This window comes from Rhinolophus sinicus, chromosome 1, assembly GCF_057876585.1.
Source record: "Rhinolophus sinicus isolate RSI-liver-muscle chromosome 1, RSI-T2T, whole genome shotgun sequence".
Lineage (NCBI taxonomy): Eukaryota > Metazoa > Chordata > Mammalia > Chiroptera > Rhinolophidae > Rhinolophus > Rhinolophus sinicus.
This window is the reverse complement of record NC_142501.1, coordinates 77,623,304-77,911,661: the sequence shown is the minus strand read 5'-3', so window position 1 is coordinate 77,911,661 and position 288,358 is coordinate 77,623,304. Positions and strand designations below refer to the sequence as shown.

The following is a 288,358-nucleotide window of genomic DNA, read 5'->3' as shown; positions in this document are numbered from 1 at the left end:
CGTGCTCCAATTCTTTGCAGAAGACCTGCTCTATAAATGCACATCACTTGAGTAGGATTGCAAGTTGCCCAATTCTCAAGTGATCTGTTTTAAAATTTTAATTTGTAAAATAAAAATATTTAATCCTTTCACCATAATATAACCCAGTTATTTTATGTGTCCTGTTATTTATCTTTCCCTGTGTGTTCTGTATAAATCTGCTTTTATAAACTATGAAAACTACTTTAAGAAAAGCGTATATTTCCCAAAGATGGCATGCAGATATCATACAGGGCACTTTTGAACAATCCTAAACCATAGCAAGTCATTATGAGAAGAGACACAGGACTTCCTGGGAGACAAGGACTTCAGTAGAGTTGACAGTATGATTTTGTGCAGTGACATGTCCCTTTCTCCAAAAAGAAGTGTTAGATGCAATATTCTGGCCACATTCCCAGTTGGTTAATCGTATGTTGCTTCTCTAAACTCTGCCACTTCCATCACATTCACTGTCCTAACACACTTCCTATCAGGAATGGTTGTGTTGATGTGCCAGTTAAAACAGCTGTTGCATCTGATGTCTGAGAAGCTGTGATCAGGAGAGCAAAGAGATTCTCCAATATATTGTCAATGTAGAAGTTAGAGATATACCAGATAAATAAATAAGTTTCTTTTGAAGTATTCCCAACTGCTCCTCATTTATTTTAATATATTCCTTTACCCTACCACAACTTGTTTATTAATTTTCCAAAGGCAACCTGGTTACTTATTTTGAGCTTTCAAGATTTCCCAGACTTTCCAATGAGAATAGACATACTGACTCCTCTTGGTGATTACACTAAAGGCTGATTACTTTTATCAATTATGTTGTGTATATAAAGACAGCACCGCAAAAGCCATATATTGAACACTTTTTGTTAGCATAATGCTATTTTACCTAATACATGATTCCTGCCTTTAGGACACCAAAATTTTGTTTCCAAATAGGTATTTTGATCACAAAATAATCTTTACTTTTATTCTTTAAATAATAAAATCTATCAAGTTTTCCATTTCTGGACAGGGAAGAAATAAGAACTGTATTCTGATTACAATTAAGTATGCATCTTGTTTGATGCTTTCCTCCTCTTCCACACTGAGAAAAAAGATTTTTAAAAATCCAGACAGCCTGAAAATGTGCCAGTAGATTGAAAAAATAAAAAATGAAAACCAGAAATTGTTCCTTTTATTATGGTAAACAGTAAATTCCCAAAACACTGCCGGCACCCAGTGGTTGCATAATAAGTACTTGCTGGACGGAATTATTCCACCCTTTCCCTGCATTTATCTCTATAAGAGGCAGTTTAAAATAAAGAATCAATTTGAGCATTGATTTTTTTTTTTTTTTTTAAATCTTGGCCTCTATGATAAAGTCCAACTTAATAGCATATGTTAAATCGCTAACTGTTAGAATGTGATGAGTACCAACAGTGGAGAAAAATATGCTATAGTTATTTATACACACAGTCTTTCTATTTTTAAATATTTTTTCAGTTGCTAAAATGGAACTATAAACCAGAGGACAACACATTCTTTTTCTCTACCACCAGATGCACATAACAGAACTACTGCTTGCAAGGAGGACACTTGTTATTTCATCTGTGATCATTAAGAAATCACATGGAAAGTGATTATGTGGTCTATGTCCTGGTGACCTGTTTTAAAGCAAATAAACATTAATCTGTATTCTCTGAGTTTTGATTTGTAGACAATGATCACTTAGAATGAGGAAGACAGTTTCAGAAAGGTTATGATTATCATAGATCTAAAACGGTATTGGGACAGTAGGCCCGTTTAAGTTATGCTACAAAAATCTTGCTGGAAGTAACTGGACTGTTGTTTAATGTATAGTGAAGCATCTATAGATGTCCCAAAGATTTTGTATAAAGTAGAATTCATTAGCTTATTCAGTCTACCATGTATTTACAGAAGTTTTTTGAGAATTTTTTAAACAAAAGACGTTAGGGCTATAAAGTTAAGTATGACGTAGCATAATTCCTACCATCGAGGAATGCAAAAATGAAGTGACTATCATCGCCCCTCTGGTAGTTCGCCATGGCTGCCACAGCTTAAGCCAAGTTTCTAAGAACAAAGGTAGTTGGTCAATAGTTGTCCAATTGGTTACTATTACACAGAAGTTATGGTGACTTTCCTCTGGATGGTTAACAAGATTAGTGAAAATTCACGACTTTTGCCCTTGGCATTTAAATCCGTAGTCTTGTGATTCTTCAGTCATAGTTTGGCATTCCCTTCTCTCATGTGCACATTACTCTCCTTTTCTAAAAGGTTTATCACATTTGGCATAAATCTCTCTTCCTTTTCTCTCCCTCTAACGCTATTTTAGTGGATGCAAATCCTAGTCCCCCAAATAAGGTAAGTAAAGAACATCACATTGTTTAAATAATTTAAACAAAAAGAAATCTAACTGCAGTCATATTGCACTGGGTTGTTTGGAAACTAAAACTCAAGTCATTTGATGGCCAACTGTTTTTGTTTTTTAGCCCCTCTGGGTTTTCTTGAGTATCACATGGCTTATGTGGCTGATGAAAATGGAAGGGGAGCCATTCATGCTCAGTCTGTCATGGTTGCAGGAGGTCGCCTGTCTAAGGCCTTGAAGGTCAGCAGCCTCTTTGTCATTCTTGGGACCCAAGAATCTCATCGGTGCCAAAATCTCAAGGCCAAATGTTCAGACTTGCAGGGTCCACTAAGCTTTTTTTAAGTGACTGAAAAATCCCCACTAATCTCATGAGACTTTAATCTGAGATATCAAATGTATTTTAATTGATGTATATATTTAGACAGGAAGAGGGGGTTGTCTTCAGATACTTTTGCTTTTGTTGTGCCCCAAAAGCCCCTCTTAAAACATGGGAGCCCAACGGCCCTAGATAAGTTCTAAGTTCTCAAGAGAGGATAGAAAGTAATAAAGAACAAAACATAATATCTCATATTCATCTTGTTTCTCTCTCTCTTTCTGAGGACTTAACGATCTTCTGGTTTCTTTTTCTTTCTTTTAACATAATTACTGAACGCCTGCTAGGGGCCAACCTCACAGACATCCTTAGAGGCTAATATTATTAATTCCATCTGTAAGTTGAAGAAACTGAAGGGCAGAAAATACAAACGAAGTAGGAGATCTGAAATTTGAAATTTTGTTTACTGATTTCAAAGGAAGTGTCGTTGAAATGAAAAGAAATATCCAATGTGGGACTAGAACTCCAGCGCTGCCACACAAATGCCCACAAAGTGGGTGATCTTAACAAAGTTGCTTCACCTCCTAGCTCCCCAATTTGTTATCCAGAAATTGTACTTGCTCATAGAGTTTATTTGGGTATTAAATGAGATAATAAATGATAAACTACTTTGTGAAGTTCAAAGTACAGTACAAAAATAAGACACTTAGATCATTCTATAATATTATGTCTTCACAAGTTACACACACAAGGTGATCAATGTTTGGTAGTGATTAGATAGCTAATGAGCTGATTGAGATATCCCCAGGAAGTCCACAAGAGACAATCTCTGTATAGAATAATAGGGAGCTGATTCTAAGTGAGGAAGCGATAAGATAGACTATCCAGAGCATCCAAAGGGTTGACACAGAAAAGAAAGTAATAGGCTCCCTTGGAAGAGATAAAGTTCTGCTAATTCTTAGCAGAGTGAAAACAGTATTAAAAATCACACTCAGTGATCTCAGGCTAATGATACTAGAGATACTCTCTAAGCATGGCTGAACATCAATTAAGAAATAGAGATCAAGTGAAGAGTCATCTGTAAAGAATCTACATATATTAAATATGAAATTTAAAAATCTAAACATCCTGACAAAGCAAGTTATAGACTTTAGTGAGACTAAAATGGCAGTATGTGTTATGACTAAAGACAAAATAATACACAAACAAAAAAGGAAGAATAATAACCAGAAAACCTGTAATGTTTTCTATTTTTATCATGTCTAGCATACACTAGGTACAGTGCCAGGTATATTTGAAGGTAATTGTTAGATTGTCATGTGCTTGGACTCCATTTACATTCAATCCAATTGACACATTATAGACAGAAGTGAGAGACTGAAACAAGACTTCTTTGACTAGTAATAATAATTATTCATTTTTATTGAGCAATTACTGAGGGCTTTACAGGGATTAATTAAACTAATGTAATAATGCTTTGAGGCATGCTCTCTTATTGTCTCCATTTCACAGATGCAAAGGGATGAAACAGATATATAGTAAGTGGCAGATGAGTGTTTGAATCCCAGAAGTCTGCCTTCAGGATATGGCACTTAACCACTACGCTATAAAGTTGGACAAGAGAATTTAACTTATCCCTGAAGCCAGAAGAGTCCTTCTAATATAACAGTCCAGGTATCTCTGGACTGTCACTTTGTGAATTTGGGCTTACAGAGCATCATGGAGAATTATTACCTGTCTCAAACCACATCGAGCACAGAGAGGCCAAAAGGCCAAAATACTGAGTAACTACTGGATTTCTACCCAGATCTGTGATGTGTGCCATTCTGAACCAAGACTCCTAAGAGGGAGTTTTGTCCCTCACGCTATCTTTCCCTTTTGTCCAGTAGGATGCAGATAAGTACGGGCTAAGGGCCAACAGAACCACAGATGAAAGGATTCTCCACCTCTGAATCACAAGATCATGTGTTGGAAATGCACCCACCAACCAGGAATACCTGCCTTGGACAGTTGCAGCGAGAGAAATAAACCTTAATTGCAATTGAGCCATAACACACATTAGGGGCCTATTTGTTATTGCAGCTATCCTTATCCTAACCAAAATAGAGGAGTAGAAAAATAAAGGCCATTTGTATATATCAAGCTTTAACATATTATTTCTACCCAATAGAGTAACATGGATTAATGGATATCAGGCTCTTGTCATTTCAGCAATTGTATAAATTGCTTCTCATCCTGTGGGGACAAGACAGTGAGAAAGGTGGAGAAAAAAACAGCACGAACCTTTAATCCAATATCTTTAAGAGGGAGATGTTTCTATTCTGGGACAGAAACGTGTGGAGAGTGAGAAAATTTTCTCTGTTCTGTAGGTATTATTTTCTTTGTTTGAGATATGAGAAAATTGAGGTACAAAGAGGTTAAGTAACTTGTCTACATTTGCTTCTAGTTATATTATTATTTGTGAGACAATTTGATTACATGACAGCAAAACAAAAGGTCTGAGAAGCAAAACATGTCAGATGTGAACATAATTATAGAGATGTGAACACACATTCATTTACTACAGACTAAAATTGGGGAAGAAACTTTATAAGCAAAATGCCAATAAAAGTATAAACCAGAATACAATAGAGTTGTCCATTGTACTTTCTTACTATAAACAGTAATCCCTGTTAAGTGTTTGACTATAAACTACTTTTCTCTTAGAAAAAGAATATTTAGAGAACATTATAAGAAATTAAGGTTTGACTCCTTGATTTTGAGGAAGAAGGTCATATAACAGAGCAGTCCAGGTTTTCGAGAAATTCAGAATCTCTCCCTTAAAATGGGTCTTGACTGCTAGGCAATTATTAACTTATACCATGTTGATTCCTTAGAACTGCATATAGTCCTTATTCCCAACGATTTCCATCTTCTTCAAGGTCTGGATCTCTCCAGAATTTTGGCATAGCAGAACCTTGCTTTTTGTTCCATGGAAAATAAGTAAGTAGTACGGAGGCTGGAAGTGGGGTTTGTAGGAGGGAGAGTTTGGCAGGATGTAGCCCTCTGAAAGTGACAAAGGCTCCGAGACTCTCTCGTGTGGGATTCTGACAGACTGATTCACCATATCTAAATGGATAAAAGTGACATAGCAACAGAATGCCAATTAATGTAAAATATAAACTATAACTGTCTCATTCACGTGATCTGCACCTTCTCTCCTCAGGCGTACCTGTATATGAGAATCCACATCAGTATCGGGAACATTTGAATTTATTTTTTGAAAGGGCTGGCACAGGAATGGGGACACTGAATATCCCCAAGATGAGAGCTTTCTCTTCCTGTAGCCAGGTCACCCCGAATCTGAGTTGCTTGGTAAACAGGAACCAGGGATAGGGGAGTTTGGAATAAATGTTGAACCTTCTCCAGCCTTCCTCTTGGGCCCTCTCTTACTCATTCTCTACCCTTTCCCTAAGCTCTCTCACCCCCACACACCACTTACATCACATACATGACTCACAAATTTATATCTCCTGGGCTCAACCTCTTCTCTGAGTTCTAACCTATCTATTCAACTGCCTACTTGACATTTCCACTTGAGTGTCTCAAAGCCATCTCAAAATAAACGTATTCCCCAAACCAACTTATGAGGTTCCCCCTCAAAACTGTCTCTCCTAGTGTTCTGTCTCAGCGAGTGGCACGCTATTCATCTGGCTGCAGAAGAGTCATCCCCAGAGAGTGATAATGTCCTCTCTATCACCACCCTCATAATGATTATTTCCCAAGTTCTGTTGATTCTAGCTTCTAAAAAAAAGTCTCACCAACCTCCACACTTCAATCCATCACCATCAAGAAAATTGTGTTCAAATTACCCTCATCGCTCACCTGGCCAACTCTAATGGCCTCCAATTGATTGCCACGTTTCCATTCTCCAATTCATCCCTCATATTGTAAGTCTAATGGTTGATTTAAAACATATTGTACTACCTTCAGCCCCACTAGCGATGATTTCCCACTGCTATTAGGATAAATAAATACAAATCCCCTAAATGCCACTCGAGGTTCTGCATGTCTCAGGGCCCCACTCTGACTTCATCTCCGTCCAGCCTCACAGCTCCAACTACCCCAGTTTTCAGTCTTTCATATTTAATACACTCCTACTAGACCCAGAAACTTGGCACAAAGTGTTCCTCCTGTCTAACACACTCTTGTCCCCATCCCGTTCATGGAGTTAGTTACCGCTGCATATTTCCAGATATTGGTTCAAATAGCACAACCTCAAGGAATCCCTCACTGGCCTCACTGACTAGGACAGATTGCCCTCGTCTGGGCTCTCATGGCCCCATTTACCTGCTTCACAGCATTTACCACCGTGGCCATTTTATATTTGTGAGCTCCACAATAGAAAGAATTGTGCCCGCTTTTACTCATGATTTTGTATCCCAGTGATTTGCACAGTTTATAGTTACTCAATAGTATTTGTCAAATGACTACATAAAAAAATGATGAGTGGAATATACACTGGTGGCACTGGGATGAGATGTCTTGATACATCGCTCTCCCCCTAACAATGGGCGCGCATGAAGAACCAGACTTTGAAGTCAGATGTTGTCCCTTGTACCAGGACGCCCTGGATCTCATGGGCCCTAGAGCCAGGCTGTCTGGGTTAGGACTCATACTCTATCACTTAGTTGTATGGCCAGGGCGAGTTACTCGACTGCTCTAAGCCTCAGTCTTCTCATCTATAAAACAGGTACTTCAATAATTGGATAACTATGAGAATTAAATAATACTGAGGCTGCAAGCACTAAGTTCTCAATAAACGTTAGTTATTCTATTATTAATATTATAGTTTCTCTCTTTATTTCTGTACTTCTAAGTCCGGTCAGTGGTTTCATACTCTGACTGATTTAGTCTTTTGGTAGTTATGTTAGTATTTAAAGTCAGCATCTCCTGTCTTTTGAGAGATGGAGGCCAGCATGCAGTATAATGTAAAAGGATGAAAACCTCACCCCCACCCCCAAAAGGCAAAACCATGCTTCTCATGTATAGGAATACAGACCTGTGATCTATGCAACATATAATCTGATCTTCCTTACTACCCCCCATCTGAAGGGAGAGTCCCTGTGGAGGGTTGCGATGACTTCCTAATCTTCTCTTCTCCAACTGAGCTATCCCGGTTCTTACCCATATAACACTGTTTCTAAACTCTCCCTAACTCCCTTCACAGCCTAGTTCAATTACATTCCTTCTTATGGATGGTGTGCTCGGAACTTAATACAATGCATGAAATGTGGTCTAGTGAAGTGCCTTGCTCACCCCTGGCCAGTAATAAATAACTTGTCTGTTTATAGATATAGTTCTAATAATGCAGCCTATTTTAAATTGAGAGTCAGCAAAGGTGTCTGGGTTGATAGTGTCTCCTTACAATTCATGTCCTTCCCATACCTGAGAATGGGACCTTATTTGGAAATCAGGTCATTGAAGATATAATTAGTTAATATGAGGTCATGCTGGAGTTGAATAGGCCCTTAATTCAATATAAATGGTGTCCTCACAGGAGAGAAGAGACACAGAGAAAGATACAGATGGGAGAATGCCATGTGAAGACACAGATGCAAAAGGAAAGATGGCCATATGACAACAGAAGGGGACATGGGAACTATGAAGCTGTAAGCCAAGGAATGCCAAGGATTGTCAGCAACCTGCGGATGCTAGGAGAGAAGCATGGAACAGATTCTCCCTGTGAGCCTCCCAAAAAGAAGCAATCTGGCCAATTTTGAGCTTGATTTTGAGCTTCTGGCCTCAAGAACTGTGAGAAGATAAATTTTTGTTGTTTAAGCCTCAAAAAGAAATTAAATTAAAATTAAAAAATAAACTTAGTATTTCCTGTTGGTATGCCCCCCTCCCTCCTATTCCCACCATTCCACACATGCCTTGAAGCAACAGACTGTGTTAGGTGACTTTCCATGTTTATGCTTCGCTCTACTACGTGTTGGTCTCATAATTCTCCAGCATTCAGCTTCTCAAGACCATCTTGCCATAGCCCTCAGAACTAACCAAAAAAGGAAAATGTGGCTGGATCTGTATTTAATTCTTGCCACAGGCATTCATATTGTACTTGTCTCGATGACAAGTCTAAAGGCTTTTGAAAATGAAACAACTTTGTTTATCTTCCTCTTATATTATTCCAAAAGACACATATTTAAGGACAACTGAAAATAAGGATAGATATGACAAGTTTCTACCTGCCCTTCCTTGGGGTATTATATTGAGGTGGTAAAATTAAAATTTGGCACATTATTTGCATGTAGTTAAGAGCACAACACTCAGTGTGTATTCTCTTTCACTCTGTGAGACTCTATTTCCATTGATGTTATCATGAATGCTCTGCCTACCAACTCTGATAGTCTCTGCCCTCCTTTTTGCAGAGGGGGAGCCGTGAAAGTATTGCGGTCTTTGTTTTCATTTCAAATACAGGGAGATCTCTCTAAGGAAATGTTTTTCCAAAGCATGCCAGTCTCACCAACCTGATGCTTCTCAAAGTCCCGCCCTTCAAACCGCATGAGAGAGCAAGGCCGCTGCTGTGATTCTGAGTTAGACATCCTACTATCACTGAGTAAGTCACACTTGGCTTCGTTAGTGGCAGCCATTATTTATTCAGGGCTTGCTCTATGCCAGGTGTGGCTCATGGTATCAGAATTCTCCTTTACTCAGGGGCCTGGACTAGTGGTCAGAATAGGACTGACCCTGAATAAAGCAATTCTGACTACATGCATATCTTGAAGAATCTTCTACATCTATATAACATTGTAGCTAGAAAACCAACCTACATTCTCTATATTGCTGTAAAATGGGATGCCTAAAACAAAAATCCACAATAAAAAACCAGTGACTGCAGTCTCAGTAAGGGACTGTCAGAAGGAAAAATTGTTGCTATTAAAAAATTATGGGAAAAGCAGAGACATTAATTTTACATGTCTTATATTACCGTGTTTACAATCTGTTATGTTTTAGATAAAGGTCTAGAAAAGATTTCTCATACTTTGTATGCAGCTTAGTTTCAGTGTACTCCTCCAGGGGAAAATAATAAGGAAAAAATCAAATAAATATGTTTGTGCATAAGGAAAAAATAATTTGGTTGCCAAAGGGAAAATTTATCAGTTTGAAAGTTACTCTCTAGAGACAGTTTTTGTGAAATCAAGGTTTGCTTTTTTTCTTCTTCAAAACTTCTTTGATCTTCCATTTTGTCATTTGTGGAAAAGCTCAATGTCATGAAAAGTATCAAAATATATAATCATTAAAAGCCACGAGTTCTGAAAGAAAACATATGTAAAATATCAGGAATTCAACTTCCTAAAAAAATACCTAATGTATCCAAAATCAAACCAATCTGTTATATTAAAATTAAGATAAAAATAGCAAAACACTCTTTCTGTGTTCTTTTAGAGCAGGAGGATTTAATCTCCCATCTCTAGGGAATCTATGGTTAGATGATGGACTTCAGGGTGTACCTGAGCCTCATGAATTTGATTACAAAATTTTAAATGTGGGCGTATTCACTTTCTTCTGAGACAAGAGTCTACTATTTCATCAGATTCTCAAAGGTCCATCTCAAAACTAAGATACACTGCAAAGGGAACTCCATTCCAAAGTTTTTAATATAAAAATTTGAATTCTATGAATCAGGTAATAATTAAATACTGAAAAATGGAAATATTTATTTTCTTTGGCATATAAGAAATAATAAGTTCCTTTTGGCTTATTATCTTTCAAGAAGCTAAGGAACAGAAAAAGAGAAATAGAATATTTCTTATTAGGAAAGGGTAGTATAGCTACACCTTAGGGAAAGGAATGAGGGGCAAAGAGTCAAGGAATCTTAAAACATTCAGTACATTTTCCTAATGATATGACATTTCATCCAGTACCTCCCGGATTAATTACAATGCCCACTTCTGCTAATCTCTAAACTTCTTGAAAATCATTCTATTCTCCTTCCTCCTTCCTCAGCATGTCTGCCACTATCTGTTGTCTGGTGATCTCCACAGTTTTCCTGCTCAGCTCGCTCTTCAAAGAGGGAGGAACTTTGCACATCTCTAATTTGTGATTCAGCTAGTTGAGTATATAGTCTAAAAGTCCTATCATTCTTTTGCATACGGCTGTCCAGTGTTCCCAACACCATTTGTTGAAGAGACTATCCTTTCTCCATTGTGTATCCTTGGCTCCCTTGTTGAAGATCAGTTGACTGTATATGTCTGAGTTTATTTCTGGGGTCTCTATTCTGTTCCATTGGTCTATATGTCCATTTTTATGACAGTACCATACTATTTTTGATTCCTGAAGCTTTGTAACATATCTTGAAATCAGGAAGCGTGATGCTTCCAACTGTTTTTCTTTCTCATGGCTATCTGTGGTCTTTTGTGGGTCCATATCATTTTTAGGATTGTTTTTTTTCTGTACAATGTAGTTGGTATAGTTAATAATTCTGTACTGTACATTTAAAAGTTTGCTAAGAGAGTAGATCTCATGTTAAATGTTTTTATCACAATAAAAAAAATGAAATGAAAGCCATATCAAAGCAGCATGTCATACGCTAAACATATGTGTTCCTCCCTCTAAGCCTGGAGTTTCTCCAATGGTCACTGTCTCAATAAAGACCTCATCCAGTTACACAAACTGGAAATTGAGGACCCATTCTTGAAACTTTTCTCTCCCTTATTCTCATTTCCTGTTTTTCACAAACTCCTGTCAGTTTTAAACCACTCTCATTTTTTTCCCCTTTTCTCTGTCTTTACTATATCCCTCCTGCTTCAGGCAACCCTCATCATTTGCCTTGATGAGAAATGTTCCATCCTGCTAGCTTCCTATCTTGTTGCTTTCTTACAAACCATCCTTTCTGTGGCAGCCAGAGTTATTACTCAGAAACGAAAATCTTGTCATCACTCATGGATGCAAATTCCTGAGTAATGCTGCCCTTGACTTGTTCCCATATAATCTTTTACCGTTCTCCTTGCTCTCTACAATCCAGTTCTACCGGTTTTTCGATTTCTCAAAACTGTTGCGGCCTATGTCTGCTCAAGGCCTTTGTACAGGTCATGCTTTGCTTGAGACTTTTGTACAACCACACTCCATGGTTTCCCTGGCTCCACGTCCACTCTGAGTTACCACTCCCTTCCTTCAAACAGCAGCACATACATCACTCCATGAGGAAGCGCCCATTGCCACCCCTCTCCAAGGTCAGTTAGCCCCCCTACTTCCATGTTCACAGTCCCTTCTTTTTTCTCTTATAATAGGTAGGACAGTTTGTAATTTCATATGTGTGTGGTTATTTGAAAACTGTCTCCCTCTACCTCTTCCTACTTAGCTAAAAGCTCCAACATTGTCTGTTTTACACACCAGTGTCATAAAACTACTATTTTATTCCAAATAATATTGAATAATGAGTGAATGAATGAATGGGTAGTTCTGATCTTTATGAAGAAACTATACAATATGAGAGTGAGAGCTAAAACATATAAAGAAGGAGATTGCAGAAAAATCTTACTGGCTTCTTCCTTACCTTTCTTCATGGTCATTTTTATTTTTTTTAATTTTATTGGGGAACAGTGTGTTTCTCCAGGGCCCATCAGCTCCAGGTCATTGTCCTTCAATCCAGCTGTGGAGGGCGCAGCTCAGCTCCGAGTCCAGTTGCCGTTTTCAATCTTAGTTGCAGGGGACGTAGCCCGCCATCCCATGTGGGAATCGAACTGGCAACCTTGTTGTTATGAGCTCCTGCTCTAACCAACTGAGCCATCCAGCCGCCTCAATACCAAAAGTAATACTTTTAAAACAACAAATTAATAAGGATGAAAAGAAACTGCACCGATAATATCTGATTAGTAACAAGGTTAGAAATGAGAAGCTAATCCAGCCTGAACCAAAGTTGTCCCACCTAAGATTTTCTAAGTGGATCTTATGGAAAGAATCCTTTTTCCTCTCTGGTCATGGAACCTTAAGGATGTGACCCCAAAGTTGCTGCAACCATGTCCTTTGTCCAAAGAGGAAACCTAAAAGAACAAGGCCAACATCCAGAAAAAAAAAAGCAGAAAGAGAGCGCTGCTATAGGAGAGTCTTCTTTTGACTCTGAAGTTACCATTTTTTTTCAGTTATTTTCATTTTGGGAGATACTCATACTTCAGTATCTTTCCAATAAATCAACCTTTTACACCTTAACTAGCTCAAGTTGAGATTTGTTACTTGCATCTAAAAGGCTACACTGATACAATATAGATGCAAGTTTTTTGAGGTCTTGGTTAAAAGAGAAATACTAAAAATCTTTGCTACACAAGAATGAAGATCTACTCTCCTAAAGAGGGAAAAATATGTGATAAATAACTGAATAAGCGTATCTACAGAGAAGAGAATTTCTTATAAAGAAAGGAACCAGAAAATTGAAAATTGCCTCAGGACGATTCTAAACTGCTGGGTTGCTTACCAGTGTTCAGACAGCACTTGATTCTCCACGCTAATAATGTGGAGACGCTGCATAGAAAAATCTTATTTTAGCCATTTGTTTCAGTCACAACTTCATGAGAATTCTTAATAAGGAGCAAAACTGATTTCATTTTCCCCCCACTTCCCATTAGATCTTTGAAAGCATTAATCAATTACTGAAATGGCAAAGAACACAAAAGCAGAAGAGAAAAACAAAAAGAACTGGATAACCCTCAATTTGGAAAACCCATCCCAGGTAACTGAGAGATGACTGACTGATAATAGATCTAATGGATGGAAGTCTTGGATGGAAGTGTTATGAGATAGTAGTCTGGAGAGATAAAAAGAAGAGCAGAAATTGAGGTTAACATTTTGGATATAATCAGGCAGAGGGGAGGAAAAAACTTTATCTCGACCTTTAGGTCCCTGGCTGGGTCTGAAAAATTAAACTGAAAAAGACAGATTAATAGGAGAAAAGTATAAAAATATGTATATAAGTTTTACATGACATAGGAGCCTTCATGGGAAATGAAGACCTGAAGAAACAGTTAGACCTAAGTATTTTTATGCTAGGTTTCGTGAAAACCGGACAGTCATAGGGGAATTTAAGTTCAAGAGTAGGAGGTTCAGTGTTGTAAACTGAGGAAATTTGTCAAGTCCTATTTATTGAGATTCTTCTCAGAGTCCCTTTGCCTTCAGAGATAAGAATGCTCCTTTTCTCCAGGGATAAGAAGGGCACCTCTCACATGAGGGTTTTATGACCTGTTTTAGGGGAGAAGTAGTAGGGAAGGTCAGAGTGACTTTCCTGTTTCTCCTGTTTTCTCAAACTTCTTCAGCTTAAAATCTTCAGTATGCAAAGGTGCCATGTTTTGGGGTAGGATGTACTGAACCCCATCTCAGGTACTGCAAAATGTAATGAAAATAACAATGAAGAACATTCTAGAACATTCTAAAATTATCATGTTGATGGTCTCTACAAGTAAAAATGGTACTTCGTTTTTAATCGTGACCTAGTCATAGAGCCCACCAACATGATAATTTGTTGCCAGCGTAAGGCTTTTTGAAACTGATTTTCAAATAAAACTTCTCCTGGCATTACTGTTTGCAAATATGTTATGGACAGGGAGGTTGTTGCCCTGTGCTGGTCTTCTATTTGAAATATAGATCTGCCTGCCATAAGACAGAATTGTACAGGTAAGTGTAGCAGTTACTACATGTGCTCAGGGCTTAAATGCCGGTCAGGTGACTCACATCAACTTAAGCACATCTGTTCATCTACCTTTTTTCCTGTGGTAATATTCACTTGTGTACATTACAATGGATCCCCACCATGCTGTGAAATGTATCAAAAATAGATTCCAGTGTTTATTTTAGATTTGGGCTGTTTCAAGGGAAGGGAGCAATTGGTATTTATAGCGAGTTATTAAATTCTGAAATAAACAGAATTTGTGTATTCTATTCTGAATTAAAATAACTGGCTGAAACAGAACTTTAAGATTTAAAAACAAACTGTTAGTGAGGAGAGATTAGAAAAAAAACACTAAACGGTATTACACATTTAGTCTTCTAAATTTTGGACACTTGTATTTACCTTTGAGGCAGACCACCCATTTATTTTTAAGGAAAAAACAAACCAAAACAAAACATCACAATGTACATTTTAGTGATGAAATTATAGAACTAGACCCCTCACATTATCCTGAAGAAAGACAGGGAAATTACTTGAATGCAGATGTTTCAGATCTAAGAAATCATTTGTTCTGTCTGGAAATGTAAATTGAGTACCTTTTAGCAGAACCTGGCATCCATGAATTTGGTTGTCTTTGGGAGAAATGGTAATTTTTAAAAACTTCTCAGTGCTATGGACTATTGCTTATTCCCAGAGAGCTGTGGGTGTTCTCCTTCAGGCAACTGTTACAGGAAATCCGTAACTAAGATCACAGGGAGGGCTGGAAACGCCAGCGGGTATAAAGCTCACTCTGGAAGACACCCTGACAGAGGAACCTGAGGCTCCATTTCCGGCTTATATAATATTGAACAACTCGACTGTCCTGACAGTGGACTACTTTCTCCTGTGAGTCATGGAACCACACCCTCGAGGGTGGAGTTTCCTTAAGAATTCCTTAATGAATGTTCCCACTGTCCCCCACAAAGAGAAAGGTTAGACTGGGGACAGGAAATGAGGCAAGCCTTAGTGTGAAATTGTGTCTGAGAAAAGCATTTCTCTCTCAGGCCTATTGGCAGTTTGGTCCAGATTTCTGGAGTGTGGAAGGAAGTCTTGTTGAAGAGTTCAAGAATAAAGGCTTTGTAAACCAAAATTAATTTTGGACTGTAATAAAGAACAGTAAGCATTTATTTGAGTACAATTATACTATATATATACAATTATACTATATTGTACTATATAGTATAATATAAGACTGGGTCTTATATTATAGTAAAATAAGACCAGGTCTTATATTAATTTTTGCTCTAAAAGATGCATTAGAGCTGATTGTCCGGCTAGGTCTTCTTTTCGGGGAAATACGGTAAACAAGTGGGGCATGGTGAGGGAAGCTGAGATTTCAGTCTGAGGTTCTTCCGGGTACACAGAGTATGTGAGGAGACCCTGTCAGCAAATGGCCGCTAGACTCCTATTATTTGTATAATTTTGACCCTCAGTTAAACATGGAGTCTATAAAAGCAGGGTCGACATCTAATGACTCTTTCTTCTTGGGGTTCACACTTTGGAGGTAAAAGAAACTTGATCTGTTACTTGGGAACAAGTTGCTGAACAGTGCTGCTCAAAGTACAATCTGTGTATCAGAAATGGTCCAAGAAATGTGTGTCATCAGTTATTTATGAGAAAGTGCAGAAATGGAGAATTAGAAACGTTTAGAGCAGATTTAATAGTAATTTCATGTCTTTTCGATCTAATAATAAATAAATTGGGGTTGTATTTTTATAGCTGTTTTCATTTCACGTTTTTAGCTATTGGAAATAAAAAGAAAATATTTCTTTACCATAGACAGTTGGAGAGCATTTGTGTAAACTGATCTATTGAATTTACTTATCTGGAAAATATCACAGATTTATTGTAAATAATAAATGAGATGATGTTTGTAAAGTGCTTGGCCGGATACCGAGCACTTAGTAGCCATTCAATAGACAGAAATTAATTTTACCATACGGAATTTGTTGCTATTTAAGTTGTGACTTAAAGAATGAGGAGAAATTTACCAAGTGAAAAAGTTAAAAGTGAAGATTAGTGAGTGGGATTGGGATAAACAAAAATCTGAATTTATGAAAGGGTATGTCAACCTGGCTGAAAAACCTGAAAGTACAAGTCAGAGCCCTGAGAACTAATATTTGTGTGTGTGTGGCCATTACATAATCTGGAGTTTGGTGAACAGTCTTGATCAATAGTCAGGTCTAGTCTCCTTAAAAATTATTTTTAAGGCCCTCAGAATTCCAAGATACATGACTTGTATTTGTACTAATTGTAGTTCTTGAAATATAGCCATTCAAAATACTGGTAGTGTTTGACATTCCCATATTGGTGAGACTCAAAATTATAGAATATGGGCACTGGAGTTTATTTTTTGTATGATGCTAACTGTATCCAAATGCAAAACCAAATTTGTTAAAAGATTATAAAGGAAAGATTGTATGCATTTAAGGAGATTAATTTTTTTATAAGCACTCTATGACATTTTTCACATAATCAATGCTCTTAATTACAAACACACCTCAATTATAGACCCTTGTATAACCTCTGCTTGGAATAACTTCATTATTCTTTACAGAAAGTGAGAATATGCCCTTGAAAGTGATAAATATATGTCTTTACAGATATCCTTCAATTACTTTTCTTAATTGAACCATTCAGAATTATCGAGGTATAAATGCAGACGCTCTCATGTTATAGGAAGTAACTCAATAACATTTTACTTTACATTTTTGATGTGTGACACAACACACCTATGGTGTAGAAAATACACTATAATTCTCTGCATTCATAATACTGTCAAGTGAAAAGTACAGATAATAATGAGTTAATAGCAGAAATTGCGTGAAAACTTTTGATTCTTCCTTCTTTGTTGGTTTTCCTTTTGCTGCTGAGACAGCTTGCCTAAAATTTTGGAAGGTAGGTTTCAGTTGTTATTTGCATTCTTTCCCTTCTAACTTAGACTTTCATCCCTTCCAAACACATTCTCGTCTCTTTTTAACTAAAAACAAATGAGTCTCTCATTCTTGTTAATGAGTTATGGTCTCTGGCTTTAATGTTAGAAAGTGATCTTTCTTAAGAAAAATTCTAACAGCAGTACAAAGGATCTATTAGCAATTGTTGGGGGTATGGTCTCCCTTCCATGACTGTCACGGTTATATTGTTTGATGTTGTGGAGTTGGCATTGTTTTCCTGATAAAATGCATGCTGCAGATGGTGGGCAGCCAAATCTTGTTGAAATAGGCAATTGTAAGATGGACTGAATCCGGAAAAGCCTTCAGCCAGTGCAGTGAAGTGGTTATATTATTTTATTGGGGTAGGGAGAATATTTTGATTTGGGCCCTGAAAGACTTGAATGATAAACCAAAAAAGCTTCACCTCATCTGTACACTACATTTGACGGAGATTTTGCTGGACACAATACTGCAAATTGTCTTCTGAATTAAAGGGTATGAAAATGAAAGTGGCCAATTAAAGGCAAATCATCACTGTTCTCAAGACAGGTAGTGACTGACTTTGTAGGTAAGTCGTGCTTTGATGATTATAGCTGTCGTTTCCCTTTTAATGCAAAATGGAATTCAAACAGACATCATCAACAATGATTTGTTCGGTGAACCGGCCAGCTCCCTGCTGGCCCTTTTCATTTGCTGTTCCCCTGCTTGAAGCGAGCTTCTTCTGTTGTTTTGCATGGCCAGCTCCTTCTCAACAGTCTAGTTTCTGCCCAAATGTCTCCTCCTTGAAAAGGACTTTCCTCTCCCTTATCTAAAACAGCATCCATACCCTCCCCATTACTCTATGCTTTTATTTCAGTCATAACTCCTGCCACCATGTGATATTAGCTCATTTATAAATTTGATTACTTGCTATTGTCTGTCTCCTCTAGATAAAACACATATTTATGAGAGTAGGGATCACATTTGTGTTTTCACTGTCTCCAATGCCTGGCTCAGTCAGTGGTCAATAAATTTGTGTAAATAAATAAAACAAAATTTTAAAAGGGTTTGTGTGTGATATCTCTTTAAAAAAAAAACTATCTTATGTTATTTTAACCAGGCACAAAAAAAAGCCGTTGATTATTTTATAAAGCGTTCTCTTACAACCATACGAGTTCGAGACTTTGCTCTCTTTCTACCAGTTTTTGAAAAGCAGAGAACTATATATATTTTTGGTAGGTATTTGGTTTGAAAGAATTATTATCAGGGAACAAAACAGTGCTTTCCATAAACAGGCAGACAGAAATAAATCCATTAACGATAATGCATAATCATATAGTTGTTTTTCATTTGTTGTTTCCCTCTAGTTGGGAATTAAAGCATAGAAACGTATCATTAATGTCAAGTTATGGGGGTATTTGGGGTTACCATTATCATATTATACAACTCTCTATGTAACATTCCTTTTCTCAGTTGCTAGTATTTGTTTTGAGTCAATTCTCATTATTCAATCTATTTAGCCTGTACTGAATCTTTATTGATCTTTTTTTCATAGAAAAGAGAAAAATCAATTTTCTATTATGTTTGTTAAACAGGTAGAGTAAGATTGCAGTGGGCATGACAAATGAAGCAATGGATAATTATTTGCTGAGACGTTCAATTTAATATAGTAAAAGGAAACAATGAATAAGATAATAAATCACCACTTGATCTCTATTAGCACTTCTGTTTATCTTGAACATCCCAAAACATGCATGTGGCTTCCAACGTTAAAAAATTTAAAATAATTTTTTAGAGAGGAAACAGATATTAACAATATTAACAATTTAAATTTCTCATTTTAATATGTCTCCAATGTACATGAGTTAGAAAACCAAATGAGTACAGGTACTAAAAGATATTTTACCAAGGAATCTCTCATACAAGCTGAGGTTAACTACCTCTGCCCACCTTTTAAATATAGCACTTTCAAGGCAGCTACATTTAAGGTTCTGTCGTTCTTATGCTTTTGACTTATTTAGGAGCTGAAGCTTATATAATTTTAATGTTCAAGGATTTATACTGTTCATTACTTTTAAATTCTGGAAAACAACATAATGCAGAAAAGAATCTGTTGCATAGTCTTGCCATTTTATAACTAGACTTTCGTTTTTCTAACAGAGAAAAACTGCCTATCTACAAGGGGAAATTAGGCAGAGGACATTTGCATGCATTTATTTAATGCACCTGTTAAACATCCATTATGGGAAGATTACTGTATTAGTCACTGGAATACAAGGAGTTATGGAAAACAGATCACTGCGTCCAGAGCTTAAAGTCAAAAGGGGATGATGACATATCTGTGAATCCTTTGATGACATATGTGATGATTAGCAAAAAGTTTCTAAGACTTTTCTTGCAGGAGAGGAAACTTTATGAGAATGTGGAGTTCCTATGAGAAAGCGATCTATATGAGCACATAAGTGTTTGCCAGGATTAAGTAAGTAGGATGGGGCAAGAGCTTGCACATGGGAGCCATTTTAAAGCAACAATGAACTTCGTTTATAATGACATTGAGCCTATTATTAAAACATGGGCGGCATTCAACACAATTACTTCTAAAATGTGACTACAGCTAACACAGGCGAGTGCTATTATTTTCATTGCCCTCAGCCTGTCTAAAAAAAAAAAAAGGATACACTGTGTTCTCTCAGTAACTTGACCCACAAGAGCTGGGGGGTTGGGGGACAGTGAAGGCAAAGAGAGCCAGTAAAACGTGTACATTTGCCTGAAATTTAAGACCAAGCTTTGTTGGGGCGAGGTAGAAAACACGGACCTCTGGTGTCTGACTCACTACTGGCACTACCATAAAGCATACCTAAGAGACTGACCTGGTCATTCCCACCTTTGGTGCCTCTTGCTGCCAGGGGAAGTTCATCGCTAGGAAGTCAGAGGGTGGGGGAAAAATGGAAAGGCTCTGTTGTCTCCAGACAACCCCCAAACCATACTTGTGGCTGGTGCCCCCTACCCTGGCTGTATGTTGGAAAAACCTGGAGAATTGTTAAAAAATACTGAGACCTGAACTCCATATCAACGATTCTGAATCAATTTAATTACTTTGAAATAGGACCTGGGACATTGGTTGGCACTAGCTTCCCATGTGATTCTAACATGCAGGGAAAGTGGTTGATCACTGTTCTAGGCAAAGAAGTAAGACATGCTTCCAAGTAAAGAGGTTGGGCCAAGCCTTATTCTTTTAAAAATCCTTTCAAACTATCATTGCATGACTTGACCCCCTGAATGCTTTCCTTCAAATTTATTTGAATCTGATTTCTTATAAGAGTTCAAGGCATTGGGAAAAGAGGCAGTGGGTATATGTGTGTCGTTCACACTGGACTTCTCAGCCTAGTGGGAAATCCACTTTTGATCAAAGAACTCAACTTGGAACAAATCAGGACATTAGCTATTTAATATTGGAAAGTGATAAAGGACATGAAACTAAATGTATTTCAGGGATTGCAAATTTTCATGTTTATGAAATAAATGAATAACCAGCAAAAAATCTTGGTGTGCACATTACTTTGGCCTGTCAGAGAAAAAGAATGTCTTTATTATCAAACAGGCCTTGGTGTTAAGTGTCTTGGAGTTTGTGGGACTGTTCTAGATATTAGAAGTCTTCAGGAAAATCACAAATGAGAAACACATTGTAACACAGTCTGGATGTTCCAAGCACATGTGTCTATAATCTTGACCAAATCCTTGGAAAGGAAAAGCTGCAACTAGATTTTCAAGATGCCTACGTTGGGGGGTCTGGAAAGTATTAGTAGACAGGGGAATGAACAAGAGAATTTGTATGTGGTAACAGTCAGATCATACTCCTGCCTGCTTGCCACCATAGCTGCACATTGTATTGTCTCTTTTGATTCTTTACTTGCAAAGGTGAATCCGCCAGGTACACACATTCTAAGTCTTACTTCTTTATCTTTGCCTTGCTGTAGTGCTGAAAAACTCCAGTAATGCACAACAGAAGGGATTGGATTAGAAGACTTGGGTTTGGATCCAGGATCTGCTGCTAACCAGGTGAGGAAACTTGGACAAGTTGTTTAAACTCTGAGCGTCAGTGTCCTCAAACGTAAGATAAAGTTAATTTTAAAAAGCCCTGCCATGGCTAACTCCCAAGTTTATTATAAGACAGAACATAAGTTGGGAGAAATTTAGTGTGTGCAACTTGCGAAGTACTGTGAGATGGGGCAATATCGGCATTATTAAGGTATCAACTTTGCAAACTCCTTTTTGAAAATCTATCATGAAAATAGTAACTAAGTCACCTGTGATCTAATGCTATATAACAAATTACCCCAAAACTTTATTATATTTATACAACCTCAGGATCAGGAATTTGGGAAGGGTTCAGCCAAGTGCTTCTTGATTATATAATTTCTCCTGCTTGCAATCAGAGTTTTGCTGGAGCTTCTTCAGTCATCCAAAGGCATGACTGGGGCTGGAGAATTTACTATCAAGGTAATTCATTCCATGTCCAGCAAGTTGGTGCTGGCTGTTGGCCTCAACCCTTTCCATATGGGCCATGGGGCTGCTTGAGTGTCCTGACAGTCTGACAGCTGGCATCCGCCATACTAAGCATATCAAGAGACCATGGTGAAGTTTCATTACTATTTATGACCTAACCTTGGAAATGACACACAATCACTTCTACTTTAAGCTCTGATCCAAAGCAGAAGGTGCTACACAAGAGTGTGAATTCCAGTAGGTGAGAATCATTGGAGGCCGTCTAGGCAGCTCACTACTAACACCCAGCTATTTGTATTTTTCTATAAAGTAGATTATCAATTGCTCTCAGCTGTAGTTTGGTAAGGCCATGAAAAAGAAAACTCTGTGAAATCTGCCTAAAGTAAGGCTTGTATGAACTGTCATAACAAGCAAGCCAAAGCAAGAGGATACCTCGAGGAGAGCAAACCAAATTGTAAAAACACTTGAAAAAGAAGTTTGAGGAATAGTAGAAATTACCAACAGTATATTGCTTTTTTTTTTTTTTTTTTTCAGACTAGGCTAGCTCACAAATAGCTCAAAAGTGGTCTGTATTCAATGGTCTTATAATCAAATTTAGCTTCTAATTGAAGATAAAATATTTGCAACTACACAATTAGCTATCATTTGAAGATAGCATATGCAGTAAATTTTTGATTAAGCAGGCTTTACTAATGATTTGACTGTTCCCAGATTCATTATCTACTCTGCCCTGGCTTTGCTCTGTATTGCAGGCAACTGAACTCTGCCAATGATACCTCGCAAACTCCTTTGCCAACTGCTTCTGGCTGCTTTCTGCTAATGGGAGGCATTGGCTGGAGATTGGAGTGTGGGACAAAGAAGCCAGGGTATTTTTTTCCCTTTCCTCTCTATTTCAGGTAGCTTCTCTATCAATAACTATAGTTTCCCCATATTTTCAACTCCCACCAGAGAGCTGCCCTTCTGTGGTCCTAGCTCCTGTTGCACAACCTCTGTCAAGGGCTGGCTTTCACGATGAGGCATTGACTTTTATGTTTAAATAACCCCTTCTCTGCCTTTGGGCTTCTTGCTATTGCTCGCTCCTGTAGACCTTTTAGCTCTTCTAACACCCACTACTAAGCTATCTGATGAGTGCTCTGTTTCCTAACTGATAATGGTAAAGAATAGATCACAGATGACCCCAAATCTTAAACCAGGTCATAAAATGTCAATCTAATTAAAATTATGTGGAATAATTAGGTAGTTTAGGATCTCGACTGGAGTGTAAAGATTATGAAACAACTGCCAAAGAACGGGACCAGCCTTATTGAGTCTCGGTGATTATGTGTACGTGGGGTTTGTTGGACATGTAGAACAGGAAGAAGAGAAGAATGATAAGTGTTGACCTTAAATTAAACAAAAAGTCAGCTAGATATTTCTCCAACCAAAAGAGTTTATTCAGGAAAAAGAAAGAATTGCAGAGTCTGGAACATGCAGCCATGGTGAACCACATGCAAGTCCACCACTTCAAAGAAGAGTAAGTTCTTTTATAGACAGGAAGAGGAAGTTTATAGACAGGAAGAGGACGTTAGGAGGGCTATTATAACCACGGAGTTCTTCCTGTAGGGCTTTGCGAGGGATGTAGGAGTAAGAGCTCCCCTTACAGACCCTCCCAATTCAAATCTCAGTTGAGGTCTTTATTAATTTTTTCAATTGGTCACATATAATAAATATACCTAGACTGTACAAACAAGTTGCTCTAAGGCAGGGGTGTCCAAACTTTTTCCAACATTTTTCACCAAGGGCCATATGCGGTAAAATACACAGTCGGGCCACTCACTCGAGGTGAAGTACGTATTGCCTCACCTGGGTTATTTAAGTAAACTAAATATATTTTTGGAATTTGCTGCGGACCAATTAAAAATGGATTGCGGGCCGCAGTTGGCCCGTGGGCCGCAGTTTGGACACTCCTGCTCTAAGGGCTCAGAGGAAGAAAAACACATTTTGCCTCAGGGATCTGGAATGTGGATATGGAGGAGGGAGTTCTGAATAGGACCTTGATAGATAAGTAGATATTGAAAATGTAAAGATGGGGATGACAATATTCCAGAAGTGAGGAGGAGCAGAAAGGCAACAATAAAAAAAGACGAGAAATTTACTTCTTTATAGAAAAATGTCTAGTTTGACTGGAATACTAGAAGCAAACTGGAATGGTAGGCTGGGTCCAGAGAACTGAGGGCTTAAGTGATATTTTAAGAGTTCCAGTTCCTATTTTTCATATACCCATGGATTATAACTAGTGTAGAAGTGACAGTTCTGGTTTATGTGCAACAATATGATGGTAGGGACTTTGTATTTTGTTTATCCCATTCTGAAGTGCCTAATAACATAATTGGCATAGTAGGTGCTCAATAAATATTAGTTGAATGAATTAATGAGGCACAGTCTTTGTATCATAATTCACAGAACTATAAAACTTTCATTCATGAAAGGATAGGGCACATACTAAGTGAAGGACATTATTTAAATGTCTTCCTTAAACATTTAACAGAACAAAGCACAGCATTAAAAGAACACTCTAACTACATTATCAAGATAACTGCCAACACCTCTCAAAACGTGAGTTTTGAAGCACATGAGTCTGTGAGACCTCGAAGATCATTTAGTACAATTCATTTTTAGCACAGTCTGGGCTTGGGTTCAATAGGATTCAACACTTATTTATCCCTTAAAAAATGTTCATACTAAAATGTGCCCCTAAGCAGGGGTTAATGGATCTTCAAACTGGAATGTCGTTCCAAACTTACACAGCTGCTCTGAGTAAAAACACCAGGCTCCCAGATGCCAGGCTGTGTGACAGAGCTCTGGCACCAGCTGAGTTTGCTCTTCATTATTCCATTGTCTCACAACACACCCAGAAAACAAAGCTCTATAGATGGCTGGTCGTTTTCCTGGCTCACGAAAGAGCAAGGGCCCAAAGGGCAGTGCTTGGAAGAAATCCACCTGCGGGTAGGGACTTTTAATTGAAATCTCAAATACACTTTAGAGCTCTGGACTGCCATTTCATAGAGCAATTGCTATTCTTCCCCCACTGGGCACATCTTTACCCTGATTTCTGTAAGGATGAGAAGCCATTCCCAATATGCCACAGCCTGGTAAATGTGGTTACAGTGAGACATTAATAAATCCTGCCTTTGGGAAAACTGTTTCTGACCATGGACGCTTGCTCCTAGTCCATCCAATTCAATTAGTGAGATTTGGGTTTGTCTTCTTTCAGTTTCTAACTTGATCTGTTTTTAACAAGTGGCTAAAAACCCCACAACAATGAATACGAAGAAAGTTTGCATTCTTTGTTTGTAGGGAAATGTCTAATTATCAAATAGTGTTTCAAACAGGTGTTCTTTTTTTAAAAAAAAACAACAGAAGTTTTCATCATAAGGGAATTTGATCTTTGGATTGCCCTTGACATTCTGTAGAGAGAGAAAAAAGGTTACTCTGGTAATTGTGTCTGTGAAGGAAGAGAGAAAGAAAAGTTTGCATGGTGGTAGCTTGTTAAACTATTGCTAGAGTTCTCTATTATAGTACTTGGAAAACAAAGGGTTTTTTTGCGGTTGTTTCCCCCCCCTCCCCCCCATTAATGAGTGAAGACCATAGATGGAAAATAGTAACACTCTAGGGATAGAACTGAAGAGATATTTTTAATTCTTACTCTTACCTAAGACCAAAAGATTGTATTTGCCAATGGCAATGTTTGGCTTAGCAGTAAAGGAAGTACTCAGAAGATGTCACACTGAGAATGGGTCTGGTGGGATTCAGACTAGAGCAATTGACAAAGATTCTGGAAATCCAGTGCATAAGAATGTTCTAGAAACCGTGGTCATGACCAGAGGTTCTTCTCATCATCAATTATCACATATAATCCTAATTAAAACTTTTAAATGTCTGAGACTTGCCTGAAGAAAACTTTTACATTATATTTCCCCCATATCTATTTCTGTTCAATTTCTTGCCTCAATACGTGGGGATAAGCAGAGGTTCAAAATTATTGTCTGTTGAAATTGATACTCCCAAGTAGAATATGCCTATTATTAACCTGAGTAGAATATGAGTAGTAACCTGAGTAGAATATGCCTATTATTAACCTGAGCGCCCTTAAAGCATGGGCAAAATTTGATTTATAAATAGATGGAAGAAGGTGTACTTTTTAAAATTTAGAAATCCATAGCATCACTACGTATACAATTACATTATACCTTGGTAAATTGTTTCAGTGTATGCAATTTTAAAAACCACCTTTAGTATTAATTTATATAAGGAAACTAACATGAGATTAAAATATTAAAAAGAGTTTACAGCTTAAATCTTAAAAAATTTTCAGTTGTAGAATAGTCAGAAATAAAATACAGCTTAATTTTTATTTAAAATCGGCTGATTCTCTTTTAATATATTGATTCTTATCACCATTATCCCATCGTGTTCTCAATAACATTTGCTTACTATTCTTGTTTTTTCATGACTTCCTTTTTGGATAAAATTATGCTTATTCATAATTTTTAAAAAACTGAAGCAATACAGACAAGTAAAAACAAGTTTTAAAAATCCCACTACCTAGAAATAATCATTACTATTACTACTGAAATGGACATTAGTCTCCACATATTTCATGTGTGACAGAGAAAATAAAAATATGAGTTTATATTTCTAAATTAATTATAGATTTCCAAGACTGGGTTCCCTGAAGCAGATGCTAAGATGGAGTTTGGGGAGCAAGATACTTATAAGGGATCAACACATGTGAAGGGAAAGGGGAGGAAGCAGCATGGGCAGAGAGAGAACTCAAATTGTGATGTAGGCCCAGGAAAAGCCTTGCCCAACCCAGGGGGGAGCCCTGGGGCAAGTAGTGCCTATGGGGGGTCCTGCAGAGAGCCCTCCTATGTCTACTTGATTAGGCAATGCAGACTGCTCCCAGAAAGAGTGTGACAAGGGCAAGGTATCGCCATGCAACCATGGCTGCTCTTGAAGGAGCTGGTAGCCTCAGGCTGTCTAGTGACCTCATTTCCCTCTTTTGGGCATCAAGTCCTCCCTTGGAGGGGAACCTGGACAGCACATCTCCTTGCCTACCACAGAAGGAGTCTATGTCAGTCAGAAACATTGTCAAGAAACCAATTCCTTTAGTGGCCTTATCAAGTCCAGACATTAAAGCATCTCCCAGAACAAGCTTATGTAACATCCAGCAACTTCTTTAACAACTTGATTGCCTTGTAGTTTTAGAAAGTAATCCCTGTCGCTATGGCATATGGAAGTTTTTCATTAATTGTCTGCTGCTAAGTGCTTTTTGTAAGTATTGCTTATGTTACATAAAAGCATTGGTTCGAAATGAGAAAGGACCTGAGAGCTCATCTTGTCCAGTTCCTCCATTTTACATCTGGAAACACTGGCTAAGGGTCGTTTTCCAGGTGGCAGAACCAGGGCAACAACATGTCTCCTAATTCCTAAAGTAATTGTAGTTTTATAAAAAATAAAGTGGGGTTTTAACTCTACTAAAATGATGAAAATATACCCTCAAATCTTAATCTCATAATATTTACTCCCAAGTAGATGATCTTTCAGAATTCATAACGATCGTTTTCATTATAAATACTGTCATTTGAATAGGTGATTACCAAAGAATGAAACCATCTTAGGTGTTATCTTTGATGAAAGACGTGAGCTGTTAGGTTGGTATAAAAAATTTAGCAACATCTGAACTCTATAGAAACTCAGCATTTTCACAAATTATATTTCATCTTCAGTTTAGAGTATCATTGTGGGAAATTTTAGAAAACTGGGATTACATTTGAATCTATCTTCTGGTTTTCTAAATAAGACATCGGTAGCTAGCTATGTGAAAATTAAAGTCCTAGGAAAGAAAAAAACCCTAAAAGCCCAGTCTTGATGCTTATGTATTATGTATTTTTATGGCTACAACGTAGAGGGAAAATACCCTGAAGAGTGTGTGTGGTGAACTAAAGGGTTGAGGGGATACCAAATTTAACACTGAGTATTAGGAAAGACACAAGATCAGATTAGTCTGTCACCCCCTTTACAATAATGCTTCCCCTTTGGATTCCTTGAGCAACATAGAAAATCCAAGACCAGTGTATTCCAGAGAATCTTTGGAGGTTCTATCAATACCATAATGTTTCAGATTTTATGTGAAAATATTTGAGAATCCTATCTCAGTATCGGTGCCCTTTCATCACCATGACAACCAAGGGTATATTCAGAGAAGTCAGTGCGTACCTAATATCTTCTCAGCAAATTCTGGATACATGGGATTTCAGAAGCCTCATTTTGTCTCATGAAGTTTTGAAATCTTGTCACAGCTGACACTAACCCATAAGCATCAATATCTTGGTAGTTTTAGGATTTTTTTCTTTTCTAGGATTTTAATTTTCACATAGCTAGCTATTGATGTCTTATTTAGAAAACCAGAATATAGATTCAAATGTAATCCCAGTTTTCTAAAATTTCCCACAATGATACTCTAAACAATGTATAGTTAGTCAAGGTTTTGGTTCCATGTGTCAAAAACTGAACCTAAATGGATTTAAGTCAAAGAAAGAGAATTTGTTTGCTCATGTGACTGGAAAGTCTAAGCAGTGATGACTTTAGGCATTGGGATATCCAAGTTCAAATATGTCTTCATTAATCTACTCCCTTTTCTCCATCTCTAAATTCTGATTTCCTCTGTAATAGCCTCAATCTCATATAGGCATTGAGTGTTCCCAAAATATCCACCGGCAGCTTGAGACTTACACATACATACTTCTAAGCAGCAATCCCAATGAAGGGAGTGATCCTTTCCCTAGATAACTCCAGCAAAGTCCCGGGAAATCTCTAATTAGCCTGATTTGAGTCATGTGCCCCACAGACAGGGAGCTTGGGGTACAGTCACCACTATCCAAACCAACTAGGCTAAGAATGAAGGAAGAATGATTCCACAAGGAGACACTTGGCATTAATAAGGTGTTCACTAAACAGGCATATAATTTGGATTGTCTCTCATGAAGAATAAGCATCAAAACAAACAATATGCAAATTTTACATATCGACCAGAGGAAGGAAGAAACATTCTAATCCAAAAGCATGCAGGTTGAATGACAGAATATTATACAATCTTGAATAACCACAGAAACACAGTATTATATGGAGTGGTTGTGATTCTATACATCCCCTGAAGCCACATTATTGTTTACTAGTATTGTACCACATTTTAATTTCTATTAGTCAGATCACTTTTCATTTCAAGTTAAATAAATCCAATTAAAACTGGCCTAAACAGAGAAAGGAAATTGTTAGCTCATGTAAGAGAAAAGACAGGGCTTGCTTTCAGATAGAACTAGGTCTAGGACTCAAACATTGTCATTTGGATCTTGTTTCTTTCTCTCCATATCTCAGCTCAATTTTCTCCATATTAATTTCAAAAAAGTCCCGAGACAAAGCTTGCCATCTCTGATTAGTATAACTTGAGTCATGCACCATCTTTGAAACAATCACTGGACTGGAGGGATGTGGTACTTCAGGTGGCTGAACTCCAGTGAGGTGCTCTTCCCGGAAACCAGGAGCTGAAGGCAATTTTGTTCAAACAGGGATTAGGGATTATGCAAAGGAAAGTTAGGATGCATAACCCAAAAGAGAAAAGAAGATATCTCCTATATAAGTATCCTCTTCATATTTTGCTAATACACATGGTATATCATCCTGGAAATGGCCAGAAAGGATGATATCAACGGTTTAGATAGAAAGATTTGGTAAGACTTCAATAACTTTTCAGCCACATAAGGACAGGGATTTTTAAAAAGTGCAAAGGGTGAAGCAGCAGCCTCTGGGTCACCAATGACAAAGAAAAAGCTTTCAGCATGATATACACTTAGAATCTTTGATCCCTGTGGCTGCTCTGACAAATCCATTTCCATCCTTGAATTTTACTGTCTTTCCATTTGACTATAAATGCAGCTACTGCCGCTCTGTTTTCACGCCATGACTTCAGGTTTGGTGTCTCTATTGGTTTCTCAAATCCTAACCTACTCAGTCTTGTGATTCTTTTTCATCTCTAGGTATCCTGTCACCCACACCTGTCCCTCTAGCTGCAGTTCTTTGATATTTCAATCCTGCCACCCCACAATTATTCCCAGGTCATCCTGTCACCTCTCTCTTGCCTCCACCTGCCTATGGGCAGCAGAAATCATTCTTCCTCCTGGAACCTACATGTTAGTATCTCTTTAAAGTCAGAAAGGACTTAAACGTTTAGGATTTTGGCAGGATTACCCTTAGGGAAAAAAGAAAATACTTCTTTCTTATGCACCAAAGTGCAGACACCATGCAATGATATAGAGAAATGTTGAGGTGGAGAAGAGGGAAGTTGGAAGCATTAATGTGCTACAGCCTCCGTCTTCACAGACATATCGGAGTGAGAAACAGATGTCCAGAGAGATGGAGGAAAAGGCTGCAGAAACAGCTGTGGAGAAGTGGTAGGTAATCCTTCAGATCACTGAAAATATCACTGAGCTGCTGTGAGAGCCCAGTTGAGGTTACATAGCGTGAAAGTGTGCTGCAAAAGGAAATACACTGCATTTTCCTTCTCTTAGTATTTGAAGACCTTTTCATATTTGTACATTTGTGCATAAATTTCAGTTGAATGGCATAATCACCTTCTAGGCTAGTAAAATCATCAAGGAGTCAATGACAAATTGAGTCTAAAACTAAGTTTGTGATCTTCAAACATTTTTGATCAAAAAGTTGTATAGAAAAACCAGAGACCATTAACACAGTTTGTTTGTTTGTTTTTGTTTCTTAAATTTTAGAGCCTATAAGCTTATAATTATTTACCAACGGTTCTTCAAACTTTGTGTTCATCAGAGCAATTCTGATCCAGTAGCTCAGTGCTGGAGATGCTAAATCTACATTATTAAAAGCCCGTGTGATTCTGTGACAGTTGGTCCCCTGTTGAGGCTTTAGAAGCCCTGGCCTTTGTGGAAAGATAGGGATAGTATCTGTCAGTCTGTAGTCTCTGCTCAAATTTGCCCATGCAGTCGCTTTTACCACTAATTTTCGCCTGAGGCTGAAGGGTCACACTTACTCTTCTTGCATTGCAGGGAAGGACTGTATATTTCACTGGCTTGCAGAAATGGAATAAGGTTCCTAGTAATTAGCAAAGCAGTTCAAATGGTAAACTTTATTTACAAAGGAATCAAGATGATAATGAGCAAAGCTAAAAGCCTCAGGCATCACATTTTTAATGTTTGGATGACAGAGGCCTTTGATAACTGATTGCATTTTATCACGACAGTCTCATAGGGAACTTCATCTTGAAGGATTGCCCAAATTCCTACACATGAATTTTCTATAAGTGATAAAGTAATCGTAGAGATAATGGCACATTTTACACACAAGAATTTATTATGATATATGTGACTCTTATAATATGAAGGGGGACTCTGAGCTATAATTTAAAAATCTAAGAAGGGGAAGCTGCAACTGTGAGGAAACATTTGTTATGAACTTAAAATAGTAACGCGAATCATCTGTCTAACGTCTCTAGCTGAAAGAAAGGTAGCCTAGATCAGGGGAACCTTTGATATCTCAGGTTTCTAAGCGCAGAACAATCAGTGGAAAGCTGTGCGTGCTCCCTACAGTGAGAAAGTAATGGAATTTAGATTTCAGGTAGGAGGAAAAAGAAGATACGTGATCTGGTTCATTTTTTAAGGGGATGAACAAAAATCATTTTACTTCATCATTTCTGAGTGCGTGCATACTGCTTTGCAGGGTTCCTCTTTGACCCATGTAAAATCCAAAGGGAAGATAGAATACATAGATGGTCGGAGACAAGCGATGGAGTGAAGGATGGGTGGAGACAGGATGGGAAGAACGGAAGGATGTGATAGGCTCTTCTTCCCCTCAGCTCCTAATTTAAACAATTAAAACCAAATAGAAATTTCCTGTTATAATTCACTCATTAATTCAATGATTTATTTTACAATCTTTAGTGCACTCCTATTATGTGCTGAGGTTAGTTAAGCTCTTATCTATGAGGACACATACTTTCCTCCTCTCTTTTACAAGTGAGAAAACAGAAATACAGACAACACAACTAGTGCAAAATTGTATTGTTAATACCAATAATGAGAGAGAGACAGAGAGAGAGATTTTAATATGAAACATATATGACTTAACGAATTCTATAAGCCTTATGTGATGCTGAAGACTTGAATAGTTGTGCAATTTATGATATGTCAACTAAATGGACTATTACTCAAGCATTAAAAATGTGATGTAAAAAAATAAAGAATGTGACAAATGCTTATAATATTACAGAAATTTAAAGAAACAAGAGGTAACACAAATATGTATTAAGACACTGTGAATATAAAGGCAAATTAAACAAAATACTAACTTTGGTTGTATGTAGGTTGGTATGAATATGAAAATCCCTTCCCTATCTTTTTCTCCTATTTTTATGTATTTCTAGATTTCCTTTTATGAAAACAAAACATCATATAAAAGAAAAATATGTATGATCTACTAGAGAATGTCTAAATTAGGCTATATATTTTAAGCATACACCACTGCATGGTTCTTTTGATTTTTTGTTACTGGTATTTATAAATACCAGTTTCATATTCTACCTTTGGATTTCCTGTAGCCTTTGAACCCAAGTGTACATAACATAGCTATTTATCTGTTGTTTGTACACCTGTCTGTCAATGAACTATCATCCCATAATTATTAACTAATAGAAGACAGAGCCACAGATTAGCAGAGATTATAAGATTATGGTGCAGCAATTTTGCTCTCTCTCTCTCTCTCTCTCTCTCTCTCTCTCTCTCTCTCTCTCGTTACTCTATTTTATAACGAAATTCTAATTTTAGAAAAAATTCCCTGAAGCACAACATAAAATAAACTTTTTCAGTGATTTTTGGTTTCTTGAATTAACCAGTGTCCATGTGTGTTAATGTGTGGGCTTCGTGATGTGAATTAAACATGCAGAAACATGCTTTCCAATAATACTTGAGAAATTTAACATAACAGTAGAAGGTGAAGATAACCGTTATCTGGCTCAAGATCCCACTGAGTCTCAGGACTTCGTTTGCTGTTCTGTAATAAGATCAGTGAAAACTCATTTGCTTATTCCAGGTTGAAAGTTTGTGATCATTAAGATGGTGACTTGAGCCACCTATACATAGGATATTTTTAAGTGGTAGAGAATTTTTTTTCCGAACTTAATAGGACAAATATTTCAAGTACTTGGAATATGGTCATTCATATATATTTGTGGGACTCTATTGTTATCCTACCACCATGGCTGGAGCCTAGTAAATATCTTTAAAGTAGACTTAAACTAACTTACACTGTTTCTATCCTAATTAGTTCAGATCAGCAGGGTTTTATTACAAAAGCAGTATAGAAAAAAACAGAAAAAAAAACAGGATAAAGGTGTTTGTACTCCATTGTATGTGCATGAGTATGTGTGTCTGAGTGTGACTCTGTGTTTGTGAATGTGTGTGTGCCTCTCCCTGATGTAGGGCAGAGCACTGATGGCACCAAGAGTGGTTTGAGAGAACTTTAGCCTTCTTTCCCCATTTCCATCAAACGCTTTTCTATATTTTTTATATATACATGATAGATGTTTCCTTAATCTTATGAGAAATGCTATGTAAATGCAGCTTCACAGTTTGTCTTTCTTTTTTCTCCAACCGTAACACTCGTAAGTGTTATGTAAGTAAAAATTCTGAAGCTCCCTTCCCAGGTAGATGAAGGGACTCGAGAGACTCTTCTTGCAGAGAACGCTGGCTTCTGTTATCTTCCCTTGGACACTAGGTAGAATTTAGCACACCATGGATCCCTTTTTGTAGGGGTAGACATCCTACTCCCAAACCACAATTATGAAAGAAACCAAATTACTCGTAACTCTGAACCTTCATCCTGCTAACATGGTAAGAAGGGCAATATGACTCACTAGTGATTTTTTTTTTGTCAGGGGAAACACAGGTGGGGCTTCTCATCCCTTAGAATTCCACAAAAATTCAAGAAACTTATAGAGTGCCCCCCAAATGAAAGGGTCCACTTCAATGCATAATGCTGTCCACTGATTTCATTAATTAATTTATTGATTCTTTCAACAAATATTGAGAACTTATTAATGGACAGGCATTGTTCTATGCACTAAGGAAACATCAATGAGCTGAACGTTGCCATCCAGGCTCACTTGCACCTTTGCAGGTAGGCAGCCCTGTGGCTCGAGTGCTAAGTTGGAACACTGGTGGGTTTGCTCGTGCTGCGTGGCCCAAGCTCAAGGTCCAGCGTCTCTAAGTCTGCTCTGCATCCCTTCCCCACTGACGTCTTCCATCCTTCAGACAACACTGTCATTCTCTTTCTTCCTTTCTCTTCCCATTTTTACTCTCTTCCTTCTCCCCATTCCATACAAAATGCCCTCTCTTGTTCTCCCTTCCTCCAGTATGTTTCCCCTCAGAGAACTAAAGCCCAGGAGGCATGTGATCTTACCTGTAAGCCACATTTGCTTTTTGTCCTCTAACACAGACCTCCTCTCTGGCAAGGTGGCGCAAAGGTCTGGCTTGGAAAACAGGGTGTGGGGGCAAGCGGCATGGAAGAAAGAAACGTGTGTTTGCATGACAATAAAAAAACGTGAGGGAACTGTGATAAGGTCCTAGAGAGCCTTTGCTTTCTCAAAGCCAGTTCACTTTGGCTTCCCAGGGACTTCTTTTTCCCCCCAAGCTCAGTCTGACCCTTTAGGAAATTGAGTTTAAGTTTGTTTTTATAATAGGTCAAAGGATTTAAGTCAGAGCTCATAAACTTTATCTCAGTTCTAACATTTGTGTGATACTAGGTCTTATTTCTGTAACTTGCTTCAAAGTAAAAATGAATGGACCGAAAATATTCTGGGTTTTTAAGAGTCTATTTTTCGTTCTGTTAAAGCCTCCTATGTTCTTTATTCGTTGCTAATTCCCTACAACTTGGACACATTTAACACAATTATCTAGGGATCAAAGCAATTGAATGTAGGGGAATAACATTTATGGGTGTTCCAGCAAAAGAAAAAGTGTATCTACTTCATTTATACGTCAGGTAGGAAAAGTATATTTAGTCACTGAGATAAGGGCAGATCACACAAATCGTAAGAAACGTCAAGAATACATGATACTCAAAGCATTCTGTGATAGTTTAGCTCTTTCAGAGTCAAATATTCAATTCTGGGCTTGTGAAACCAGCAGTTATTTGAAGTCTAGACATCGATGAGCTGATGTGAGAAGGAATATAATTTGGTCTTGGAATGGAATACGAATAGTAGCGTGGACAAATGAGGGGTACAAACTCTATAATTTGCTCAATTTTCTAAACCATCTTCACAGCGAGTTTCATGGAACATAGCATTTAACTTGCACTTTGGACGGCTTTGGCATTTCTATACTTGAAGGTGACTATTGATTACTTGAATCCTAAACCATATGCACTCTCTTTTCTATTTCCCTTTTTTGCTGGTTTCTGGCTCAGAAGAAAGCCTCGTGAACATAGGCGAGATCTCTGTCTGCTAAACGACGTATTTCGGCCCTGGATAAACAGTCCCTTACCCCAAATACTTCCTTGTCTGGCTTGTTACCTGCATGTGCCCCATACAATCCCCTTTCCTGCACTCCTTGGTAGGAATCCAGTTTTCATTTCAAGTCCTAGACATTGCAAAGAGTCATATATGAAAACAAAAGAAAAATGCCTTTAATGCTGCTTGCTGGCTAGGACATTTGGTAAGTTTAAAGATTTATTACCCTCAAAGGCAAATGTTTCAGAGTTCTCTTTTCAAATAGGGTTTCCATGGAAATCTTATGTTTGCTTTAGAATTATTTGTGTATTAATCATTTACATACTGCTGGATTTGTGCCTAGGAAGAAACTCCACAACTCCTTGTCTGCCATGGTGGCAGGTGGGAAAAGGTGGGGTGGAATCGCTGATTTCGTCTTCTGTACATATGGCAGTGGAATAGGTATTCCAGATCAGACAGTACTAACTTTCCTCCCAGGGTAATATTTTTAAGTGTCAGTTTTTGCTGGAATTTGGCCTGCAGAGTGTTACTTACGTTTTAGTAATAGTACCTGAAATTTCTTACATTTCTAAATAATTTAACCAATATTTACTGTATTTTTATGTGACAGGACTGCTTCCTAAGATCCTTTGTAGAAAGGAAGAAAAAAGAAAGCAGGGGATGAGAGGGGAGAAAGAGAGGATTAAATGTGATTAAGTGGATACAGTGCAATTAACTTTTCTAGGTACTTTCATAAGGAGTCATTGTATAGATCGATATAAGTGGTTAGATTTATGATATTACTTATATTTTTGACAACCTATTTTGAACATGAGAGCAGAGCCTACAATTTCACACAAGAGTCTGAAATATTAATTTACATGAGTAAGTACATTAATCAGCCTCAATGTCAAAATGACCTAGGGCAAGTGAATACAATAAAGCTGAAATATATCAGACTTGCCTTTTCAAAATCATACTTAATAATTAAAAACAACTACTTCTCAAAGCAAAAAAAAAAAAAATCCAATTTCTTAAATAATTTTAAGTGCATGCCATAAGCATTTTTCATCTAAAAGATAAACAAGGTTTTCTTTTATTATTTAAAATAATACTATATATTGACTTCTTTCTATGTACCAGTGAGTATGCTAAGGTCTGTACCATCATTCCTTCAGTTGTTACATCCTGAGATACAGTTTCCTTCACTTTACAAGGAGAAGTCTAAGTATCTAAGGTCTCTTGAGTATTGTAGACCAGGATTCCAACCTTGGGCTGCCTAATCCAAAGTACACACTCTTGCATTAGCTGTCTTACAGCTTTGACATGCATGTAGCATTGAGACCAGAAAAGAATGAAAGATGTTTGAAAGAGGAAGCATTCAGAGCTTTGTGCCTAAGTCAACAAGGTTGAACTAATTACAGACCAAGTTCAAGCAATCAGGAGCTTGTCAACTCACCAAGCCCAGACAAAACCACTGAAATGGAATGAATGGTGAAGAGAAAGCAGTGAGGGAAAGTAACTTCATGAGAGGGAAAGTTTATATCTGACTTCTAAGCCAGTGAGGAACATAAGGCAACATCAGTTTATTTCAAAAACACAGAGTGTATCCTACCGTGTTTCCCCGAAAATAAGATCTAGCAGGACAAGCAGCTCTAATGTGTCTTTTGGAGCAAAAAATTAATATAAGACCTGGTCTTATTTTACTATAATATAAAATTGGGTCTTATGTAATATAACATAATATAAGACCAGGTCTTATATTAATTTTTGCTCCAAAAGACTCATTAGAGCTGATTATCCGGCTAGGTCTTATTTTTGGGGAAACAGGGTATGTGCCCAGGAGAGAGGCAACTGCCAAGGATACAGAGATGAGATTTATGGGGAAAAAGATAGTGTGTCAGTTAGGATTCCTTCGGTTGCAAGTTATGGAATTCCTGACCCAAACTGGTTCAAGCAAAAGCAGAGGATATTGAGATCTTAATTGAGATAATTAAAATATTTAAAGGGCCCTCTGGTTTCAGCCATGGCTTGATTTGGGACTCAAACATTGTATTACCAGATATTCTTCTATCTCAACCCCCAGCGATTTCAGGCTTATTTGTCTTTACTTTGTCCTACAGTGAGAGGTTGAGAGAAATCAAATAACCTCATAGAAGGACAAAATTTCTGGAACTGAATCTTATTGGCTCTGATTTGCCTGCCTTGGGTGGACGGGTCCATGAAGCAGACACTATGGCTAAGGGGGTGAAATGGACCCACTGGCTTAGCCCAAGCAGGTACAGCCTGCAGCCTACAGGGCGTGGAGTTAGCACGGGAGGCGAGGAGATGGAGACTGGACAAACCAAAACCAGGATCTTAATGTCACAAGAAGAGGGAATCACTTTAGGTGATAAAAACAAAAGTTCACTACCTGTATGTAAATAACTATTTCAATGTGATTAGTCATCTAATAAGGGAGTCAAATCAGAGGGCCAGAAGTTTCTAAGTCGATTAAGCATGCCTTCTATGTCTTGAAGATAAATGGAAATAGGTCAGGAAGAATAGGGAAAGTTACGGCAGTAGTAAAAACAAAAATACAGGGTAGTCTTGGGGAATGTAAGGACTGCGAGACTGGAGAACTGGTTGTTGAAACTGTGTAAGAGACAGAAGGAAGGAGAAGGTAGGGGTTTAAATGAACAAGAAGGTCTGTGTTTACTTCGTGAGGAAGATTGTGACTTTGGGCTTGAGTTACTGAGTAATGTGGGTCACTGAAGTTTTTCAAGCAGTGCCCTAAGACAAGAATTGGCAAACGTTTTCTGTAGAGGGCCAGTTAGTAAATATATTAGGTTTTGCAGGCCATATGGTTTCTCCCACTTGCCTCTGCCACTGTAGTGTGAAAGCAGTCATAGACAATATGTAAATGAATGAGCATGGCTGTGTTTCAATAACACTATTTATGGACATTGAGATTTCATGTCTCAGAAAAATAGTCTTTAAAAAAATTGTTTCAACCACTGAAAAATGTAAAAAGCATTCATAGCTTGAGGACGGTAACAAAATAAAAAGTAAAAATGATTTTAAAAAAGAAGAGGTAGGCCAGATTTAGCCTGTGCACCTGGTCATAGTTTGCCAACCCTGTTCTAAAATGATCAATTATGTGTTTCCAGATTACATAGAGAAAATATAAAAGAAGCATTAGAATGAAAAGAGAGGAGACAAGAAGAGCTATTTAAGGAGACCATTGAACGAATCCAGGTTGCAGCTTGTACACTGTAGATGAGCAATTGAAGGTGTTGATTAAGAAAGGTGACAAGGTAGCCTTTGTTACAGACTTAGGCCCATCAAAAATATCAACCTGGAATGGTTAGAAAGAGGGTGGGGTGGAGGCTGATGATTCAAGCAGGGAAGAAAGGAGTAATACAGTAGTCCTCCCTTATCTGCGGTTCTGCTTTCCGTAGTTTCAGTTACCCACAGTCAACCATGGTCCAAAGATATTTAATAGACAGTTCCAGAAAAAAAGCAATTCATAATTTTTAAATTGCAAACTGTTCTATGTAGTATATGAAATCTTGAGTCATCCTGTGCCATTCTGCCTAGGACGTGAATCCATCCCTTAGTCCAGTGTCTCCACACTGTACACGCTACCTGCCCCTTAGTCACTTAGTAGCCCTCTCGGTTATCAGATTAACTGTTGCTGTGTTGCAGTGCTTGTGTTCAAGTCACCCTTATTCTACTTCATAATGGCCCCAAAGCACAAGAGTAGTGATGCTGGCAATTTGTACATGCCAAAGAGAAGCCACAAAGCTGCTTCCTTTAAAAGGTGAGTACAGTACAATATTTTGAGAGAGAGAGAGAGAGAGAGAGAGAGAGAGAGAGACCACATTTACAAAACTTTTATTACAGTATATTGTTATAATTGTTCTATTTTATTATTAGTTATTGCTGTTAATCTCCTAATTAATTATACTTTAATACATTGATTAATAATGCCTTATTTAATAAATTAATTAATATTGCTTAATTTAGAAACGAAACTTTATCATAGATATGTATAAGAAAAATATAGTATATATAGGGTTCAATAAATACTATGTGTGGTTTCAAGAATTCAATGAGGTCTCGAAGCATATCCCCTGCGGATAATGGGGGACTACTGTACAATCCTAGAGGGCAGAATGTATTTCTTGAGGCTTGAGGGATGTGGCTGGGGGTCAGCTTTGTGGTGGAAATATAGGAGGTGCTAGGAGCTCAGGGCTGGGGGAGGTTGTGGACAGCTCTGTAGATGCTTGGACTCCATGGTTGAACTTGGCACCCAAGGAATGGACGCTGTTAGGAGAGGAGATGTTTTTCACCTGCTCTTCAGTGTTTTGGAGAAGAATCTCAATGGTAACTATTATTAACTGAACATCAAAAGTCTTCCCTCTTCTCCTAGATTTTATTAATCCTGTTTTTCTTTAATAATTTTAAGAGAAGAGGAAGCGTCTTTAGAAACAGACTGAGTTGAACTTTCTACTATCTGGGTGGGTAGATCCTGAGTCAGATTAAATTTCAAGAAATGTGATATTTTCTGAGCTCTAGTGTTGTGGACAAATCACCAACAACTAATAGGGTATTTGAATTTTTGCTAAAATTATTTTAACTGAGAGATTGCCCTGCGTCTCTCTGCTTACTGATTCTAATTAGTTGGAAAATACTACCGGATAAGCAGACTTGATCCTTAAACATGTCCAACTACGTATAGCAGCAAAGAAGCATCCCTGCCATCTTGAAAATGGAGTCATTGTGTATGAAGTGAGAAAGTGAAAAATCACTTGATATAAACATGACCTATCCTGGAAAAAGAAGATCCAAGCATGGGTCCTTCACTCTTTGAACCAAAATAGAATCCACCCATGTAAGTATATCTGTAACTGAAGCATTCATGTATAAAGACTGCATGCTACAATGAATATATATATATATATATATATATATATATATATATATATATATATATATATATGAATTCATTGTATATATATATATATATATATATATATATACAATGAATTCATATATAAAGACAGCATGCTACATTGAAGCAGTGCTACAATGTATGCAGAGTTTCTTTGTAAGGTAATTTATTAAGCAGAGAAGAATTCATAGACACGATGTAAGAGAATGCTTACTACAACGCATTTGGAACTTTCATTCCACTTGTAGTATTCATTACATTAAAGTAAAATTCAATAGGATTTATATAAATGAATTATTTCTGAGATGTTTGTTTTTTTCAAAGGGCCTATTCAATGAAGTATTGCGAATGGCCACTTAATCATCCAACTGAGGCACATATGTAGTACTGTGGAAACTAACATAGTTTGCTCAAGGCTACTCTATTCATGTAAGCCCTGGAAGTAAATGGAAATTTTTAAGATTCTTATCTTAGCTCTCATCTCTACCATCATCTCCCTTTGTTTTCTCTCCCACAATTTATACGAACATATGCACCTTTATCGTTTTGGGTAATTTCTGAAGAAGGAGAAAAATCTCATTCTGCTTAATATGTTATTTCTCCTGTACTTGGAATGTTTTTATTCCTTCTTTTTTTTAATTTGAAAATAGTTTATGAGTTCAATAACAGAGATTGGACTAGATGTTTGGGAAATAAAAGAAAATAATAAGTAAGCGAAGTCATAGTCTGAAATGGTGGTAATCGTAATTTGGACAAGGATAAGCATCATTAGCATCAGCCTGTGACTTGGTAGAAATGCAAAATCAGGTCCCAAACTTCACCCAACAATCTGTGTTTTAACAACCCCTCCAAGTAATTCGAATTCACATTCAAGTTTGAGAACCATTGGTGGAAGGAGAGAAAGACAACCAAATAGATTTACAAAACATTCATAGACACAGACAATAGTTTAGTGGTTACCAGAGGGTAAGGAGGGAGGGGAAGTGGTAAATGAGGGTAAACGGTGTCAAATATATGGTGATGGAAGGAGAACCGACTTTGGGTGTTGAACACACAATGCAATATACAGATGATGTGTTACGGAATTGTATACTTGAAGACTATGTAAGTTTACTAACCATTGTCACCCCAACAAATTTTAATTTAAAAAAATATATAAAAATAAAAATAAAAAAGATTTACAAAACATTCTGATAAGGTGAATAAGAGTTATGTATAAATTCCTGTTGGAGCAGAAAGGAGGAAGCTCCTAATCTCTTCCACATTTTGTTTAGAAAATACATGCTCTGTCTGCAATGTATATCTTTCCAAGGCATCTCCCCGTTGCATAAAACCTTTCACTGCTCCCCATTGCTTTTAGGTTCAAGACTCCTAGCATGCCATTTGAGGGGTTCCAGGATTTGGCCAGTCTTTCTAGTCTCATCTCTTGCCACTCTATCAACACTGTTCAACTTGTAGTAAGTACACATACACATACCCCATACTATTTTCACTTCCCCTCTGTTCAGAATGTCTTTTCCTCATGCCCCTCCACAATATTAGGCAACATTAGGACTCCACTAAGGAGACATTTTCTAAGGGAAGTCTTTGCTAACTTCGCTATGGCCATCACAGCTCCAGCTCTGTATAACTCTGTCACTGAATTGATCACATTGCATTGCTTCTCAGTTTATCTGTCCATCTCTGCTACCTAATTGTTACTTCCTGCAAACAAGAATGTTTCATATTCATTTTTGTGTTCTTAATGCTGATACAGTGCCTAGCACCAAATGTAAATATAAAAAGTATTTAATAAATACATTTAAAGAAAGGAATATATTTATTTTGTAACAAGTTCCCATAATACGTGATTAGCCTCTCAGGTAAGTGTATTTTTGTCTTCAACTCCAGAATTATTAGGGAAGTCCATGGATTTCCAAGTTCTTATGATTTTCAAACTTTTTGAATCAAAGATTGTTGGAAAATTACTGGAATACATTTTAAAATAAGAATTTCAAATATTTTCATTGATACTAATGACCAGATTATTTATAACTTTGGTTGGAAATTTTTCTCCAGATATTTGATAAAATGCTTCACTCTCAGTTGTCAGAAGACATTACCCAAAATAGAGGAGTATTCTTGTTTGAAAAGGACATTGTTAAGTGACTCGCTCCATATCTTGTCATGTGATACCAACTTTAGGGTTCTCTGCAAGTCAGCAGCTTTGTCTCTGTCCTCTCTACTTAATATTTATTCAAAGAGTTAATGGATACCTATTATATGCTAGAAATGGAAAGTACAGTACTACAATATAAACAACATGTATTGAGAACCTATGTGGTAAGCATCAGGAATACTACATACATACTCTGGATGTTAGTTCTACCCGTAACTCATGAGGTCAGGACCACGATAACTTTGTTAACAGAAATATTAAACAAATTTGCTTAAGGTCACAAGCCTAGTAAGTTACAGAACCCTAGACACAAACTCAGTTAGCTGTGATAATATTATGCTCTAATTACTGTTTATTGATCTTCTTGGCTCTCTCCTAAGTTTCATGGAAAATTGGTTAGGTATATTTAATTCCATTATCTTAGATGCCTTAGTCATCATGTATAAAATTTTGGAATGCCTAGATGTTGCCACGCAGCAGCCTACCCGTCTGTCTCCTCATACCTGCCCCTAAAGAAAGGAGAGTCTGTGAGACAGATCCTTTCAGGGTCTTTGCTTCACCTTTGTGCTTACACCTTATGTCTCCCTGTTTGGCAGAAGAAAGATGGCTGGCTAGTCAAAGATGGCTACGACTCCCCACGGGTAGGGCAACCCAAGCCAGACACAGCCATGTGGGGACCATCTGGGGAACTCACGGGGATTAATAGAGGTGGGCACAGCCCCCCACCTTCCCCCGGCTAAGGAAGGAGAGCCTCTGCCTCAGTGGCTGCATTCCTTCCCACAACCTGCAGGGAAGTGACTCAATGGTGTGCTCTCCATCTATTCATATGCATAAAGGTTTTGTCCCTTGGGGAAGTACATACATCCTGAGACTTAGGTTTCAGCTGCCTGCAGGCAAGGGTGATTGGCTTGAATCAGTTTCCTATTGTAATGTATGGGATTCACAGATCTTGAGATTGACAAGCTTTACTTCTTTTACTTCCACACCTAACTAATAAAAGCCATGTGTTGGCCCGATTGGGGCTCAGTCCTTGAGGCTGCAGTCCCTTGGCCCCGCTTGTACTCTATTCTTGGCTACTGTCTTTCTTAACCTTGTGCCACCCGCCTCACTTCCCACAATTCTTGTCGTGCTGGACTTGACACCTAGACATCAGATGTCACTTTAGAATGGAAACCTCTACAGTTAGATGCCATTCATTCCTAGATCCCTTGTACAAAGAATTCATATTACTCTGCCATGTCACATATGAACAGCGATTTTAAAAGAAGATTTAGATGATTAGACAACACAAATGGCTTCAATTCAATTTTCATACCATTTATTTATTCAACAAATGTTGATTAAGCACCTACTATGTGCAGGATATGTCTAGGCCCTGGAACTACATAGAGAAGGAGATAGGGTTCTTCTCCTTGGAGACATTACGTCCAGTGGGCAAAGACAGACAGATAAACAGGTGTGGGGAGCGGCCTGTGAGCTGACAAAGGCCTTGCAGCTGGAAGGTCATCCCCATGGGAAGCCTGCTTGTTCTGCTAATACTTGTTTGTATAGATAACTATTCTAAGACTGTATAAAAACTGTGTGTGAAATAAAGACTGTGCGACTGCTCCGCCATCCATGGACGGTGGACCTCCCGATTCCAGCTTTCCTGTCTCTGTGTCTTTTCTCAATCTCCTCACCCTTTCCCTCAGGCAGAGCCCTCCTGGTCGCGTGGGCCGTGACAAACAGGTAATTACTACACAGAGTGGTAAGCGTCTTGGGCACCATAAGCACAAAATGCTATGGATACACAAAGGAAGGATCCATGACCTAGACTTGGTGCTGGAGGAGATTTACAAACAGATTCCCAGAAAAATAATAAAGCTGTTACCATCCACTGAAGGATCAATGGTTATTACGCTAAGGGAGAAGAAGGATTATTTCTGTATAGATGGAATTGTGTGGACAAAAATCTGGATGCCAAATGTCACATTCATAGTGCATGTGGGTAAACACGAGGTAGAAGGGATGCCGGAGGTTTTCAGTTTTACAATGAGTTCAGATACTGTTCTAAGAAACGTGGGAAATTGGTGAAGGGATTTCAGCGGAAGAATGGCAGATGTGAGTTTTACAACAGTTCTTCTGCTTACTGTATGGAAAATAAAAAGGATAAAATAAATACTTGAAAGCAAGGCGATCCATTAAGGGGTTGTCACCCTAATCCAGCAGCAGGTGAGGTTGACCTCGGGTAGAGGCACTGGTATTAAAATAAGTGGATAGACGGAAAAGGCATCTAAGAAACCAAATTGCCAGGACTTAGTGGTGGATTGTAGATGGTGGAGGAATCTGAGCGTGGAAATGAAAGTAATGTTCAGGTTTCTGACTTGGACAGCTTTCACCAGCTTAGGGAAAGAAATCAAGGACGATGGATGCTTTTCAGGGAGGAAGATGGTGAGTCCTGCTTTTGAAAGGCTGAGTCTATGAAATGGGTGGAACTCCTCACAGTAGATTTGGACACTGCTGGACAAAGAGATTTACAGATGACTTAAAGAAGATAAGTATTATGAATGAGTGAAATGTCTATAGTGTGTCAAATGATTTTTAAAGCTTAACCTATTATCAGAGGTTAACTCTTTGAGTTTAACGTAAGCCTGCAGTCCAAAATGTCCTTAAACCACTTACAAATATTAAATGTATACCGTGATATAATGCTCAGTACCCAATTAAACTTAGTTTTGATTGGCATGATTCCAGCAACTAAGATCTTCTCACTGAAAATAGATACATTCACATGTCTTCAACCATCAGCCACGCCGTATGCATCAGGGAATAAATATTTTCTTAATATTTCAGAATTCCTCAGTTCAAATTTTAATTTTCATTGGAGATCAAATTATTGGAACGAATCTTAGAATAGTCTAAATTTAAGAAGACTATTTTGGGGGGTATTTTAATTCATTGAAACATACAATTTATGGAGGAAAGGATAATACATAGGCTCACAACATTTTAGAAGCTAGCTTTTTTTTTTTGTTATTGTTTTTTGCTTACCTTTGCAAAGCCTTAATCTTAGTGAGATCTATCCTCCTCCTTTTATTAACCTTGATAAAACCAGTGAAGAAATAGCTCATCACTAGTTAATGGAAAAATGTCACTGAATCATCAGTATCTAGCGAGACATACTGTAATTTAGTCAACGCTAATATAATTAGAGTAGGCATTTTGTTGTTAACTAGCTGATAGTAAATGCTGCTTTTAAATGCTGCAGTTGAGTCTTCATTTTGTGGCATTCTGCATACATGAGTGCTGTCCTAGGTGTGTCAAGAGCCTCCACTGGCTGTATTGTGAATTAGCACACCCAACCCTGCACCCAGAGGGGTCCGCTATTGTTGTAATGTTGACCCAGATTTCTATGGCCATACAATAGCCCTCCTAGAGAACACATCAGCAGGTGGGGTATCAAATAGTGAATGAAACATGAACAGATTCAGGCTCTGTCATCAATACAATCGGGCTGATGAAAGTGATTTGACTCAAAACCCTCAACAAAGACGGTGACACTGATAAATTCAACTGAAGCATATGCTTTGCAGGACTCAAGTAAAATTGATTCACTCCACGGTGAAAAATAACACCGGGGGTACTTTTATGTTCAGCAGGCAGAGTCATTTAGATTAAAGTGACCAAAAGTGAAAAGCACAGCATCTAGCAAGCGTCATTGAACTTGAAAACTTCCTGGATTTCACCCGAATCTGTTAAAGTCCCTTTTCAGTGTTGTATCAACCTGATACTCAAAAATGCAGCGGAGAAGAAAAGTAACATAATCAGGGAGGGTATTATAAGGTCTATTAACAAAGTAGCTCAGTCACATCAGCTGAAGGGAAACAGCTGTGGATGCTGAAACCCTTAATAAATTAACACTCCTGTTGCTTTTTAAAGAACTCTCTGTCATTTGCCTGTTGTGTTTGTCATTTGCACCTGGTATGAGGTCTTTGGGAGCAATCACATATCATTTACATGTAGTCAACAGCCATTCCGGTGTAGAATCGTTACTTCTGAATGCTGACTCCTTTGAATTTAAAGAAAGACTTGGGTACATGTCTGAAAAGATAACACATTACATTTTATTTACTGGTTTATACATAACCTTAACATCTTTTGAGTTCCTATGTTTCTATTTTTGTTTTAACTTTTATTTATTTGTGTTTTTCCAGGACCCATCAGTTCCAAGTCAAATAGTTGTTTCAATCTGATTGTGGAGGGCACAGCTCACAGTGGCCCATGTGGGGATGGAACCAGCCGGCCACCTTGTTATTAAGAGCCCCGCACCACGCTCTAAGCAACTGAGCTAACCGGACGCCCCAGAGTTCCTATGTTTTTTGACTGGTGATGCTTAATGCTTAATTAATCCTTGTCATTGACATATCTACCTATGATTTAGGATGTCACTCAAATATATGCCTGTGTTTGGAATGAATTTTGTCAATCAACATATACCGGGGGTGCCAAAAAAATGTATACTCATACACGACTTGTATTCATCTTTTGTTTTAGGTACATATTAAGTATTACGATTTTAATATAGTTTTCCTTTCTTAAAATGTGTATATACTTTTTTGGCACTGTGTGTGTGTGTGTGTGTGTGTGTGTGTGTGTATGTGTATAAAGTTGTTGTTTGTTTGTTTTTTAACTTTTCTCCATGATCTTAGTTTACTCAGAAAAAGTAAAGTAGATTCCTCTGTTCTTTTTTCAGATCTGTAGTAAGTCAATGATCTGGTTGAAGAGTTGCAAAGCTCTTTGGACAATGTGGACCTTTAAACTCAACCACAGATAATTACAACAGACACCGATTGGACATATACTTTTGCACCTGATTATCCAAATATCTCAAACAAGAGGAAGCTCATGAAGAAGGATATTGGAAGAAAGAGAAAATAAGGAGGGTTAAGGAGACAGAAAAATGGCTAACATACACCAATAGTACCTTCTATACTCACGGTTCACTTAGATCTGTTGTCATTCTTGGCTGGACTCCCAAAGTCATTTATTGATTTCTAATTATCCCCTAACTCAGCCCCTGCTCTGCAGACTTGTGCACCCACAAAGGGCTCTTCCCTTCACATCACACTCCTCTAATCTACATATGAAAGACATCGCTCATCATTGTGGTCTCTCACTTCTGCATGAGGTTCCTGCTGTTGACAACAAATTCTCTAAAGACCTCCTGCCTCTGGAAATAACCCCATAAAGTTCTGATGCTGCATCCCTCACACATAAATTTCTCTTTAATTTGAAATCCTTCTGGACGGTAATTTGTGCTGAGGGGAACAGCATGAATGTCTGTTGTAGATAAGGCCACTTTCGTCAGGAAAAGCAGTCAAGATGCTCATGCCAATGAAAGGCAAATAAATGGTTTTCAGTGACATACTTCCCATTCTCTTTTGTTGAGTTATCGTTTATCATCGGCAAATGTCCATGGTTACTGGGAATGTATGATTGGTTCCCAGAAAGCCCTGAACTCTATCGACCCTTTCCTAGGTATGGATTTGACATACCCAAAGCTCAATCAAATACTGAGGTAGGAAAACCATCACTGAAGTCACCAGACCCATATCACAGAAGGAATTTCATCTCCTACTACCACCCAACTCATTAGCACACACTAGAACAGTGCAACAAATTTATTTTAGCATGTTCTTAGACTAAGAATCTCTCTTATTTAAACAAAGTAACCCAAGGATCACATTATCTAGAAATGGGTCTACACAAATTCCAAGGCATGGTTATAAGTGATTTTGCCCAGTTTTGTAACTAAATATAGAAAACTGAAATAAGGTGTATTATTCCGGGATCTCTAAAGAAACAGAATTAATTTGATACGTAGAAAGGTATATGTATGAAGAGGCTTATTACTGGAATTAGCTCATGTGATTGGGGAGGTTGGGAAGTCCCACGATCTGCCATCTCTAAGCTGAAGACCCAGAAAAATCAGTGCTATAATTCAGACGTCTTAGTCTTAAGGCCTGAGAACTAGGGGAGCCCATGGTGTAAGTCCCAATCCAAGTTCAAAGGCTGAGGATCAGGAGGCTGATGGTATAAGTCCCTGTCTGAGTACACACAGACTCATGAAAGGGCCCTGAGACTGAAAATCTATCTCCATGTATGGAGGGCAGGGAAAGACCAAAGAAAGTGGCTGGCCACTCCAGTATGGTAATTAGTAGAGTTCATTAAGGGAAACTTACAGATGTGTCTTGGGCGGCTACAAGACGAAATGGATCCCTGTGCCACTTGGCAGGCACCAAAGAATTCTATAGGGTAAATAGGGGAAGGGGGATAGAACCATAGGTACTTGTATGTAAATGCCACTAGGTCTGGGAAATGACATGCTTAACCAGGTCAGGACAGCAGCCTGTCACAGGAAGCAGCACATAGTGGGAAGAACGGGAGGGTTGCTTATTTATGAATGAACATCAATTATGATCAGACAGTCTGTACATGGTGGGGGGCGTGTGTGCAATAAGCAATCTCTTCTCTGGCCCAGGGCCAGCACACAGGTCATTCAGTGGCCACGTCATAGAACAGTCTCTCCTCCACAAGAAGAAGGCCTGAGAACCAGGAACATGGATGTAAAAAGGCAGGAGAAGATGGATGTCCCAGCGCCAGCAAAGAGAGGAAATGTGCCCTGCCTCTGCGTTTCGGTTCTGTTCAGGCCCTCAAGGGACTGCGTGATGCCTGATGTGAAGGTCCAAGGGAAATGTGGGCTAAACATGGGAGCCATCAATGTTTGTTGACTACTCGGTTCTCAGGTACTATCTTAATTTCAATTTCTAGAACAACAGGTATTAGGTATTATAATTTTACAGAAAAGGAAATTAATTCACAGAGAGGTTCAGAAATTTACCCTATGTCACACGGTGTATAAGAAATCAAGCCATGATTTGAAGCCAGATCTGTCTTATATCAAGTCCCATCACCATGGTCACTGTGGTGGTAAGCCTCCCCAGGAAAAGGGAAAACTGAGTTACTCTCAGCAACGTGGCAGGCTGTGATCGAGGGCAATTTTGCCAACACTAAGAAACAACAATTTCTTAGGTTCTTGAATACTATTTCAGATTCATTATTACTGATCAGTATTTACATTTGTTAAATATTACATATCTCCTTACTCATAGGCAGGAAGCAACTGGAGACTTTGGATGAACTATTTGCGACTGTACACCTTGATGGCTTGGCGTTTAAGTGCATCATCTCTGTGCTGTGCTGGTACTTGTATGTTCAGAATATGGTCGTAGTCTGTCCAACAAATAAGGCTGGGTTTGTACTTAGGGTGACCAACCATTTCAATTTACGCAGGACTGTCCTAGTGTTAGAATGAAAAATCCCACATTCTGGGAAACCATTTTGCCCCAGGCAAACAGGGATGGTTGGTCACCCAATCTGTAACTTCCCTTCTCAGTCTGCTCTTATCTTCCCTTCCTTCCTTGTACTAACAGCGTTTATTACTGGAAATCCACCATCACTGAGTTTTTCTCTAGCTACGCGTCTTTTCAGAGAGCAAACACCTGTCACCTTTGTCTCCTAATGAGCCCAGTTCCCTTGGACAGTGATCTGTTCTTTTTCTTCTTTTCCCAGAGGACCAAACAACCCAGCCCAGCCTGGACTGCCTCATTCTTCCTTGAGGCACAAGTGGAACAAAATATCCCCCAAAGCAGAAATAACTGAAGACAGGCACAGAGTTTACTTTTGGTAGCATGGCAACCACTGCTGGCTGCTTTTGAAGCTGTTTGTTAGTGTGAAAGTTGTTTTGCATAAAGTTATTTGTTAACTTGGCTAGAAACTTGCAGCTCCCTGCAAGTCTTGCTTTCTTACAGATGATTTTCCCCCTCAGAAACCTTTATGATCCAAGGAGATTTGAAGATATCTCACAAATAATAGAAAATATCTGCCAACACCCTTCTAAATGGGTGAGAGTATCTCTGCATCTTCAGCCAAAATTACTTTGGGTTATTTTTTATTCCTTGCCTCCTAAATTATAGAGAACAAAACTGTACTCAAATAATCTTTCCTTTCAAATCAAGATAATAGCTTACTCTCCATCTCATTTAGCCAGGTATATGCTTCACAATAACAACTGAAAAGTATTAGCAGAATTTGTTTGGTGATTACCCACCTATTCTCACCCCCAACAAAGAAAAAATTAGTGGTCCTAATAATTTGCAATCTATCCTTGATTTACTTATACAATTTTATTTCCCACTACTTTCAAAACTTTTTTATACTTTCGGCAAACTTACTGATCTAAAAATAAACACTCATTATCATTTCCTAATCTCTGTCCGTCCGTCTGATCGCCACCATTGGAGTATTCTCTCCTGTACTCTTTGCTGACACCCGCATCTCAGCTCAGGTAATTACTATTATGACAACTACTGCTATTACTACCGTGTTTTCCTGAAAATAAGACCTACCTTGAAAATAAGCCCCAGTTAAGATCATCAGCCAGATGGACACATTTAGTACGTTTTGATGATGTTCCAGAAGAAGATGACATGACTGTATTTGAATAAATGTAGATCGTTGTATGTAAAAAAATAAGACATCCCCTGAAAATAATCCTTAATGGAGCAAAAATTAATATAAGACCTGGTCTTATTTTCTGCGAAACACGGTACTACTACTACTGCTAATGCTACTAGTACTAGTACTATTTCAACATCATTAATAATCAATCATTAACTACCTCAACATCTTTAGTACATGCCTTGGATGAGTCTGACCCTATCCTGAGCACCTTGCAATAACTGTCTCATTAGAAATATGATGCTTGAAAACAATACATTGGTTCCAAAATATGAAGACAACTGCAAAACTAAAATACATAAAAAAATAATAAAATACCTATAGAACCTGCCATTTGGTCACTGTAGTTTAGTGATAAGTTCATAATATTTTCAACGATACTGTGCTGAGCTTAAATCCTGGTTCTGTTATCTACCAGTTGTATGGCTGTGGGCAAGATATTTAGCCTTTTTTTTTTTTTCCTTATTGGTGGAATATGTATAATTGTGTCACTTACCTATAGGATGATTGTGACAATTAAATAGGCATAACGTGTTCTGACTATGCTTGTCAATAAGTTCTGTAAAACATAGCTATTATTAAATCATGGGACTTTGCAGGATGTGGCTGTGTTTTAATGTTTGATATAATGTAGGTGGGACCACCAAATGTAAGAATTCCCAGGGCCCTGATATCTCTTGGCTATTGCAGAGGTGTGTATGTCTTTGGAGGGAGGAAGCTGAGATGTGGGTTGTGGGTTCCGCTTGAGGAGGTCAGAGAAGGATTGAAAGGGAAGGAGAAGCTTAAGCTGCCTTTGTCTTCTCTCATTTGCCTTTTTAGTAACTGTGTGATTCCTTGTTTCCAGGTCAGAAAAATAAAACTGAGGATAGGGCACTGGACGAACTATTGCTTTTCTCTTTCATCAGTGGCATAAATTTGCCTTTCTACCAGGCTTTTTGGACCAGTGTTTGACATATTACTTTTTAAAAAAGTGTTTCCTAGGCTTTTTGTTTTTGTTTGTTTTTTTTTTTCCTTAGGTTTTTGCCGCATTATTTTGTCTTCTTGGGTTCTTTCCAAGAACATAGGTTAAAAGCAATAATTTTTTTCTTGTTTTAAAACTAAAATTATTTTGCTTCACTTAAAAAAACTGAATTATTCTTGTTTTTGCTTAAACAATTCAGTAAAATAAATTGGAAAACGTGTAGAATGAAAAACGTCCTGTAAAAGAGCAAAAAAGGTGATAATATAGTTAGAGATAGCTATAGTTACCTTTGCATATTAATGTGTTATCTTTGTATAATGGGAAAAGTACAAAGTCATATTGTGACATTAATTTTTGAGTGATTCTTAGCACATGAAAGCATTTTCAGAAAAGCATCTTGCATTGATTGCCTCTCGTTAATGGCAATGTGAAATCCTGACAGCTAGAAATGAGCTATATGAACTAGCATTTTGGTTGTCTAGAAATATTAAGAATTTGCAGATGTCATTTGTGTGCTCAGGCTCTTTGCTCACACTGAATACCCAAAGCTTCCCTATGTGGTTCAGTGACATGAGATGTTTATTTTTAGAAACTGAAAAGAATTACATAATGTACTAAAGCCCAGACTCCTACATATGGAAACAACTCGCAATGCAAGTTCCAGCTTTGTCAAAAGCTTATTTGATATTGCAATTTGAGAATAGAGAAAGGAAAAGACGCTTTCTTTTGTAATGAATCCATTTGGGATTTTTTTTTTTTTTTTTTTTTTTTAAAGATTTTATTGGGGAAGGGGAACAGGACTTTATTGGGGAACAATGGTCAAATTGTTGTCCTTTCGATCTTAGTTGTGGAGGGTTCTGTTCGGCTTCAAGTTGTTGTTCTTTCAGTCTTAGTTGTGGAGGGCGCAGCTCAGCTCCAGGTCCAGTTGCCGTTGCTAGTTGCAGGGGGCACAGCCCACCATCCCTTGCGGGAGTCGAACCGGCAACCTTGTGGTTGAGAGGACGCGCTCCAACCAACTGAGCCATCCGGGAGCTCAGCGGCAGCTCAGCTCAAGGTGCCATGTTCAATTTTAGTTGCAGGGGGCAGAGCCCACCATCCCTTGCGGGACTCGAGGAATTGAACTGGCAACCTTGTGGTTGAGAGCCACGCGCTCCAACCAACAACTGAGCCATCCGGGAGGCAGCTCAGCTCAAGGTGCCGTGTTCAATCTTAGTTGCAGGGGGCAGAGCCCACCATCCCTTGCGGGACTCGAGGAATTGAACTGGCAACCTTGTGGTTGAGAGCCCACTGGCCCATGTGGGAATCGAACCGGCAGCCTTCGGAGTTAGGAGCACGGAGCTCTAACCGCCTGAGCCACCGGGCCGGCCCCGGGATTTTTTTTTAATAGGGAAAACGTCATCCTAATACCTGTTTAATGTCCCTACATAAGAAATAGTCAAGTTTTGGAAATAAAGGTTTTGGAGTCAAACAATATTAGTGTCAGTTCAATGTTCTAGCTCTTAACTAAGTTTTCCAATGTCTCTTGGTATAAGATTCCCCATTTGTAAAATTAAGTTGATAATACACAGTTATAGTGTAAGGATTAAAGGAGAAAATTTGTGAAACACTTAATATTGTTCTTGAAACATATTATGCCAAGAGATATTAATATTTGTGGTTTTCCTCCCTTCTTTCTACAGCACAGTTATGAGTTTATTCCTTTAATCCAGAAATGATGACCACTCATGGACTATCAGATGTCTATTTTATTTTAAAGTTGGTGATACCGAAACAGATGGGAAGAAGACGAGACCCTGAATACCTCATCCTATCTTTCCACAAGTCACCCTAGAGATCTCCAAGAGGACAAGGGCACGCTAATGCCTGCCGTTACCACTCTGAGGCTTTGGCCCTAAACCAGTGCAGTGCCATAGGGGTGACTTAAACTGAGCCATGTGGGTGATTCTTTTCATACTCCAGAGACACAGGTGGTGCCTCCTTTTGCTTCTTTTCTCCTAAGCCCCATGTAATCTTGCCTTCTTTTTGGTACTCATCAAATGGTGGAAAAAGTCCTTAACAAGTATAACATTCTGCTAGAAGGAAATGCGTCTTCCCCACCCCTGAAAAAGGTGCCCCTGCTGGAACCCTTCTGCCTCTCTCCACCCCCTAACTCCCTCTTCCTCATGGGGTTTGGGACAAAGGACTGAGCCTCCACAGCTCAGTCACTCTTACCTCTCCGTCTTCCTTTGGGGAGCCAGCTGCCTGTGGGAAGCATACACTCTCTTCTGTTTCTTCATGCTGCCAGTTCCATAGGGATAGGCCCCAATGGGAAGTTCAGTGGTGGCCTAGTGTCACCTGGGATTAAGTCTGTCTAAATCTGAGGTTCAATGTAATGAAATACATTGCTGCCATGCCTCTAAGCCATGTTTTCCAATATTACCTTTAATAATGCAGTAGGTATTCTTTTCCCCATCTACCACTTTGTCTAATCTCCCTCTTGGTTCAGAGCTTTAGTAGTCAATCAGAGGTGGTCAGCCTCGTATCTTTTTGGTTGACCTTTTACTCCAGCCATGCTGTAGTAACCAGCTTTGTGTCAGCTGGACTTATCTCTCACTCTCTGCCCCAAGGCTTCTCAAACTCTACAGCTTTGGATGCCTAAGGAAACTTTCCTAGCACCCAAGTTTGTATAGCACTTGTATATGCCCAGAACTCACGTATACACAACCTGAAAGTGCAAGAGCGTTAACATGCCTTGATAAATGGCCCAGGTCAGGGGGGGAGGCAGGAGGGGATGGATAAACACTGCCTTCTTTCCAGTTCACAGCTCTAAGGTGTATGTTACATGGATCTGCATAAGGTCCCAAAGAGATCAAGTCGCATTTGCTCACAGTCATGACCTTCGCAATAATGCACTGTTATATTGGCTTTTTTTCTCTCCTGGTTTCAATTTCCATCCTTCAATACCATTCCCTGGAATCACTTCCCAGAAAAGAATTATCTGCCTGCAAGCTCATGTCTCAGGCTCTTCTGTCAGGAAGTGACCTAGGCTAACAAACGCTGAAAGCCGAGAACTATTTGATTTTTGCTTCTCTACAATCTCTTTGATAACCAAGGAGCTTGAGAAACAGAGTTTAGTGGAATTTCAGGATCAAAATTATATGGGGAATGAAAATTTTGGTGAGGATTTTTCCCCTACCTTGGCTGGTCACTGCACCTTGATTGCTTTATCCACGAGTGAAGGCACTTTTAATACTGGTCAAGTCAGACTTGAGAGCACACTCAAGTCTCAGACTGCTTTGGTTTAGCTTTGAAATATGCAGGCATATATTTTCCTAAGCTGGTTTGGCCTGAGCAGAGTTTTGATGGATAATTTTTGGATAACAGAGGCAAAGACATATTTTCTGTTCAAGTATGTTATTAAATCAATTATGTAAGTCAGGGCTTTGAAGAGCAGCTAAGTTTTCTGTGGGCTACGAGAGTTCCATGGTATAAGCTCTAGCTTTAAGTCATTTGTGCCAGACTTGGGTAGGGAGAAGACCTATCTGGATTCTCTGCTCAGGGTCTCACAGGTCAAACTAAGGTGTGGGCTGGATTGGGTTCTTATCTGGAGGCTCTAGAGAAGAATACACTCTCAGCCTCATTCCAATCATTGGCAGAATTCCGTTCCTTGTGGTTATAGGACTGAGGTCTCCATCTCCTTCTTAGCTGTTAGCCAGAGGTCGCACTTGGTTCCCAGAGATCAATCCCTGGTCCTTCTACATGGCCCTCTTCATCTTTAAAGCCAGAACGAGCACATCAAATTCTTCCTGTGCTTGAAATATCTCTGACTTCCCCCTTCTACTACCAACTACAAAAAACTCTGCTTCGAAAAAAACAAACTCATTGATTAAATGAAGCCCACCCAGACATGATTAGTAACCTCAAATACAACTACATAATCCCTTGTGCCACATGACCTAACATAATCATCGTCTTGGTATTTCATCCTGTTCACAATACTGGAAATTTGGGTGAGCGATCATAGTGCACCATCACTGAATTCTGCCTACTTCATGGGCCAATCCTTGATCACACTGCTTTTCCTCTGAGGATACATGACGGGAATGGAGCAGGAACCCACATTTGTCTAGTACCTGTGGTCACTGGGAGCAGCAGTGTAAGGTGTGGCCACTGGTGCCCAATTTCAGGGTTGGGGAGGGGCACGATTTTCTCATGAGATGAGTTCTGTGTGTGAAGTTAGTCCTGGCCTCCAAGTCTGTTTTCCTGGAGACTGTGTGCAGTACTCAATATCCTCTAATAAATTTATTTTCTGATCAAATGATTCACTGTATTATTTTCAATTTAAAAATCTGCACTAACCTAATTGGTTGATTATATTTTCCCCTTTACAGCTTTCAAAGCTTGGTTCACGTATTTTTTCTTGCCTGGAATGCACTTTTTTTTTTTTTTTTAATCGTATCTACCTATGGAAATTCCACTTCCCCAGAACGCTTTCTCTCACTTCCTCTAAAAGTATGCTTACTCTTTTCACTCTGGCTCCAGTGACTTTTTTTTTCTTTTTTAAAAATGTTATTTGGTACTTATCACAATTTACCTAGATTTACAGTTACGTGTCATATCTTCCCTGGTCTCTATTATATGGCTTCAAAAGTCTTTAAGGATATTGTAGTGGGTTGAATGGTGTCCTCCAAAAGATAAGTCTATATCCTAATCCCTGGAAACTCTGAATGTGACCTTATTTGGAAAAAGAGCTTTTCTAATGTGATTAAGTTAAGGATCTCAAGATAAGATCATTCAGGAATTAGGGTTCACCCTAAACCCAATAGCAAGCATCCTTGTGAGGGAAAAGCAGAGGGAGATGCGAGATAGTCACAAGACACAGGAAAGAAGGCCATGTGAAGAGGGGACCAGAGATGGGAGTTATGTAGCCCCAAGCCAAAGAACGCCTGGAGCCACTAGAAGCTGGAAGAGATGGGAAAGCATTCTACCCTAGAGCCTTCGGAGGAAGCACACTGATTTCAGACTCAGGGCCTCCAGAACTGCGAGGGAGTAATTTTCTATTGTTCAAAGCAACCAAGTTTGTGGTCATTTGTAATGGCAGCCCTCGTAAGCCAATAGATATCATCACTGACTTTTGAATGGCAGTCTTGCTAGGCATGCGGTTTTCATTACTGCATCTGAGTTATTAGGTTGGTGCAAAAGTAATTGCAGTTAAAAAGGTTAAAAATAATTGCAAAAACTGCAATTACTTTTGCACCAATCTAATATCTGGGTACTACCGTGTTTCCCTGAAAATAAGACCGAGTCTTATATTAATTTTTGCTCCAAAAGACGCATAGATGCATTAGGGTTTATGTTCCGGGGATGCCATCTTGAAAAATCATAGTAGGGCTTATTTTCTTGTTAGGTCTTATTTTCAGGGAAACACGGTATGATGGACAGCTATGGTTTTGCCTTCCTACCATCCAATTTTTATTCTTCTAGTAATAGTCCCTACTTTTATTTGGGGGACCTACCTTTCCCCTTTGAAGGGACTATCAAAGTGTCTTGGCGTCCTTTGACCCAGTGGAGGACGTAAGACCCAAATTTGGCCTATTAGATGCTCTCTTTCTGAAGTCTAAATTTAAAAACAAAACAAATAACAACAAAAAAACCCCAAAACACAAAAAGCTGAGGCAGAGACTGAACAGAGTGTAATTAATTAATTTTTTGTTTTTGAGAGACGTACCCCAGAGACATGTCACATTCATTGCCGTTTAGGTCAGCAGCGCTTCCTAATGCCTCTCCTTTGCAAAGCCTGGCTCTTCCGCTTATTGTGGAATTCTACGAAGTACCCTACATCTGTCTAAGACCATTTTTGTGCTCTGATTGGGAGAGCTGGTTCCTTTCTTTGCAAGATTACTGCCTAAGATAGCTGCTTGTTGATATGAACGAGCCGAGACTCATCCTAGACTAGAATAAGAAAGAGGATGAGTTCCAGAAACTGTATTTTTATAAGCTCCATAGGTGATTCCTTTTTCCTTTATTTCTTCCTCTTAAAATTGTCTTATAATTGCTGCCTCTGTCACCAAACAGCACTTATCTTGGGTTCCGACTAAAATATGTCGAATGGACAAAGGCTAAATTTCACTTTGGAGTTACTTCGATCTCCAAATGCTAATGGGAATATCAAAATGGGATGGGGAAAACTGTTGTCTCATGTATTTATGGGTCTTATATATTTATATGAAAAGAATACAGCCCCACAGCAATGAGTAAACCCCACAGACAAACTAACATTGTACTTTGGAGTCTCTCAGACTTCCCTTTTTTCTTAAGTAGACGTCAGAGTAGCAAATGGGGCAAGAAATACTTAGTCTCTAAATCTCAAATCCAGGATCCGTGTTCCTAACCCTAAACTGAACTAGATTTTTTCAGTGGGAAGTATCTTTAAAAATTATTTTGGGGACATCTCAGGTATGCAAAAGGTAACATTTCAAGTATCTCTGTACACAACACACTGCAGTTTTATTCACAAGGCTTGTGTCTGCTTATAGTAAATAATAAAATTTTACCAGTTCAAGAGAACTCAAGCACTTCGTCACCTTGAGGTTACTTGGTCAATTCAGACTTTGTTTCTCATCCTCTTCTCTTTCTCCTCTTCTTTATAGAGGCACTATGAGTTCCTGGGAGCTTATTTATGGAGGCAATAGCAGTACCTCTGATCCAACTACCATCTCCTGTGCTTCCTGGCCTCTGCTGGAGGGAGCTCAGTATGTCTGGAAACTGGCAGCCGGTCTTTGTTGTTTTCACTGCCAGAGTCCCCAGTGTTGCAAGAGCTTTTGCTTAATATGAATTGAGATCATGCATCCTTCTCACTCTTCTGTTAGGCTTCTTCCAGACCACTGGCCTGTCCATTTCCTCTCTTTTCTTTGGGGCTCAGGGAATCTATGAGGCTGCCTTCAGAATCAAGCACTGGTATACCCTCCTCGGTCCTTCTACTTTATTACTCAGGGACCATGCTGGACATTTGCAGAAGTAGTTATCTTGCAGAAGCTGACAGTCTTTTACATTCTGGAAGACTCACAAATATGTGTTGGGTATCTATCACCATTTTTATTGTGCTGTTACTTACCCACCTCCTATTCCAGAAATGTGGAAACCTCCAGCACCCTTCACGGATCTACAATCTAAAGTTTAGCCATGTCCTTAATGATTCTCACTTCCTAGGCATCAGTTTCACTTTCCTATCTCTTAGAGATGGGAAATTGTTCTCACACTGTCACATATCCCTCCTCATTCTCTGACTTATGCATAAACACTGTGCTCTGAGAACTCCAAGGATCTCACACTCTGGAGGTCACCAAAACTTTTTCTCACTCAAAAAGCCTAGCTTCTATAATAGAAAGACTTGCTTTTAAGATGACTGCTTATACTATGGACTTTATTAAAAGTCTAATTGGAAACTCAAAGGTGAGCAATGCCTTCTTCTCAGTTGTATTCTCACTGGCCCTGAGGGCATTGATAAGTAAAGCTATTGTGTCTGCCTGGATGGCAGAAGAATAATCAGTAGGAGCAAGCAGGAGGAAAAAAAACTGTAGTTTGTATCAAAGTATTAACCACAATACATTACACAAGGAATCAGTAAAAAGGAAGTACTACTAAAGGCGTTTCAAATATTTTTCCTACTATCTTTAAAATTTTAGTGTGAGCCTAAACAGCTACCTGTGTTACAAATGGCGAAATGCAACATGAGTTAGCTTATTTATAACAGAGAGATAGAGATAAAGATAAGTATAATATATATGTATATACATGTATATTATATGTAGTATAGCATATATGTATATACATATATATTATATGTACGTGTGTGTACATGTGCATATATATGTATAGGGAGAGAGAAAGAGATTGATGTATTATAAGGGCACTGATCTATCGCAAGTAATTCAAGGACAAGAATGAGATTGATGGATTTAAGAGGCAACAAAAACCAGGCACATATATAACATCAGAACCACTAACATGTCAGAAGAAGCCCTACCACTAAGTAGAATTTTGTAAGCTGGTTGTAAAACACAGCCATTATTAAAAATTAAGCAAACTTACAATTAAGTAAATTATTTAGGTACTAACCAGATATCACCATTTCCTATTTTTTTTTACTATTATCAAGTTTAATATTATCTATGTGATATGTTACTATTACCTATGCTCTTGAAATTATTTACATTTACTGTATCTGTATGTTAGAAATACTATATAATGCTGTGCTACTAAGAATCTTTTTCCAACGCAGGTTCAGCGACATCCCATTAGTAGTTTGAAACGTGCTGTGGTAGAAAACTTTATACCACAGAAATTGGCTACAATCAGTTCTTTGGCTGATTGGCTACAAATCAATTGGCAAATTGGCTACAATCAGTTTTTTATTTTTTTAAACTAGGGAACTTGTTAAACATTTTTCAGCATATCAGTGTTCAGGACTGTCTCCCTCTATTTCCTACCTTTTTTCTCTCATTAAAAAAAAATGTTCTGCTTCATTATTCCTCCTTTTTCTCTATTGCCCAGCTACCTCTGTGTTTTTTCATTATGTGACAAAAAACATGGTAACCCAGAAGTTTTAAGATTCATAAATTCCAATCCAGGCACTCAAAGATAGTGCTACGGTGACAGCGCCTGGGATAACCTAGGGGGTGGACTCAGGTAAGAGGAAATTCCCAGAAGAAGGATGCTGGCAGATAATCTCAAGTTTATCCATCATATTGCCATGGTGACATCCCCTTGTGTAGAGCTTTCTCTTGAAAGATTCTTCTACACAGTGTCCCCAGTATGTCCATCTCTTGGTGACTAATTGTCTTCTCTTCATTGTAGCTTCTTGCCACTGTTCTCAAAGCAAGTTAAAGAGTCATTTTGACAGATTCAAATGGCTGGAGTGGTCTCTTCCTCTGGAAGTGGGACTTTGACACAAGTTTAAGTGAAGAGTAGTCTTTCAAGTTGCCCATAGAGGGCTAATAAAACAGAAAGATTCTTTTAGAAAGCAACTTAAACTCTCCCTAACCCCAGGAAGTTCAGATGACCTATTTTCCCAAACTCTCATAACTCTAGTTAATTTGTTGAAAAATGTATTCTATAAAATATGAAGGGTTCTTTTTCAAAATTATTTCAAAGAGTAGGGACTTTCCTGAGCTTTCTTCCCAGCCAAGGCGATAGAAAAATGCTTACTGGACAGAACGATGCAACTAAAATCCCTCTACAAAAGTGATGTATTACTCCAATTACATGACAAACCTGCATATGATCTATTTGCTTGATATAGAAACAGCAACCATGGCAGAGATTCCTTGTTGGATTCTGTCATGTGAGATTGAAATTCCAGAGGTTCCTTTCTTCTTTAAAAAATTTTAAGAATTAGCTGGCTCTCCTAGAAATCTATTTGTGACTATTGACAAAATATATATTGCTCTTCTGGTTGACTTTCATCCCCAAATAACTTATCTGCAATAGTTTTTTGCTTGTTTGTTTTGTTTTTTTTTGTTTTTTTTATCTGTAAATGAAATATCTGCCAACCAATTCAAAAAGATTCATGTGCAAATGCTAAGGGTTTTTTTGATTCTTTTTAAAATTCCAATAATTCTATATAAACTTGACTTCCAAGTCAAAGAAACCATGAACTGAGAATAAATCATGTTATGATAAAATACAAAAAAAAGGCATATTTTAATTTCCAAAATTAAAACTCTTAATATTCTCATTAATGTGACCCTACATCATGTGTAATATCTAATTTACCAGCTATCAGATATTCAGGTAACTAGATCAAAGCTTTTTCCACTACCCCCTTCCAAATATCTCTGCACAGTACATTTATGTGGAAGAATAGAGTCCTAGATTTTCAAGGAATTGTGATCAAATCCAGGATAGAGGTGCTAGGGTCATCTCTGAATCGATAGCACTTAATGCAGCGCTGGATCTACAGTAGATGGCCAATAAATCTTGGTTGAATAAGTAAATGGATGCAGGTCACATACCCTTTTTGAGATCACTTTGGACTTCAACAACAATGTATTTGTATCCTTGAGAATAATAATGACATGTTTCCATGGTAGTTCAAACTAGCAGTTTTTCCTTACATGAGGAAAGAGAAAATAAAAATAAGGAATAGCTGAATTGGTGTGTCAAATCATAGTGCTTAATGTGTGGTTCTTCAAATGCTTTCTATAAAAGTGGTAGTTACACCTAGAAGCTTAATTAAATTCATATATATATATGCATATATATTTATGTATATATATATATCATATATATATATATATATATATATATATATATATATATATATATATATATATTTAAAGAGCACCTTTTCCTGGCAATAATATTTCATGGATAATGCTGTGTACTTCCTATAGCATAATGTTAAGATAAAAAGCATTAGGTCTGGTTGCTGCACTTTCAGTGATAGGAAGATTAATCAGTGAGTTCAAGGAATGGCAGTCTGATCCATCATAAAGTTCCCCATCAACCTTTACCTAATGGTTTTTAGCAGCCACTGATGGTCTTTTCAATATTATTATTTCACTAAGAATTGCAAAATGTTGACATTCTTAATTTTCCTATGTCTTCTGAGTTATCTGTTCTACCATAAAAAATGTTTCCACATTTACTAGTTGGTACCTAAAAACACCCTTTGTATAGGAGAAGCAGGATAAATGCTTGATTTATTTCCTTTATTTAACAATTTTCAGAATAATAAGGTGGTGCTCTAGCAAACCATTCAGGCTGTATTTTTTTGTTTTTAGGATCATGAAGAATTCATGGATTTTTTAAATGTTTGATCTATTTTATACAAGTCAGTCATTATTCCTTTTGGTGCTAAATTTTTCCACTTTACACCAATGAGAACTTCTTCAAGTTGCCTCCTGAGACCTTTTGACATGACATTTGTAGTCTTGGTTTCCTTGCTTTTAGTCTAACAAGATATCCCAGGAACACCATGTGTATTTCCTATTATAGATATGAAATCTGTTTTACAAGGATCTCCAGATCTTTTTAGTGGAAAATGATATTTAGAGACCAAAATCTAGGCTCTGAGGTTGCTCAATTTTACCAGGTTGTCATTGTTTCCAGGCCTTTTCAATACAGACAGGTATGACATAAGGTGTTAGTTTTGTTACTTTTAGCAAGATAAAAATAAGTAAGCTGTACTAACATTCCAATAAAAACATCACATGACTTTTTCTTAATTTCGTTGATTTTATATTTCTTTTCTTATTTTACAAATATTGGTTCTGAAAGACGTTAGCACAATTGTTTAAATGTTCTACCCTCCAACATATAATTAATAGATTCAATCTAATGATGCCAATATTATTATTAAAATATCATTACATAATGCTGTTCAATATTTTTTATGATTTTCTTTTGTTCTTAGGATAAATCCTGGTAGGGATGTACAGTCAAATTACTATTTTTTAAAGTCACTTGAAATAATGCTTCTCAGTCCTCATTTGCTTCATCACTAATATCTAAAATCCCCACTATTGTCTTAAATCCCCACTTTGTAAGGTGAAAATACATGTCTCTAGTTTTTCTTTTATCTCTTCAAATCTTTATATGAGCCTAACTTCTAACAGTTGTATTTTTCACTTCTAGATTTTTCAAGGTTATTAGCACGTAAAATTGGCTCTCCAACAAATTACTGGAATTTGTTGTTTGGTTTGGTTTTCCTTTTTGGAGTTTCTAATTGCCTTTATTTTTTTCTCGAGCAATGTGATTTTATCATACGTATCTTAAACTGATTTTAAACTTATCATTTTTTATGAACATGTTTCATACGAAGGCCTGTATTTTCCTGCACCAATATGCACTATTTGCTCTCCAGTCTTGCTCCATAGCTATCATGCATTCTTCCTTTCATGGATCCTCAGTTTTGCTTCCCTATTTCCTGCCTCTTACATTTGCTTTCTCGTTTTGCTGGGCTAAAGTAAATTCCTGAAGAAGGCTGTTTGGGAGGTGCACTACTCCAGACCCATACAGCCACTCTCTTTCCCTGTTTGCCTCAGTCATCTGCCTGGCTCCTTGCCCAGAGCAACCTAACAATGCCCCAAAGTCACAGAGTCAGAGCTCTGTTACAGTTGCTACTACAACTACAGTATAGAAGAAGCTCAAACATGGTGTCAACTGGCCAGAAGACCAAGTGGTTTTACTGAACCTGCAGGGGTTCCAGGACCTGTCCAGAGAGCTTGGTAACACACCTACAGATGCTGTGAGGTGGGGTGCATTTGAACAATGGGAGACTTGGGACAGAAAGAAGCTAGCAGAGTATTTCTTCTCTCTTCTTCCCTGACTATGCACTGTCCTGGGAGTAGTAGCTCATATGAACTCTCTGAAGGTCTAGCTCTCTGAAGCCAAGAAACCAGTTGCCTAAGTTGAAAAATTGTGGTGAGCTCGGTGATATACCAATTTAATTTTCTACTCCTTCTTCCCTGCGTGACTTATCTTCCTCTCATTGCTGTTTTCATGGAATTAAACTTCCTCATAAAATGTTGGTACCTTACCGTTATTTCTATGAGTTTATTCCAACTTTATTCTATATTTATAATTTTACTTCAGTGATGTAAAATTATAGGACTACCGAGGGATAGTAGGCAAACTTTAGGAACCAGTTTGCCATTCTGAATAGCATGTCAATTTTAGAAGCTATGAGAACCACACTGGGCAAGTATATGGATATGGGCCGAGGCAAGAGTAAATTTTATTCATTCCCTTATTCAACAAATATGCATTTGGGGTAAACATGCTAGATGCATGACATCCAGAAATAAAAGATGCATGCTCTTCCTCAAAGAGATTATTTCTAATGGAAATACATATACTTTCTGAACAAACACTCTGGTAATTTCTCAGTCATGGTATACATTTCCTAAAGTTTAATTTTTGTCAAAATTCTTCCCAGAGCCTCTGTTCTGTTCTTATTTCCAGGAGCCACATAACCCAAAGGCTGACCTTTGAAGCTGGCAGCAGAGCCACGCTCTCCTTTTCTATAGTTAACTGTGTTTTTTTAAACCTTCTCTCTCTGCCATGGCTGAGAAATGGCTGTTCATAACAAAGTCTGGAAACGATGCCAGAGGGAAAGTAACATTTTTTTCTCTTGATCTTTTTTCTCAATTTACTAAGCTATCGCATCCATTTTCTCATGTGTTTCTCACAACTCAGGAGGCAAACAGAGCGGTGTTGTTCCTTTGTTATATAGAAGAGGAAATTGAGGCCCAACGAGATTAACTGTCTAGCTCAGGGGTACTAAATACAAAATCAGGCAAGAATCCCAGTCACATCTCCTGGACCATTTTTTTCTAGTGACATTTTAATAGAGTTTCAAGGCTTGGGTAAGAGACGGAAAGAGTACAGTAATCTCACTGTGTCTTCTGTTCTTAGTGCCACCTATGGACTCAGCTGTGTCCCATGTTCACAGATCAATTTCAGAATTTCCAGAATCAAAGGACGAGTGAAAGAACCAAGCTCAGGGGTAAGACTGAAGTGGCTCCAGGGATCCAAGTAGCTCAGTCTTCTTGTCGATCCTGTTCTGACAGCTCTCAACCTCAATTCATTCGTCCTTCCTCTTGACTCCTACTTTCTCTGCTCTGGCTATCCTGCTCGCCTATCGAGTCCCTGACCTGTGTTGTGGAATCTCTTTATTTTCATTCATTTGGATGCCCACAGGTGGTTACCACCCAGAATATATATTTAATAAAAACTTATTAAATCAGTACATGAATGAATAGATGTATACCCCTAATCTGAAATTCTGCTTCCGTCTTATTTATAAAATTTCAGTTCTGTCATTGTCTTTTCTTTTTACTGTTTCTTTAATTTCTTGCCTCATGTTCTGACAGGTTTTATTCCTAAAAGCAGAGCAACAATAGAGTTTTTCAGCTGTAAACAAAAGAAATGGACTCTGTTATGCCAAGCAAAAAGATTAAAAATATAATAACAACAAAAAATGTGAATAACAGAATAATTCAAAAATGAAAGGAAAGTGAAAGAACTGGGCTTCCAAGGAGCAAGAATGTGGTGGCTCCAGGTATCCAAGCAGCTGGATTTAACTGACTGGCCTGTCAGCTGGCCGTGCTGCGATGATTCAGTCCCATCAATTTTCCTGTCTGACAATCAGTGTTTTCAGGATTCGAAATCCCAGGAAGTGAGTCGGATTTGTCAAGCATTTGTCTAACATATACTCAAGCCCTAGCAGGAAGAACACTTGATGAACAGTCCCCCAAGACTGCAAACAATTGGCAAGAATGAATTCCCCCAAAAGAACATGGTATACTATGACAAAGGAGAGGAAATGGATTGTAATCATCCACTTTGCAGAGTATGTTGCTAAGAACAATGAACTGGAGTTAGGAAACCTGGGTTTAAATTTCACTGTTGCTATTACTTAGCTGTGTGGCCTCAGCCTGCTCTTTCATATTTCTGTAGCTCAACCATTTCATGTACAAAATACGAGGCTTGGGTAGATGATAACTAATACTCCTTTTGTTTTTGTTTGCCCTTAAACTGTGTGTTTGTTTGTTTGTTTGTTTGTTTGTTTAACTTCAGAGGGTTCTTTCCTGGTAAGCAAATCCATGCAAACAGGTTACACCTTAATGGCTTTACAGATCTGAATCACCTCTCCAGCATCATTAATGGACTAGCAGGCCTTGTGTCACGCACTTCTATAGCCTTTCTTCTCATCCCCACGCACATTCTGTGTTGACCCCAGTACCTCTCTTTACTCCTCGCCTTCCTTTGTATAATTCATTTTCTTCTGACATCTGATATCCTGTCCTTTCAGTACTGTCCATGAAGCGCTGTCTTTATTTCTTGTTTTGCCAACAAACAATACAGATGCTATTTCTTCTTTTGTTTTGTTTTGTTTTTGCTAAGGAAATTTCTCAGTCAAACTGACAGCAATATTTTCAACCTTACTTTTCCCACCCAGATTAATTAAACCTTAACTATTTTTAAACAGTTCTATTTTCTCTATTTTATCCAGAACAGGCTTTGGATTGGTCCTGCATAAAAAGTTGAACCCCCTTTCTTCCTACCTTCTTTATACTTTGTTAATGTGTCAATACCAACAATCATTAATTTTTTTTAATTCTCTCAACAATTAAGCCGAATTAATTCTATGTATTGCCACAGAGCAAGGTAAATTCTTACTCCTTCATCCTCATATATTTATTTTGTATTCGCCACTGAATTAAGCTCTGTTACAAATGTAAAGATAGACAAGATATTATATAACCCATACCCTGTAGGATCTTACATCCTAAGATTTTTGAGGGAGATGAAACATACAAGTTTCCTAAAACCCAAGACTAAATATAATGAATGTCATAAAACAATAGCAACACAATGTTACCAGTATAAAGAAGAGATAAATTATTCAGATAAGCAGGGAAGGGTTCATGGGGCAAGGGAGTGTTTGAACTAGGATCCAGGTAAATAAGGAACCAGTCTTCATCTTCCACTTTTGCTCCCCAACAATCTATTTCTTAAATAGGAACAGTGACTTACAAATCAATTGGTTCCTGACTTCTTTGTGTCTAGACCTCCAAAGACTTGTGGCTGTGCTAGGAATAAAATCCACAAGTCTTCCTATAGCTTACAAGGCCCTACATGAACTGGTCTTTCCTCCTACCACTGCTGTACTCACCGATTATTTTCCAGTTATGCTGGCCTTCTTTCTAAGTCTTGGATAAAGCAAAGGACATTGCTGTAGGACATTTGTTTTTGCTGATTCCCCCTCCACCCACCCAGAACTTTCTGTCTCAGATCTTTATATGACTGGTGTTTTCTTGTCATTTAGGTTTCACCCAAGCCGCACAGATTCAATGAGGCTTTCGAAGAACCCAGTCCAAATGAATGCATCTCCAAGGCTCTAGTGCATCATTCTACTTTGCTTCTTTCAAACTACTTGAAATTTTATTGCTTATTCATTTACTTACTTTTTAAAGTTCTGCTTTCCCCTGACTAGAATTTTATTAATAGTTTTATCATATAGTGGACTTTTGTGTGGGTGAGAAATATGCACTAATACTTGACTTTATTAATATCTAATTTATTAATCTTATGATTTTATTAAAGAATCAGTTTTTTAAATTCCTCTGTGACTTGCAGAAATTAATAAAACAAAATGTATGAATTTGACACAGTAAATTTCCCCAATTTTAAATATCATTTACCAAAAAACACTTCTAAACACTTTTTATTTTAAGTTATTTTCAATGTTTTAAACATCTTTAAAAAATAGGCAACACACTATTACAACGATTACAAAATTAGTGAATACATTTACTTTAAAACCAGGAATAAAAGTGCCCTATATGATTCTTATCCTTATTTTTATTATTTATTGTCGTGTCTTCCTAGGTTTCCATTAAGAGCTCTCCGTGGGGTTTTAATAATCTTACCAGCTCTTTAAGAAAATGGTATCATTTCACACTAACCAAATTTTGTATATGGGTTATAAAAGTTTAATCCTTGGTTGGGACACGGCCCTGGCTGAGCCGTCTGAGGTGATTTTGAGGCTGCTAATCAATAGTAAATTCCTTTTTATAGAAAAATTCTAATCATTACATCTTGAGACTTGTAAATGTTTTTCTTTATAAAAGCTTTATTTTTTGAGACTTGGTAGCTTTCCAAGAAGTAAGGAATTCTTTTAGGTTTTATCCAATCCGCTGCCCTGTCATGTTGATGTATTAGTATGGTTTGTTAGTACTATTAAAATCTTATGTATTTCTTGTTAGTATTTTATTATAATTAGTTGAACTGTCAAGAATTGCCAACTCCTAGGAGATGAGGGATTGTGTCTGCATAGTCAGATTTACTCTTTTCTGCATTTGGTTAATTTATCATTTTAGAACACGCTGTTGAACCCTCCTTTAACTTGATTATTGTGTGTGACCACTGAAGCTGATTAGCTGTGGACACCCTTTGAATCTGATTAATTTTAAGTGCTGATCAGGCCTTCTTTTACTTGCTACTGAATCTACTTTTGCTGGGATAATTTGGCTTTCTTATGTATTCCGTGTTGATCAAAGAAAGTACATACCTAAACTTCATAGGAAGATATTTAACTAATATATTTGTATATTAACAATTCTTAAAATATATTCAGATCAATAAAATATTAAGCATATTCTATTATATTCACTCATTTGCTTGTGTATTATAATGCCTTTTGGTAATCTGATATAAACTTTTCTTGTTTGAATATTAGTAGGAACTTAAAAGAATTTTTTAGATCCAATCTGTTTCATTAACTACTATAATTGCCATAATTATTATCATTAATCTTATTTTAATGCTCAAACTGTATACATTTCACCAATAAGGGCCCCTGCAATTTGACTCCCTTCATTTCAGCACTTTTGCGGACATTTTAAAAAGCATGTTTGCAACACCCTTTGGAGTTCAATTTCCCCACCTATAAAATCAATAGAAACAAATAGATGTTATGGGTCCATAGATGTTTTTCTGCCCTAAAATTTGGAAACATCTAGCTCTTAAGAAGCCCTCAGCCTCATGGGTGTATGCATGCAAGTGTGTGCATGTAGATCAGAGACCAAACTATGAATGCTAGAGAGTTATAATAAGATTTGAGTCATAATAGTTACAAAGTTGGAATGCACATCATGAATTAACCTTTTTCTACTTAAAATGTCATATGGTTCTACTGATACACATATGCATATATACACACATAATATGAATATACAAAACTGTATATGATAAACTATATACGTAAGACAGACTAAAACTATATAAAAGCATAAAACCAAGAAAATAGATTTTCAAACATTCAGAGGTAGAGGACTCTGGGAAGATGGTGGCAGAATTTTTAAATTTCCCCAAATCTCCCCATATAAGCAGATACAGGAACTAAGATAGCAAAACCTAAAACACATGGACAATATCTATCACTAAACGAAAACTAGATTAACTACAAACCCCCAAATATAAGCAGGGGAAGACCAACCACCACCACCAAGAAGAACCACATGGTATCAACCACAATGTGGGAAAAAGCAGAGGAAAGACAAAGTTTCTACTGAGACTAGAACCCTAATAGGAGAAAAGAAATGGTTCAGAGGAATGTGAGGGAGAAGGAACTAGAGTTGGCAACTGTCAGGAAAATACCAGCTTTTGTTTTTGAACACATTTTGCAAATAACAGGCGATCTAGAGCCATGAAGCTAAGAAAGCTTTCCTGATCCCTCCTTTTCTAATACAAGAAAATGCATGGCATATGAAAAATACAACAGCAAAGGATTTTTATAATAGGAAAGTTTTTATAATAAGAGAGAAAAGGAGCAAAATAAGATCCTTACAGACAATGAAGGCATGCCAGCATAATCTGAACACCAAAGAACATGAAAACTACAACCCAGTTTTTTTTTTCAAAGTGAGATAAAATGATTTAAGAAAACATTAATAACTATGAAACAACATAAGTCTTAATTCTAAAAATTTGGAAATGAGATAATTGGAGAAGAGAGAAAGAAATAGGAAGATTTGAAATTTGAGCTCACAGAATGTAGAAAATTATCAAGAAAACAACAACAAAAAAGTTATTTTAGAATTGAAGAATAAACCTGGAAGAACACAAGAGGCAATTCATGAACATATAACGAATACCTTAAGAGTAACAGAAAGTAAAAAGTAAAAAAGTCAAAGAGAAATAGTTGGTAAAAAGTATTTGAGAGGTAGTTATAGATGATAGGCAAAGAAGACTCAACATTATATGAAAGGAGATTCTGAGGACAAAAACTAAGGCAGTGGATGAGAACAAACACGAGAAAATATAAATCAAAAGAAATTTTCAGAAACAAAAGATAGGTGGAAACTGCATGTTGAAAGGGCAACTATATTCCACTTATGAAACAGTAGATTCTATTCTGAGCTCCTATCTTTTTTATAATACTTTGCCAAATGCAGTCAATAGAAACTAACACTTGCTATTAATGTTTTATTTTTTTCCTCTCAACTTTTTCTCCTAAGGCTTCAATTCTAATGGGTACATTAACTGCTATAAAAATTGTTTTTTTCTGGTGACAATTTTACTATATGTTTTGCTACATATGATATAGATCCCTATCCTTCCAACCTCAGATAAAACTTTCCTCAGTGACCATCACCCAACCCCTAACTGAATACCACATATTCCTTTTGACTGTAGCACCCAAATTCTGGTACTAACACTGCATTGGTCAGGATTATTATTGGGTTATGCTGTGGTTATAAGCTCAGTGCCGTGTCTCTTCACAGGTCAGCTGGAGGCTCTGCTCCATTTTTTCCTTATTCTTGGACCCAAACCTCCATCTGCATCATTGCCAGTGGCCATGAGGAAGGCGAGGGGAGTTACTGAGGACCTTGGACCAACAATTAGCTGTTAAAATTCAGAAGTGACTCATGTCTTATCGATAACTCAAGTCCCAGAGCTAGTAACATGGCCTGCTCTAAACACAAAGGGATCAGGAGATGTATTCCTATCCTGGAGGGAGAAGGGGGATGAAACAGAAGTATTTACCCGATAGCATCAATGACTTTCAACACAAATGAGAACAAATGTTATTTTATACTTTGCTTTTATACCTAACAGTATTTTCGAATTGTTCCTATCAGCACATGTTTACATCATTTTTCAAAGCCTCCATGTAATCTGTTATACAGCTATAATCATAATTTATTTAACCTTTCTTCCATTGGTGGATATTTAGAATATTTTGCTGTAAATATTGCTATATCGCACATCTTTGTACGTTCATCTCTTTGCCTAGGCATATCTTTCAGACACGGGTAAGAAAAAGGCAGCCCTGACATCACTTACAGCTAAGGTCCAGTATTGTTTGAAGCTGGCATGGCGCTCACAGCTAGGTTACCCTGTACTCCTGTTGGACATAAAACAGTCTCACAGAATGACAGCATCATACAGTCACTCTGAGAAGAAATTAGTGAAAACAAGACTACTTCAGACAAAGACAAAGTCCCTGGAAAAACCCCACAAAACACCAACCATCCCTTCTTCCACATAATCGGACTGCGTCTTGACTAGTCACAGATTTAGCCTCGTTCCAGTCTGCCCTGCCTCTGAGTAAGACTGTGATAGCCATAGACTTGCGCCAACGTTCTGACAGCACTTAATCCAGAGCAAAACTGTGCTTCCTTGGACTCTTCCCCAAATCATTCAATCAAAGCCAAAACACCATAGTAAGGAGTTAGAAATGCCACCCTCTTGAGAAAGCATCCCACAGTTCCCTGTGGTACGTATTCTCCCTCACTCGAATGAGTAATGACTTCAACTAGTTCAACGACCAGTGCATTTCTGGTGCTCTTTGACCGAAGGTCATTGACACAGGCAATCTTTGAAGTCAAATTGCTTAGTCATAGGGAAGTACGTTTTAATTTTGAGTGATACTACTAATTGTCCTTCCAAAAGATCACACCCATTTATGCTCCCATCAAGGGTACATGAAAAGGCAAGTTTCCTCACAGCTTTGCCACATTGCATAACACCAACCTTTTTGATCTGTGGTAATCCTAGATGTGAAAAATAATTTCTGCTTCTTTTGATTTACATTTCTTTCATTGTAATTGAAGTTAAGCATCTTTTCACATTTTTAAGCCATATGTTCCTGTTAATAATGTATGCTCAATTTCCTATTGGGTTTATCTTTTTTTTGATTTGTAAGAGCTCTTTAAATATTAAGGCTACAATTTCTTTTTGTGTTGTATGAGTTGCAAATATGTTACCTGATTGTTACTTGTCTTTTTGTTGTTGTTGTTCTTGTTCACTGTTATTTATTAAGATTATCTAGTACGTTGATTTCTTTCTTGATGGACACTTGTCTTATTTTTAATAAAGTTATGTTATTAGAGACATGTAGACTTTTAAAGTTTTATATAGTCAAATTTGTCTAGCTTCTTCTTTATGGCTTCTGAGTTTTGTATGGTAATTGGAAAGACCTTACTCATTTTAAAATGATAAAAATAAAAATTCTTCCATGTTTTCTTCTACTACTTTTATAGTGGGTATTTTCCATTCTTGTACTTCAGGTCTCTGCAGCAATTGCCTTTGATCTCCACACTTTCCACACTGAAAATTTCACATTTATTGGCACTGTCTTTTCTTACTTTTTTTCCTACTAATTGGGTATTTTGTTTTCAGTTTCCTTAATTTTTTTCTTCTTCTAATCTGGCGGATATCTACCGGGGGTGCCAAAGAAATGTATACAAGTGGACACTTTGGTCAATGTTGCTCAAGCAATAGTTCACCATAATCAGAAGTGTCTGGACGCTGATGTAACCACTTTGAGCACCTCTTGTAATTGCAGAAGTCAAACGTGACTTGTATTCATCTTTTGTTATCGTTATATACTGAGTATTACAGTTTTACTTTCTTAAAATGTGTATATAATTTTTTTGGCACCTCTGTACTACCTGTGACTGAGTCCATTTCCCTACAGCAGTAATCCATAAAGAAAATACTGTGAAACTACCCTTTGCTATTCCCAGCTGTATATTATTGGTTAGGGTTGTTCCAGGAGAACCCCTGAAATTCTGAATAGCTTAAGTTAAACGGTGATTCCATCTCTTGGCTATCATGGTCCAAGGTGGAGCCCACAACCTCAGTGGAGGTGGTTACATGAAAGATACTTGTTTTGCCCTTTTTGAGAAGAGAAATGATTCTCTCTTCTGCTGGGGCTGAAGAACTTCTTTCTTTTCTTGTAGGTATAATGTGAAGATGTGATGTGTGGAACATGGCAGCTACTTTCAATTCCAATGAACAAGCCTGGATCTACTGTGTCACCATGTGTAGCCGGAGGATGAAGCAGACACCTTGGAAGGCTGAGGGAAGGAATGGAGAGAAACGATGCTGACGTCATTAGAATTGCTAGATCCAGCCCTGCCTGAACCTTGCCTACAACTGGATTGTTCACTTACAGATGACAGCAAATATCTTCCCCTTTAAAAAGTCAGTTGTTGAATTTTATGTCTCTTGCAACCAAAGGCTTCCCAACATTTATTATTTTTTTCTTTCTGTCTGTTATCTTTTGATGTTTCTAACAGTCCTGTCTTCTAATTACACTTCACTCTAAGTCATATGTTGCACCCCATGGGTTATGACCTGATTCTGGCTCATAGCTACTTTCCTTTGGCCCCACAAAGAATCAGCTACAGCATATATTTACCCCCTTTAATTTGAATTAGTTGCTAACATTTAAAAATTGGAAAAAAAAAAATCCATAAATATGCAGATTTGTCAACACTGGGCCTACAATTCCAATTGGCTGGAACTAAATAGCAACTTTGATATTGAGATGAGTCACACTGGCTCCAGTTTTCCAGTCTTCATGCCTCACTTGGTATCCCCTGAGCACACAGCCCTTATTTATTTACCTGCCTGGTCTCCACCGGCTTTTCGGCTTGTGATCCCGATCTATATAGCATGGTAGCTAATGGGGATGAAGAAAAAGAGGAGATCCAGGCTTGTTTTCATGTAGAATAAGAAAACATTGACAGCCCTCCCCACCCCCCCATTGGAAAGCTTTGCTACATTGACTAATCTCCATTTGTCTTTCTCAAAGTATCCAGGGAATTGTCATTTCTGTAGGGAGCACTTAATTTAAAAATTAATTGAAAAATTAAGAATTCCTTTTCCAAAAACCTGTGAAATAGAAAGGCAGTTAATGTTAGAAGGCTTAAAATTATTTTCTTCTGCTTAATTTGATACATTATATATGCGTAAAAACCCATCTCATAATTAAATGCTACTTTAATGAATGTGCTAATGGTGGCATAAAGCTTTTTAAATTTAAAAAGTTCTAAAAATATCCCTCCATTCTTATCTCCAACACATTCTACTTTATATAAATCCAGTTTGACTGAGTCTAAATGACACTCAGTGGCACACTTTAGTTCTTTGTAAAAAGACTGCACTAACAAGCAAATGTAATTGGAAGGTGATATCAGCCCTTCCAAGCAAGAGAATGAAATGAGCCCTAGGCCTGTGACCCATCTGGGAGGATGGCATGTCCTCTCTAAATCCAAGGGGACAGGGATATTTTCTAAGAGATTCTGAATTCTGTCCTGGTAAACAACCAGGCACCCTGAGTCCTGGTGGATTACAACTGGCAGTTGTAAGGAACAGCATTATACAGACAGCGCTTTCTTTTTTAAAATAAAAATCTATCACACTTAAAACTCTGTTTTGGAGCAATATAGGCATTTGAATAATGTGTCTATGAAGTAAGCATCTTTAATACATACACTAACATTAAGTGCAAAAATGCACTTTAATATATATTATATAAATATTTTATAAATAATTATTCTTTTATTGTTTTCTTAGAAGAAGCTATGTGTTTGTTTCTTTGTGCTAAGCTCAACTTAAAGACCTATAAATGCTGTTTAGTGTTCAAAATCTAATCCTTTCATTGATGAGTTTGAATATGGAGTTGAGAATGATGAAGAGAAAAAAATGAGATGAAAGTTTACTAAATCATCATAATAGCTACTGATACTGAGTACTTACGAGATGCCAGGCATAGTATTAAAAACTCCATATGCATTTCTCATGGAATCTTTACAATACATCCTTATTATTCCTATTTTACTTGCTCAAAGACTCTAAAAGGGCTTGGGATGTTCTTTTGTTGTGGGGGCAGGTGGTCACTGTCATAGAGATCCCGGCCCATAGATCAAAGGAAGATATTTATGAGGGGAACGCAAGGAGATATGTTTTTGTACTAGATTATTCAGCAGCAAGTTACTTTCTTTAGCACTTCCCTTTGGTTATCCATTTAGTCAAGTCTCTCAAAAGACCTAGATAACCACCAGAACAAACTGCTGATGAAGCCAACCTGGGTCATTACTTACTGTTGTTATTATATTATCACACCCCTATTGTTAGAGAGAATATTGGCTTGATAGAGTGTTAACAGTGTCCCTGAAAGTGGAGGTCAGAGGGAGATATTCATAGAGTTTTGAGGTCTGGGCTCCAGTGGTTTAATCCTAGTTTTTCAGGTAGGGATCTGTTTGGGATTGGGAAAAAAGTCATGATATAAATAATTTAAGACGAGTGGTCACAGAGAGGTGAGAATTTTGAAGTGCTACTTAATGAGTAAACAATTATTTCATCAGTAAGAAGCTTGCCCAGATGAGCAATCTATTGTCCTGAGAAGGGGACTGGTTGAATCGTTTATTTTTCTGAACGAATTTTCTGGAAATTCCCGAAGTAAATTGAAGAGTAGCAGAATGTTCCACCCTAACATATGCCTCTTTGGCATAAGAATTATTTTAAGCTCATTATTTTTAAGAAACTGCAGACACAGGAGAAGCTCTGAAAACAGAGTAGAAGTTATCCTTTTGTAAGGAAAGTCTACATTTAGAAAGGAAATTTACGCCAATCTGCAATTCCACCAAAAAGTTCCCTTTTCTCCACATCCGCGCCAGCACTTGTTGTTTGTTGATTTATTGATGACAGCCACTCTGACCAGAGTGAGGGGGTATCTCATTGTAGTTTTTATTTGCTTTTCTCTGATGATTAGTGAGGTTTAGCATTTTTTCATATGTGTGTTGGCCATCTGTATGTCCTCTTTAGAAAAATGTTTCTTCATGTCCTCTGTGTTGAGTTGAATGAGTTTTTTTATAAATTTTGGATCTTAACCCCTTATTAGATATATTATTGACAAATATCTTCTCCTATTCAGGGAGACCACTTCATGGACAGTGTAGATGCCTGACCACTGCACTGTACACCTGAGGCTGAAGCTGAATAATATTGAATGTCAACTATAATTTCATACATATGTATGTATAGTCACAGGATGTGGAGTACAGCATAGGGAATAGAGTCAGTGGAATTGTAACAGCTATATACAATGCCAAAGGGGTAATAGATTGGGGGTGGTTATCATTTTGTGAGGAGGGTAAATGTATAACTATTACGTTTGGTACACCTGAAACTAATAAAAATAAAGTAAAATAAAAAGAAGGGGTGCCTGTGCTTGGAAGAGAGCCATTATGAGAGAGAACCTTTTTACTGAGAGATTTATCTTCATGGCAGGACAACCTTTGTTGACTAAACATTTGCTCTTCTCACCTTGCTCTGAATTGCCTTCCTCCTTTTGAAGCCTGGAGCCCCTATCCCTTTCCTTCGTTCAAAATGGTATATAAGCCTCAATTATTTGGCTGCCTTCTGAGTCCCTTATCTTTGTGGGGCTCCCTTATGTGTGTACAAATTAAATTTTTTTTTTGTTAATCTGTTTTTATTACAGAGGGTTCTCAGCCAAGAATTCAGACGTGTAGAAGGAAAATTAATTTTCCTCCCCAAAAGGCAATGAAGTAATTTACTGCTCTATAGCCTTATCTTTCTGGAAAAAAATAGTAAAGACATATTGATGTAGGCAACCTTAGTTCTATTGAAATAACTTTGTAGGCCAAAGATGGACACTCCTGCTCAGGCTGCCATGTCAGCAAACCAAAATTTAGATAACTTTTGTGTCCTTGTAAATGCTCTGCTTGGCCAGAAATGAAGTATATTCAGTCAGTCAATCCCCAAATCTCAAGCCACTTCTGGCCTCTATACTTGTTTCCTTATTCCTTATTCATTTTCTATTTTTCGCTTCCTTCTTCCATTTTCTTTCCTCTATAAAAGCTTGCCACTTTCTCCTAACCTCACAATTCTACTGTAGGAAATTCTTGCAAGCTAATTTTTTTGTGCAAAGATTTGCTCATCCTGGCCAACCGTTCTTCTGTCAGAACAATACATTACTCAGCTGGACACATAACTCACTTATCAGAAAACTTTGCTATCAACATTCTCTTACAACTTTCATCTTGCTGCATCTTCCAATTTTCAACTCTTATGTAACGAACTTTGCCTAATCCCAATAAGTTTCCTGCCAAGAAAGACCACACGAAAACACTTAATCTCAGACTCCAAAGCTTATAAATACCCTTCCCTACTCTTTTCAGATGATACTAAGACCAAGTCAAAGCGGTGTTCTCCTTATTGTCCTGCAATAAGTCTACTAAATTTTGTTTTGCTTGATCAATAGGTTTTTATGGAGGTCTGTCTTTGGAGTCAATAATAGACATCTTAAAAAAGGGCATGGTAACAAATACCTTCCAGTTTGTTTATAAAAATTAGAATATGTACCTATAAAAGTACTGAGCATAATGCCTGGCATATGAAAGGGGCTACTTAAATGGTTAATCATTACTATTATAGGTAACTTTCAGAAAGATTATATTCTGCTCAGCAGCCTAAGACCAGCAAAGATGTATTTTCCCAAATATAAGGGTTATGTTTCTGAAAATCCCTTTGGTAGAATTAAAGGATTTAAGAATATAAGAGATTAATAAAATTACATGCGATCATATGGAGGTCCTTAAAAATCCTTCTTTACATTTGTCAAAATAAAACAATAATAACGTATAATATATGGTAAGAGAATAATATTTGTATTTGTGCATTTTAAATACAATTTAATGTAATTTCCATTTACCATTCCCAGCTGCCTAGAAGTAAAACTAGATTTTTTTTCTCAGTTTCAAGGAGGTAATATTCACTTTACATGGTTAGATATAATCTGCTACCCAGAATTAGCCAAACTCAAGGTTAAGGACACAGGCCTTCAGACTGCCAAGTCAGTCCAAGATTTCAGACACCAACTGCAAGTCTGTGGGTTCCCCCAAATTATCTAGTGATAATTCACTAGAACGACGCACAGAATACAGGAAAGGGCTACCCTTACAACTACAGTTTTATCGTAGCCAAAGGATACAAGTCAAAACCAGCCAAGGAAAAAGATGCATAAAGCAGAATCTGGGATTGGGAAGGCTCCAAATCTGAAGCTTCTGTGTCCTCAAATGTGCTAGTCTTCTGGCACTGATATGTGGCAATATGTGCATCAAGTGTTGCCACCCTGGAAGCTCACCTGAGCTGCAGTTTCCAGAATTTTTATTGAGGCTTCATTACATGGGCATCAATAGTTGAATCATTGCCCATGGGGTTGAATGCAATGTCCACCCCCGTCCCCTCCCCAGAGGTCAGGCTGATGACACATGGCTCAAAGCCTCAATCCTCTAACCACATGGTTGATTTTTTTGGTGTGGCCAGCCCCCACGCTGAGTAATCTTGCTACCATCAACTATCTAGGGGCCCACTATGAGTCACCTCATTACCATAAAAATATTAGGTGCAGTCTGAGGGACACATCATGAATAACAAAGATGCTCCAATCACTTGGAAAGTTCCAAAGATTTAAGAGCTTACTTCCCAGAAGCAAGGACAAAGACCAGACCTCTTTTGGGGCATAGTTAATTCTTCACTACTTATATGCATAATAATATTTATAAATTATTGAGTACCTACAGTGTGGCAAGCACTTGATATATTATCTCTAATTTTCACTAGGATTGGTATGGTAAAGTGTTATAAATCACATTTTAATGGTGAAGAAACTGAGTGTGTTACCCAGACTATAATCTAGTAGGTAGCTGAGCTATAATTAGAATCCTGATCTGCCCAGCTTCAAAGATTATGCCGCTTTTTACTATCTCTAGCCTTTTCTTACTGTTAACAAATATAAACAAATAGTATATGTTCCATCATGATCCCCACGCCAATAACTTCTACAGGTGGTCATCCACACAAATATTCAATCTTTGTGCTTTTTTTAAAAAAAAGTAAAAATACTTAAGTTACACTCTTCAGATAAGAATTTGGAGTAATATACAGTAACATATTCTGTAAATGTTCATAGGTAAGGGAAAGAGTACACGTGGTAAAATTCAAGGGATGCAACTTTTAGTATTCTCTGACTGTAAGGAACAGAAAAACTTCTGGATAACTTGCAAAAAGAAGTTTCGTGGAAAGATATGATGTAGTTCATAGAATTAAAGGAGAAGCCAAGGAATCAAGTATTAAAATTCCCTAGTCAGGCGGCCATTGACCTGCTATGAGTTATGCCCCTAAATCTTGACAGCCATAATCAGTCTTCATGGAATGGAGAAAGGGTAATTCCCCATGGAAAAATCAAATTGCTGCTATTGTAAGGAGGAACGTATGCTTACAAGAAGAGAGAGAGAGAGAGAGAGAGAGAGAGAGAGAGAGAGAGAGAGAGAGAGAGATTTCCACACCAAGGGGGATTAGTGACAGGGGAAGTACATATATACACATATGTATAAGAGGGACATATTAGTCACAGTCACCATGTATGTTTAAAAAAACCCTCACTCTATGTATACAGAACAAATTCAAGGAAGACCTCACAATATTAGGTTAGTGGTAGTGGAGAAATTTACTTAGATCAATGAAGTTCTGAATCATTTAAAACGTACCAAAAGCTTGAACTTGTTTATCTGATTTCTTCACTGTGCTTTATGATATAAAATAGTGTCAGTAGTGATAGTACGAAAAAGGAGATAGCACCACGCCTCCCTTAAATACAATCTATACAAAAGCAGGGTGCCTGCTGTGGAAAATGCAGGTTTAGGATATAGCTCCTAGCTCCTATTTCCACCAGGATGTTTGTGCTGCGTGGTGATTTTTATTGCAAAAATGTTCCAATTTCCACCTCTCTGTATGTCTACCCTGTTCGAGACGTGACTGTCCCGGTTCCTTCCATAAAGACCTGAAGTCTGTTTCCCAGCCTTTAACTGTAGGCTAGCCTTGTGGCTTGCTTTGGACATGAGAATGTGACTTCAGGAAAAGAATTCCAATTCTGAGTCTTGGCCTCATGTGGCACTGTACACTTCTGCTTCCTCTCTTGGATAAATGCCACCATGGTGAGAACAAGTCCCATTAGCCTTCTAAAGGGAAGTGAGAAAAACTTGGAGGTGAATAGAGTTGTCCCTGCTGAGGCCATCCTAGAAGAGCCAGCCACTAGTTGGTCTTCCAGCTGGCTGCAGAAGCATAAGCAAGCCAAATTGAGATTAGCTCAGCCCAGCCCAGATCTGCAGTACGTCAGCCAACCCATGCACTCATAAGTAAAAATAAATGTTTATTGTTATATGTTCCTCTGAAGTATTGTATTTGTTTTTTTATGCAGCATTATTGTGGCAATGGGTAACTGACGTGCCCTCCTGCTACATAACAGCCCCTGAGAGGAAGAACTCACAGGCCTGCCCTGGTTCTTCCAAGTTTCCTCTTGCCAATATCCACAAATGAAAAAGGAATGAGAATTGAATTATCCTTTTTGACTATCCTGTTTTCATGAAGCATTGAGAGGAATACAAGCAAACCAGAGCAACTGAATTTTATGAAACCAACCTTCCTGTACAAACACATGACCACAGCCTAAATTGACTCAATCACCGTCAACTTTCCTCTTCACTTTGTGGCTTCCTAGACCCAGCACAATGTCCACTTAAATAAAAATACTCGTTTGTATGGATCTTAAAACATGTAGCTATAAGAAAATTGTTCAAAGGAGGTTTTCATTAAAAATTATTTGCTTATATGCTACGTATAAAAATGTTTCCTTTTCAATGCAGACAACAAGCCAAAAATACCTCAAGCTTGGAAATGACTTTCCATGAAATTAAACAAAACAAAAACAAAAACATATACAGTATATAACTTGAATTTGGAGCTGAGAATTAACACTTTCAGTTTTCCAGGTGATGTTTATGAACATACATTGCACGTTGCACGTCGATGGCACATTCAGAACTGTGCAATATACCCATCTCCTGCCTCATTGTTACAGATCTTGAACTCAGCTCCTTTTTCAGGTTCCTTCTGGAGCAGGAGTTGCTCAGCACGTTCTCATGGCAGAATCAAATTGCACCCTCTCTTACATATCTTGTCTGGCTTTATGTGCACAGACTAAAGTCTCCACAGAGAGTTTTGAGTCTCTTCCTTTCCAAAATCTATCCCTTCCTTCATCTTTTTCTTAAATAAGTCAAAGTAATTTTAAAAGCAAATGAACAACCACTCCTAAAGTGGGAAGAGTCAACAGCCCCCAAATGCCTTTCACCTCCGTACTCTGTGGAATGCTATTTTTTTCTCTTTACTTCACATCCTAGCAACTTTTTATTACAGGTTAATACATAATCACTTGAAACCAGATTATATTCTTGATAGGCTGTAATAAACGGAGTCAATTTCCTCAATACAAATAGATGACATTTTTCTCTTTTGCATACTATGATAGCAAGCTTTTTAATTATGCCCTTTTCATTGTAGCTAGCAGTCTTATCAAATAATTATTTTCCACCCTTTTCATGGAACAACATTCCCAAAGGACTGAATTTGTTATTCCATATTTGATACAAAGTTATTTTGTTTTGCTCACTTACTTGTTTCAAAGAAGGGCGGGGTCACAAAATACTCCCTGAGCCCCAAAGCAAGGATGAAACTGAGCAGCTACTGCAGGTGGGGTGCGAGGATGAAAAGCCAGTGTGCTGAAATAGAACATGCAGGTGTATTAAAGACAGAACAATGGGCCCTTCCAAGAACAAATTGATAATTTGTCTCTTACAGTGTACATATTCCTTCTGGGTACCTAAATGGGGATCTGGGAGGGTGATGATAATCAAAAGGAGCTCTTGGGTTGAGGAGGTCTTGCCTTGAGACAGTTGCTACCCAAAAAACTGGAATTATAAAATGGCAAAGGGTATTTGCAAGGAAGAACTTAAAGGATGAAAAGGACAAGAAACATAATATCCAGGCCCAGTCAAAGAAATTAGTTTTGGAAACAGATGGAGAGCTGGGTGTAAAAGTATAGACTGAAAACGGGAGACAAAAGAATGACTATCACCAGGGCCTGGCCTAGGGGAGAGTGGCACACACGGCACGTGTGTGGGTGAGATATAGAGGCAGAGAAGTCCGGTGAAGAGATATATACGTGTGGCCTTATCTGGGTAGGATCAGAGCTCCTATAGAAACCCAAAGGCAGGCTAATAAGTCATTACCTGGATGCAAAATACCAATTAGAAGTTGAATGGAGTATCCCAAAATCCCCACTGCATTTGTAAAGGAGGGCAGATACATAGTATATAAAATGATTTATTTATGTGTCAAGAGACATGGCACTAACCAGCCTTGTGGCCTTGCCTAATCCTTTGGGTGTAGTTCCTTCCCTTACAAAATGAAAAGGTTGCACAAACTCATCCCTTCGATTTCAGCTTTCATATTTGAGGACTCTGACACTAGGACAAAATCCTGGTTGCATTTAATCTATAGACCCATTTCTCCATAGGGGAGGGGGCTATTTTGCTCCCCCCACGGGGGGAGCTATTTGTCCCGTTCTGGAGAAATTTTTGGTTGTGACAGCTCAGGAAATACTACTGGCATACAGTACAGTAGTACAGGCCAGGGATGCTGCTAAACATTCTACAATGAACAGAGCAGCCCCCCACTTCCCACTACACACAAAGAGTTAGCGAGCCCACGAAGTTGAGGCTGAGAAACTCTGCTATAGGCCAAAATTCCTTTGCATCCAGTTCTTATTTACTGACCAGATTCTAAAGCTCCCCTAAGTAGAAAATATTGAAGTAAGTGTTCAATTAGACAGAATAGGCATAAGAAGGAATCAGAGATTTCTGAAAGAAGAAGGCTTGTGCCTGAAAATGTCTACTAATGAGATAAGGACATCATGACCATATTTTTCATTAAATATCAATGAAAATGTTGTAGCCTTAATTCTCTAACAAAGTCTTATTCAGCAATGAGAGCAGATTTGGGGAGCTGGGAGATATGGATTTCAGTGTGCTCAGTCTTGTTCTGTCATTAACCAGTTGTAATTGGAGCAAGTCTCAGTCACAGAGAGTTAGCAGTCAGTAATACAGAGTTAATGTCTTTTATCTTCCATTAGGGTTGCAATAAAAATCAAATGAACGGAGCTCAGAAAGTGATTGAGAAGTTAAGAGTGCTATAACTATATAAAAAGTGATTCGTACTCATGTTTGACATTATTTAAAGCATTTTTCTCTCGCTAAACCTTGCTATGTATCAAATTGAGCTCAACAAAAATTTGAATTCCACTTTGGGAAACCACATATTAGATATTATGCAGACTTGAGGCAAAAACAAAACAAGTAAGTTTCTGTTCACTGGGGTTTGGGAAATGTATCAGCTATCTATTATCATCATAGGGTTGCATAATAAATAATTACAGAAACATCAGTGTCATAAAGCATTAAGCATTTACTGCTCATGTGTCTAGGACCAGCTGGGGTTTAGCCAGGTGGCTCTGTCTTGGCTTAACTCATTCATATTATCTGGAGGTTGGCTAGTTGTCAACTAATGTAGGATAACTTCACTGGGCAATTGGCTCTGCTCTGTGTGTCCTCATTCTTGTGTAGGCTACCCTTGAGTATGTGCTTATGTTAACAATGGAGGGCAAGCTTCTGCTTCCTTCGTGTCTGTAACACCCCACTGATCAAAGCAAGTCATGTGGCTGAGCTCAGAGTCACAGGGTGGGCACATTTCATCTGCAGTGAGCGGATGCAAAGATATATGGCAATGGATGTGGGTACAGGGAGTGGTCATGCTTTGGGTCAATGCTGTGATCTACTTCAGGAAACATAGTCCCTGGACTATGAGGAGTCACCACCGTACTGATGGAGGCGATTATGCATGCCCCTGATTTGCTGGGCTTTGAGTTGAGTGTAACTCAAAGTTACTGAATGTAACTCTGAGTTGATTTCCTTGAAGAGGTAGTAGCTTTGCTTTATGTGTAAGAAGAAGGGTATTCACATGTTTAGTGGTCAGAGGGATGGACTAGGGAAAAGCTAGCTAACTGCATCAAAGTTTGTGCTTCCCTTTCTCCCTAAATCTACATGGGATCATATGACTCATTCTTTCCAATGGAATATGAGCAGAAGCAATTGTGTCATTTCAAGGATAAGATAGTTAAGAAGTGGGTACACATTCACTGTTCTTTCTTGCCCCTTTTCCTGGCTGGAGACAAAGCACTTCAAGGTCCTAGGAGATGGGGAGCCACAGATGGATAGAAGGTGAGTCCCTGAATTGCCTTATAGAGGAAAGTCACTCATCAAACATCAATAACAGCATGAGACCAGTACATGAGTTTGAAATAAATGGTTGTGTTAAGCCACTAAAACTTTTAGACTTATTCGTCACATCACCTAGCATTATCCTAATATGATGTAATTTTAATATAACAGCTAGTGATGTAAAATAAAATAATAAGAATTAAAATTAATTTTTCTTAAAAGTTTAGCACAGTTTCTCACCTAACCCTGAGTTTAAATCTCTAACACATTCTCACCAAGTCAGTATCTAATCCATTTGAGTATTTCCAGTGATGGTAAGTTTACTAACTTCTGAAGCAACCATTTCTCTTTAAGAAAATTCTGTTTATAGAAAAAGCTTTCCCTAGTTTGAGTTGCATATCACTATATGTCTACCCATTTGTCTATTCTAGAATTACCAAGCTTAAGCTTATTCCTTCTTTAAAAGGGCAGATCTTTTATTATTTTAAGATATCTATGCATTCTACCTATCTACAGCCTTAAGAAAATAAATTAAACTTTAAACTATCTTTGGGAAACCCAGCACTGGTAATTATACACCAAATCTTTAAAAGTCTTTGTAAACTGTGATAGTCACTCGTTACACTAACACTATGATAAGTTAACTTTTATTGTGTAGCTGAGAAAACTAATACATTAAAAAAAAAATCTAATATGTAGAATAAAAGTCACAGAATAAGTACCTGCAAAAACAAACGTTTGAGATTTTTAAGGGTTCCAAACATAGTGGTAGAAAGAGACCACAAACCATTTTACAAATATACGAATTTTACTGCGTTGAGATTTGATAACTTTTTGAGGTTTCTGTTCCAACATTTTGACATAAAGAAGGATTTGTATTAACTAAGTCAACTAGAAGAATTTTTATGTAATTTCTAAGAAATTCTGTTTTTTGAAGTTCTATAACACCAACATCTTGTATCCATTATTTTTATTTATACTTTTCCCCCTGCCTTGAGTATTGGTTCAATTATGCAAAGCTTCCAAGAGGAAAGCTTCATATTGAAAACTTCTGACCCCTTTGTGCATTTTTACTAACCAATCACAACTTTCAGGATTTTTTTCCTTTCACTAAAATTCTAGAACATGGTAGATGGCGACCTCTACTGGTTCTTAGATAATGTAGCTAAAGTCACCGACAATTTTGACAAAGAGTGACCACTTTTTTAATGTCATAAAGGGAAAAACACACACACAAAAAACTACCAGCATAAACTGAAGAGTGAATGTTTAAGGAAGATAACAGATATCTGCTGGTATTAATGCAGTTCCCAGTTCTATATTCAATAATGTATTTAGGTCAAGAATGCATTTGGGGCTTTTACCACTTCCCATCTGTGTTTTATTTATTTTCTGAGACTAAAAGCATAGTTGCTAGAGAGAGCGGTAATACACATACGTCAGATTTCAAGAACAATGCTTGACAGATTTTTACTTATTAGAAAAGGAATACAAGCTTAATGTAAAAAAAGAATAAAAAAAAATCAAACACTCCTGAAGGGATACCAGTACAAAAGTGAAGGTCTCTTCATCACCACTTCCAGAGTTAATTTACCATGAAAACAACTATTTCTGGTGTGTGGATTACCTACCTGGTTTGGGATTTTAGGCTGAGTTTGGAGATGAGTGGGGTGGAATTTAAGCAGGCATTGGTTTTTAGAGTAGCAGTGTAAGGAGGGAAAAAAAAAGATACTCTCTTTCCGTGCCCTTGAAGAATTTAATACTCAAGAAGATCACCTGTTTGTTTTGCCAGAGGGGGGACTTCCCAGTTTTTTCTCCTAAAAGTGTCAGAGTGCTAATGTTAATTTTCAAACAGATAGGAAAAAGAACAAAGTGTGCTTAAATATAGGTATCCCAAATCTAGGTTTTCAAATTTTGGTACAGAATACTACTTGATTTTTAGACTTGCCTTCACTTTCAGTGGAAAGCTATTTCACCAATGTTAATACAATTCTGTTTTTCATATTAGGTTAAATCCCATTTAAATATATTGCAACATCAAAAATTTCTGAATAACAAAGGTTCATAATTCTCTTCTTATAGATCATTCATTTCTAGACATTCAACACAGATACTGCCCAAAAAACAAGCAGTCTTAGTAGTTTCTTGGAGTTTATGGCTTGATTTAAAATGTAAAAAAGAATGAGTATTTAAAGAGCTTTCTTATGCAGAATGAAAAAAAGGAAAGCCAAAATTAAGAATATTCTGTGCATGTAAATTAGAAGTTTACTAGTATTTCAAGATACGGTAATAGTTTCGATAGAAACTATTCAAAGATGGGTAAAATCCTAGCTATATCAGGTCCTTGAAAGGGGGAATAAAAAGAAGAAATTGTTTTCTAGGGAATTTATTGAATGGGTACACAATGAAACATCATTCGCCAATAAATGTAAACATTCACTAGAAGATTTAATCAATCACTTTGTCCTAAATTATAGGAGTTTGCTTACTAGTTAGATGTTGAAAGTTTTTGAATAAGATTTTACCGGTAGCTTAGTGTAGAGAACTAGCTCATGCTAATGAAGTGTATCAGGTCAGCGGTTTTCACTTGGGGTCTGCAGACTAGCTTTGCTTTGCTACAATCTTTTCACTGGTCCACAGTGATATGATATTAAAACACTAAGATAAACCAAGATGATTTTTCATGAAGCTTAGTACTTTAAATTTAAAGATCTGTACTTTAAACAGTGTTGGTGCTGTCAATTATCTTTTTTATGAAAAAGATATTGGAATAAAATTAAAATTAATAAAAATAAATGAAAATAAAATGAAAGTTGATCTTATTTGGCAGAAGAAAAAGTTGACAACGCTCTGGTTCCCCTCTCCCTGTACTTTTGAAATTTTTGCTTATCTTTAAAATATCAAAGACTGTAGTAATTTCCTTGTTAGTCCTCCACTGTAAGTTTTTCAAAGCAGTCATCTAACCCTAACACCTTAGGGATGAAACTTCTGAACTGAATTTCCTCAGGTCAGAGTTGGCACAATACTTACAAAATCCCCTATTTCACATTAAGAATACTGCCAAAATAACATGTGACATCATAATTCCAAAATAGTTGTAGAACTTTTGCATTTTTTTTGTCATATGGTTTTTGAGAAACACTTGTGAAATCCACACGTATATCAGTGGGATTTATCTTTCAGAATTGGGAAGATATGTTTTGCCAGTCATAAATGAACTGTAGTCCCCGCAGACTCAAGTTTATTCAAAAACACTCTCTCCAGAGCTGCTAAATTTGGCAATCCACATTCTCTCCTCCATATGCTGTCCTTAGGGTATTCTACATACACTGTCCATAATGGTTTCTAGTTAGGATGTCTGGAAAAGTAGATACTGTGGTCACAGAAGGGCCATTAAAGGGAATTTGAAAACAGATCCATTAAGTTGAAGTATTCAATTGTAAGAGTCTTCAAGTTAGATGGACTATGCTAATTGATATTCAAGGAATAACTCCACCTACCCACTGCTGATATCATAGTGTCTAACTACTCAGGCTTGTATCTTTTACCAGCCTCGTTTGGTATTCTCCCTGGAGAGAGAAATATTAGCAGAACACAGTATGCATAAAAAGTACAGTAGATAAATAATGAATTGTCTCTAAATGTGGACCTCATTTCCATTCTGTTCTCTTGTTCAGTGCCTTCACTCTTTCAAATAGCCATCTTTTCTTCATTAATCACATCAGCTCTGCTTTTGTTATGTCTTGTTGGAAAAGAGAAAAGAAAGTTTCCATTATTTCTGTTGTAGACTGTGGAATGCAGCAGCTGTTATGTTTTGCAAACATCTAGTCGTATCTTAGGATCTTTGGTCAGTTTCTGAGTGGCTTTACAAATATTTTTCTGTATTGTTATGCTAGCTTCCCCTGAATTTGTGAGCTTGTGCTTCTTTTCTCCCTGCTCATCTTTTGTGGCCTTATTCTCTTTGCCTCCACCTGGCTCTCATTTTCAAGTCTTATAATAGTTCTCAAGAGCAACAAATGTATCCCAAAGGTTTCCCAGCTTGGCCCAGTCTCAGCAATACAACACTAGGTTTTGAAGGGTTTTTTTTGTTCTTTCTTTTTTAAAAAAATTCTGTTTCCTTTCCTCCTGTTTAAATGATTTTCAGGACACAGTCTCTCTTCCGCCATGCGTGCCAGCTGCTCCCTGTAGGACGATGTCTTTGTGGTCCTTGTCATGTGACCCTTGGCTGAGGAGGAACTGGTAGTTTTACTGACAACAGCTGCCCTCTTGGGATGGCAATACCACAATCATCATGATTTCCTGAATGTGGACATTACTTCGTAAGTTTTAAAAGTTCTTACCCATCCATTGTCTTGTTTGACCCCACAACGATCCTGCAAGGTGATAGATGAGAAGAAATATGACCATAAGAGTCATGGAACTGGTCCAGCAAGCTCTGAGTGTGAGTAAATGGTGAACAGGAACAAAAAGTCTAGTCTTCAGGGTTTTTTCCCCAGTGTGTTTCCTGGGTCTCTTTTTTTTTGTCTGTAAAATGGGAAAAATACTAACTTTGTGTTGCTATGAGGAAACAATGAAAGAATCTGGGTAAAACTCCTAGGATAGTGCCTGGCGCTTAGTAAGTGTTCAGTAAATGTTTATTATTATCCTTTATTTGTCATATAAACATAACAGATACATTGGCTGAATAACATATACATGCAGCTGCTATCATTCTGCAAACATCAGGGTGTACTGGTCTCTGAAGGAGAGCTTTTGAGTAACCATTGACTGAAATACAATGATTGGAATTTATGTTTGGCTACAGCTGTTCAGCGGTAACAATGCTTCTCCCTCTGCTCCCACAGGGAAACGACACGTGTAAGTTGATTCTTCTACGCACAGAAACCGGTTAATCCAACACAGTGCACAGGTGGAAAACAGATTCTGGATTAATATTCTGTCTCACAATTTACAGGACGGGTGACCATGGCTTGGATGGGTGTTGTAGCCTATGAAATGGGTTTGTTCAGGAGGCTAACTGAGTAAAATGGGGGTGTTTAATTGAAATTTTTGACCAAGGCACAAAGATATGATATCATATATAATAGGCTCTCAAAATACAAACTTACAAAGAAAACACTTAAATTCATTGAGATTATAAGCCCTTTACCCAGGGGTCCTTCACTCAGAGAACAGATGTAAAAGGACCAGAAGAGTGGGGATTTGAGGAGGATTTGTTAGGAGATGTTCTCAGGTAGGAGCTTCACTTATACCTCCCCCTGTGGGAGGGGTGGGGTGATACTGCCTTCCAACGCTGGGCGAGGTGAGAGGGGATTCAATGGGACCGTACGGAGAGCATGATAGGTGTTCCTGGGCCCCACTGGACCTATCTCGTGTCTGAGAAAACAAAAGCAGCTAATGACAACAGAGCAGAGAGCTGCCCCTGGGAAGCAAATGTACTGTAGCAAATAAAAGTGTATGGACTCCCTGGGAAGTAAGTGCAACTGCCCTGTCCTATAGAAATTACAGGAGTATGGATCCCAGGGACAAGATGTGGAGATAATGGTTGTGATGTCAACCTGAGGTTGTTTTGAAAGGGATCCCACTGCAGTCCATGATCTGCCAGGGAAAGGAGCCGGTAGGCATATGTGACTGTAATAGCCGGGATAAGGGCTAAGGGGAGAATGGTGGAGCCTTCTCAGAGCTGAGGCACAGCCCATGACAAGGGAGTTGCTGATGGAGGGTTCCGGGAGGGAGGCCTCAAAAGGTTCTCATGATAGAAGGAGTCAGTGTCCACCCCACCCCCACTGCCTCCTGAGGCCATGCAGCCATTGTACAAAAGTGCCTGTTGAGCAAAACCTTTCCTCTGCTCCCTAGCTTTCCTCCCATGAGCCTTTGCACACTACAAGCAGCCAACCAAAGGCAGGCCCAGGCCAATGGGGACACGGAAGGAGGAGTGTTTGCACTTTAAGTAAAGTTCAAACTTTGATTATAACACAATAATGGAGGTTTTAAATTATACATTAGATTGTGTTTGTGATTTGAAGTGACTATCATCTAAATATAACTTGTGAAGTCATAGGCTGGCCAAGACATCATCCTCATACAGAAAGGAATAGTCCCACTGAGCAGGACTAAAAGGAAAGCAAGAGGCAAAGATAAGGTGATTTTGTAATTATATCCACGGCTTCTGACTAAGATCAATTAGGTAAATGATCTTGAATACAGTATGATCTCAAAGTTATTAGCATTTGTTTTTCCTTTGTTCTACAGGCCCATTTTTTAATCTGAAAAATAAACATTTTGAATGCAAAAGAATATTTAGAAGAAAAATGTAAATATTTAAAATCTCTCACCCAGTAGAATAACAAGCTAGCCAACAAGTTTCTGCTTCATTACTTCTAGTAATAAGGAACTACTACCTCCATAAACGATTGAAAACCTACAGAGGTTAGCTTGTTCTCATACCAAAACAAAATCCGTATTCATATAATTTCTATCCATTTGTTCTTCATGTTTTATTCCAACGAGGAATATAGATCATGGTTAGCTGAAATGCTGTGGTTTTAAATTTTTTTCTTTCTTCCACATAATATTAGAAGACAGTTACGTCTTCCTTTGTTCTCTATTTTCAGCCTAAATGTTACTCTTTTTTAATATAATGCAGCATACTTATCATTTTGACCTCCCTCTGCAGGTTTTCCAGTTTGTCAACGTCCCCTTCTGAACTGAACGTGAAGCCCAGATGTAACCTGAGAGCAGAGCTAAGTTAGCAGTCATATAACATGCATATTAGGTTTGTGGTCAGCTCAAATCCCTCAGGTTATTTTCATAGGAAATACCCCACAAGTCAGGTCTTCCTCATTCTGCACTTACAAAAAGTGAAGAAAGAAATGTACCTTTTTATACTCCATTTTGTTGGTTTTACCCTAGTATTCCAGGCTTTCACAAATATTCCAAAGTCTTCTTTTGATTAGGAATATTGTTTTCAGAAATTGTTTTAAGTCACTTGATAGTTTATAAGCGTTTTTTAAATGCTCACTTACGCCACTGATAAAAGACTTGAAGAGTACAATAGAATTTATTTTTCAATAAACATCCTTGGATATATAGCTCTTTGTGCTTACTGAGTGAATTTCACCTGGGCATATGAGATCTGACAATTAAGTTCACGAACTTGTTTTCAATGATGTTGCTCACCTTTTTTGATATCAAAGGGATTATTCATTACGAATTTGTACCAACTGGACAAACAGTTACCAAGTTTACTATTTGGAGGTGCTGAAAGGCTGCGTGAAAAATACAAAAACGATCTGAACTTTTCGCCAACAATTCATGGCTCTTGCATCACGACAACACACCAGCTCACACGGCACTGTCTGTGAGGGAGTTTTTAGCCAGTAAACAAACAACTGTATTGGAACACCCTCCCTGCTCACCTGATCTGCCCCCCAATGACTTCTATACCTGAAGATAAAGGAAATATCGAAAGGAAAATATTTTGATGACATTCAGGACATCAAGGGTAATTCAACGACAGCTTTGATGGCCATTCCAGGAAAAGAGTTCAAAATTGCTTTGAAGGATGACCTAGGTGCTAGCATTGGTGCATAGCTTCCCAACGGGAGTACTTCAAAGGTGACCATAGTGACATTCAGCAATGAGGTATGTAGCACTTTTTCTAGGATGAGTTCGCAAACTTAATTTCTGATCTCGTATACTCCAAAGTGGAATTACTGGGTGATAAAATATAGATGTTGATCAAGGGCACATTCTTTAGATGAATTAAATACAAACAATTTGGTTACAGTTCACTTTATATGAGGTAGTGACCATTCAGGAAATGACGTTATCCATTGACTGTGTGTACAACACGCCATGTAATGTATGTGGCAATGATACCCAGTCTGTAGGATTGGGCAAGCAAACTGCAAGGTCCAGATTCCCATGGTGGCAGCAGTGATCTCATCAGACTGGCTTGTAGTGTAGTGTGCTGTTGGCTCTGGTCTGAACTTTTTTCTGCCCACATTCTACGTCTGATTTACTGGCTTTATGGTGGTGCTATGAGCTAAACTTTAGTCTTTCAACAAACTCCATTTCTGTTTAATATAAGGCGATAATTATTTTCTGTTGCTTACAAGTAAGAGAATATCACAATTATTTTCCCATTGCTACTTCAATACTCATTTGCATTTCTTCCCCCAACAGTTTCAGAGCAAGATTTCATACCTCAGTTAATACAAATATTCACAGACATTTAGTGAGTGTGCAAACTGGAAGACTGCTATTGCAAATAAGATTCACTCAGTGTCTTTTTCTTTGACTGTCCACAGGGCTGCTGCTTGGGCTATGAAATTCAGAAGAATGAGGTTTCACACCATTCCCACACTCTTTATGTGTTTTTTTCTCTTCTTTCTTACTCTGCTCTTCCTTTCATTTAAATTTTGATTCCATGTTTATTTCTCACAGGCAAACAAAACAGAACAACACAAAACAAAAAGACACCCAAAACAAAACAAACCCCGTAAATAAAGAAATATGATACCAATGGCAGTTAAAATTAGCAAAAATTTTGCAGTCATCAGTCCTGGGAAGAGAAGAAAGTTGAGTGTGGATAAAAAATACACTGTAGTTCTTTTCCTGTTGGAAGTGAAAATTTCCAGCACAAAATACATATAAGTCACAAAAATAAAATACTAAGCGTGCTTGCCTCTTATTGCCCTGCTGGCGGTACACTCATTCTTGTTCCCTGAGTTTGGTTTGCATATTTATACTCGAATCCATTGCTTGTGCAATTGCTAAGTTGTTTCTCAAAGGACAATTTTCTTTTACTTACCAGTTTTTAGGGTAAGGGATGCCATTTTTGGTACACAGCTGCATTTTATTAGGAGTATTTTACACATACATTAAAAAGTTGTTGAATTTGGAGTCTCTCTAAAAGTCACGGTCGCCAGTTCCAGTGTGTGTGTGTGTGTGTGTGTGTCCGTGCATGCGCACGCTAAGGCTGTTTCCACACCACTTGTATGCAATTCTCTGACACCAGCTGGGTGTCGTACAGTTCAACTCAGTTCTGACACTATCTACCTCAAGATAGAGTCAGGTCCTACAGATTAAGGTTTCAGTCCCATGAGATGCTCTCACCCCTTCAGACGCCAATCTCAGGCCCAGGTTGTCACCTGTGCTACTCACTGACCAGCTATAAATTGAAGGTTCCAACAACCCTCTTCCCACACACACATTGGGTTTGATTAATTTGCTAGAGCAGCTCACACAACTCAGAAAAACACTTTACTTACTAGTTCACCAGTTTATTATAAAAGACTATAACTCAGGAACAGCCAGATAGGAGAGATGCATATGGCAAGGTACGAGGAAAGGGCAGGAGCTTCCCTGCTCTCTCCAAGTCTGTCACTCTCCCCAAATCTCCACCTGTTCACCAACCTGATAGCTCTCATAACGCTGTTCATTTGGGTTTTTATGGAGGCTTCATTACAGAGGCAAGACTGATTAAATCATTGACCATTGGAGACCGAGTCAACCTCTAGCACCTGGAGGTGAGGGTGAGAGTAGGCTTGAACCATGTGATTAGTTTCCCTGGCAACCAGCTCCCATCCTTAGGTGCTTATAGAAGTCATCTTATTAGCATAAGCTCAGGTGTGGTTGAAAGGGGTTTGTTAGAAATCTTAGGACACCATTATTGCTCCTATCACTTAGGAAATTCCAACGGTCTTAGGAGCTCTGTGCAAGAAATGGGACAAAGACCAAATATATATTTAATCACAATATCACACTTGTTAGTTTCCAATACTTATACCTAAACACACTGAATCTCAGAATTCAACTACCAAATAAAAAAGAAAGGTATTTCAGATTAGAGCCCCTGGTTCCTTCCCCCTTGAAAGGCTTCTGAGCAAAGCATCTAATCAGAATCACTGAGGGCAAGCCTCCGGCATTGAGTTTTCACGAACCCCTAAGTCATTTCAATCAACGTACAGCCTCCGCTGAGCATTAATGGCCTCGTAGACAGTGGTGGCTTAGTAGACCATGGTGGACTTACCGGCATTGCCTGCCTGGCATCCCTTCTCTCTTCCGGTGCAGCCATCTGATTTCCTCTGGAGAGCCACTCCCCTCCACTCACAGCCAATAGTTGAAAAGGGGCTGACCCCAGGCTGCCTGCTCCAGGGGGAGATAAGTAACCCAGGTTTAGCCAATCCACAGTGATTGGATTTGTGATAGGTATCTGACCCAAGTAAAGCTCAATTGCAACCATTTTGTTAGAACTGTTGGGGAAGAGAAGCAGTCTTCCTCCCGGGATTTCATTAGGATCACATACTAAAATCACCGGGATCAGCTGGTGACCTAGAAGCACTAGGTCAGCCTTGGGTGGGGAGTTGGGGTGGTGGCATTGTGGGGACAGAGTCCCAGAGGGCAGTTTCCAGGCTCTCGGCCTTGCATGGGGAGGGGCTGGCTCAGGTAGTGAATGACCATCAACTGTGATTGGTTGACCATCAGCTGTAACCGGTTAGCCAATTGGCTACTGATGTAACTGCGGGGCTGCGTTGATTGGTTGGTTGGTTGGCAGGCAGAGAAGTGAATGGCGGACTGCGGATCATGTGGCTACTACCACATGTGTCTCACCCAGCATCCAGTGAGACCATAGTGGTATGGCTCCCCTATCTATGGCTTCATGGGTGTTCCTTTGTGACCTCACCATATCTTGCGTTCTTATGTGGGGAGTGGGAGCTGAGACCCTGCAGGCCACCCTGCATGACAAATGGCGTAGCAACCAGGGTCTCCCGCACGACAGGTATATAGAGGATGCTGAGCTGAGAATTAAGTCACTTTAGAGGAAAACAGAAACACGATTGGGCTGAAGGGACAATGGGAAGGGAGAGGGGGAGGAGGAGGAGGGGGAGGGGGAGGGAGAGGGAGAGGGAGAGACACTACTGTTATTTGAGCCCCTGAATCCATCTGTGCCTGAATTAGATTAACCCTAGGATTTTTCAGAGCCATAATATGTCTTACTCTGCTCAGTCTGCCATAACAAAATACCATACAAGTCCATTGTTAAACAACAGAAATTTTTTTTCTAATAAGGAAAAAGAAGATGAACTTCCTTTGGAGCAAGAGTCTCTGGAACTGCTGACTTGAATTAGGAAAAAGCAAAAAGATAATCATGTGATTTTGCAGTCCAATTTTCATGATAAATGAAAATTTTCCACTTTGCCCAAGTTGGTGACTCTCAAAAGCTGACTTTTCTTTCTTATCAGGGAAATGGATTCTTGTCCCCAATAGATGAAGGTTATTAAAATTTTTATGTCTATTAACATTTTTTATTTAAAAATTATTCCTATAAAATCAAACAATAAAGACATGTTTAAACAACAATATAATCTTTCATCTTCTACGTTCCCCCCCAGTCTGGGTGCCTGAGGTAAACAATGTCATCAATGTATTTCTTTTTTCAATGAAAATGGAATCATATTGTACACATTACTCTGCTTTTGCTTTTTTTTTTTTTTTTTTTTTTGGTTGTTATGTGATGGATATCCCTCCTCCAGGGCAGTACATGTAGCTCAAACACATTCTTTACATAGCAGCATAATAGTTCAAGTAAGCCTGCACCAGAATTTATTCACTAGACCATTTAAGTTGTTCAGATTCCATTTTGTGTCACCACAAAGAATGTGCAAATAAATATGCACCTGTTCCTACCTTGACAAAAACACAAAACGCTATTTCTCTAATGTGCAGTTATTTTAGGATAATTTCAAGGTGCTACCACATCCCTCTAACACAGCGAAAGAAAATAATGACCTTTCTTGACAGGAGACTTTGATAATAAAAATAAAAGAATGTAAAGAATAAATTTAAATAACTTAGGTCACAAGTGATCCCATTCACTTGTGCAATATGGTACTTGTTACATTCAACCTGCATAAATCATTTCTAGATCTGTGAGAGGGCCATGAAGTGTCCATATTTGTTTGACGGTCATGGGTAGTTTCTCAAAGTGTGGTTCCTAGAGCCACACTTGTGGGGCAACACACGTTTACACTAAAGATTCCATCACTTGCCATCCAGAGATTTTTATTCAGTGGGTTTGGATTGGGGCCCAAGAAGCTTCACTCTGCAACAGAGAAATTCCCAGGTAGAATTCCCAGGTGAAAGCATTGGAGTTTGCAAGCTTTGGGCTAGATCAAGGGTCAGTCAAATTTGTCCCTATACCTGTTTTTTTTATAGCTCATGAGCTAAGAATGGTTTTTACATTTTTAAATGGTTGGGGAAAAATATTTCATGATATGTGAAAATTATATGCAATTCAAATTGCAGTGTCCATAAATAAAGTGTTACTGGAACACAGCACACCCATTCATTCCCTATTGTCTAGGGCGGCTTTTGAGCTGCAAAAGTAGAGTCGGGCACTTGCCATACAGAAACCATGTGGCCACAAAGCCAAATTATTTGCAATCTGGACCTTTGCAGAAGAAGTTTGCCAACTCCTCCTGGACAAGATGATCTTTAAAGTCCCTGTCATTTCCGAATGTATTTTATTCAGTGTAATTATTTACTTCCTTCAATACGCACATACACTGCCAAAGCCTGGAGCTGGTGCAGACCCAGGGAGGTACAAAGTGTGGGTGGAGGACAGAAACCATGATGAATTTCTTTTCACCAGTCAATTGTAGCTGAGGAGGCGATGTGAGCAACATATAATGCATTATACTTCTGCACAGTCAGAAACCGATAACAATAACTGCAATAACTAACACGTATGTGGCTCCTTATACACACAAGGCCCTGTTTTCAGTGCTTTCCATGATTGACTCACAGAATCCTCACAACCCTATGATGTAGGTACTATCTTTATCCTCCTTTTACAGTTGAGGAAACTGAGGCATAGAGAGGTTAAGTAACCTGCCTAAGGACACATAACTGTAAGTAGCAGAGTGGGAATTTGAAACAATGCAGTCTAGCTGCAGAGTCTGGGCTTACAACCATGGAGCCATTACTGCAAGCAATATGTTCAAAGTAATTTATAGTAAAAACCACTGTTCTAACACGTATTTCAATTCAAATGTTCAAATCGGGAATAGGACACTACCCTCTGAACATTCTGTCACCTTTTTACCCAGGGTCACGAGCTCAAAAATCTTCCAGGGCAGGTAAGAACATCAATGAATGAAGAACACTTCATTTTCAAACAGTTCCTTTTTCTATTTTGAATAGTATCACCCAGACAAAGCCTTTTCATGAGAGGAAAACAGCTGAGTGAGGAGAGATAGTAACTGGTAGTTGCAGGGCATGGGAGCGCTGTGTGGTGGGGACTGCATACAGCTAGAGAGGACGGCCCCCTCGAAAAAGGGCCTGCTACTCATCTCTAGCTCGTTACTGACACGTAGAAATGAGGGCAATTCAGATTGTCACAGTGTAATCTCCCAATATTTAAAAGTTCGGCAACTAATTCAGATATTCAAAACAAATAAACAAACAAACCAGAAAACACTGTGCCAAACAAAACAAGACTTCAAGTCACCAGTGCATGACCCATGCTTAAGCAATTTTCTCTTTAGGCTAAATCATCTTAATTCCAAACCTTTCCAAATGGATCTCTCTAATCCCAGGCCTTTAATCAGAATCATAGCTGCCCCTGAACTGGTGCCAAGCTTTGCAGTCATCTGTAGTTGATGAGAGGTACGAAGTTATTTTCAGAAGTTGGAGTCCTACCTGGCAGAGAGTTAGGCTATGATCAAGCGTAATGCCCTCCTCATGTATGTTATAAAAAATGTCTGCTTTTTATTAGAGTAGACAATCTTTACCGGGACCAGCACCATTGATAAGTGCTTTTCCTTAATGGAAAAGCATATTTTCATAGCTTTTCCAGGAATATCTTGGTGCTTTTAATGGAACCATAAACCATTCCCGTATTTAATCTTCAATCACACAATGCTTATTTCATTGAATATAATGGCTCATGCACATTCACTAATGGCCCTCCCGAAAAAGACTTTTTTAAAAAAAATAAATTTGAAAGTGCTTCAGAGTACATAACAAGGAAAAGAACAACAACAAGCAATGCCAGTTGTTTAGTTGAAGTGAAAAAAATAATATTTGGAGTAGTGTAACTTGAGTGATAAATCACTGTAATAAAATAATTAAAAAGCATTCATCATTCTGACAATCTGAAATAGTATTTAAATTGTTCAGATATTTTACTAAAAATCTACCTAAAGAACTTTCAGGTCTCATAGAAAACAATTTTTTATAAAATAATGTTTTAAAATATTTTCCATGAGAATTTATTCAGAAATATAGTACCTTATATGGAATTTCAAAAATCAATCAAAATTTATTGCTCAACTTTGACATTTATGTGTTCTGGTTGGAGTTCATGGACTCTGCACAAAGTAAGCATTATTTTGAATATTTTCAGTTACTTTAATATATAGTGTCATAAATAAGGGACAAATTGTCTTCAGAGGTCTGACTAGGTGTTTGGAGTGTGAGAAACATGACACTTTAGCACTTGAAAACAATTCTCAAATGAAAATTAAATGATTATATAGAAGCATAAACAGGGCACTGAATTAAGAAATGTGGAACTTTACAAAACATCAATTAAAAAGTCATAAAACTGTGCTCGCTTCAGCACCACATATACTAAAAAAAAATAAAACAATATATGTAATATATGTAATATATGTAATGTATCCTGGATTAGATCATGAAAGAAAAAAAAGACATTAGTGGAAAACGAGTGAAATATGAATAATGTATGGACTTAAGTTAATAGTAATATACCAATGATGGCTTTATAGTTTTGACAAGTGCACCATGGGAATGTAATAGGTTAACATTAGCAAAAACTGGGTGAGAGGTATATGGGAACTCAATTTTTGCAACTTTTCTGTAAATCAAAAATTATTCCAAAATACAAAGTGTATTTGAAAAATCACAAAATAATTTGTAAGAGTATTAATCTGTGCTGTTAAAGCATCCAACAGAATAAGTAGCCTGATGAAATTCACATGCCAGTAAGTGCCATTGCTGTGTGAACGAGCGGGTGGTGTGTGTGTACGTCAAGTGGATAGGTGGCGATGTGTGAACACAGTTAACACACTCAGTCTCTTCCTCAGTTGACAGGTCTGCTGCTCAGCACTTAAAAGGACAGAAATGATGGTGGGAATTTCCTAAATATTTTAGTAATAATATATATTAACAAAAAATATATTCACATATTAATAATATATATTTAAACTTCAGGAATTCCTCTCCTTATCATTGTGTTAAAAAAGATAAGTTGTCATAACTGGACTACTTTCAACTTGTGCTTTTTTGTGTGCTTTTGATTTTTTAAAACAGTTTTGTTCCTCTTTGTACTATCTTCAAATATATGCCAATGTAAATGATTATAGTTTGTTTCCAAACTCTACAAAGCACGACTGTATACTCATTTCTATCCCTTTAGCAAAGAGACTACATTGTAATAGGTTTCCCTTTTGTTGTACAGAACAGAGGCATTGATGAGGTGGAGTAGACATATGTCAGCATGTTAAAATAAATTTAGTAAGTCTGCTTTTGTGCACGATGTAGCAGGTCATGGCAAGCCAACACTTCCACTGCAACAACCAAGAAAGCAATTTTTCCTGCAATTTGCAAAAAAAGCATATTTTAAAAGATATCAGACAATAAGGAAATAGCATAAACAAAATTTCCAGAGAAAGGAGAACCACTTTCTGAAATAAGTTGGTAATAATTGTTGGCCACTGTTTTTCCTTAGGGTCTGAGGATTGACAGGCAAAAAGCTTATGCTGGGAAAAAGAGATCCTAGCAGATCTTTTAGTTTTTTTGAGAAGCCAGAGGAATCAAAATGAAACCTTAAAGGTCTCAATGACAGATGATAATGGTGGAATATTTGAGATACCAGTAGAGAATCTGGATGTGTGCCCATGACGTTAGGACATGGGTGAATATCAAAAATCAGGATTAGGACATACCAATCTAACTCACACAGGTTCTATACAGACACAAAGGGGAGAGTAGATCAGAGACAACTAGTTAGTCCTGCTTCATCACTTCCTACAGCCCCAACAGCCCCTTTCACCTCTGCACCAGCACCCATTCCTGTGTCAAAGGTTCCAGCAAATGGAAACCATCAGCAGAGCATGTCTGGGCTCAGCGGTGATGGCTTCGTGGGAGTGAACCAGAGTGCAGTTCCTTGCTGGAGACCAGGGGAGCCTCAATAGAAGAAGCACGGGATGTGCTCGTCTTCAGATTTTACATCGGGAGCTGAGAAGAAGTCCCATGTTCCACAAAGAAAATGTATGCCAGTTGTCAATATGACTTCATCCCCGACGACATAAGCATCTGATTACTGTCCTAGGCCTTCAACCCTCTGAGTCAAATAGGTATGACTTTTTTTTCTCTCTCAATAAAGATGCATTGAAGATATTTGTCTTGACAAGGGAGCCAGAATCTTTATACATAAAGCTGGATTCAGGAAGAACAGTAACAACTCTGCTGTCAACTGTACAAATAGAAATATAAAACAGTGTGGCAGCTAGGGTTTCAAAAGTGGAATCTTTTCTCAATGGGTTTAGTCACTAGTTTTTTAAAATTTGTTTTTTAAACTCCAATACTCCAACATACATTGTTTCAGGAAGCCATGAAGAGAATGTCCAAATTCTAGTTTCTTGGTGAACTTCATTTGTCACCATTAAAAGAACAACGCAAACCTGCATCAGCAGAAGGGTTTATTCCTGGGCCTGTTCATTTTAGTGAAACTGAAGAATTAAAACTCAGTGTCATGACCTAAAGAGATTTCATTCCCCTGATTTCACCCTCATTTTGATGCATAATCAGCCATGTTTAACAGGTAGAGGTTTTTTTTGTTTTTGTTTTTTTTTAATTAAAGCAAAGCAGGTAGGTATATGGCACATGATTTGTCTCTAAACAATTTCATTTTGGCCTATTTGTCATTCAACGTGTGTGCTCAATTTAGAACAGCTTTTGTGCATTCAAGTCTCTCTCTCTCTCTCTCTCTCTCTCACATGCTCAGTGATTAAATATTTAGCTTTATATAACGTTATTGACACCATACCCTCGCGTGCGCACATACACACACACACACACACACACACACACACACACAAAGGCCACATGTAAATGAACTGCAAAGAGCAGAAAATCAAATATAACCTTAAAGAACATCATTGCCAATATATGGGAAGGCAGTATAGCATATATTTTTATTTTGTTTTGTTTTGCTGACTATGTACACTGAGTTCTCATAAATGAAAATAGGTCATTTGTCTTTGAAAAAAATCTGTCAGAGCAGCCTAGTTTTATATGCATTACATTGTTTTATTTAATGAAGGCCTCAAGTTGAATTTTAACATAAGCAATTAATAGGAAATTGGGGCCATTTGAGGAGTTAATCTGTGGCAAGCTTTTCTAGTTACAAGGAAACATTTAATTTATGCACTTTTATTCCTATAAAAGATGGTAGTAGAGGAAAATAAAACACCCAACATAAATAAGTGTTATTTTAGCAAACATAATTTTTACCATTAGATGTACTACATTATTTCACATCTATAAAACAGGTGGTATACAAGAATGTAATATATTTGAATGTGAATCCATTAGAAATATTACCTAGATTTATTAATTTTTACAGTGCCTTTTTCAGTGGGTCAGCTGGAAAGTCTACTATACATCGTAGTTGTCATATATTAAAAAATAATACTAGTTGCAGGTAATTTTGAGAATCAAGTCAATCTTTTACACCAGATTAGGTTTTTCTGTCTTATTTTGTTTCATAACATCCTGTTTCTCTTCTTCATTTTATTTGTTAGATTATAGTAATTGCTTACTTAATTGTGTAATTTGATGTAATGCCTTTCCTGTTATGTTCTGAACTCCACGAAGGCTGGAGCTGTTGTCTTGTTCACTACGCTACCCAGCTTAAAACATAGACATGCTCAATAAAGATGTGCTTTGTGAATAAAGGACTGAACTATCTGCACCAGTCGTGGGCAAACTATGGCTCAAATCCAGACTGCTGCCTGCTTTTTACAGCACCTACGTTAAGAGTGGCTCTTCCACCTTTAAATGAATCTTATTCTTCAAATGGTTATACAAGTACCTAAGTAATAACCTCAGTTTTGCCTGCTGGCCTATAAATTCTGCCCAGAATCAGCCCAGAAAAAAGTTTGCTGACCCTGATCTAGACTAGCACAGTGCAACAGAGCTCTGGTGATGATGGAAATATCCCATATCTGTGCTGTCCAATAGGACAGCCATGAAACACTGCACCCACTGAACACACAAATTTGTCCTGTATGACTGAGGAACTGAACTTTTTACTGTATTGCATTTTAACTAATTTAAATAACCCCATGTGGCTAGCAGCTAGTGTAGTATTAGACAGCAGCAGATCTAGATATACAAAAGAACAGACTGCATGGAAATACAGTAAGTGATTACGTGGAGATCAAATATGTACTTGGAGATCAAGGAAATAATGAAAAATACATGCTAGTTTTGAAGTTAGTTGGTCTTTCTGGCAAAAAAATAGAATAAAAAAAGCACACTGAATTGTCTACGTCTAGTTCATTAAGCCAACTAATGTTATAACAATACTTTGAAGAGGCCTAAAAGTAAAAATGAATTCATTTAATTTGATAGTTAAACAGAAATTCATTTCAAATAAATGGTGGCACTTCATTCTATGAACTGTGGATGAGAAAATAATTATTTTTGATAAGGTAGATGTTAGTGTTCTATTAATGAAACATAATATTGCTTTTATGAACATTTTAAAGCTTTTTTTGGCTTTATTGAAAGAAACGACTTATTTGCAAATAATTCTTGAAATTCACAGAATCCTATCAAAGCAAAGTGATCTATAGTGCAGTAAGAAAACATTAGAGCACATAAACAAGTGACAACGGTGATACCATCTGACAGTATCCTCCAATAGCATTATAGGAGGTATTAAAGTGGACCAAGAAGTAAAAATTCAAATTGCAACACGAAGTTGACAACACACGTTCACAAATTATTTCAAGTATTTAAGTTGAGAAGCACTTAAAAGAAATTCTGAATGTTGTGCCTTTTAGGATTGAAATTGTTTGCTGCGGCTATTTATAACACTTAAACTTAAAAAATTTAAAAATTGGAGAATAATTCCTTTGCTTGCTTATACTGTTTCTGATGTGTCTGTGTATGAAATAACATCTCCCTGAGTAAAACCACTTTGGCTGCCCTCTTTTATTTCCAATGATTTTACCATTAGGGAGAAATTTGAAATCACGGTGGACAAATAATCCCTTAATGCTTTTCCTGGCTAGCAGTAATGTGTCAAAGCAATTCAATTTCCAAATAGCACACAAACTCCGTAAGACACTGAACCAATGCAGCTGTTCCTCTCTATATTTAAAGTATGCACCGATGTCTTTCACGTGGGGGGAAAACCCTGAGATTGAATTCCCTAAAAGGACAATTTAGCTCTAGCAATTAAAAATAATTTATAATTTCTCTCTGATAAAATTTTATTTTTTTAAAAAAGATTACGTTTTTATTTAGATACAATTTACATGCAATAATATTCATCCTTTTTAAATGTACAGTTTAATGAATTTTGATAAACATGCAATTGTGTATGTTATGGGACATTTTCATCACCCCAAAAAGTTTCCTCATGCCCTTTTTTAGACAACCCCTCCCTTCACCCATGGCCCACTGGCAACCAGGGATCAATGTGTTTTCTCTTTCTAGTTTTGACTTTTCATATAAATGAAACCATACAGCATATAGTCTATTGTGTCTGGCTTATTTCACTTAGCCACTTAGTGTAATGCTTTTGAAATGCATCCATGTTGTTGCATGTATCAGTTCATTGCTTTTTGTTGCTGAGAAGTATTCCATTGTATGAATATACCACAATATTTTTATTGATTTGGCTGTTGATGGATTTTGGCTACTATCAATAAGGAAACTATTAACACTTGCTGTGTGGACAATATGTTTTCATTTCTCTTCGTTAACTATGAGCAGAACTATTGGGTCATGTGATAAGCATATGATTCACTTTATAAAAATTTGCTAAATTATTCTCCAAAATAGCTGTATAATTTGCATTCCTACCAGCAATATGTTAGAGCTGCAGCTGTTCTGCATTGTCTCCAGTAGTTAGTATTATCAATACTTTTAATTTTAGCCATTCTAAGGGATGTGTAGTGGTATCTCCTTGTGCTTTTAATTCATATTTCTCTGATGATTATCTTGAATATTTTTACTTGTGTTTATTGCTGTTTATATATCTTCTTTAGTGAAATATTTGTTCAAATCTTTTGCCTCTCTTTTTACTGAGCTGCTGTTTGTCTTATTATTTAGGTATTCTGCATATAAGCTCTTCCTTCATCAGTTATATGTTTTGCAAATATTTTTACCAGTCTGTGGCATGTCTTTTCATTTTGGTAATAGTGTCTTAAAAAACAGACATTTTAAATTGGATAAAGTCCAATTTGTCACATTTTTCACTTATGGTTCATGTTCTTGTCTCCTAAGAAATCTTTCTTTAATAAATCCTCACAAATATTTTCTCCTACAACTTCTTCTAGAAGTTTCTTAATTTCTGCTTTTAAATTTAAGTCTAAAATACACTTCAAGTAACTTTTATAGATGACATGTGGTAAGGGTTGAGATTATTATTATTTTTTTCATTTTGATATCCAATTGTTAGTACTACTTGTTAAAAAGATTATTTTTCCCCATTGAATTGCTTTGGAACCTTTGTCAAAAATAAACTGACAAAATATGTGTGGGTCTATTTCTGAACTCACTAGTTTGTTTCATTCATCTATATGGCTATCCTTAAACACCACATTGTCTTGATTACTGTAGTTTTATAGTACATCTTGCAAACTTTTACATTTTTAATAAATAAGGTGAATCCTGATATCCTTCAAAAACCTAAGTGTAGGCAGAGGCTTGCACTGATTTGGGAAGATGCCATTCTTCCAAACATGGAAGAATTGCTATTCTTATTTGTGATTTGAGGTGATCTGTTTCCCTGTGTTCCACAGACAAGGGATTTACTCAACCCAGGGATCCACAGATAGAATTCAGGGACTCCATGGTCTTGGGTCTTGGAGAAAACGTACTTTATTTTCACTAACCATTAATTGAAATTCAGTGTTTCCTTCAGTGATAAAAGTGGATTACAAGCCTCAGTAGTACTGGCAGTACCTGAGACTTGCCAGTAGGAGGTACGGATATTTTCATGTCACATTGAAGTTGAGACTGATATCTTTAAATATCGTTCACATTTATTGTTACTTCAAAATTATAGAGTTTAGAACTGCTACTTGGTTTTGTTATTAATGAGTTAGTAAAGAAACACATTACTAAATTATAATGTTAAAAACTTTTGATGTCTATCTCAATATGATTGGCTTCCTTTGTCATATTATGTGTTTTACTATGTACTGTGTATAATGCACACTTTTTTGCTCAAATTTGTGAGGGAAAAATAGGGATGCATTTCATACATGGGTAGTACTAATTCCATATCTACCTAAATGTTTTTAATTCTTTTATTTATGCTTATGAGTTAAAAGTGTAACTCTAGAAATCAATAACTCTAGAAATCAATGCAAAATAATACCCTGGAATACGATAATTGGTTTTGTTGAACTTACGACGAACTTGCAACGACAGAGTTCTGGGTCCTCTATGAGGCATAAATATTGTAAATTTGTTACCGGTACATAAAATTTCTTGTACCTTGTATCTATTCTTATGTTTTGTAATTATTTGTTACATAAAATTTCTTGTACTATAATATGTTAAAAAATAATGCTAAATTTCCTTTATAATACAAAAAACAAGTATCTAAATGTAAACAAATAAAAATTTGAATTAAACCCTCTGTTTTTCCTCCATGTTTCCAAAACTGTTTCTGATTAGTGTGGATAAGGGGAAGGTGAGAGGTTTTGGGAACGTACAGAGGGATAGTGGATGGGGGGAGGAGGGTTCACACAGTGTGAGGGATATAAATGATAAATGTCTAAGTTTTGCTTTGTCTTGTGCACCTGAAACTAATTAAAAAAAAAAAAAAAAAGAAAAAAAAAAAAAGACCATAAAAAAAAAAAAAAAAAAAAAAAAAAAACTGAAAGCAACAAAGGGACAAGACAAACCAACAAACAAAAACTCACAGACACAGAAAATAGTTTAGTGGTTACCAGAGGGTAAGGGCAGAGGCAGTAGAAGTGGGTAAAGGGGGTGATGGAAGGAGAACTGACACTGGGTGGTGAACACACAATGCAATATATAGATGATATATTACAGATTGTACACTTGAAACCTATGTAATTTTACTAATCGATGTCACTCTAATAAATTTAATAAAAAAATGGAAATCCTGAAAAAAAAAAAAAAAAAAATTTGAATTAAAGAATTAAAATGAAAGATTTTCCCCCTGAAAGTTTGGGCCAAAAATGTGAGTGTGCATTATACACAGGAGCACATTATACATGGCAAAATATAGTATTTTTTAAAAAAAAATTGTTTGAGGAGGGTTCCCAAAGCACTTCCAGACGGCTGCTACTTAGGTTGTCCACCACCCTGCGAAGTTCATTAAAAGTGTCTTCAATACTTTAGTTTGGAATACTACCATCTTTGCCTTATTTCATCTTATACTATACATAATATAACACATTATAGCTTATATTATTTCATCTTCTTAGTAAAGGTTCAATAAATTTTTACTAAACATGAGAGGTTGGACAATGTTCTGTGACAAAATCGGGAGAGTCAAAGGTGTATCACGTGGTCCTGCCTTTGAGGGACTTAGGTCCAGTACTGTAGGCAGATAAGGAAGTGGGCATGACCATGCAGTGTGTATATGCTCTAATGAGCACACATGGGAGTGACCTAGATGATGTTCTTACCCGTTGCTTGGGTGGTGGCAGAGGTGAGGGCAGAGAATCAGCAAATGCTTCCCCCAGGAATTGACACATGTGAGGAAAGCTAGAGAATAAGAAAGCATTAACTAGAATGGGAAGAGAGAGTGTCACACAGAGGAAACAGGTGCAAGCATTGAACTCAACTCTGCCTGGAGTCCTGGGGCAGAAGAACGGCCAAGAGAGGAATTACGCATTGCCTGCCTCCCCCTCTCCCAGCATGTGTCAAGGCAGATAGTCATTCTCACAAAGCAGAAGCCAAAGCAGCTTCCCTCTCTCTATTAGAACATTCAACTTGCATTTAGTATTCTTCTTGCGGGCAAACATTCTTTTTCTCAGGTCCTTTGATCCCCAGAAGCTATTAGGAGGTGAAGAGCCCTTAGCCATTGGAGTCTTCTGGCAACGGCCCCTCCCTCTTTCTTACGCCTTCCTCAGCTTGTCCTCTGCCCACCGGCTCTCTCTGTGTGTGCCTCCTTTTTTTTAGCCAGTTTCCTTCACTCCTGAACTGGTGGGTGGCACATGCTCATGCACTTAGATACAGAAGTGCAAACAGAGGGGACCCCTGGATATAGACTCACCGTCCTCATCTCTCCTTCCGCACTTCAGCCCATGAAACCCAGTCTAGAGCAGGGGAGGTCCTCTCCCACCCTGGATTAAACGAGTCCTTTATTCCATCCAAAGAGACATTCCTGTTTAAACTGTCCTCAAGACGGGCAGGCAGGTGCTGCTCAGCTCATTAGGGACCAATTCCTTGGCCACTGTCGTCAGCTGTGACAGCCTTACTGTCTGTGTGTGCCAGCGCCCAGGGACTATTCCTCTATAACGGCTCCATTTTCGCTTTGTTCGTGAGGATCTACATGGAGCAAGTTCCAGCTGCACATTCCCTGATATTCCCTTTAACATAGGGGTATCGACGAAAAATCTTTATATTTTTGAGGGTTTCTGTTTAGTTCAGGGAATTGTTTCACCTTGTTCAGTTATCCTTATGGAAAGCAGACTGCCCATCTTGGAAGGGTTGCTAAGGAGACATTACACTTTCTGTGGAAGAGGATGGTGCCCTTTCTTGCCCTCTGTAGAAGTTTTTTTCTCTTCTTTTTTTCCTTTGTGGAGGGCATTTTTAATTATGACAATAAGATTTCATGACTTCTCTTACCCACCATTATTCTTTGCTCCCCATGAAGGATCAGAGTGTTGGTTTCCTTCCTTTCCTCCACAGCATGTTCGCTTTCACAACTAGGCATAGGACAAACATTAACAATGATGGATTTTCTGCCCCTCCAGGTTAAATAGAGGAATCAAGCATTTAAAAATTGAGTGCAGTAAGTGATATTGATGTAGTTATAGTCATCTCTAAAGAGTATGGTTGGGACATAATAAAAAGATAGCGATTTAAATATGGAGGGCAGGATCACAAATATTGAAGAACAACGTAAGAAAGTGTTGACAGGAAAAGGAAAGGGTATTCGCCTTCCTGGAAGAGGGATCAATGAGAACAAAGTCCAGATGGAGGCAACACTGGAGAAATGATGGGAGTCAGAGAAAGTCCACATAATTTGAAACTGGGGTGAGACGGATTGAGCAAAAGATCATGCCGATGAAGTAACCAGCAGAAGCATCATGGAGGATGTGGCTGTCGTGCTAAAGAGTTTGGATTCCCTGTAAAAAAAAAAAAAAAAAAAAAATGGCAAGGCCATAGAGTTACAAACAGGGGTAAGAGTTTGATTCCAAAGCAACCAAGAGAGCAGTTATGAGGTCCTGAACCTAGACAGGAGCAGTGAGACTGGAGAGGAGAGGTAGTGAAGAAAAATGTAAGAGGTTAAATGAACATGACTTAAAGTTCAAATAGATTGGAAGGAGAGAAACATCTAGGGCAGATTGGGTTTTCAACCCAAAGTTACCTTCACTGAAAAGGGTTAGTAGAGGAAGAGTAAGTTTTAATTTTAGACATGTTGATTTTGCAGTGCTAGTAGAATGCCCATGGGGAGAGGGAATGTCCATCAGGCAATTGGATAGACAGGTCTAGCGTTCAGGAGAGAACACTAGCCTAGAAATTAAGATTTGAGCAGCATCAGGTACGGGCAGTTTTGGAAGCCATGACCATGTCCCTTTGAAAGTGTTGACTGAAAAAGGCCCAACGACAGGGCCCTCAATGGAAAAGACTAATATTTAAAGGAAAAAGAGACAAGAGTCTGTATAGACGGCAGGGAGGCAACTGATAGTAGAAGGATAAAACGCTAAGAGCAGTGGCTCTTTCGGCTTCCAGGAAGTAACTCTTGGGTGTGTGTGTGTGGGGGTCAGATGTTCCCTCCATCTCCCTGCGTCTTATGGCCTTTCTGTTTATCTGTATTGGCTTTATCTCTTTTCGCTCATCATCTCTTCCTCTGCTCATTCATAGCTTTTGACCCTCATAACTTTGGCTTCCCATGGTCAAACGTTGCCTCCAACATCGCTTTATATGCCACGACCTTTCAGCTCCCACCCCATATTGTTTTCTATTTCACATTCCTGAGAAAAAGAGAATCTGATAGGTCTAACTCTTCTTTTCCAGCTAGGCTGCCATGATCAGGTGTGCACGCCCACTTCCATCACCTGTGGTCCCGAGAGCCATATGTATAAAACTTGGCTGCCCGGGTTCACCCCTTTAGCAAGAGATATGGACAAGGAGAAAAAAATATATTTAGCTACTTTGAATAATATCTGTAGTTAAAGAAAGCTTATGGAAAGGAGTCCTCAATAATGGCAGATAGCATGGCCAAGAAAGAGTCCTTTGGCTCTGGTGATCTGGATACCAGCTGAGGCACTGGCCAGGCGCTGGGATGGTGGGGAGGTATCTGGTTACTGTGAGTTGGCCGTGAATGAGGGAAGGAAGTGGAGATGCAGAGTTGTGGTTTCCCCTCGACCAGAACATTTATCTCACACTTTGTAATATGAAAGAGAGTCATGGACCTTGTAGCAAAACCAGGAATAGAGCACAGGCTTCCCAATTCAAGGCATAATATTATTGTATCTTTTTGAGTGTAACCATTTCTCCACTAATTTCTTAATATCCTGCCTATATCCACTACATGTTCATAACCAGAGCGCTGTGCTTGAATTAGACTGACAAACCAGTGACCTAACTGAAGTGAGGTTTCAGTCTGCATTTGGCTATCCTGGTATAAGAGCTCTCATTACTGGGTAATCAAAATATAGGATCTAATACAGGCTTCTATCCACTTTCTTAATTAAAATAAGAACAACCCTTGAAGTAGTGGCAAAATTTTTTAGTCATGAGGTTCCTCATTGTTCCTGGGGAAGAAGGGGAACAGTGATATCATCAAATAGGACTGATCTCGGAGTCAGAAAATCTGGATCACCTTGGACAAGTCACAGACATCGATTTGAATTCCACTGTGGAGTGGGAATATCTTACTTACAATGATATATATATATATATATATATATATATATATATATATATATGAATATACTGTGGAGGCTAGAGGAAGGGAAGCTGAACCCTGCTAAGGTCAGTTGGGGAAGATTTCCAGAGAAAGTGGTGTTTGATGTGGCTTATGAAACGTGAGTGGAGATCACCAGGTAAGAAGGTAAGGAAAAGCCTTTGACTTGGGCTAAGTTTATAACATCTATTACCTGGAATGAAGTAATTATTATACATAGAGAAAGAAAGTAACTGAGGCCTCTTGTGGCCTCCGTTTGAATCACCAACAACTTGGAACTACATGCCTTCACCTTGTCATCCGTTAATGTGGACAAAACACAAGCACCCCCAATCATTTAATCCCCTTAAGCTCTTAGGTCTATACTGCTCCGTTTTTCCTCTTTCTCACTTATTCTCCTACTGCTGCCATCGTTTTCCATTAAGGCCCTCTAGAAATCCTTCTTTAGAGAAAACCAACTACGCTACATGGTCACCTTTACACTGAACATCTATTTCCTGATGCTTAGCTAACTACCCTGTTTCCCCGAAAATAAGACCTAGCCAGACAATCAACTCTACTGCATTTTTTGGAACAAAAATTAATTTGAGACCTGGCCTTATTATATACTATTTATATTATTATAAAATTATGATATAAGATCTGGTCTTATATTATAGTAAAATAAGACCAGGTCTCATTAATTTTTGCTCCAGATGCATTAGAGCTGATTATCCGACCAGGTCTTATTTTCAGGGAAACACAATATCAAGGCATTACTTCCCTTGCCACTCTCTCCAGTTCAGGATGCTTATTTTTTCACATAACATGGACCATGAGGAGAGGCTGAGAGGCTGAGTGGGAGAGAGATGCATTAGCTTTCTTCCTGGTCCTCACTATTATTCCTCATCATTAATTCTCCACTCTTAAAGAAAAGAACCTCATTTGATGGTATGAGCCAGTTAGAACAGTTATTATCATGTCTTCTACCAAATTCTCAGTAAGATTTAACATTTGTCTATTGTCAACTGATGTTATTTTCCTAGATCAAATCTCTGAATAACATTTTTTTTTCAAATACTCCTCTCTCTAGTCAAGTATGTAACTTGAACACTCATGACTTAATAATCATTGATAGATCTTGAGCTCAAATTTTCCTATGGGTTCTAGGTTCCATATTGGATATTTTCATCATGTGGGTGTTCTGTAATGAAGCATATCCAAAATTGAACAATAATCCTCCTACGTGCTAAGCCACTCCTTGGCCCTTTGTGCCTCCTCAACTTTCTTCCTCAATCAATGGCCATACTACTCAGCTCGCCACCCAAGCTAGAAACTTGGGGGAAGGGGAAGGGTGAGTATCCTAAACGTCATTCTCACCCTCATCTACAATATACAAGTAGTAACCAGTCGTGATAACTTTACCTCCTTGACTTATTTTTCTTTTCCATTTCTACTTCCTCTGCCTTAATCCAGGCATTATTGCTTTTCATTTCGGTTTCTGAAATGGGCTCCTAACTGCTTTCCCAGTCGTCAGCTCAGCTCCACTCCAATCCATCCTCTAGTTTAAACTCTGTTTTTTCTTTAGAAATATAATCACATCATTCACTTCTTAAACTCTCTTAGTGAATCCCTATGCCTTGAGAGGAAATGTACCTCTTTAGCACAGCATTCAAGGTCTTCCATGTCCAGAACGTTGTCAACTTCTCTAGTTGTATCTCCATTCTCATCATTCACATTGATCTACTTTTAAGCACCTATTGAAGTCATGCTGTCTCATGTTTTTGCAATAATTGATGCTCATCCTTATAGACAGTTTACTATATACCAGTTTCTCACTAATTGATCTATTCCTTCTTAAAACTCTATGTAATCAGTTACTGTTATTCCCCCAATTGACAGATGGAGAAGGTGAGGCACAAATAAATAACCTAACCAAGGTCATACAGCTAGTGAGGGATACACTGGGCTTTGAACTCTATCAGTCTCGTTCTAGAATCCATTCTTTTAACCACTATTTACAGCTATATCACACTGTCCCTTCTTTTGGAAGACCCTTCTTTCTTCACTTAGCTTACCTCATACTTAACTCCTCATCCACTTTATTGGCCTCTGCTTCCATCAAAACTGGAAAATCTCTAACAAAAATATCAGTGATGAACTCCAAACGGAATTTTACAATTCTTTTCTTATTTCATCTCTTAAATGTTTTCAATCATTGGTCACTCCACAGACCTTGAAATATCCTCTTCCTGTGTTCATGTGATGATATGCTCTTGGTCTTCTGCTTTATCTCTGGATGTGCTCTCTCAGCCTCCTTCTCTATAGAACCTTCATATTGAAGCTATTAAAGATTCAGTCCTAATTTACTCATTCTTCTCTTCCTCCCTATGTTTTTTTTTTTTTGTTGTTCTGCATGATCTCATTCATGTCCTAGCTTCAATTTCCATCTATGTGTTGATAACTTCTAAATTTTTATCCAGGCTTCCCCTTGGTTTTACAGACCAGTGCTCCTTTATATTACTTGAATTTATCAAAAGCATCTTATACTCAACATATCCAAAATGCAATTTTCAGTTTTCTCCCAGATATTTCTCTTCAGTGTACCTTAGCACCACCTTTCATCTAGTCAATCTAGAAACTATTATTATAGTCCATCGACCAAAGAGCACTGGGAACAAAACTGTCATCCAAGTTAGATTTATTTCACTTATTTCAGCTAGGGGAAATAAACTCCAGAGAAATTGTGGGTTGTCTCAATAAAAGAGTTTTTAGGAGCTGCTTATAAGATTTGGAGTTGTATTGAATGGTTGTAGGAAGGATTTTTTAAAAATAGGGTCCAGTTTTGAATTGGAATTTGTCAAGAAGCTAAGGAAGTTCCATTGCTGGTCTTTTTTTTTTTTTTTTTTTAAATATATATTTTATTTTTAATAGGAAGCATGAGGATTAAATTGGGCTGAGAGTAGTCACTGCTAAAGAAGTAGTAATTCCATCTCAGTGAGAGGAGAGGATGCTGAGGATGGCCTTTTATATCTTGTTTCAGACACGTCATTGAGTGTCCTTATCTGAATATTATCTATGATTGTCATTTATTTTGAGTTTTAGCACTTCTAAGTTTTGCTAGGTAATTTTAGAAAAGGGACTTGAACTCTCAGCTTTAATTTTCCAATATAATAAATAAAGCAAATATCTATTCCTATTTTGGACAAAAAAATTCAATATCACATTAAGTATGATTTTAGTTGTACATGTATTTTTCTTCATTTTAATAATGATACATTTTTTTAGGTATTAAGGAAAAACTCTAATGTCATTTTAGCCATTTAAAAAAAAAGTTCAATCTGATTAGTAGATTATCAGACCTACCCATTTAAAGGCAGTGCAAGCAAGAAATCATCAATTGCTTGAGGTCTGTAGGGTTATGTATCCACCAATATATTGCTTTTCTCAAGAGGAAACTGAAAAAATGGAAGAAGACCAATGCAGAACCTTCAAATAATCAAGAGGTAAGATGGTATCTGTACTGGTTAAGTGATTAGACACTCAAGCCAGAATGCCTGGATTTGAATCTTGACTTTACCATTTTGTATCTCTTTGCCTTAGTTGCTTGACCTCTCTGTATCTTAATTTCCCCTTCAGTAAAGCAGCAGAAATAATACAGTCTCTTTTTCTTAGGATTGTTGTGAGGATTAAATAAGTTAATAAAGTTCTCAGAAATGGACATAACACAGCATAGGCATTCAATGGATATTTAGTTGGCATTATTATTATAATCCATCATGTTATTTGTAGTTTAAAGCACCTTTTAAAAATTGACTAGTTGTGAGAGAAGGATCCAACATGGTGGATTATGTAAACACTACGCTTACTGCATCCCAAGATCACACCAAAAACACAAATAAATTATAGCACCTCAAGAATCATCTGAAGTCTAGCTGAACAGAACCTCTACAACTAAGGATCTAAAGAAGAGGCCACACTGAGACTAGTAAGAGGGGTAGAGATGCAAAACAGGCTGACCCCAAACCTACATATAGTGGTTAAACCTCGGGAGGGACACCATGGTGGCAGAGGACCCCCAGGGGACCCAGCGCCACACCGGTTCCCCATCCCAGGGGTCCTGTGCTGGGAAGAGGAGTTCCCACAACATCTGGCAATGAAAATCAGCGAGGACTCTGTCTGTCCCAGTGAGATGGAAGGTGACTAGAAACCCAGATGCCCTCTTAATGGGCCCACGCACAGACTCACTCGATTGCAAATACTCACCTGGTCTCCAGTGGAGGGGCGGCAACTCTAGAGGATCCAGAGACATACAGGGAAAGATGGAGTTGAGTGGCTTCGGACAAGGGCTGGAGAGAACAACCACTGTCCCTCTGTGAAGCCTGCCTTGCCTGTAGACTACAGGAGGGCTCCATCTTTTCTATGTTGAACCCCCTCTCCACCCCAAAGGGCCAAATCTGAGACCACCGTGGTCTGGTGAGGTCCGTGCCCGCACACCACCTTGATGATGCTCTGGGTCCCTGCCCCTCACAGCTAGTACTGCATTGCCAGGTCTCTCTTGGCTATTGAGCAGCCAGCCCCACCCCACCCAAACTGCAGAAGCCTTTTACAGCAGCACAAGGCTCGCTGTGGCCTGGGAAACGTTTGATGATAGGCAGTGACCCAAAACCTGTGCCGCAGCCACTCCTGGGCAGTTGTCAGGAATTTATAAGCCCTGGGAAAGTGACTGCTTGTTGCAGTGTTTTTTTGGGCATTCTTGTGAAGTGGTTGTAGGCCCGGTACCAGGGCAAGAACCAAACCTGCATTAACTTTGTGAAAATCATGCCCACACCCTGTAACTCCCTGGAGTCCAGCCCTACCTCTCTACGGCTGCATTGCTGGGACACTCTCTACACCAGATCAACCAGCCTGGCACGTGCACCTAAGGAGACGCTTTCAATGGCTGAGCCTTACAGGAAGCCAACAGTTGACAATAGGCACAGGGGCCCCTGGGCCTTTTGCTAAGCTGCCCCAGGCCCAATACTGGTTGGCAGCCATCCTCGGTTCACAGCCAGGCCACCCCTATATGCCTCCAGGTCCAGCACAGGCAGCAAACAACCACATATAGCTGTGTAGCTCCTACCAGGTAGCTCCAGACCCATCACAAGCAAGGCTGAAATTGGCCTGCCTGGAAGCCCCTCCCAAGAAGGACCAGAGACAACACACCCAGAGGTCAGCTTCAGACCACACCAGAGCACTACCTGGTTGGCCCATAAGTGCCACACCCAAAGGGTGGACTTAAAAGGTACAAGAGCCTGTGGGGGTAAACCCCACTGAAAGGGGTCAGCCTCCCCACAGTAGCTCATACACTGTGGGCAAAGCCAACCCTCATAGTCAGCCTGGGAGTTAATCCCACCTACTGATGCAAAAAGAAATCTAGGCTCAACTATAACAGGAGAATACACTTAACGCACACAAGGGAAACTCCTGGAACACACACATAGGAGATCAAGGAGATTGTGCTATTGGATCACACAGGACACATACTATATAAGACCACTCAGCCAAGACTGAGAAACATAAGAGATCAACCTAATACACAGAAGCAAACACAGAGAGTCAGCCAGAATAAAGAAACAAAGAAACATGTCCCAAATAAAAGAACAGGAGAAACCTCCAGAAATAGAACTAAATGAAATGGAGGTGACAAACTTACCAGAGACAGAGTTCAAAACACTGGTTATAAGAATGCTTAAGGAACTCAGTGAGAATTTCAACAAAGAGATAGTAAGCATAAAGAACACAGAAACCATAAAAAAGAACCAGTCAGAAACAAAGAATACAATATGTAAATGAAGAATACACTAGAAGGAATCAACAGAAGATTAGATGAAGCAGAGGCTCGAATCAGTGATTTAGAAGACAAAGTAGCAGAAAACACCAGAACAGCAAAAGAAACAGCAAAAGCAAAAAGAAAAAAGCAAAACAGAACAGCAAAAAGAAAAAAGAATTATAAAAAACTGAGATAGTTTAAGGGACATTTGGGATAACATTAAGCATAACAATATTAGCATCATAGGAGTACCAGAAAGAGAAAAGAGGCAGCAAGGAATTGAGAACCTATTTTTAGAAATAATGACTGAAAACTTACTTAACCTGGTGAAGGAAACAGACATACAAGCCAAGGAAGCACAAAGAGTTCCAAACAAGATGAACCCAAACAAGCCCACACTAAGACACATCACAATTAAAATGGCAGAGGTTAAAGACAAAGAGAGAATCCTAAAAACTGTAAGAGAAAGACAATTAGTTACTTACAGGGGATCTCCCACAAGACTATCAGCTGATTTTTCAACATAAATTTTGCAGGCCAGAAGGAATGGCAGAAAATATTCAAAGTGATGAAAAATGAGGGCCTACAACCAAGACTATATTACCCAGCAAGGCTACCATTTAAAATTGAAGGAGAGATAAAGAGCTTCCCAGACCAAAAAAAAAAAAAAAAAAAAAAAAAAAAAAAAAAAAAAGCCAAAGGAATTCATTACCATCAAACCAGTTATTACAAGAAATATTAAAAGGACTCTTAAGCAGAAGAAAGGAGAAAACAAACAAAGATAAAAAATATAAATAATAAAATGGCAGTAACTATGTATCTATCAATAATCACTTTAAATGTAAATGGATTAAATGCTCCAATCAAAAGAGACAGGGTAGCTGAATGGATAAGAGAACAAGAAGCATGCATGTGCTGTCTACGAGAGACCCACCTCAGGTTGAGAGACACACAAAGACTGAAAGTAAAAGGGATGGAAAAAGATATTTCACATAAATGGAAATGAGAAAAAACTGGGGTGGCAATACTTATATCAGAAAAAGTAGTATTTCAAATCATGACTATAATAAGAGACAAAGAAGAACATTACATAATAATAAAGGGATCAATCCAACAAGAGGACATAAACATTTATGCACTCAACACAGAAGCACCTAAATATAGAAAAAAAAAAAGACCGACATAATGACAGAGATCAATAGTAAAACAATCATAGTAGGGGACTTTAACACCCCATGAACACCAATGGACAGATATTCCAGACAGAAAATCAACATGGAAACAGCGGCCTTAAATGACACACTAGACCATTTGGAGTTAAGTGATATTTTTAGAGCATTTCACCCCAAAGTAGCAGATTATACTTTCTTTTCAAGTGCACGTGGAACATTTTTCAAGATAGATCACATCAGGCCACAAAACAAGTCTCAATAAATTTAAGAAGATTGAAATCATATCAAGTGTCTTCTCAGACCACAAAGGTCTGACCAGAAATCAATTACAAGAAAAAAACAAAACTGAAAAACACATTAATGGAGGGTAAATAACATGCTACCTAAAAATGAATGGGTCAACAATGAGATCAAGGAAGAAATCAAAATATACCTTGAGACAAATAAAAATGAAAACACAGTGGCTCAAAATCTATGGGACACAGTGAAAGCAGTCCTATGGGGGAAATTCATAGCAATTCAGGCCTACCTAAAGAAACAGGAAAAATCTCTAATAAACAGTCTGACTTTACACTTAACGGATCTGGAAAAAGAACAGCAAACAAAGCCCAAAGTGAGTAAAAGGAAGGAACTAATAAAGATCAGAGCAGAAATAAATGAAATAGAGGCTAAAAACAATGCAAAAGATCAATGAAACCAAGAGCTGGTTTTTTGAAAAGATAAACAAAATTGAAAAATCTTTAACCAAACTCATCAAGAAAAATAGTGAGAGGACACAAATAAATAAAATGAGAAAAGAAAGAGGAGAATTGACAACAGAACCCACAGAAAGAAAATATTTTAAGAAAATATTCAAACTGCATGCCAACAAATTAGACAATGTGGAAGAAATGGATAAATTCCTAGAAGCATATAATCTTCCAAGGCTGAATCAAGAAGAAACAGAAAATCTGAACAGACCAATTACAAATAATGAAATTGAATCCCAACAAACAAAAGTCCTGGACCAGATGGCTTCACAGGTGAATTTTACCAAATATTCAAAAAAGAATTAACACCTATTCTTCTCAAAGTATTCCAAAAAATTCAAGAGGATGAAAAGGAAGAAGTAAAACTGTCATTATTTGCGGGTGACATGATACCATATATATATATATATCCCCATAGATTCCACCAAAAAAGTATTAGAATTGCTAAATGAATTTAGTAAAGTGGCAGGATACATAATTAATATTCAGAAATTGGTTGCATTTTTATACACCAATAATAGTAATATATATCAGTAAGAGAAATTAAGAAAATAATCCCATTTACAAGTGCATTAAAAAAAATAAAATACTTAGGAATGAATTTAAGTAAGGAAGTTGAAAGACCTGCACTCAGAAAATAAGACATTGAAGAGAGAAATTAAAGAAAATACAAATAAATGGAAACATATACCACACTCATAGATAGGAAGAATTAATATAATTAAAATGTCCATATTATCCAAAGCAATGTATAGATGCCACGCAATCCCTATCAAAACATGAATGGAATTTTTTCACAGAACTAGAACATATAACCCTAAAATTGATATGGAACTATAAACGACCCTGAATAGCTACCGCAATCCTGAGAAAGAACAAAACTGGAAGAATCACGCTACCTGATATCAAATTATATTACAATGTCATAGTAATCAAAACAGCATGGTATTGGCATAAAAAACAGACACTCAGATCAATGGAACAGAACAGACAGCTCAGAAATAAATCCATGCCTATATGTTCATTTCATCTATGACAAAGGAAGCAAGAATGTACTATGGGGTAAAGACAGTCTATTCATACTCGGAAAGCTGGACACACACATGAAAAAAATGAAACCAGACCACCTTCTTATCCCATATACAATAAACTCAAAATGGATTAAGGACTTAAATGTTAGACCAAGAACCATAAAACTCCTGTAAGAAAATATAGGAAGTAAATTCTCAGACATTACCCTTAGTAATATTTGTACTGATATATCTCGTCAGGCAAGGGAAAAAGAATAATAAAGAAACAGGACTACATCAAACTAAAAAGTTTTTTCACAGCAAAGGAAACCATCAACAAAACAAAAAGACATTTACCAATGATACATCTGATAAGGGGTTAACATCCAAAATTTATGAAAAACCCATACAACTCAACACTGAAAAAACCCAAACAATCCAATTTAAAAACGTGCAGAGGACCTGAATATACATTTCTCCAAAGAGGACATACAGATGGCTAATAAACATGAAAAAATGCTCAATGTCATCAATCATTAGAGAAATGCAAATAAAAGCCACAATGAGATACCGCTACACTCCTGTCAGAACGGCTATCATCAATAAATCAACAAACAACAAGTGTTGGTGAGGATGTGGAGAAAAGGGAACCCTCAGGCACTGTTGGTAGGATTGCAGATTGGTGCAGCCACTGTGCAAAACAGTATGGAGGTCCCTCAAAACAATAAAAATGCAACTACCTTATGACCCAGATTCTACTCCTGGGTATTTATCCAAAGAAATCCTAAACATAATTCAAAAAAACAAATATGCACCCATTTACTGCAGCACTATTCACAATAGCCAAGACAAGGAAACAATCGAAATGCCCATCGCTAGATGACTGGATTAAGAAACGGTGGTACATTTATACAATGGAGTATTACGCAGCCATAAAGAAAGAAATCTTACCATTTGCAACAACATGGATGGACCTAGAGGATGTTATCCTAAATAAATCACACTGAGAAAGACAAATACCATATGATCTCTCTTATATGTGGAATCTAAAGCACAGAATAAAACAAACAAACTAGACTAGTAGGTACAGAGAACAAACTGATGGTTGCTAGATGGGAAGGGTTTGGGGGGATGGGTGAGAAAAGTGAAGGAATTAGGAAGTACAAATTGGTAGTCACAAAATAGTCATGGGGATGGATGTCAAATGTTGCCAGTATGGGGAATACAGTCAATAATGTTGTAAAAACTATGTATGGTGTCAGATGGGTAGTAGACTTATCAGGGATACTTCATAAATTATATAAATGCCTAACAACTGTGCTGTACACCTGAACTCATATAAAATAATATTGAATGTCAACGATAATTAAAAATATATAGTCATGGGATGTAAAGTACAGCATAGGGATTATAGTCAGTGGTATTGTAAGAGCTATATACGATGTCAGAGGGGCAGTAGACTTGTTGGGATTATCACTTTGTGAGGTGTATAAATGTCTAATCGTTATGTTGTTTTACACACCTGAAACTAATAAAAAAATTGAATAGTTGCCAAGGACCTACATATGAATGGTATGTATGTCTATAAGAGAAATATAAAGTTGAAGTTATCTCCAAAATGTTTAAAACAGATCTGGCCATTCAAGAAGAACCCTTCTGAGAGAGCTTCTCAGATGCCAACACACTTGAAAATAGTGAACCTGGAATTATGTTAAAATATTGGAATCTTTCATGGAGACGAGAATGGTGGAAGAGCAATTTGAATAGACTTTCAAAACTGTCAAAGAAATTGATGATGTATCCTGCTTGCCAGGAAGGGGCTTATGCAACACCTTTGGAGTGAATATAAGAGGAACTTCTGGGGGAATTCCATGAAATTTGTAATTGAAATGACCCCATTCTTCTCTTCCTGTCAAGCTGGCCATTTTGACAACTAATACATGTAAGTGGGGTAAAAATGTTTCTGATTATGACATGTTTAAATTGGTCTTCTGTGTCTGTTCATAATTTCAGTTAAACTATATGCTTTTAGCATTTACTAGATTGGAGGTGGTTTCTTTGGGGCAGAATAACCAATTTGCAACATATGGGACACAGAAAAGCTCTGTATATTCTTATATTTGGGGACTGGTCATTTGTTTACTTTTGGAGGGTATATTTGAATTAATTTTATTGGCATGTTTATGTACATTTCAGTTATTAGATTTCTGTCATTATTAGATTGCTTTCCTGTGTTTCTTTGTGTTTTATGTACAAATATGTAGGCAAGCGACTATTCAAGGTTTGCAATTCCTTGTCATGAAGCTGTCTTTGGGTCCTGTGTTTAATCACCAATGATTTCCCAAGCTGGAAGCTTTTGTGAGCCGAACTAAATTCAAGTTTCCATATATTTGTTTAAAAATGAGAAATTTGGCCCTAGCAGTTTCAAAGGGACAAAAAGAAAAAGCGGAGTTTATAAACAGAAATGTATACAATGTGTTTAATAATATTATCAGTCTTTCGCAATCCTACTTCTGGGACTACATCCTTAGAGAGTAAATAATTACAGAAAAGAATAATGCCATGTACTCAAAGACAGTCTTAGGTACAACAGCAAGAGGTTAGAAATAACCTAAAGGTCAAACAATAAAATAATGGGTAAGACTGTATCTCATTAAAATGGACTCTTACGAAGTCATTAAAAATGATCATCATTAATCATGATGAATCATGGAAAATGTTTCTCATAAAAAGTTAAGTAAAAGAGGCAGACTATACAACGGTATGTTGACTGTTAAGGCAAATATAAACAATGCATGCATTTGGACCAACTGAAAATAACTATTTGGTGGTGGGAATGTGAGCAAGAAAAAGTAAAGAGTTTTAAATGGCATGGTTGTTTTATTCAAAAGCCAAACTCCTCTTTCATTTTTCATGGTTTTGTAAAAATGACAGTCTGTATGTTAAGACAATTTGAGCTTTAGCCCAGGAACCTGATTTGTTTGCCTCAATAGATTCATTGTATCTTGATTTCCTTAATAAATTCTGTGCAAATCCCAATGCCAAATGGTTTGCTATCTTTATTAACATGAAAAGATCTCATGGGTGAAAAGAAAGATACCATAATCAGAGATAAACAGGAAAAGCACAGCATATGTTGTGGAGAATCCACTAACAGCTATTCAGGCCGTTTGAAGAGTTGATCGTGAATGCTATATAGTTTTTTGTTTTGTTTTGTTTTTAAGAAATATAGAATTTTAAAAGTGAGATGTATAGATAATACAGAACATTGTCACATTTTTAAATTTTCCTTTCAAATGAAATATTTTACATTGTAAGACATAGCACAGTGAGTCGTGAGAAATGGTTGAAAAAATAAAAGCCATAATTCAAACCCAAAATTTATTAACACTTCCTCTTGGAGTTACGTCTGATAAAGAATGTCAACTAAAGGAGGAAGAGGGGATTTGTGAAATTCTGGTTTCTATTGAATTCCTGTGGCAGTGACTGAAGAGAGAGGGATCCACTCTTCTTAGATACAGGCCTCTAGAGCATGAGCCAAGATGTGGGCATTTAGGGCAAGGCTGCGAGTGCCTTTGGGATTTGTGTGCTCCCCAACCTTGGAATGCAGCAGACATTACAGAGCATGGCAGGGTCTTCTGTGTTCTTCAACATAAAACTATCTCAAAGGAGACACTTTAAGCCTGTGTTTTCAAATGTTAAGCACTTGGGAATCTCCTTAAAATTCCTATTCTGATCGAGTAGGTTTGGGGTAGGGACTGAGATTCCGAATTTTACAAACTCCCAAGTGACGCTTATGCTGTTGGACTGAGGACTGCATTTTTGAGTAAGAGTCTAAGCTCACCTTACTAGTGGGAAAAAAGTGATACAAGAGTTTCCTGATTAATCGTTGCTTCCCATATTATTTCTATGACTGGAAACTAATCTTTGAACGAGGAAGTATGCTATTGGAGTGGACTCTAATTCAAAAAGATGTTATTGAATATTGAAATCATTTCTTATAATTTTTACCACTCTTGTGTTCAGAAAGATCAATATTAGTAACTCACACACTGCTGTATTCCCACCAGTTTTTTTTTGAATGTTATTGGCTTAACATTATGATGTGTGGATATCTGTTTGACTGGCTGTTTTTGAAATTTTGCTTTGAAATTCAAATTTAATTTATAAATAAATCTCTTTATAAAATCCCTCTCTGATCCCTGGGGTGGTCCTTGAATGTATATGTAAAATGCCAAAATATTTGGTATTTAATAATTAAAAACTGTCCTGAGGTTTTTTAATGATTATCTTAAAATTTCTTTTAAAATTAAAGTTATCTTGTGCGAGAAGATTCTTGATTTTTATTGATCTTCCTAAGTTATAACTAACCACTATTACTAGTGCTCAATTCTTTCAAAAGTGGCCTCAGGCTGAAACTTTTAACTTTAATTGAAAAGTTCTGATTATAACTTATCCTATACTTATGAGATAATAAAATCTAAGTATAGAATATATTATCTCAAGTAGTAAAAACGAAATACATTATTTGGAATGTGAATGGGATTCTTATCATTGAATCATTTTCAAAAAACCTGTGAACAGCAAGCTGAAAGATCTCTTACATGTTTCCTATGAAAACACATTTCTGGGGAAAATACATTTACTTTTTTTTTTTTTTTTTTTCTTCGCTTTCTTTTGAATATAGTACTATACCTGAATTCTTTGGCTTACCAAAATTTGGAGACCACAGAGCTAGATAAAAGAAAACAACAAAAGGGAAGTCTGTAAGCAGACATTGGGTATTCAAATCTTTATGCTTTCAAGATAACAGCTAAATTTTGAGAATGAATGGGGAATGCGTGAACTAAAATATTACTGCTTGCTCCTTGGATTTATCCTACTGCTTCGATATTAGAAATCTATCCCTAATGCATGTTATTAGTTTGTTGTTCTGAGGATTGAAGTAGTGTGAAAGCACCCAGCCTAGTACCCATTTCATAAATGTTTAATCAAGTTTTGTTGGACTTTATATACCTTACTTGATCAGAAACACATATAGCCTGTTCTTTAACAAATTACAGAGATTCGGACTTCTGATTCCTGTCTTTCTAAGACAATGTTTCTGTTTTGGCCCCAACAAACAAACAGCTATCCTGTCCTTCTTCTGCATTTACATCTTGTAGAGAGGTTAGAAATTAGAACATACTCGTAAATGATATAACTCCGCTAGGCTACTATGCCCTTCAGAAGCTCTGTAAGATTGCTTTAATTACTTAACTAAACAAAGGTCCATGGGATTTACTTTTAATTTTCATAATAAAAGAAAGGTAAGGAGATTTTGATTGAATTTACCCTTGTTCCTTAATCTTAAAGGTAAGAGCTATGCTATTAATTGCAGCAATTTTAATGAAATCCTTTTTTCTCTAAGCATCTGCAACCCATTTATTAGAATAACAACACATTAGCAATAATCTCATTAACAAAAGTGGATATTAAAACTGTGTTAGAGATCTACACAATGAAGCATATTTTAAAAGAATTCTAAATCTGTTTATTTTCAAGATAATCAATAGTATTGGCTATTAATAAGGGGAAAGTTTTCCAAGAAAATCACTTACACATGCTTTCAGTTCTGACATTCTAAGTGTTGACCCACATAACTTTTAAATGTCATTCTTCAATACAATAAAACCTGCTGGTAAGGGATGGCTTCCTTAACTTCCTCAATTTAGTACAAACTGTAACGTAAATGTAAATGTGGACCCGTTAAGGCACTGCTGGCGTGCATAGGTTCAATCTCGTGTACATTAGAAGTGAACCCTCCTCTGCTTTCAATTTTCAGTTTTGTCCTTTTGATGTAAAGTGGAAACAGAGAATTATTATTATTTTCTCTTTAATTTAAATCTGTCCCTTATGCCTTTATTCAAAGAGGTTTACCTGCATGGAGATATATTCTCTACTAAAATTAGAAATATTCTAAAGCCACCAGAACACCAAAGGTGTCTGTTGTTAAAATCAAATGGTATCTGGAATTGTTTTCTTTCCCTTGAAACACACTAATTGAGTATACTTTGCTCGATGGAAAACCACCATCACGTCTTTTACTTAAAAGAGATGTAGCAGTATTAGAAGACTGGGTTCTTTCCTGAGAGAGCAGCTAACTCAGAATACATTGCATTCAACATTCAATATGATAAGCTGATACACACCAAATCTCATGTTGACCAAATGGAGAGAAACATGGTGAATTTTAGGTTGGAATTTCTCTATTTTTCTAAAATTTGACAAGTTCAATCATAACCGTCTGAGTACACATTAAATGACTTTTCCTCTCATGAGATTTGAAGACATGCTACTTTGTTCTGTGCTGAAAATGTGTTAACTATCTTATTCTGGATTGTGTATTGGAAAATTCTAATAAAAGCAGTGTAATTTTAAAAAACAAAAGATCTTCCACTGACAGAACATCTGCAAACTTAATGAGGCAATCCATTGAGATAAATACATCGACTTATAAATTCCAATACATGCAGCCAGTAGCATCACTGGCCAAGTACAAACCATCTGGGGAGGTTTGGAGACTTTCAGTTCTTTTGGTCACAGGCTAAATAGAGCACATATTTCACACAGCAGAGTATTTCTTACACAGTTCTCCTCCAGGAAAAAAAGACATTCTGCACACCATATTTAAAAACAATCTCAGAGAAACTATAATTAAGGGGAGAATGGGATAGAAGTGTGCAGTTTAGTCGAGTTCATGGTAAAGGATCATGTGTTTATGTAGACTTTCTTTTTCTCCTCCCTAATGTCATTAATCTAAATCTTGACTAACTCTTCCATATGCCTCTTATATGTGTTTCAATAACTAGATTATAAACTCCTGGGGATTAGGAACTAACATAGCTTTTAAGTCTTTCTCCCAACTTTACTGTTTGGCATTGTTTTAGTCACATAGTTGTGAGCTAACAGATAGTGGTGGATGAAATTATATGCTACACAAAGCACTTTTACTGAGATGTAGGGAATTAATAAGGATTAATAGCAGACCCAATTTAATAGTTATATGAGTATTTGTTTTACTTTTCTCGAGACAATTTTGGTATATTGTATTTACTTGAAAATTTTTTACATTTCAAAAAAATGTTCAAGTATATTGGCATAAAGTTGTTCAGTTATTTTTATTAACTTTCTGATTTCTGTAGAATCTACAGTGATCTTCCTTTTTACATTCTTAATATTGGTTATTTAAATTTTTTTAAAAAAATGATTGGTCTTGACAGAGTTGTGTCGATTTTATTAAGAACCAACTTTTGGAAGTGAGTCATCTCTGTGCATTTCTTTCACAAACTACTAATCTTTAATATTTAGTCTTTTTCTTTTCTAAAATATGTGTTCAAGGCTAATGCTTTCCTGTATCTTATGGTTTAGCTCATCCCACAAGATCTGAGGTGTAATTTTTATTATAATTCAATTATTTTCATTACTATTCAAAAATTTTCTGATTTCCACCATTTCTTCTTTTACTCAAAAGTTTAGAGGTATAATTCTTAAATTTAAAGGATATGAGAATTTTCTACTTATATTAAAAACAATTTTTTTTAGTTTAAATGTACTTTTGGCAAAGACTGTAATTTCAATGTTTTGAAATTTACTTTAAAGCTAAGCACATTACCAATTTTTTAAGTTCCATGTGTGCCTGAGAAAACTATGTCCTTTGTAGTGGCTGGGGACAGTCAATTTTACTTATTTCATTGTTTAAATCTTCTATCTTTACAATTTTGTTTCCTTTTTTCATCAGATAGATGGAAGAATGAAAATACTCCAAGTATGACTGTAGATTCACCTACTTTTCTTTGTAGTTGTGTTAGTTTTTGCTTCATATATTTTGAGATTGTTATTCACTGAGTACACACATAGATTTATTGTAACTTCCTAGAAAATTGAAACTTTATGAAGGGTTTTTATCTTTAGGAATACTTTTTGCCTGACATTAATTAAAATTGACTTTGATATTAATAAAGCTTTCTTCTGATGAGTATTTGCATGTATGTCTTTTTCCTTGCGATTAATTTTGAACTTCTGTACCCTTATGTTTTAGACGTGTGTCTTCTAGCATATATTGTTGGGCTTTATTTTTCCAATAAATCAATCCTTGTTTTATAATTGAGGCATTTAATTTACATTTAACGGAATAACTGATATATCTGGATTTAAATCTACTATCCTATTATTTACTTATCTATGTCTCCTGCCTACTCAATGTTTCTTTTTCATATATATATATATATATATATATATATATATATATATATATATATATATTTTTTTTTTTTTTTTTTTTTTTTTTTTTTTAAGAGATTGAGAATTAGTATCACTCTTCGACCCGGGCAAGCAAGGTCCTGTTCTGGACCCCATACTCATGGGTCCCTGTGTCAAATTTGGAGTCCTCTCTGGTGCCCAGGAACAGCTGGGCTGACAGTGCCATCTGAGTAGGGCAGCCCAAGTCAAAAGTGGAAATTGAGTCCTAGTCCCCATTTCTCCCCTTTGGGTCACTCTCTTCCTACCCTCTAACCCATGTGTGCGCTCAATCTGATGTCCCCCAGAATTCTGAGATTTGTTCCTATAATGTGGGCCACAGTTCCAGGAAGGCAGCCAGATAAGCAGATTGCTCCTGCTGGATGACACTGTATTTCTCCCATGGGATCCTGCAAGATTGGGCTGCCAGAATGGTACCGACAGGCTAATGTCGAGTGACTCACATTGTTCATGTAAGGATAGGCATCCTGAAAAAAAAATTTGCTCATAGTTCTGCTCACTTTCTCAGGTGGCCTCATTTAGAATATTATTTCATTATTTTCCTTCTATTTTCTTGAAAGTTATATTCTTTATAATTCTTCTAGTGGTTACCTTTGTATATTACAACACTCAATCTTAACCTATCAAAGTCTGACAATAATTTTTACTATTACTTTCTGCCTGGCCAATGAAAGAATCTTGTTAGAACATTTTAACTTCATTTACTACTTTCTTCTGTATGCTATTGGTTTTATTTCAACTGTATATATCTTTTACCTCTCATCAGACATTATCATTGTTTTATATAGTCAATATTTACCTGAATTTACTTATATTACCTTTTTGTCGGCCTTTGTTTCTTCTTTGATTTCCAGCCCTTCATCTGAGATCATTTCCTTCCTGCATGAAGAACACTTTTAGTATTCCCTTGAGTGAAAATCTGCTGTTGAAAATTGTTTTTATTTGTCTGAAGCTGTCTTTATTTCACCTTAATTGTTGAAGGATATTTTTACCGGCATAAAATTGTATGTTTGCAGTTGCTTATTTTCAGCACGTTGGAGGTATTGTTGAATTATCTTCCAGGATCTATTGTTTCTGTTGAGAAGTCTGTTGTCATTTCAATAGTAACGGCTTTATAGGTAATGAGGTTTTTGTTTCTGGACATTTTTAGACTCTCTTGTTGTCTCTGGTTTTCCACAGTGTTAACATATGCCTTAATATGTTTTTCTTTTTTAAAATTTTGCTCCTTGGATCTGTGGCTTGATTTTTCTTTTCAGTTTAAGAACATTTTTATTCCATTTTCTCTCTGAATATTAGTTCCCCATTCTCTCTATCCTTGTCTTCTGAAACTCCAATTATATGTACGTCAGACTTTCTCAGTGTATTCTCTCTGTCTCTTATCCTGTCTTGTGATAAGTATTTTTTCTATTCCATTGCCTCCGTGCTTCATTCTGGATATTTATTTCAGAATTTTATCATAGTTCACTAATTCAAACTTCAGCTGTGTCTAATTCTATTAAACCAATCCTGAGTTATTAATTTTGGCTAATTATTTCTTTTCACTTCTAGAAGTTCCATTTTATATTTCTTTATAGTTTCTAATTCTCTGCTAAAAATCTGTCCTCTTTTCTTTTTCAACTTAGTTATTTTAAAGATTCTCATAACTGAGATATAGGGAAGCCTTGTGGGTCTGTTTCTATTCTGTAGTTTCTCTTGTTTTTCAACCTTATTATTTATCAGGTCATTTTTTTCGAGCGTGACAGACACTGTATTTGCAAAATTGTTTGTAGAAATAAGTGAGGCCTAGAATGATGTTAATGTTCAGAGAAGATTAATTTTTGCTTCTGCCTGTTTCCTCTATAAAATGGAGATAACAGTATACCTACTTCATGAGTTGCTGTAAAGATTAAATGAGTTAATACAAGTGCTTAGGATAGTGCCTAAACAAAAATCAATGTTTTATAGTATATGAAGACAGAAACTTATCAGAGCCCATTTTCTATAAGAAATTTTGCTAAGTGATTTTAAGGCAGAATTGATATATCTCCTTAAGAAATACCCATAAAGACCATTCTGTGTTGCAGGCATTGTGTTGGGTACCGAGTACAGAAAAATGCAAGATAATAGTTGGGCTATGTAATCCACCATGGTTACAGAATTCCTCTGTGGAAGTCATACACAGATGAATTCAAGTGTGTTTCTTGGCCATTCGTCTCAATTTTAGGTCTCCTTAATATTACTTACTAAGTCAGAATCACCAATAGTGAAGTTAATATTAGAAACCTGTCCACTTGCATCAATTTTAACAGCATGTCTCTAATATATATTCACAAAGAATTGATGGCAAGAGTATTCTTACATGGCTTTAGAACAATGAACTAAAGGTGAGGAGATTTAAACAAAATATTTCTGTGTATTCCAAAAAGAAACTTTAAAGAATGCAGAAGAGCAGCAGAAAGCTATGGGGAAAAACAAGACAAAAGAAAAACAAAAAACAGTCAATTTAGCTCACAGCCATCTAAGAAAGGATGGAACTTCATGTCTCATGAAAAAGACTCTGGAATAACTATGCATGTTAAAAGGGGGTAGTAATAATAATACAAACTAAAACTAATAAATAATAATTGTTACACACAGTGGCTAACACCACAAATCAAAGAACAATTTTTAGATACATATAATATGAAAAGGCCTTTTGTATAAGTCTCTGCATTTATACCTACAGATATAATCACTGTCAGAAATAATCCTAGAAATAAACATTAATCTTCAGATTATCTCAGCAAAATTACTGATGTCTGTCTGTCTGTCTGTCTGTCTATCTATCTATCTATCTATCTATCTATCTATCTATCTATCTATCTGGCAATATTTTTCATCCAATAATCAAATCCACTTTTAAATGAGGTAAATTCCGCAGATTTTGAATAAGGATCCTAAAATTCATTTGTAAGTTGTTTGATTAGAACTCAGAACACATTTTTTTTTCCTACAAAATCAATGTTACACATATAGTTAAGTTCCCCTTTCTATGCTTCTAGGGCATTTAACAAACATAATTGTTGCTTTTATATTAGGCATTCTGTACCTGGAATTATGTCCTTTACACTGAAAACTGCAACCATCTGCATCAGTGTGAGAGAGCAATGGGGTCTGAGAACTGAGACCACGTGTGTCAACATGATTAATTTGTTGTTACTGGGAAACTTTGCTCGGGAAAGATAAGACTGTAAACCAATAAATAACTTCATTGTTTGTTTCAGGAAATTCCCATATAATCCTTTATCTCAGACAAACAATCTGTTCACCTTGGCAAAGAGTTCACTTATCAAGCAACAGTTTACTCATCAAGAGTGGCTTCAAGGGCCGCTGGTTAGCTCAGTTGGTTAGAGCGCGTTGCTCTTAACAACAAGGTTACTGGTTCAATCCCCACATGGGCCACTGTGAGCTGCACCTTCCACAACTAGATTGAAACAACTACTTGGCTTGGAGATGATGGGTCCTGGAAAAACACACTTAAATAAGTTTTTAAATAAGTTAAAAAAAAAAAAAGTGGCTTCAAGACTCTCGCCTTGTTATAGATACTAAGCATAAAGCTATTGTCATGAACTTTTCCAAATTCTAGTGTGTTCTCCACCTAAACCACTCACAAACTGTGCCCCGTCAGAGATTGTCAAGACGGTTAAGACAGTCTTCTATTATTACAGAGCTCTAATAAACTTAGTTTTGCTTTATTAACAGGTTGTCTGAAGATATTTTATGTGAGTTCATATTATTTATTCCTTTAATCCTTGTAACAACCCTATGAGTAAGTTCTACTCTTATGTGTTTTAGAGATGAGAACACTGAAGCATACTGAATAAAGTGACCTACCCAAGGCTACAAAACAACATAATTCACATGAATCTAAACTATGGTACTAATGTTACTGAGTCTTTCTCCCTTCTAAGTCAGTCAATTTGAAGAATCCCTGAAGAATGCTGTGCTCTGACCCTCTCAGCCCTGAGCCCCTAAAGACTGTAATTACTACCTTCATTGTCTGTCTTCCTCCCTGGATGGACTAGGAGCTCTTTGAGGGCAGGGACATATTCTGTTTACTTCCATACTGCCAGTGCCTACCCAGCATAATCTCTTATACACGGCAGGCATTCAATAAATGTTAATAAAATAAATATTAAATGTAACTCCATTTTATAAATGAGGTTCTGAGATACTAACAGTCTTGCTTTAGCTCACCTGGAAAGGAAATGTTAGAGGCCACACTCCCGCCCATGTACCACAATCTTCAGCTCAATTGTAAACGAATTCTCAAGAGCAGACTGTTTGAGATGAGAGACTACAAACACTACAATGGGGGTTCACGTGTATAAAACTGCAGACCTACCAAAATACTATATTTCTTTGCTTTTTGCTGAAATATTATCATCTCAGTGTGATCATACAGGATATCTCATATTGATTAAATGCTTAAATCACATATTTGTCTCTGATTAATAAAAATGGAATACATTAATTGAAAAATGCAATTTCTGACAATGCTTTAAAACAGGGAATTCCTATGAAATTTCCTTAATACAGGTGTAATTCACTTCTCTATTCTAAACAGTGCTTTCCACATATAGAGTTCTACTTTATTATTATGAGAACTGAATGTTATATAAATATTTGGGCATAATGGAAAAGTTTAAAATTTTACATACAAAATAAGTCTGTCAATGCAAAGAAAGTAGGCTGGAAAGGTTTTCTGTTCATTCTGATATAGCTACTCATATAGTAAAGAAATAAACAACCTAAAGAGACACATAACCGAATGCAAATATGTGGACCCCGTTTTGATTCTGAATTGGTGGAACAAGCTGATATAAAACACTTTTGAGCAATCATGGAAACGTGAACGAGGACAAGTGAAGATACGTTATTATGGAAAAAAACCTCAACTTAGAAAAATATACTAAAATATTTATGTAAAATAATAGACTGCCTGAGCTCTGCTTTGAAATTCTCTGGGGGCGAGGTGGTGAGTGTGTTTGTGGGCATGCTCACGTGTGTACAGATGAAACAGTATTGGTAAGATGTTGGTAATTGTTGAAGCTTGTGACGAGAACACGGGGATTCATTGTACTCTACTCTCCATTTCTAGGTATGTTTGAAAATTCCAGAATAAAAAGTTTAAAAACCAGCTCATTTCCCCAGTATTGTATTAGTTATACAAAGTACCTGATCATTCACACACACATTGGCTGCAATCTCAATACTAATATCACAACCCAAAGTAAAAAACTATCCTTCTCATCTGTGGATAGACTCCAAAATTTAAGAAAGCAGTTCCTTTTTCTGCTTAGAGGAATTTTATAGTTTCTAGCTGGGCATTAAGGAAGCTTTTCCCAGCTGTCCATCTCTTCTGAATGTATTAGAAACCTTCAGTTATCTGCTAATTAAAGGAATCAGTGCCACACGGGATGGATAACTGCCCTTTTCTCATTTACTCTGGCTTTACTCAGTGGCTTTTTAAAAAAAAGCACAAAGTAATCTCATCAAGTGCCAACCCATGCCTTACTTTAAGATAAGCAACTTCAAGAATCCTTAAAATGAATATCTCACTTATAAGATGCATATTCTTTCAAGGACACAGTGTATTTCCTCGTGTAACTTAGATTAAAACGCAGTGTAAAATATGCTTTATATTAGGCACTTTTTATATCTGGCCTGGTTCCTGGGTATTTCTTTCCTGTAAGTGTGGATTCTAACCTTCTGATGACATGGAAAATCCTTCCAAAATGTGGAGGAAAATGCAAATGATTTTCAGTACCTACTAATTTTTACTATACTTATACCTATACCTTTCATCTGTTTTAAAGACACTAAAAGGCAAAATGTGTTATGTAGCAAATATCAAGGGTCTTAAATATTAAACAGGAAAATAAGGCTCAGAGTACAACGGGTTATTGACATACTAAATCGGGAATGTAGGTCAATCCTTTTATAATATTTTCACGAGTTCTTATTTTATTAATGTATGTTACGACAAGGAGAAAAAAGGATTATGGCATTCTGTTGTTAGCTATTATTTTATTGTTTATTTAAAATATAAGGCAATGTTTTAAAAATATTTATGTATGTAACATCCCATAGATGTTTTGAAAAGCAAAATTAGCAGAAGTTTCCACAGATACATCTAATACCTTGCTTCAACTGAAATCACTGCTGCTGCTTCAGAGCAATAACAGCATAACATCTGGGAGATTTCACAGGATCAAACAACTTCACAAGTGCAGACCATGCAATATCTTCCTGAAAATTGATAAGTGATTTAGAAATAAAACCATTTGTTGAAGATAAAAACGAGAGGTAAGTGAGACTACATATTGTAATATGAACACTACATAAAAAAAACGACATAAAACTATTCTTTGTTGAATAAAATTAACATTTATAATTTCACCTTCAGGAATTTATGCTGAGAAAATCATTAGAGATGTACTCAGAAAGTGAACTACAAGGTTACTCTTTGCTGTGATTGTGAAAAACTGGAATTTGCCAATAAAAATTGGGTATTACTTAAATAAATTACTATATGATGAAATATTATTCAGCTCTGTAGATTTAATGAAATGAAAAAAATTCTAAATAAATGAAACAAACTAGATGCAAACTGAATTCATAATTTGAATCCAGTTTTAAATATGTGCACATACATATATTTGCAATATATATGTATATGTATACACACATAGATATGAGAGAAGCTCTAGAAAACATACCAAAAATTTAATAGTTCTGAAAGGTGGAATTATTGTTACTTTTAATTTTCATTTTTTATTCTTCATTTAAAAATTTTAAAATATGTATTAATTTTATAATGTTTTGTAAATATTAAGAATACATAAATATTTCTCTGATTTCTATCACTTCATTACTAATCTATTAATCTTTGTGCACACCATTTGCTGCACAAATAGAAAAATATAGAAAATGCACCTATATTACTTAGGTCAATGAAAATTGTTTTGAAAAGAGACATGATGAGTACTTAGTAAAATTGACTGTCACCTACCAAGTTTGGAACCAAAGCTTTGCAGTGTTTTTTGACTATGTTATTAGCTTAGGAAAACACATAGTTTTCTAAATACTTAAAAATTGCCTTTCTCCATAAAATTATAAATTAGAACAAAAGCAAACATTTATTAAAATCCATTTTTTCCAAGTAGCCTGTTGAAAAGAAGAAAGGAAGGCTAATAAAGGGTTTCTATAGTGGAAACATAAGCCTGAATCCACAAATGGGTTTAATTTAAACAGTTCAAAAACTTTATTTTGATCACAGCCGAGTAAAACCTGCAAAAAGCATTGTCCCTAAAGATAACCAAAAGGACAGTATATTTAGTCAATTAACAGATAAATAAGACTGCAAAAACAAACAAACAAAAACAACCCCCAAAATCAGAAAGTCTTCATTGCTTAGAAAAAAGTTTCTAACTGCAGAGTGCATGTGTCCAAAAATTTAAAAGTGAAATAAAAGGCAAATTTTACAAAATGTAATATATATATAGTGTGTGTGTATATACATGTATGTGTGTGTGTGTGTGTGTGTATATATATATATATATATATATATACACACACACACATACATATATATATATATATATATATATATACACACACACACATATATATATAACGGTCTTCATTAATTTCAGACCATTTAGCTACATAATACATCATATACGATAGTTTGTGTTCACTGACTACTGTATAGTAATTACCATACAATTAAAATAATGTAAGCTTTATTATGGCAGTGTTGCTGCAGACATCTGTTATACATATGTTTATATTTTAATGTACATAGAGTGAATATTTAAACTTTGAAAATACAATGCGAAAAATTATCTTATGTATTAATCCTAAATTCTATGTGAATGAAACTTCTGGATATATAAATGGATCAATATTACTGGAATTAATAAAGGTATTTGTTATGAATTTAAAAATAACATAATTTACCTGCTCTTTTAGGTAGCAAAGTCGATCCAGAAGAATCAATGTCTCTATACAAGGAGCCAGAACAACTTTCAACTAAAATAAAGAATAAGATAGGATGGTGGTACTTAAAATAAAAAAAGAAAATAAAAAAAAGACTAGCTAAAAATTATGTTTAAGAAAATGCATCTACAGAAGTTTGTATAAGGCCAAGTCTTCAATACTCATTGTATATCTTCAGAAAATGAATACTGCAGAGATCAAAAGTTTCTCTTTAATAATAATAGGAAAAGAATGTCCTGTAAGTGACTTTGAGGTAGAATCCAAAAGCAATCATACATATGTGATAGAAAGCTTTTAAAGGGGAACTAAGAATGAAATTCATTAAAAGGAATGCTTGTGAAATAACAGAATTGAGACCAATATGTGTTCAAAGAACTCTGAAATTTCTTTCTGTGCATTTATAATACACTTTAGAGAAATCTACCATGTGTTCTCTTTATTACATTACAGACACCTAATATAGTTCTGAAATAGGAAATGATCCCAAATGGTTTTTTTACAGTATGAGAAACAACATAGATTGATTGGCCCCATAATAAAATTTAATAGGATTCTATTCAAGTCTAGCAACATACCCAATTTAATATGCTTAATTCTGAGAGATTTACCATATTAAAAGCTTCCAGCTCATTCATTCTAGGCTTATACTTCTCATAGTAGTCCATTATAAGTTTTTCTGGCAGCTTCAAGATAAAACAACAACAATAACAATAAATTTAACAATAGTTAATACTTTTTTCTTATCAAACATACCCTAAAGTAAAATAAACATAACAAAAATTTTAAATGAACTAGGGGTTTGAAGAGCTGTAAGGATATTCTTGCAGTCAATATAACTCTTTTTACTTAAATCTTCTCCATCAATATACGTCATTCAGCATATCACAAATAAAACCACCAAGAAAATCCTATTAATATAGTTTAATTTTAACGAGTAATGATGAAATATTTACTTTCATTTGTTCCTCTGTTAGGGGCACATAGTAGGAGCTCAATAAACATTTTAAAATAAAATTAAGATTTAAAAGAATATATGTAAAACTATATATTATAGAGAGTAATTCCAAGACAACAGGAACACAATAAAGGCATATATTCATATTTAGGGTAATTTCCTCTAACATCAACTAAATAAATCCATTAACAAGCATTTCTTCTGTTTTTTTCTCTAAAACATAGGATATCCATAGTACAATGAACCTTTGTGGATATCAGGTTATGTTCCGTATCACGTATATGTCTGTCTGTGTTACCACCAGTTGAGTTTATGCTCACTGAGTCAACTGTATGTTTCTAAACTTGTTATGCCAGTTATCTTATTGTAATGATACAAGTACATAATCAATGAAATATGAATGCAAAAAGTTGTTTCTAAAAGTTTAATGCCTTTGTGAAAAGTTTGATAAAGGAAAGTCACCTGAAGAAATCGCTGTCAAATTACATGTGGTCAAAATAAAAGAAAGACTGGATAAAAATTTAAAAATCTGAAAGGGTTTGTACTCAGATTTCTTCACAAATGTCTAAATACATATATTATGTTTTTCAAAGTCCCTAGTCTTCCTCTTGTACTAAATTTCTTTTGAATTTAAAAAGTACAAAAGGGTAATAGTGAAAAGTAAGGCTTTGTCTCATTCAATTTCTAGTGTAGCCTTCCAGAAAAGATCTCCCCCTTGGTACAGAACCCAAACAGATTACACCCCACCCCAATCCTTTTTAAAACTTTTCCCATCTTTGAATCAAATGAGTACACCCTGGATCCAATTTCTGCAGTGGAGCATATGGGACTGGATCCAGGCCTGTACTTCAAGCCAAGAAAAATTCTCATCTCGCAAAATTTTGTGTGTGTAAATTACAGTCTTTAGTCTTTACTTCTCTCCTGCCATCTCAGATCAGCAGTCAGGGGACAACTCAGAACACACCATCCTTTTTCAATCCTACCTCACCAGCATACTGCTTCCTACAAACATGGTTTTTCAATGTGATTCCGTGGGTTCTCCAATATTCTGTTTCTCATTTATGCCAAACTGGAAGCAGCACCACCTAAACTAGGAATTGTTGATTTTGCTGCTCAGGATATGCCACTTCAGCGAACTGTATTCTGTTGGTTTTGTGGGTGACCGGTAACCCTAGGCATGTTCTCTTGGCATCTTTCTACATCCCTCTTTATCTTCATTGTACTTTACAATACATATGCTTTCTGATTCTGTCAAAGGAGTTTGAGTTTCTGTTTTTCATTCTATTTGTTGCTTTTGTGTGATTCTGAAAAGGTGAACACATAACCTTAACTCTATTTAAAAAAATGGAAGTCTGTTGCCCTTCACTTTAAATGAAATGAAGTTCGACGTTGTAGACTGCATTATAGGTATGTTTGATGCAAAAAAGTTACGGTGGAACTTCAAACGGTGAAACTAATATATGCAAACCTGTGTCCAAAAAAGCAAAACAAATTTATGCCAAATTTGGTGAATAAAAGTACATTAATATGTTTTTAAGAAAAAAAATTCAGTGTTTAAGGTGTGATTTCATGTTTTAATCAGCTTTTTCAATCAAATGCTCAACTACCGGTCTGATCAGATTAGATCACAGAAATCATATGAAAAATTTAAAATAAAGACAACATCTCATTTAACCCTATTATTAGTCTGTAACATATATATACATATCTATGGTCTCATTTTATAGATGATATTATTAAGTGTTAATGCTAGTGAGAGCCGAGGGAGAGCCAACACCCTAGAGATAAAGGCAGGCATCAGAACTGCGGGATTGCCCCGTGTAGGTCATGCTTAGGTAAGACATACATGGAGACTTACAAGTTGAAGTGCACATTAAATGGAAGCTGGGAGTACTGGTCATGTGATCCATTGCTCCCTGCTGCCCATCATCCCGACTCCAGGTAAAGGGATTAATGACCTAAGCTCGGTAATAGGGTTCTAGCTCAGTGGGCTGTGGTTTGGTTCAGGGCAATATCCAGTCTTCAAGGGAAACTGGGGTGATACAGCAAATGAGCAGTCATGTTCAGGAGTCAGACAGACTGGATTGGAATCCTTCCTCCCCAGTTTCCTAGATTTTGGCCTTAAGCAGTCCACTTAACTTATGTTTCAATTTTCTCACCTGTAAAATGAGGGTACCAGTACACCTTTCATAAGGGCATCCTTAGTATTCAGTGAGATACTTAGCACACTGTCTGGCACAAAGCAAAGGTTCAATAAACATTAGCTTTTCTCATACTGTTTGTTGAAAATAAATATTTTCGAAGTTTTAGATTTACAGAAATTTTGCAGATAAGTTTCCATATAACCTATATGCACTTTACCCTATCATTAACACATTACAATATGGTTATTATAATAAATGAACCAATATTGATGCATTATTATTAGCTAAAGTCCATATTTTATTCAGATTTCCTTAGGTTTTAACCTAATGTTCAGCATCCCACCCAGGATACCACATTGCATTTAGTCCTAGTGGCTGTGACAGTTCCTCAGACTTGCCTTGACAGTGCATTTTGCAGAATGTTCCTTCATTGTCATTTGTCAGATGTTTTCCTCACATCCTATCGAAGGTACATACTATCAATATAAGCTATCACTGTTGCCATTGACCTTGATTACCTGGCTGAGATGTTTGTCAGGTTCCTTCACTGTAAAGTTCGTCTTTTATACCCTTTCCCTACTGTGCGCTTTGGAAGAAAGTCACTACGCATAGCCTATACCTAAGGGGTGGGAAGTTATGTTCCATCTCCTAGAGGTAAAGTATCTAAATAAATTACGTGGAATTCTTTTCCATGGGAAATTTGTCTCTTCTCCTCCCTGTCTTAATTAAAACTGTGTTTTTATAGATCTATATAAGGAGGTCCAGATAAGCAAAGGTGGACCATATTTTAACTTAATAGGGAATGGGTTGGATAAATAGATGACAGATACAGTTGTTCAGAGATCCTTCCCACATCGTATGTGATCAGAAGATGAGTTAGCAATTGACCTAGTACTCACCATTAGATGGAGGCTACTGAGAATGCTGATACACCCTTGGCTAGGTCATGATAAGCTCAGGAACTAAGGTAGGTGAATGTGGAGATAAGGTCCATTAGCTGATCCTGCCCAGGGAGCTAGGAAAGACATGGCCAGTGGCAATGAGGCTGAAGTGGGCCTGATAGTCTTAGGTTGACAGAGAAAGTCATCCATGTGATTACTCCAAAGAACAGAGAATCTTCTGTTACTCACTGAGAATCTTCTGGAGCACACAATGCAAAGGTGACTCAGTATGTTTCGTACTTTTAGAAATGATGCAGTCAGTATAAATAACTAATCTTCCTATGTTTGGAATTTATGGGGAATAAGATAGAAGTATTCTTTTTTAAAGTTTTATTATTTTTTATTAAATTTATTGGAGTAACATTGGTTAGTAAAATGATATAGGTTTCAAGTGTACAGTTCTATAGTACATCATCTGTATATTACATTGTGTGTTCACCACCCAAAGTCAAAACTGTCACCATTTATTTGATCCCCTTTTACCCTCATCTACCACCCCTCTCCCCTTACCCACTGGCAACCACTAAACTGTTGTGACTATGAAGTTTTGCTTGTTTGTTTGTCTTAGAAAGAAAGGAAAATGTAATGCATAAAGTTCTTCCCGTGTTTTCTAATGTATACCTGTTCAATTACTAGCTAATGGAAATAAAATTTGAATTTGCTACTATCTGCATAACATAAACTACATATAAAATATAAAGTTCAGCTCATATTCATTCTAAAATTGGTTAGTGATACATTATAGAATTATTACATATTTTCTCATTTGAATTAAGTCATTTGCAGATTTTGTACACCAATAATTCTAATAATAAAAAACAATGTGACTTTGAGTTAATGTCATTTCCTATATTAACAGTATTAATAAAATTAACCAGCTCTTATTTTTCTTCCTTAAATAAAAAATAAATAAAAGGTGTAACGGGTTTTCCTATTCTTTCAATGATTACATTGTCTACCACTCCCTAGAGTTAATGGTTGCCAGGGAGACATTTCTATACCTAATGCTTCCCTGTGGTTAGCTAGGAGAATAAATATAATTTTTATAGGCAATGTGGCTATTCTTATATAAAATTAGACTTATATTACATAAGAATGTTCTTTACTTAATGGAAATATCCTTTTATCTTCTGTGAATTTGGCATTAAAATATGATTAGGCTTGGTCCTTGCATGTAACAATTGTGTTTTTGATTACAGTTTCAAAGAAGTTTGTTAATTCTTGTTTTTTTCCCCAACTTTAATTGCTCCAAATCTATACAACCATAAGTTAAAGGAAACTTTGCTCTTAATAATATGTATATCTTCAAGAAGAATCTGAGGTGATTTATAATATGAAACATAAAAATATATTAATAGTAGGGCCATTACAGAAAGGATAAATTCTCAAGGATATACAACTCAAGGGAGAAGGACACGATACCAAAATATCCTAGCTAAGCACAGCTGCTGAAATCAAGCATAGATCGCACTTAGAGCCTCCCAATCCCTAAGGCAAAGAAGTACGCTGAATGTTCTTTGGAGATCATCCTATGATGAAAAATTAAACAGAAATCACGTAGTCGTTATACGAGTGTAACAGAACCCACATAACATAAAAAAGCTTCTTTTCCAAACACATTAAGACTCAGAATGCCTCAAACCCTACGCCCCATTTTAATGTGTTCCTGCCCAATCCCTGTCTGGGGAAAGGACCACGGGCCTGTGGTCTTCCCACAGGTACATGTGTCCTCTCTTCTGCCTCTCTCATGTTATGGGATTTAGGGTATTGGTGACAGGGCTGCTGCTGCAAGCTGATATGGTGTCTTTGTGCGAATTAGAAAAAGACTCCCCCCCATTACTTTGAGTGGACGCAGTCAAGGGCCAAGGCAACTGCTGTGAGTGGAAGAGGGGCTGCTGGAATTTTAGCTACTGTGCCCTTCGCTAGATGACTTCGTGCAGAGCAAAAATAATGGCATAACCCTGTGTGCTCATCCTGCTGATGAAATGGTGCAGAATGAAACATCTATCCAAATAGGTGTGAAAGAGGTCAAATCAATCAACTAGATCTTTTTCTAGGGGAACATAAAGGGACTGACAGTGATGTACCAAGTTTGATGACCGTGGAAGCATACTCATGAATAAACAACCTATCGTAAGCAAAAATCTGGAGAGAAAAACAATTTAGGATAAAAAGTGAACTAGTTGGTATTTCAGGATATAACTACCAGTATAATGGTGAAGGATTAGAAAACACGGATTGTTCCTCAGAAAGTAACACTCACTCAATCACTATGCTGTGTTGAATCCTGCTCCCATTAACAAACCACATCGTAATGAAACGAGGCTGTGCATGCTTTTCTGGGTTCTTGTGAAGCTGAGATTCCAGTCTTTCTTATAAGTCTGTGTATTCCTGAAATAACCTCCCACCAACGATTGAAAAAACCTGAGTAAATCTTTATTCCTTGCAAATAGCCACATTTCTTCCTTCTTAAAACTTTGATAAAAGCAAACTACTTAATCAGTTCTTATAATGTATCCCTACAGGGATGGACTACTGTAGGTACAGGGTTCTAAATAGGGGAATATACTTCTTTCATGATGTGATTTGATACAGAGATGGGGCTTGGAAAATTAGATGCACTGGGAAAGGCACAACATCCCTGTGTAATATTCCTGCCCAAAATGCGTAACTTTAATCTTTAATTACTTATGAGGAAACACTTAGACAACTGGCCTTTTCAAAATACGTCAATGTCATGAAAGACAAAAAAAGAGGTGAGGAACTGTTCTAGATTAAATGTGACTGGGGACATGGAAACTGGATACGATGCCACATCCTGGACTGAGAGCCTTTAAAAACACGCCATGGAAGACAGAGGCAGAAAGAGGATGCCATTTTGTTCCAATAATGGCGACGCTAACTTTGCATTACTGGATTTGGGGTGTTGACCATTTTTATCCACTTCTGAAAATAGTCTGTGGGGGGTATTTTGAGACTGTGTCAATATCTTGTTCCCCCCAAATCTTTTATCTGATGGTTTTCATCCATTGATGATTCTCCTGTGAATCAGCTATAACCTTGGTGTTTGAAAAGAGCAGCAGGAATTTATTTATAGGAATAATGCATATGTTTTTCTCATATCATCAAAGATGACAGGTTTTCTGTATATTTCATCTGTATCAGGAATTCGCTGTTTCTTTAGGGTCAGAGGAACTCATTTAATCTAGACCATTATGGATACAGGTAAAGGTAATGAGCTCCTTACATTTGTTGTTAGCCATACTGTGGAACGAATCCTGCCCTGGCACCCGGAGATTATGATCAGTTCTGATCTCTGATTTAGCGTCCAAAGATCATTTACTTGCCCTCTCCACATGTGCCCTCTCCTTTACCCTCATCTCTCACCACTGCCTCCACTATCTGCTTTATGCTCCAGCAGTGCCAAGTCCAGAATCATGTTTCTTATTATATATCTCTGTGGTTTTTGCCTAGCCTACTCCCCCCACACACCTGAAAGGAATTCCTTGCTCCCTACCTTTCCACCTCATTTGCTTAACAGGCTCCTAGGCATCCTTTAAGACCAAGCTAAGGCACTGATGTAGTCTGTGAAATCTTCACAGGTAGAGTGAGTCATTCCTTTCCCCTATGCCTCCACCATACTTTATATAATGTCTGTTATTGCAAATTCATGCTATAAACACTCGTTTTCTTTTTTCATGGGTTATGTCTAATTATCTTTGTAGCTCCAGAGTTTCCACTGTTCTTGGCACATGAGAGAACCTTCAAAATAAATATCTGCTGATGAACAACTAAATGATTTTGGTCTCAAAAGGTTTGCTTTTGCTAGCCTGATTTGGAAAAATATCTAAGAATATATTTTCTGAATTATCCTCTATCTACTTCCACTAAGGTTCTAGCTTAGTGGTTTTCAACTTGGTCCATTTAACAGTATAACTCCCTCCCCCATCAATTCACCAGGTTTATTGTCTTTATTTCATTTATTGTCATTTATTTGAATATTTGTATAGCACACACACACAAGCTCTAGAACATAAGTTCCTTTTATTTTTTCTTATGGACAAATAGTCCAGCTCATTCTTTGTCAAAGATCTTTTAAATATTTTGGTATGTTTAGTACTTTAAATTTAAATGGTTCACAAAACATGGGAAGTCACTATTATATTTCCCAATGTAATGCTCTAATAAGAGAAGCTCAGAAAATGGCAAGTCATTTCCCCAGGGTCAAACTTTTGAATAGTCAGAATCTCAGGTGAAAATTAATTTCCTTTTAAAAATAAACTATAAACAAATCCTTTTATTGTCCTTGATGGCAAAACTTTCATGTTAGCACTGATACTTCATGGCGTGGGAGAGGAATAATAGGTTTGTGTATTGGACTGGAAATGTAAGTTTGGTTTTAATAACTTATCCTATTTCCAACCACTCTGGCCTGATGGACATAACTCTTTTAATTCCTCTTGCTTAACAATAAAATAAACAACCAAAAATAAAAAATAAAAAAGCCAAACAAACAACTCCCAAATTACATATACTCATCCACTTGCTTCCTCTCACCGGCACATCCTTTAACACGCCTTACATTGTTCTGAACCTTGGGCGTCTTGTTCCTTTTCTTTTTCTAACCAATTTTATTTGACCTATTTGTTTTTAATGAGCTCAAATAATATTATGAGAAAATCAGTGGGGCATTATTATTTCCTTTATTAACTAATAAAGGTAATCATGTAAGACTGATTTCACATGGTGATACTTATCTACATTAGCCTTTTGTGTTTGCGTGTTTCTAATTTCACTTCTCAGGATAGTGGTGGTTAATAATTGAGGTTTTGATGTTAGTTGAATCTGTGTTCAAGTTCCAGCCCTACTGCTTGCTAGCTCTTTGACCCTGAGGAAATGACTTGCCTTTTTCTGAGCCTCTCTTTATTAGATTATTACATTGGGAAATATAATAGTATTTTCCATAAATGTTTTGTGAAGAATAAATGAGATAATGTCGTGATGGCCTCAGCATAATAATTATAGTAAGTGCTTAGTAAACATTAGCTATTATTAATATTCTTAGCAGTAATAAAATAAACACTTTAAGGAACTTTTACTATGATTATTATTAAAGACAAACCTGAGAAAAGAAAGCCAGCAGAAATGATAAGTAAAATTCTTTCTGGATTTTTACTGTTTTGTTTTTGGCAAAGGATAATATATTTTTAGTTTAAGTAAAAACTTAGCTCCTGATTTGTGAAAATAATGCATGGGTTTGTGTTCTTGATATTAAATACAAGACATGAAATTAAGACATGCAATTAAGATTAATTGGAAGAAAGACCAGTTTGATTAAAAATATTTTTTATAAAACCCAGAAATAAAATAAGTATGATAACAGTGTCTAGTCTTGTTAATTTATTTAAGATGAGAAGGATCTTCATTTTGGTGACTAAATAAAAAATATTTATAGAAGTCATATCAGTAGTGTTATTACTAGTACATATGCAAAGATCAGAATAATAAAAACTAGTACTCTTTAGTTAGCATATACTATTATCTCATTTAATCTTTCTTAAATCCTACGAGTTAGACATGCTTTTTTCAAATACTGTATTTTGCTGTGCATAATGCGTTGCCATGTGTAATGTGCATGAACATTTTGGGCCCAAACTTTCAAGGGGAAAAAAATCTTTTGTTTTAACTTTTCAATTCAAATTTTTATTTGTTTATATTTAGGTACTTGTTTTTTGTATTATAAAGGAATTTTAGCATTTTTTTAAACATATTATGGTACAGGAAATTTTATGTGACAAATAATTACAAAACACAAGAACAGATACAAGGTACAAGAAATGTTATGTACCAGTTAACAAATTTACTATATTTACGCATCATAGAAGGCCCAGAACTCTTCATCATTGCAAGTTCGTAGTAAGTTCAACAAAACCGATTACTGTATTCAAGGGTATTATTTTGCATATGGATACAGTTATTGATTTCTAGAGTTACACTTTTAACTCATAAGCATAAATAAAAGAATTAAAAACATTTATATAGATATGGAATTAGTACTACCCATGTATAATGCACATCCTTATTTTCCCCTCACAAATTTGGGCAAAAAAGTGCGCATTTATACATGGCAAAATACGGTAGTCATTTCACAGGGATAGTTCGTACCCGTCTATTTGGTTTAAGTAATATAGCAACTGGGGAGTAAATGGGTAATTGGTACAATAAATAATACTCTTCAGCTTTGAAATAAATTAATCTTTGTAACTTTTCTCTTTCCAGAAATACATTTCATTCCTTTAACCATATTTTATTCTTTATTTCAATTTATAATTAATTAATCAAAATACCAGAGTGATCCAAGTTCAACTTAATATTTCAGTTAATAACTTTAATATTTCAGAATATTTCAGTTAATAACTCATTTGAATCATGTTGAGAGCCTATTTTATTCCTCAGTGTTAGAAAATATATTACTATAATTGGCTTACCTTTCTGTCTTCAACAATATGTTCTTAATTATTAGTTTGGGCCTTCTACGATGTTACTACTTTCCAGATTGTCACATTCGAAGGCTTTCTGAATTTAAGATTTTTAATTTTAATTAGCTATAGGATCTTTAAATAAAAGCAGTTCAAAATTAAAACCACTGTCTCTTGCTTTACTTACAATTCCCTTTTGTTCTGTTATCTTGATTTTTAACAGTATTTGATTTGAGAATTGGCATGTTTTTCCCTGAATAAACCTAAAGGGGGAATGTCTCTGGACAGCAAACTATACACATTGACAGGAAAGGTCAACTGAAACAAAGGTAATGGAAGTCTGGTTTCAATATAATTTAGAATATTTTTCACAAATAAGAGAAAAGTGGAAGGCAAATAATTTTTGTATGATTTCAAATGAAAACAATGAGTAATTATGTACTGACCTTGGACTCATCTAATCCAAGCTTCTTTAGTGACTTTCTGACATAGTCCAAAAAAGAAGAGGATTTGGAATAAATTTTACCAACATGCCGATCACTGCAAAACAAAATTGAATCATGAAATATTTTTAAATGCCTTCTGTGTATATGACGTTAGATCCAGATGTGATAAAAATGTATTAATAGTAATATTTTTGTGACCATTTTGAACTTACATATGATAAAGTATTTGAGATTTGCTTTTGGGAAGTCCTTCAACATACTGCAGTGGAAGACAATATTATGAATACAATACTATGAGAAAGAAGTTGTAAATTTACAGTATTAAAAAGCCTCATTTTAAAAGTGTACTATATAGGTCTTTCAAAAGTTTCCACTGTGCTCCAAAGCACATTTTAATTGTACTGGCTCAGCATGACAGCACACACGTCATTGCAACACATGCTGATAGTGGTGATAATTCAACAGCTCTGCAAAGGAAACTTCTTCCATGGCAGGCACTGATCAAGCACCACAATGCTGAGCTGGGTCTGACTTGATTTCATGTATGCCCCGCAGATTTTCATTATAATTTAAACAAAGTATCACGAGATGGCTTTAAATTTAAATAATGCAATGCTAGACTATCACATCTCCCAATTTTGGATGCAATGAGTGTAAAAATCAAGGGAATGAAAACTTTACCACCTCCCAATATCAAAAAACAATGAATAAAAGCGCACTCACCCTTGGCAGTACAAATACTAATCCCTATGATTAATTAAATATGAAGAGCTATCAATTCTTCCATTGAAATATACCTTAAATATCTAACTTCAGTTCTGTTTCTAGATGGCCACCTCAATTCCACTTCTTACCTCGTGTCTGGATTATTATAACTACTTCCTAGTTAAGACTGAAGTCTGTCCCCTTCATTCCTGCCTATATTGTCATGCTATTTTCTTAGAGGGCAATTTTTATTTACCAACTCCCTGCTAAAAAAAAAACTCCTTTGAAATAATAGTCATTTGAATAGGTATAGGATCCAGGAAGCAGAAATTGCATTTTTAATAAGTTTTTATGTACTTATCAGATCCTATACATACTTATGTATCTTATGTATAACAGACGTCATATAATAGATATGTATCTCTTACATATCACAGAACATTGAACTAAATAACTGTGTGACAATTAAAATATATCATTTAATGTTAATTTCTTGCTCCTCATCTTAAAAAGGCTCTTAAGGTGTTTTGCAGAAACAAAAACATCTAGTTAGACTGTAACAGGAAAATACATTAATACCATAAGTAGATCTATTTATTAGTCAAGCAGACAGGGTACAGACAAGCTTAACTATACAAACAAACAAGTGTAATTTAAAACATACAGAGAACCACTGAACAAATACATAAGGAAAATGCAATGTAAACAAAACAAATAATGACAGCTAATATTTATTTCATGTTTACTATGTGCCAGAGATTCTTAAGTCCTTTGCTGCATTTACTCATTTAATCCATACAGCGCCATGTGGTAGGTCAAATTATTATCCTCATTTTAAAGATGGTGAAACTAAAGCACAGAGAGGTGAAGTAAACTGCCCAAAGTTTGAATTCAGGAAGTGTGGCTTCAGAATCTGGGATATTAACTGCTACTCAACATTACGCAACACAGTACTTCAACAGGATTCATACTCAATATTGTTAAATTGCAGAGGAAGGATGCCCACCTGTGTGCTATAGGCAAACAGAAGTGGGCAGGCTCCATGACATCTTACAAGAGTGTGTCTGTGTATATTCTTACAGAAAAGCTTTGTGGGCCCTCCTGCTCTGCTCGAGGGCAAGGAGCTTAGTGCACTAGTGATGGTAAATACTAAGAGTTACAAAATTGTATGAGGGATGGACATCAGGTAGGATGTCTTTTCTTTCCAAATCATGTATTGCCAGACTTACTGCTTAAACTTCTCAGCAGTTAGGGCCAGTCAGAAGTATTTGGCTTACTTCCAAGTGGCACTCCAGAAATGGTGGTTATTTTCTGTTATTGTGCTTGGGGTAAAATCATCCCCAGTTTATAAGAAATCTTTTACAGTGTATAAAGGAAGATAGGTGAACAAATGTTATAACCAATGTGATAAGTACATGATGGTGAGCAGAAGAGAGCAGAGTTGGGTGTGATTTAAGTACTTCACAGAGGAGGATTTCAAAACGTCTGTTTCCAACAACAGTAGTAAGAAGTGAATACATAGTAACATACTAAAATTAGGCCAACACGTACAATTTAGAAATACATTACAACAATTTGTTTTTATTTCTTAACAATTTGTTTTTAAACTGTACTCCTTAAGGACTCCAAAGAGGTACTTTAAAAGCTTACAGTCTTCCATAAAAACTGAAAGTATAATTGTCTAAGAAAAAAGTCCTTTTCAAAAATCTGTTGAATTTATTTGATTCGTTTGTAGGACTGTATTTGAAAATAGAGTGCTATTGCTAAAGAAGGCTACAAAAATTGGTTTATTACTTTCATAGTACTGGAGAAGAAGGAAGTACCAATGGTTCCATTTTGATTAAAAAAAATATATATATATACATATACATTATATGTATATTATATATATATATATATTTTTTTTACAAAAGACAGAAAACCAATTTAAATATTACCAAACAACATGTGTAAGTACAGTGAGTCAAACTTTCAGAACTTTTGGAGGTAAAAAGTTACTTTTGTAAGACATGGCACCAATCTCTAAAGGCTGGGTATCTTCAAATTATCTTTCTTAAAAATAATACCTGCAAAGAGAATTTATGATGCAGAATGCAATCTGTTCTTTTAATTACAAGGAGACTATTTCATTCATCAGCCTTTAGTAGTGTCTATACCCTACTAAGGATAAATACTGCAACTCTATTAATTAAGAAACAAAATAAAAAAGAGGCAGCCAAAAAAAATGTCAAAAGTTACTAACTGGAAAACAAAAGGGCAGAATAGGATTAATAACAAATGGCATATGGGGCAATTCCATTTTTAATTTTTGTAAGTGCCAATCCCATTGCTGTCATTTTATAATACTTCAGATTTAGAGTCTGCCTTTGATAATTATGTATCACAACATTACAGATTCACTGTAGTCTTACATTTTGCTGAAGTGTGTGAAGATAAATAAAGCCTACTGTCCATTAATTAATATGATTAACATAGCTAATGTAATTGCTTTCTGTCAGAAAATGCCTAAGGTAAGAGATATGGATACCATCTCTGCTTTTTTTTATGTATCTTGAACATCTCTTACTTGCTGAATTTTTACTCTTATATGAAAATACTGAAGTATCTCTGTCTGAAAAAAGCAAGCAAGCAAAACAAAACCTCCCTCTGATCCCATATCCTAGAACTATCTACAATATGACAGATGTCACATGACCAAAGGATAGCGAGTTGAATCCTATACAAATTCAATATACACTTGGTTATGTCATTAAAAATATTGTAAAATATTTTATGTATTTTATACTATAGACAAGCAAACAATATGTACTTGAACATTTTACATATTTTAATTACTGCACTGGGTTATATACTGAAAATCATGTATACAGTACTTTGTAGGAAATGTAAGGAATTTCCAAGGGTAAATTTTACTATATGATTCCTCTCTATGTTGCCATTGTATATTATTAATTTTCTATATTAATTATCTTACTCATTAGACAATAAGTCCCTTAGTTATTTGGCCCAGAAAGCATGGGTGCCGTGCCAAACAGTGGGTGGCTATTGCTGTGATAGGACTGCTGGACTTACTTCCAAACATTGCTTAGTATTCTGAATAAGAGAAATAGTACTATTCTTCTGGTTTTCCAGTAATGGCCAATAGTTACCTTTTTTAACATGTATAAGTCTGTCGTCTACTATAAATGAGCTCCCTGATGGCAGAGTCCATAGACTAACAGATTATCTGCCAGTCCTTACAGTATCCAAGAGCATAGAGGGTAGTGCTTCACACATAGCAGATTGTCCAATGAACATGACTGACAGCAGGGTAAGAGAAAGATTCAGGCCACAATCCAAAGTTTTGCCTTTTTGGCAATAAGAACTCTTATAATCAAGAGTACTTTCTGAAATGGTGTTGTACTAGAAAAAAATAATAAAACACTTGGACTAGAAGTCAAAAGATCTAAATTCTACCTTCTGTAAACAAATCATCTCTCAGAGCCCCAATTTCCTCACTGAGAAAATGGAGGTAACATCTATTTCATAGGGCAAAGATGTAAATGAGGTAATGCACGTGGAAGATAATAGTAAACTGTACAGTTCTATGGAAATTTTAGGTGAGGCAGTATTTATTTTGGTAATATAACTGTGTTGGTATTTTATTTTTTAATTAAGTATCGTGAGTTGTTAAAAGTTTTGCTTTTACTTACTGCTTGTACAAGAAGTTTCACTTACTGCTTGTACAGATATGCAGTGGTCACTTATCATGGAATATAGTAGGTTAACTATAGCTGGAAGTGATTTTAAAGAAATCAGTTTCCAAATCCTCTGCTTTCTTATACCCACACTTTCCGAAAACTCATCTAGCTGAGAAGGTGCCTGGAAGTCCAGATTCTGTTTTACACATCCCATTTCACAAACAGCCTGTCTTCAGCTTTAGCTTGACAAAGAAAATGCATCCCTCTCATGCATGGTACTGTCTGGCATTGCTATGAGGTAGGGTGCAGGAGGTCCTCTGAAGCATCAGAGACAAAATTATTTCTTTACTAAAAGCACTATAAAGGCCACCCCCATCCATCTCAATAGGAGATACATTCCATTCCAGCTTTACTCTTCATGGTTAATAATTTAAGATAAAAACTTCTAATGGATGTTGTCTACATGTATAAGTATTTACAGCACAATAACTCAATTCAGAATAACTTTTTTTTTTTTTTTAACACTTAGAGCATAACTGGTATAGGAAATTTTGTTGTCAAATGGATGTGATATAAAAAAGTAAAAGGAGAGCAAAGACCAGTCACCAAAGGGAACGGATATTGCACTGCGTTCCCATTATGGATTTAAAGCATGACTGGACTTACTATATCTAACAGAAAATATTAAATTTTAGCAAATATTCATATTTCAGAAGAATCTTTCATAGTATTTGATAGTTGACTTTTAATATATGTGGCATTAAAGAAAATATTCACAAGAACTTAATTTTGTTGTCATTTCATTTGGAGTTGTTAGAAAACTAATCACATAAATCATAAACGGGGTCATAGAAGGAGCTAGAACAATTACTTTCAAGATTTTTCTGTATTTTTGAGTGTGCCCCATAAAACATTTAGTGCTACAAATATAATTAAATCTGTGTACAGTTTTGGGAGAAGAAAGATTGTATGAACAAATAAAATAAACATTGACTTCAACAAAGTTAAATAGATTTAATAATAATAGCAATCACTCACTATGTCCCAGGGATTGTTTTAAGCACTTTATGATATTAGTTTATTTTTCATAATATCCCTTTGAAGCAGACACTATTATTCACTCCAGTTTACACATGGGAAAACTGAGGCAAAAAAGATGTTAAGTAATGTGCCCAAGATCATAGTGTTATTACCCAGTGAGGACTGGAATTTAAAACCAGGCAATAGAGATCCTGTGCCACGCTCTTAACAGTTACAGTCTGCGGTCTCTCACCAAACTAATGGGAGTCTTTAAAATATGAACGGGCGCCGAGAATCTTAAAGAGGGTGATATTACATAAAGCATTTACTTGATTCTAAGAAATTCTATTCTCTCAAAGTATGTTTACAGAATTATTTTTCTTCAGGACAACAATCTGGAGAACACTGTTATTATTGAATAATCAAAATCTGATTCATGTTCTTCAAAAGCATTTCTAAAATACTCTGGAGCCAAATTACTGGTTCTATCATTTGTAGTGAACAAAACAAACAGAACATCATTTGAGTTGGGAGACAAACAATGAAACAAATAAGTAAAATATGTAGTGTAATAAATAGTAAACAGACTTGATGAGAAGCTGATGATAGGAGAGAAAGCCGATATGAAATGTGAGAGAGGAGTGATGGTGGATGATGGATATCATAGACATGATAATTCCAAGCAAAGAACTGAAGAAAGAGCGGGAGCTAGCCATGTGGATATCTGGCAAGGCACGTTCCAGGTAGAGGCTATGTTACATGCAAAGGCCCTGAGGTAGAAGTGTTTCTGGCATTTTTAACACGTTGCGTACGGATCACGAGAATCTTCATGAGGGATTTAAACCCCGCCATATGCAACGTGTTAAGAAAACCAGTACACACATAAAGGGAAAAATAGTAGAAATGAAATCAGAGAGATAATGAGGAGCCACATCATGTAAGTTTTTGTAGGTCACAGTAAAAATATTAGCTTTACGTCCATATGAATGCGAAACCATGGGAAGATTGTGAGCAAAATCTCATATATTAACAGGATGATTATGGCTAATGTATAGAGAACAGACTAGAGGGGGCAAATTAGAAGCAAGAAGGCAAATTGGGAGATTATTACAATAATCTACATGAGAGATAATGGTGACTTGAACTAGGTTGGTGGCCTTGAGGTTGGTGAGAAGTGGTAGAACTGTAGATATACTTGGATGGGAGAGACTATAAAATTACTGAAGGACTGGATTTAGGCAGCGTGAGAAAGAGAGGCGTCAAGGATACCTCCAGGACTTCTGGCCTGAGCAACTGGAAGGATAAGACTGTAATTTACTGCAACATAAATTTAGGATTCATCAACATATAGATGGTACTTAAAGCCATGAAACACGATGAGAACACCTAGGTAGTAGGTATTGATAGAAAAAAGCACTCCGACAATTAGAGGTTTGAAAGAGAAGAGGAATCAGCAAAATAAACTAAAAAAAAAAGAGAAAGAGAAAAAGAAGAGTATATTGTGAGAGGCTTTCCTAGAATATGAGAAAAAAGGTTTGTAATAAAGAGTGGTAAATTGTGTGAAATAGTAATGGCAGGCTAAGTAAGATAAGCACTGAGAACTGACCATGGGATTCAGTAACATGGGTCATTAGTGCGCCTGAAAAGGGTGGTTTGATGGAGTGATGGAAGTAAAATTTGATTGGTAATTCAAGAGAAAATGGGAAAGAAATTGGCAGCAATTTCAGAGTTTTCGGTAAAGGAAAGAACAGATATGGTATAGTAGTTGGAGGGGAAATGGGGCCCAAAGAGCGTTTTCAGATTCTGTGCTCTTAACCACTATGATATATCATTTCTTTTAATAAGACTGAATACTGACCATTAGGAGCTGACTAGGTAAGTGATAGACGAATAGACAACTAACTAGACTTAATAAGTTTAGTAAGAGCAGTGAATTACAGATTAAATACTATGGGAGAAGAGGAGAAGGCGAGAAAGGGAAAAGAAATCTATCAGAGATGTCTTCTAAACTGAATGCCTAGGATTTCACCTGCCAGAGGTCATGAGAGGAAAGGGTGTCAGAAATGGGGAGGAGAATATTCCAGGCAGATACACATGCTCCAAGGAAACATACAAGGTGCAAAATTAATTGCATGGGAAACGATGAATAATCCAGTGTACCTGGACAGTGTGCCTGGGCAGCTGCTTGGGGTGCAGAGGAAGAAGAACCGGATGATGAATTAGGCCGGAAAGGATATTAGTGACAGATTAGAAATGACCTCGAATGGCATAATAAGGATACTGTAGTTTTTGAGTATAAAGAAGAGGAACTATCAAACATTTTGAAGTTAGAAAAGTGACATGACTGTTTCTGAAAGATAAATGATGGGACTCGAAGAACAGATTAAAAGGGGCCCTTTGTCAGAATAAAGCATGGTCAGAATGCTAAAAAGGAATTACTATTCTTTCTTTTAATAAAAGTGAATACACTAGATCTGATTAAAATTCTACTCATGTGAATCCTATACCACCCACATTCTTTTCTAAAAATACAATTGTAAGAACATGGTTTACTTGTAGCATTTTCCAAAAAAGCAACACCGATGTAGGAAATTTTAGGAAATGGTGAAGCAGATGTATACTAAGTTAATTAAAACAATCACACAGGACAGAAAGCACCAAAATTCAGTTTTTCTATCATCATAAAATATTTATGAAACTATTTTATTTTATGTCCTTTATATGCTAGTAGATATTGAAAGACTTAAAAGAGCAAAACATAAAATTTTGCTGAAAATGGAGATCACTTAAGAGAGCTCCAAAAATTTTCAAACTATTGTATTTTTCAATCTAAAAGATAAACTTGCTAATTTCAATTTGGCCACATGTAATGGATTAAATAATTAGCTTTAATTTTGTGAGCCAGTTTTCATGATCTGGTTTTCACTTTTCTATTTGATTATGGCAAAATAAAACTAAGTAATTCATAATTATAGACATCAAAAAATTATTTGTTTACTGTATAAATGTTTACAGTAACTATTATGAAAGAGAATAATAAAGTGACTAAAATGTACACACCCATATTTTCCCTGTCCTCTTTCCAAGTGTTTTAAGAACGTTTTACCCGTGAAATTCCTTCTTTGGCATATTATTCCCCTTACAAAGTTCCCAGATAGGAGCTAATAAGGAAATAAAGAATTTTCTATAAATTACTGAGTTTTAACATAAATATAGGATGCTAACTCACAATTACAATTAACAAAGTTAAAATGCTATATATTTAAGTCAATGAAAAATGTTTACTTCTAACCTTAGGCTATATAAACAATTACACTTAAAGAAACTTTCAGAATAATGTTGCAGGTATTCTAAAACAGTATATCCCTTGAAGACAAATTGTTTAACAAGGAAAACTAAACAAAAAGTGAAAGAATTAAGTGATCACATTTTCTGTCTTTAATACTCTTGCTGACTAGAGATTCCAATTCTGTTAACCTTGATTTATAATGTCAACATAAGGAGCCATGCAACTCAGCTCACATTAAAAATATCCCCTCAAAATTTTAAATTAAAAAGAAGCATGAAATAGTGAAAACACGTATAGACTCTGAATCTAGTCCTAGCCCTGGTTCTTTCAGGCTGTATGAGACTGTGGATAAGCTTTTGACTAGTTTTATCTTGTTTTCTTATCATGCTAATGAAGTGACCGTAACAGATAGTAGCAGTAGTATAATATGTAGCTCAATAGTGTGCAACCGGATAAGAGATCAAAATTTTATTGCTGTTGAACACAAACAAATACATATTTATAAAATATGTATAAGGCATAAAGACTGTCTATAAAATGAACCAAACTTGAGAAATAGAACATTACCAGTATATTGAAATCCCTATAGACCCCTCGTCTTCCCTATCTCATCAGTCTACTCATTTCCCCCACAGGGAACTACAACACTCACACTTGCTTGTGTTTTCCATTCTTATGTTTTTCGTGGTTACTTACCGTACATTTATACTCAAAATAATGATACAATTGTGCTTGTTACTCAATTATATAAATGGAACCATCTGGTAGGACTTTTCCTGTGACTTTGATATTCACACTATTCATCCTCATCGATGCATGTAGTTGCATTCATCCATTTTCACTGCGGCATTACCCACTACAACTTATCCATTAACTTGTTGTTTCTAGATTTTCGATTTTATAAACATTGCTGTCATTGATCATTCTTGTATGTCTTGAAGAGCACATGTATCCGAGTTTCTCTAGGATATAAATAATACTTAGGTGTGGGCTGCTGAGACAAATTATATAGACATATTCAACTTTATTAGATTATGCTAACTTGTTTTCCAATGGGATGATATTTTTCCCTCCTACTAGCCATGTGGACAGTTCTAGTTGTTCTGTGTGTTTGCTAATATTTGATATCGTCAAACTTGTTTGCTCATCTAAAGGCTATAAAAATCATATCCCATTGCGGTTTCATTTTATGTTCCCCTGATTACTTATCAAGATTGAGTATCTTAGCCTATGTTCATTGGCTATTTGAGAGTCCTCTTTGTAAAGAGGCCTAGCAAGTTTTTTCACTATTTTTCTTTTAGGTTAATTTTTCTCACAGATTTGCAGGCATTCTTTACATATTCGGGAAAATCATCTTTTGTCAGTTTTAGATCTTGCAATTAGTTTGTGCCTGTGGTCACTTCCCCCTCCTTTTTTGGCATCTTCAGAAAACAGAAGTTCTTAATGTTAATGTGGTTGAATTCTTAATCTTTTCTTTTAAGATTTGCAGGTTTGTACTTAGTTTAATAAATCCTTCCTCTAGTTCAAGGTTATAAAAATCCTATTCAATACTATCTTCTAAAAGTACTATAGTATTGCCTTCATAGTTAAGTTTTTAATCTATTAACACTATGAATTGATTTGTGTTTGTTGTAAAGTAGGAATCAGACATATTTTTTGTATGTGGTGGGCAGCATAATGTTCTATCAAAGATGTCCACACGTTCTAAGCCTCAGAACCTTTGAATATATTATGTTACACGGAAAAGAGGAATTAAGGTTGCAGATGAAACTAAATTTTCTAGTTTGCTGATCTTAAAATAAAGAGAGCATCCTGGATTATCCAGATTGGCCCAATGTAATCTCGAGGATTCTTTAAAGTGGGAGAGGGAGGCAGAAGAGGAGGTCTAGATTCAGAGAAAGGTTTGAAGATGCTACACTGCTGGCTTTGAAGATGGAGAAAGGAGCCAACAGCCAAAATATGTAGGCTGCTTCTAGAAGCTGTCAAAGGCAAGAAAATGGATTATCCCTTAGAGCCTCCAGAAAACATGCAGCCCTGCTGGCACCCAATTTTAGCCCAGTGAAACCCATTTTGGACTTCTGACCTCCAGAATGTTAGATGATAGATTTGTGTTATTTTAAGCTACTACGTTTGTTATAGCAGCAGAGGATACCAACATATTGCATGGTTATATAATTAACTACTGTCCTAGCACTATTTAACGACTGCAGTGCTCTGCGGGCAGCTAGAGGAAGCAGTACTGGAACATACTTTAATCACAGCGTGAGATGACTCCAGGTGGGGCTTTAGTCCATTTTAGGGCTGTTTTATTTCTAGTTCACTCTCACTCGTACAGTGTGAACCTCCAGGGACCTAACTTCAAGTATGAATGGTTTACCAGGTCTACAGAGTCCTCATACGAAGCAGGCCATGAACTCATCTTTTGTCTCACTGAACTGTCATTCTCTTGAAAGCAGTGTTCATCCTCGGTCCACTCTGTGGACTGGCAGGGAGCTGCTTATTCAGAATGCCTCTGGGGAAAATGCAGCCCTAAAAGCTGGGCTCGTTTCTCCTGGTTTCCACCTTCTCCTAGATAGTTGCCCTGTAATTTTTAACTTCCCTGACAGGTCTCTGATGATCTCAAACCAATTAAAAACAAATTTAAATACACACACATGTGCACACAGTACATCTCCAGTGTTCTTAGCTTTTCTCGGAATAAGGGTTGGTCCTAATTATCTAGTCTGCCGTTATTGGAAATGGGTTTCTATCATTTCAGTTGTTTTTTTACACATGCCATCCTAACTAGAATATGAAATAGTCCTGTGTAGACACTGTATCCTCTGCATCCAGAATCTAATAGGCTGTCTGTCACACAAAAAACAACTGCTAGGTTAAAAAATATAATCTGCAAGTCGTGGCAACTAATTGGAATGTGTGGTTTGATAATGGGAGAATAAAATCACATATGATTTCAAGATTTCTAAAGCTGATAATGGCCATGCCATTCTCAGAAATGACAAAAAAAGTCAAGAGGGGAAAAACGAGGAACAGAATTGGTTGGAAGCTGACTTTGGTTTTCAGATGTAGCTGAATCTGATGTATTTATGAGGCACTTAAGTGAAGCTATTCAGATGAAATGACAGATGTGGATTTGAACTTCTACAAAGATGCGGGAGCCAGATACATTATTCCAGTTTTTTGTGGTGAGGGTAATTGCTAAGTGAAAGAGAAAATATAAAGAGACATGAGCTGAGTATAAAACAGAGAATGCCTCAATACACTTAGGGGATGAATAAGAAGAAAATAGGTAAGTGTTCCGAGTAGGAAAAAGAAACTTATAGGAATGCAGTGGAATGAAAGATACCGAAGAAGAGTTTGGAGAAAATAACAATTATCAACATGGCCAAATGTGGGTGAAAGGTCAATGAAAGCAGTCCTAAGACAAATACCATCATCCACCTTTTGAGAAGTAAAGGAAGGCAGGAGTGTGGAGGATTGGAAAGATTTGAATTTTTAAGTGAGAAGAAAAGTTTAGAAAAGAATGTATATGATTTTAAGTAGTCATTAAGAGAACAATAAACAAAATTATGAAAAGATTTGAGTCTTAAAAAGAAGGCAGGTAGTCAATATATGAGTGGACACAACTTGCATAATTTTGTGACTTTTTTCAACAAGGTTAGTAGTATCTTGAGGTGAGCTCAAGAGAAGGAGCTAGTTTTTAAGAAAACCAGAGACATTCACTTATAGACATTTTGAAGATTAGTAAATATATGCAAAAGAGAATGGAGATCGAGATACAAAGTTAGAAGTTATCTACATAGAAATGACAATTGAAACCAACAGTTATTTGGATATTTGTATGCGTATGTCATAAATTCTTTCAGTAAAAAAACTGACTTTCTCTTATAAAGAAATACTAGCTAATCTAAAATAGCTTCTATCTCAGTTAATATGTGTAGATTAGTTTCTGAAAACCTGAAAGTTACTCTAATTTGAAAAATAATCCTATTACCACCAGATGGCTGTCAAAATCCTAAAATTGTAATTAGAAAGAAGACATTCATAAAACTTGCCAAGATTGCTGCAAATATTTGCCTGAGTACAGCAGTTACCGAACCAGTATTATGGAGACATTCTCCTACCCCTTGCCTCTCTGTATAAGCAAGACATTATCAAAACAAAACATATGCAGGGCTACTATTCAACCAGTAGAGACCCGAATGGCCAAAATGGTTGTTGATGATCAATATCTGTTCTAATTAGTTAAGTGGTTATGCTGTACTGGTTGTGAAACACTTTAAATATAACTCCTGCTCATGTGATAATACTATAAGGACTGAATTACTTATATGTAACATTTCAATACTTCTGAAATTCTAAAGTGTATTTTACATATATTACTTTTTCGTTACAACAACCTTTCAGAACAAAAAGGAATCATTAGACCCTCCACTTTAATAATGACTAACCTAGGATACAGTTGTTGCATACTTCTTTGTTATTTACTGACACGCTCAAATTTAAAGCTTGTTCTACCAATGAAGTGAGTGACCCTGAACAAATTCACCTGAAGTCTAAGTCACTTCCACTTACAATACTGCATAGTTCTTCTTATTAAAATAAAATCCTCATACCATTTGGTGATGCCATAACAATCTTTAATAATATCCTGAAGGACGGCACGATAGAAGAGTGATTCAGTAGGCAGCTGAAAAAAATGTAGACATATATAAGCACAAGAAAAAAATAAATAACAGAAATCAAATCAGTACTGCAAAGTTGGGACCATAGGTGAATATTAGGAAACTGACTTTGCTGTGAAACATAAAAGACAATTTTATAATTTTTCCATTCTAAGTGTTAACTTTAACTTAGGCTAATTCTTAGTGGGGCTAATTCTCACTAAGAAAGTAATTCTGCAAGAGAAGAAACTAGAAAAGAAATAGTGAATTAGGAAGAAAAGGTATGATCAAAGAAAAATGAGGTAACATTCCAATGGAGTACTTATCAGTTAAAAATGTGGAAACAGACTTTCATGACCAGCCAAGTCAGCTCTGTGTAAGTGAGCAAGCAGTCAAGTAGGATATGTGCGCAAGAAAAGAGAACGTGGGTTTGTCCTAATGGTGGTGGAATAGAGATAATAGTATCTAGGATTCACAACTAGAAAGAATAGGTAAGTAAGGACACACTAAAAATATGTCTGAGGCTTAAAAGAGCATAGCACTGGCTACTGTAGAGTTGAAAAGAAGAGCGTTAGAATGAACATAGGATCAGAGACTGAAGTCTTGGCAAGGCTTCATTTCCTGGGGAAAAAGAAGTGGAATGTGTCCACGAAGGTGCAAAGGTTTCCCAAAGGAAAGATTCAAGGAATGGCTGTAGACAAGGTTTCCAATGAAGCACGGTAGTTCCACAGAAGCAGAAGGTAAAAAGTTACTATACAGTTGACGCTTTAGCAACACTGGGGTTAGGGATACCGACCCTCACATAGTGAAAATCCATGTATAACCTCCGAGTCTCCCAAAACTTAAGTTATCCCTTGGCATTCCAAGGGAGATTGGTTCCAGGGCCCCCCACAGATACCAAAATCTGCGGATGCTCAAGTATGACATAAATCAATGCATACAGTTGGGCACCCACAACTGCAGACAGAAAACAGTACAGGTATTTATTGAAACAATATGTGTAAAAGTGGACCTGCACAGTTCACATTCGTGTTGTTCAGGGTCTACTGCATATACAGAGAGAGCACTTTACTGTAGTAATGGAAAAGGCACTCTTACACCACGAAACTACACGTCACCAAATTCCATCCACATCCTGAAAGATCTCTTAATATTGAGAGTACAGGAAAATCAAACACAAAATAATAGTAGCAACGACATGCAAAGTTATTATTGGTGGGGAAAAAAGAGAGAAAGAAAAATGAGCATGGATGGAGAGCGGTGAACAACATTGAATGCTTTTGAAAAGTCAAATAAGGTGAAAGGTGAAAACTGCCCAATAATAGGTAAAGTTTTAAAGATAAAGTTCTGTGGAATGTGTATATCCACTGAGTTATCCTTTTGGAACTCCTATTCTCCTTCAGAGCCCCAAATTATTATTTATATCTGTTTTCAACTAGAATATGTTTGGATTCAGATGGAGTTCAGCGCAAAATAAATTTTGCTGGTATACTCAGGCAAAAAACCTACTCCACTGTCACTCGCTTCCAGCTAACATCAAGTTACTACACAGTGGGCCCCAGATGCTGAGACTACAAAACACATCAAGTTAGGAGTTGAGGGTCAACCTTTATTTCCTGGGTCTCTGCCTGATGGCTCTGCCTTCTTACATTACGGGAGAATGTCTGTCTTGTGGGATCTTGATAGGGCACTTTCAAAGAACGTAAAGGTATATCCTTTCTGGATGGTGGAAATAGTGGGGAGGGTGATTCTAGTAGGAAATGGTGTTAGGAATACCACAGTCCCCAGCTCAACTCCTAAAATAACTCACTGAAAGCAGACACACACAGTTGAGAGCCCATGCTCAAACTAATAAGCTTCAAAAGGCATGCTGTTTATATAAAAATCTCTTTCCAAATACAACAACTTGACTTGAGATAAAAATCTCTGATTTCTAAGCTTTCCTGAAACATGTCATATTCCAAATATTCATATTTCAAAACATTTCATTCAAAATTTTCCGTCACCGGATATATTTTCCATTTGATAGTTTTTCATTTTGAGTAATTTATTTCTGCAGTACCAAAAATCTCTATCATCTGTCCCTCACTTCCCCCCAAATTCCTTCAGTTCTCTTACAAAAATAGTGAAATTCCTTTTCATATGTTAATACCTGCTCTTATTTTGTTCTATCAAAATTCAAGTCATTTTGGGAAATATATTATTGCATGAAGTGAATATTAGCATTACTAGTTCTTACCTTTTTATTTGATTAGATATAATAGATGGAAATTTTAATTTTATGTGACTTTTATATAAAACTCCTAAAATAGTTAAAGCTCTCATTTCCCATGCTTTTGAAAAAAATATAAAATTGTATCAAGGAAATTTAGAAATAAATGTATACTTATATTACAGAAAACCCACAAAAAATGCATTTTAACAAGAGAACATAAAGAAATGGAACACGTAGAGAAAAACAAACAGGACAGAATGAATCACCACTCCCAAGTTACCCTGAGTAAGAGCTTTACAGCTATTACCTAAGAGAAAGGAAAGAGAGTAATGAAGTGCCTTCAAATGTGCATTCCTGGGATAACTAGGACTACCTATCTATCCTGGTAAATAAGGATGGGGTGTGAGAGGGAAGGGACTCAACAGCTCCTGAGCAGACTGGGACGGACGTTTCCAGGAATAAACTGAATGTGGCTCAGAGTTTACTTTCTTTCCTTCATAAGTGATAAAGCAACACTTTCATGCATGTTAAAATGGGAGGGAGCGGAAAGAGTACAAACACCCTTCAAGCATATGTATTAGACATGCATTTTATAGGTCTCGTGGAAAGGGCACTAAACTGAAAGTCAGGACTCTGCAATTAATTAAAGGAGCTGGAAGGCACGATTCAACGTGTGCTGTGCATCGTGTTCTCATGGAAGTGTTGTGTAATACCCAACTCATCAGACTGACTGCAAACGTGAACAAGCACTTGGGAAATTGAGAGACACCACACACGTGCATTGGGGCATTATTATGATAAAGGCTCTTTCCTCTTCCAGGCTCCTAAGGAACCACTAAGGTGACAGGCAGTATAGGAGTGAAGGGGTTGGGATCCAGAGTCAGAGATTCAAGTGTCAGTGTTCACCACTTAACAGTTCCCTTAGGTGCATCATAAGACAATAATAGCACCTCATGGTACTATGCCGGCAGTTGCTTTATGTATGTAATGTGCTTCAATTGGTGAAGAAAACTTTGGTAACCTCTGTGTTAGATTTGGTTGTTATTTTTCAGTCATAATTATTAATAGCCTACAACAGCAACAGCAGTTGACACTTACTGAACACTTACTATGTGCTAGGCATTGTTTTGCATTTTACATTTTCCTTCATTTAATTCTCAAAACAACTCTTATGAGGAAGGTATTACTGTTATTCCTATTGTAATTGTTATTATTGCTATTATACAGGTAAAAAATTAAGCTACAGAGGAATTATGACATGTGTCCAAGGTCACTAAACCAGTCTGATGAAGACAAAATGTAAACCAGCAGTTTGAGACTTAAAGCCCATGCACTTAAACGATAAGCTTTAATGCTTTTAAAAATCAGTTTGTTGTTTTTATTTTCCAATCAATTTTTAGGTAGTGACACTTAAAAACAAAGTTCTTAATATCATGCCAGGCTCAGACTAAACACTCAGGAAAAGGATACTTGTTGCTATTATTATTTTAAAATTATTTTTAAAATTTTAAATTGACATGTTAATGATACTTTAAGAGAAGCAAAAGAGACGTTTATAAAATTTAAATCCAACAGAAAAACTTTGTGAAAAGCTTAAAAACAACTCTTAAAAAAATTTTAAAAATTCCTAGTATGTTTCATGAATCTTAAGGTGGAGGATAAGGCAATTAAATGGATTATTGTGAGGATACATTTAACTTGTTTCTATGAGCAAACCCATTTGGCTGTTGCAACTAATGACTAATCAGTAGATAAAGAAAAAAGTTAAAAATAACCAACTGAAATATGTGTTTTGGATTATAGTTAAAAAATAAATTGAACTATACCTTGGTTATCTTTGCTTGAACTAAGCCCATTAAAAGCCTTATAGTCAGCAAGAGCACTCTTTAGAAATATTTATAGATTGTTCAGTATAATATGAAGAAATGAGATATTAGTACAAGAGTGTAATAAGGAAGTTTTCCTAAAAAGTTCAATTTACTTTTCCTGAAAGTTCACTTCTGTTTTAAAGTAAACTTACAGAGAAAAGTATAAATTTCAATATGAAGAGGTGACAAGAAGAGGTGATATTTATTAAAATCCATCAGGTAATAAGTTCATCAACAGGTCAAGTACGAAAAATACTTGAGAGAAAACTATCCTGTTCATCAGCTGGAATAGAGTAAACAGTCTTACTTACCCCTCGGCCAACTGCAACCCGCTCCAATGCCTTTAAGGAGAAAAAAGTAAGACAAAGGCTGCTGGTATATTTAGTCTTATCATATAAGACTTATAAACACTCTGTATAAGGGCTTGTAAAAGTGACCTTTAAAAAGATTAACTAAGTGATAACATGTAAGTTTATACATTTAAAAGTGTTAATATCATTAAGGAATGTTAACTGGTATAATTTAGGGCTGATTTATAATGTATGTGTGTCATATACAAAAACGCAGACCCTAACTGTATACACTCCCTGCATTTTAGAAGGTCTTAGAAAACAGGAAAGAAATGAAATGACATATTCTTGGCTCACTTTTGGTGTAGCTAAAACAATCAAATAAATCCAAAGCTGTTATTGTGCACATACAGACATATTTATATACCACTTTTAACCTAGTTTCTTCCAATTTTTATAGATATGTATTATCTCTTATTAAACAAAAACGAACAGATTATAGGACAAAGCTTAGTTAGAAAATAATGTATAATTTTGATCTGCATGGTCTGCAAATTCAAATCAAATTCACGTAAGATCAAGTGTCAGATAGAAGAAAAAGTAATACATATCTTCACAATTTTATATGTAGCGGGTGTTACATTTGTATTTACTTAAGAGCCAAAACACTTTTGTAAAAATATTTCCTAATATTTCTAATAAATACTCTTAATACAATGTATAGAAAATATATTTGAAAGATTTGTCATAATTTAAATATGGAATAGAGCCTTTTGAAACTTTCATTTTTTTTAGAGACATTCTATGCTCACATAGTTTTATAGCAAGAGTAAAATACGTTCACTGACATTTTATTTTAAAATTTTTAATTAGGAAATATTTCAAATAAAGAAAAGCAGCGAAAACAACGGATCTGCATGTTCTTCCTACTTAAAATTTAAAATACACACATTTGCTTCAGATCTTGGTTTTCATAAATAATATTTTTTTAGATATAGCTGAATTGACTTTTAAAACTGAAAGATAATTTACAAAATACCTTGTGCAAGTGCAATATGTGCAGATACACAAGGTCAGGGATGGGGTAATGTAACTTGCCCCAATTTGCATAGCTAGTCAGCAGTTGAGCAGAAACATAAAACTTGCTCTTTGAATTCTGATTTACTTCTCAGACTTCCCATCATGGAGATTCAGCAGGAAGAAGAGTTCATTGTAGGAAAATTTGCTTCACAAAAGTTACTTTAGAAAATATGTAATTTTCCCATTGACTCGATACCTTCACTGAACATTTAGAGCCAGAGTGTTATAAAACGTGGAAGATAGTTATAATTTTCACATTAAAGAGCAACAGGCCCAGAACAAGTTTACTATCAAAGAAAACAATGAGTTTTCATTTATAGTACATGTGCTAATTTCAGATTCGATTTGTGTTATGGTTTTTGATAAAAGGCTGAACTGAATAAAGAAGCAAAAAATTTTAATAATAAATTATTTTGCATCAATAAAATATATAACACACAGGGCTACCTTTGGTATGTGTTGCTGATGAGTTTATTTTAGAAACACAAGTGACAAAGTTTGATTACAGAACAAAAGATAATCAGGTAGGTGATAAGTTTCTTACAAACATTAATATTTTTCTTGCCCAATATAAAAAGGTAATGAAGAAAATTTACCAAGTGAATATTTCATACTAACCTAAAATATTTTGCAGTTTTATCAGGCGTACAATATGCTGACAAGATTGTCTTAATCTAATTAAAATTTTATTTGTGGTTAGTACCCTTAACAATTTATCTGAAAGCATCACCAGAAAGGTTATCTTTTCTTTTTTAAACTCGTTAAGCTTTGCATATTTATGGAACAGATCAGTTAGGAAGCAAGAGGCAATAAAACAAGAGGCACCAAAAGAAATGTTCCTTTTACTTTTTAAAACATTTCTGTTAAATTTATTGGGGTGACATTGGTCAGTAAAATTATATAGGTTTCAAATGCACATTTCCATAATACATCATCTATATATCTCATTGTGTGCTCACCACCGTTTAAGATTACTCCAGCATCAAGGTCAAGGTGGGCAGGGACTGGAACGCAGCTAAGGAGACGGGCGTTCCATGGGAAGCTGACAGTGACCGGGGAAAGTTCTTAATGCAGCATGGCCTACAAATTCTATAGTTTGGAATTCCCTTTTTAAAAATGATCCTTTTTGGTCCTTTAATGTTTATTTTATAGTAAACATTCTTGTATTGTGGCTACAGTATATTCTTTTATTTCTCTTTAGGATATTGATAGTTATTTTATTTTGGACAGTCTCCATTTTCTCCAAGTTGCTTTTTTGCTGTTTATCTTATGTCAATTCTTTCATGTTAGACTTTCTTAGACATCTAGTGATTCTTGGCTGTCTGCTGATAATTAAAATGCAGGTATCACAAACCTGAGCAGAAGCATTATGCTTCTGAATAAGGACAATTAACTGTGGGATTCATGATAAAGTTGAAGATCTGTCCTGTTTCATTATGAAATCCCTGAGACCAGTATCTTTAGGTCTTTCCTCATAGGCTAGTTAGACTCCCTATAAAGGACTAGTTCAATTTTTTGCCTCAGGGTATCAGTCTGGCTGCCAGTATTCTGGGAACCAAGTCATTCCAAGAATGACCTGCCATTACAACAAGACCTTGAGCAAGTATCATTTACAGATATATTGAAAGAAAAACAAATTCACAGAAAAGTATTTTAAAAGGACTTAGAAAAAGAAATTATTATTTGAGCATAAATAGATTTTTAAGATAATTCTAAGATACATGACCTAGAAACCTGGTACACTATTTTTTATATAGCTATGCTACTGACATCGAAATAATGGCCCTATAATATTAATTTATATTGGGGTGGACATTAAACACATTATTTATTCAATCATATTTTACATTTCTCATCACAAAAAAATACCTACACTGTTTAACTTGCATCCGTTCCTTTGTAAACCAATATAGTACCAAGAACAGAGAAAGCCATGGGATAAAGTGTTCTAGGCCTGGACAAATCAGTCACAATAAAGTTTTATTTAACTAGATAGTTACTTCATATTCCAAGTAGCTTAATAATATTTTCCCCATTCTATAAAAAATTAGGAGACTAAATGACCTGCTACAAGTAAACACAAACACGCCACACAGCTGTGGACAAATCAGTAAACTAATTCTGTGTTTAAGATTTGGTAGTTGGTACATTTTATATGATAATTTAAGTAATTATACGTAACAAAATCAGTACTATAATGTAGAATTATAGTATAACTATAAATTGTTACCATACTGCAAGTAGAATGGATAATGTTGGAAGGGCAAGTCATTTTTTTCTCATAATTTGTACTGCAGAAAAGCATTAATGATGATGCTCTGCAAAATTTGGCATTTACTGCATGGCACTAGCCAAAAATAATACATTCTGCAACATCTGGATAAAGCCCTTAGACCAGAAAAAAAAATATAATCATACCAAACATGCTGACATTCTGGCATTGCGACCACAACACCATCTCTCTTCCTTTAAATAGTGGCACATTGGAAATCCCCACTTTTCTTGAGTACATTCTGCAGACAGGGAAAATATGGATTATTTAAATAAAATTCTTCCTGTTTCAGTTAAAGTAAATAATCTATTGAGAAAGCAAATCAGTCACTGAGAGAGTCAAACAGTAGTTCAACATGGAAGTGGTAATGTTTAACAGTTCATTCCAGTCTGTTAATTGAAAGCATATTAATGTTATGAGAAGCGTATTTTCTCAACAACAGCTGTTTTGTGTTTAAGCTCCAACAATTTGAAACCAACCAATTTGCCAAAATTATTTCTCTAAGATTTAGCAAAAGCAATTTAAAATGGTAATACTTTTCATGTTCAGTGTAACTATAGCAGATAAGTAGAGATACTGGACATTTATTGCTGACCTGACTTTCTACAAAAATGATTTATCAAATATGACATTTGGCAGTTTATCACAGAATAATATTAATTCATTTCTAACAATGTTGAAGCATCAATTTTTGTCCTAGCTACTATGTTCACTTTTCAAAAAAAGAACAGCTGTATAGGCTCTTCTTTTTTTTTCATCACATTAAGAGGCTGCAATATTTTCAACGGTGATTCAATTAGGCTCAGTTGCACTTATGGTTCAAGTAACAATAACAAAAATCAACACTCACTGCTTAATCACACATATCTGTTACCCAACTGACGTATGGAGTGAACATGTGCAACTTGCTGATATTTAAACCCTTATATAAAACAATTAATTGCAGAGTTTTTTGAAAAGATTAACAAACCAATTTCTATTTTAAATTAAAGCCTGGAAAAGAAGAGCTTAAATTTTATCAAAACAGTGACAATTAAAAGAAAATTGTGATAAATCAAAATTTTCTATTTAGTTAAAAGTAAAATAGAACTAGAAACTTGAAAACAAGAAAACTCGAAAAGAAAATATTGAGGTAAATTCTACTAAATAAACTTTTGTGCTATGCATGATCAGATGACTTTTCATTAAAATAGAGAAAGTTTAAGTTTCATGCAGATCTTAACCATGTGAAAATGGTTTCTTTCAGGTATTAAGATTTATAATAGTCCCTACTGATAATCAGATGGATAATATGGACCTTCTGGAAATAATAATAATAATACTTATTATACTGCAGTTAATACTGTTAGCACTTTTGTAAGTGCTTTATATATATATATATCAACTAGTCTCCACAGCAATTCTATGAAGTAGTCATACTATTATTCTGTTTCAGATAGATAAACTTAAGTAATTTGCCTAAGCTGCAAATGTAGCACATGGCACAGCTGGAATTTAACCCCGGCAGTCTGACTTCAGAGACCATGCTCTGAACTATCAAGCCAGATAAACAATTTCACTTATAGTTGCACAGGACTCATGGAGCCCTCAAAGCCTAGCCAGGGCCTCGGCACCCTGGACTACTTCCTCTGTTTCCAAGATGACTTGAAACAATGGCTTCAGTTTTACTGAAGGCTTTGCGATTTAACTGAGACATGATTATTGTTAAACGAAAGGGCTACTGTAAGTAGTTTAGTTTTTTTTTCTTACAACTAAAAAAAGGCATACCTAGATCTTATTGGTAACGGGTAAGGGGCTAGAGAGAGATGGGTTGTGCTATTTCACTCAGAGTATTTAGGAAATGTGCTGATCAATAAAACAGCTAGTTCTTTTTTCTCGCCATCCAGTCTCTCCTTGTTCCTTGTAGTAACATAGCACTCAATTTTTGGCTGGGTATTCACCTGTTCAGATTAAAGACCACAATTCTCAGACTCCTGTGCAGCTGCTAGGATAGCTGCAAGACTAAGTTTTGGTGAACTGGATGTGGGCAGAAACGATGTGTGCAAATTCTAGGACATATGCTCAAAGGGAGGGGGGGATGCTCTTCCCCCGACACTTTCCATGCCCCTTCATCTTTCCTCTGTCTGGAATGTAGCCACGGTGACAAGCCAACTAGGACCACAGAAACAAGAGCAGCAGAGGGTGGAGCAACAAAATAGAAGGATGCGGGTTCTTGGAAGACTTCCTGGTACAGAGGTCCCATACCACCTCTAAGCGTTACCTCTGGATTGAAAGAGAAATATCCCTCTGCCACTGTTACTTTGAGTCTGGACCTACTTTGCACCTGAATCTTTATCTTAATTTAATGCTTCCCAAACTTTTTGTAGCTCAGCACTCTTAGAATATGGCAAAATGTGTACATCAAACTGGAATAAAAAGATGAAGATTCTGTTGAAGCACAATAAATATTCCTGAAATCCATACATATTCTCTACTTCCACCATCCCCAGGGGATACAGGAAGCAGTATCTCAAGAACATCTATGATGTAGCCTTGGTTTACTAGTGAATAGTTCTGTCCTAATTAATACAGAAGTCTTCTTGGAGGGTGTGATATTTGCACAGAGACTTAAACTAAACGAAGAAGCCAGCCATGAGAATATTATAAGATTTAATGAAAAACAAAACAAACTGAGCTTCCAACAGGATACAGTTGGAATACCAGGACATCTTACAATTTAAAATTATAAAAATGAACTAGCAATTTCCCAACTTCTAATATTCCCAACCAAATACCTGCAAAACAAACTTGTAACACTAGAAAAGGAGATGAAAGGTAACTTACTGCAGAAATGTGAAAAGAATCCAGCTTAAAAAACAAACAATGAATTTGTAATGAAAGGTATAATTAATGCACCCTCACTACTCTGCAATTTACCTTATGCTGCCAGAAAAACAACAACTACAAAAAAAGCATGTCTCCTTGCCTGAAAAAAGGTAGAAAGATCCCCTCCCAGTAAAATCTAAACAAAACTTTGAAAAAACTACTACTTAACATTACATTGAAAGTGCAACAGTAGTTCTGCAAAATGCATTACATTGAAAAGGGTATATTAATTCCAGGAAAAATATCTAATATAAGAAACCCACACTCAAGTTACTCCCAAATTCTTGACCCACAGAAACTGTGAGAAATAATAAAAAATTATTGTGGCTCTAAGCTATTCAGTTTCGGGGTGACTTCTCAAACAGCATTAAATGATACAGTCTAGAAGCAGCAAAGAGGAAGCTGATTATACACGGGATGTGAGATAGACAAACCCGCTGTCTGAGGTGTATGGTAAATGTGCTTCTTTAGGAAAGAGCTAGGCTTTGATTAGACAAGAAAATAAAGGAACGTTCAGAGAAGAGGTTGCAGATATAGGTAATTTTGGTAATGCCCGACTGCATTCCAGGAGTTTGGAATTGAGGCGAGTTGGAAGACCAGCGAGAACAAAGGACATAGAGAAATACACTTGATTAGTCACAGAAATCAGGAATGAGCTGTGAGGCCTGGGGTTCTGGTGGGGCTCAAAGGGATGATGAGAGCAGTCCTTTCGGTCCCTAGAGAGACAGTAGTGAAACTGTGAGTGTGGTGGCAGGAGGACGAGAGGAGAGGAAAATTCCCAGGGGAACACAGAATTCTGGGCTTCCCAACTAATTTCTGGTGACAAAGGGAAGATGCAGGCAGAGATGCATAGGACTTCCGGGATCCCTCTTGATATTCAGAAGCTTGTGATACTCCCTCCTTCAAACATCCTCCTTCATCTGGCTGCCATACACCATTTTATCTTTTTTCTGTTGCCTAATGCTTTCCATATACCCTTGATGGTTTGTTCTTGTCTGTCTAGTAAATGTTCCCAAGGCTTAATCCTCCCACTCTCCATCCTCTTATATTTTCTTTGAACAAAGACTCGAACTCGAATGACTTCAGTTGGTAAACAAGTGTATGAAGAGGCTAGGTAGAATATAATAGAATATACCAAACAATTTTGTGGTAACCAAATATCACTTTTGTCTGGTCTTAATGCCTTGTAAAGCAAAATCTGGGCATATTAAGACTGTCTAAATTGCCCCCAATTAGTCTGTGGGAACTCACTGTGAGAGCCAGATTGCGACCCCTGTTCTAGCCATACTCTTTCACTAGGCAGTCTTATTTATACCTCACCACATACTGAGGATTCCTGTATTAGTTTCCTAGGACTGCTGTAACAAATTACCACACACAGGGTGGCTTAAAACAATACATATGTATTCTCTCACAATTCTGGAGGCTAGAAGTTTGACATCAAGTTATCAGTTGGGCCATTGTCCCTCTGAAGGCTCTAGAGAAGCATCCTTACTTGCCTCTTCCTAGCTTTTGGTGGTTGTTGGTATCCTTGGCGTGTAGCTGCATCACTGCAGTTTCTGCCTCTGTCTTCACACGGCTGCATTCCCTCTATGTCCTGTTGTATCCTCTCTTCATAAGGACACTGGTCATTGGATGTAGGGTCCACCCCAATCCAGTATGACCTCAACTTAACTAATTATATCTGCAAAGATTGCTTCCAAGTAAGTTCATATTCTGAGGTTCTGAGTGGATGTGACATTTGGGAGCTAGTATTCAACCTACTGTAATTCCTAAATTATACCTACAACATGTTCTCTAAGATCTGTATCAATAATAGCTTAATTACCATCTCCAAATGGATATTTCATTGGCACCTTAAAATCAACATGTTCAATGCCTAAATTACTGAATGACACAACACCAGATATCCTAAACTTTCCTATTTCAGTGACTGGCACCAGCATTTATTAATTTCATATGAGTCAAAAAATTCAGGAACATTCTTTGACACTTCTTCATCCATAGCTTGTTCTAGAAATTCCTGTTTACCTCCCTCCTAAATATTCCTCAGATACATATATATGCTCTGCTTCCACCATCCCAAACCACCTGGATGCTGTGCAGGCCTCTTGATTGGTCTTCCGACATCTACTCTTGCTCCTTTTTACTTCAGTCTCCATACTGCAGTGATCTTTTAACATTTAAACCTCATTAGTTCACTTCCCTGCTTAATAGATCCTCCTCCTTTTAAGATCACTGACAAAATCCTACATAATCTGCTTGTACCTACCTCTCTAGTTTCATTTCATACCTTGTTCTGTTTCAGCCTTGTCCACTCTCCATTCTCTAAACTGGCAAAATACTTGCCAATCTCAGAGCTTTGGAATTTTCTGCGCCTGCCTACCACCCCCTCCATTAGCTTACTTACCTTCTTTTTACTCATCAGTCACTTGACTAATCTTTCTCTTCCATGCTACATCCAATCTGCCAAGAAACCCTTAAAACAGATCTTACATGCAACCACTTCTTACTTGTTTCACTGCCACCATTCCAGTTGGAGCCATCATCACCAGGATCACTGCACTATCCTCCCTAATGGTCTCTCTGCCTCCTACCCTTGCCCCCCTGGATCCTGACTTCCTGGCTGCCTTCCTGAGAGGCAGCCTCCTACTGACCAAAGGTCACCTCTAAAGCCAGCCAACCCTTAAGTCATTCTCCTTTAAGGTTCCAACTTCTTCCTCCCCTTATGCCTTTGAACATAGGGGTGGTAAGCCCCTAATACTTACACTACCTCTCATGATTCCCCTTTACCCAAATCTTTGTAAATAAACTCACTTCAAATTATCCTAATTGATGTGTACCATCTGCTGACTGCTAACTTCCTGATTCCCCTTTCACTTATAGTAAAAGTAATATCCTACACAGCTTTACATGATTGGTACCCCCCACCCAAAGATATTACTTCTCTGATCTCCTCTATTTTCCCTTGCCTCTACTCTGGCTTCTTGCTATTCATCAAATAAAGCAGATTGTTCCTCTTGTGTGGAATGACTTTCCCCCAGCTATCCACTTGGTAACTCAATTACCTTTTCCAAGTCTCCCCATTTTGGTTTCCTCCCTGTGTTTGTTTCTAGGTGTTAGGTAGAGCTGCTATATCTCCTGGTCTTAGCAGAGTGGCTTTAGGTAGTATGTGTCCTGTGAAGCCCGGTGGTGCAGTCTCATTGGTCACCTGGACAGGTGCTACAAGTATGTCTATTGTGTGGGTTGTGTGTGCCCTCCTGTTGTAGCTGAGCCTTGGTTGCCATTTGCACGTCAACAGGAGGAACTGACTCTCAGGCCGACTGGCTGTGAGGCCTGGCTATGACTTCAGTGGAGGCCCTGTGCTGTGCAAGGGCTGACCCTATGGAGCAGGATTTACTGTAGCAGGGCTCTGGTGCCTGTCCCGTCTGCCCTTTGGGTGTGTCATCTGTGCAGCTGACCTGGTGGTGCTCTGGCGTGGTCTGAAGCTGGCCACAGGGCATGTGGAGCCTGGGGCCTCCTGGACAAGGCCCTGCAGCAAGCCAAGTTCAGCCTCCACCTGTGCCCTACTTGGGGCACATGGTATGAACAACAAAGCAATCCCCAGATGTGTTCAAGCCACACTGGGCTTAGAGGTGCCTGGGACAAGCTAAGCTGCAAACCCAGGCCAGCTGCTGCTAGTGCTGGGCTTGGGGCTTCTTACCAAGAGGTACAGGGTACACTGAGGCTAGATACTACTTGTTTGGGGTTTGTGAACCTTTGAGATTTTAGGAAAGTCTGCAGCATGAACCAAGACAGGCCATTTATATAAAAAAGCCACCAGAAGTGGCTTGCATGCACCCGCCAGTTGGGTGGAGCGAGGTATCAGGGAATCAACAACATAGAGCAAAAGGTGTTAGCCAGGTTGGTAGAAAGTCAGATATGGTGGCTGCCTGTGCATGCACATTGGGAGTGGGAAGGGCTCAACAAAGGAACACTGACTTCTGTCAGCACTTCTGTCTGGGAGAAAACCACTCCAGACAATTCAGTTCCTCCCTGTATGTCACTGGAGCCTTTTGAGCTGCTGCCCCAGCACTGGAGCTCAGAGCCAGTGAGTCTGTCAGCAAGTAAGTCCATGCGTAGTCCCTTTAAGAGGCATGCCTGAAACTCCATCCGCCCTCCGTCTCACTCAGCCACAATCTCTGATGGTTTTCACAGCCAGAAGTTGTGGGGACTTCTCTTCCTGGCACTGGAATTCTGGGCTGAGAAGCCTGGTGTGGGGCTAGGACCCTTGCTCCTCCATGGGAGCTCTGCAGCCGAGATAACCCTCCTGATTTTTAACTGGTACACGTGGGTGTGGGGACCAGCAAGTTCCACATCTCTGCCCCTCCTACCAGTATCAATGTGGCTTCTTCTGTAATCCTTAGTTATAGGACTTCTGTTCAGCTAGGTTTCAGGCAATTCTCAGTGATGGTTGTTCTGTAGTTTAGTTGTAATGTTGATGTGGTCGTGAGAGGATGCAAGCACAGTGGTTACCTACTCCACCACCTTGACCGGAATTCTTGGGTATAAATGTTTGTAAAACAAGTAGCTTAACCTCAAGAATTACTTGTCACACAGCCAACTAGCAAAACTTTTATCCACTATTCTCATGGCAATTTCACATTTAATTTTAACTCTCTTTCCCCCCACCTTTTTCCTTCATTAGCATTACTATGTTGTTAGTCTATTCATTAGCTTTGCTTATAGGAGCTTTGAGTAATGTATGCTTTCATTATTTTACTTTGCTACCCTATTTACCAGCTTTGTGTCATCTTAGAAAAGTTACTTTCTCTATACTCCCATTTCCTTATCTACAGAGAGGAAAACTTCCACAAGTTTTGAGTATTAAAGAAAATAATCCAGGTAAGGGCTTTAAAATAATGCTTAGTACATAGTAAACTCTTGGAAAACGTTATAATGACTATGATTCTAAAACACTAATTAACACTTACTTCTACTTCTGCACTAGCCAGTTATTTCTCTACATGTTTTACATTACCTGCTACTTGGGAGGATATATGCAAATGTTTACTCAGTGAATACAGAATTATTGAACGAACACAATCTGATTCTGGCCTCTCACTCTTTACCATTCCAACTCTGAAGGCAACAAAAATAATCATCTTATATGACCAGTCCATAAATTTCATACCAATGAAATTGTTAAAACTTTCTTTTCTTTTGGTTTGATAACAGGTTCTTCTTTTCAAAGGCCTTTTCCACCACCCACTTTTCAAATGTTAGTGTATTCAGTGTTACATTATGGCAAGTTCTCTGGTTCCACTCTACAAGTTTTTTGGGCAATTACATCTACTCCTTTAAATTTAATTCTCATATATCTCCAGTCTCAACTTCTTTCTGGATTTCTAGGTAAGAATTTTAAATTGTTTACTGAACATTTCTAAAATTAAAAATATGCAAACTAAACTAATTTCCTAAGCCCACAAATCTGATCTCTCACTAATGATGATATCATTGTGTAATCAACCAAGCTAAAACCTTGCCATTATCTTTATCCTTCATTGCCCCACCCCCACCCATTTCCCCACTATTGGTCACCATGTAAGTTGTGGTTTTTGTTTGTTTGTTTTTTTAAATATCAGTTCCCTTTATTTTCAACAAAATACACTTTTTTTAAATTAAAATTTATTGGGGTGATAATGGTTAGTAAAATTACATAGCTTTCAAGTGTGCAATTCTGTATTACATCATCTATATATCACATTGTGTGTTTACCACTGAGTCAGTTCTCCTTCCATCACCACATATTTGACCCTGTTTACCCTCATCTACCACCCCCTCCCCCCTTACCCTCTGGTAACCACTAAACTATTGTCTGTGTCTATGAGTTTTTGTTTCTTTATTTGTCTTATTCCTTTGTTATTTTCAGTTTTCTACCCCACATATCAGTGTTTTATCTCTGAAAAGTCCTGGTAAATTGTTGTCTCCTCCTGCATTTCATATCAAATATATCCTTGCTTTGGACTTTGATAGCTGCCTCCTAAGGAGCCTATCTATGTCTGATCTAGCTCCATGCTCAATTTATCCACTATAATGACAATAAATATACTACTTTTCAGAAATGTAGATGAATGTGTGCAACTCTTTTGCATTAAAAAAAACACGCAAAATATTTTTATTGTAAAAAGTATATTTTGTCTCCCACTGAATAACATTCTGATACCTCAGCATACCATCCATGGCTCTCAATCTAGCCTTAATTTGTTGTTGTTGTTGTTTTCCAGCTGTATTTTATTTTTAAAACAACTTATTATTTATTCTTATTTTTCATATTTTCCTATCTTCACCCTCACTCCCACCTTACTCTCTGTCATATATATCCATGTGGACTTGACTTACAACACACCACGCAGTTTCTGCCTCTTCTCCACAAAGTTCTCAAAATGTCCTTCCCTATCTCATTCAGCTTTCTAAATGAAAGCCAAATGTCCCCTTTTTAAGAAAGCTTATCTTCACCCCTTTGTTATAAAAAATTACTCCCTCTCCTAGTCTTAATACCTTTTGGTTTATCTATCAATCATTACTCCTTTCATTCATTTTTTTCAATAATTCATATTCTTAGTTGATTAAGACCTATGGGCTATGAATATATCATGCTCAGATACGCATGCAAGTTCTATGTAATTCCTTCTGAATTCTTCACCAGATCACAAGCTCCCTAAGGGGTAGAGAGTGTTTCACTTGTCTTGTATCCTTTAGTGCCTACTACAGAACTTTCTCGAATCAACAGAATTACAAGATAAACCAAGATTATCTATATGTCCTCATTCTACTTTGGAAAGCATGTGCTTCTTTAGACCTAAATGAAACCTGACATATAATTTTTTGTCTAGGACAAATGAACACATTATGCCTTTAGACACGTAAATTTTGGTCATCTATATCAATAACTCAACTTACATTATACCTTCATATCTAGATGGTTTTATAATATCTTATTTAAAACCACAATAACCTTTATTGAAAGACAGGAAAAAACAGAAAAAATATAAAGTAAGTGATTTTGGAAAGAGTTTGCTTTGATCTTCACATACCCTACCCTGCTCTTCTGTTTAGTTTTTCTCCTGTTCATAAGCAGAAATTATGTATCTACTTGTTTTCCTATTGCCTGATGACTTATTAGAATACAAGCTTACTGAAGACAGGGGCTTTAGTTTTTTCAATCTTGTATCCCTAGTACCTAGAATAGTGACTAATAAGTGGCAGTTATTAAATAAGTATTTCTTACATGAATGAAAAAAGAATACTCAGGAATAAACCAAACTAAAACTGGGCAAGATTAAAATAAATATCTGAAACAACAACTAAATAAATGAAGAGATAACATATGTTACTGGGAGGAAAAGTTTACATCATAAAGACATCATTTCTCTCCACAGCGATCTTTAAGTTCAATGCATGCTACTTAAAATCCCAACAGGGTTTTTTGTTGTTGTTTTTTCATGGATCTTAACAATCTGATTCTAAAACCCATTTGACACACACATCACTTAAATCATCTTTTACTTTGAATCTGCTCAGCAATGTTTATAATGATCTAAACATTATAAACATTATAAAGAAAATGAGCTAATTTAAAAATTGTCCTTTTTAAGCACATTTTGCAACTTTTCATATGAAACTGTATTATAAAACCACATATATTTTAATCACAAATGAAAGACTCAAGCAAACTTTTCTACCTAAGCTTTATTAAATGGTTAACGTGATTAGCATTTCAATTCTTAGCAAGTTCTCTGGATAAAAAAAAAATATTTCATCTCCGAATTTTAAAATGGTTCCAAATTGCTAATATTAAATATAGTATTTCTAGTGTGGATGTAAAAAGCATACACCATCTTTTAGGAAACGAGATAGTTAATATTAGAAATGCTTATTTAAATATAAAATTAGAGCCATTTCTCAAATCATAAAAAAAAATAAATCCAAATACATTACAGAACTGGATAAAACAAAAACTGTAAAAGTTACAGGAGGAAATTACAAAAGAAATGTTAATCAATACAGGAAACGCTAAATAGAATATTTTTAAATAAGGTTAAGTGTATATGGTATTCAAAATATTCAAAAGGATAAAAGGCATATTAAAATTATATTGAACTGTCCAGATTTCTGAAGCGTTTATAGCTTACTGGTTTCTCGAATATATTAATACTAAAAGGATAAGTAGAATTAATTAAACAACTATATAAATCAATCTATACTCCTCAGTATTAATAACACATATAATAAATTGAAAAATAAAAACAGTACAAACAGAAGAGGAATGACTAGATAATTTAAAAGCAGATAAATTCAAAAAATTGCTCTCTCTTAAAATGATTAAAATAAATATAGGTATAAAATTTTGGTAGCTTAAAAAGATAAAATTTATGTGTATCAACATTTATGTGACTCAACAATGATTCAAGCTGTAAAGGAGCTACTAGAGAAAGATTCTTGAATTCAAGACATTTAAAGGAAGTCACAGCACAATGATCATATGTTCATGCTAATTAATTCCATAAATATGGATTGAGCCCTTACTGATCCTCTCCTGTTTTCACCAGAATGTACCTTCTATTTAAGTCACTGATATCTATTCTACGTACCGACTTTTGCTTCGCAGAATATTCTAAAGGAGCTTAGCTGGCTAGTAAACGCTAAAAGAATAATTTATTATTTCTCAATTGTTTCTCTCTAGACCAGGGGTGTCCAAACTTTTTTCAACGTTTTTTACCAAGGGCCATATGTGGTAAAATACACAAACAGCCAGGCCACTCACTCGAGGTGAAGTACGTATTGCCTCACCTGGTTTATTTAAGTAAACTAAATATATTTTTGGAATTTGCTGTGGGCCAATTAACAATGGATTGCGGACCGCAGTTGGCCCGCGGGCCACAGTTTTGACACCCCTGCTCTAGACCACACCAGGTAAAGCCCTATCTACAACATCCTTTTTTCTGCTTCTCATCTCCACTTCTAGCTCCATTATATAATCAATGTATGAGTATTTCACTTATACTTTGGTTAAAACTTCAGCTGGATATGCAATCTCAAGGGAATATGTAAAGTATCTTACATGTACAAAAGAAACTAAACACCCAGTTAAAAAATGTCTATATATTACTTTAATAGTCATGCCTATATTAAAACACTGTTTCTTAGTGCACTCAGTCTAGATACCACTGTCTTGGTATGTTTAAGCACAGCTATAAGAATGGTCAAGTCCAGGAGCTGAGATAAAACACTGTGATAGCAGCTCCCTAATGATGCTTCTTACTCTGCATGACAAGTTCCCTCTGCTTGCTCTTACATACTCTTTACAGTTGTGTATCGAGATTACATTGCGACACATCGAACATCTGAAACATTAAGTCAATGAGACAGTTTTTACACTAATATTATGAATTATGTTGCTTCCTATAAAATTTTACTCACTATGCCAGAGCGATGATGAAAAAAATTTAGACAACTTGATTACAATTTATTTACCCTGGGAGGAAAAATGTGAGAATGTTATATAGCAAAAGTATTTTTCAAGATCATTTGCTCCAGGGGGCCGGCCCGGTGGCTCAGGCAGTTAGAGCTCCATGCTCCTAACTCCGAAGGCTGCAGGTTCAATTCCCAAATGGGCCAGTGGGCTCTCAACCACAAGGTTGCTGGTTCAACTCCTCGAGTCCCACAAGGGATGGTGGGCTCTGCCCTCTGCAACTAAGATTGAACACGGCACCTTGAGCTGAGCTGCCTCCCGGATGGCTCAGTTGGATAGAGTGCATCCTCTCAACCACAAGATTGCCAGTTCGGCTCCCGCAAGGGATGGTGGGCTGTGCCCCCTGCAACTAGAAAAACGGCAACTGGACCTGGAGCTGAGCTGTGCCCTCCACAACTAAGACTGAAAGGACAAGAACTGGAGGCTGAATAGCACCCTCCACAACTAAGATGGAAAGGACAACAATTTGTCTTGGGGAAAAAAAAAAGTCCTAGAAGTACACACTGTTCCCCAATAAAGTCCTGTTCCCCTTTCCCAATAAAATCTTAAAAAAAAAAAAAAGATCATTTGCTCCAAAGTATACAAATCCAAATTTGTATATGAAACTAGTAAAATGTAAATCAAAAATTTTAAGCCTGTTTTCAAGCAACAGGCAGAAGACACGAAGAGACATTTCTCCAAAGAACACATACAGATGGCCCAAGACATACGAAAAGACGGTCAACATCACAAATCATAAGGGAAATGCAAATCAAAACCACATGAGATATTCCTCACACCAGTCAGAATAGCTGTTATCGAAAAGTCAACAAATAACATGCGTTGGTGAACATGTGGAGAAAAGGGAACCCTGTACACTGTTGGTGGGACTGCAAACTGGTATAGCCGCTATGGAAAACACTATGAAGATTTCTCAAGAAACTAAAAATAAATCTACCATATGACCCAGCAACTGTACTTCTGGGTATTTATCCAAAGAAAATGAAAACAATAATTCAAAAAAATTTATGCACCCTATGTTCACTGCGGCACTATTACAATAGCCAAGAGATGGAAGCAACCTAGGTGTCCACTGATAGATGAATGGATAAAGAAGATGTGGTACATACATACATGAATATTCCTCAGCAATAAAAAAGAACAAAATATTGCCATTTGCAACCACATGAATGGACCTAGAGAGTATAACAACAAGTCAGACAAAGACAAATACTGTATGGTTTTACTTACACGTGGAATCTAAAAACAAAACAAAACAATTGAACAAACAAAACAAAACCAGATGTATAGAAACGGAAATCAAACTGATGGTTGCCAGAAGGGAGAGGTGTTGGGGGATGGGTGAAAAAGATGAAGGGCAATATAGTCAATAATATTGTGGTAAGTTTGCACGGTGATAGATAATTATTAGACTTAATGTGCTGATCACACTGTATAGTGTATAAATGTCAAATCACTATATTGTACACCTGAAACTAATATAATATAGTATACTAACTATACTTAAATAAAAAAAAGAAAAATTTTTAAAAAGCCTGTTTTTTTATTAGTTTGATAGTCAACTTCCTGGTCAGAATTTCTATCAGCTTTGATTTTATATTACTTTATATTTGAAGCATAAACTATTTCTATTTACTACCTCTTTTAAGTGGACATATTAATTTTCTATTTTAGATTTAATTATATTTTTGACTTCTTTTATTTACTGTAAGCACAGGGAGAACTTTTTAAATGCTGAATAAATGCAATCTGCATGAGCTTCAAACACTACTTTATATTAGTCGTGGAAAATAATGAGCTGAAAATTAAAGAAAGGAAGGGGAAAAATGTATTAAAACTTTATTTCTAACTACTTCTAGGCAGCAAGAAGATACCCGATGGTATAAGTAAAATCAGCCAATACTCTAGGAAACATAAAACTGACTGAAGATCAGATACAGTTGTCTATGTGAGGTAATTGCGTGATAACTGACAAGTACATCTACAAATCTCTGTATTCATCCCAAATTAACTGGCAAGAATTTTTCTGAGACATAAGCCCAGCTGAATGGTGATATTGAAGTAGTGATACGGTAACAAAAGCTCATAAACAGCTGAATCCACAAGGCTGATAGGAGGGTCTACCTACCTGCTCTAAGATTACAAGAGCAATACTTTAGTCAAGCTGAGACAGCTCCTGATAGTTTCTAAGTGAATTACTGAAAGAGCGAATAAACTGTTAATATGGACAGTTAAGTAAATGAAAACTTAAATATGCATTTACTAAAAATTATTATTAGGTAATTTGACGTCTTAAAAACCAAACATATAAAACTATGGGGAAAACAACATTTATGGCCATTATTATACTGGCAAAGATTTAAAAGTCTGATTTCCAAAAACTCCACATTATCATTCAAATGCAGAATCAATTGCAGGAAAGCAAAGTATTTGTTTCTGCAAACCCAATATAATTAATAAAAAGAGACACCAAAACTACACCTAAGTGTCATGATAAATATAGGTGAGTTGAAATAAAAAGGCATGTTTCAAAAAGCTACACTCAAGTCACAGAATCGTATTAGTCGTAAGAGACCTCTAAGATCATCTATTAATAATTGAACTGCTGTTCACTCATTTACAGATGACCCACAAAAGCTAACTGATTTATCCAAGGCTACAGCGCTGCAGGGACAGAAGTAAAACCCTGGTCAATCACAGCCCCCTCTCTTCTATGTGGTGCTGGACCCCCTTGGGCATTTAGGTGTCACTATCTCTAGGCCTCCACTGTAACTTATGCATAACTCTAATACTTGTATCGCACCTATCACACCGTATGACAACTGTCTTTTGTTATCTGTCTTCCCCTTGGGTTGTACATTTCTTTAAATCGTTTTATCTAGAAATCCCTGGTATCTAGCAAAGCGGACAGTAGGTAGGTACAGCTTCTTGAGGGTCTCCCAAATTTCAGCACCATTTTTATGTTGAACAAATGTCTGCTGACATTCTCGATGAGCAAAGTTGTTAGTAAATTAGCTTGTAAGTTCTGATAACTTCAGAGTGTTCATTTTAATTTCAGATTGGTTTTAAATTGGTAGGAGCTGCTAAAAAGTTTCTAGGTCCCAATATCCAGATTCTGGATTAAAAATGAATGATTTATAGACGGGCTAAAAGAAAGTTCAGTGAAAATAATTTAAAATATAACCAATCATTTATAATTTGTTTTTAAAGCTTTCTTCAAAGAATTATTTTGAAATGTAATTACTTATAATTTGTTGTTAATTTCTTTTTATTTTCTCAAATTTTATGCTAAAATTCTTAGAAAAAAATTCATGTAACAAACTGGTAGGCATATAAATGAAGTAAAATATTTCCTCTTCCAACTCTGAAGTTTATGAATCTGGTAATAACAAACACAGATTTATATTTATTTTAAACTGTGGGTTACAGCTAGGGGTGTGAAGCTGGCTTGTAGAGGCTCCAGAGGAAGCTGACTGGGTCATCTCTTCCCAACTCAGCATTCAGTGATATGAGTTCACTAGCTTAAAATTGACCAAGCTGTGTGTATTTATACCACGGAAACCAGGAAACGTTGATTTTAGGGCCTTTATTCATGGACAGAGCCAACCATTAAACATTTATAATCATACCACTGGCTACAGCCCATTAATGGGTAACGAAATCAATTTAGTGAAAGTATTTTAGAAAATTTAATACAAAGGAATAGAATAAAAACATCAGCATGTATTTTGTGTTGGAAGAAAGAGCCAGTACCTTTCATAGAACAAATATTAACCAAAAAAAAAAAAAAAAAGTACTTTTTTGTAAAATTTCAGTACTAGTTTCATTTATCTGTCTATATACACACTAGGTAGTGATGTAAAATGCATGTCTTAACGTGGATCTGAGGTTAAAAAAAAAAAAAGTGAAACCACTGCTGTAATCAAGAGAACAAAATAATTTCCTTTCACAAACATGTTTTACCAACTTTTTGGTCATTATATGCTTTGCAGTTAAAGATAACATGCTTGGAAGAGAAATAAAAAATTCCTAGTTAATAGGTAAATATTTGGTAACTTTTGTTTCTTCTTAAGTAATACCAAAGAGGAATTACAATTAATAATCACAAAGGAATCTGAGTTTATGTAGATTTAAAATTAAATTAGACCTCTATTTCACCAGGATAGTGTGCTTTCATCATTTTGCTCCAGTGAGTGGTCTCTGGAATGCATACCTTCTCTAACCTTCTGTTTCTTATCTTTGCTAAGAAGAGCAACGCCAGCCCAGTACCTTGAGAATTCCCAAACCCTATGTCAATATAATTATTTCTTCTTAAGATGTCTCACCAAAGATCTATGTTATGTTTCTTTTTTAGTTTTAACCAGCGCTGAAGATTTTTCTTAATTTATACTTTTATCTTGTGATATTCTGTTATTGATCACTTGCTATGTATCACATATTATGGTAAATACAGAGCATTCAAAGGAAAATTGGGCAAAGAAAAAAATTAAAGACAAGCTTTTTGTCTTAAAGTTGCTCAGTCTATTGTGTGAGATACATACTAAACCAGCCATGATTAAATAATGAGGTGGGTGCCAAAGCAACAGAACATCTGAAGAAATCATTGCCCCTCTCCTTTTTGAGAGTGCTCTCATGCTACTCGTCTCAATCCCCAAAATCAGGACATAAAAAAGAGAAGACACAGAGAACAAAGGAGGAATAAAGGAGGAGAAGGAACAGGTGAGAAGAAGAAAAAGGTTGCTTTGCAGATGCTGTTACTAAGCTATTCAACGGTCATTTTTAATGCCTGTCTACTTTGACTACCTCCCCAAAGAGGCTGAACAAGTCAAATATTCACTTTCCCAGACTCCCTTGCAGCTAAAGTTACATCATGAACCATGTCTAGACAATGAGATGAAGCAATTCTGCTAAGAAATTTCCAGATTCCCGTGCCCTCCCCTCCCCACCTCCTTGACTAAAGAAGAGAATGGCTGAGGAGAAAATCTCTAACTCATGCCCACTTCTCAGGAAGACATGATGCTTACAACTGCAACAGTCATCTTGCAGCCCTGTGAGAGGGATGTGAACCCAGTGTGCTGATGTCACCAAGTCAGTGAACCAATCCTAGAACTGCTACCTCCTCCTCACTTTTTGTTATGTGAGGAAATTAATGGCTTTATTTCTTATGCCACTGTTAGATGAACTTCCTATTATTTATAACCAAAAATATTTAAAAATCAGGTTCTGGTTTAGATTCTAGGTATGGTTAACTACTTTCTTTCCAAGATGTGGCTTTTCAGAAGTCACGTGCTTCCTACATTATAGTCAGAATTTTCCTGAAGCTTTCTCAATCTCCTTTCCCTTGAGGCCTGTGTGGCCCACACAAATAGAAAATGGACAGAAAAGAATAAGAAGTTAATGATGCGGTACACGATGTGAAAGAAAAAAAAGGTGAAATTAAAGCAGGATATAGCTATTAAAAATCATGCCGCTTTAATAAAATCTTAATCCTAGTAAACAAAAGCACTGATATCTATCTAAAAAGACAGTTTATAGAATGTGAGAGATGCCATATTTATCTTATAATGAGTACCTATATTTCTTGAACCTTAACACAAAATAGAAGCCCTTAAGGAGAGTGCTGCTCCTAAAGACAAGATGAGTACTTCCAAATGCACTGGGACACTCAGAGACACCTCACCCGTACCATATTCTAGAGAAAGAAAATAGCACCAGTTCACTTTATTAGACTGTAAACAAGTTATATACGGTACAAACCTGAAGAGAGGGACACAGACATTAGGAAACTGTCTTAATCCAGTATTAGTGAGGATAGATTTGTCAGTCCCAAAAGTGTCTCAGTTTCTGCTAAAGTAATATTCCTATCCAGTTCCTAAACTCAAATTAACCAAGCTTTTCTGTATTGAAGGAGCACTGTTCTTAAAAGCAGATGAGGGCTAGAATTAGTTTTTAATTCCATGCTTGGCCTCTACTCTTGATCTAGGAAGAACTGGCATTTGTGTGTCCCCGGAGGTGTAGCTTCCCCTAAACACGTCATCTTATTCACACAGAGTCTGCCTATGCATTTATTTCAGGTTCTGGTTTAGATTCTAGTCCTCTAATAAGACTGGAACCCATCCCAGAATGCTAACACATTGGGTTGTAGCCCTGATATTTAAAAATTCAACAGAATCTCCACAGGAGGCTGAATCCTAACTCTTTATCCCAGTTTCTGACTGATGTTTAAGCGTGACTCTAGAGCCAGGCTGACTGGGCAAAAATACTAACTCCTTCACTTATTAACTGTGATCTTAAGCAGGTTACTTAACCTCTCTGTGATTCATTTTTCTTAACTGAAACTGGACATGATAATGACAGTATTACTTTATAGGGGTATTATGAGGAGTATAGGAGTTAATAATAAGTATTGGGGATAGTACCTCACTCATGGCAAATGCTCATTAAAAGATTAGTATTTAGGAACCGACATGGGTAGTTTTGCACCTGATCAGAAATTCTTTTCTGCATGTGTACAAAATTCCTAATAAGACATTTTGACAATAGATGGCCATCACATATCTGACTGGAGTTTTCCTTTTGAATACCAATGTAAGCAGCTGGGTGCCTTTTTAGGGGTGAACAGTGCTGTGGGGTTTGTTCCCCTAGCCTTGGTCCCGTGATTTCTGGTGGTTTCCTTCCCCCACTGTTCTGCTGGTAGGGTCCCAGTGAATATCATGGTTGAGAATCGCAGTTCCTGACAACTGTTTTTTGGTCATGTTACTGTCTTGCTCAGAAGTTCGCTTTTCCATGGACTTTTCATATGAGGCCCTGTTGGGCTGACTCCTGCCTTTCTTTCCCACCTTGTGTCGCACTGCCCTCCATCATATGAATTAGGTTACCATCTAACTAGAGTATTCACCTATTTCCAATGAGTGACCTCCTACTCTTTAACTAAACCCACCTTGTTCCTTATAGTTGGAATGCTCCTGTCCACATTTTTGCCTAAGTCCTACTGTACAAAGAGCAATTCGCAAGTTACTACCTTCATAAAGCCTTTCTTGATCTCCTACAGAAAATAATCTTCACATGCTAGCTGGAATGGCTCTTTTAACCCTTATCATGTTCTCTTTTTTCCTTATCTCTAAGAAATCACTTATAAATCATTTGTGTTCATATATAATTTATAAATCATAAATAATTTGTTATTGTTTGTTGTGGTGGTTATTGTCAGCTTGTTGCACACTCACTGTACATGAATCCAGTCACAGTCTCTAGGTCAGTTTCCCACAAAGGAGATACATTCAGAACCGGACCTGCGATTCACCTGTACTGGACAGGATTGCCCACTGGATCTCAGAACACAGGTCCATGAACTAGACAGAAGCCTATTTATCTCTTGTGCAGAGGAAGGCAGGCGGTATAGTGTGTTATCCAAACGCAGACGAGTAGGGCTGCTCTGCCAACCTCACCAGCTGGCTGCCAGCTTTGGCATCAAGGTCACTGGTATTCCTCAGCCAGAAGGGAAGATGAAAAAACTGAGGGATAAGTAGCTTCTCTTTAAATAAGTTGCATACATTGTTTTGAATCATACGGGAGACAGGTACTCTAGCTGTGCGACTAAGTGATGTTTGCTCTATTAAAACCAAGAGGGACTGTATTATTAAAAGGAAGATGACGACAATGGAGATGATTGTATTCTGTTATATATCGTTACATTCCTCATTCTCCTTTTCACTCTTCTTCCAGTGCCGTATTCATGCATTAATATTGCCCGCGCGCGAGCACACACACACACACACACACACACACACACACACAGAATGCTAATTGCCTACCAATATTGAGTTTCTCCTCCTTTGTCACTCACAGAATCTTGATTTCATTTGGAGAAGCAATGTGCTCTTTAAAGGATACTGTCTCAGATGGGCGAAGTTCTTCCATCTTCATATTTCTTTCCATCTGGACTATAATGGCTTGAGAAGTAGCAGCTATTATGTAATCGTAAGTGAAAGGCCAAAAAAACCGCAGAGACCTTGGCTCTCACACCCTTGAGCCATATGAGCCAGTGAGCTACCTTACAGATTTTCTGGAAAATAAGAGAAGATAAATCCTATGTGATTATGCTATAATACTTCCACTTCCACGTATTTAGATGTCTGTATTTATAAAACTTATCCAAAATATGATTGCTTATATATAAAGCAATCTAAAAATACTGAACATGTTCACATTTTTGCCCCAAAACTTGGTGCTTCCTCAATATTTCCTATCATGCAAGTTGCACCATTTCCTACCCAGTGGCTGAAAACAGATAATTCTTCAAAATTCCTTCTCCTTTATCTCACATTCCTCTAAAGAATCTTAACTATGTCTTGAATTCTAATTTATTCCTACTACTGCTGCCCTAACTTCAGTCCTTAACTTTGTGGTCTCAATTTAAGAGAATATGTCCTATGAAACCTTCTGTGTGTGCCTAAGTATAGATTTTACTGTTGTACCCTACCCTTTGTAGGGCTATGAAAACAAAGCTCAAGGGTACATAAATACCCTTGGTAGCTTCAGTATCTCCATCATGTGTGGGCTTCTGCATGCTTCTGTATATTATCCTGATAAATACTATGTGTCTTTCCAGTATTTCAATACTTTTCAGAATGAAAATTTAACTATATTCAGTATTTTTAGTTGGGGTGGGGGGAAACAGGATACCTAGCCAGACCTTCCCCGTTTTCAGCTTATATTTAGTAGACTTTAAGCTGAAGAAATTCCAAGGGCCTAAATTTGGGAGCACAAGGATTTGAATGTGCTTCTTGCATGGAGCTGACTGAAGACTGCTTTGTCTCATTGAAGGTCATGGCTTAGTATGGACTTGTCACGTTCACCTGTGCCACCATGCAGGAGGCCCAATATTAGTCTCTGGATTCCAGGGTAACAAGCATTTGCCTCATGACACTGTCTGCTACTTTATGGCTCACTGTTCTCTACTCTGTTTTCAACTCTTTTTCCTCCCTCTTCCCCTTCTCTCCTTTTAATTTTTTGGTGTTGATTTTTCTTGATCCACAGAGAATTCCCTTATTTTTTTTGTAGACTCAGCAATCCTTAAAAATTACATGTCCTAATTTCGCTGGGATCTAGCTGAACTATAGGAGGAGGGTTCCTCAGAAAATCACATCTCCCACAGGGCTGGAAATAGAAGTCAAATACATGCTGTTTTGAAAAGCAATCTTACTTTATTCCACTTCTCCTCCAAACTTCAAGCATTAAATGCCCATAGTAGATATAAAGATTTGTTTAATAAAGTACATATTATATCATATAGAAAATACTGTCAAATCTTTACTGAAAAGACAGACAGCAATCATGTGCATTGTTGCAATGATGGGATAATACACTCCTATTGACATGACTAAGAAATTAGTCGTATCTTCCTGTATGACACAATACATGATTTAATGCTACATTAACTAGCTAACACTGTCTTAGGAATTTTTAATACCATATGCTGGGTATCTGAAAGATATCAAAATGCAACATAAGCTTATTTTTAAACAGCGTGTCACATTTCAAAATAATATGCTCAACATATTTTCCTTCAGCCTCCAGACAGGTTTCCAGGTGAAGTGCCTCTAAGTGTGAAGCAATGAAACCAACCGTTAATCTCAAAGACAGGGAAGCTGATTATATGAGTATCTAGCATCCTTCCTTAAAATTACTACTGGTGACATAAATTAAGATGCCATCTATAGTAGATACCATTTACCCGTGACACATTTCTGTTCGATACATAAATGGCAGGACCAGATCGAAATGGCCACTAAGAGATGATCTGAAGCCCTTCCCTGGTTTAAAAAAAAAAAAAAAAAAAAAAAAAGTAAATGGAGGAATTTATGACAGAATCACCTTAATGCCCCATAACACATGAAGGCTGGAGATAAACATGAAGGTAGGCTAAATGCTGTCAAGAGTTACACCATTTACACTTGACTCTGAAAATGTGCAGTCTTTGGAGGGCACTAATAATACCAGAAGAGTCCCGAGCATGGGGCTGGGAAGAGGTGGGGCAGACAGAGCACAGATCTCCGCCCTGACAGGGGCTGCTCCTAGAGGGGCTCCTGTTAAGTAGGCCAGGGAAAAAACTCCATGAAATCCCCTCATGGGACTCACTAGGGTCCCAGCTCTTCCTCTACTCCTCACGCGTACGCCTCTGAAATGAGCAGATAAACTGACAGGCAAAGTAAAATTACCTTTCACCCTCAGACTGGGCGTGCAGGACTCAGAGCACTAACACCAATTTCTGACAGAATACACAGTAGGCAGATATAGAGATACCTCTATTAGGTTGAACAAGCACATACAGATGACCAAGTCCAGAGGCAGGAAAAAGTCATGTTCCTGTCTTCGTTCAGTTTTAAGAACAACAACAACAACAACAAAAACCCAAAATAAAACAAAACAAAAAATCTAGGAAACCCCGAGAGACATGCTCCTCATGCCTCATTGTTAAGAATTGTGTCTCATCTCCATTATTAAATAAGTGGAATTATCATAACTAATTTAGATTGAGATTCACCAATTTCTGAGGCTACAGAAGGGCTCAATCTTCCCAATAACTGAGGGCTGAATGAAATCACAGTTTAGTTAGTAAGGAAGAAGAGATGTATAGTTCTGGATAGGTAGGTAACCTGTAGCTTCCTACAGCATGTTTGTACCTTTATGGGAAAAAGAACCAAAAGAAATTCTGTCCCTAACTTCCAGAGGAGGAGATTATATAAGTATCACAAATTAATTATGATAATAATAAATATTAAGACAGAACACTGAAGCAAGTCAAGCTTGGGAAAAAAACATATATTCTATAAAGTACTGCAATAAAATTGTTCCTGGTATTTCTTGTTCTCCTAGGAACTACCGGCTCATAATATATAAATATTTAAAAGCAGTTTTTAAAACATGATGTAACTTCAGTATTCATAATAGCTCAGAGAGCTTTGAGGTACTTTTGAAAATTGACATTCACGACAGACCACCTCTATGGTCTGCTACAGTGAATTGGGTAAACACCGTCATGGAAAGCACATATTGTTTACACAGTACACATCATCATAAAAAGTTGCAGTGCACACACCAGACTTTTCTAGTACACTATGTCGGACTATTAATAACTCAAATTTACATCCCAAAGGGTCACATGCCCCAATTCAAACTTAGAAACAGTTGTGCAAACAAAGTGAGGGTGAGGGGCAGGTGTGTAAGATGTGAATGCAGAGTCACAAGACATACTTGACCATTCAGAGATGCAACTTCACGGAACCTAGTGCTAGATACAGAACAAGAAACATGTGAACTGTGTGCATGCAAACCTCTGGCCCTGTAAGTTAAACATAAAGATCAAACACACTGTATACTGGAGGATTTTTCTATTTTAGTCAGGGATACTAGGACTATATAGTATATGTTGTATATACAAAGTAAGACTATAGCCGGACATCCAAGACTATATCCAAAAAGTCACTGCTAGCTAACTAGTCCGTAACAAACTCTGCCACTGTCTGCCTACACACACACACACACACACACACACACGCACTGCTCATCAATAAAGCTAAGCTATCAAAATTCTGCAGCTACTCATAACAATTATCTTGGACGTTGCTTGCTCGTGCTAGATTTTTCCCCTTGATTTTGTGTAGTTTCTAACCCTTAACTTCACTGTGTATTTATGACCTGGTTTCCAGCCTTCTCATGTTTGGTTTCCCCAGTTTTTCACTCTGAGCGCTACGTTTCAAGGACTTTTTGGGGTCTATTTACTCTAACTCTCTCTGCACTCTGGACTTTGATATACTCTCATGGGCCCTTTTGGGTTTAGCCTTTGGTTTGGATTTGCAAATTAGCACATGAGTAGAGTCCACCTAAGTCTCTGCATGCGAGAAGTTGAAATAACTATAAATAATCTTGAATATATTTCTACAAGTCATCTTTTAGAATGATGTATGTTTTCCAATGGAATCATAATACCACGCTGTTCATCAGAATTACTTATAGAGCTCCTTAAAAATACTTGTAGTCAAGTTTCATTCCTAGAGATTATAATTCAGAAGGTCAGACGCAGATCCTATATACTGCAAGTGTCACATAGTCAATTCAGCTGGGCAGCCAGAGTTGCAAAACACTGTTATAAAAAGTGCAGGAGATCATTCGTATATTCTCTTTTTTACTATAGCCAGAAAAATAAAGCAAGAAAAATGAAGATAGGGGTGTGGGAAAGAGAGAAGGGAGTAAGTTACCTTTGCTATTTGGTTTTTGAGATGAGAAAATGTGGCTGTCCAAAGCAAGGCAAAACTCCAGCATAAAACGAAGGTTGATTTCATTATTCCTATGACTCATTTTCCTACATTTTTCTTCTATCTTTTGGCTTTCCAACTCTTTTCTTGACCTTCAAAATATTTTGAAGGTACTCATGTTGCCTATATCTCCACCTATTTCATCATATCACTTAGTCCTGTGTCTTCTTGCTTATTCTTTGCTTTCCTGACAAGCAAAACTCCCAACTCTATTTATTTCAGGTATGTACGAGGAAAGCAAGTACCACTAAGATATTACTATTAGCTTTTGCCCCTTAAGCCTGATAATCTCAATGATTGTCACTGGTTAAGATATTTTTGACAGGAAGGACTTTCCACGAATTGAATCTGCCTACAAGGAAGAAAAATGAGAATTTGTAGCTGGCAGTCATTGTTGTAACAAACCTTTTCAACACTTTATTATCTAAAACCTGGGGCCAAAAATGTCCTATCAATTCAGTGAACAAAGGCAACCTTCATTCTAGAGAAGAGATAGTGAAACTGCCTTCACCCAGGCAGGATCCAAGACCAATACTTGAGACTCTGTTAACTGAGAAGCTTTCATTTTGAAAGTGCAAATTATTTTGTTCAACTCTTTTCCCCTGAAGACTCAACGAGAATCAGTGACTATGGCAGGCAAAGCGAAGGAAATGTGATTTTGAACACTTATCACCCCATGCCTTTTATTCTGCCTGCAATACTTTTCCTTCTAGTTTGTCTGATTAACTTCTACTGATCTTTTGAGACACGGTATTAAGAATGAATACATGTATGTATGTGCATACATTTTATTTTCTGGAAAGATTCGCAAGAAACCAAAAATATGGGTCTGGGAACTTTTCATTTTCATTTAAAAAACATTTCTATATTATTTCTATATTATTTGAACTTTCAATTCTAAATGATTTTGTTTACAAATAAAAATGTTAAATTACCAATAAGGACTACCTGGTTTCTGGAATTAAGGCCTATTTTTATATCCCTTGAGAGAATGAAGATGAGGTATCAGACATTTTTATATCACCCTGCTTAGCACAGTGGGGGCCGTAGTTGGCATTCAATGAATGTTGAACTGAACTGAACTCTGCTTTTCATCTACTTGAGTTTCTTACTTCTTTCCCAAAGTATTGACTTTTTATGAGCTCCTCCCATCTCTTATATTATAAATAAAGTGCCAAGTACAGTGCCTTGAAAATAGTAGGTAAATAAAGGTTCGTTCAATTCAATCATATTATCTTCTACCAGTATGATGTGCAGCTGTCAATGCAGCAACGATTTTAAATTTTTTCTATTCCTACTCACTTATTCAAAAGACAGAATCCCACCCACGATAGGAAATACTGAAATTAGGTGTGAGACCTGATGATACAGTGCAATGGCTGCAAGGGAGCAGCAGGACCAGCGATGGGAATCTTAAGAAGGACTGCCTAAAGAGACGAGGCCTTTTGGAAGGAGAGGGAATCTCTGCGAGCATGATGATAAAGTGAAAGAAGGAAGCAGGCAGCTGAAATGAAAGCTCTTACATGGTAGGACAGTACCTCTGAATTGAAACAAACACTAAGAGCCTAAACCTACCCCTAATTGAGCCAATTACTTAAAAAAAAAACCCATTTCATTGAACCTACAGCAAAGGAAGCTCTTGAACTAAGTACAAAACCACCCTTACATAGAATCTCATGCTATTGTTGGTCTGGGAAAACTCTACACATTTAATACTTTCAAAGCTGTAAAACTGTGACTGTATTTAAGGGTTTTTTTTCCCATTTCTTTTAGAAAAGATGCACAAAAAGATTAAAATATAGTGTAAATATTTGGGTATTTACCTTAGTATACATTTAAAATTATATATTTTTATGTTCGCTATTTTCCCCCAATTTGTATGTTAAAAATTTTTGTACTCAGAGAAAAGGTTGAAATAATGGCAAGAAAAACATATATTCTCCATCTAAATTAAACTATTGTTAACTTTTTGCCAATTTACTTTCTTTCTCTCACTCTGTATATCTCTATACATTCACAATTTTACTTTTGTGCATCTTTCCTAAAATATACTTTTAAAAGTCATAAAAGAAATCAGATTCAATTAATTCTTTTTCATAAAAATTTTTTCCAGTTCTAATGATGACCTCTGTTTCACCCAGCCAAATTTCAGTAGAATTATGCAATCATAAATTTTACTGCTTATGCATGACTAAATAAAAGATAATAAAAATTTCATATTCATCTAGATTTTAAAACTGAGAAAAACAAACAAACAATACCATCCATATGTGCACAGCATCCTGACCTAAAAATTCTTAGCAAGGGACACTGGATGTTGATAAAGACGTTATTAAACTAATAGAAAAGAGAATTGCTAATATTAATAGACTAAATAACCACCTGAACCGGTGGTTTTGAAAGCATATCTTATGGAGAGATACAACATATAAAATGGATCAAGCAGGAATTCCAAGAGGTGCTCTGGATGAAGGGTTGTGGGGTGTCTGCAGTCCTGTCAGGGTACGCTGTACTTGGCTCCACAGGTACTGCCTGTCTCAGCTCAGGGAGCACAGGCTGAGAACCATTACTGAAATGCAATCGCACAATTTTGCAGCTTTTTAAAATCATAGTATGTCGACTCTTCAAAATACAGTAAGGAATTTCTTTTTGAGAAGTATCAATATTCCTTACAAAATGGAAAAGGCCTTGGAAATGAAAGCAAACCTCGCAACTCTATATTCATGACAAAATAACTTAGTTTTACTACCTTAGTAAATGTATGTCTTACCAGTATTTTTAGAGGCGTTCTCTAAAACATACCACCTAAAAATTTCAAATATTTGCAGTTTTCATTTTTCAGCATTCATAAAGACCATTTATGACCAAAAGAAACTATAATAAAATACCTAAGGTGACAGTGCCTCAAATTTCATTTGTTATAACATTAAAATTGCAAGAATATCAGATATTATTTCAAATGTTAACTCAAAATAACACTAATGTCAGCAATTAAACAAGAGAAATAGGAAGCAGCCATTATGCTGAAATAAATAGAATTATGAGATATGGAGAGCTTTGTACCTTTATGTGGGTCTTCAAACTCTTCAGATAAGAGGTGGTAGCAACAACCCACACTGCAAACTCCCTTGATTTCAGACTTGGAAGTAAATATTCGCAGAGTATTTGGAGCAAGATCACCGCAAGTATGTAGACCTACCATCAAACAATCCTTTAAAAATAAGAAAAATAAATTTTGGTAATTAAAAAAAGGGCTAAAAACACATTTCAGGTGAAGATTTTAAATGTTGGTTAGAATATGTTGAGCTTTTTAAATGATCAAACTCTACCTAGAAGGTATTGCTTTTTATTTTCATGACAAATAATTTTTTCCTTCATAGGCAAAATGACTGTGACCATTTATCACAACTGACATACTTTTGAGTTGATCTTTTTCTGTTTTTAGTTACTTATCCATTTGAATTTCCTCTTTTCTCTTTTACAACTAACATTTGCTTAACAACTAGCCAAAGTAAAGGTTGAACAAATCAAATGTTGCATGCATTACTAGGACAAAGTTGTGATTTGAGAGACATTTATACCTTACTAGTCATTTCTGTTTATTCATTTCTGCACAAATTGCCAATTAAAACTTATAAAACATTGCCATAAAAAACAAGTATGTGGTGCTAAATTAACATTTCTACTCTAAGACCAAAAAAGTTTACTTGGTTCATTCACCGTATCAAATATTGCAATATTAAATTCAATATAAATATTTTTATTCTAAACTTTATAATATGAATTTTATTTAAAAATTCCCCTATGAAATGTTTCCTCTAATTACCCAAAGCCTAATTTCAATGTATACACATACGGAATGGGTACAGCTGCATATACTCATGGAATCTTGATCAATATACCAAGTTTGTTTTAACTCTTCAGTGCCTTAATTTCCTCATCTGTAAAATAAGGGTAATAATAGAACCTCACCTCAATGAGTTATTGCAAGACTTAAAGAAGTTAATACTGATAAATACTGGTAAAAGACTTAATACAATCTCTGGCACACAATAAAATTCAATATATGTTTTCTATTCTTATCATGTTTTAAATTCAAAATACAGGTATTAAGTTGTGAGTCCAGCATATTTTTATAACTATCATCAGAAAAAATACAGTTGTTGCATTTCATTTAATTTTCCTAAAAATGTTATTTTAGTTCATGTAATCTAGACAAAAAGCAGGACTGAAGTCTAAGGAAAATAACTGTACCTGTAAGTACTTTGACCTGATAGGACATTCAGTTGCTTCAATCACCATTATCTGCCATGCATAGCTTTTGGAGTGTGGTGTGCAATTATTTTGCTTGTCTCAATGATTAGATAGTTTAGATAGGTTTTATTTAGATGTTATAAAGTTATTAACACGTTGCGTACTGATCACAAAAGTCTTCGTTTTTTCTGAGCGGATTTTTATGAGGGATTTAAACCCCGCCGTACGCAACGTGTTAAAAAAATGAATTCAGAGAGGAAGGGTTTATTACTAATTAAGGATAAAACAAAACAGGCATAAATCTCTCTCTTTAAGCTTAGCTTAGCTCTCCCTAAGGTTGATATAAGAACATTTAATCGCATTCTTTACTGCAGTCATCATATAAGATTAGTTGATATTAGTATGTGGCAGACAAATATTTGCAATCACCATATTATCCCAACAGTAAAACATTTAAGTATTGTATGTGTGTGTTCTGGGGTGGGGTGGGAATGGGATGCATTGGCTAGTTCTGTTTATTAAATTGCTAATTCACTACAGAACCCAAGAAATATTCTTCCAACATATCTTATATTAGACAAATTCTTATAAGAGTTTGCATATACTTTTGATCATACTTTTAACAAGATTTTGAAAAACATGAATATATGATAATAAACACCAAAATTTCTATTTTTTGAAGTTAGGTTAAAGTAATTGGGGTTGTTTAACCCTAAAAAAAGTTAAAATATAATCTAATTATTGATTTCATATGTAGGAAAAAACAATTAATGAGGATTAACCAGTTTCCCTTAACTCGTGAAATCCAATATATAGAGGGAAACAATTCCCCATTATAAAATGACAAGATGATAAAACAGTGGTCAGCTACCAAACAAGAATTTAAAATTATAAAGAACTCTGGTAACTTTTGTTTATTTATTATTTTTAGGGAAGAATTTCTGAAAAATTTAACAAGAGTAGAATATTACAATGTCAAAGGCTACCTTGTTTTTTTAAGGCAATGAGGTACCCCAGTGATTTCTAGAAGCTCCACTACAATATTGTTTTAAGATACAATGTTGCCTTTGTTTAAGATATACTGTCTTTCAATTTACACAACTTGACACACTTGTAATTTAGAAAGTTTAAATTACGTAAGAATACTCAGAAGCTACTCTTGCTCAAAAACACTGCATATTACCAGCGCTAACATTAAACATAATACTGCCCTAGATACCTCTTTACTTCAAACATAAATTAAAATGTAAGTGTTTCTTTGGATTGGAATTTTAACAATCCTTAAATTGCACAGTAAGAATTTAGCTTACTAGTTTTGCGCTACTGCTTCTGTCTGATTTAGGAGGCTTGAAATGAGTGGAAGGCACTCTAGTCTGGAAAATTGTAATTGTTAGACTGTCAGATTTTTGTACTTTTGTCAAATATTGATAACTGTAAAAATTATGAAAGCCAAAATATAATTTGATTTTCTTGGTCTTTTAGGTTAATGTAATCAAATAAGATACGTAGGTTAAGTAAGCTAACTGCTAAAATTTAATTCTATGTCTTAGCACATTTTTATAAATCAAATTAAGGAATTCAAAAGTGAAATCACCTCCAGATCTTTAATAATATCATGTAGTTCTGAATCAGCAGTGATGAACGATGTTAAAGGTGAATATATATTCGATTCAGTTGACTTTGATGTTGTTTTTCTTCTCTCTTTATTTGCTTCTGACATTTTTCTCTTGGGCATTTGAGAGGAAGAAGTAGGTTCTATGGCATTAATAGGCAAAAGGTCTATAAGAGAAAAGGCATTTGCAAAACACAAATTTTCTTCTCGATGTGAACAGACATGTAGGTTTTCCATTTGTTTTCTGATGTTAGAAATTACAGAGGCTGAAAAATCAGGCAAAAACTCTGAGGTAGACATCATTTCTTGACTTGCAGGACTATTGTTACATACTTCCTCAGTATTTGCTTTATACTGAATTTCACCTTGCATTTTCTTTCCTTTCGCCATTTTGAATGCCAATCCATTGACATCTGTTTTTGACTGAGTATGACATATTTTCCAATGTTTCTTCAATTTCCTGTTTCTCTCCTGAGCTCCATGAGTATTGGTATTAGAGGAATCGATTCCATAAACTTTTAAGCCATACTTCAAGGACAAAAAGGAGCTTAGGTAGCCTTTTCCAGAACCCAGGTCAATTACCTGAAGTAAGAAAAACAGAATGAATTAAAGAATTTTAGTCAGATGGTAATTAAAAGCATTGTTGATATTTTTTTAAAGCAAGTAAACAAATGGTTGTATAATGTTTGTTTTTTATTTTAATTTTTTGATTCCTATTAAAAACCAACCACTCTCATCATTTTTACTGAGCCTTTTAAAAGAGGTTCTTGACAGTGTAATAAGTCAAGAAAAAGATGTGAAAGACATAAATATTGGAAATAAAACTCTCTTCACAGATGACATGATTGTGTCTGCAGAAAGTTCTGAGGAATATACAAGAAAACCTAACAGAACAAGTAAGTGAATTTAGCAATGTGTTAGGATACAGTATCATTAGAAATTAATAATGAACAGTCAGACTATATACAATATAGTAGCAAAGAACAACTAGAAAATAAAATTTAAAACCAACTGAGTTAAGATAGTATAAGACTAGAATATCTAGGAATAAATATAACAAAGGTTGTGCAAGAACCCTACAAACTGAAAAGTATAAAACATTGCATAGAAAAAGTTTAAAAGATCTCAATAAAGACATACCACGTTCATGAATTAGCAGACTCAATAATAAGATGGCAACTCTCCCAAACTGACATACACATTCAACGCAATCCTAATCCAAATCCCAGCATGGTTGTTGTGGTTTTTTTTTTACAGAAATGGACAAGCAGATATTACAATTCATACAGAAAGGCAAAGTACCTAGAATAACCAAAACGATTTTGTAAAAGAATAAGGTTGGAAGATTTACATGGATTTGGACTCAATATAAAACTACACTAATCAAAACCGTATAGTGCTGGTATAAAAACAGACATATAAATCAATGATGAAAATAGAGTTCAGAAATAGACTGACACTTGTATAGTTAACTGAGTTTTGACAGAATGGCTAAGGTAATTCAATGGAGAAGATAGTCTTTTCAAAAAATAGAGCTGATATAATTGGATGTCTGTAGGGGGCAAAAAAAAGAAAAAGAAAAGAAAACTTTGCCCGTCACATGCCAAATACAAAATTAATTTACAGTGTATCACAGATCAATGTAATAGTAAAAACCACTAACTTCAGGACGAAAATATGGGAAAATCTTTGTGACATTGGAAGAGGCAAAGATTTCTTACGTAGGACAGAAAAAAACATAAATTATAAAATAAATAATTGAAAAAGCGGACTTCATTAAAATTAAAACTTTTGCTATTCAAAATACATAGTTAAAAAGGAAAAGAAATACTATATTTGCAGATCATTCATCTGACAAAATAGTTTGTATCTAGAATATATAAAGAACTGTTACAAATCAATAATAACACAAGCAACCAATTAAAAAGGGGGCAAAATATTTGAACACACACTTCACAAAATAAGATACAAATGGCCAATAAAAAAAGATGCCCAACATCACTAGTCAGGGAAATGCAAACTGAAATCATAATGAGATACATACAAATGTAAAATGGCACAGATACTTTGGAACACATTGCAGTTTACCATAAAGCAGGGGTGTCCAAACTTTTTTCAACGTTTTTCACCAAGGGCCATATGCGGTAAAATACACAAACAGGCGGGCCACTCACTCGAGGTGAAGTACATATTGCCTCACTTGGTTTATTTAAGTAAACTAAATATGTTTTTGGAATTTGCTGCGGGCCAATTAAAAATGGATTGCAGGCCACAGTTGGCCCGCGGGCAGCAGTTTGGACACCCCTGCCATAAAGGTAGAACATACACTTACTATATGACCTGCAAATCCCACTCTGGGCTAGTTACCCATGAGAAATGAAAATATGTCCAAAATCCTGTATGTGAATATTCACAGCAGCCTAAAAACAACTCAAATGTCCATCAATTGGTAAATGGAAAAACAAATTGTGGTATAACCATACTATGGATACTACCCAGCAAGAAAGAGGAACAAGGAGTAAATACACACCACAGCCTTGATGACTCTCAAAAGCTATGTGCTAAAGGAAGGAAGACAACTACAAAAGTATATACTATTTTATTCCATTTATATGATATTCTAGAACAGTCAAAACTATAAGCAACTCAGTAGTTCCTTGAGAATGGAAGAGAAAATATCTTGTAAAATTGCATGAGGAAACTTATTTATGGTGATAGAAATATTTTCTACCATGGTGGTGGTTACACAGCTACATACAATTACCAAACTCATCAAACTGTATACCTAGAATTGATGAACATGTAAATCATACTTTAATAAAGACAAAAATGATGAGAAAAAAATTGCCAGGATTATTATTGCATTGTCATGTTTTTTCGAAAGAAATAAATGGACAATTACAGAAATACCCTCATAAGAAATCATTATCTAATCTTATTATATCTATCTTTAATTCCTAAAATCAATTAAACACTGAAATAAGTATGAGCCACATGAGGAAACTTTCTTATATTTGAAGTAATGAATATCATTAAATCCTCAGAAATTTCAGTGTCTTGCAATTGGAGTAGTTCACAGGTAAGACTTGATTAAATAATGTCCTCTAAATAAGTGACTAGCTTTGCAAATAATTCCCTATACCCTTTGTTTTTAATGTTAATCTCTGGGCTAGCTATTGTGACAACACAGAAGCATTATATACTTGATTTTAAGGAACTACAATCTAACTGAAAACACCACATATACTCATGAACACAAGGGCCACACAGTAGAAGCTTTGTTAATCAATCCCCCCATATCTGAATTTCCAGAGAAAGCTAAGCTTTTCTTTCCTGCTACACATAAAACAGTCACCAATGCTGATGACAAGCTTAATGCTAGCAACCACTGGGCTGCTTGTAAACACCAGCATATTTGTTCCCACCAATTCAGAAGTTTCTTCACCAAGAGGTAATTGAGTTTGTTCCCAGATTTGTTAATGAGAATTACAGTCGTGAATCAGGAAAATTCTGGCGGCAAGTTACAGAGCATCAAGTTTTGATCAATGAAGAAAATTCACCTCACTTTAGGAATTTGTCAGTAGAGTGGCTGGACGGTTCAGAGGCTTGACAACATAACAACCTTTTGGCCATCTCATTTGTAACTTCTCTGGTTCTCAGATGGCTGCAGAAACTCTAAGAATCCTGTCTTCACAATATAATATCTAAACACCTTTTCAGTAATGAGTAACTTTTCCTAGAAAATCTGTCAGCTGACTTCCACTTACATCTTTAGTGACCCAACTTGACTTTTCTTCCCCTTCAAACTGTCCTTACAGGAATATATGTAGTGTTAGCAATGGATTGAAAAACTGTGCAATTAAAACTTATATAAACTGTACAACTTGTTGCCTTCAAACTATCTGGTCTGAATTGCAAAATTTTCACCATCCTGATCTCCTACCCTTTACTCACAATAGTGTTTTCCTGGATCCTGGATCATCTTACAGGTTTGAAAATAGAGGAGTCTCTAGGCCAGGGGTGTCCAAACTGCGGCCCGCGATCCATTGTTAATTGGCCCGCAGTAAATTCCAAAAATATATTTAGTTTACTTAAATAAACCAGGTGAGGCAATATGTACTTCACCTCGAGTGAGTGGCCCGGCTGTTTGTATATTTTACTGCATATGGCCCTTGGTGAAAACTGTTGAAAAAAGTTTGGACACCCCTGCTCTAGGCAAATGCCTGTTGGGAGGTATCTTCCTAGTTTCGTAAATCTGTTCAGGAGACTTTCTCACAGAAACATTGTTACACATAGTGGTTACATTTCTTAATAGTATTAGTATGGTACTATATTTTAGATAGAAGAGTTATAGTTTGTGGATTGACCTGGCGCTCTAATTACCATTCTAGACTGAGTTTCAAATTTATAACCCAGTATAGAGGTCTCCCAAGAACTTCATATCGTATATCCAACAATCTACCTACATTTCCACTTAAATGTCTAATAAGCATCTCAAATTTAACACGTTCAAAATTAAGTTTTTGATATGCTCTGTAAAACCTGTCCCTCCCCTAATCTTCTCCATCACAGTTAATGATATCTCCACACTTTCAGGTGGAGACCAGGACTCCTTTCTTCCTCTCATACTCTCCATGTAAGTGTGCGCAAATCCATAATCTTACCACGGGTACTTCACACCAACTGCACCCTAACCGAGGCTTACTCCAATAGCTTCCTCAATGGTCTCCGGCTCCCACCTTTCCTCGCTTGAGTCTATTCTCAAGAGGGCAAAACAAAGTCTGATCATACTACTCCTCTTAGCAAAATGTCTCATCACCTCTCTAATATTATCTCCTGCTACTAACTTTCTTTGTAACTTCCTAGTGGGTTATTGCCTCAATTCTAGAAGCGAATGCTCAGGTAGGAGCTAATTTCTGAAAAGAACCAGGCTGAATATCTACAAAGACTATGGCGAGGAGTGGAAATGTTTGTTTCACAACGTTGCTCAGCAAAGCAGCCAGAATGACCCAGGGGCTCTAATGGCTTCCCACCCCATTCAGGATAAACGCGCAAACCATCCCAATGGCCTCGAAGATATTGCAGCTTCATCACCTGCCTTCTACCACCCCAACCTCAGCTGCTACTACTCTGCCCTCACTCTCTCCACTGGAGTTAGTTAATTCTGGCTTCCCTGCTCTTTCAAGAACACCCCAGGCATATTCCCACTTTAGAGTCATTGAATGTATTCTTCTCTCTATCTAAAAAGGTTTTTCTTTTTTTGTCCACATATTGGAATGGGTAACTCTCTTACCTCCTGAAGGGGGTCTGAACTCAAATGCTACCTTTACAATGAAGTTTTACTTGCTCCTCCCTTCCTAGTCAAAAACTTTAATCTCCCATCCCTGAATTAGGACTCCCATTCCTTTCCTTTTATTTTCTTCTCTTTAAAGTGTATCAACATATACAATAAAATATACTTATAACCATGTTATCATCTATCTCTCCTCAGTAGAATATAAATGCCATAAGGGCAATGATATTTTTTGTTGATCACTACCCTATCTGCAGTATTTTTAACAGTGCCTGACGCATGGTAGGAGCTAAAGAAATATTTGTTAAATGAATGCATGCCAGTATGAATGAATGAAAATATTTTTGGATTGTAATATGAATGAGAGAGGCTAAGGTTTTTGATGTGCAGGGAGCAATATGGTCGAGGCAAAAAACCCCATATATATATATATATATATATATATATATATATATATATATATATATATATATATATATATATATGTTTTTTAACATATATATGACACATTCATATATATATATATTTTTTACCTTCTCTCTCTAGCTCCTTATGGTCTCTAGTAAAGTTAAGTATTTCAGGGTTTCCATCTATCCCCATGAAATCTATATTTATTAAGTCTGTATTTTAAAAGTAAAAGTACTTATGGACCTTGGGTTCAAAGAGCATTTCATGAATTTGACTCCAAAGGCAAGGGAAGTAAAAGCTAAAATAAACGAATGGGACTATATGAAACTTAAAAGCTTCTGCTCAGCAAAAGAAACCATCGACAAAATAAAGAGGCAACCAACTGAATGGGAGAAGATTTTTGCAAACAGCGCCTCCGATAAGGGACTAATATCCAAAATATACAAGGAACTCATGAAACTCAACAGCAAAAAAACAAACAGCCCAATTGAAAAATGGGCAGAGGACCTGAAGAGACATTTCTCCAAAGAGGACATACAGATGGCAAATAGACATATGAAAAAATACTCAACATCACTAATGATCAGAGAAATGCAAATAAAAACCACAATGAGATATCACCTCACCCCAGTCAGAATGGCTATCATCAACAAGACAAACAGTAACAAGTGTTGGAGAGGCTGTGGAGAAAAAGGAACCCTCATACACGGTTTGTGGGAATGCAGACTGGTGCAGCCACTATGGAAGGCAGTGTGGAGGTTTCTCAAAAAATTACGAATAGAATTGCCACATGACCCAGCAATCCCTCTCCTGGGTATCTACCCAAAAAATCTGAAAACATTTATCCATAAAGACACGTGTGCTCCAATGTTCATTGCAGCTTTGTTTATGGTGGCCAAGACATGGAAACAACCAAAATGTCCTTCGATAGATGAATGGATAAAGAAGTTGTGGTATATATACACAATGGTGGTATATATACACTATTAGGTGGTAAGAAAAGATGATATAGGAACATTTGTGACAACATGGATGGATCTTGAGAGTATGATGCTAAGCGAAATAAGTCAGACAGAAAAAGCAGAGAACCATATGATTTCACTGATATGTGGTATATAAATCAAAAACAACAAAAGAACAAGACAAACAAATGAGAAACAAAAACTCATGGACACAGACAATAGTTTAGTGGTTACCAGAGGGTAAGGGGGTTCGGGGGTGGGAGATGAGGGTAAAGGGGATCAAATATATGGTGATGGAAGGAGAACTGACTCTGGGTGGTGAACACACAATGGGATTTATAGATGATGTAATACAGAATTGTACACCTGAAATCTATGTAATTTTACTAACAATTGTCAACCCAATAAATTAAAAAAATAAAAAGTAAAAGTAGTACATATATAATACATTTTAAACTTAACTACTGAGAAGCAAATATTGCTCTTCAGTGATTTAAGAGAAAGACCCTGTTAAGTCTTGATTTTAGCTTATTTCATTCACTAGGAACAATCTCTATTGTTTTAAAAAAGTTTCCTTAAAGCAGGTCTAACATGATACATTAAGCTATTTCAAAAAAAAATTTTCTGCACTTTGGAAATAACATGAATCTCCTTTTTAAATTTAAAGTTATTAATATGTAATATTTCATATAAATAAAAGAATAAATATTTTTAAATAAATTTAGAAAAAGTCAAAATGTTTTGAAGCACAACAATAAATACCCCTTATCTTAGTCTGGGTCACCAGAGAGCAGATTCTACAACAAGCAAAAGATTTAAATGTAAGTGATTCATTTGGCAGGTGAAAGAAGGGTAGGGACATAGAGAAGAGAAAAAGACAAAGAAGGGCAGCCCAATAAATGGTGTGTTACTAATCAAGCTACCACTTTAGGGCAACTTGGGTTTAACTGCACTGGGAAGCTGAGAGCTAGTGCAGGACACATACAGCAGAATCACCCACCTGAAATGTCAGAGCTGATATAACTGTGTATCAACTGGTATGAATCATTGATTCAAGGCTACTCCTAGGGAGGAATTGATTCCCAGAACTTGTATGTAAGCAATGCCTTGTTTCAGCAGCCAGAGAAACTCCAGGGAAAGGAAAGAAATGAAGATATGGCCAGGTGGAGAGCAGGCTGGCACGCCATGAAATGGTCAGGCCCCAGAGTATCCCGTGAGGCGTCCAGCAACATCTGCTATACCCATGAACCCACCAGCCACCCTAGGAACTGGAATATTAGCATTTCCACAGCATATAACTAGGTTTTCCTTCCATAACGCATCTCTCTGCTTCCCATATTAGAGGTACATTCTCAAATTATTGTTTATGATTCCCTTGTTTCTTTAATAGTTTTTTTATGTATTTTTTGCATTAAGAATATACCATTATTTTACTTAAGAGCTTTTAAAAAATGGTACCATGAAGTATGTAGTCTTCTGTAAGTTGTTTATTTTTCCTATTCAATTATATGTTTCTAATACTCATCCATGTGATATGCATGGCAATAGTTGAGTTTCATTGGACACTTGCCTCTTCTGCTCCAGCTGAGTATCACGGCCATGGTGAGCCTGTTACTCATCCTGAGAGGTATTGCTTAGGTAATGCCACACGGGGGGTGGGTGGGGGGGGTGGAGGGGGGAAGTTGAAAACTGTTGCCTGAGCTCTTGCCTCTGGCCCCTATCCTAGAGATCTATGTTGTCACAAGCGGCCCTGCACTCCTAGCCCAAGCTGTGATAGCTTTCTAATCATCCTAAAACTCTCTGCTAGTCTGGAAGAATGCATGGAAAAGATTCTAACACCTAATAAAAATTGAAAGAGGGAAAATCCTCCATTACCCCCATAGATGTTCTCATAGGGATAAGAAAAATAACATTATTTTTATAAGCCAGAGAAAAGAAAAATAACTTACTATTTTTATAGGCCCAGGCAATCTTTGATTTTATTTTAACATCTGTTTTCAGACATCACTACCTTACACAAAAGCTATTTTTCGCAACAGGAATGCATTGCCATTCTGACTGTATGAAAGAATCCAAGTGCTAAAACCTAGTTTCTTTGTTACTGTAACGAGGCAGGTGTCCCAGACCACAGCTTGGTACCCAGGCCCTGAGAACACCTCGTGCCCAACAGTTGTGCAGAATGGCATCCCCACAAGGCAGCCTCACGTTGGAGTTACAGCACATCTAAGAAAATCACCCTTAACTTCTATCCACTTTGAAGAGTGCAATTTGTGGTAAAGCATTAACAGTCGTGTCTTATTTTTAGTATCAATTTGTTATAATTACAGTGTATTGGGGAATGAGCATTTTTAAAGGATCTGACATCTCACATCGGCTATTATTTAATGACATTTGAAAGGCAAAACAGTGACAGCAGAAAAGAAAATTTGAATGATACAAAAAAGTGGCAATATTATCAACGCCTGAAAATAAAGGGAAATACTCTTACCTGTTTTATTCCATAGTAATCAGCAATACTACTGATCAGCTCTGACATTGCCTGAACTTCATGAGATTTTTTCAAATTCATAAATTCATCTGGCTTCACATTTTCACCTGAACAAAAAAACAAAACAAAACAACAAAAAACAAAATTAAAATACTTCTGTTAAATAAAAGTTAGTAAGAACCACCACTTGATGTTCATATTTTCTGTAATTAAATATAAAAATAATATAAATAATATAAATATTCTATTGTGGTGTCTAATATGATAGATCTGTATTAGTTTAGCTGCTATGAATCAATTTGAATTAATAACATAAATACGAACACCCACAGAACGTTATTAAAAATGTTCCCTGACACATAAAACGTAACTATAGAGGAATATATTGATAACTGTACTACAATGTAGGAAAAAAAATGTGGAAATCTATATGAAGTTGTTCTATTTAACATGGTGCATAAGAAAACCCACTTAGCGCACGTCAATCTCGGCTCACCATACAAGGTCTAACACTAAGTTAAAAATATGCTGGAAAGATATACATACATGAACAATACATTGCTTCCAAGTGCCTAAAAACATGCATACACACAGACACACCCACCAGTTTTCTGGGTTTGATTTCCTCTCAGGGCTACAAGCAACTGTTCAAAAGGAGTACATACTCCCAAGTTCTGTAGTGAGTAATATTTCGCAGCTAGAGCAAAGGCTTCCACACTCAACAGCTTCTGGGAAGTTTCACAAAATATTTTGGGAAAATCAGTAAGACCTAAAATAAAAAGAATAAAAAAAATTTAAGAAGTCAGGAAATGTTAACAATAATTAAGTAATAGTTATAATGTGTGAGATTAAAAAATAAATGAAAAAGACTTGCTCTTTACAACAAATTACAATATTTTCATTTCGGTGTGTATTTTGGCAATATCTCTACTGGTTTTACTGTACTTGTTATTTAAACTATTAGCTATTTGTAGTACTCAGTTTTCTCTTAATCCAGTACACAGTTATATATTTAAATTCCAAATTAAAATTTGGCCTTTTTTGTGCCACAAGACAAAAAAAGAAAGAAAAAAGTTTAAAATCCTGCTAAACTGTAATGTGGTCATTAAATTTATGAATGGTCCTGGCTGACCTACAAATGTGGATTTAAAGGAGGTCAGACCCCTTAACACTGTTATTCCTTGTCCACACAGCATGTGGAACAATGCCAATACCCCCGGGGGTGTGGGGGTGTCAATGTTACTGTAAAATAGTTCCTGCATCATTTGAAACATGTAGAATTGTAAGTGGGGTGTGTGTATGCGTTCCATGCACTGATCTCAATATGAGTTCTAAAACTAATCAAGTTACGATCTGGTGAAAATATTTCATTTTCTTCCCATGGTCAGTTTTAAACCAGACATTCTATACGGTTAGTATGGCAACTACTGATAATTTCCCAATGCTCATTCATTTAGAAGATTCTGGTAAATTGTCGTACTATTTGCCACATCCAGTGCCCTCTCTGTTTGAGGATCATACACCTTATTGAACTCAGGAGTGGCTACATCTCACCAAGGGTGAACTATGTCATTCTCAGACAAAAGCCTTTAAGAGTATCGAAAGACCCACTACTTTTCTTTTCGCAGAACTGTTAACAGTTGAAGAATGTATCAAGATGGAACCTTCCTCAGCCTGAGTCCCCAAGTGACTGCAGCAAAGATATCAGTGCTGCCAAGCTACCATGGACAGGCAGCATGTATGAAAAGTAAACATTGTTTCTAGTCACGGAGCTTATTGCTGCAGCATAACCTTGTCTCTTCTAATGGATACACATAGATTCTCTGATAGATGCGCTTTTTATTTATTCAATCTCATTTTTCTATGGCTGCTTATAATGCATATTAATTTATTAACAAAGGTTAAAAAAGGGTATTCCAATTTGCCTGTAGTGGGACAACTTTGGTTCTACCAGAAAAACTATACTATAGCTATGAAGTCAATCCTACGACAGTGGATCGATCCTCCATACGAAATTATAAAAACTCACTTAAACACAAAGAATAATGATGCCCCTTAGCAAAAATTAAAAGCAAGGAAAATGATGAAGGCTTGCAGAATTCCAAATACAAACTGCTTGTTTAAGATAGTATCTTTGTAAAGCTAGTATCTATTAAGTTGTTGATGATACTGTTTACCAAATTAATTAATAAGAATGAAATTGGCAGAGAAGTGTAACTTCTACTTCTAAATCAACTAAGTGCAAATTTAAACTACAAAATTACTCTAGTGATTTAAGATATATATTGTATATGATATAAAGTTCTTTGGACATTTTACAAACTGAATTTACTAATGCAGCCAAAAGTAATAAAATGCACATCAAAATATTTAGGCACGATACAGAGGGGAAAACTCAGTCAACTATTAAGTGAGACTCTCATGTTTAAGGGCAGTCTCAACATCCCCAAGTTCCAGGGCAGCAATTTCTCCGCGTGTGATAGAATAAGAGTATTAAATCTCAAAGTGCAGAGGGACTGTTAGACTAGTCAGTTATTGGACAATGTTGCCAACAGAAAGAAATGTGAGGTTTCTGTTGGAAAAGTAAAGGTTCAAATCAACTTAACTATCCTACCGAAAATACTTGAGAAAATTCCAATTCAAGCCGAATTAAATGTTGTTAATTTGCTTTTCATAATAGGCCTCCCAGTAATTTCAGAAATTTGGAGATCTAAATTACAGATATTTTTTAAATAACGTTTACTTTTATAAAAAGGACAGTGTTCTATTATGTCCATTTGTCTATGTCATTTAGAGCTACACCAGTTTATTCAGATAGTCTAGAGTTCCGTGAAAACATCTTTTTGAATTATGGAAATACAGCTTCTGTATTTTCTTTGTTTTCAAGTAATCGAGGCTGTAACTTGTTATGAGACACACACACACACACACACACACACACACACACGGGTGTGTGACTGGTCCTATCTTTGCTTCCATCTCTGAAACAGCGCTGAGAGAAAAGCTGTGAGAAAAGCTGTGCGGCAACGCTGCACATAGTCCTCACGGTCCTTCCCTAGGTACTTGTATAAAGAGTTTGGGTTTGGCAACTAGCAAAACAGAAACCTCAGGGCTACTCAACTTCTATTTAGTTAATTCTTAATTAGTTAGATTTTTTTTTTTTTTTAACACAGTGATAGCTCTGTTTTTAAATTTGGTGACATTGCACCTGCATATTATGTGGCTTGATTATTTTGCCAATATCTCCCTCTACTGGAAGTACCTGTTGTGCTTTATTACATGCTTTGTTGTATTTACTCTTAGTTTTTCTACACCCTGTACCATTATACCACAGAGGTTTCTTATAACCTGGGTTAATTGGGCATCAGAAAGCGAGGGCAGCAAAGGGCAGGGCAGAAGTTATTTTCTGTAGATATGAGATCAGGAAATTTCTAAGTATCCTTTTTAACAGCAGAGACCAATGTTCAAGGAAAGACAGAAAAGTTATATATACACATAATGGATCATGAAAATCTCAAGGTGAAGAAATGAATAGTTTCCAAACTAAAAATAAAATAGAAACAATGAATGCATATATAATATTTATGTTTAATAAAAGTAAAATTTCAAAACTAAGTATCTTATTTTCCTTGAATGTCATGTAGCACTTTACAGAAGCCTGAGTACTGCTGAGACTCACAGTAAGTCACCAGTATTATCGCTAACATGTGTTGCACATATTCTATGCGCCTGGCACCGTGCTTAACTGCTCACACTTAATGGAAGAGTCCTATAAGCTAATTATGTACTGCTCTTATCCGCACTTAAAGAGAAAGAAATTGAGACAGTCTGCAGTTTAGCCAGGTTGACCCAGGCACTGAGAGGCAAGGTACGTGAACCAAGGCAGTGTTCGATCTTGCTCTTAATTCCCACATTCGATTCGCCGCAGCAGGAAGTTCAGTGGACCACAGACGAAATCTGGCAAGACAACAGTTAAGAAAAGTGCTAGGCAGATCTGACTGGCAGATCTCATAGGAGTTCCGCTCTAGCGAGAACTGCCTCTGGCAGAGATCAATACATGTAATATCTTAAGCTAGTTCATCTTCATTTTGTTTATCTTCTTAATTCTTTCATTTTCTTCACTCCCCTCAACATCTCCCTCTCTACCAGAAGTGATCTTAAGGTTTCACAATATTAAAAAAGTAATTTCTACATTTAAGACAACTGATAAATCTCTGAGAAGGAAATAAAAAGTTTTTGTGCTAAGACTTTGTTGTGGTATCTGTATCTAGAAACAAAACAACAGTACTCTTTCATGTCCGGTTGTACAGCAACAAATACCTTGCATACAGCAGGCACGCAGTAGGGAATGGAAGGAGGGAGGGATGGATGGATGGAGGGATCAATGAAAGCAATTCCTCAGTACACTTGTTATTACAACACCACCAGCTATACTGGGAGAAAGAAACAAGTTCTAAGATTCTGTGGAGGCAGAGATCACAGAGGGCTTCACTAGCAATGCCGAGCTCATTAGAACAGCACAAAACCTCATCTCAACCCTAATGTTTATAATCACAAGGTGAGAAGAGAGCGATGTAGAACATTTAGAATCCAACATAAGATAAAATGCAATTACGTGCTCAATTCTGAGGTTTAACTGTGTTTCAGGGGTTAGGGCAATGTCATTATAGCTATTACCACATGGCCTAGAACAGTCCCACACCCAGAATTTCAAGAAGAAATCAACAGTGCCCTCTTCATAACAATCTTCGCAAGAACACAGAAATGTTCTGCAGTCATAACATCCTACAGATGTCTCCAACTCAGAAGGTTCAAAACTGAACCGAACACTCTCATGCTCACCAAACCTTTCCTTTCTCCTGTTTCCGATCTTGTATAATAGTGTCATCCCACACCCAGTGCTGAAGTTACAAGTCTTTATTTTAAATGTTCCCCGTGCCCTCCACCTACATATCCAGCCCCTCATCAATCCTAATGTAAAAATGACTTCCATGTGGGACCACCCCAATCATTGCCATGGTTCAAACTCTAGTAACTCTCACTAGTACCACTGCAATAGCCTCCCGGGTGATTGCTTACCGGTAAAACCCCTACAGCACATATGCTCAACAAGTGTTGGCCGAGTTGAATTGAACATGTTTTCTAAAATGGAAATTTACTTATATTCAATGCAAATTTAATTACACATTTTAAGGCTTTGGCTTCCGTAACAGTTGACTTTGTTTCAATCCTTTGTACTTGCTTGGTAGACTTCAACAAAAAGTTTTATCTGTCTTGCTGAACTATGAAAATTATAGATGGGATATGTTCAATTTTATGGCTGTTTGAATATATCTACAGAGGGTGCCAAAAAATGTATTCACATTTTAAGAAAAGAAAAAAACTGTATTAAGATTGTAATACTCAATAGATACCGATAACAAAAGATGAATCCAAGTCATGTTTGCTTTTGCAATTACAAGAGGTGCTCAAAGTGGTTACCATCAGCGTCCAGACACTTCTGATTACAGCAAACTACTGCTTGAGCATAGATAAAATCTCTTAAAATGCGTATACGTAGTTTTTGGCACCCCTGGTATAATCCTATCATCTATGCAAAGAAGAAAATAGAATACATAGTGTTGCTTTTTAAAATAAATCAATTTGTATCACCCAATTATATGCTCAGAAACTTCTGCCTAAGCTACTTTAGGGTAATTTATAATTGCATATGAAATAAAAAAACATGTTATTTCAACATGTAAAGCAGGCTCTTGTAAAGAATCAATATAATTAATATAGAATGGACACACATGTTCTCATTGTGCTAATATTAACATCACATTGAATATATAAAGTGCATGTAACCATTTCAAAAGCATTTTCATGTGTGACTATTTATAAAAATAAAATTAAATATAAAAATAGGAAAACCTAGCCATAGTATTTTAACTCTAACAGAGCCCTTTCACAGTTTAATTTGAAGGAAAATAAAAATATCATACAAAGAAACAGCAATTTAGAAATTGATTTGGTAAATCAAAAACAGACTTGACTAAACAATTCAGAGGTGCCTACTATGTGCAAGGTAATAACTGAACCTGAATAAAGCTAATTTGCTACAATCTGTGATTCATCTGTGGGGCAGGATATCTTATCATTCACAAAGCACGTGGACAACAAACGTTCGGTGTGGATTCCAAGGGGCTCAGCAATTGCCAGTTACAGTTGTACTGAGATGCCACATGGACTGTGCTTACTCGGGACTTTGCACTTGTTTTTAACTGCCTGAGACCATCTTCTATCAGATATTTTCAGGCTCACTCTCTCACTTCCTTCAGGTCTTTGCTGAAATGTCACCATTTCCGTGGAAACTTCTCTGACAATCCTATTTAAAACTGCAATGCCACTCAAAGCTCATCCTCTCTGATCTTTCATTAATTTTTATAGCATTATCACCATCTGACATAGCAAGTAAAATCCAAGAAAACACAGATTTCTGTTCACTGCTGTATCCCCAGAACCTAGAATGATGTCTGATATTTAGTAAGGACTCAATGAATGAATAAGTAAATGAATGAGCAAGAATTAGGTTTGAATTCTGGTTCTCAGACTGTATATCCCTGTGTGGTCATAAGTAATTTATTTATCTGTTCTAAGACTTGCGTTATCCATAAAATGGGGGAAATACTTATTTTGTAATGTTGTTTTAAAGAATATACACATATACACACACATATATACACACATATGTATATATTCATATATATGTACATGTAAGTACTAATGACACACAGATGTGAGCGTGTGTAGACACACACACACACATACACACACACACACACACACACACAACATCCTAACACAGGCTAGAACATAGTGGGCAACCCCCAAACCATGAAGTCCAAATAAGTAGCTGAGTATCGACTTTGTTGGAATATGAGGTGGAAAATACTCAAATATTTAGGCCCAGAACACCATAGAGGCTTCTAGAGAAGTCTTTGAAACAAAGATCAGTATAGACACTCGGTTTCTAATCGTGGGACCTGCCGAGAGAAAGGTTTGGAAGACCTCAGTCACTAGCACCAAGGCGCCACTAAGGGACAGGTGAGCTGCAAGTTGAGACCCAACAGAGAAGTCCAATGGTCAATACTGCGTACGACATTCTGGGAGACTGAAAGCAAGAACTCCTCAGTGTGTGGGAGCCTGGTGGTTAGTCCTGGGCACTATCCTAGATTCAGCTTTTAAGCACTGGAGAGAATTTTAGTACTAATGATACTTCTTACTGAATTTGATGTGAAATTTGGTAGATAGGTTCTATCTTCACTATGCCTGAAAGACCTGACGAAGAGTTTCAAGTTTGCTTAACTATAATGTTTTAATTTCCCATTATTAAAAAAGTCTCTATTTTTAGAAAATAACTAAAACCAAGAGATAGCAGAATGCTAAAAACACAAGAACTTCAAACTCCATTTAAAATTAGATGCATTTAATAAGTAAATATTTGTAGCTATATTCTGAAAAACAAATTTAAATTTAATAAACCAATGTGATTGTTAGCAAAATACAAAATAAATTCTAGATCGTAAAACCTTAAAAATCAATGTTATCAGTGTAAAGCACATCTCAGAAATGAACCAATTTCAGCGCAGTAAGTGCTTAGGAATCAATCGCTTGTTCTCCTCCGGTTCCTATCACAAACATTTCATTTCCTCCTTTAAAGTCATTGCTGAACAGTAGGCTCCACTGGCCCACAGCACCCTGGCGATGCAGCAGCTTAGCAACTAACAGCCTCTTACCGAGAAAGCCAGTGTTTCTTCTCTATGCATTGACTTGGGCCTAGACTTCCAGGCTTTCAAGAAAAAGACTTTTATTATTATTATTGTTGTTTCTGTGGCAGGACACAAAAAGGACTTTTTATCTTAGGTAAACTGTAATTTTTAAGTACAATTAAATTACTAATAAGGGACACTGAGAGAATAAAATTAAGTCACACCTCTCCCTTAAAATTGTACTTTTTTTTCCATTGGGCATTTCATTATCTTGAGTTTAATTTCTTCTCTTGTTCTTATTCTAAACTCTATTGTTTACATTTCAACATTAATACAAAACAGGTATGTGTTTATTTTACTATCGCACAACTAAATTCAGTTATAATCATTTGCTAAAAAGGGAACATGCAAAAAAGGAATTTGCATTAAATATAAAGTTTTCTCTACTTAGTTCCTACTGCACCTCCAGCGGATCTTGTTCTTTACTTTTTGTAATGATGCACATAATCCATAAAAATCAGATCAATTTTACTCTTTAGGGGCCATTATTCAACATGGCTCCGAGAGAATAAACATAAAATGCCAACCTAAACTTTAAGTTTAAATTTGCCACTTTGATTTAAACTATCAAGTATGAGGGAAGAATTAAGATTTAGTAATTGACATTGGTGCTGATTCCCCTCACATAAGAACTATTCCAGCACTTGATAAAGATTAATTAAATAAATGTTTGAAAATACGTAAACATACCACAATAAGGAACAAAAAGTTACAAGAAAAAATGAAGAATGAGCACAAGTGTTGGTCTAAAGTTGAATTCAGAGCTCTGTAACACTAATAATGATGTCAACCTCTTATCCTGAGGTGCAAGAGCCAAAGAAGCCTATGAACCACCTAAAGCTAGATGTAGTTTTGTGTCTGTTTGTGAGCATATATGCTCTACTTGGGTGACCTCAAACACAATACATCTAAAACAGAATGCATCGCTTCCCCAAACAGCTCCCTCTGCTGCTTTTCCTACTTTGTGAATGGTATTATTCATTATTATTCTTCAAGACAATCCCAGTCAAAATCTTGGAATTATCTTTGATTCCTCCATTTCTTTGAACCCTATATAAGTATCAGTCACAAAGAACTACCGATTTTCTCTACACATTATTTTTAAAACTATTGCCTCCTTTACATTTCCATTACCACCTTGCCCCAGGAACATCCTTCATCTCTAGACCACAAAGGGATCCGAACCAGTGTCCCCATGGAAGGATGATTCTAAACAATTTAACAGATGAGTCTCCAGAAATTGGCTACAGTAGTTTTTCTAATCTTATGTTTAGCTATTTATAAACGTAAGAATACTTTGTTCTGTGTTTCTCATGGTCCCCAAATATCTTCACTCTTTGGCTCACACTGCTCCACCTCCCTGGAATGCATGTACGCTCTCTGCTTAGCCACATGAAATCCAACAAGCACTTAATGAGAGCCTACTATGCGGCACTCACTGTATATACCAGATACCAGAACTCAGACTAGGAGAGTCAAAGGCAACAAATCATTGTAACAACATGCTAATAAAGGCAGGCATAAAATAATATACAGATGACTAGTTTTGTTAAATTTAATGTAATTTGAAAGAAGATGAGAAATAAATGGATGTTTACTAAAGCGATGGGGTGGGAGCGTTTCAGGCAAAGAGGACCGTATGCACAAAATCAGGGGGAAAATGCATGGCTCACCAGGAAACGGGGCAGCTGAAGTATATAAGGTATACGATAGACAGAGAATGGCAAGAGAAGCACTGGTAATGCCACACAACTCCCTCACATTCCTTCCCTTCAACTTTGGTTGAAGACATACGTGTATCTTAAAAATTGAGAACTGACACCAAATTATTTTGGCCATCTTCATGACTAAAGTTGATCTTGAGTCAGATCATGTAGAAAGTTCAATCATTTATTACCTCGGCTGACCCAATAATGACTGGTCATAGGATTTTTCATCCAAAGATTCAGGTTGATCAATGACCTCAACATGACTGTGGCTTTAAAAGCAGAGATTGTTAAAACGTGTGGAGCTAAAAACTTTAAATAATTATATTTCCATTGGATCTGGAAGCAACACTACATATCTTTTAGCCAAATGATTCACAACTATTTTTGGTTCTCAGTCTCCTTTGAGAATGTGAAGCAAACTCCTGAATTCATTTTCAATGGCTCCAGGGAAATTGACTGTGCCCACAAAGCAAGAGCCATAATCTTTGGTACTTTTGGGGGCCAGGCAGATTGTTTCAGTTTGTGAAGCTAGGTAGGGGGAGACGATACACCTCCATGAAGGGAGCTCTTTTCTACACAAAGACATATAACTCAATGGCCAGATTTTCTGATTTTTTTTTTCAAGAGTATCTTCAATTTCAGATTTGTGTGTGTGTGTCAATTCTGAAATGTTCAACCAAAAATGTGAACACTTATTGGTCATGGACGACGTGTTTATAAGCCCCATGAGACAGGGGGGTGGCTATCTTTCCACCTTGGTTATTGATGAACACCCTAGGCAGTTACTTCTCAGATAACAAAACTGAGGCCTACAGCTAAATGTCCTATGCAAGATACATGCTAATCGTAGTTAGAGATGGAAAGAAGAAGGTCTTCCGACTTTGGGCTTCATCTGTCTCTACCTGAGGAGAGCACAATATAGAAAAGATAACTAATATTTATTATGCCTACTCACTTACATGAGTAGGTTTTAACATCTACCTAATTTACTTTGACACAACCCTTTCAGGCCAGAATTATGGTCCCCATTTTTCAAATGAAAAAAACTGAGGCTCAAAAGCTTAACTAACTTACACAAAAGAGTACATAGCACTAAAGCATCAGAGCCAGGATTTAAAACCCTGTATGACAACCACAAAACCCATATTCTTTCTCTGTTGCCTCCTACTTGTGCACATTAACAGTGGAGGCTCCAGCTGGAGAGGAGATAGTAGGTAAGCCCAGAAGGTGAAGAACTTTATTCTGTAGAACATATGATGGCTTTTGAGCAGAGGAATGGTAACACCAGAACTAAGATTTTGAAAGATAACTGGAGATCAGCCTGAACGAAGAAGCAACTGAAATATAGAGCCTGAAGGCAAGAATAACAGCTCAAAGTTATTGCTAAAATTCTGTTGCAAGATTCAAAATGGAGGGGCCCAAATTATTTGCTATGGGAGTGAGAAGCAGCCAATCCAAGAGAAACAGAGAAAGAATAGTTGGCAGATTATGGGCCTAAGTAACAGGAAGAATGTCAATGCCATTTATAAAGCTTGGTGGTTACACTGAGGTGATGAGATGAAAAAAAAGGAAAAGAAACATAAACCCCAGTAATCATAAAGCCACGTAGGTAAGTTTTGTTTTGTTTTTTTGCAAATCAGGAAAAGAATCTAAATCATGATAAACCATGAAGATAGGTTACTAAAACAGCAACCTTCCAGTGAAAGGTTGATGACTTGACATATTTAAACAAACAACAACATAAAATGGGTATCTAAACAAATAGAAGGAACTAAATTTTATTCCGATTGGCTAAACAAAAGTATAATTTAATGAGTAAAAAAATGCCACAGATGAGAGGAATTTCCATGAACTTTGTTTTACTGAACTTCTTAATAATTGAAATGTATGAGGTGGGGTTGGAGAACAGAAATGAGGGGTATACCATTAAAAACTACAATATAAATTCAAATTCTAAGTGGTCTCATTTAAAAAGAATCTGAAAACACTGACAAATTATCCTGGGTTCCCACAGATTTCTTTGCATTTTTGCTCATCCCGACTTATAATTACAGCAGCAACCGAGGAAATGGGCTGACAGTTCCCACTATCTTACTGTGGTTTGATATTATTTCCACACTGGAAGTCTCCTAAAAAGACCCGGGAAAACAGAGTCCAGTATAAAATACATAAGGAAAATAAATGAATAAAATTTAAATACAACAGAGCAAAACAGACGACACTAATTCTTTCTCCGTTGTTCTAATTTTCTATTTCCAACATGCTTTCTGGCTCCATGTGTTTCAAATTAAATGTGAGGACAATTTCAACGCACCATAGTCATCACCACCACCAAAAACTACTTAGGATGGCCAATAAGAAATTTAATCTGTTAAAATGCAACAAAAATAATTTAAGCGAAAGCTCAATAAAATAATAATATATCACAGGCATACACCTTCTGTGTTGTTCGGCTAAAATGATAGTAAATTAATTATACAGACGCTCACCAAAAGGAACCAATCGGAAACATTTATTCAGCACCCAATCCTGGTAAGGATCATTGGAGGGACAGTAACAAGCAACAGGAGAAGCAGCATATGACCTCAAGAAGCTGAAAGAGGAGAGTCAAGAGCGGCCTGGAGGCTCAGGCAGGCTGTCACCAAGGATGGCTTTGCAGGCACAGAAACTGGAGTTCCTGAGCGCTGAATAGGTTTTCCACAATGGATTCTAAACAAAGTTACAAAAATTTGACTTTAATATACAAATTTATTAATTTACACTGAGAAATATATTTATAATGATAACCCATATTGTTCCTAGGTCAAAGTCTCCTAATTGCAGAATTATAATTAGAATAAAGCCAGACATTCTTAAAGAAAATTTTAATCAAACAGTGTGTCGCTGGTTGCATTGCCTCTGTAGTCTAGATCTATTTCTGCTTCATAAAATATTGTAGCTATCCTAACTCAGAATATTATGTCCCTCTTGCTTTTTGGAAGAATTTTCTTGAATTTATGAAGCCCAATTAATTTCTGAAGAGCAAGAGATGCGTCACTTGAGAATGTTACATATTTATATATGTCATTATATATAGTCATTACTTTCTCAGGACACAGCCCGGTTACCTGGAAGGGGGTACGTATAACAAAACTTAATCTCTGAGATGAGATATAGGAGATATGTTTTTCTACCAGCTAAGCATTTAGAAGCTATTTCTAATGGTTTTTTTCTGCAAATGGTTAATCTCACTTATATATGTAACGACTTTTAGAAATTTTAACCTGAAGTGATGCCTGTCTGGATTTTATCTTCAAATTCTCAGGGTATCTTTTTGTAACCTGCAATATATTGAATGAAGTGCTACATCTTCATACAGGGAAAAAATAGTTACTGGTTTCTATCTCCTCAAATTAAATTACAAAACCTATTAGTTGGATGAGATCATACATAAACAAAGCTAATAAATACAACATAGAGACCACGCCAGGAATAACAGCTGTCTAGTTCAGTACCACATTTCAAGGGGTACCTTGAATAACAGTTTGTAGATCTATGCTTCACTTCCCTCATTCTTTAAGAATCATTTACTTTACTCATCTATATGCCAGAAACTGACCAAGGTGCTAATAATACAACAACGAAAAAGGAAAACATTGTACCTTTGTTTTTAGAGAGCGTATAATCCAGTTGCAGATAAAAACAAGCCAATGGACAGTGGCAACAGTTTGAAATTTGTTAATATGGCAGAGAATACATACACTAGGTTGTTACAGGGGCACGTATATTTTCAGAAGTTCCTCACGATTTATTTCTTCCAAGGAAAGACCTAATTAAACCATCACCACCACAATCATCACCACCACAACCATCATTATTTATTAGCCACAATTTATTCAACCCAAGCTATATTCCCTGTTCTATGTTAGGTGTTATATTACAACATCTTTAATCTTTACTACAACTCTGCACGATAATGTAAAATTATACTTTTGGAAAATAACAACGACCACAATTGGTTGCGATCTGCAATTGCCAGCTCATAGCTGGCCTGGCAGTAACATATAGGCCACAGTTTTCTGTACTGAATATGTAAAATTTCACAGGACACCAATATCATTCAAGGTCTGTGACCATGACAACTTCATAATTATGTCTGAGCACAGACAAAAACAAGAACACTGTGCAAACACAAAAGCTTCCACGCCAGCAGCCGCATGGAGAAGTTCATAGAGTGAGAAGAAACTAAGGCCTGATGCCAAGAGGCAGCACCAATGCGCCACCTCTGTGAGAGAGACATCGTGGAGACGACCCTCCAGCCTCAGCCAGGCCTTCAGCAACTGCGCGCCCAGCCAGCGTCTTGGCCGTGACTTCATGGGCCCCTCAAATCCAGCCAGTCTGCTCCTGAATTCCTGACCCACAGAAACTGTGTGAGATCACATAGTTTGAAGGCACTTGCTATGCAGAAATAGATAATACATAACAACATAATTATGTGTCAACAAGTATGTATTTTGCCAGTTAAAAGAATTATATGTTGTACAATTAAATATTCATTGCTACTGTATTTTCCTTTCATTCTCATAGTATATGTTCTTTTAGTTCTTTGAATATATTTATAATAGCCACTTAAACCCCTCATCTGAGCCCAACCAGAATTAGCTCCAATTAACCCAATTTTCCCCCCTGGGTCACACTTTCCTTTCATTCTTTGAACATACCTACTTCAATCACCATCAGGGCTCACTGGGAATCATATTCCTGAGTATGAGTCACATGTTCCTGTTTCCTTGCAATCTAGTGATTTTTGGTTAAAAAGTAGAATTGTAGATAATTCATTGCAGTCTATTTTTCCTAAGGATTTTGTTGTTATTCTACTAAGAAGCTAACTTGCCTGAACACAAACTGTGAAATCTCTCTCTCCTTCAGCGTGTAGCAGCTCATGTCTCTGCTGGGTCACTGATTTACCAGCCTGCTCCGAGTGTATCCCTGAACCCGTGTAGGTTAGTAGGCAGGGAAAAAAAAGGTTTGGGTAGATTCTATTAGGTTGGTGCAAAAGTAATTGTGGTTTACAAGGTTAAAAATAATTGCAAAAACTGCAATTACTTTTGCGCCAACCTAGTATCAGATTGTGTGGCTCACCTCTATTTCTAAGGTTCCCCAGCTTAAATTTCCAGTTGCTCTAATCACCCTAAATTCTGCCCTTTGATACACAAATTCATGAAGACTTCTGATTTTTGCCACCCAAGCTGTGTACACTTTGGGGAATACACTCTGTTTACGGTGAAGTAAATTTGCAAATCTCGCCAGGAGCTCTGACTTTCAGAGGCTCACCATCTCCTTAGCTTTGCCAGGGTTTTTCCTGGACTCTCTGGGTCTCCCTTGCATGTGCAGTTTAGAGGTTATCTGGCCATTTAGGCAGAGTTTATATTAATACTTACTTCTTAGATCACAGCCCTTTTGTGGCTCTCTTGCTTCCAGAATGTACCCCTTAAATTCCCATCATCTCTGATCTCTGAACTTTGTCATTACCACCTTGAGCTGGTAAGGGTATACTGTGTTTCCCTGAAAATAAGACCAGGTCTTATAATAAGGTTTGCTCCAAACAATACATTAGAGCTTATGTTCAGGGGATGTCATCCTGAAAAATCATGCGAGGTCTTATTTTCTGGTTAGGTCTTATTTTCGGGGAAACACGGTAATTTTCCACTGTCAGATCTAGAGGGGCTTGGAGCACCCCCAGCAAGAAAGCCATTAAATTTCCAGTTCTTATCCAATCAGCAGCAATCTTTCAATAGTAAACTTCTCATGTTTCTGCCTATGCTTGGTCATCTTCTAGAATCTTCCAGTAGTTGGTTTTAGTAATATGGCCACTGGTTATCATTGTTATCTGCTAGAGAAATTGCCTGACCTCTTTGAGCTGCCATTACCTGAAATCTCCCTGCACTATTTTAATAGCCTCCTACCTTGTCTTCCTGCTTCCTCCTTTACCTTCCAATAACCTGTACTCCACAAAGAAGCCAGTTATCCCTTTGAAACGTAAATCACGTATCATACCTCCACACAAATCCTACAGAGCTTTCCATTTTACCCAGAGTAAAAGCCAAGCCCTGAGTATAGCCTGCCAGTCCTACCTGAAGTTACCCTCCCAAACCTCATCTCTTACACTCACCTGGACCGCTCAGCTGTGCTTCCAACACACCCAGCACGCTCAAGCATGGGTGCCTGCTCTTCACTCGGCCTGAGACACTCTTCCCTCAGACGGCTGCACAACTGGCTCTCTCACTTCAAGTCTCTGTTCAAATTTTGTCTTGTTAGAGAAGACTTCCTGATCACCCTGTCTGAAATAGCATTTCCCTCCACCACACTGTCATTTTTCACTGTCCCTTCCTACCTTGCTTTCCTTCACTGTATTTACTGCCACCTGATAGAATATATATAGGGAGAGTGTACTATGTAGGCACCCTCACTAAAACATAAGCTCCACGTGGGCAGGCACTTTGCTCTGTTCCATGCCATTAACTGTAGGGCCGAGAACAGGGCCTCGTAGGTATAAGGTGCTCAATAAACATTAGTCAAATGAATGGATTAAGTGCTATTTGTTAGGCATTAGTCTTAACCCTTTCTACGTATTGCCTCTACTTTACCCATGAGGAACTGAGGCACAGAGTTGAAGCCTGAGTTAACAAAGCTAATACGTAAGTAGTGGAGCCAGGACTTGAATCCAGGTAGTCTGTCTGCAAGACCCACGTAATAGCCTGCTTAGGCTGCTATAACAAATGCTACACACTGGATGGCTTAAACAACTAATATATTTTCTCACAGTCCTGGCAGCTGGAAGTCCAAGGTCAAGGTGAGTTGATTTCTGGTGAAGCCTCTCCTTGGCTGCCTTCTCACTGTATTCTCACATAGTTTCCCTCAGTGTGTGACCTCCTATTTTCTTCCTCTTCCTACTGGAGTAGGGCCTGACCCTTATAACCTCATGAAACACTAATCATCTCCTTAAAGGCTTCATCTCCAGATACAGTCACAATGGGCATTAGAGCTTCAACATGAATTTTGGAGAGAGAGAATTCAATCCGTAACACCCACAATTTATGCCCTTGAAACATCGTTATTTTCAACATCTTTCCTTTTTATTTTGGATAATTAAGATTTTTTTTTTTTTTTTCTCTGTAGGTCTTTTTACTTGAACAGAAGAAAAGAAACTTTCAGGACTCGACCAGGCCAGAAGATCACCTGGCAAGAGCAATCCATTAAAATAGCTACACTGAAGATTTTCAGAAACAACTTGGTCTCGTAAAACACCACACGATTGTGCCAAACATCTGTTAGTGTACTCCGTACACTGTGCATTAACTCAGTGCGGCTCTGGGAACTGTCTTTATTTGTAACTCCTCATACAGAACCAGCAGATCACCATATTCCTTGTGAGTCCCTGCTGGAAACCTGTTCCAGTCTCCTTGCTGCTCCTGAAACACACGGTACAAGCAAACACCTCAGGGTCTCTGAACTCCCTGCTCTCACTACCTGGAATGCTCTCCCTCCAGATCACTTCAGGATCTGTTTTTCTCCTTATTTAGGGTTTTTTTTTGTGTGTGTGTTTTTTTTTCCAGTGTCATCTCCATGAGGTCTTGCTGGAACAACCTATTTAAAATTGCAAACATACTTTCCTCCTGTACTTCCCCTTATCTACTCCTTCCTTTTCTACTTAAGTTTTTCTCTGTGGCACTTTTTTGTTTTTGCGAACTCTCCCTCTAGAACGCAAGCAAAAGGAAGGTAGGAATTTTTGTTTGTTTTCTTTACTGCTATTTCCCGTGGTCCTAAAAAAGTGCTGGCACATAGTAGACACTTGGTAACTGCTGAATGAATGAACGTCCCCAAGGTGACACAGCTGGTAAGTGGTAGAACTGGAATTTGAACCCTACCTGACTCAAAAATCTAAAAATGTAACTACTAAATTATACTGTACATAGTAGCTGACAATTCTTTAATAAGATACAAAGCCAGTGGAAGGATTCTAACGCTCTTCTCTGGCACAAACAATGGACTGTACATAGTGATGGAGAAAATGGCCATTTTCAAATAATTCTTACATAATCAAAAATTAATATTCCTTACAAGCATAAATTATAAAAATCCATTCTTTCTAACACTATAGGCAGCTGGTCATTTATAAAATTAAATATTTTGTATAAAAAGATCTGCAGGGCCAAAGACATTTCAAAGGTAAACAATCGAACCTGGATTCCATTGTTGTTGAACACAAAATAAGTTGTAAGGTTTTCCCAAAAGCCATTAGTATTCTCTTCCCAGCCTAAATAAGTGGAGTCACTCATTCATTCACTTTGGTCAACTATTTATTAACCACCTATACTGATCAGATATTGTTCTTGGCACTAGGATGCAGCAGTGAACAAAACAATTCTTACATTCTTGAAGGGGAAACAATAAAAACAAAACAAAAAATTAAGAAGAAATGTATTAGTGTCATAAAAATGTTGGTTGTGATAATGATGGCCTTTGGAATTCATTCCTAAATAATTCAGAGTAGACATTTATCATGGTGATGAAGACCTCAGACTAGGGGGTCAGATGACCCAGGTTTGAGACTCCATTCAAAGCTGTGCCCCTGGCAAATATAACTCCTCAAGTTGCAATTCCATAATCTGAGAAAAGTAGAAGCCAACTTGCAAGGCTGACGGAATGATTAAAAGAGATAATAGCCAAAAAACAAACAAACAGCAGGCTGCAGAGTAAATAACAAATGTTCATTAATCCTATTAGAATATGTAAGACAATCTAATTCTTCCATTGCTTGAAGACAAAGCTCAACCCATATGAAAGTCTTGGGCTTTATATTTAAATGTAGTTTCTTTTCTTTTTTGGGAAGCTACCATGAGTCATTCATTCATTCAACAAATACTCTGAGCATTTAATGCATTACAGATATTTTACTAGGTGCTGGGAATATATCTGTTTACAGAAAAGACATGGTCTCTACCCTTTTGGAGTTTTAAGTTGGATATTATCATAAGTACTGGGTATTAGGAGAACAAACTAAAAAGGTGCCTAACTTTTCAACAATAAACAGACTTTAAGGAAACCAATATTTACAAAGTCCCATCATAGGAGGCCCCTCTAGGGGTGTTCTGCATTCAGAGAACGCTCCATGAATAAGGTTCACTAACAAAGGCAAGGTTGGGAACATCTGGAAGCCAAGCAGGAGAACACCCAGGAGACTGGTGTCCTCACATTTTACTTCCAAAATATACTAGCCTTGGTTGAATCTAAGTTTCTTGAGGGTAAGAAACCCCAGAGCCCACAAAAATTAACAGTACATGGCAGATACTGTAAAAACCGTTTTCAAATGAACTAGTCAATATTCCAGATCCTCACTGCTGCTATTCTAGTCCACGGTATAAAAGTGCTGCCTTGTACTAATGAAACGGTCTTTTAACTGGCCTCTCCGCTTTCGCCCAAATAGTCTTCAAAGAACTATGAGTTATCTTTTCAGAGGTCATGACTAAATAGCTCCAAAGTTGACCATGACATTTAAAACCCACTATTCTTTCAAAGTTAAAGACAGCTCTGTGTGATCCGGGCCCGCCTACCTCCCTGACCTCACCTGCCGCTGCTCCGCGCCCGGCTCCAGCCACTCAGGCCTCCGCCCCGCACCTCAGCCAGCTCCGCCCTTTCCTGCCTCAGGGGCTGCGGGGTGCGCGGGGCCCGAACACCCTTCCCGCGGCTCACGGCAGGCTGGCCCCACCTCGTGCTACGGACCACCTTACTGAAAACAGCCTCCTCGCACAATCGCTATCACACTGGCCTCGTTTTATTTTCTTCTTGGCCATTATCATCACCTGGAATTAACTTGACGTATTTCGCAAAGTGTTGGTTTCCCTTCTCCCGTGTTTCCACATGGCCTCTATAAGCACTGTGAGAACAGCGTTCCCCTTATTTCCTCCCTGTCAGAAATGGCTGCGGAATTACTAAATGAATGAACGCCCAGCCTTGTTTCTAGCTCTGTTTAAATTGTGGAAATACAAAAGCACCCAGGGACGACGGAGAGATGCGGAAAGAGCGTCCGCCGCGCCCCACTCCTCAGCCTCGGCTTCCCTCCGAAACTCGCTCGCGAGCCCCGCCCAGGCCCGCCCCGCCCCACCCAGGCCCGCCCCGCCCCACCCAGGCCCGCCCCGCCCCACCCAGGCCCGCCCCGCCCCACCCAGGCCCGCCCCGCCGCTCACCAGCTTCCGCTCCGGGTCCACTAGAAAGCGCGCTTCGCTGGGTGGGACCTTCTCTCCGCCTTCCTGTCCGCCCCTCCCACCGCCATTCACCTGATGCTCTCTCGGCTTCCACCAGGGGTCGCGCCTCCGAGGGCCGGGCCTCCGCCTCCTCCGTGGATTTCTTTAGCACTGCCAGTACTGTCTCCGGAGGCACGTCGATTAGTTGCTCCCACACGGACTCCGTGTAGAAGTCCACCGTATGTGCATTGGAAATGGACAGGGCTTCGCGCAGGAATCGCACCAGCCCCTGCAACTTGGCACGTATCGTGGACAGGTCCTGGGTCACTGGGAGCGGGCAAGAAGCCGCCATGACGCTCACCCTCCCGCGCTGTAGGTGGCGCAAACGTGGCCGTGAAGCGAGAAGGTTCCTTTAAAAGTTGCACAGGCCTGATAAGTAGAGCCCTGACTGACGCTCTGGCGATCGATTGCTTCTGCCTGATGACGTGTTTGACGGCGTCCGATGTGGTTTTCTGGCGACGCGGTTGGTGTGCCATGGCGCCGGTGAGACCAGCAGCGAGGTGGCGGACAGGCAGTTACGGAACGCCTGGTGAAGGAATTTTTCCGGTCGGATTGAAAAATAAGAATGCGAAACACAGGACGTGGCGACGTAACCATCCGCAGGCCTTCATGGGGAGCGTTCGCGAGGGTAGGAAGGCAGCGTTTTACCCGTCCTCAGGGCTGTGAAGTCTCAGAACACGCGACCCACCAAAGCAGGGACGTAGGACTTAGGAACCAGATCGGCCCTGGTTGGGGCAGAGGAAGTCATGGGTGTCTCTGAGCTCTGGATGGGAAGTGTTGCTAACTCTGTATGTAAACGTCTTCCCAGCTTATCCCCATTCTTTGTCAGAACTGTTCCTCTGCATTTCTCAATGAAACCGTAAGCAGAGAACATCGAAGGGTCCACTTCTGTGTGTATTATGTCTATGCATTTGTGCATGTATTAAGGAAAAGGATAGCGAGGACAGGGCCCGAAACCTGCTGCCCGGTACCCTTGCTGATTACAGATACTCCAGAACTCGCCAGTCTTCTCTTTCTGATTTTCTTTACTTCGCCTTAGTTTGTGTTTGTCATCTTGTCTTGATGTCTGTAAATTCCCTCAGATCTCATTTGGAATGTATAAATCTTAAATAAGGTCAATCTTCTGATAATCGCTTGCTTTTCAGGAAGTCATACACCATCTTCCCTCGTTCGTGTTGAGTTACTTTCAAAAATTAATCGTATAGTAGTTTCTCTAAGATAAAGTAGTAGTGAGATGTGTGTCTTTTTCCTTAAGTATTTATTGAAGACCTAGATTAAGTGTTTTAGATGAATTAAGGAATTTGTCTTGATTTCTAAGTACAATAAACTGGAGTTGTGTAACACCCTAGTCAGTTTTCCTAATTTGAAATTCTACTTGAAAATCTGCAGGACTAGTGTTTGGCCTTTTTGCATAGAACCAATGTACTATTCATTCCATTAGTTTAAATTTGTTTTATGAAACAACCTTTTAAAGCAAAACAAAGTACTTTTAGTATCTGAATGTGATGATAGAAAGTTTTCATTTAAAATTAACAGCTACGTTTTTCATGCAACTTATTTTCCGAGAAAGTAATAATGATTGATATTCTTCAATGTAGGGCAAGGATTTGCATTTCGAAGAAAATTGAAGATACAGCAAAATTACAAGAAATTGCTGTGGAGGGAAAAGAAGGCTCAAACGACACAGGAATCCCAATTCAGAGATCGATACCCTGATCATCTGAAACACCTCTATTTAGCTGAAGAAGAAAGACTCAGGAAGCAACTTAGAAAAGCTGACCAGCCTTTGTCAGAAGAACAAGTTAATCAGGATTTGCCAGAAGAATGTAACATTGACCAGGCTTTGTCTGAAGAACATTGTAGCATTGACCAGCCTCAGCCAGAGGAACAGTATAAAGAAGAAAGGGTAAAGTATGTATTGTCTTCTTTTGAAATCCTTTGTTTTAAATGTAAGTAGTTTTATGAGAGAGACTGTAGGATAATTTATGTAGAAATTGGAATTTTCTTATTTAAGGCATTTTAAAAGTCACAGTGAATTCAGTGAAAATATTTTCATGAAAGCTTTATTTTTTTATTAATGACTTAATTATGCTAGTTTAGCTTAATTGAAGAGGCAGTGGAATGGGAATTAAAAGATCTGGGTTTTAGATTTCAGCTTCTCAAGTATATTTAACTTACTTGGACCGTAGTTAATGTCTATTACTAATACATTTTTAAAAAAAAAAATAATTTTTGAGAGGTATGGTGTAGTGGTTAACAGCATGGATGGACTCTGGAGCTGGACTTAACATGTTGGTGCCCAATGTCCTTTTCTCTAAAATGCAAATGATAATAAGTATGTAATTCAGAGTTGCCATTTTATACATCTCAAGAATGGATTATTCACAGACTCTGTGGTGTCCCTGATCTATCGTGACATTGTGAAGACTAAATGAGTTCATTTATTATAATGTACTTTAAGTATATGGTACATGGGAAGTGCTATATGAGTGTTAAGTACTGCTGCCCCTACTACTAATCTAGATTCTTTTTTCAGAGGGCATGGATTTAGTATTAATAAATAAAAAAATGGCATAGCTCCGTAACACTGGTCTTATAAATGCTAACTTATAAAGCTTTCTCTGCTCATATCCCAAGTTAAAAAACCACACTAAAATCTAAACTTTCAGAGAAGCCAGGTGTTATGTGGGATCATAATGTTTTACTTCACTAAAATTCCATCTTTTAAAATTGTGAGTTATTTGGGCTAAACGTAATAGGAAGTAGGACCCCAGGAAAAAGTATAGATGGGGATAAAGACAGAGACACTGAAAATTCCATTTTTTCATTATTACTGAATAGTGGGTATAAAGCTCAGACAGAAGATTAGCACTAGAAATGTAGGTATGAATCATTTCCAGTGATGAATGAAGTGAAGAGGATTTAGTCATGACAAGATTCTTACCTTCTTAGGTAAAAAGCATATTTTAAAGATTGCTTATGTTTGAGGTGAAAGCAGGGACATGTTGAAGAAGTTAAACAGAACTGCCTTAGTTAGAGAAAGAGGAGAATACAATGACGGCTATGTCAGTAGAGGACAATTGTGCAAAGTAGGCATTGGTCAACTCTCAAATACTATAAAATACAAGAAATTCAGCACTGAACAGGTCTTTGAATTTGTGGTCTAGGCTATCCTTAGTGACCTTGGAGAGGAGATTTTCGATAGAGAAGCCTAATTAAGTGTTTAGCCTTACATGGAGCATCCAAAGCCACGGTGATGGGTATGACTGCCCAAGAAGAATATGGAGACCAAAGAGAGACACACTTGGAGAAAATCCTGGAGTAAGAAAGGGAAAGAGGCTCTAGCATGGCACACTGAGAAAGAGCAGTTAGAAACAATCAGGAGAGAAGCAGGTCATCAAAACGAAGGGGATGGAATTTTCAAAAGTAGCGAATGGTCAACTAGATAAGACTGAAAAGTTCCCGTTGACTTGATCATCATGTTTGGCTAGAAGGTCGTTACTGTCTTGATGGGTAGTTTGATTGGAATGTTGAGCAGCAATCAGATTGCAGAGTTACGGAGTAAATGTGAAGTGACTGTCTTTCTAGATACTTGACTATGAAAGGATGGTGAATGGGAGATTGGTGGTAAGAAGAGGATACAGAGTTTGGTGATGGGTAATTTATGCATTTGTTTACTTTAAGAAGGCAGCTACTGAAATGTTATAGTGTGGTTATGAATTGGTGCAGTGAAAAGTTGAGAGACAGGAAAAACGAAGATTATCAATGAATCAGATATCCTGAGGAAATAGATGGAATCTGGGCCTAAGTGGTTGAATTTGCCACAGTAGGCTGGGACAGCTTCATAGAGAGGAGAACTACTTCACGATAGAACCGTTCTAAGTGGAGGTGTGGGCATTTATAACCAAGTTGATGAAATGGAATAAAGAAGAAATCAACAAGAACTTTGGCATTAAAGTTCATGTATACCCATAACTTCCCTAATGTCCTTCAGTTGAATGCCTTTTTCAGTCTGTCATTTCTGCCATTCATATACTAGTTTCCTGTTTTTGTTTTTAAAAATTTATTTTAACATTATAGGATCTTTCAAATCTTTGTTTTTTCCCCTGGTTGAAATATTTCTCGAAGAGTCTCCGTTTACCACCTTTTAATCTATATCTTGAAAACTGTAATATATTTTTAATATGTTATTTGTATATTTTATAATAAATTAATGTCTTCTTTTTCTCCCTGCTCTCTTTCCCCCTCTACTAATTTGTATTAGTGAGATTTTACTTATACAAGTACTATATATTCTGTAACTGTCATAATTTTGGTTATAGTTTTTAATCCTTGTGACTTACTTGTTTTCATTTATCTTACAAAGTTCCATTACTATTCCAAAGAAAAATAAAAAGAAAACATCAAATCAAAAAGCACAAGAAGAATATGAACAGGTGCAAGCTAAACGTGCTGCTAAGAAACAAGTAAGATCTTTAAGAATATTTAGATTCGTTTTTCCTATTTATCCCAAATGTGTATGTAAGCTGTGCTTCTTAGTGTGGGGGACACAGTCTGCTCTCTGTTGAGGGCATATTTGTTGAATAAATAAGTGGTATGAGCAGAGTTGGAGAATTTCAACATACTCAAATTCCTTGATTGTTTATATTACGATGAGTAGGTGACAGTAGTAGGTCAAGAATAGAACTTTAAAGATACTGCTCATAGGTTAATATTACAAGCTTCTGGGATAATGGTTACCAAGAGTCTGGTCCAGGAACTTGTTCTTTTAACAAGTACCTCAAGAGATTCTTATGTAATGAAAATTGAGAACCAGTAACCTAAGAAAAATATATATGATTTTCATATTTCACATTGAAGTAAGCAAAAACCAGGGGCAGGGGTGTGAGTAAAATATTTCTTTACTATAAAGAGTTGGTCTTGCCAATTAAACAGCCTACTAGATTAACTTAGCAAAACGTTACCACTCTCGGTTATCATTCAGAAACCCAAAATTAAAACAGACTTTTCAAATGAGTAAAAAAAATTATCCACCACTTCAACAAAATTATCATTTTGTTTAATCTGTGGTTAACTTCTAGTTTTTGTATTGAAGCTTTTTTAATCTATGACTTTAAAAAGGATAGTGCATCAATCAAACATATCCCAAAATGGCACTGACATAATTTTTTTGTTTTAGCTTTAGAATTTGAGGTTTCTTAAACAAGATGCAAAAATATGAAACTTAAAATCATGATGTACACTTTAGATGTCTTTTACAATTTTATTTGTCAATTATACTTCAAGAAAGCTAAAATTAAAAAATCTGGAAATTTCTGGAAGTTTCACATCAAAGAATTTTATGATTATTCTTAAACTGGTGTCAAACTAGGTAGGATGAAGCAGAACCATTTCTCCATGGAAATAGTGGACCTTTGGTTCATAGCTTGTTACTTTCTGCTTTTTTCTAACCAACTCTCTGATATCTGCCACCGTTGGAAATAGTAAACCAGGTGAAGTATAGTAAGGACCATTATACTGTAAAGCATGTAATGTCTAAAATTTCCTTTATATGCATAAATGCTATGACTTTTTAATCATGAAAATAGGCAGTTTTTTAGATTTTAAATGTTAATAACCAGCGTCATTACCCATGAGAAATCAAAATTAAAAACATTAATTAAATAAAGACCCATAATTGATGGTAAGACTATTTACATTTTTTTTTTCACTTTGTTTAGTGAAGTTCCACAGGGATACATTAGACTCCATGGGGATACATTAGACTCCATATACCTAAATTTACAAATAAGTTCCAGATCTTTGTGTGCTTGTTAAAATAAATGAAGTACTCTACCTTATGTGAACATAAGTTTAAGTGATAGGGTGTATCATCATGGAGAATTGCGCAGACTTGAATTCACAGTATCTGGATATGAGACTCAGCTATAGCAGTTATTTGGGATCTTGAGCGAGTCACTTTTGATATCACTGAGCATCAGCTCTTCGTCTGTAATGAAGATAAAAACAGCATAAAAGTTTGAAAGAATGGAATGTATGCACTGTGTTGTATGTGAAAGTACTTTGTTAATTACATGTCACCATACAAATTTAAGGTTGTATCATTTGGAGGCTATATGTGTTACAGGGGGAATTGAAAAACAGTACACATATTACATTACTTAAGAACTTTTTATTTAACTTTTATGTTTGATTTAGTAAAAGTAGTGTAGTACATCTCAAGTAGTGCTTCTCGGTTCTATACACTACGTAACTTTGAATTGTGAACTTGTCTTTCTCTTAGCAAATCAGATGAGCATGATAATTCTTAAATGGTTAAAAATCGTAATACCTAGCACAGTGTTTTGCACATATATAATATGTAGTCAAAAATTCGTCTTGAATTAAATCTGTCAGGTGGCAAGTTAAAAAGAATACCAGATATTACGGAAGTAAAGATTTTAGTGTTACATGTACTAGATAAACTTTAAAATCCCTTCTAATTCTTCAATGGGTCTAGTTAAATGATGAAGTCATTTCGTAAATATGCCTTCTTTCTTCTTTGCTATAATTTTATTTGCATACAAGTAATTAAAATTGTTTAATAACTTTATGTTTTAACATGTATTTTAGTGCAAAGGCAATGAGAGTAGAATACTTTAGTAATGGATAACACTGAACGTTTTGAAAATATAAGAAATCAACCTAAGGTGTTTGCATGGTGATACCTATTTCAACACAATTTCTGAACTGTATCTACTGTTTGTTACTATGTAGTCAAAGTTACTATGTAGTCAAAGTGACAAATGTTAATAATTTCAGGAATTTGAGAGGAGAAAACAAGAGAGAGAAGAAGCTCAAAGACTCTACAAAAAGAAGAAGATGGAAGTGTTTAAAATATTGAGCAAAAAGACTAAAAAAGGCCAACCAAACTTGAATTTACAAATGGAGTATCTTCTTAAAAAAATACAAGAAAAAAATTAAATTAGACATTTTGTCCTTAATCAAGAGTTAAAATATCTCTGTCTATTGAGATCTTTTGTATATGTAATGTACTTCCTACCAATTAACTAAATTTGTCAACGTAAACTGGATTGCTGAGCTATACTAAATATAAAGTGTCCAGATATTTTTGTTCTCATAAAAGAAAATTTTCTATATATGTTCTGCATATTTGTTTCTTATTTATTTGCTTCTGAAAGGAAGGGTGGTCTGAGGAACTGAAAGAACCTTCCAGCTGGATGACAGGTTCAAGCATTTGATAGTTTTGTATCATATAAAATTCAAGCTTTCAATGAAGTGTTTCAATGCAGTTTTTCAATATAGTAATCAACTATTATGGTTTTAAAATTCATCTTGATGAAGGAGGCAAAGACTCTCGTTGGACTTTTAAATTTATTTATTTTCAATTAAGCACATGTTACAGTGGGGTGGGCTTTCATGAAACCTGAGAGGAGGATACATGGGTGCTGAAACTACCTTCTGCCCCCACTGTAACTACGTGGTCTTCACAAAGCAGAGTTTGTATAAAAACTCAGAAAGCCTGGTAATTATAAACATTCCAAAAGTGGAAGTACCTGGCTTGTTCCTGTAAGACTTTGTGGATGATGATGGGAACCCAGCAGTGGCACAGCAAGGATTAAGCTTTCCAGATCCTGTTGTTGTGTAATAACATTGTCACTGGAATATTACTGGTGGTGTTTCTGTTGGTACTCTTGTGAGCCAAGAGAAAGTACTGGAATACTGCTCCTTCTGCCTCCTTGCAATCTGCAAAATGAGAAAGGCTTGACTATCATTATAAACAAAAGGACTGTACAATGATATTTGTGAAATACTGCATAATAAAATTTAAAATGATAAAAGATACAGCCTGAAATTGCATTAAGGTTTAAGGGGGACCTTGCACTCTAATGACCACTCCATATTTAGAAGTGCGTTAGGAGATGCTGAGGAAGCAACTTACTAAAGAAAGGCAGTTTTTATTGCAATGAACAGTGCTTAGAAATTTACAATACGTTATATTGTATTTAAAGTAAGCAGTTCAGAAAAGCTACATTTTTCTATGTTGGTGAAGACAGTCCATGATAAAACAGTAAAATATTTCAATTCATTTATAATGATTTTGCCTATGCTTTCTTTTGCTTCTAGACACTCAGCGTAGGACAAAACGTGGGAAGCTATCTAATCCTTTTGAGAGTAAATATTAGTTAAGTTCATTTTAGCAACTTTTTCTTGAGTAGTTTCTGTATATGCAAGGTCCAGGTTAAGGATTTATTGTTTTTAAGATTTTGATTAAAATATAGCTAACATACAATATTATATTAGTTTCAGGTGTACACCATAGTTATTCAACAGTACCCACCTGGCACTATACACAGTTATTACCACATTACTGATTGTATTCCATATGCTATGAAGTGATCACCTAAGTCCAGCAACCATCTGACACCACACCAGCTATCACAATATTGACTGTTTCCTATATTGTGCATTACATCCCCAAAACGCACCTGTTTTATATCTGGAACTTTGAACCTCCTATTCTTTATCTTCCCTGCCTTCTTTGATCTAATTAGAGTTGACATCCAATATTATTTTCTATTAGCCTCAGGTGTACAGCACAATAGCTAGACATTCATACAATTTAGGAAGTTATTCCCCTGACTAGTCCCACCTGGCACTGTACATACTCATCACCACATCAGTGATCATATTCCTTATACTTTGCATCCCCATGACCATCCTGCAACTACCAATTTGCATTTCCCAATCCCCTCACCTTTTTCACCCTGCCCCCAACCCCTCCCATCTATCACTCCAGCAAATCTAATATCCCGTCTGACACCACATAGTTACAATATTATTGACCATATTCCCCATGCTAACCCCACATCCCCATGACAACCATGCAACAACCAATTTGTACCTCTTAATTCCTTCCTCTTTTCACCCAGACCCAACCCTCCACCATCTGGAAACCATCAAAATGTTCTCTGTATCTGAGTTCGTTTCTGTTTCGTGTTTATTTTGTACTTCAGATTCAACTTAGTGAAATCGTATGACATTTGTCTTTTGCTGTCTGACTTACTACAGTCAGCACAGTGCCCTCTAGCTCCATCCATGTTGTTGCAGGTGGCAAGATTTTGTTGTTTTTCACGGCTGAGTAATATTCCATTGTATATATGTACCACCTCTATCCGTTCATCCAATCAGGGAAACCCAGGTTGCCTTCATATTTTATTGTAAATAATGCTGCAGTGAATGTATGGATGAACACGTCTCCTCAAATTAACATTTTTGGTTTGTTCGGATGAATACCCAGAAGTGGGATTACTAGGTCCTTTTTGGTGTCTTGTTATATTCTTTGTTTTAAAGTCTGTTTTGTGTGGTATAAGTATTGCCATCCCAGCTTTGTTTGTTTCCATTTTCATGCAATATCTTTTTCCATCCCTTTACTTTCAGTCTGTGTGTGTCTTTCAATCTAAAGTGAGTCTCTTGTAGGCAGCATATGTACCCATTCAGCCCCGCATCTTTTGATTGGAGCATTTAATCCATTTATATTGAAAGCAATTGTTCATAGGTATGTAGTTATTGCCATTTTATTATTCATATTTATTTATTTTTTTTTTCATCTTGAGTTCCTCTAAGATTCCTTGTAATACTGGTTTGGTGGTGATGAACTCCTTTAGCTTTTTTTTGTCTGGGTAACTCTTTATTTGTCCTTTGATTCTAAATGATAGCTTTGCTGGGTAGAGTCATGTTGGTTGTAGGTCCTGCTTTTCATCATTTCAAATATTTCCTGCCAATCCCTTCTGTCCGGCAAAATTTCTGTTGAGAAATCAGTTGACAGTCTTTTTTTTTTCTTTTTTCTTTTTTTTTTTTAATTGGGGAATGTTGGGAAACTGTTTTTTCAGGACCCATGAGCTCCAGGTCAAGTCGTTGTTTTCAATCTAGTTGTGGAGGGTGCAGCTCACTGTCCCTTGTGGGAATTGAACCAGCAACCTTGGTGTTATGAGCACCATGCTCTAACCACTGAGCCAAATGGCTGCCCTCAGTTGACAGTGTTAAAGGAAACAGCCTTGTAGGTAACAAACTGCTTTTCTCTGCTGCTTTTAGGATTCCCTCTTTGTTTTTAACCTTTGGCATTTTAATTGTGATGTGTCTTGATGTTGGCCTCTTTGGGTTCATCTTGTTTGGGGCTCTCTGTGCTTCCTGGGCTTGTATATCTATTTCCTTCCCTAGGTTACAGATGTTTTCTGTTATTATTTCTTCAAATCAGTTTTCAATTCTTTGCTCTCTCTTCTCCATCTGGTACTTCTATAATGCGAATGTTGGTACACTTGAGGTTGTCCCTCAATCTCCTCAATTTTTTGGATTTTTCTTTCCTTCTTTCTGCTGTTCTGATTGGGTGTTCTCTATGACCTTGTCTCCTAAATTTCTGATTTGATCCTCTGCTTCATCTAATCTCCTGTTGTCCTGTTGATTCCCTATAGTGTATTCATTTCAGTCATTGTATTTTTTATTTCTGACTGGTTCTTTTTTATGTTTTCTATCTCTATTTTTACGTTTCCTATCTCTTTGTTGAAGTTCTCCCTGAAATCATTGAGTGTCCTTATAACCAGTATTTGGAACTCTGCATCTGGTAGGTTACTTGTCTCTATTTTGTTTAGTTCTTTTTCTGGAGCTTTGTTCTATTCTTTTATTTGGGACATGTTTCTTTGTCTCTCCATTTTGGCTGCCTCCCTGTGTTCGTTTCTATGTATTAGGTAGGGCTGCTATGTCTTCTGGTCATAGTCGAGTGGCCTTATGTAGTAGGTGTGCTGTGGGGCCCAGTGGCACAGTCTTTCTGGTCACTTGATCTGCACATACCAAGTGTGTCCCTTGTGTGGGTTGTGTGTGCCCTCCTGTTGTAGTTGAGCCTTGGTTGCTATTTGCACATCATTGGAAGGGACTAACCCTTGGGCTCACTGGTTGTAAGGACTGGCCTTGACTACTGTGGAACAGTTGTTATGCAGGGGCTGACCTTATGGAGCAGGAGCTGCCTCAGCAGGACTCTGGTGCCTGCCAAATCCACCCCTTGGGTTTGTCATACTTGGAGGCAGCTGGGTGATGCTCCAGCGCATTTCATAGTTGGTCACTGGGTGTGCCAGCCTGAGGGCCACCTGGGAGGGTATGTGCTACAAGTCAAGTTCAGCCACAGTCAATGCCCCACCCTGGGCCACCCAACAGGAGCCACAAAGAAATCTGAAGATGGTCACCGCCCACACTGCTTGGAGATGCCTGGAGAGACCAAGCCGCGAACCAAGGCTGGGTGCCACTAGTGCCGGTCTTAGGGCTGTTCAGCCAGTGGTATGGGACCTATGCAAGCCAGATGCTGCTTGTCTAGGTTCCCGAACCTTTGAGAGACTCTAGGAAAGTCTGCAGCTTGAGCCAAAGCAGGAAGTTTGTACAGAAAAAGCCACTGGAAGAGGCCTAGGTGTGCCTGAAAGTTGGGTGGAGCAGGGTCTCAAATTGCTAGGATGTGGCGAACGAAAGGCATTATTCAGCTTGATGGAGACTCATATATGGCAGCCGCCTGTGTCTGTATGCTGGGTAGAAGGAGGGCTCAACAAAGAAATAATGGCCTCTGCCAGCTCCCCTGTCCAGGAGAAAGCTGCCCCTTCTGTCCCAAGCCAGACAACTCAGTTCCCCATCATTTGTCCTGTTGTCTCTCCAGTTGCTGCCCCAGCACTGGAGCTCAGAGCCAGTGATTCTGTTGGTAAGTCCTTGTGTGGTCCCTTAAGAGGAGCACTTGGGAGTCCAGCTGTCCTCTGTCTCTCTCAGTCACAATCTCCACTGGTTTGCACAACTAGAAGTTATGGGGACTTCTCTCCCTGGCACTGGAACCTTGGGCTGGGGAGGGGCTGGACCCCTCCTTGGGGTAAGGGCAACCTCTGCAGCCAAGGTATCCCTCCCAATTTTTCATGGCACACATGGGTGTGGGACCAGCCCATTCCACATCTCTGCCCCTCTTACCAGTCTTGAGGTGGCAGCTTCTATATGTTCTTAGTCATAATGGCTTCAGTTCAGCAAGATTATAGGCAATTCTCAATGGTGTCATGTTTGTAGTTTAGTTGGAATTTTGATGTGTTCTTGAGAGATGGCAAGCACAGCATTTACCTACTGTGCCATCTTGACCAGAAAAATCTCAAGAGTTATTTTTAAAAACAGTTTCCAGAAAAATCTCAAGAGTTATTCTTTTTAAAAACAGTTTCCCTCAGGATTTTATAGGGTAGTAAATGCAAATGTCATAGGACAAAAAGTAATCGGTGATGATCAGGTACAAAACAAAAGGTTCAGACATTAGTGCACCGGAGAATCACCTACAGAGTTCACAGTGCTCATTTGAGGGCCTACCCCAGGATTTGGAGAGCATTGATGGACTCAGGAATAGATGGTTTAATAACGATTAACACATTCTGTGGTGGTTGGTCCTCAGACCACACTTTGCAAAGCATTGGACCAGGGCCTCAGAAGATAGAGGTTTCACTTGGTTGACGACATCAGGGAAAGTTACGTGGATGAGATGGCATGTGAGAAAAGCCATCAGGCATGAGAAGAGAATTAGAAGTGAAAGGAGCATGAAGAAAATTACAAAGGGAAGAAAACTTGGGGTGTATTTAAAAGTCTAAAAAGTAGTTATAAGTTACAGGTATATAATTACTGATGGGGACAACATTTCCTTTCAATTCCTGATGTTTCCTTCCATATGGAGGGGGTGCCCTCAGCCTCAAATAGTCTTCTTCCTTGTTCTGCCAAAGGACGTAGCGATGTAGATGGTGAGTTTCGGGGGAGGACCTGCCTGCCTGCACAGTGCAGCTACTCTTGATTACTATTCTTATACTGAACGTTGTAAAGAACAGGCTGTATTGAGGGGTGCGGATGGAGGCAGAGCAGGTCAGAGGCCTTGTATTTTGACAAATACAACAACTGAAACTCCCAGTTTGTGTTGTGTAGTCAGTACACTGGGAAAGAAAATAGGAATGAAATTGGAGGGAATCTTTGGGTGGCCAGAGCTCGTGGTTTCAGATTTAAGACTTTAATGTGTGCACAGGGAGTTTTGATCTTGGCAGTTTATAGAGGCTTATATTGGGCCACTGATTTGATTTTTATAACTGTGCAGTAGGCTTTTCACTGCTGCAGTTTGGGCAAGAGGCTTTAAGCCTTAAGGCACATGGAATTTTGATATGAAGTTTAGGATAGCTTTGTCCACAGAAAACTGGTTATTTCTAGCTGCAGGGTGCAATATTGGGCCTTAAGCAGAAGAGGGCAGGCCTCAGCAAAGAAGCAGGGTGGGGGCTTGGGAGTGGTGAAGACAGAAAGACTTCAGCAAAGTCTCACGGTACTGGCCTCCTGGATGGCCACAGCCGATGCCAGCCAAGGTGAGGCTTAGTGAGCTACCCTGCTTGTGCTGGCATTAACAAAGGCATTGGCTAACATCTCAGTGGGGATCATTTCAGTATTAAATAAAAACTGAAACGCTTTTGCACTAAAACATGCTGCATAAATACTAAAAACAAGCAAAAGCATCAGCATGTGCAGGCAGCCTCAGGATGTAGGCTTGACCTTGACCCACATTTAAATTCATGTATAAGCATTGCCTCTTCAGAGCCTGCAGAGACACTGGGAAGCAGCTTCATTTGAGGAAGGGATTTAATGTTAGAAAAAAAATACTGTAGATACGCTAAACATTGACTATTTCAGTATTTGCTGCTTTTAAACTTCAAGGCAAAAGACTTGTATGCGATACAGACTTCTAGAAAAGTTTAGGTTTGAATTGCTCATGCTGGCCATTAAAATGCAATGTAAAAACCAATTTTGCCTATGAAGAGATTCTGAATATAGTAGATGGGCAAGATCAGAACCTCAGATGAGACCTGGTGATTGGAACTGCACCACTGTAAATCTATGCTTTGCAAGATAGCATTCGTGTCTCAAATGCCACTGTCTAAGAGAGAAGATGCAGTGTGCCATGCTAAATGCATGGTGATAAATTTAACTTCTTGATAAGAAATTTAATCCAATGTGGTTTAGGTGTGCCAGTCATGGACCCCAGACAATTGACATAAACTGATTGGCATTCTGATGAGAAACCATCCCCAGCTATCCTCCTTCCTACAGATTCATAAGTTTCTACTAGAGAGTTTCTGCTACATATTGTCTTTGGCAATAACTGTTCCTGTTTCGGGGAACATAATTTTGTCCAGGTGTCATGCAGGGCGGCCTGTGGGGTCTCTGCTCCCGCTCCCCACACAAGAACGCAGGATATGGTGAGGCCAAAAAGGAACACCCACGGAGCCATAGGTAGGGGAGTCATACCACTATATTCTCTCTGGCGGCACTATACTCTCACTGGAGGCTGGATCCACACCGTCCGCAAACCACCATCCACGCTTGTCAGCCCAGCCGCCATCTTCTTGCTAGCCCCCATTCTTCTTTCTCTTCTCCTCCGTAGCCGCAGCAGTTATATTAGCGGCTAATTGGCTAACTGGCTACAGCTGACAGCCAATCAGCCACAGCTGATGGCCATCTACTACCCGAGCCAGCACTCCTCCACGTGAGGCCAAGAGCCTGTAAACTACTTTCTGGGGCCCCGCCCCCACACTCCACCCCTACAGGTTCTCAGCTCACAATCTACGCGACAAGCGTCTTCCGCGAGGGGTCCTGTGCGAGGAGCCTGGAGGTGAATGCAATATCCTGGACACAGCCAGGCTCTCTGGGCACAGCCAGGGTTTCTCAGGGCACCACCAGTGCTTCTGGGCACGGCCAGACTTCCTGGACTTCTTAGGGTACCACCTGTCTTCCCGGACACAGCCAGGGTTTCTCAGGGCACTGCCACTCTCTCTGGGAACAGCCCGACTTCCTGGGCACAGCCAGGGTATCTCAGGGCACAGCCAGACTTCCTGGACTCAGCCAGGGCTCTCAGGGCACTGCCACTCTCTCTGTGCCTCTCAGGGTACCCTGCTGGAACAACAGCGACTCACAATCAAGGTGCTTACATATTAGCAATGGCGGCCAGTCAAGAGACAAAAGCAAATATCCCCCAGTTCCACTAACAACAGTTCCCAAACAAATAGTCAAGCGGTCCATTAAATTAGGGATGGAAGGCAATTCCCCATAGTCCATAGTCATTCACCAGGGCTGTCCTGGGGGTGAGGGACGACCTGGACCTCACCCTCATCTCCCAAGGAGGACTCAGCAAGTGTTTCCTCCTGGGACAAGTCCCGCATCCGGGCAGCCTCAGCAAGCACTTCCCGGCACACAGGGCCGCAACAACCTTTGCTTTCTCCGGCCTGTGCTGGTTGGGGAACCGTCCACATCTTTCCACCTCTCCACGGGGCTCCATCTCTCCAGCAGCTGCATGGCTTTTCCTGTGCTGGTGGGAGAACCGTCCACATCCTCCCACCCCTCCACGGGGGTCCAGCTCTCCGGCAGCTGCTCCTCCTGGTCTTCCTGAGACTGAGTGTTCATACACACAAACTGCTCCACCGCCCTTCGGGGAGCTTTGGCCGGCACCATACCCTGCTCGCTGCGCCATTTGTCATGCAGGGCGGCCTGTGTGGTCTCTGCTCCTGCTCCCCATACAAGAACGCAGGATATGCTGAGGCCAAAAAGGAACACCCATGGAGCCATAGGTAGGGGAGTCATACCACTATATTCTCTCTGGCGGCACTATACTCTTACTGGAGGCTAGATCCACACCGTCCGCAAACCGCCATCCACGCTTGCCAGCCCAGCCGCCATCTTCTTGCTAGCCCCCATTCTTCCTCTCTCCTCCTTCGTAGCTGCAGCAGTTATATTAGCGGCTAATTGGCTAACTGGCTACAGCTGACGGCCAGTCAGCCACAGCTGATGGCCATCTACTACCCGAGCCAGCACTCCTCCACATGAGGCCGAGAGCCTGGAAACTACTTTCTGGGGCTCTGCCCCCACACCAGGATAACTGCTTTTTAAATTTTGTGGAGGTGAGGTGTGGGGACAGAGCCAGGAGAGCATTTCCAGGCTCTCGGCCTCACATGGAAAGGTGTTGGCTCGGTTATTAGACGGCCATCAGCTGTATCAGATGGCCATCCACTGTGGCTGGTTGGCCATCAGCTGTTACCAGTTAGCCATTAGCCACTAATATAACTGCCGTGGCTAGGCTGGCAAGGTGGTTGGCAGGGAAGCGGACTGCGGATTGCGGGTCATGTGTCTCCTGCTTCCTGTGTCTCCAACCCAGCCGCCAGCAAGAATATAGTGGTATGAACCCCCTCTCCATGGTTCTGTTGGTGTTCATTTTTGGCCTCACCATACTCATATCCACCCGCAGAGAGAGGGAGCGGAATCAGAGACCCTGCATGTCATGAGGCAAGTGTTATGATGATATTGGGTGTTCTAGTAATTTCTTTGGACCCTTTAAAAATTGAGACATACCATAGACTTGACATTGAATTAATTTAACTTTTGAGTAGCTGAATGAGCTGCATCCATTCCCAAGAAAGACACACAGGCTGCAGCTGCTGTAGGAATCCTTCTGGGCATTAAAAATGTGTCTGACTGTGAGTGAACAAAATAAACTGGGAAGGACTTTAATTTCATTGTCCTTTTACCTGATGAGAGCAAGAGAATACGATTCTGAGTTTTGAGTTTTTTGGCCTATGAACATTAATATGAAAGGTAATTTAATATATAAAATTTATTTTTCCCAAAGAGTTTAATAAGGGGATATAGTTATACTATAATTTGGGACATGAACATTTTGCTGGTATCTTAACACTGGGCTCTCATTCTGTGTGTGGATAATCCCCATCGAGAACACCTGAGGGAATTACCCATTGAGCTGATAGAGAGCCCTGCACCAGAAATGTACACCTCCTGGGGCTTGTCACCCCGGGTTTCACAAGTAGATTAACTGAGGTATAGTGGATTGGACATATTTAAAACGTATAATTTGATGAGTTTTGGCCCATGAATACACTGATTGAAACCATCACCACAGTCATAACTCCATCACCGTCACCTCCGAAAATGTCTTCATGGCCCTTTGTAGTCAATCCTCCTAGTTGCTCCCTGCCTCCATCTGGTCCCAGGCAGTCACTGACCTGCTTCCTGTTACTATAGTTCACACTTTCAAAAATATTATATAATTGGAATAATATACTCGTTTGTCTGGCTTCTTCAGCATAATTATTTTGAGAGTCATCCATGTTGTTGCATTTATCAATAGTGTGTTCCTTTTTGTTGCACAGTATTCTATTATACAGACATATCATAATTTGTTTAACCATTCACCTGTTGATGGCCATTTGTGGTGTTTGCAGTTTGGGATCTCTACAAATAAAGATACTATGAACATTTGTGTGTAGGTCTTTGTATGTGCATATGCTTTTGATTTTCTTGGGTAAATACCTAGGAATGGAATGGTTCAGTTATATGGTAGGTGTGTATTTAACTTTTTAGGAAATGTGATATCTGTAAAGAAATTGGTCACTGGAAAAAAGGGTACCTGCTAAAACTGAGAAAGGAGACTATGAAATCAAATTATATCTATTTGCAGGTCTTCCAATTTCTAGCGGGTGCAGATGCTACCTTTTCCACCTTAAATCTCACCACTTTATCTCAACCTGTTCCTGGAGTGTTAATAAAATAACTGAGGAGGTTGTCTCCAAAAAACATGGATCACTTCTGATCTTACTAGTCTTGCAACTTTTACCTGTTTCAGCTGTGTGCCTCTGCTCCAGCTAACTTAATTGAGACTTGCTCTGTAACAGCATTATGAAAATAAATGTTTGCCAGAAGACACCACATCAGAGCAACTCAAATTATAGCAGTTCCCTTGCATGTTTTGTCCTCTCCTGATGCAATGTAAGATCAGATTCCTTCTATTCTTTGGGCTAAAGATTCTCCTGACAATGAGTAATATTTGGAATTGACCTACTAAGATTCAAATGAACCCTTATAAATACCCCACTGAGGTCATCCCAGTAGCCACTCAAACCTGAAGTGATCTCAGGAATAAATCCCATGTTGAGTTTTTATTAGAATAAAGATGACTACACCTTATTACTTGCAGTAATTCTACATAGTCAGTTAAGAAGCTTATCAGAAAAGGCTACCCCTACTTGTTGAAGATCTCAAGGTGAGCAGTAAATTTATGTTCCCTAGATTCCTGATACTTTTTTTTAAACATTTATTTAAGTGTATTTGTCCAGGACCCATCAGCTCCAACTCAAGTAGTTGTTTCAATCTAGTTGTGGAGAGGGCAGCTCACATTGGCCCATGTGGGGCTGGAACCGGCAACCTTGTTAAGAGCACCGTGCTCTAACCAACTGAGCTAAGTGGCTGCCTCCTCCTGATACTTCTGAACACAAATATGTCCTGTCCTCCATCCCCTGAAAAAGTAAATATTTCACAGTGGTCAATTTATATGCAGTTTTCTTTAGTAGATAAATATAGTTAATATATACTATTTTATGGGAAAATGAACAGTATATCTGAATAGTTATACCTCAGGGATTTACAGAAGCTCATATTTCAATCTAAACAAGTCGATCTATAAAAAGGATGATTTCTCCTTGAAAGCCCATCCTCCCACAATACGTAGATGCTTTATTGCTTTACCCCCTTAACTACTATACTGTATTGTATAAGTAGTTCACAGGAAGTCTTCAATACAGTAGTCTCTCCTTATCTGCACTTTTGCTTTCCTTGGTTTTAGTTATCTGTGATCAACTCCACTCCAAAAACATATTAAATGGAAAATTACAGAAATAAACAATTCTTAAGTTTTACAGTGTGTGCTGTTCTGAGTATCGTGATAAAATCTCGCGAGTCCCGCCTCATCCCACCAGGGACATGGATCATCCTTTTGTCCAGGGTCTCCAGGCTGTGTATGCTCCCTGGCCATTTGTCACCTGGCCATCCATCTTGTTATCAGAATGACTGTCGTGGTACCATTGGGCTTGTGTTCAACTGAATTGTATTTTACTTAATAATGGCCACAAAGATCAAGAGTTGTGATGCTGGCTATTTGGATATGCCCAAGCGAAGCTGCAAACTGCTTCCTTTAAATGATAAGGTAAAAGTTCTCAATAAGGAAAGAAATAAATTTATATGCCGAGGTTGCTAAGATCTACAGTGAGGATGAATCTTCTTCTATCCGTTAAATTCTGAAGAAAGAAGAAGAAATTTGTGGTAATTTTGCTGTTGTACCTCACACTGCGAAAGTAGTGGCCACAGTGCATAAGTGCTTAGTTAAGATGGGAAAGACATTAAGTTTGTGGGTGGGAGACATGAACAGAAAACGTGTTTTGATTGATGGCAACATTTTCCACCACTAAGCATTGTGCTCATACAAAGATTTCAGCAAGGGATCTCATGAAATGAGTGACACCGAGACAGTTACTGCAAGTAGGGCTGGTTACACAGATTCAGGAATAAGTTTGGCATTTTATCGTCTCACATTATCACAAGAAGAAAGGTGAGTACAGTACAACAAGATATGTTGAGGGAAAGAGAGAGTGGGAGATCGTATTCACATAACTTGTAATACAATACGTTTTATTATTAGTTACTATTGTTAATCTCTTACTGTGCCTAATTTATAAATTAAACTTTATCATAGGTATGTATGAGGATGAATAGGAAAAAAATAGTACTGTGTTTCCCAAAAAATAAGACCTAGCTGGACCATCAGCTCTAATGTGTCTTTTAGAGCAAAAATTAATATAAGATGGAGTCTTATATAACACAACATAATATAGTAGTATAATATAATATAATATAATATAATATAATATAATATAATATAATACTGTGTCTTATATAAGACTGGTTCTTATATTAATTTTTGCTCCAAAAGATGCATTAGAGCTGATGATCTGGCTAGGTCTTATTTATGGGGAAACATGGTATGTATGAGGATGTATAGGAAAAAACATAGTATATATATAGGGTTCGGTACTATCCAGGGTTGCAGGCATCCACTGGAGGTCTTGGAACATATCTCCCATGGATAAGGAGAGACTACTGTATCTCTTTTCAAGATTAGCTGAAAAGAGTAACAAGCCATCTAGAGAGAAGTTATTATTTTCTTAAGAAACTGTACAAATAATTTGGGTCACGATTTGCCAGCACATGCATGTTTTCTGTTCTCTACCAGAACAGGGATGATGCCATTTTACCAAGGCCCTAAACTAAATGACAATGACAATATTTTCAGGGTTGATGGGTTATTGCAAGCAATAAATACCTAATTTAAAAATAAAAGCTCAGTACTCCCATGAATTTATTAAGGCAACAATTCATGAGCCTCTCCCATGGCTCATGCAGAAGTGAAAAAAACTTGCTCTTGGAATGCTTCTCTTCAACAATCTCCCACTTTGAGTACCCCTAAATATGTCATACCCTTCTCCCTTTTGTTCGAGAAAAACAAGATGATATATGAGGCATATTAACTCACTGGGGCCTGTTGATTGCCTCTATTAGCATATCCCTTGGTCTGGTAACTAAGGCACACTTTTTATGCTTGCAAGAAGTGGCAATAGCTGTCAGACCAGTTGAAGCTTCTGCCAACACGGTGTTTGCTTTTCACTAACTCTGGTTTTGCACCTGCCTGCAATTTTTGTGTTCTGTTAGGCAATACTCAAGATTTCTCTATCAGCAACTTTTCCATTTTTGAAATCCTTTTAATATCCCTTTTACATATCATTATTTAACATAGTTCAAACCTTACTCTTGCAACTTGATTCCTCTTCAAGATAAAAGGGAAACGTGTGACTATCACAATAACTCAGGAAAGCTTGCCCAGGCCTGATCCTATAGACACCGTTTTAGTCAATCTTGATTTGTATGGTTTATAGATGGATATTATTTTAAAAATTACAAGGGCATTCTCTTTCTGTCGTCTCTGCTGAAAATTCAGCCATTAAAGCAGCTCCATTATACAATATTCGATCTTCCCAGGTAGCAGAATTAATAGCTCTGATTAAAGCTCGTACAGCGGCAAAAAGACAAAAGATGAAAAGATGATAGAGATGCTTTCAAAATTGTTCATGAGTTTGAAATGTTATGAAGCCTAAAGGATTTGTGACTTCAGATATTTTGACGAATAGTGGGAACAACATCAATGACTTAGTGGAAGCTATTTAAAACTCACAAGGGAACCGTGGTTACTAAGATAGGAACACACAGGCAGACCGAAAGCCAACAGTGATGCCTTTGCTTGCTACATGGTAAGTGAGCAGCTTCAACCATCCCACTTATATGAGATGCTTCTACCATGTTTCCCCGAAAATAAGTCCTAATTGGACAATCAGCTCCAATGCGTCTTTTGGACCAAAAATTAATATAAGACCCAGTCTTATATATTAATCTTACATAAGACCTGGTCTTATAGTAAAATAAGACCGGGTCTTATAGTGAAGACTGGGTCTTATAATAAGTGAGACTGAGTCTTATATTAATTTTTGCTCTAAAAGACGCATTAGAGTTGATTATCCAGGTAGGTCTTATTTTCGAGGAAACAGTAAGTTGACGTCTTTCCCTATCAAACATTGAGATGGATAATTGTCTCAATTTAAGCTGGCGTTCATTGACTCACAGCAATGAGATCAACCAGAATTGGCCATCAGGGATGCAAGCCAGAAGTCTGAAACCAAGCTGTTGGACGGGCCATGCTTCCTGTGAAGACACTAGGGAAAGGTCTGTCTGTTCCAGGTTTCTCTTCCAGCACTGGTAGTTCTTGGCTTGTGGCGGCATAACTCTAATCTTCACATGGTATTCTCCCTGTGTGTCTGTGTCCAAATGTCCCTTTTTATAAAGATACCAGTTATATTGTATTAGGACTTACCCTAATTACCTTATTTTAACTTGATTACCTACCTCTATAAAGACCCAATCTCCAAATAAGGTCATTCTGAGATCCTGGAGGTTAACACTCCAATATATCTTTTTTAGCAGACACAATTTAACCCATAATACGTATTAATGTGTAAATATATTACTGGGACACCATTTCTATTCCTTCTATGGATTCATATGTCACTATGCAAACAAACTACCAACCCAAATTAGTGGGTTTCCTCTCACATGAGACATTCAACTGATGCTAAATCAAAAAAATCTCCAGAAGCAGATAATCTCAAGAAGCAATCACTCTGCCCAACAACTCTGAACCAAGGAGATGACAGTAGATACACAGCCTATGTCTAAGATTGACAAAATAAGACATAGAAGAATTAATTAATTTATTAAAAGAAGGATTTCTCTTTGTAATTATTGTTCTGGTATTCTTTGGTGATTTAACATAAATATTATGAGGTGATTGTTTTCTGTCAGCATAATTCGGTTTAACCATATTCAAGTCTTGGTTTACTCAAAAATACATGGTTACAGTTAGCCTGTGCATTTGCAATAGCACTAAATGCAAAAATGGTTGGGAATATGGAAACTTCTCTTTTTCTCCACAGAATAACTTCAGGCTGCCAGTCCACTGTAATTCCTGCTATTATATGCAGGCATCTCTGATTGCTCTGGTCCTCAGTGACCATAGTCCAGTGGGGTTTGTGAAACCCTTCCTGTGATTCCCTGTACAGGCCCAGTTTACCAGATCAACATCCACAGAGGTCGTGGGGTCTGAGTGGGGCCAGCATTTACTCCATTTCAGGGACTAAAACAACAATAGAGAATGGTCATTATAAACACATGTCACTTTCAGTTATGTTCTAGAGATGAAAAATAATATTAAAATGATAGGGGGAAATAGCACAAAGGGTTATCAAATACACGTTTCTTAAATGTTGATTTTTTAGGAAGTCTTTCCTCCCTATATTGGGTTTGTGGAACTAGAGCTTATTGGATGTTACCTAACTGATTAGGCTTAGTAATTTAGCCTACCTTACGTCAACCTTCCAGATTGTACAGGATCCATTACAGATGACAGAGTAATACTCCATCCATCAAAAAAAGTTCATCACTGGCTAGAAGGATTTGTTGCTTCAGTTTCTACTTGTGATTCTGTTTATAGTGATGCAGTGATGTTGTATAGGTTTCAGAAAATTGTTAGTGAGCCAGCTCCATCACTGAACTTGTGATATACAGTGACACTCAAATGATGATTCTATGCCAGCATTGACCAAATTCCTTATGTTCAACCTTCTGGGATACAGGGATAACCACAAGAAGGGGTTGATTGACCTCTTGGGCACACCACCTACAGCATAGAAGCAGCCAAATGCCATAATTGGGGAAATCACATACAAAGCAGAGGTGCTTAGATGGCTCCCCAAATGAGCACCATGCAAACACTTCAACTAGCCCAGTGCTAACCTAACCCAGATATAGTTATCTACGGAACATCACTGAGAGACCTTGTTTTCCTATTATATGAAGTCAGACAATTAAGTTCATGAACTTGTTGGGACGATGTTGCTACCATCTTTTTATATCAGAGAGATTATTCGTTATGAACTTGTACCAATTGGACAAACAATTAACCAAGTTTAATACTTGGAAGTTCTGAAAATGCTGCGTGAAAAAGTTAGACGATCTGAACTTTTCACTAGCAATTCATGGCTCTTGTGTCACTACAAAGCACCAGCTCACAGGGCACTGTCTGTGAGGGAGTTTTTAGTCAGTAAACAAATCACTGTATTGGAACACCCTCCCTACTCACCTGATGTGGCCCCCAGTGACTTCTTTCTTTACCCAAAGATAAAGGAAATATTGAAAGGAAGACATTTTGATGACATTCAGGACATTAAGAGTAATACGATGACAGCTCTGATGGCAATTCCAGAAAAAAGTTCCAAAATTGCTTTGAAGGGTGGACTAAGCACTGGTGTCAGTGCATAGCTTCCTAAGTGGAGTAATTCAAAGGTGACGGTAATGATATTCAGCAATAAACTAGCACTTTTTCTAGCATGAGTTCGTGAATTTAATTGTCAGACATCATAGGGCAGAGATGGTTTACGATCTTATGGTTATAGGAGGCCTACTTCATTTCTCCTCCCCCAGATCTCTTTTATGAGAGCCTCCTATATTTGGTTTGTTATTGTATATATGTATCATTTTATTATTATACCTTATTATACATAATATATATTACACATGTAATATTAATAAAGCAAAAATAGAGAAACTAATAGAAGGAGTTGGCTTGGATTGGAAAGGTTGAGTTTGTTGAATGTACACCTGAGAAGTCCTCAAATTATCTGTTCACAGCAGTGAAGAAAGTAAAGTGGATCTTTAGTATCTACTCTCTAGTACCATCCTTAGGAAAAAATCTTTTATAAATTCTGCTTGAGTTAATTACCATGGCAGTATGTTTTGAAGGTTACGTTCAGTGCTTTTAAATGTAGATTAAAATCCGAATTCATTTAAAACGTTATCATATTTCTATGACTTACATTTTATGCTTGCATATTGAGAAGAGTAGTTCTGATTTTTTTGTTCTAATCAACATGTAATTTGGTGTAGTGACAATATGTCTTAAATTGTAAACATTCACAATAATTGTTTCCTTTAGTAAATAGTGACCAACTATTGCTAAATTTGTCTATTACATTCTTACCCCCATTTCCAAGCAACTTTATAGTATACTTTAATTAACAAGTTAATTTAAAAAATCGGAGAAGGGGGCTTACAATTTACAGCAACCCATGCCTAGCCCTTTAAAAGTTTTTTGAGATGTATTCTGCAATATGAATTACCAAAATATATAACTGTAGACATTTATATATTCTTTACAGGGCATATACTCTGTCAACGCTATAGCCTTATCCTAATTCTTTGATTTGATAGAAATATTTTCACATTAGTGGCCTAATAAGTGAGCCATTAGCATGGGTCATGACAGCAACTCTTTGGTGTATATAGAGGTTTTAGCAATTATGGAGTATGTACTGTGCCAGAAAGCAGAAACCACTAATCTAGTGTGAAAGGAAAGAACTGTCCTTTGCTTTTAATTGAACTACTTTAAGAGTTTGCAGTATTCTGCTGTCCCAGTAATTGGGAAACATTAATAATTTATGTAGAGTGTAATAGAGACAAATATAGTTGAATTATTAACTTACACATTTACAATTTGACTAAGGATGATCCGTTTAGAGTAGTGATTACAAAATTAGTATTCCTTTGGCATTTAAAAGAAGCTAATTAAAGAATTTGAGAACTAGCTTAAATGTTCTATCTTGGGTCACAATGCAAATGACAAATTCAAGTTTGGCTTCTGATACTGTGAAAAATGGGACAAACTGCTTCAGGATTAGACATTGAAATACCGTGTTTCCCCGAAAATAAGACCTAGCTGAACAATCAGCTTTAACGCTTTTTTTGGAGCAAAAATTAATATAAGACCCGGTCTTATATTACTTATTATAGTAAAATAAGTATTTTGGGGGAAACAATAGTAATAAATACTACTTTTAGTTTTTCCTAAAAAAGACTCTATTAACTATACTCATGTACATTTATTTCATACAAATTTCATGGAAACAATTCTAAATATTATTTAGAAATGGGGATGTATGAGGTAAAATACTGCTTAATTATTTATTCAAGGTCACATAACAATTTGGTTTCTGAGCTAGAAACAGAAACTCAATTTCCTAACATTCACCCCAAGCTGCTATATGGATAACTCTAGAAATTCCATCTGTGAAATTTCAATCAAGACAGATGTACTTAAGCTCTTTGAAAACTTTGCTTGCTCTGTAATTCCACACTTCAGACTTGTTATTATATAGTCATTTACATTTTTTTGACAGTACATGCTGACACAGCATTTGGCACCCTTTTGGAGTAACCACGACACACACACACATTCAAATAATATCCCGGTCTCAAGTGACTCATCTGGGTCAACAAATATGATCTCTAGAATACAAAATGATTTTTAGCAACATTGGGAACAGTAAGCTTTTCTAGTTTTCTTTTTCTTTTTCAAATGAAACATATCTATAACTATCCATCTGACATTCCATACTTGAGATTTTGGAGTCAGTGGAAAAGGAAGAAGGAATGGGAATATCATTTAAAACCATATTAAATGTTTACATGAACATGAATCACATTTCTACTTGAAATGTGTGACTTTGCAAAATGACTTGCTGTCTCTGTGCCCCAGTTTGCCTATCTGTAAAATGTGCATGATAATATAGGTTTACAACTTATTTTTCAAAACCTTTAGGTCCAAGGGTATTTCAAATTCAGAATGTTTTGAATTTTAAATAGGTAATTCAATGCAAATATCATATACTTACATAACAGTCACAGGAGGGTCTAAAGAAGCATATGAAAATATTAAAATTGATGTGGCAAAATGAATAAATATTTAAATTAAGGTATAAATCAAGAGAATAAATTGCCTCATATCAATTCAGGTCAGATTTATGCCCCTGGGAGAAACAAACAAAACAAAAGTTTCAGAGACTTTTGCTTTCGAATTTTCGGTAAAAGATTGTAGACCTGAAATAATACATCATAGGATAATTTAAGTGGATAAGTAAGTTATTTCATGCAAAGCACTTAGAATGGTAAATGGCACAGAGTAAGTGCTTATGTGTTAGCTATTACTATTTTGTATATCTCATTTTTTCTTTGAGTTGTTATATATTTATTTTTTATCCTGTTTGCAATGAAATATAGTCAGTTAGGCAAAGTTCCACACTAACTTATTCTTGAACAGATTTGGTTGATTCATTGACAAAATTTGTGCTAAAAGAAAAAAATTAAAGGTCAAAAATAATAAAGGCATAAGAAAAAAGCATATATATTTTCAATAGGAAGCACTCGCAATTACCTGCAATTACAATTATTTGCCTATAATATTTTAGATATTAATTACATTGTGTTCTGTATTAGTAATATTTAACAACAATTTTTGCATTGCTAAATTGAAAATCATATGGGATTGTGTTTGTCACAGGCTATAAACTCATTCAATTAATAATGACAATTAAAAATGTTAAGGAACCATAAATAATTCTCAAATGAGAAGAGTACTTAAATGCCTTACAGATAAAATCTGCCAATATTTTAACTATCCACCCTTATTTCTTTTTTTAACCCTAAGCAAAATGTTTTTTAAATTAGTTTCAGGTGTACAAAACAAGATAATAATTAGACATTTATACATCTCACAAAGTGATAACCCTGAACGTTTGCTACTCATTTGATACCGTACATAGCTATTATTATATATTATCATTGACTATATTCCCTATGCTGCACTTTACATCCCGTGACTATATTATATGTTTAGTTGACATTCAATATTATTTTATATTAGCTTCAGGTGTACAGCAACTGGTTAGACATTTATATAACTTATGAGGTGATCCCCACATAAGTCGAGTACCCATCTGACACCATAGTTTTTAATTATTGACTTTATTGCCCATACTGTATTTCACATCCCTGTGAGTATTTTGTGACTATGCATTTATACTGCCTGCTCCCTTCACCTTTCTCACCCATCTCTCCCCACCCTCCTCCCATCCAGCAACCACAAGTTTGTTCTCTGTGTCTATGAGTCTATTTCTGTTTTGTTCATTTATTCTGTTCTTTGGATTACAAATAAAATAAGATCATATGGTATTTGCCTTTCTCAGTCTGACTTATTTCACTTAGCATTATATATTCTAGGTCCATCCATGTTGTTGCAAATGGGAAGATTTTATTCTTTTTTATAACAGAGTGATACTCCAGTGTATAAATATACCACTATTTCTTTATCCAATCATCTATTGATGGACATTTTTGTTGTTTCCATATCTTGACTATTGTGAAAAGCAGTGCAGTAAACATAGGGGTGCATATATTTTTTCAAATTAGTGCTTTGGATTTCTTTGGATAAATACCCAGGAGTGGAATTGCTGGGTCGAAAGGTAGTTCTTTTGAGGAAACTCCGTACTGTTTTCTGCAGTGGCTGCACCAATCTGCATTCCCACTGTCAACAGTGCACAAAGGTTCCTTTTTTCCACATCCTCACCAACACTTATGTTTGTTGATTTATTAATGATAGCCATGCTGACAGCAGTGAGCTGGTATCTCATGTGGTTTTCATTTACATTGAGCATCTTTTCATATGTCTATTGGCCATCTATATGTCCTCTTTGGAGAAATGTTTGTTCAGCTCCTCTTCCCATTTTTCAATTGGTCTTTTTTTTTTTTTTTTTTTTTTTTTTTTTTGGTGTTGAGTTGTATGCTTTTATTTTTAAATAAATTTTGGATATTCTTCTCTGATGTATCATTGGCAAATATCTTCTCCCATTCAATGGGATGTCTTTTTGTTTTGTTGATTGTTTCCTTTGTTGTGAAAAAGCTTTTTTTAGTTTCATGTAGTTTCATTTGTGGTTTTTTTTTTTCCTTTTGTTTCCCTTGCCCAAGGAAAAATATCAGTACAAATATTACTAAGGGTAATGTCTGAGAGTTTACTTCCTACATTTTCTTCCAGGAGTTTTCTGGTTTTTGGTCTTATATTCACGTCTTTAATTCATTTTGAGTTTATTCTTATATATGGCATAAGAAGGTGGTTCAGTTTCACTTTTTTGCATGTATCTGTCCAGTATTCTCAGCATCATTTATTGAATAGACTGTCTTTACTCCAGTGTAAAATTTTGCTTCCTTTGTTATAGATTAAATGAACATTAGGCATGGATTTATATTCTGTCCCATTGATCTTGTGTCTGTTTTTATGCCAATATCATATCGTTTTGATTACTATATGTAGCCTTGTAGTGCAGTTTGATATCAGGTAGCATGATACTTCCAGCTTTGTTTTTCTCTCAGGATTGCTGTGGCTATGAGGGGTCTTTTTAGTTCCATATCAATTTTAGGATTATTCTAATTTTGTGAAAAATGCCATTGGTATTTTGAAAGGGATTGCATTGAACCTATAAATTGCTTTGGGTGTTATGGACATTTAACTATATTAATTTTTCCTATCCATTAGCATGGTATATGTTTCCATTTATTTGTATTTTCTTTAATTTCTCTCTTCATTGTCTTGTAATTTTCTGAGTACAGGTCTTTTACTTTCTTAGTTGAATTTATTCCTAAGTATTTTATTTTATTTTTAAATGCAATTGTAAATAGGATTATTGTCTTAATTTCTCTTTCTGATAGTTCTTCAGTGGCGTATAAAAATGCAACTGATTTTGGAATATTAATTGTGTATCCTGCTAATTTACTAAATTCACTTATCAGTTCTAATACTTTTTTGGTGGAATCTATGGGGTTCACTCTATATAATATCATGTCATTTGCAAATAGTGACAGTTTTACTTCTTCCTTTCCCTCCTCTTGAATTTTTTGGAATAGTTTGAGAAGAATAGGTGTTAATTCTTTTTTGAATGTTCGGTAAATTTACCTGTGAAGCCATCTGGTCCAGAACTTTCGTTTGTTGGGAGCTTGTTGATAAATGATTCAATTTGGTTAGTTGTGATTGATCTGTACAGATTTTCTCTTTTTTCTTGATTCAGCCTTGGAAGATTGCATGTTTCTAGGGATTTAACCATTTCTTCCAGATAGTCCAATTTGTTGGCGCATAGTTGCTTGAGTATTTTCTTAAAAACGTTTTTGGATTTCTGTCAGGTCCATTGTCACTTCTCTGCTTTCATTTCTAATTTTATTTATTTGGGCCTCTCTCTTTTTTTCTTGATGAGTCTGGGTAAAGGTTTGCTAATTTTGTTTATCTTTTACCAGGTATCTCTACCTGAAAAACAAATTAGTATTTTGAGGTTAATTAATAACAAACTAGTAATTTGAGGTCATGAAAGAGATAAATGTTAGAGAAACTGGTAGATATTGAGATACTATTAATTTGATACCATATATGTCCAAAAATTAATATTATGTGTATTATTATAATATGGCACTGTGCTGAGATTTATGAATATTATCTTATTTAATCACCAGTTAACCCTTTGATTCCACCCAACCCTATAACTGATTGAATAATAATATGGTGATGATGATAAAAATAGTAATATTAACACTGCCCAGCATTGTACTAAGACCTTTATATACATTACCTCATTTAATTCCCTTAAGAATCCTTTGATCAATACTATTATTATTGCTAGTTTCACTTGAGGAAATCATCACTATTTGTGATATAGATAATTTATTTGATATGCATGCCAGGCTTCATACATATCATACATAGAATAGTATTCACCCAAATTAAATTTCTCAAAATTTGTTCTTTGTATAAAATTTTTTCAAAATTAGTACCTAGTTGATTCAAGCACCTTGTTTCCCAAATAGTAATGATATTCATTACTTATTTGATGAAAGTTTCATTTAAGTCACTGACTCATTTTACAGTTATGAAAATGAGTGATAAAAAGATATTCGAATGTTTCCAATATAACATACAATATATTTCCAAATATATTCTTACTACAGAATAGCTATACTTTTTTTTCTTATCTTAGTGTTTTAAATACATGAAAGTGTTCTCTCAGCTATCTGGTGATCAATAAATTTTTGTATAGTATTAATTCTGCTAAAGACTATGATGAGTAGCTGTACATTAAAAAATGTATGTATGTATGAATGTTTTATTTTTCCTAAATACTAGAATCAGATAAAAATACAGATTTTTAAGAAAAGAAAATTATGTAGAATTATGAACTATTAGTGCATTGGTATACATCTTCCCAGTACAATGTTTTATATTCCACTTACTAAATTACAAACATATTTTACATTATTAGTCTGATAAATAAGTCTTTTAATAATATATAGTTGAATGATATTTTATTATAATGCTGAACCATAATGTTTCAATTAATTGCAAATTATTGACTTTTAGATTATGACTGTCCTAAAAGAAAAAAACCATGTAATGAAATTTCTGTATATAAATCATTAAACACTCTTCAAATCAATTTTCCTTTACATATTTCTGCTTTATACAAAATACCTGTACAGAAATTTATATCACATTTCATGTTAAAGTATTTGGGAAGCTTTAGCATATTAACTATCACCATAAATATATATCAGGTGGATGCTGCAAAGTATGTCTTTTTGAGCCTTTAAAAACCTCTCTTAGATCACACAAATAATCAGTTTTAGTAGAAAGAAAGTGTAGAAAAGTAATATTGTATATATATCTTTTAGTTCTAAAAAAGAGTGAAACAAAATATATTATTTCCAACCCCTGCTTACATAGATTTATTGAAAGATGAAAGTTCCTAATTATATTATCATAAAATTATAATAATTCCCACCATTTTAAAAAGAAAACATATTTTATTTTACTAATTAATTTGAAATGGTAGTTCATACAAATGGGAGATAGAAAAAGGTATCACTTTATGGAAATGGCTTTAGTCTCAAAAAAACATGAAGCAAAATAATTACCACATTCTTTTTCAATAATATCCTGATACATTGTAGTATGCTAGAAACTTTCAGTTCTCTAGGTGGTTCCATTTTATCTTCCAGAAAGAAAATATGCTTTCAAAAAATAATTTTATTTATTTATTTAAGCAATTAATATTAGGTCTCAAAATAACATTTTTGGATTTTAAGTGCCTTAAGCCGTACAACAAACAAACAAAAAAGAATGGCAACCCAAACTGGAAAACCCAAGAATGTGTGTTTGATTGACAGAGGTTATAGGGAGAATGGAGACCTGGACCATTTATTTCTTTGATTTTTTTTTCCTCCTGTGCACAGGAAGAGCCATTAACAATACAATGATTAATTTCAGAATAACAGAAAAGTCCAGCTATTGTCCTGACATTTAATGAATCCTTTCCTTGGAATATATGCCATTTGTTCTTCCTTTCTAATAGGTATGTCCTCTTTGAATCAAAGCTAGACAATTGTTAAAGGCTGTCTGGCCTAAAGAATGCCTTATGGAGTTTAGGAAAGAAAGGGAAAGTGATCTTTCCACTTAGCCTAGTCTTGTTTCATGAATGTTTTATTCTATAATGCTTTATAAAAGCTCAAGATTCCAAAACCTGTTTTGTTTTTTTCCTTTCCTAAACGGAAGGCTGTTTAACAAGGCAAGATGTGTCACATATCATGAAAGAGTTGTGTTTGTTTTATCCTGTAGTACAGATTTTTCTTCAAAGAATATGTCTTCTATTTTTGGATTAAAGTAAATGAGCCAGAGAGATGCTATTGGATGAAATAAAACTGGATAAATAAATTCAGGTATAGAGAATCATGTGTATATTTTATTTGGATATTACTTTGTTTTCTCATAGAGGTCTCATAAAAGATACTTTTTAATCATATTTTATTTAAAAGAATTATTATAAAATAATAGCTTCCAATGAAAAACAAGACACTGAAATCCATGAATTTAGCTTATATTTAATTTATATAACACAACAATCCACACTTTATATTAACAGGTGTTACTACAACATTAGATAAGAGACCAATGGTTATGTTTTATCCTCACATTTTATAGTTTATCTAAATTTTTATATTATATTGTATTATATTTATTATATTTAATATACACTATATAGGCAATGCATCATAGATAGGGGTAATTATAGATATGTTTCATCCTGATACTTTCTAGCTAATAAATGGTACTATAGTTGAGATAGGGAGACATTTAGATGTCCATCTCATGTAATGTAGTTTAACATTCCCTTAGTAACACCGATCAAAATAAAGAACCAAGTCTATACATTCCCTGAATTATGTTAAAGTTTATAATCCCCAGGTCATAATATAGCTCGGTCTTTAATATAATGCATTTTGGTTTCTAAGATTAAATGAGAACATATAATTTGCCTTTTCTAAAGTCACAGCATGAGACTGCTTAAAACGTGCAGCTGGATGTTTATAGCTTCTTTTTTCCTAATTCTCTTTGTAGTGCTGTAATTGGATGTACTACATATTAACATTCTCATCTTTTGTGCTGATGTTGTATTAATGCATTTTCTCAAGTAGAGTGTTCAATTGCGACAACACAAATAATATGGAAATATAAAAGGCTCTACTATCCCAATTTCTTTCTTTTGCTATAAATTAAAGGAGAAAGAACTTCTCAATGACCTAATGCCTCCTTATATCGCCACCTTCCTCTCTTGCTGTTCCTGTATGTGCAATCTATGTTACACTGAAATTTTTCTGATTTAATAAGAACTGAACTACGGTGGCACACTGGATGGGGGCAATGTTGTAGGGGAGATGAGATATTTTAGATATATATTTAGGAGGACTTGGCATTTCATTAATTGAAAGTGGGATGTAACAGAAAAGGGATAATTCTGAATGATTCCCAAATTTGTATTTTGTGTGACATAGTGAAATGAAGTCCTATGGGAGAGTGGGTAAGAACTCGGATATGTTACCACATCCAGGATTTTCCCTGACCCCTGTGGTTTTCCTACACCTTGCCTGTACCTGTGTAAATAGTTTCTTTATGAAACTCTTCTCCTGTTCATGCCATCTGTTTCTTGCCAGGACCTTGATTTATAATAACTGGTACCCAAAGTGGCTCCAGGAAGCAGAACTTCAAATTTGGGAAATGAATTGCTGACATATCTGAGGCATGCTGGGAGTAATGGGCCATGGGTAATCCACTCCCATTATGGGCAGTGACATCATGATTACTCAGATAATCGCTGATGTTGGTGTGGAATGAAGTGCATAGGCATGCTATGACACTGGGATATCAAGTGATTGTAAAACACAGTTGCTATGGCAAAAACTGATTATAAAATCTGTGGTGTCACCTGGCTCCTGAGAATGGCCCTAGAGAGTGTAGATGTGGAAAAATGAGCAATTGAAAACTAAAACTATCTGTCATGGTTGATCAGAAAGCTTAAAGGGAAGTCTTAAAGAAGTCCCTCATTTCCTGTGGCCAGAGGGAAAATCCAGGTAACAACCAAGTCCAAGGTTTCAGAGTTCTAACAAATTCTCAAGCCCCCTAGATGGCTTATACTGATAGAAAAGTGTTGGTGGGGAAGAGGAAGAGTTTTAAATCACGAAAAAGGACCGTTTAAGCATCACGGTTAAAACTGAGGAGTTTGATGTTCTCCTCATTCCTGCCACCAATTCCCTCAAATATAAGCTATTTGGGGGGGGGGGGGGGGGGAGAACAAACCTGTTCCTCTGTATAAAAGTATTTCAGTGACTACTTGCTCCACAAACTGATTCTCTTCATAACTTCCTTATCATTGCTTCCAGACCTAGCATGGCTCAAAAGTACAAGGATTGCACTTTTGCTCTAAAAGGATATAGCCCACACCTGAAGGGTTTCAGGAACTTGCCCATCTGTCTTGCCAAGAAACTAGAGAATGTGTGTGAGAGTGGATTTTTAAGGGATTAGACCAAGGAAAATGAAGTATCAGGTGCAGTTGGTCTGAATTCATTCTCATGGATGCATTCTCCCAGAATGTGAAATTTAACGTGTTGATTTAAGTATGTGCAAAAGGCATTAATATCCTGATAAGTTGCCTGATTGAAGTCTGGATTCGTCAGTAACCCATATTTTATAAAGTAGAAATGCCTGAACTTTGCTGGCATATTGGAAAGAAGCCCAGCCTTCTGGGCTGTCTGAAAATTGCCTGAGCAATGTCTGCTTAAACGCCAAAGCTTGTAACCATGAGTCTATTTCTAGAAAGATTATCTGATAGAGTCCTTTCAATGAGTTTCTGAGTCTGACTCAAGTTTTCACTTGTAGTGTATAGTAGAGCCATCAAGAAAACATAAAAGGAAAGAAGAAATCATCAGTTGATGATAAGACTGATGAATGGAAGTAGTTAACTTATTACAGCCACCAAAAATATTAGAATGAGGAAAGATCAGCAAATGGTCAGACCGTGAAACTAGATTCCCACTCATTGATGCTGCAAACAGCTTAAGAACAAACATAAAGTTGAATGGAAACCATAGAGTTCAGAAATAACCCCCAAATGATCATTTCCTTTTTTTTTTTTGCATAGGTGACAAGATAATACAATGATCAAAACATCATCTTTTCAACAAATGGGGGTGGGCCAATAGAATAACCATAGCAAAAACAACAACAACAACAACAACAATAAAAAACAAAACAACAACAAAAAACCCCACAAAACTATGACTTATGTAAAACTTAAAATGGACCATGGACCTAACTAAATATAAAATCTGAAACTAGAAAACTTCCAGAGAAAAACATAAAAGAATCTTTGTGATCTTGACTTAGGCAAAGGTTAAGAAAAAGAAAACACAAGCCACAGACTGGGAGAAAGTGTTTGCAGATTATATATCTGGTAAAGGACTTGTGTCCAGAATATATAAAGATCTCTTATAACTCAATAATAACAAACAACCAATTAAAAATGGGGCAAGGATTTGGATAGACATGTCACCAAAGAAGATATATAAATCACAATAGGTACATAAAAAGATGTCCTGTATAATTGGTCTTTAGGGAAATTCAAGCATGTTCTTGGCTCTTTTAAGGCTGTTCACTATACAAACATACTTTGAAAACGATAGTCTGAAACAAAAGAGCAGTTAATTCCTCTGTTGGCAATATATGCAGAAACACGAAAGACACATGAAAATTGCCTCCTAGCACCCTTAAACATCACTGGTGAGAATATAAAATGGTACAGACAATTTGGAAGGATTTGACAGTTTTTTTAAAAAAAGTTAAACGTACACTTACCATATAATTTGGTGAGTCTAATCCAAGGTATCGTCTTTAAAACACACACACACACACACACACACACACACACACACACACACACAAAATCCATACAAAGATTTGCATGTAAGCATTTATAGAAGCATTATTTATAATAACCCCAAATTATACCTCAATAAAGCTTTTTTTTTTTTTTTTTAAAGCTCCAGGTTTTTAAATTCCTTCTACTTGGTAATAAGCCATCTTCTCTCCTTCAGGCTGTCTGGTTGAGGCATACTGTAGATTCTAGTTACCACTTCACCAGGTTTAAGGCACTCAGTGACTTAGGGTTCTCAGCGCTCACTGTGCTTCAGAATCATCTGAAGAACTTTCAAAAAGATACTAGCACAGGAGAAGTAAGCCCCAGTTCCAAGATTTTGATTCCATCAGCTTGAGCACAGCATTCTTTTGCTGGCTTGTGCCCCAGTTAATTCTAAAGTGCAGCCAAGGTTGAGGAAAAAAGACTGCACTACAGTACTTTTTTTTTTTTAATTAAAAAAAGATTTGTTCTTTAATTAAAATTTATTGGGGTGACAATCATTAGTAAAATTACATAGGTTTCAAGTGTACAATTCTGTAATACATTATCCCACTTCAAAAGTATTCTAGAAAAGCACTGCAGTCTGGGTGGTGACTACAGTACTTTTCTGGAATAATTTTGAAGCTATTGTGGAAGTCAGAATTGCTGATACCTGTGGTCACAGCAGCCTCCAGTGAAAGTCTTGGAAAGCAACTGAGGAGGGTTTCTCTACATAATTAGTAAAACTGTGGTTCTCAGCACAGGTTAGGGATTAGGGGTGGTTTTGAACATCCCCAAGGGAGTTTTCCCAAACATGTGTACTTGGGGTTTCATTATTCATACTAGAAATTCCCCTGCTACTTCTCACCTCTTTCCACCCAGATTTCATGGACACTCACTGCTGAGTGATAAGAATTTCTTTTACTTTTTGAGGCAAAAGCTCCCCCCAAAAGAGGAATTAAGATAGAGTCTTTGACTTGAATACACACAGAACGTACTTTATATCCTGAAAGGTAGACATGAATACTTCATATTAACTTTTGTTTCAGATTTTATTAATTAAAACATCAAATTATAGACACATTGATACTCATTTTTAACTAATAAAGTTTTCAAAGATGTAGAAATAAAAAGTTAAAATTTGCCTCATTCTCTTCATTCCTACCCCTTGGTAGGCCCTAGTTCCTTTCTTACCACATAAACATAAATCATATATAAATAGCCTATTGTTATTGTTTTTCTTAAATTCATCTAAATAATTCATTGTGATCAATGCATATTTATTTCTGATCAATATATATATTCTGATCTATATATGTATAATTATCTTCTTTAAATAATTGCATAATAGAATGACTGTAATCAAATTATATTCATATATTTTATCTTTGATTGCTAATTGAATGAGCCCCAGTTCTTGCCATAACCAATATATTACATTAAATGTCAATAGATAAATGGCCTTAGTTGTTGGTACATTGGTACTTTTATTTTTATTGGATAGACTTTCCCAAGTGAAATACTTCATTAAAAGTTGTTTGTGTATTTGATTTATAGATATTGAAAAATTTTTTTAAAAAGATTGTAGCAGCTTGCACTGAATGTTATTGTATTTTTTATTTTTGCCAGTTAGCACAATGCTTAAGATAATTATCCTATTAACTGTTTGTAACTCTCACTGTGCATTTTATATTCATTTTCATTTCCTTGACTACTTGGGAGGATGAGCAGATTTTTTTATGCTTATTGACTATTCGGATTTCTTCTATGAATTTCCTTAGCGTAAGACTTCTTATTTTTCTATTAGGTTTCTTTTGTTTTTCTTACCAATTAATAAACATTTTTGTATATTAGGAAATGTATGCCTTTACTTATAATACTAGCTGTTGTCATATTTGGATGCAGTCACTTCTTGTGACATTGTATTTTCCTCTTACGACAGTGTATATGTAATTAAATGGGACTACCTTTTCCCTATGACTTCTGTCTTGTTGAGGAAGACCTTTCCCATCTAGAGATATGAAGTTCTCCAAAATTTTATTCTACTGTTTACATGAGTTTAGAATTCATATTTAAAGTTTTAAAATTTTTATTTAAAGTTTAAACTTTTTTACTTCTGTCGAAGGTTTAAGGAGAGTTGTATCTTTGTTTTCTTCTAGAAATGTGAATAATTATGTCAGTATGCATTGTTATCAAACTCTTCGTTCCCCACTTGAGTAAATTGTCATACTTGTCATTTATTAAATTCTGAATACACTCTTTTGGATGTTCTACTCTCTACACTGATCTTTTTGTCTTTTCTTGTGCTTACCCCAAATTGTTTTGATTACTGTGATTTATGTTAATATTCTTAATATTTACTTCTTATGACATTGAACTGTAATTTTTTAATTCCAAAAGGATAAATATGCTTATTTTAATTGAATTATTATTATACTTGAAGTCATTACATAACATTTAAAGTGTTTATAAGTGCCTGTTTTTCTATACTAGATTATTATACAAATATGTGAATCTTTTTAAAGTTAAATTACTATTTAAAGCCAGCAGAGGGAGTACAAAACACTGTTTTACTAGCGAGAAATTAAAAATCATTTAAAATTTTGTTCTTTTACTGATTTATGGAATAAATTTAAGAATTCAGAATATTCCATAAAATACCATTACTGATCAAAGCTTATAGCTACATAATCAAAACTTGCCAAAATATTTATAGGCCTTCCATAAGTCACGTAATTTAGAGAAGAACCGTAAAGTTCCTTTTTAATGAGGAGAATTTTTGACACAGATTTATATATAGAACACAGATAACATAAAGTTGAAATACTGTATGGGGTATCGTAAATGTGATTCTGACTTATTTTTAAAAATCAAATTCAGGAAATATTTAGAGAAAATGACTGTAAAATACTTAATAAGCGTTTATAACTATGTCACTTATTTTTGAAAGCATCAGTATAGTTTTGTGTAATGGTAGAATGTACATGTAAATATTGAAAAATCTTTTATGAATAACATAAGTCTTTAATGAATAACAGTTTGAAACATTTTTGAAGTATTTATTTCTTAAAATTAGAAAACAATGGAAACATGAGACGCTAAAAGGTGGACAATTTAGTAGAAATTTATAATTGGACTAATTTACATTGGATATGTTTTATTCCAATGGAAGTTTTTCTCTGCGGCCTGCTGCTGTTTGGTATTTATAAATATCAGAATGATGGAGACTGCTATGAAGTAGAAAATGCTTCACTGAACCTCTCAGCAGCAGTAATTCTATCAGGCAAAGGTTACAAAAGCCCTGTGGGCCACTTGTTATGTGATAGCAGACATAGACCTGATTTTGTTGTATCAAATATTTTTTCAGCCAGGAAGCTTAGTGTTAAATTTAATGCTGTCTATCAGGGTAATTCTATTACTCTGAGTTTGATATATCCATTTCATTTTTGTTCCACATTTTGTTCTGTTTGTGGTCAGTATATAGTCTCTGTTGGAGATTTTATATATATATGTATATATATATAAATACACATATATATGTATATATGTGTATTTTTTTACACAAGACAATAAATTACATATAAAATTAAATATTTAAAAGTACAGTAACATGTTAGGATAATTTTTAAATTTATTTTAAAACTAATATTTCTCAATTATATGCACTTTGTAGTGTAGCCAGAATTAAATTTTGAAGCAAATATCCAGTGATATATTTTAACTATCATTGCTGAATTTTCCGTGCTTTCATTTTCAAACTATTTCACCTAAGATGAGTATTTGAGCTTTGAATTTTGCAAGAAACACAAATTTAACTACTTTTAAGTTTTAATCATCTTTCGTGGAAAGTTATAAGTATTCTTATAAATTATACTCAATTGAAAATAGGCTTACAAAACAACTAGAAAAAATATACTTGATTATCTTTTCCTGAAGATAAGAAATAATTGAGTGAATTATAAAGAAAAGGATGGATATATTTTACTACATGAACTTAAAAATATTTCTTCATGTCAAAGTAAACATACACTTAAAATGCAAGCTCCAAATGGGAAGACATTTGTACCATATATTAAAATTTACAGATTACAGCATAAACTTTCTCAATTCAATGGTTTTTTAAAAAAATGATGCTTTTTCAAAGTATAGGAATTTCTTAAAAGAAAAAAATACAAATGATTACTAGATACATGAAAAAATAATTTTCACCAGAAAATGCAAATTTGAACAATGAAGGATTTTTGTTTGTTTTTGCCTCTCAACTTGGCAATGAAAAACAATAATGTACAGTGTTGAAATTTTGAGAAGTCATTACTCATATGCTTTTCCACTCCTGTCAAATCTGATGCAATCTTTGAAGCAGATATTTATCAAGAGATTAAAATATGTCCATGCATTTTGACTTGGTAATTATTCCACTTCTAGGAATTTATCCTAAAGTCGTGTTCAGAAATTGGCACTTTACATTGACGTTTCCCTTTGCCTTGAAGCTCTTTCTGGGTTAACGATGTGACTAACTCCCTTACTGCCTTCTCATCCATCTTTACTCAAGCATTAGCTATTCAATAAGGACTTCCCTAATAAACCCATTTAATTTGCAAATCTCACTCTTTCATCCCCAAATCCCTTATTCTGCTCTTTTTCTTTATTCCATAGCATATGACATCTTTCAATGTTCTCTATAATTTATGTATTTATCATGTACACTATTCTTTGGAAACTCAATGAGGATTGAAATATTTTTCTTGTTCCCTGATGTGTTGTTTCTTCAATTATTTGGAAGAGTATCTGGCATATAATAGGTGTTTAATAAATATTTGTTGAATGAGTGAGTGAATATCAAGGATGTTCATTCTAGTATTACTTACGAAAGCAAAAGAAAAAAATGGGAAAAATTCTTCTGTGTTTGGGAATGGTTAAATAAATCATGGTCTTTCCACATGTGTATTAATTTCCTAGGGGGTGTTGAAACAAATTACCACTAAGTGGATGGTTTAAAACAACAGAAATCTATTCTCTCACAGAGGTCTGAAATCAAGGTGTTGGCACGATTGCTTCCTTCTGGAAATTGAGGTAGATTCCATTCCATGTTTCATAACATACAGTGGCTACTGGCTATCCTTGGTGCATGCTTACACCTCAATCTTCATATTACCTCTCTGTGCCTTCTCTCCTATTCTCTCATAAAGACACTTGTCCTTGGACGTCGGGTTCACACAGACACACAATGATCTCATCACAAAATCATTCACTGTATCTTCAAAGAACCCTTTCCCAAATAAGGCCATATTCACAAGTTCCAGGACATTTTTTTGAGAGGGGAGTCACCATTAAACCCACTATAATAGTCTACATTGTAACTGTGCTATTAAAAAATTTAGATTGGTTACTGTTTAAAAATCTTGAGAAATGTTTATGATGTAATGTTTAATTAAGAAAGGATGATGCAACACACACACAGAGTAAATAATCTTAATTTTACTTAAATTTGTAAATTAAAAGTGTCCAGAGGGAAATACACCAAAATATTTTTAAAATTTTAATGCTGGGATGCTCGCTGATAGGAATAGGTTTGCTTTATCATTCTCTTCAGAATTTCCAGAGTTTTCCAAAATTTCTACAAAGAAAATAGCTCTTAATTTTTATATTTAAAATTCTCTGATTATGAGGAAAATAAATAAAAATTAAATAGAAACAGTCCTTATAAATGAGTTATTGGAAAGTAAGAAAAATAAAGTTTCAAAATGACACAGTGATTAATCACATTTTTTATATCTAACACCATTAAGTTTATCTTCATGAAATTTTTATGCCAGTCTGCTCAGGAGAATGTGGAGTCATTTGTCCCTAGAGATTTTCTAGAAAAGATGAGAGAATCATTGCATTGGAAAGTTTAGAAATCTACCTTTTTAAGAACAACAGAGTATACCCTTAGACTCCTTTATATTGCTATGATTTTGTCAGTTTTACCATAAATTTTATGATTTATCAAAGGCACATTAGTTAAATGAGAAGTTCTCACCATCTTTTCTTGACTCTTCCTGTTTTGCTTGCTTTTGATGTTTAATTTTTTAAAATTTATTAATTTTTAATAACAGTTGTCATTCAATATTATTTTATATTAGTTTCAGGTGTACAGCATAGTGCTTAGACATTTATATAATTTACAAAGTGATCACTCCTATTAGGCTAGTATCCACTTGACACTATACATAGTTATTACAGTATTATTGACTATGTTCCCTGTGCTGTATTTTACATCCACTTGACTATTTCGTAACTACCAATTTGAACTTCTTAATCCATTCACCTTTTTCACCCATCTCCCCAACCCTTCTCCCATCTGGCAACAATCAGTTTGTTCTCTGTATCTATGAGTCTGTTTCTGGTTGTTCATTTATTTTGTTCTTTAGGTTTTATATATAAGTGAGATTGTATGGTATTTGTTTTTCTCTCTTTGACTTATTTCATTTAGCACAATATCTTCTAGGTCCACTCTTGTTGTTGCAAAATTTTATTCTTTTTTATGGCCAAGTAATATTCCAGTAATGGAGCACACTTAAAGAATAATTGTATTTTAATAATTCCATTGTATATATGATTGAGTAATATTTCTTCATCCAATTTTCTATTGACGGCACTTAGGTTGCTTCCATATCTTGTCTATGTAAATAATGCTGCAATGAACATAGGGGTGCATATATCTTTCAAATTAGTGTTTTGGATTTCTTTGAATAAATACCCAGAGGTGGAATTTCTGGGTTATATGGTAGATCTATTTTTACTTTTTTGAGAAAACTCCATACTGTTTTTCATAGTGGGTGCAACAATTTGCAATCCCATCAACAATGTGTGAGTGTTCCCTTTTCTTCACATCATCACCAACACTTGTTTTGTGTTGGTTTATTGATGATGGCCATTCTGACAGGTGTGAGGTGATATCTCATTGTTGTTTTAATTTGGATTTGTCTGATGATTAATGATGTTGAGCATCTTTTCACATGTCTATTGACTGTGTGTGTCCTCTTTAGAGAAATGCCTATTTAGGTTCTCTGACCATTTTTAATTGGATTGGGGTTTTTTGCTATTGAGTAGTGTGTGTTCTTTACAAATTTTGGATATTAACCCCTTACTGGATGTATCATTGACACATATCTTCTCCCATCCAGTAGGTTGGTTTTTCTTTGCTTTTGATGATTTCCTTTGCTGTGCAAAAACTTTTTAATTTGATATGGTCTCATTTGTTTATTTTTTCTTTTGTTTCCATTGCCAAAGAAGGTCTATCAGAAAAAAAATATTACTAAGAGTAATATCATCAAGTTTACTGTCTATGTTTTCTTCTAGGAGTTTTATTGTTTTGCATCTTATATTTAAGTCTTTATACCACTTGAGTTTATTTTTGTCTATGGTGTAAGAAGGTGGTCCAGTTTTACTTTTTTGCATGTATCTGTCCAGTTTTCCTAACACCATTTATTGAATAGACTGTCTTTACCCTATCGTATAATCTTGCCTCCTTTGTCATAGATTAAATACCTTATAGGTGAGGGCTTAATTCTGGGCTCTCTATTCTGTTCCATTGATTTATGTGTCTGTTTTTATGCCAGTACCATGCTGCTTTGATTACTCTAGCCTTGTAGTATAGTTTGATATCAGTTACTGTGAGGCCTTCAAGTTTGTTCTTCATTCTCAAGATTGCTGTGGCTATTTGGGGTCTTTTATGGCTCCATATAAATTGTAGAATTATTTGTTCTAGGTCTGTGAAAAATGCTCTTGGTATTTTGACAAGGATCGCATTCAATCTATAGATTGCTTTGGGTGTTATGGACATTTAAATGATGTTAATTCTTCCTATCCATGAGCCAAGTACTGGAATTGGTGAATTTGAATTTGGGAGAATATGAATCCTGAGTTTAGGAGCAGATACTTATACAGGGCGCTTGTATTTGGGCTGTCTGAAGAGCCAATGTCCCCTATGTACAGAATACCATCTTCGTTGTACATACATGGCCACTTTCTCTGAACATGACTCCACACCGGTTTCTGGACTATACCAGGTGTCGATGCGAGGCTTGCAGGGAATTGTTGTGAAATGAACTGTCACTGACATTCCTGAGGTCTTATCCTGATTTACTTGCATCCTGATGGACTGGTATTGGTTTGCAATCTCAGGAATTTTCCAAGTGAAAGCTGCAACTGGCCCCCATATATAGAGGGCAAGGAGAGACCAAAGAAGCAGGCTGCTTCATAGTGGTAGATGGCAGGTTTAATAAACAAGGGAACTTACAAACCATGCTTGTCTTGGGAGGCCATGAGATACGTAGATCTCCACACCTGATTGCTAGAATCTCAAAGTTCAGATAGAGGCTTTAACTGGGTTCAGTGACATATACTATCCAGATGCTATCAACAATACAACAACACATTGCTCTCTCAAATCTGTGTTCTTTAATATGGCTGTTACTGTGGAAACAGGGCAGAATGTGCATTCCAAAGACCGAGGAGGGGATAAGAAGCCTCCAATTGTCTGGATCCATCTTGAGCGTCACATCCTCTTGATGACCTCCTCCAACCACTGGTGACCTATGTGAAAAAAAACCCAAACGTTTTAGAAGATGATTTTCCAAAGTAATTGGCCATATCCATTAGATAAATCTGGGAGAAGGCAAAGGTAGAGAATTAAAATAACTAATTATTGAATTATTCCTTTTTAAATATTTTAATTCTAATGGTTAAATGCTATTTTATGCCATTTGTAATGTTTTGACGAGTGATATACATGTTCCCTGAGGTGTTAAGTACTTTTAAATAGATACTTTTGAATTTATTAATAAACATGAATTCATTGAAGCAAAGGAGAAGTTGATTTGCAAACCTTACCTATATTATTGGAGGCATTAATAAAGGCAATTTCCTAAATTTGCTAATTGTCCTGTCCTGCTGTGGACATTAGCCAGTATTAGGCATTTTAGCATCAACATGAACACTTCCATTTGAATCTCATTCAAAATATGGTACCTCCAAGAATTTAGTGACCCTTTTTGTCACTTTGAAAATAACATTGAATGTCAACTATAAATACATATATATATATATAGTTTTTGGTTATATATGTATATATATATAAATATAAATATATATGTATAGTTTTGGGCTATATATATATATATATATATATATATATATAAACATATATATGCTATATATAAACTATAAATATATATATATAGTTTTTGAATATATATATATATATATATATATATATATATATATCCAAAAAATGTATACAAGTGGACACTTTGGTCAACATTGCTCAAGCAATAGTTCACCATAATCCGAAGTGTCTGGACGCTGAGCTGATGGTAACCACTTTGAGCACCTTTGGAATTGCAGAAGTCAAACGTCACTTGTATTCATTTTTTGTTATCATTGTATATTGAGTATTACAATTTTAATAGTTTTCCTTTCTTAAAATGTGTGTATGTTTTTTTGGTACCCTCTGTATATAGTCAGGGGATGTGGAGTACAGCGTACGGAACAGAGTCAATGGAATTGTAACAGCTATATAAGATGTCAGAAGGGTATTAGATTGGGGGAGTGGGGTTATCACTTTGTGAGGGGTGTAAATGTTTAACTAATATATTGTTTTGTACATCTGAATCTAATAAAAGAAAAAAGAAAAAGAAAAAATGAAAATCTATCTAGTGTAGCTCCAGGGAAATCTATTGGATTGCTTCTCAGTAAGTCCATTTTTCCAAAAGCCATTTAACACATCAGTGATCCTCAGAAGCTACTTGTATCAAATCCTGTTGAAACTGTCACGAAGAGCCTCTTCCCCTATCCTGTCCCTGCGGATGACCACTGGGGCTGACCACTGGGGCTGTGGGGACCCATGCCGCAGCCTCGGAATGTGAGTCAGGCAGTCCCACAGGGGAAAACCAAGGAAGTCTCTGCTAACGTTCTCTCCTGAACGCATTCTGGTTTTTCCAGTTACCTTAGATAATATTTGTAAATTGTAAAAGGGAAAGTTAAATTTTAAGATAGATAACGTAAATTTTTTGCATGTAATCTCTGATGGCTTCTGGAAGTAAAACAATCATTTACCAGAAAGAAGAATAACTGAGACTAAGTCTCTGACTTATTTCCAGCTCATGCATTTTCTAAGGGTTAGATGTTTTTTTTTCTAGGTTAATTTTAGAACAAGCATGATTGCTTCTACCGAGGGATTATGAACAGTGAACCATATCCCGGATGAAATACTCTAAAGTCAAGGCTATGCCATATTTTTTATAATATTCATCATATGCCTGATGTATCAAAGAGTTTCAATAAAATTGTCTTCAAAGCCCCTGGGTTCACGTCTCAGTTGCGTCATATGGATCCGACCCAACCATTTAAGGTCTCCGAAGCTCATTTTTTCCAGTTTGTAAAAGGGATATAAAAAGGTTACTATTGCTCCATTTTGAGGGGAAAAACAAAACGAAACAGGCTAATGTTAATAAATATATTAAGTTATAATTTTGTGTGGAAAAACAATTATTACTGAGTACACACGCTAACTATGTTTATTGAAAACTGAATATTGTCATGTTGAGGTTAGGAGGTGAGTTTAAAAGTGGTTGTTGGAATACACAATTTGAGTCCTGACAAGGAATATCAATGAAATATATTTCTGTCATTTTATCTGAGCTAACTTCATAGCACTTAAATCACATTAAAAAAATTTTTTTTTCCTACCCAATTAATAACATTCACTAAAATAGACACCTTGCCTGTCATGTTCCCAGCTGAACCTCAAGTACTTAAAAGACTGTCTGGCGTCCAGTAGACACTCAACTATTTTTAAAACAGATCAATACCACCACATTGAAGAGAGCCACTTACCACAAGATCTGTGTTGGTCAGTGTTTATGGCTGATCAGTATGTTTGAAACTATTTGAGACAGAGATTATGAGTTATAAGAAAATCACAATTTTTATATCCTATATAAGTGGAAAGAGTATTCTAAAATACTGTATGTGAGCAAATATGTTTTGCTACTGAAAACTAGGGGATTATGCATGAAGATATAATTATTAAATCACAATTGCATGGTAGACAATATGTGTTTTGCTTCACATCATTAAATTTAACCTTTGTGTGATTGATATCATCCTCTTATTTATGTTCCATTTTATATGAAACAGATTTCAATATTATTTTTGATGTTTAAAAGCTTTGTTGGCTCTCTTACTAAAAGAAAACATTTTTCAATGGAACCTTATAAATATATAACAAAATCTTATCATTAATCTGTATATCCAAATATTGTTTCATGTTTATTCAAGCATGTACTAAAATAGTTGGCATATTTTTGGCAGGTCTTGGCAAATTACTTCATCTTTTCAGAAATGTTTGTACCAAACTGACAGTTTGGACTATTTGCCAGCCTCTCCATGATTGTCTCATTTTTTCACAATATAAACCAAATGATTTTCCTGCATATAACGTTAACAACAACAAAAAAAAGGTTATCTCCCACAATTGTGATTTTGCCACTTGAGACTGTATGGAAACATAATTCTGCTCAAGGACATGGCATAGTTGATATGAAATGTTCTGGGAAGAATCATGTTAAGGACTTTAGAAACTTTTTCTTTTGTATTCTACTTTCTCTGCTAGAACTAATTCACATTTGATTCTGAATGTGACATTTTTCTTTTTGTTTGTTTGATTTGAATACTTTTTAAATGCTTACTGACTTCAGTTTCTCCATCTGAATATCATTATACATTCTAATAACTTGTTCTCTGCTTGATACAAATTTTATTTTAATATTTTAAATTTTAGATGGAGTTGCTTGATCATTAGGCACTTTCTCGGTTCTTAAAAAAATTCTGTTACAGTTTTTTGTTTGTTTGTTTCTGTAATGGCAAAACATGTTAAAAATTGACAATTTATTTTCATTGGTGTCCACTTAGATTAATAGGATTCAATTATGTAAACATTGAGAACAATATCCAAATTCTCTAATACCAGTATCTTTCTTTCTTTAGTGTTTTGATAGGAATTCCAAATTATAATAATTTTCTGTATCAGTTTGTTTTATGCAGGGAAACTAAAGGAAGGTTCATTAATGTGAGAAACTATTTCAGTATATTATGTTAGATTCTATATTATATTCTACTTGATGTAGAAATATTAAGGAAATAATTAATATCATTGCCTTAATTAAAATTCTGTTGAGGGGTGGCCAGTTGGCTCACTTGGTTAGAGCATGGTGCTCATAGCACCCAGGTAGCTGGTTCAATTCCCACATGGGCCAGTGAGCTGTACCCTCCACAACTAGATTGAAAACAACAACTTTACATGGAGATGATGGGTCCTGGAAAAACACAGTGTTCCTCAATATTCCCTAATAATGATTGCAAGCAACAGAAACCAACTAGAGTGAATTTAGGAAAACTAGGAAATTTAATGATAGACATTGAGTTATCCAATGGAACACAGGTGCAGCTAGGGCTCTCAAATGACTAGATCAAGAAAGCCATCAGGACGCCTAGCAATACTCTGTCACTTTTCTCTCTTTTGCTCTGAGCATCTGCCTCACATTTTCTTTCTTTGATGACTGGTTTTTTCTGCTTCTCCATAACCATGATGGAAAAATGGTTACTCACAGATGCCAAGTTTATATCAACATTGCTTCATCTACCCTAATTGGCTATTTATGACCTTTGATCTCAAGTTCTTGATATAAGCTTTCTTTATTAATTTGGCTTTGACATTGTGGTAATTATTAATGTTGTCCACCAAATATTTCTGTCTTGCTTTCCTTCTTGCAAACATATGACAGGATTGTACTTCCTAGCTCTACTGTAGTTGGATGAGACCATGTGATTTATTCTGGTCAATGAGGTGTGAGTAGTTGGGATGTGTTCCATTTAAATTCCAGGAAGAGACTCTCTAGAGTGTGCTTTTCCTCTGCCTTGATGATGAGCAATGTTACAGTGAATGGCTACTTCATCGGCTTGAGTTCCTAAATGAAGATATGCCAGATTAGGGTCCCTAGGCATCCCTCAATGGAACAAGAAATAAATCTTTATTGTTTTAAATCACTGAGATATGAACTTCTTTTTTTTTTTTTTTAAATCTCAGCCCATAGCCAAGCCTGTCTTGACTAATATATAAATATACTTGGAATTGTATTAGATTTGCAATATTTTAGTTTGAATTTGATCTGTTATTTAAAACTTCTCCCTAGGCCACTGCTTTGTTCCTGTTTGCTCTGTGCTCACACTGTCTTTCTGTCCCTGGCTTAGTACCCATTTTCTTCTGCCATGCTGTGTTGCTGTGTCGGGGGACATATAGACAGGGCATTAAAGTGTGTTGGAATAAACACTGGCCTACGAATTAGAAGACATCCGTTCTTTTACTTATTATTCAGCTATGGCCATGTAGCATTTTATAATTTTGAAACTCAGTTTTTTCACATTAAAATGACTATATTATATTCTACCTATCTTAATTGTAGTGTATAAAGAGTAACACACAATATTATACATATGTAAGTTATTGCTATCTATCTTTCTTTCTATCATCTATCTATCTATCATCTATTTGTCATATTTATATAAATTGCTTAGATGTGTTATCCAAAGGAATAGTTTGAAATTGTTTTACTTGATCGGTTTAATTAATAAATATACAAGTGTGTAAATTCGTAAACAATGATAATGACACATAACCAACTAACAGTGATCACTTTTAAATATTTCAATTGCTTCTAAACCTTTGTTTCCTCAGTATTTCTTATATTATGCTTCAATATAGTGATTAAAGGGAATGATAATTCTAGTTCCATACTTCAGAACACTATGGATTGTGTCCACATAGTGATTTAACTATGTGGGTCACTGGATGCCAGTGGTGGCGTTAAATTCTACCCATGTAGCTATGTTTCTAGTCAGACAGCAGGATTTATCAGTCATGTGCACTGCTGTGCGATCTGAGAGACAGAAACAATCTTTCTCTTCCCTTTGACTGCTGTTGTACGAGAAAGAAAGTGCAGGAGATGTGAGCTGTAAGGCACTCCTGTTGCTTCTTGTCAGGCTCTCTTCTTCAGCTGGTGAGATTGAAAAGCACATATGTAGAGGCAGTAATGGTGGCTTCTTAATTTCAGCATCCTGGTACCCACTGAAGTTGCAGCATACGTCCTTGAAATCAATTGTTCCAGTAGTAGACTCTGAGGTGGTAATTCCCTAGTGGGTCAGTTCTATCCTTCATTTCTGGAAGCCCAGTTCAGAGCTTGCTCTTGTAGCCTTCTCAATGATTCTACAAGCACCTAACCTGTATTTAATTTATTATTACATAAAATGTCTAAAGCAGTGGTTCTCAAATTTTAGTGTGCCCCAGAATGACATGGTGAGCTTGTTAAACCACAGATAACCTGGCTCTACTCCCAGAATTTCTGATTTATTAGGCGTGGGGGTAGGATCTAAGAATATCGATATATGAGAAGCTCCCAGATTACTGAAATAGAGACAGTACTTTGAGAACCATTGACCTAGAGTATTTTCTGTTTCTTACTCTGAATCTGTCATGAAGTAGTCTTTGTCTCCAAATGTATCAAATAATCCAGGAAAGTCACAATTATTTATCAAAAGTTCAATAATTGGACTCAGTAAGTGGCACATCCCAAATGGAGAATATTAATTGGATTTACAACAAAATATATTCTGAGAGGTGTTAATACAGGTTTAATAATTAGCAAAATGTGCTCGAATGGCTTATGTTATGTTGAGTATATATTTTATGTTTATTCTTCAGAAAAAGACCTGTTTGGGTGATATCACGGTAACATTATCATACAGTAACATATACCTTCCTCCTCCCATCTGAATATCAGTTCAGGACAGACAGGTAATACTATGGTCACTATGGAGCGTTTCTATAAATTCTGTTTTGAGTATAGAAATTTAAACAGAACTACCATTTAAATGTAATCATTATCATTTCATATTGCATATATTAAGAGAATCTTCTTATTTTAAATTTTAGCTTACTCATCTACTTAACTTAGTTTAGCCCAATACTTTTAACATAAAATATTTTGAGACCCCAAAATATATGCACTTAGAGAAAAAGTAGCATCTAGATCTTTTGATACCTTGTCCAGTTTGCCTTTCATTACTGCTATCAACTCTCTCTCTGGAATGTGGGCTTCATTGTTACCTATCTTAGGTGTGTGTGCATTCAAATCAGCAATGGAACATTTTTGTCATATTTAAAAGAAAAGTTTAAAAGTATATTAGTATGAATTATATTGCCAAACCCATGCTGGTAGTTAATATTTAAGTATCAACCAGAGATCACTAGTTGCTACCAATTTCAAAGTTGTTATTTTTATGCTGTTTAAAATATCATTTTATACTATCTGTGGTTGTTCTTTAATGCTTAGAAATAAGTAATGTATTTGAATGCGATCCAATATCTCCCTATGAACTAAACTCCTTCACTCTAGTCATGTTATTTAATCAAAAATTAGCTTCCTGCCAGAGTGGCTTGTTAAGGATTTGCTAATTCTGACTTTCTTCTCTGAAACTTAATTGAACTCAGCGGTCAATAGCTCCTCTCCCCAGGTCTCAGATAACAAAATACATTTTGGTTATTTTTATTATTTTTTCCAGATTTATTATTTTTCAAGGTTGTAGCTTTTTTTCTTTAAAATTGCTTTTCTTTTTTACAATGATTGAAGCAATTGAAACAATAAACGATTCACCATTAATTGATTATTCTTGAGGTCCTGCTATTTTTAAATCAATTTAGGATGATTTTCAATCTCTTCTAATTTGCTTTTACATCCAATTACAATATATATAACAAACTGGAATTTTCTAGTTCAATCTAGTCTCTTGTGCAACTCAAAGATGTTTGGTTCTTTCTTGTCTCTGTTGTCAGCTTTCTATAAAAAGTATCCTTCGAAGGTGATATAGGCTACCTCGTGATGTACCAGGAACATAGTGAAAGTCTTTCATGGAATTGTGATGTGCTTTAGAAACTTAGGTTACAAGTTAGAGATCAAATCTTACAATTTGGTGAAGTGTGAAGAGAGATGAAGTACATCTCTGCAAAATCGTTTCTGATTCAGAATTGATTAGAAGATTGATAATTGTGAAAGCTGGGTGAAGGTACAGAGGGTTTATTAAAATAGTCCTCTATATTTGCATATGATTGAAATTTTCTGCAGTAAAAAGTCTTTTAAAAACAGGATGTGAAATGATACTTGTGTGGCAAGGTGAGGTGCATAGTGCATAGAGAGGTATTTAGTGTATAATGCATAGAGAACCATTTAGGATATAAGTGAAAAACAAATTATGTATATCTCTGTTAGGATTTTTGTGTGCAACTAGACCAAGGAGAAAATGGGTTAAAAAGAAGTTGATATGTTAGAACAGGGATAAATTATTTTTGTTGATGCTGTCTATTTGTATTCTTGTTTACACCATAAATACAAATTTTAAGTACTTAAACTTTTTTGTTATGTAAATCTCTTTTTCATAAAGCTTCATGAAATTAGATTAAATCAAAAAATGAAATTTAGTTCTCATTCTTATTGCTGCACATCAATTAGTAATGTGAGTCTCATTCTTGCATTTAAAACTGATGATTGAGTTTTGTAGGACAAATGAGTGTAGACATTCAAAATCTGAAAAAATGATGCTGTAATTCATGATGAAGAAATAGTTTTAGCTTTTTTGTTGTTGTTAAGATTATGAATCATTACCCCAGAAAAATTGGGATAAACGTAACTCAAATATCACGATATTAGATGTTTACAGAGCATGCCCATGAAACTCCAGGTTAAGACCACTTTACAAAAAGCTTTTCCATTGTAACCTTCCCTGTAAGTGTACAGAATTATGAGTTAATTGTTAGAGACAAAATGCACCACTAAAAATTATGACTAGAATAATGTGAGAAGTAAAGAGTTAACAGGAGCAGACTTATGAGCTGGCAGGATGGGATAGGCAAAGAGTTAACAGGAGCGAGCTTGTGGGCTCACAGGAATGAGGTAAACATTAACTGCTTGGCTCTGACTCCCCTGGCTAGCACTTCATCTGCAAACTGACAAGCATCTTACATCCATCATAGGTGGGAACACAACAGTTCCCAATCGCAATAGCAACACCCTGCAAGCTGATATCATCATAGACGGGAACAGGAAAAGACAATTTTAACAGCAGCCCCCTTGAAAGCTGACAAGCACCCTACATTCTGCTTAGAAAAGTATAAAACCCCAGCACTCCTCATCCCTGCAGCTGTCCTCCATCGGACTCTCCCCTGGTTAAACTCCATTTGCCATTATCTCTCTCTTACCCCTCTGTCTCCATAGCTCTTCCACTCAGACTGCCCTGGCAAACTTCTGCCGGTTCCAAATAGAACTCTCTCTCTCTCTTCCTTTTTAACTTTCAGTAAATCTTTTCTCCAGATACTCTTGTAGAGTCTTGTAAATTATTTTACATTCTGCGAACGCCTGGGGGTTAATTCTACACCAAGACATAGAATATAAGCTTAATATCCTTAAAATTTAAAATAAGCAAAATTATAAGATAAAATCTCCATTAGTTAAATGATTGATGACTCTGAACTTGTAATTATTTTATGAGGTCATCGAGAGGATGTGACCACCTCTTGACCCACGAGATGGACCCAGGCAATTAGAGGTTCTTTACTGCTCACCATTCCCACAGTAGGAGCCATATTCAAGAACGTAGCCTAGGGAACAATGTACTGTTGAGACAATCTAGATGGTAGATATGACTGAACCCTGGTAAGGCCTCTATATAAACTTTTAAGATTCTGCCAAATGGGTGTGGAGATCTACTCATCTGTGGCCATCTAAGACACTCCTAATATGTTAATTCCCTTGCTTATTAAACTGCCACCTACAAATATGGAGTGGCCAGCCTCTTCCATCTCTCCTTGACCTCTGTGTATTGGGGACAGTTTCAGATTTTCCCTTGAAGATCTTGAAGGTGCAGACCAACGGTAATAAATAATAGTAAAAATATTAAACTAAAACATGGAAGAGTGTTTATCCTTGTACCAAGGCTGCTATTAGCCTAAAGCAAACAAGGCACCTAGGGAGCAAAGTATGAAAAGGTGCTTACTCTCAGGGTCGGCACCTGAGAATGAGTGCCTTCTTAAATTTTGCCCTCTAGATGCCTCACTTGTCTTGCCTTAGTCCCAACTTTGCTTTGCATTAAAGAAATTCAAATTACAGCTATGATGCCAGTCTCCCAGATGGTTCTCTATGATCCCCTGCTCCTGACATTCTTGCCTTTGCGTATGGAATTCATAACACAAGGCATTCTGTGTGATCAGTAGAATATGTGTGAAGTGAGGGCATGAGACATTTTGGTTACTGCTTTGTTCTCTCTTCTGAAAGAAGTTCTCACTCTGGGAGAAACCAGCTGCCATTTTGTAAAGCTAAATAAACTACTAGATGCAGAAGGCCAAGTGATAAGGAACGACGGCTTCCTGCCAGCAGCTATGACAATGAGCCCTTTTGGAAGCAGACATTTTAGCCCCAGTCAGTCTTCAGCTAACTGTGCCTCGCCAACATTTTAATTGAAACCTCATAAGAAACCCTGAGCCAGAATGATTCAGCCCAGCTACTCCTGAATTCCTGACTCACAGAAACTTTGAGACAATAAATGCTTATTATTTTAAGCCATTTGTTATGCAACAATAGATAACTAATACACAGCAGACTTGAGAAGTTTTATCATTTATACCGTAAAAAAGGGAATCCTGTGTTGGTAATGTAGTCTGATCATAGTGGTTAATTAAGTACACAGTTTTTAGAGCTAAACTGTCACAATTTGAATTCTGGATTTGTTAGCTGTGTGGCCTTGGAAAAATTACTTAACCTATTTGTGTTTTAGTGATTCATTTATAACAGGGGGAAAATAATAGCACCTTTACTACAGGGTTGATGGAAGAATTAAGAAAGTGAATATATGTAAAGTTTATCAAATAATTAGCATTATGAAAGTGACATTAGCATTACTATTTCTAACTACTTTTGTCTGTGTTTATTTCTCACATAGATACATATATTATTGCTAACACTGAGTGAGGTGCAGGTTTCCTCACGTGCAAACACATCTCATTCATGCCTTACACAATAATACCTGGGGATAGATGTGCATGGCTTCTGAAAAGTTGCTTTGTATCTCCAGAAGAGGAGAAATGAGATTTTTCCCCACCTTGGTTTTAGGTGGGGGAAATTTCTGGATTATTTAGCCCAGAAAAATATCCCCTTATTTTTCACATTTTATTTTATGGTTATTACATCTTGCCATATTGGAGGTGCTCCCAGTTTCAGTAGCTGGGGTTAAATTTTGCCTGTCTCCTATAATAAAATATTCAGAAAGGTTTTATTGTCCAAATGTTACATGCCTACAACATGCAGCTTGCACTTCACTGTAAATGAATCTTTTATTCTCTTGCATCGGATTGTGTGTGTGTGTGTCTGTGTGAGACCTACATGCATCCTTCTCTTTTCAAAGGAATGTTCTTACTGCTCTGCAGACATCATCTAGCCTGAGCTGGAGGTTACCATGGTGATATGGCTATACAGAATAACTTCAAAACTACATCTTGCTGAGTTGTTTTCAGGGAGAATTGAGGACTGTTGTCTTTTGCTGATAGGCTCTACTTAAACTTGACCCTCCCTGCCATTTCTTCCAAGAATAATTAAAGAACTTAGCTGTTGCTGGATATCTGGGTTGGCTGTTTTCAAAGTACAAAGTAGGTAGCATAGTCACAGGACGTGGAGTACAGCATAGGGAATAGAGTCAATGGAATTGTAACAGCTATATACAGTGTCAGAGGGGTAGTAGATTGGGGGAGGGGAGTTATCACTTTGTGACGGGTGTAAATGTCTAACTATTACATTGTTTTGTACACCTAAAACTAATTAAAAAAAATAATAGGTAGCATTTATCTTTACACTTTCCTTTTCTGTGACTTTTACCCCCTACCAGCATCTTTCTTTTTTTTCTAGGCACTTGGTCTTATGTTACCTTAGACCTTCCTGACAAGGAAGAAACTCATCTGATAAATTTATCCACACTACAACTTTTAAAAAATGATATAACTGTATTTGAATTGCATTGTTTAGACTCACCTCACAAGTTATGACTGTGGAGAGAGTTACTCTGGAGGAAAAAATTTATTTTTTTTGGAAACACACATTTGTGGTAAAAATCTCTGCAGTTAGAAATACATAATAAACTCTTTATTTTAAACTTAAAACTATAAAACATGTAATTAGCTTTCAAACAAATCCCAAAATATGTATACTAGGCAGAACAACAAAATGTGTCATTTCTGCCCAAAACAACACAGTGGTGGGTTTTTTTTTTTTTTCCTTCTGTTCAAACAGATGGGAAATTTTCCTGAAAATGACTTCAATTTAATTATGCTTTCTTAGTGAGCATCATTTACATTTTGTTTCTCTTTTTCTTGAATTATCTGAAAGAGTTATTTTGTATTTCTCAAAATTTTGTTACCAGATTTTATACTCATTCAGTTGGGCATCAAAATCTTCAAAAAATGTGATTATACTTCAACAATGAAGAAACCAAACATAACGGTTCCTGGTAATATCCTGTCAAGTAAATTCATTTGAATCATATGCTATTTCTCCTCATTCATATTTGTACCATTTTTCTAGCATTTAATATTTGCTGCCAGGTATTTAACTTTTCATGTGTATAGTTGTCTCCTCATCTCAGTTGAAAACTCCATGATATTAAGAATCATACTTAGTATTCTGTTGTTTGTTTCCAGACAGTACTTAATTAGTAATTTAATAAACATTAATTGATTGACAAATTTATTTCAAAGCAATTAAAGAAGGTATGCAAAGTTTCAAGGAAAGTGATTGCTCATCATTTTTTCTCCCAGTAATATATTACACTAGCTCTTCTAAGACAAGTTTTAGTTTCTCTGTTAAAAGGGGTAATATATTCGTTTATGCATTCAACAAAATCTTATTGAATACTAGACTCTGTTCTTTGAGATGTGAACCAAGATTAGAAGATCCCTACTTTTATGGAACTTATATTAGTGGGAGGAAATAAACAAATAAGTAATTAAGCAATGTTTAATTCCAATGAATAAAACGAGGTTCATAATAAAGAGGCTCAGCTATTTAGAATCAGCCTGTATGGGTAGGTGACAGTCTGGGAAAATTTAGGAGGATGTTGGATTTAAAGATACAATGAATGGCAATATTGTTAAAGTGCAGATGACCAGAGAGGGGGATTATTGAATAATGTCAAAGAATAAGAAAAAGGCCAGACCACGGAGTGTCCTTTAAAGGATCTGAATATTTAAAAAGTATAACTAGAATCCATTGGAAGGTTTTAAGGAAGGGTGAAACCAGATCTGATTTACATTGTAAAAAGTTGTAGTACTAGCTTATAAAGTGGAGAGGATTTGGACAGGATGTAGTTGAGGTGTGACTAGGAAGCTAGATCAGGAGTTCTGGTATTTCCTTGATAAGTCTGAAATATTTGTTTGTTATGCATGTAGAGATATGAGATAGAAGAAAGTTGATTTCTGGAGCTCAAAGAGAAAGGGTTGAAGATAGGGATTTTGGAACCATTAGTATATAGTTGGTTACTTAAAGCTACAGATTGTATAAGATTAGTTAGAAATATTACTTTGTGAGAATACTGAGATGGTGACCAAACAAAGCCATGAAGCTCCTTAACAGAGGTTCAATAGAAGAGAAAGGATGGATCATAAAGGAGACAGAGGATGCGCTAAGTGTGGTGAGAGGAGAGAAGCAAAGAACAAGGTAAGAGGTAGGAGGGCAGAAGAGTAAAGTGAATGTACTAAGAGGACAGTAGCGTAAGACAAGACCAGAAAAGTGGGATTTGGTTTCATGGAAATCACTGGTGACTTTGACATAAACACTATCAATGGAGTATCGGGGACAAAGCCTGACTAGGGTGAGTTTACCTATGAAAACAATAAAAACAACTATTAAAAGATCACATGTCTCATAACATATATAGTAGGTGATAACAACAGTAATAGAATGAAAACACCTATCATTTAACGGGTGTTGTCTTTATGTATAACATTTTGCTAAACACTTTCACATATTTCACTAAGCGCTCCTAACAATACTTTGAAATCCACACTCTGACCCTAATTTAGAGATAAGGAAATTGAGATCTAGAGAATTTAAATGACTTGCTAAGGTCACATTGTTTTATCACAAGCAAAAGATTTGCAGCATTGGTCTTAACCTAAACAATTAAAGGAGTAAAATAATATTAGTGGTAGATGAGGGTAAATGGGATCAAATATATGGTGATGGAAGGAGAACTGACTCTGGGTGGTGAACACACAGTGTGATATATAGATGATGTATTACAGAATTGTACACCTGAAATCTGTGTAACTTTATTAACCATTGTCACCCCAATAAACTTTAATTTAAAAAAATTATTATTGTGTATATTTGTTTTCTATATATTTTTGCCTTTTAATTAAGGTAGCAGTCCACTTGTTTTTAGAGTTTATTAGCATAATTGGATTATAATAATGTAATAATCACATCAGCGCTATGAAGAATTGATGGCTGCAGAATGTAACGTTTCTGATTTTTCAATCCTAAAGTCTAAACTAAGAGGACTTAAAATATCTCTAAAGTATATTTGTATCTAAAGTTCCAGATATAATGAATGCATTTCAGACTGAGGGAAGAAAATTTAACTTATTCTTATTTAAATTCATCTTTTCCCCTAAGTGTCACAGTAAAATAGCTAGAATGATCTATATTTCATCATTTAAGATCCTTAAAATCACCATGTGTACTTTTAGATGATCAGACTGTACAAAATATATAATTTGAAAAATGTATCTAAAAATGGAAGTGTGAAGTGTGCTGTGATAAGTTAATAATTTGTGTTGTCCAAATTAATGGAAAATAATTAGCTTCATACCACACACTATATTTAAATAATTTCAGAAAGATTAAAGATTTAAATTGAAAAACTTAAACATGTTAGGAAATATAGAATCTTTTAAAAAATAATATTGGATTGGGAGTGGCCTTTCTAGCATGACAGGAAATAAGAAAAGAAAGCACTGGCAGATTTGAATTTACACACACACACACACACACACACACAGAGAAAGAGAGAGAGAGAGAGAGAGAGAGAGAGAGAGAGAGAGAGAGAGAGAGAATAACACCATATAAAAGTTTTAAAAAAGTGAAAAACTGGGGAAATATATAGCATATACAAAAGAAAAATGGATAATATCAACATAAATAGTTTCTACAAAGAAAAGAAATATGAACAGCTCAATAGAAAATGGGCAAAAAATTTGAAAAGGCAATTCACAGAAGACATGATATCCAATAAAAAAATGAAAAGATGTTCAGTCTCAACAATTATTCAAGAGATGCACTTGAAACAACGTTGAAGTGGTTGTCTCCACTTAGTTTAACAAAAGGAAACACAAGTAAATTGCTAATAATAACTAATGTTGGTAGGATGTGAAGAAATAGATACCTCAAGCACGGTGGATAGGAGCGATAAACATTTGTTATGGGGAAATTTTCAGGAAAATCTCCAGTTAATGTCAGTTGTATACATTTTTTTTTTCTTGTAACAGGACTGCAGAAAACTAACGCTGTGGATATCATAAGTGAAACCTGCCAATTGTCACCAAACCCTTTTCTCTAAGGTAGAGAGGTTCTTATCCAGGCTGCACATGAAAAACACCTGGGTAACTTTCAGAAAATACTCCCAACCTAGTAGGTGAAAATCTCTGGGAGAGGGGCACAGACATTGCTAATTTAAAAAGTCTTCCCAGTGGAATTTAATATGTATTACATTGAGATCTTTGTTGTATCTTAATCTTTCCTATTAGGAGAGTGAATAACAAACCTAAAGCTCATTCTTGAGTCTCTATTATTCAGGAAAACTGCTAACCTACCTTACCAGAGAGAAAAGGATTTACCTCTTAGCTGAGCTTGTCTAAAGAGATTTTTCTTGAGTCTTGGCCTGAAGGGAATAAACCTGGGAAAGCTGGCTAGATTTCATCAGCAGCATCAATCTTTCTGTCCAGGGAAAGTAATAATCGATCAGAGCACCTGTTCTCTGTTTTCCTCATTTACCTTCTAATGTCTCTGGAGCTCAGAAATGGTGGTTCCCACCTTTAGTCAGAAATCCGAAATCAGGGTGGGTCATATTAAAATATCTTAGATACATTACACTTGGGACTAAAAGGCAGGTGAAAGTATTTTATCTAGATATGTTTCTCTGTCACATGAAATTTCCTTTTCATTTAATTATAAGAATCACAGTATGATCCATCTAAGAGAAGGAGTCTGACTGAATTATGGCAGACACCAAAATAATATTATCACAGCCTGTTTGTAAACAATTTGGCAATACCTATTAAAATTTTTTTCATACCTTTTATGCTGACATTTCCATGTACTGGGGTATATGGTATATAGTTTCCAACTGTGGCTGTCCAATTCCTCCCTTCATTGTACATAAATAGATGCCAATAAATAAGGTATATTTTCTCTCTTCTTGATGGGTGCTGGACTGTGACTTTCTTAGATCAATAGAATACAGTGGAAGTGACATTGTGGGTTTTTCCCACTAAACCTTAAGAGATACTGCAGCTTCCATTCCCCGTTCTTGGACCTCAGC

The 288,358-nt window shown here is 36.6% G+C and overlaps 2 protein-coding genes and 2 long non-coding RNA genes across 13 annotated transcripts; 1 reads left to right on the top strand and 3 right to left on the bottom strand.

The window, feature by feature from the left end:
• Nucleotides 1-64,681: 64,681 nt before the first annotated feature.
• Nucleotides 64,682-82,392, bottom strand: LOC148759096 (uncharacterized). The gene is made up of 3 exons (XR_016022413.1): nt 82,287-82,392; nt 74,376-74,431; nt 64,682-73,823 (listed from the first exon to the last, which is right to left on the bottom strand). It is a non-coding gene; the product is annotated as an uncharacterized LOC148759096 (long non-coding RNA).
• A 3,901-nt stretch (nt 82,393-86,293) lies between these two features.
• On the bottom strand, nt 86,294-106,852 carry LOC148759095 (uncharacterized). Its single transcript, XR_016022412.1, has 2 exons — nt 94,984-106,852; nt 86,294-89,320 (listed from the first exon to the last, which is right to left on the bottom strand). It is a non-coding gene; the product is annotated as an uncharacterized LOC148759095 (long non-coding RNA).
• Nucleotides 106,853-107,370: 518 nt separating this feature from the next.
• Nucleotides 107,371-228,234, bottom strand: METTL25 (methyltransferase like 25). 9 transcript variants are annotated; one of them, XM_088801011.1, is made up of 13 exons: nt 227,886-228,234; nt 208,744-208,908; nt 208,140-208,246; nt 198,971-199,570; nt 196,186-196,333; nt 168,573-168,667; nt 165,096-165,125; nt 160,654-160,727; nt 147,344-147,437; nt 136,987-137,061; nt 136,340-136,411; nt 134,518-134,626; nt 107,371-109,552 (listed from the first exon to the last, which is right to left on the bottom strand). In XM_088801011.1, exons 1-12 carry the CDS (start codon nt 228,232-228,234, stop codon nt 134,534-134,536), a joined length of 1,902 nt encoding a protein of 633 aa, XP_088657137.1. In that variant the 3' UTR covers nt 107,371-109,552; nt 134,518-134,533. The 9 variants fall into 9 exon arrangements, 8 of the variants coding, with proteins under 8 accessions (XP_088657137.1, XP_074181442.1, XP_088657138.1 ...); XM_074325341.2 differs by having other exon boundaries at nt 227,976-228,234; XM_088801012.1 differs by lacking the exon at nt 134,518-134,626.
• Nucleotides 228,226-235,785, top strand: CCDC59 (coiled-coil domain containing 59). 2 transcript variants are annotated; one of them, XM_088801023.1, is made up of 4 exons: nt 228,226-228,570; nt 229,541-229,853; nt 232,328-232,408; nt 234,744-235,785. In XM_088801023.1, the coding sequence occupies exons 1-4, from the start codon at nt 228,363-228,365 to the stop codon at nt 234,823-234,825; spliced, it is 684 nt and encodes a 227-aa protein (XP_088657149.1). In that variant the 5' UTR covers nt 228,226-228,362; the 3' UTR covers nt 234,826-235,785. The 2 variants fall into 2 exon arrangements, with proteins under 2 accessions (XP_088657149.1, XP_074181449.2); XM_074325348.2 differs by having other exon boundaries at nt 232,309-232,408.
• Nucleotides 235,786-288,358: the final 52,573 nt, after the last annotated feature.

Bases quoted from the DNA above. Each gene is read 5' to 3' on its own strand.
- METTL25 (XM_088801011.1), bottom strand. From the start codon at position 228,234: ATGGCGGCTTCTTGCCCGCTCCCAGTGACCCAGGACCTGTCCACGATA. The intron at 208,247-208,743 runs GTGGGTGTGTCT...TTTTTTGTTCAG, and splicing joins AAATCAAACCCAGAAAACTG to GTGAAAATGTGAAGCCAGAT. The intron at 134,627-136,339 runs GTAAATTATGTT...ATCAATTTTCAG, and splicing joins TTTGCTACCTAAAAGAGCAG to GAAGATATTGCATGGTCTGC.
- CCDC59 (XM_074325348.2), top strand. From the start codon at position 228,363: ATGACGTGTTTGACGGCGTCCGATGTGGTTTTCTGGCGACGCGGTTGG. The intron at 229,854-232,308 runs GTATGTATTGTC...TATCTTACAAAG, and splicing joins TATAAAGAAGAAAGGGTAAA to TTCCATTACTATTCCAAAGA. The intron at 232,409-234,743 runs GTAAGATCTTTA...TAATAATTTCAG, and splicing joins AACGTGCTGCTAAGAAACAA to GAATTTGAGAGGAGAAAACA.